The sequence below is a fragment of the Chlorocebus sabaeus genome, chromosome 18, assembly GCF_047675955.1.
Source record: "Chlorocebus sabaeus isolate Y175 chromosome 18, mChlSab1.0.hap1, whole genome shotgun sequence".
In the NCBI taxonomy this organism is placed as follows: domain Eukaryota; kingdom Metazoa; phylum Chordata; class Mammalia; order Primates; family Cercopithecidae; genus Chlorocebus; species Chlorocebus sabaeus.
In genome coordinates, this window is record NC_132921.1 from 61,771,085 (window position 1) to 62,059,442 (window position 288,358).

At 38.0% G+C, this 288,358-nt stretch overlaps 3 protein-coding genes and 1 pseudogene across 5 annotated transcripts in view; 3 read left to right on the plus strand and 1 right to left on the minus strand.

The window, feature by feature from the left end:
- The first annotated feature begins 3,828 nt into the window (after positions 1–3,828).
- LOC119618653 (U6 spliceosomal RNA) lies at positions 3,829–3,928 on the plus strand (annotated as a pseudogene).
- Positions 3,929–12,747: 8,819 nt separating this feature from the next.
- On the plus strand, positions 12,748–167,382 carry ROCK1 (Rho associated coiled-coil containing protein kinase 1). 2 transcript variants are annotated; one of them, XM_007974485.3, is made up of 33 exons: positions 12,748–13,781; positions 51,578–51,659; positions 65,306–65,406; positions 65,949–66,086; positions 69,369–69,544; positions 70,626–70,710; positions 71,938–72,082; positions 72,417–72,555; positions 75,098–75,189; positions 87,439–87,598; positions 93,441–93,501; positions 96,864–96,952; positions 100,732–100,780; positions 108,189–108,324; positions 109,553–109,644; positions 109,744–109,990; positions 123,276–123,382; positions 124,886–125,036; positions 129,136–129,296; positions 131,991–132,175; positions 133,997–134,066; positions 136,804–136,898; positions 146,441–146,606; positions 147,756–147,849; positions 148,098–148,186; positions 149,026–149,214; positions 149,889–150,048; positions 157,122–157,192; positions 157,398–157,486; positions 161,662–161,740; positions 161,863–162,124; positions 163,113–163,320; positions 165,847–167,382. In XM_007974485.3, exons 1-33 carry the CDS (start codon positions 13,689–13,691, stop codon positions 165,848–165,850), a joined length of 4,065 nt encoding a protein of 1,354 aa, XP_007972676.3. In that variant the 5' UTR covers positions 12,748–13,688; the 3' UTR covers positions 165,851–167,382. The 2 variants fall into 2 exon arrangements, with proteins under 2 accessions (XP_007972676.3, XP_007972677.3); XM_007974486.3 differs by having other exon boundaries at positions 12,893–13,781; positions 96,867–96,952.
- A 30,155-nt stretch (positions 167,383–197,537) lies between these two features.
- USP14 (ubiquitin specific peptidase 14) lies at positions 197,538–251,401 on the plus strand. Of its 2 annotated transcripts, XM_007974487.3 has the most exons (16): positions 197,538–197,769; positions 202,345–202,490; positions 205,149–205,181; positions 217,268–217,372; positions 218,559–218,662; positions 231,126–231,184; positions 234,727–234,857; positions 235,703–235,783; positions 236,137–236,222; positions 237,327–237,441; positions 241,362–241,427; positions 241,580–241,672; positions 242,785–242,913; positions 248,468–248,528; positions 249,180–249,287; positions 249,914–251,401. In XM_007974487.3, the coding sequence occupies exons 1-16, from the start codon at positions 197,754–197,756 to the stop codon at positions 250,060–250,062; spliced, it is 1,482 nt and encodes a 493-aa protein (XP_007972678.1). In that variant the 5' UTR covers positions 197,538–197,753; the 3' UTR covers positions 250,063–251,401. The 2 variants fall into 2 exon arrangements, with proteins under 2 accessions (XP_007972678.1, XP_007972679.1); XM_007974488.3 differs by lacking the exon at positions 217,268–217,372 and having other exon boundaries at positions 197,589–197,769.
- A 1,809-nt stretch (positions 251,402–253,210) lies between these two features.
- The window catches only part of THOC1 (THO complex subunit 1), a 51,585-nt gene continuing 16,437 nt past the window's right edge, over positions 253,211–288,358 (minus strand). The window contains exons 10-21 of the mRNA XM_007974489.3: positions 286,958–287,066; positions 285,491–285,622; positions 266,238–266,338; positions 264,769–264,835; positions 264,521–264,571; positions 264,360–264,430; positions 263,610–263,705; positions 262,948–263,013; positions 257,581–257,664; positions 255,171–255,318; positions 254,118–254,193; positions 253,211–253,610 (exon numbers count right to left, since the gene is read on the minus strand). Coding sequence (XP_007972680.1) covers positions 253,315–253,610; positions 254,118–254,193; positions 255,171–255,318; positions 257,581–257,664; positions 262,948–263,013; positions 263,610–263,705; positions 264,360–264,430; positions 264,521–264,571; positions 264,769–264,835; positions 266,238–266,338; positions 285,491–285,622; positions 286,958–287,066 — 1,297 coding nt within the window. The 3' untranslated portion in view covers positions 253,211–253,314. The remainder of the gene's footprint in view (positions 253,611–254,117; positions 254,194–255,170; positions 255,319–257,580; positions 257,665–262,947; positions 263,014–263,609; positions 263,706–264,359; positions 264,431–264,520; positions 264,572–264,768; positions 264,836–266,237; positions 266,339–285,490; positions 285,623–286,957; positions 287,067–288,358) is intronic.

A 288,358-nucleotide genomic window follows, 5' to 3' on the forward strand; every position in this document is an offset into this window, starting at 1 on the left:
TATTTTTATGGTTGATTGTGTACCTATGGGAAGAATAAAAGAAACTGAATAGCCATTTCCTTTTGTGAAAGGAACTAAGTGGCTTATGGAGGCTTTATTTATTTTTATGGTTGCCTTCTATTTATGAAAAATGATGTTTTTTCATCTTCCATCATGGTATAAAGTTTTTAAGTCTAAAAAATTATACAATTAGTGGAGGAAGAATTATAATAATACTTTTCATTGTATACCCTATTGTATCTTTTAAATTTGTGTGATAATATACATATACTAATTGTTTGAATAAGGATAGTATAAAATTTTCAGAATATGGATTGGAACAAGAGACACCCTTGATCTCTGTTAAATTCACTGTATGTGTATGATGTTGAAGTTGTTGTATTTGGTTTACATGTAGAGAAAAGTAGAAAAAGTTGGTTTTAAGGACATGGGGAAAATAATAAAGTAGACGTATTTGAAAAGATGAAAACCATTTAGGCTTGAAAAGACGAAGAACATGCTTGGTTCATTGGAGCTTCGCATGTCCTGGTTTTAGTACCTCATGGTGCCCAGTTGTACTTTCTGCTGTTGCTTAAATTGGCTTAAGTTGGTTTCTGTTTCCTGCAATAACCACATCAAAATACCTAAAACCTTGGTGATACAGTTATAAATAGGAAAATCCTAAATAAACCATTCAAAAGTAGCAGTATATTGGGATGAATGTGTGTGTATTTATCTCTAGAACTACGAGGGTAACATAATATTACCCTTGTAACATAATATTGGAAACTTTCTTTCTTTTTTTCTTTTTTTCCTTTTGAGATGGAGTCTCAGTCTGTCGCCTAGGCCGGAGTGCAGTGGTGCAATCTTGGCTCACTGCAACCTCTGCCTCCCAGGTTCAAACAATTCTCCTACCTCAGCCTCCCAAGTAGCTGGGATTACAGGCACATATCACCACATACCACCACCACAATTTTTGTATTTTTGGTAGAGACAGAGTTTCATCATGTTGGCCAGGCTGGTGTCAAACTCCTGGCCTCAGGTGATTGGCCAGCCTCAGCCCCCCAAAATGCTGGAATTACAGGCGTGAACCACTGTGCCTGGCCTGGAACTTTCTTTATATGATACATATGTCAATCATTAGCTATACAATAATGTCAACATATACCAAAAAAGCAATTGATAAAATATTAAACAAATTCCTAACAAAGCTTTAAAAGCAAATTGGATAGATAATTTTAGATGGGACTCAGCATAGTTTTAACTGTAGTGATAACATTATTCTATGTCAATTATCTTTGTAGTCTAATTACTGCCAGAAGAAAGTTTGAGTTTGGTACACTAGCATATATTTTTAACACTTTCCTAACACTTCCTAATGTCCTTTTCCCCCCCACTGAGCAGTTGGCATTAGGCTCAGTGCCTTTTTTTTTTTTTTTTTTTTTTTTTTTTTTTTTTGAGACAGGGTCTCACTCTGTTGCTCAGGCTCAAGTGCAGTGGTGAGTGGTGCAACCATGGCTCACTGCAGTCTTGACTTCCCAGGCTTAGGTGATCCTCCCACCTCAGCCTCCTAAGTAGCGGGGCTACAGATGCTTGCCACCATGCCTGGCTAATTTTTTATATTTTTTGTAGAGATGGGGTTTTGTCATGTTGCCCAGGCTGGTCTCAAACTCCTGGCCTCAAGTGATCTGCCTGCCGGGGTCTCCCAACGTGCTGGGATTACAGGCATGAGCCACGGCACTCAACCAAGCTCAGAGCCTTAAGCAAGGAACAGTAATAGAATGTTACAACATTGTTTTGTGTTATTTTATTTATTTTTATGGTTGCCTTCCATTTATAGAAAATGATTGTGTTTTTCCATCTTCTATAATGGTGTAAAGCTTCCTTTTTAGTGGAATTTAAATCTAAAAAAATTACACAGTTGAAGAAAAACGTTAAGTAAATAAAATCATATGTTGTAGTAGATATGATGTTAGTATTTAACTGATGTCCATATATCAGTGAATAGACACTGTCTTAACATGATAGCGAGTATTTATTTTAAATCAAAACTTAACATGTGCTTAAATATGAGTTGTTTCTAAGAAAAACTGACAAAAGACAAGGATATCTGTTGTCTATCTCTACTGCTATAGTTAAAGAACTGAGACCTAAAATAGATGTGAGGCATGATTACTGGTAAGAAAGAAACCAAACCAAATGTCTAAACATTATTTAGACACACATGATATTTTGTCAAATTTAAGATTTTCTTTTTCACCTTTTAGACTCTCTGAAATTGAGATACATCTCAAAAATGATAGCTTGTTAGTGTCCTTTCCTTTGGTGGTATGTAAAATAATTATATATCTTATAATTGATATTGTTTTACATTAAAATATGGTAGTTACCAATAAATCTTTAAAAATTTCAAAATGAGAAAATTTTATAGACACAATAAGGTCAATAAAATGGCTGGGTAAGAGATGCTAAATATATCATAATCAATAATCATGAAATAATCAAAACAAAAGTCCTATTCAGAATGACAACAAAATTTTTAGAATATCCAGAAATAATCTCAGCGAAAAATCTGTGTGGCCCAGGTGATAACATCTATAACATTTTGTTAATAAATATTTTTAAACATTTTTGGGCTGGGTGTGGTGGCTCATGCCTGTAATCCTAGCACTTCGGGAAATTGAGGCAGGCAGATCGCTTCAGCCCAGGAATTTGAGACCAGCCTGAGTAATAGACAAAATTCTGTCTCTACAAAAGAATACAAAAATTAGCTGGGCATGGTGGCAGGCACACGTGGTCCTAGCTACTCAGGAGGCTGAAGGAGGAGGATCACTGGAGCCCAGGAGGTCAAAGCCGTGGTGAACAGTGATTGTACCACCGCACTACAGCCTGGGTGACAGAGTGAGACCCTGTCTGAAATAAATATAATTTTTTTGAATAAAAGTTACCAATTATTGATTGGGAAGATGGAATAGCATAAACATTTTTTTTTCAAATTAAATTATAGTTTAAAATATTTTCAGTTAAAATGGCAGTGGAATGGGGGTATAGTGAGGAAGAACTTGAAAAGTTATTCTAAAAATCGTTTGTAAGAATAACAAGTTAAAATAACTTTTTAAAGAAGAAGACTAGATTTTCTGGGCTATCCAAACACACCATGTGACTATAGTTATATTACTACACTAGTAGAATAAATATATTTACAATGAAATAGAAGAGAGCAGGAATATAGTTACACATAATTCATCCTTGTTAATGAAAGTATAATGAATCATTAAGACAAGCTTATTTAATAGATGGTGTTAATAGAATTGTTTAGCAATTTTAAAAAGTACAACAGATTCTCACCCTATTCAATACATCAAAATATATTCACTTATAAAGAAAAACAAAATTTGGAAAACCAAGCCATAGTGGGAGAGTGGGGGGACAAAAGTAAATAGAAATACAAATATATTAAGCATTTGGAAAGTGGAAGGACTTTGGAAAGTGGAAGGATTTTTTTTTTTTCTTTTTCTTTTTTTTGAGACGCAGTCTTGCTCTGTTGCCAGGCCGGAGTGCAGGGGCGGCAATATCGCCTCACTGCAAGCTCCGCCTCCCGGGTTCAAGCGATTCTCCTGCCCCAGCCTCCCGAGTAGCTGGGACTACAGGCATGTGCCACCGCGCCCGGTTAATTTTTTGTATTTTTAGTAGAGACGGGGTTCACCATGTTAGTCAGGCTGGTCTCAAACTCCCGACCTCAGGTGATCCGCCTGCCTCGGACTCCCAAAGTGCTGGGATTACAGGCGTGAGCCTTTGCGCCCGGCCGGAAAGTGGAAGGACTTTCTAAACATAAAAATAGCAAAAGAACTGCTCGCTTGGGCACATATACTATAATTGAACAATACAGAGATTAGCATGGCTGCTGTGCAAGAATGACACAAATTGTTTAAAAAAGTAAACATTTTGGTTGTCAAAAATACACTCAGAATTTAAAAATAAAAACACTGGTTAAAATGTGCAATTAATAAGATAAAGGTTAGTATTTTATTTATATTCATACAAATCAATAAGAAAAATTCTAAGAGTCAATTGATGAATAGGCACAGAATGTAAATTAATGAAAAAAAAAAACAAAACCAAAAACAACTAATTGGCAAACATAGGGAACACATATCCAATTTCATAATAATCAATGATATGCAAATCAATACAACAATGAGCTCAGATGTAAATAGTAACACACCCAGTGCTGAGGAAAAAAATAATAAAAAGATGCACAGGCTGGGCGCAGTGGCTCACACCTGTAATCCCAGCACTTTGGGATGCTGAGGCAGGCGTATCACCTGAGCTAAGGAGTTTGAGGCTAGCCTGGCCAACGTGGTGAAACCCTGTCTCTACTAAAAACACAAAAAATTAGCCGGGCGTGGTGGTGCGCCGGTAGTCCCAGCTACTCGGGAGGCGGAGGCACTAGAATCACTTTGACTCGGGAGGTGGAGGTTGCGGTGAGCAGAGATCGGCCACTGCACTCCAGCCTGGGCAACAGAGTGAGACTCCGTCTCAAAAAAAAAAATTAAAAAAAATAATAATAAAAATAAATAAATAAAAAGGCATGCAACTGTTAATAGTGGGAGTGTAAACTTGTATTACCAAATTAAACAAACAAAAAAACACTCCCTTTCTTTTGGCCGGAACCGCCATTTTCCAGTAATTCGCCAAAATGAGGAACACAAAGCGAAAGAGGAGGAGAACCCAACATATGTTCTCTAGGCCTTTTAGAAAACATGGAGTTGTTCCTTTGGCCATGTATATACGAATCTATAAGAAAGGTGATAGTGTAGACATCAAGGGAATAGGTACTGTCCAAAAACGAATGTCCCACAGGTGTTACCTTGGCAAAACTGAGTCTACAATGTTCCCCAGCATGCTGTTGGCATTGTGTTAACAAACAAGTTAAGGGCAAGATTCTTGCCAAGAGAATTAATGTGCGTAGGGAGCACATTAAGCACTCCAAGAGCCGAGATAGCTTCCTCAAACGCTTGAAGGAAAATGGTCAGATAAAGAAGCCAAAGAGAAAGGTACGCCGGTTCAGCGGAAGTGCGAGCCTCCTCTACCCAGAGAAGCATACTGTGTGAGAACCAAGGGGAAGCAGCCTGAGCTGCTGGAACCTATTCCCTATGAATTCATGGTATAATAGGTGTTCAAAAAAAAAAAAGACCTCTGGACTGTAAAAATGTTTCTCTTCATTGAGTAGAAGTGTGGTGTCCTCTCCCCGAAAGAAATATTTAAAGCAAATTTTAATTGTGCCCTAATTCATTATGTAATGTCTTCACTATTCAAATTTAATGTATTTCTTGCTGAAATATGTGAGGTAGCTTATTGTGCAACAAATTACTCAATTGCTTAGAAAATGACCAGGTATTATGTATGAAATATTTGTACTAGTTTGAAGATAGTCCCTCTAAATCATCAAGGAAGAAATAAAATTATTTACAAAAAAAAAACAAACCCAACTTTACGTACAAAGATGTTTACAGTAGCATTATTTATAGATGAACAGAGTAATGGTTAAGCAGACTATGGTAAATTTCTAGAATGGAGTATTATGCAGGCTTGAAAAGTTACAATTAGAGTATATATAAGACTGTCTGCTGTAAAAAAGTATACAATAATTATCCTATAGCATATAAAATGAACAAACAATTGCAGAGGGAGAAAAAAGATGAAAAGGGAAACTACAAAAACATCAACAGTGATGGTAATTGGGTGGTGGGAATATGGGTGATTTTTGTTCTCTGCTTACTTTTCCATATTTTCCAAAATTTTAAAAATAAGCATGAACTATTTTTACAATGAAAAGAAAAACATGAGTATTGCTTTTAAAGTCCTAGCCTATGCCCTAGGGAATGTATGAAGCAGCAAAGACAAGAACACATAAACAAAAACAAACGTATAAATTCAACTAGCAGAGTATTTACACTGCAAATAAAAAGGGGTAAAGTATATGAGTTATCATGGCTATTAACAAAGAACATAGAGAGTGTAAGGGTAACATTTATATAAATATGGGTGGGCATAAGGAATCAGTGTCTCTCTTCCAGTTAGAGAGATTTTTAGGGAGGAGGTTACATTTCAGGAGGTATTTTAATGACAGAAGGGAGGGGAAAACAGTGAAATGTCAGAAACATTTTTCTGTTTCCAAGTGTTTGGTATGGAAGTCTGAAAGTTGGGACTGAGATGAGTGATAAAAGTTATGACAAATAAAAAAGAGAAGTAGATACTGAGTGACGAGCCCGTCACTGCCAAAAAAAGGCAATTCACCAGTTTAGGAACCTTAAAGAGGAAGATGTAAGAACCTAAAAAGCGACAGGACAGAAAGTAAACTTGGTCTTGGAACTCAGTGGAGTGGTGCTGGGTGGGAGGGGGAAATTTGGATAGGAAGCTGTTACCAAAAAAATGAGAAAGAGTATGTAACCAGCTATGTGTATCTCCTTGATCTGGGCTTCCTTCTCTTATTATGGCCACATACCAACTATCTCAGAAATTCCACAAACATAACAGCCCCCACTCTTAGAATAAATTGTAATATCAGCCATTTGCATGCTCAGGATTGTGAGTGTAACAGTAGGGTTCCAAAATGGCAATGCCATAAAGCAGGGAAGTAATTGTTTTACAAAAATCCATTTTCCTCTATTTCTTCATTCTGTTTCTAGGGTCAGTGCAAGTATTTTTGCAGTTGAATGGAATAGCAGCTTCTAAGAAATAAAAAACAGATGTTAGAGGAAGGCATTCCAGGGTGAGTCAGGAGAAGCCTTAAGGGTACCCTGTGCTCACAGCTTGCCCTACACTTTTCCTTCCTATCTTGATAGATACCTGCATCCCCAACTCTGTGCAGCATCAAGGCCATAGTAGATCTAAAAATGTCAAAATACATTTACTCCCATGCCTGAATGTCCCATGGAAAGAAAAGCTTGACTGATCTCAAAAGGAGTACTCTTAGGTAAAGGAACATACTCTCTTGATTCGCTTTTCAAATCTGGGAAAATATATACAGATAAACTACTTATGGGTAAATATTAATCATATAAAACCAACCTGTTCAAACATAAATTAACTTAATTTTTTTCAATTTCTGTTTACTAAGGTTGTTCAGTATCAAGTGAAGTTACTCCATATGAAAAAAAAAAGGTAGTGCCCTTTGGAAAGTTATATTAAACATAATAAGTATCATACTTTCTTGGAAATGTTAGCTAAAGTTTCTATAGAAACTTAGCCACATCACATTGTTAACACGTGTGTGGTATGCATTTTTGAAATAACATGCAATTTATAGCACTGAATTAAAATTGATGTGTGATTGTACCTGCATTTTTGGTATGTTTTTGAAATAGAATAAACATGATTACCTTCTAAATTGAGGAAATAGAAAAACATAGGTAGAATGTATTTATATAAGAATATGATAATTTTGTAATAACTTAAAACACCTGAAATCATTCTTTAATTTGTTTAAAAAGCTTTTACATTTCTTTTGGACAGAGTTTCCACTGAAGTGAAGATTAACATGAGTTAGTCTGTCATTCGTTTACCAAGGGTCTACTGTGGGCAGCTTCCTTTTATAGTGGGTAATATAAAGAAGTATAAAAGGCATTCCCAACATATATCTCTCTATATATTTACTTATGATTAATTCTTTTCTGAAATTCAACTGTTTTGTCTTGTATTGCTGTAAAACTATGCCAAAACCTAGTGTCTCAAAGTACCAACCATTTTATTATTTGCCCATGATTCTGCAGTATGGGCAGAGGGCTTGGAGGGATCAGCTTGTTTCTTATTCTATGTGCCACCAAAGCTTGGGGGCTGCTGGAATGGGCCATAGTCTGGGGTCTCTGTTCTCAAGGTCTGTAGGATTCCTTGGTTGTCTTCCATGTGATCTGTTTATGCGGTTACTTAGCTTGGGTCTCCTCACGCCATGGTGATCTCAGTTTAGTCTGACTTCTCAGAGCATAAAACTGTTAGCTGCCAGGCACCCTCAGAGCTTAGGCCTCCTGCTGGCACAGTGCTACTTTTGCTGCACTGTATTGGTTAAAGCAGGTCACAAGACCCCAGCCCAGATTCAATGTGGGAAGGAATGCCACAAGGGTGTCAATATTGGAGACGTAGTTCACTGGGGGCCATCTTTGGAGGCTAGCTAACACATCAATGTTTATTAGAGAAATTCACGAACAAGATACCAAGCCTATTTCCTACCAAATGACCAAAAGCAAAGGAATGCTCAGCTTAATTGTCTTTTACTATATAGAAGTCTACACCCAAATCTTTCTGATGTTTCCGTGATCTCTCCCAAATATGCCTCATTCAAATTCTTTCAGCACTGCAGTCTCTTCATTAGGTTCTAGCATGACTCTCATGTACACTAAATGTTTCCAGATGCATGAATTCCAAAATTCAGAAAAATTAAGATATAACTAGTTTAGTCTATATATTTACAGAGAGTTCTCAACTTTGTAAATTTCTTTTTATAATTATTTTTTTCTTTTTTAGAAACAGGGTCTTGCTATGTCACCCAGGCTGGAGTGCAGTGGCGCTTGGTCCTACCTCACTGCAGCCTTGAACTTCTGGGCTGAAGTGATCCTCCTGCCTCAGCCTCCCAAGTAGCTGGGACTATAGACACGTACCGCCATGCCTGGTTAATTTTTAGATTTTTTTTGTAGACACGGGGATTTCGCCATGCTGCCCAGTCTGGTCTGCAACTCCTGAGCTCAAGCGATCCTCCTGCCTTGGCTTCCCAAAGAGCTAGGGTTACAGGTATGAGCCACCATGCTTGGCCAACTTCGTAATTTTTTAATTGCCAATTAAGAACATTAAAAAATGTACCATCTACTATTACTCTTGCTTCTTAAAGGAAAGTATGTTTACTTTTTAAAAAAGTAACAGAATTTCATATTGAAGGACAGCCTTCAGTATGAAACTGGTTACTTTATGAAAACTTACTATATATCTTTATTGTTCTTATTTTGCTGCAAGTCATGAAAATCCCACCAAGGACTGCCACTGGTTCCTGGACCCAGTGTTTGGGAAAACCTAGTCAATTCAGTGTTACTGAACATTTTCAAGGCCTTTAAAAACATTTTTTAAAAAATTTTTTGAGACAGGGTCTGGTTCCATTGCCCAGGCTGAAGTCAGTGACATGATCTCAGCTCACTACAACCTCTGCCTTCCAGGCTCAAGCAATTCTCCCACTTCAGTCCCCTGGGTAGCTGGGACTACAGGTGCCACCATGCCTGGTTAATTTTTGTATTCTTTTGTAGAGGTAGGATTTCATCATGTTGCCCAGGCTGGTCTCCAATTCTTGAGCTCAAGTAATCTGCCTGCCTCGGCCTCCAAAAGTGCTGGTATTAGAGGTGTGAGCCACCGCACCCACCCTTCAAGACCCTTTTCATTCAACCTGCTAAAATCATTTCACATCTTTATCTAGGGACTGTAATCAGACTGATGACATTGCAAATTCTGTAACTCCCTCATTTACATGGAATCATTTAAATCTGTGCCAATGTAAATAATCCAATTGTTAAATACTTGTCACTGTATTAGGACTGGATAGTGTAAACATAGTCAGTAGTTATGAATGGGGGGTTCTGCAGTTAGATTGTCTCTGTTCCAATCAGGGTCTGAGCAAGTATTAACAACATATCTCTCTGCACCTCAGTTTCCCCATCTGTGGCATAGTTTTAAATATATCATGTATAAAGTGTGTGGAGTAGTACCTGGCACATGGTGAGCACTCAATATGTTTGTTATATTATTATTATATTTATACATGGCATCAGTATTTTGCCCTTACATGTAGGATTTTAACATACTTTACTTTTTTTTTTTGAGATGGAGTCTCGCTCTATCGCCCAGGCTGGAGTGCAGTGGTGCCATCTCGGCTCACTGCAAGTTCCGCCTCCTGGGTTCACGCCATTCTCCTGCCTCAGCCTCCCGAGTAGCTGGGACTACAGGGGCCCGCCACCACGCCCAGCTAATTTCTTGTATTTTTAGTAGAGACAGGGTTTCACCATGTTAGACAGATGGTCTCGATCTCCTGACTTTGCGATACGCCCGTCTCAGGCTCCCAAAGTGCTGGGACTACAGGTGTGAGCCACCGTGCCCGGTCCATAATTTATATTTTAAGGGTGATCTCAAATATCCACAATACTTTGGAAGAGATTAGTCACAATTAGACGATAAAATTTTAAGGTTGTAAGGGAACTTTATTTTGTTTTTATTTATTTATTTATTTTGAGACAGAGTCTCGCTCTGTCACCCAGGCTGGAGTGCAATGGCGCCATCTCGGCTCACTGCAACCTCCGCCTCCAGGGTTCAAGCAATTCTCCTGCCTCAGCCTCCAGAGAAGCTGGGATTAACAGGTGCCTGCCACCACACTCGGCTAACGGAAGGGAATTTTTAATATCATATGATTCCACCCTATTATAGCTGAGGATCTCTTTATTTAAAAAAGTTGGCCGGGCGCGGTGGCTCACGCCTGCAGTCCCAGCACTTTGGGAGGTCGAGGAGGGTGGATCACGAGGTCAGGAGTTCGAGACCAGCCTGACCAACATGGTGAAACCCCGTTTCTACTGAAAATACAAAAATAGGCCGGCGCAGTGGCTCATGCCTGTAATCCCAGCACTTCCGGAGGCCAAGGTGGGTGGATCACCTGAGTCGGGAGTTCGAGGCCAGCCTGACCAACACGGAGAAACCCCATCTCTACTAAAAATACAAAATTAGCAGGGGGCGGTGGCGCATGCCTGTAATCCCGGCTATTCGGGAGGCAGGAGAATCACTTGAACCCAGGAGGTGGAGGTTGCGGCGAGCCGAGATCGCGACACTGCACACCAGCCTGAGCAACAAGAGTGAAACTCCATCTCAGTACAAAACAAAACACCAAAAATTAGCTGGGCGTGGTGGCGCGTGCCTGTAATCCCAGCTACTCCCGAGGCTGAGGCGGGAGAATCGCTTGAAACCGAGGCTGAGGCGGGAGAATCGCTTGAAACCGGGAGGCGGAGGTTGCAGTGAGCCCAGACGGCGTCACTGCACTCCCGCCTGGGCGACAAGAGCAAAACTCCGCCTCGGAGGAAAAAAAAAAAAGTTAATTCAGAGTCCATCTATCTTATGGCAGAAGATAACTAGTGATGTGTTACAATCATCAGAAGAGCCTTGTGGGTAAGTAAGCTATATGGACTCCACATATATTTCTAGTAGTTCTGCCAGGTTGGTTATCACTTCCACTTATATTTATCAGTGTCACTCATGTATTGTCTTAACTACCTGTATTTCTTCGTATGTGTCTAAATGGAAAGCAACATAATGTTCACCGTTCTCTGAGAACAAAATTTCTAATACCTAAAAATGGTAATAATAATAATAAAAAAAAAGACAAGCAGGGTTTAGGAAATTTATTTTAGGGCAACTGCTAGATTTATTTTAAGCCCTACGCTTAAAAATAAATCTAATTCACATGACTTAAAATGCTGGAGCCAAGAAAAGTCACTGCAAAGGCATTTAATGAAATACCTGGTTTGTCTAGTTGTCTTTGCTATGATTTTTGTATAAACCAAGAACGTCCTATCTTGATATATACAGTGGATTTTACATCTAAATATTTCTTGTATTTAATAAATTAAAAATAGAAATAGATCTTTTTTTCAAACCACATAAGATTTTCCTAACCTCTGACTCACATCGTAAGGTTGGTGGACTGTTCAGATGCTGTACGATGCTTTTTACCCCGATGCTTTTTGGTGCATCTGTAGCATTTTCCATCATGGGGTAAAAGATCCACATTTTCTATTTCTAGTGATCCTTAATTTGATTTCTGAGCAAAAATAAAGTTTGATTAGAAATACATTAAGGTAGATTTCCTGCTGAAACCAGTGAAGAACATAACTTTATCAGCGGGGTGAGTGACAAATCTTTCACCTTTCCTCACATCACAGTCAGTGAAGCAACGAACTATTAGAAATGCCTATTATTCTCATGTCCTATGTCAGTTCTGATAAAAATCACACTTACGTTTCACTGAATGTTTTGACATTGAAACGACAGCATTACACGTCCAGGAGAGAACTACAGTGGGGGTGTTAATGAAGTAAGAGAACTAATACGAATGACTTAAAAATACTGATTTTTTTCTACGAGATTATTTTCCATTAAAAAAATTAAATTGAGCTTGACTTCTATTGACTGTATCTTCCGGAGTCAATATTTTATGGCTTCCCTGACACACGCCTGGCGTGGGAGGGTTGAGCGCTTCGAAACTTTCCCAGTGAATTGTAAATGGGTTCAAGGCTAGGGCTCCAGAGGGCTATCCACGGAGTACCACCGAAAACCAAACGCCACCGAAAACCAAACGCCACTAAATGCTGGTACCTGCCCACGAAAAGGCTTCCTGCCTAAAGAAGAACGTATCACCCCATCCTAACAGTAACAAGGAGAACAAATCTCCTCGTCAGAAGTCTCTGGACTTGCTACAACCCAGAGGAAACAGAGCTGGGGCATCTGCCGGGACGGCGACCAGAAGCAGCCAGAGCTCCGCCTCTGTCCGGACCTCCAAGGCGGCTCCAGAGCCCTGCAAGGCTCCTCAGAGCCGGCCAAGGCTAGGACCCTACCGGCAGCTGCTTACCCCACGTCTGCTCCTCCCGGCGGTCAGCCTTCTCCGCCCGCCTGCCCCCAAGGCCCCGCCCACCTCACCGCCCCGCCCCGCCCTGCGGAGGCGACAGCGTGCGCGCGCGCGCGCGGGGTCCCGGCTGGTTCCCCTTCCGAGCGTCCGCGCCCCGCATGCGCAGTCTGCGCCGGCGGTCTCCGTTTGTTTGAACAGGAAGGCGGACATATTAGTCCCTCTCGGCCCCCCTCGCCCCACCCCCCAGGCATTCGCCGCCGCGACTCGCCCTTTCCCCAGCTGGGACCGCAGCCCCTCCCAGGAGCTCCCCCATCAGCAGCCGCCGGGACCCAACTATCGTCTTCCTCTTCGCCCGCTCTCCTGCCTTTCCTCTGCTAAGTCTCCATCGGGCATCGACCTCGCCCTGCCCCACCGGACACCGTAGCAGCAGCCCCAGCAGCGACGGGACAAAATGGGAGAGTGAGGCTGTCCCGCGGGGACCAGCTCGTGGCCGAGACTGATCGGTGCGTCGGGCCGGGCCGAGTAGAGCCGGGGACGCGGGGCTAGACCGTCTACAGCGCCTCTGAGCGGACGGGCCCGGCCCGTGGCCCGAGCGGCGGCCGCAGCTGGCACAGCTCCTCACCCGCCCTTCGCTTTCGCCTTTCCTCTTCTCCCTCCCTTGTTGCCCCGAGGGAGTCTCCACCCTGCTTCTCTTTCTCTCCCCGCTCCTGCCCATCTCGGGACGGGGACCCCTCCATGGCGACGGCGGCCGGGGCCCGCTAGGCTGAAGCACCTCGCCGGAGCGACGAGGCTGGTGGCGACGGCGCTGTCGGCTGTCGTGAGGGGCTGCCGGGTGGGATGCGACTTTGGGCGTCCGAGCGGCTGTGGGTCGCTGTTGCACCCGGCCCGGGGTCTGGAGAGCGGAGGTCCCCTCAGTGAGGGGAAGAAGGGGGAACCGGGCGCACCTGGTGACCCTGAGGTTCCGGCTCCTCCGCCCCGCGGCTGCGAACCCACCGCGGAGGAAGTTGGTTGAAATTGCTTTCCGCTGCTGGTGCTGGTACGAGGGCATTGTCACAGCAGCAGCAACATGTCGACTGGGGACAGTTTTGAGACTCGATTTGAAAAAATCGACAACCTGCTGCGGGATCCCAAATCGGAAGTGAATTCGGATTGTTTGCTGGTGAGTAGCGCTGTTCTCTTTTGCTCGTCTGGGGTTTTGCATGTCTTTCCTTCCTCTTGCATTACTCTGGTTCGCTGCAAAAGAAAGTCTCAGGTGTGCATAATCGTCTTGGAAAACGCTAGATTTCTGTTTCCTGAAGAATCTTGGAGTACCATTAACATCTCATGGCGTGGTCCTATTTGCCATTTGACTGGCTCTGTACTAACTACTCTCTGAACTTTTAATTCTGACTCAGTTCATGAGTACCCGAAAGATACTTACAAACTGCTATTGCAGGCATCCTATAAAAAGTTATTACGTCAGAGTTACTGCAACGTATGTAGTTTGTTGAATGGCGATCGTAGTAATATTAATCTTTTTGATCAGTTTGACAGTTAAATTGAAAAGACAACTTTGCTTGTTTTTTTTTGTTTGTTTGTTTGTTTTTTTGCGATTTAGCTCCTAGGCGTTTAGTTTTTAGCCTTGAAAGTGACAACGGATAATTGATATTGAGCAAGTGATTTTTGAGCCAAAATTTCATAGGTGATTTGAGTTTGAAGGAACTTTTGGCTAAACTATTGTAAAAACCCAAGATAATTGGTTTTAGGCCGTTACAATGTTAACTTATTATATTATTGGTTACAAAAGTACTGACCATACAGTTATTGTAACTGTCTTTTTGGTGGTGTGGCACTTAACATTGTCACTTTTAAAACATTCTAAAGAGGGTTTTATGGCATGAAAACCCAAAATCCCATTTTAAAAATAGTTAAGTGGTTGATAACCTACAGTTCTCTGTAAATAATTGGAATTCTTAGGTTTGATGCATTTCCTCTGTAAACGAGTTTCTGAACAACTAAGGGTTATGTAATATTTCTCTTTTAGTCCAAACAAAACCACAAAATCTCTAAAAATAAGGTTTCAGGGAGTATGTATATGGACGGGATTTCACAAAGTCTTCGGTGAAATAATGTTAGAGATGCTCAATTTTGGGAATTAAGATTAAGGAAACAAAATAATACCACTCAAAGAAATAATACAATTCAAAAATCCCATCTTGAATCAAAGGAAAATTAATGTAGATTGTTTAAAATTAACGTGCATATTTTTCCACGTGTATGGACTTTACAAGAAGCTTCCCAAAGCTTTCAGAATTATTCTAAGCATCCCTGACCAGGAAATAAGAGTATTGTGGGTTATTAGAAATGTCTTACCACATTATGGATGCTCTTCATATTGAGAAATATAAAGAAGGTTGATGCACAATGGATTTTAAAACATTTTATTAAACGAGATGAGTGGAAGGAATTAGAATATATCTGTCTAGTAAGGATTTCTATAACTTCTAAGAAGTCTGATTTATCTTTTAATATTTATCCAGTTTTCATGTATTTTTGAGTTTATTTTGCTTTTCGATCTCCTTATTACATGAGATGGTGTTATAGGGAGGGTTTTGTAGCTTTCTTTTTTTATTTTAATCATCTTCTAGCCTCTTGCTATAGCTTCATTTGGTGGGGACCTTTATTTAGATATGGAGGATACAAGGAAATATAAGTCATGGACTCTTTCCCTGAGAGTCCAATCTATTTAATGGAAGACAAAACCTTATCTCACATATATGCACAGAAACAAAGCCAAACACTTCACAGATTGAGAAACGTGATAAATTCCAGATGATTGTTTAGATAATGTATGATCTTGGAAATTGAGAGGAAGAAGTCACTGTGAATTGAGAGAGCCAAAGTATGTTTCATGATGGATGGATAGGATTTAGATAGAGGGTACTCAGGAGGAGTGGAGGATAACGTGAATAGAGGATAGAGACATGACTGGCTATGACAGGTTTGGGGAAACAAGGAAGATAAGGTTGGAAGGAAGGATTAGGGTTAGATTGTGGAGGATTTGATTGGTAGGCTAAGGATTTTGAACTGCCTTTACAATGTTGTGGCTGTTAAATATTTATAAATAAGACCGTGCTAGGATGAATGAAGAAGATGAATCTAGTGTGTGGAAGATGGGTTAGCATGGGAAAAGACTGGAGAGATGGTGAGATTGGATGGTTTTAAAAAATTATTATTGTAATAGTCCAGAAATGATTGAAGCCCAAAATTGGGGCATGAGAATGAGAAAAGAAGAATTAATGGAACTTTATTGGCAGGCTTGGGGAAAAGAAGGGGAACCAAAGAGAGAGGCAGTGTCAGATGACCCTGAAAAAGTTGAGCCTGGATTATAGGGAGAATGGTAAAAATAGCAAAGTCAGGTTTGGAAATTGCTTGGCTTTGAAGGCCTACAGATAAATTCAATTTTAGTTTTGTTGTGTTTGAGGGGATAGTGGAACAATCATGAGGAAATGACCTGTAGACTGTTAGAGATACAGAACTGAGCTCATAATTACAGATAATGATTTGGAAGTCATTTGCACAAAGGTGCAAGTTGATATGATAAAGGGAGAAACAGTAGAGGGAAAACAGGGTGAAAGATGAAGGTTGAACAAGGAGGAAGAGTGGAGGAAGTAAGCAATCAAGGCCTCTAGAGTTAGGACAGCCAGGTATCATGGAGGCCAACACTTCTAAAGCAACATTTTGAAAAAGAATAGTCAACAGACACATTTGGTTGTTTTTTTCCCCTTGAAATCTTATAACCTTGTCCCCTTTTAATGTTTAGTTCCACAGCTGTTTATTGATAGCTGTTACTGAAATTTTATTAGCCTGTCAATCTGAACTTGGTAAAGACTGAATTTTCCTTTTTTTTTTCTGAGATGGAATCTCACTCTGTTGCCCAGGCTGGAGTGCAGTGGTGCGATCTTGGCTCACTGCAACCTCCGCCTCCCAGGTTCAGGTGATTCTCCTGCCTTAGTCCCCGTGAGTAGTTGAGATTACAGGCTAATTTCCATATTTTTAGTAGAGATGGGGTTTCATGTTGGCCAGGCTAGTCTTGTACTCCTGACCCCAGGTAATCCGCCCGCCTCGGCCTCCCAGAGTGCTGGGATTACAGGTGTGAGCCACCGTGCCTGGCCCAAGACTGAATTTCCTTTGGAGACAAAAAGTCCTTTTTTCCGGTTTTGTAGTATGTAGCATGAATTTTCTTTGCATGATGTCTTATGTTTAACATTGAGCATTCATTCATTCATTCATTCTGTCATTCAGAGTGACCTATCAGGTGACTTCAACTTTTTCAGTGAGTTTGTTCTTGTTCTCCCTTATCTGGACTTTGGACTTCTCATATATTATAGGAGCAAAACTCCTTTTACATTGGTTGCCTTTCTCTATTATTTTGACTTTTGCTGATTTGTTTAACTGATACTTATTAGTGTGTATTATGTGCCACAGGCAATTTAGTTCTAGGGTGTTTTTTTGTAATCCCAAAAATAAGGTTTTCAAATTGTTTCTTCTCTACCTCCTTTACTAGATTCATGCTTAGAAATGGAAACTTCCAAATCTTTTGGTTTCAGAAGTTTGCTGATGTATGTCCTTTTAACTACCTTACCCACTAAACAGCTTTTTTGTTGAGACACTAATGATGAATAGTATCTGTAATCTGAAATTTGAAATTCGAAGTGCTCAAAATCTGAAACTTTTTGAGTACTGACATGATGCCGCAAGTGGAAAATTCCACACCTGACCTTGTGCAATGGGTTGCAGTCAAAACTTTGTTTCATGCACAAAATTATTAAAATATTGCATAAAATGACCTTCAGGTTGTTTGTGTAAGGTATGTATGAAACGTAAATGAATTTCTTATTTAGACTTGTCCCCATCCCCATGGTATCTTAGTATATGCAAATATTTTAAAATCTGAAAAAGTATGCAGTCTGAAACACTTCTAGTCCCAAGCATTTTAAACAAGGGATACTCAACCTGCAGTAGTTTAGAATAATGTAGCTGGAAGAACTGTGATAAGTGGGTATCCAACCTTTTCTGGAACACCTGTAATTTTTTTCAAGAACTAAGTAAGTTCAGTCTTCATATTATATATAAATGCTAAAATAGTCTGCAAATATTAAGATATATTATGATAACCATTCACTTGTTTCCTAAAGCATTCAAATTAGTCAACTTTGCTTTTCTGTAAGTCATATTCTTTCCAGTGTCCTAATGGTTGTCTTTCTTACTGTCCATGTTACAGTTTATAAGGATTATCGGGAGCTATCTCCCTTTTTCTGACTTCCTTATCTTCTAATTATTTTGTCTAGGGCCTGTAATAATTTCTCAGTGATTTTGAGTACCCTTGAAAACAGAGTAAGGGATAGAGTTTAGTTAAGTCTGTTTAATCTTTGCAGAGGAAAAGATGCTTATGATTTGTAAATTAAAAAGGAAAAACAAGGCCGGGTACAGTGGCTCATGCCTGTAATCCCAGCACTTCGGGAGGCCAAGGCAGGCGAATAGCTTGAGCCCAGGAGTTCGAGAGCAGCTTGAGCAACATGATGAAACCCCGTTTCTACCAAAAATGCAAAAAATTAGCCAGGCGTAATGGCATGCGCCTCTGGTCCCAGCTTCTGAAAGGCTGAGGCCAGAGAACTGCTTGAGCCCAGGATGGGGAGGTTGCAATGAGCCGAGATTGTGCCACTGCATTCCAGCCTGGGCAACACAGTGAGAACCTGTCTTAAAAAAAAAGGAAAAACAAAAGTGGTTGGGAGGGTTATGGATATATTTGTTTTGAAGTTTGACATACTTTTCATGAAAATACAGCTATCTTCCTTGTAGCATTATTTATTAGCACACTGCTTCACGATGCCAGTTAAGAACATGAACTTTCCACTTTTCTTCTGGCTGGTGGAGGTGTAGCAACAGGTGAGTGGAGGAGATGGAAGGGAACCAATATTAGTCGAACAGTGCATGTTGAGTTCTAACACTGTGCCATTCCTTTTGTACATGTTTGTCACTACTATTTGTCATTAGGGAGTTGTTCAGAATGTGGAAGATAAACGTAAATGAAATTTCTGGTGTTAGTATTTGAGTTTTTCTTCCTTTAAATTATCTTCCTGGGCTCTCTTGACCTAGTGCTTTCCCATCTTTTCATTCTTTTTTTCTTTGCCTCAATCTTTGGCCTATACTACTTACCTTTGTCTTCACTCTCTTGGAGAATTCATCCATTCTTACAGCTTCAATTACTATTATCTCTATGCACATGATACCCAAATCTTTATTTTTAGTCTTTTGTTTCAAACCCTAAATATCTGACTACCTTGTAAGCATCTCTACTTGGATGTCATGTTAGTCTCAAATCCCTCATATTCCAAAATAGGCTTCCTCCCATAAACTTACCTGTTTTGTCATTAAGTCAACTATTGTCCCTGTCACTAAACTGGAATTTTTGTTGTGAACTTTTTTGACAGTGTTAGTCCACACATTGGGTTATTACAGCAGATTTTGGGTAGCATTTTAGAATCTAGATTATTGCTGTCTAATTCCCGGTATGCCTTGCCAGTTGAACTGATCAGTTTTGGGGATATATTACTCTTGGAATGAAAAGACCTGAGGTCATTAAATCTTTGAGCCTCAAAGTTGTATCTCTGCCAGTGTTCCTAATTTGTGTGTTAATAGGTGTTATTAGTATCAATTGCATATCTGGTTAGTTTGGACCAGACTTTTTTAGATGTTAGTATGTTGAAGGAACTTCTTTAAAAAAAAAACAAGTTACTCTCCTAATTCATTTTTATTCATTCAGCAAATCTTTGTATAGGGCCTAAACTTGGATTGAAATCTAGGCTGTGCCATGTATTTGCTGAAATATTTTATGGGGTTATTTTAACCTGCCAATGCTATTTCATCTTCAGAAAAATAAGAGGGGATAAAAGTACTAGATTGTTGTAAGAATTGAATAATACAGTCAAAACAACTATCACAGCATTTGGTATTTAGTAAGCAATTGTAATATGTCATATTTATAGTATTTCTGTTAGATACTAGTCAGTGCGCTCAGTCTAGAAGTTGATATTTATTGTCTTCTCTAAGTGCAGAGTAATTTATCTAGCACCTCAGACTGCTCATAAATTCATAATCTAGCTGTGCATTATTGACGTCTAAGCCAATTGTAACTGAAAATTGAGACATTTATTAATAGATAGATTGAATAAATGGGGAGGATCTTTTACAGACTGTTTATTTGTTTAGTCATGATTTATAACGTGGTATCTACTTTGTGCCAAGGGTTTAGTTGGATATAAAAGGCAATTGGGAACTAATTTATGGAGATTGAGTTGTTATCTTGTTCTCTTTCTGTATGTATCTTTTATACTTTCAGTATGTGTTCTGTAAATAGGCCCTCTTGCACTACAGCCACCCTGTGGGTGTGTAGAGAGGTGGCTCAGAGTAACTGCTGAGATATGAATTGGTTAATTCATTAATCTTTTGAGTCAGAAATGTTTTTAATCCAGAAGAAGGAACTACATGTAAAATTTTATATTGGCCGGGCGCGGTGGCTCAAGCCTGTAATCCCAGCACTTTGGGAGGCCGAGACGGGCGGATCACGAGGTCAGGAGATCGAGACCATCCTGGCTAACACGGTAAAACCCCGTCTCTACTAAAAAATACAAAAAAACTAGCCGGGCGAGATGGCGGGCGCCTGTAGTCCCAGCTACTCGGGAGGCTGAGGCAGGAGAATGGCGTAAACCCGGGAGGCGGAGCTTGCAGTGAGCTGAGATCCGGCCACTGCACTCCAGCCTGGGCGACAGAGCAAGACTCCGTCTCAAAAAAAAAAAAAAAAAAAAAAAAAAAAAATTTATATTGAACAAAGAGTAAATTCTCAGTTTTAGATTAGACTTTGCGTAACTTTACACTAGTTTTACTTCATGATTGTAAGTTTTGGTGTTATGGATATATGGTGAAAACTGCAGATTCTATTATGATAATTGATAGAAAAACCCACTTACCAGGAAATATTACATATAGAGTTCTACTGCTGAAGATAATCCAATAGCTCTACTTCTCCATTCTCATCCCCACTAAAAAGGGGGCATATCCATTTAGTTTAAGTCCACAGTATAGCTGTTGGATGCAACACACATGTGTTCAAGAAGATGAACAGATAGTACTGCAATTCACAATGGAAAGTATTTATTCTTAAAAATATGCCATTAGTGTGGTGTTGTGAAAATAACACTGGACTGAAAATTCAGAGCATAGTCTTGTTTTACTGTTAACTCTCTGTGTGACGAAGTACATAATTTTTCTTATCTAACATTCAGTTTCCCTATTTGTAGAACAAAGTGTTGGACCAGATAATTGCTGATGTTCGTTGTATCTCTGAAAATTCTATGATGGGCCTGGCACAGTGGCTCACGCCTGTAATCCTAGCACTTTTGGAGGCCAAGGTGCAGGTATCCCTTGAGCCCAGGAATTTGAGACCGGCCTGGGCGACATAGAGAGACCTCGGCTCTACAAAAAAAATAAAAATATTACCTAGGTGTTGTGGCTTCCACCTGTAGTCTCAGCTACTTGGGAGATTTAGGTAGCAAGGTTGCTTGAGCCCAGGAGGTTGAGGCTACAATGAGCCATGTTGGTGCCACTGTACTCTAGCCTGGTTGTCAAAGTGAGACTGTCTCAAATAAATAAATAAATAAATAAATAAAATAAAAATTCTATGAGACTTTGTTTATTACACTTCAATTAAAACTTCAAAAAATTGTCATTGATTTATTATTTAAGAAATAAAACTTAAACAGTTAAATGATGTTGGGGTAGAAATGTAAGATTGTCAGCCATCTTTAGTAAGTGCTGTTTTTGGAACTAGTTCCTAAATTAATTTCAATTGTTATATTTGGCATTAGTTTTTGAATTTGTGACTTATGTTCATAACTGTAGAGGTTTGTACTTTTTGAACAGAGGAAGTATAATTTTTCATTTGTTTATCTATTAAGATGTAAAGATACAGTTTTCTTCTCTAGTATACTTGCCCTCTCTGTTTGGGATTATGAAATATAGAGTATATTTTTATTACAGTTCCTAAACAATAGGAAGGTAGATGTTCAAATTAACGTCCAAAGTCTGATATCTCAGGGAGGCGAGAGGTTATCTTATACTTGTGTTATATTTTTAAGGGTAAGCCAACCTGTACCCTCTTAATTGATCCTTACTTCTGATACCAGATTTTTGGCAAGAAATTGAAAATTTTCTCAGATTGTTGTCTTGAACTACTTTTTTTTTTTTTTTTTGAGACAGAGTCTGGCCCTGTCACCCAGGCTAAAGTGCGGTGGCACTATCTCAGCTCACCGCAGCCTCCACCTCCTGAGCTCAAGCCATCCTTCTGCCTCAGCCTCTTGAGTAACTGGGACTACAGGCATGTGTCACCATGCCTGGCTAATTTTTTATTGTTTTTGGTCGAGATGGGGTTTTGCCATGTTGCCCAGGCTGGTCTCAAGCGAGCCATTGGCCTCAGCCGCCCAAAGTGCTAGGATTACAGGCGTGAGCCACAGCACCCATCCCTCAAACTAATTTTGAAACAGTGCACTGCAATTAACTTTCCTTTTTCTCTTTTCTGTTATTCATTCATTCATTCATTTGACAGATGTTTATTTGGTGTATACTGTGTGCTAGGAATTCTGCTATGCAATGGAACACCATGGTGAATAAAAACAAACATGCCCCACTTTCTTGGAATTTATAGTGTCAGGAAAAGGATTAATTAAATGTCTATCACACTAAGATAGGTGTGGGGTAAGGTGAAGGGCAGGTAAGAGATGTGATCATGACTTTCCTTTAAGGTTTGGTTTACTTGTAGTAAAGCCATTAAGTGTATAGTTTTCAGATATGAGGCTGTAGATTGTCTATCAGATTCACTTGAGGCACTTGTTAAAAATGGAACCTGGGATCTTGCCTAGACAAAATCACAATTTTTTGGGATGATTTTTTAGGATTTGCATTTTTTTATAATTTTTTTAGGATTTGCATGAGATGTGAATTCTTAGACACACTCAAGTTTGAAAACTGTAGTTACAGTGGAAAGTGTGAATTTTCATTCTGTTTGGTAATTTTATAATGAAAAATTTCAAACGTACACAGAAGTAGGGAAAATAGGATGGTGAACTCCTGTTACTCAGATTTTGCAGTTTTCAAAATGTCATCACATTTGATTTCATTAATCACCCTTTTTCTTACCAAAATATTTTAAATTCCATATATTGTCATTTCATCCTTACATACTTCAATAAGCATCTTTGAAAAAAAAAAGACATTTTCTTACATAATCATAATGGCCATTATCATGCCTAGCAAAATTAAAAGTGCTTTGGTATCATTAATTCCCAGTTTATATTCAGATTTCTCTGATTGTCTAAAACAGTGTCTATTTTACAGTTGCCTTATTAGAATCGGGATCCAAAGTCCAAATGTTGCTTTTCTTTGGTTAGGTCCTTTAAGAGTCTTTTAAGTCTCTTCTTAATATAGAGAAATCTCATTCCCCCAACTTCTCCAATTCCCCTCCCCCTGCATGTTGAAGGAACTAGGTCAGGGGTACTATACAGGACCTTGTTTTACATTCTGGATTTTTCTTTTTACTTTCCTGATGATATAATTTAACTTCTTCCTGTATTTTCCGTATTTCCTATAGTAGGTAGATCTAAAAGCTTACTTATTTCAGATTTCTAGTCAGCAGTACTTAATAGATTGTATTTTCTTTGCCTCACACGGAGGTGCATAATGTCTGGCTGGCCTGTAGTGATGCTAAGGTTGATCATTCTGTTCAGGTGGCATCAGTCTGTGGTAACTTCCTGTAAGAATCCTTCATTAACCTTTCATCTAATGGTTCCATTCATTCATGATCTTTAGCTGAATCCCTGTTATTTCATTAGGGAATAGCAAAATAATGATTTTCTAATTCTGTTATTCCTTTTACATTTATTAACTGTAATTCTTCTGTTAAAAGTAGAACTTTTACATATTAATATCAACTAGGGCTGTATGTTTACCATGAAATACAATTCATGAAATACAGGATGAATGCTTCAATCTTTTCCTTAATTGGCACTTTTTATAGCAAGGTACTTTGGAGACATATTATGGTAGATATGCCACGAACTGGGTAATTTGAGGGAAGTTTAAGTAAAGGACTGTTTACAAAGGTGTAGATAGTATTTAAGGAAGCCAGTAGGGACAGTGCAGTGCTCTGTGACTGGCCACAGTGAGGAAGGGAGTTGCGATCGCCTCTAGGCCAGCAGGAACAAGGGAAGAGGAGAACTGCTGAGGAGGGCAGCTCTATGGAAGAGGGCTCTCTGACAGGCAGTGTGGTTTCAAGTAAAGAGGAGCTTGTTCATCAGGTATTAAGGGAGGCAGAGGAATATATCCCCTACCCTTATTCTCCTCTCTCCCTACATACAGTCTCCTTCTGAGGTCTCCCATTACCTGAAAAGCTAATATGCATAAGAGCCTGTTGATATGATCCATGTGAGTCACAAACAAGACATAACCAACATTTATTTATTTATTTCTCTCTCTGTCTTTTTTGTTTTGTTTTTTATTTTTGGCATCATTATAAACACATTTAAAAATACTTTTGGTGTGTTTCAGTGAATTTATGTCATCCTCGCTGATACTCAGCTTGTTCTGTCTTTGGCTAATGGGGGCTTCTTCAGGTTGATTCTCGTGTTATTTGTATATGACTCTAATTATCTTTGATAGAGCATCCTTGTTTTTTTTTTGCTGCAATAAGGTACTCAGGCTCATCTTGTACATTTCTTGCCTCAGACTTGGAAATCAGCCATTCCTCCAGGAAACTCTTTCCTTTTGGTGGGGAATGCTACTCTTTACTACTGATTGAAATTGTTTCTTGTCCTTGTTCAGTGAATAGAGCTGTGATGTTTTATTTTTGAAAAGAAGAAAAAATGCTTTATACTGATTATTTCACCAACTTCATATCAGTTAGACTCTTTCATTTTAGGTTTTTCCCCCCTCCATACTTAAAAAGTGCTTTCTTTCCTTTTTGATTTAATTTTTTTGTGTGTGTATGTGAAACATTTACATGCTTTTTGGTTGGTTTGGGTTTTTTTGTTTTTGTTTTTGTTTTGAGACGGTCTTCCTGTGTCGCCCAGGCTGGAGTACGGTGGCACCATCTCGGCTCGCTGCAACCTCCACCCCTGCAGTTTCCAGCAATTCTTCTGACTCAGTCTCCCGAGTAGCTGGGACTACAGGCATGTGCCACCATGCCCGGCTAATTTTTGTACTTTTAGTAGAGGCAGAGTTTTGCCATGTTGGCCAGGCTGGTCTTGAACTCCTGAGCTCACATGATCTGCCTGCCTCAGCCTCCCAAAGTGTTGGGATTACAGGCATGAGCCACCATGAAAACAGGCCTGGCTTGTTTTTTGAGACAGGGTCTTGCTCTGTCGCCCAGGCTGGAGTGCAGTGGCATGATCACGGTTCACTGCAGCCTCTTCCTCCTGGGCTCAAGCGATTCTCTCGCTTCAGTCTCCTGAGCAGCTGGGACTATAGGCACGTGCTACCACGCCTGGCTAATTTTAAAAATGTTTTGTAGAGATGGGATCTTGTGGTGTTGCCTAGGCCAAGATCAAACGCTCAGCCTCCCGAAGTGTTGGGATTAAAGGTGTGAGCTACTGTGCCAGGCCCATTTACGTGGTTTGAAAGTTAAAACTATACAGGATATATTCAGAATATTCTTACTTTGATCCACGTCTCTCTACCCTGTTCTTTTCCCTTTACTCTTTCTTTTGATTTGACATTTCAGTGTTTATTCTTATAAATATAAGCAAATATATATCCATATACAGATATACATAGATATATACATAGATATGTTTATATTCTTTTTTTTAATCACTTTTTTACACAAAAAGTAGCATGCTACATATTGGGGTGTGATTTTCCTCATTCCTTTTTACAGCTACATCCTGTTCCATTTTGTGGGTGTTAGCATTGTTTATTCAGTCTCTCATGGATGGACATCTGAGTTGTTTATGCTATTAGTAACTTTGCTCATAAGTCCTTTTATATTTGTAGCAGTGTGTCTTTGGAGTAGATTCCTGGAAGTGAGATTGCTGGGTCGAAGACATGTGCATATATAATTTTGCTCACTGTTAAAATATTCTCCCTCTCCTAAGAGTTGTGCTATTTTACATTTCCACTAGTAATACATGAGATTGTCTGTTGTTTTCACCAACAATATGTTGTAAGACTTTTGAATTTTTGTCCGTTTAATAGGTGACAAGTGGTATCTCAGTATAATTTTAATTTTATTTTCTATTTTTTCTATTCTGATGTAAATTTTAATTTCTGTTCTTCTCATGAGTAAGGTTGAACATCTTTTCATGTTTTAAGAGCCATTTGAATTCCTTCTGTGATCTGCCCGTCCATATTTTTCGTTCATTTTAAATTTTCTTCTCAGTTTTTAGAAGCTCTTTATATATTAGGGAGCTTAGCCCTTTTTCTGTGGTAAAATGCAGATTTTTTTTTTTTTCAATTTTTCATGTTTTAGACTTTGCTTCTGCATTTTGTTACTTTGCTGCACAATTTTTAAATGTCTCCAAATTATCAATCTTTTTTTGCTTCAAAATTTTGAATCATAGTTAGAAAGGTTTCCCTTATGTCCAGATTATAAAGGAATTCATCCATATTTTCTCTGATACTTATGTTTTTTTCCGTTTTTACTTTGACATTTATTTGGAATTTATCATGTGTGGTAAATTTTGAGATACATCCAATTTTATCTTTATTCAATAAATGGCTATCTGGTTATCTCCACAGCATTTATTTTAAAATGCGTGTGTTTATTGGTCGGCATTGCCACTTTCTTCATATATTAAATTTCCATGTGTACTTGGGATTATTTCTAAACCTTCTGTTCCGTTGGTCTCTGTTGCTTTTTCATGTGCTAGTACCACACTGTGTCAATTATAAAAGCTTTCTAATATCTCTTCAGTTTTTAAAATGTCCAGTAGGGCCATCTCCACCCCTGCCTTCCCATGCACGTATACCGTCATATTGAAGCGCATGGGTGTTTTTTTTTAGGGATAACTAGCTTCCAACCCTGGCTTTGTTGTTTACTAGCCCTTGGTCCTTGGACAGTTTACTAAAGCACAGTGATATCCATTTATCCCATCTCTGAAATGGGATGATGATGCCTACCTTATACTGTTGTAAGGATTACATGACACCAGCAGAACTGCCTTGTCAGGTATCTGTCAACCTTGTAGATAGTTAATATATACACCAATTTCTAAGAATATAGGCCTGGTATATATATCGTTCATTATGTATAGTGAAGGAAAAACTGAACTAGGAATCTAAAGCCCTGAATTCTACTCTTTATTCTGTAAACTGAAAAATTGTGTTGCGTTAGATGGATAATATCCTCTTTCTGAACCTTGGTTTTATTTAAGAGTATAATGCAAAATTCACTCATCAAAACCATCTCCAAGTTAATTTGTCTTTAAATAAGAGTTTATTTAAATTCTCAACCTCTTCAAGAAGTTAGAGATATATGCTTCTATTTGTTCTTCCTTTTATTTTTATTTTTATTTTTATTTTTATTTTTTGAGGCAGAGTCTTGCTCTGTCACCCAGACTGGAGTACAGTGTGGCCTGTTCTCGGCTCACTGCAAACACCGCCTCCCAGGTTCAAGCGATTCTCCTGTCTCAGCATCCCGAGTAGCTGGGATTACAGGTGTGTGCCACCACGCCTGGCTAATTTTTGTATTTTTAGTAGAGACGGGGTTTCACTGTGTTGGCCAGTCTGGTATCGAACTCCTGACCTCAGTGATCTGCTCACCTCAGCCTCCCAAAGTGCTGGGATAACAGGAGTGAACTACCGTACTTGGCCCTTCTATTTGTTCTTTAAATGATTGCTTGAATTTTTTTTTCGTAACAGAAAGAAAAATAAAATGTTTCTCTGATTTTTATCATCTAAAAGTATTTCCTCATCTCATTCTGATTCTATTTCTTCTGATCATTTCTGATAGGCTCTTAGTTAGGGAGGCAGTGTGACATAGTAGTTAAGAGCATGAATTCTGGAGTCATACTGGGATTTTTGACTCCCACCCAGGTTAGCCACTTGTTAGCCCTGTGACTCTGGGTAAAGTTCTTAAGAGGAACTCAAACACATCACCTTCAAATAAGATTAATCATAGACCCTCCTAGAACTCTTAAGAATATTAAACGTGATAATGCATGTAAGTGCTTTGCAGAGTTCCCAACATTTAGTAGATGTTAGCTGTTTTTAATCATCATTGTCATTATATATCCTTATGATTTGTCCTTGGGAAAAACTACTTTTGATCTAAGTGGATTATAATCTACCTCCCAGCTCTGCAAGCCAGGTTTTTATGTAGTTGTGTAATCTTGGACAAGTTACCTAACTTTTTTGAGTCTGAATATGTTTTAATCTGCAAAATGAGAATCATGATAATACATCGTAGGTTTTAATTAGGAGGATTAAATGAAATAATTGATAGGTGGTGCCATAGTTACATACAAGTATTAGTAGTTAATTCTTTTCCTCGGTTTACTTTTATAGTATAGGCTTGATGAAGGTTCCACTATAGGCAAAAGTACTACTTGGGGGTAAAATAGAGTGGGATACTTTATTTGAAATGTTCCCTGAATCTGATCTGATCTTTTTGTTACTGCTGTGAGTAACCCAAATCCAAATTTTCAACCCCACATTCTTGGATTTGTGGGACAGCCTAGCAGCTTCCCAATATAATCTATACTACATCTTTTTCTTAACTTTAGTGCTTTTTGTCATGTGGTCTCAGTGTACCTGTTTACTTAGTCTTTATTCCCAGCATTTCCCAAAATAGACTGTGCTCCGCTGGATTTTCTTGCTTTCTGTAGTGTCTCACCTACTCTTTCCTACTTTTGCTATCATATTTCCGGGACCTACCTTTCCCCCATGTCCTCCTCACACAATTTTCTCATCTTTGTAGTCTGACATAAATCACAGCTGTGTTAAACTGTTTTCTTTTTTGAACTCTTGTAGTCTCATGAAATTTAGAAATTGATCATAGCTGTCTTGTATAGGGCTATTTTGTTTGTTAATCTTACCTAATGAGAATTCCTTGAGGGCTAAGCACAGTAATTCTAGACAGCAGTGTTCAGTAGTACTTGATTGTTGTGAATGATTATCTCCCCTTTCCCCGTTCCCTTGTTTTTTTCCTGTTCTTTCTCTGAATTAGTTGATCATATCTATGTGGTATAGGGCTATCTTGTTTGTTAAACTTACCTAATGAGAATTCCTTGTGGGCTAAGCGCAACAATTCTAGACATCAGTGTTCAATAATGCTCGTTAATTGTTGTGAATGATTATCTCCCCTATTTCCATTCCCTTGTTCTTTCGCTTTCTTTCTCTGAATTATTTAGGACTCTTTCAGTTGTAAGTGATAGAACCCAACATAAATATTTGTAGACAGGCTGTGCATGGTGGCTCACACCTGTAATCCCAGCACTTTGGGAGGCTGAGGCAGGCAGATCACCTGAGGTCAGGAGTTCAAGACCAGCCTGGCCAACATGGTGAAACCTCGTCTCTACTAAAAAAACAAAAGTTAGCTGGGCGTGGTGGCGGGCGCCTGTAGTCCCAGCCACCACTTTGGGAGGCTGAGGCAGGAGAATTGCTTGAACCCCGGGGGCAGAGGTTGCAGTGAGCCAAGATTGTGCCGCTACACTCCAGCCTGTGTGACAGAGTGAGACTGTGTCTCAAAAAAAAGAATATTTGTAGACAAAAAATAATTTTAAAAATGCTTTATTTTACACTTTTATGGGAACATAGTAGATGTATGTATTTATGGGGTACATGTGATGTTTTGATACAGGCATCCAGTGTATAATAGTCACATCAGGGTAAATGGAGCATCCATCACCTACTACACTTGCCATTTCTTTTATTTATTTATTTATTTTTTGAGATGGAGTCTCGCTCTGTCGCCCAGGCCGGAGTGCAGTGGCGCGATCTTGGCTCACTGCAAGCTCCGCCTCCCGAGTTCATGCCATTCTCCTGCCTCAGCCTCCCTAGTAGCTGGGACTACAGGCGCCCGCCACCATGCCTGGCTAATTTTTTTGTATTTTTAGTAAAGATGGGGTTTCACTGTGTTAGCCAGGATGGTCTCTATCTCCTGACCTCATGATCCGCCCACCTCAGCCTCCCAAAGTGCTGGGATTACAGGAGTGAGCCACTGCGCCCAGCCAACACTTACCATTTCTTTGTGTTAAGAATGTTTTGATTATACTCTTAGTTTATTTTTTTAATTTTTAATTTTTGTGGGTACATAGTAGGTGTATATATTTATTGGGTATATGAGATGTTTTGATACAGGCATGCTGTGTGTACTCACATCATGGAAAATGGAATATCCATCCTCTCAAGCATTTATCCTTTGTGTTACAATCCGATTATTCTCCATTAGTTATTTAAAAATATTGACTGTAGTTAGCCTGTTGTGCTATCAAATACTAGATCTTATTCATTTTTTTCTAGCTAGATTTTTTTTTTTGTACCCATTAACTCTCCCCCCGTCCCTTTCTCCCCTACTGCCCTTCCTATCTCTGTCTCCATTAGTTTAGTTGTTTTGAGTTTTAGATCCCACAAATGAATGGGAACATGCGAGATTTATCTTTCTGTGTCTGGATTATTTCACTTAACATAATGACCTTAAGTTCTATCTCTGTTGTGCAAATGATAGGATTTTATTCTTTTTTATGGTCGAATAATATCCCATTGTGTGTATGTACCACGTTTTCTTTGTGCATCTCCTCATGGACACTTAGGTTGCTTCCATATCTTGGGTGTTGTGAATAGTGATGTGATAAACATGGGAGTGCAGATATCTCTTTGCTATACTGATTTCTTTTGAGTATGTACCTAGAAGTGGGATTTCTGGATCCTATGGGTAGTTCGATTAGTTTTTTGAAGAACCGCCATACTGTTCTCCATAGTGGTTGTACTACTTTACATTCCCATTAACATTGTAGGAGAGTTCCCCTTTCTCCACATCCTGGCTTGCATTCATTATTGCCTCTTTTGGATAAAAGCCATTTTAACTGGGGTGAAATTATATCACATTGTAGTTTTGATTTGCATTTCTCTGATGATCAGTGGTGCTGAGTACCTTTTCATGTACTTGTTTGCCATTTGTGTGTCTTTTTTTTTTTTTTTTGAGACAGAGTTTCGCTCTTGTTGACCAGGCTGGAGTGCAATGGGGACAATCTCAACTCACTGCAACCTCCACCTCCCAGGTTCAAGCGATTCTCCTGCTTCAGCTTCCTGAGTAGCTGGGATTACAGCCATGTGCCACCACTCCTGGCTAATTTTTTTTGTATTTTTAGTAGAGATGGGGTTTCTTCATGTTGGTCAGGCTGGTTTTGAACTCCTGAACTCAGGTGATCCGCCCGCCTTGGCCTCCCAAAGTGCTGGGATTACAGGCATGAGCCACCGCGCCCGACCATTTTTTTTTTTTTTTTTTTTTTTTTTTTTTTTTTTTTTTGAGACAGGCTCTTATTTTGTTGCCCAGGCTGGAGTGCAGTGGTGCGGTCATGCTTACTGCAGCCCTGACCTCCTTGGCTTAAATGATTATCTCACCTCAGCCTCTTGAGTAGCTGCGACTACAGGTGCATGCCACCATGCCCGGCTAATGTTTGTATTTTTTTTTTTTTTCTGTAGAGACAGGGTTTTGCCATGTTGCCCAGGCTGGTCTCAGACTCCTAAGCTCAAGTGATCCTCCTCCCAAAGTGCTGGGATTATGGGCATGATGTATGTCTTCTTTGGCAAAGAAATGTCCATTCAGATTCTTTGCCCTTTTAAAAATTGGATTATTAGACTTTTTTCCTCCTGAGTTGTTTGAGCTCCTTATATATTCTGATTATTAATCCCTTGTTTGCACATATTTTCTCCCGTTCTTTGGGTTGCCTCTTCACTTTGTTGATTGTTTAAAAAAGAATTTTGGATTCGGGAAAACTTAGTCTCATTAAAGGTAAAGATTCAGTTGAACTTCAATAAAAACCAGAACTTGGGCTTAAATATAAGCAAGGCTCATTCTCTGTGTTCTCTTATGTTTTTCTTTATGTTGGCATCGTTCTCTCAGATTGTAGACTGGTTTTAGTCACGTGTGGAAAATATGGCTGCCTACAGCACTGGTACTTTATATCTAACAGCTTCAGCTTTGACCATTGACTTCAGATCTTTGGGTCTTGAGTATAATAGAGCTCTGGAGGAAAAGATTCATTTAGTTAACATTTAGGTCAGGTGCCCACTCCTTGACTAGACTAATTTTTTTTTTTTTTTTGGAGATTGAGTCTCGTTCTGTCACCCAGGCTGGAATGCAGTGGCACGATCTCAGCTCACTACAGCCTCCACCTCCCGGGTTCAAGCAATTCTCCTGCCTCAGCCTCCTGAGTAGTGGGGACTACAGGCGCACGCCACCATAGGCTCTTTTTTTTGTATTTTTAGTAGAGATGGGATTTCACCATGTTAGCCAGAATGGTCCCAATCTCCTGACCTCATGATCTGCCCGCCTTGGCCTCCCAAAGTGCTGGGATCACAGGCGTGAGCCACCGCGCCTTGTTCCTTGACTAATTAATTGTGATAAGGCGGGTAGGATCACATGAGAACTGTGAGAATGGGGAGGCAGTTCACAGGAAAATGAGGGCAGTAGGGCAGGGCAGACAGTGTCATAGGTGTACATTATGCTACTCTTTCTTCCCTCTTTGTCCTTTGAGAAGTCATATACACTCTCCTAAAGTGCAGTTTTCTCAATCTGTAAAATGGAATTAACAATAGTTTATTTCATGGGGTACCAATGAGGACTAAATGAGATAATTTAGAAAGCAGCATTTGAAACTTTACAAAAACAATAGAGTAACCTGGTGATAAGTGGCTGTACCTTCATCTCTCACCAATGTGCCCGGTGCTTATTTGGCCTGGCCCCAAAGGTTTTGCAAATGATGTGACTGCAGCTGGTTTTCCAGATCTGCTTCTTTGGTGTTGTCCACCAGAGAACTTGTGGTTACAAGACAAGCGCTAGGAGCGTCCAAGACTATTTGTTCAGGCACAGTGGAAAAGTCTTCTTACCTTCAAATAGAATCCCTAATTGATCTGACCAAATTAGGTATTATGTACCCATATCTGAATCAATCTCAGTCAAAAGAATGGTGTGCTGATGAGCATAGGTCTGCATCATGTGCTCCAGTCTTGGAACTGGGGAAGAGCCAGCTTATACCAAGATACATTACAGTTGCATGAAGGAGGGGTGGAAATTGGAGTTCATTTACCATTATTAAATTATCTGACATTAAAATAAATATTGCCAGCTATTTGCCACACTTCAGCTTAAGACCACCATCTGAGATAACACTTGGTCTTTTAAGAGAAGGATACCTGTGTGCTGCGTTGCCTTGATGCTGTGTCATAGTGAGGATTTCCAGATGCCTGTTTATGGATCCAACCACATTAGAACCAAATGCAGATTCTTGTGATTCATCACTGCTCCACCGTATGAGAATTGAAGGAAAAGTCTTGCCTCCCATTTAATAAATTATTTTCTCTTAAAAAATGTGGTTTAAAAATGCTAGGCTGTATGAAAAGGATGAGCGTTTTCTGACATTTGCTAAATCGAAGCTGTGTTGGTTTTTTTTTTTTTTTTTTAAGGTGAGGTCTCGCTTACCCAGGCTGGAGTGCAGTGGTGCGATCATGGCTCACTGCAGCCTTGACCTCCCAGACTGAAGCAGTCCTCCCACCTCAGCCTCCCGAGTAACTGGGGCTACAGGCCTGTGCCACCACAACTGGCTAACTTTGTTGAATTTTAGTAGAGACAAAGTCTTATGATGTTGCCCAGGCTGGTCTTGAACTCCTGGGCTCAAGCAATCGTCCCACTTTGGCTTTCCAAAGTGCTGGGATTACAAGCAGTGCCTGGCTGGTTTTGTTTTATTTTGTTTGGTTGCTTTGATTTTTTTACTGGGGAAGGGAAAATCCAATTTGATACAGAAGCCAAGTGAAGAGATTCCCTCAATCATCATTGTAACTCCCCAATACCTTGTTCCTTCACCTGTCAAAAAGAATGGATTGGCTGTTTTCTTTAGTAATTTGTGAAGACATTATTTTAATGTGAAGAGGCTATAAAAGAATAGTTTACAATTGGTCCATGAACAGCATGGTGGTTAGAGGTGCTGACTCCCCTAATAATTGAAAATCTGCATATAACTTTTTTGACTCACCCCCAAATTTAACAGTTTTTTATTTAATTAATTTATTTTTTGAGACAGCGTCTCGCTCTGTTGCCCAGGCTGGAGTGCAGTGGCACGATCTCGGCTCACTGCATCCTGTGTCCCCCCGCCCACCCCTGGTTCAAGCGATTCTCGGCCACTACGCCGGGCTAATTTTTGTATTTGTGGTAGAGATGGGGTTTCACTGTGTAGGCCGGGCTGGTCTTGAACTCATGGGCTCAAGTGATCCACCTGCCTCAGCCTTCCAAAGTGCTGGGATTACCGGTGTGAGCCACCGTGCCCAGCCCCAAATTTAACAATTAACAGCCTTACCAATGTAAACATTCAGCTAGCACATATTTTGTGATATATATATGTATTAATTTATTTTTTGAGATGGAATCTCGCTCTGTCACCCAGGCTGGAGTACGGTGGCATGATCTTGGCTCACTGCAACCTCTGCCTCCTGGGTTCAAGTGATTCTCCTGTCTCTGCTTCCCAAGTAGCTGGGACTACAGGTGCATGCCACCACACCTGGCTAATTTTTGTTTTTTTAGTAGAGGCGGGGTTTCACCATATTGGCCAGGCTGGTCTTGAATTTTTTACCTTGTGATCTGCCCACCTCGGCCTCCCAAAGGGCTGGGATTACAGGCATGAGCTACCGCACCTGGCTGTTATATATCTTATATACTGTATTCTTTCAGTAAAGTAAACTAGAGAAAAGAAAATATTAGGAAAATCATAAGGGAGAGAAAAGATATTTACTATTCATTAAGTGGAGGTGGATCTCATAAAGGTCTTCATCCTCATTATCTTCATGTTGAGTAGCTGAGGAGGAGGAGAGAGTGGTCTCTTTGTATCAGGGATGGCAGAGAGGGAAGAGGTAAAAGATGGAAAGGGAGGCAGGAGAGGCATACTTTGTGTGTATTTTATTGAAAAAAATCTGCATATAAGTGGATCTGTGCAGTTCCAAGTCATGTTGTTTAAGGGTCAACTGTTACAGAAAAACAGATATTTTCACAGATTAAAAAGGTTTGGAAATTTACTGTTCCTATGAGATTAATTTTTTTTTTTCCCTAAATGGTAATACATTTTGCTTACTTAGCTTTTGGGCTTCTGATCTATTGTACTTTGAGATACTGATGCTCTTACATGTAAGCTCTGTGAGAACAGGTATCTCATTGTCTTGTTCACTGTTGTATCACTGACTCTTAGAGCCCTGCTTGACATGTTGTAAGTTTTCAATAAACATTTATTTGTTGTTGTTGAATTTCTAGAAAATATCTTTGCTTGTTTGTTACTGTAACAGAAGCCGAAGATGGTTGACATCATGTTAGGAAATAGGATATAATGGATAATTTGTTTAAATGTAAACTATCTATCTGAGGGATAACATTTTAAAACTACAAGAGGTCTATATGAAAATACAGATATTCTGCTCTTCACCCCAGTACCTCTTGAATTTTGAATGAAGGACCAAAAGCCAATAATGTGTTTTTTTGTGTGTGCGTTGTTTGATACAGGTTCTCAAAAATAAAGATAATCACTTTATTTGGCTTCTGTATGCAGTAGTGGGATCATGATTCACTACAGCCTCAACCTCATGGGCTTAAGTGATTCTCCCACTCCAGCCTCCTGAGTAGCTGAGGCTACAGGCATGCTAATTTTACCTGGCTAATTTTTAAATTTTTAATAGAGACAGGGTCCCACTTTGTTGCCCAGGCTGGTCTTAAACTATTAGGTTCAAGAGATCCTCCTGCCTTAGCCTCCCAAAGTGTTGGGGTTACAGATGTGACGAAATGTGTCAACATTTGGCTGCATAATTCAAGGAACTAGTATTTTCTAAGTGACCAATCAATGCATGATGTTATAAAATCATCCATGAATAAAAGATCCATTCAAAGTAGAAGATAGACCAATAAATTTTAATGTGGCAAACTGGTGCAAAAAGTTCTGAAACCATTGATATAATTTCAGATTCCACAATGCCCCTAAACTTTAAGAAATACCAATTGTCAAATTTGATGTAGTAGAAAAGAATTTCCGGTTATCTGAAAAGGCTGTTAACGTACTCTTCCCTTTTCCAACTACTGACAATCTCAGACTTAACAATGGTTCACTTTATGACTTTTCCACTTTATGGTGGTGTGTGTAAAAGCTATATACATTCAGTAGAAACCGTACTTTGAGTACCCATACAACCATTCTGTTTTTCACTTTCAGTACAGTATTCAATAAATTACATAAGATATTTGACACTTTATTATAAAATATAAAGTGTTAGATGATTTTGCACAACTGTAGGCTGATGTAAGTATTCTGAGCATGTTTAAGGTAGGCTTCGCTAAGCTATGATGTTAGCAGATTAGATGTATTAAATGCATTTTCAACCTATGATATTTTCAACTTACAAGTGGTTTATCAGGATATAACCCCCACCCATCATAAATCTGGGAGCATCTGTCCATATCTGTGTGAAGTTAGATTTTCATGCTTCAAACCAAGACGGTCGGTGTATTGCCATAGATTGAATGCAGATGTAGATATGAGTGTCCAATTGTCTTCTATTAAGCTAGATGCTAAAGAGATTTGTAAAAATGTAAGATAATGCCATTCTTCTTCCCAATTAAAAAAAGTTTTAGGCCAGGTGTGGTGGCTCACGCCTGTAATCCCAGCATTTTGGGAGGCCAAGGCGGGTGGATTGCCTGAGGTCAGGAGTTCAAGACCAGTCTGGCCAACATGGTGAAACTCCATCTCTACTAAAAATACAAAAAAATTAGCTGGTTGTGGTGGTGTGCCCCTGTAATCCCAGGTATTTGGAGGCTGAGGCAGGGGAATTTCTTTAACCAGGGGAATATCTTGAACCAGTGGAGGTTGCAGTGAACTGAGATCACGCCACTACACTCCAGCCTGGTCAACAGAGCGAGACTCTGTCTTAAAAAAAAAGTTTTAATAAAATATGTTATTTGTAATAGCATATAACAGGAATATTTTAAAAAATTTCTGTCCTAGTTTATTTCTGCTGCTGTAACAGAACCAAGACTGGGTAATTTATAAAGAACAGAAATTTCTTTTCTCATAGTTCTGGAGTGTGGGAAGACCAAGATCAAGGCACCAGCAGGTTTAGTTCTCTGATGATGGTCTAGTCTCTCATCCCAAGAAGGTGCCTGGAAAGCTGTATCCTCCAGAAGGGAGGGGGACAGTGTGTCCTCACATGGTGGAAGGCAGAAGGCCAAAAAGGGGCCAAACTCTCTAATCAAACGTGTTCATCATGGCATTAATATATTTATGAGGACTCCGCGCTCATGACCTTTACACTCCCCAAAGGCTCCACCTCTCAACACTGTTGCACTAGGGATTAAGTTTCCAATAAATGAATTTTGGGGAACACTTTCAGACCATAGCAAATTCGTTCAGATGATCCCTTTCTAGTTTCTTGAGAAAGGAACTTAGATTATTAATTGAAAATTATTGCTCTTTTTCTTTTCTTAAAAAAATTTAGTTTAAGACAGGGTCTCACTCTGTCACCCAGACTGGAGTGCAGTGACGTGATCATAGCTCACTTCAGCCTTGACCTTTCGGGGCTCAGGCTGTCCTTCCGCCTCAGCCTCTTCTGGGTGACTGGGACCACAGGCATGCGCCTTGATGCCCAGCTAATTTTTAAATTTTTTTGTAGAGACGAGGTCTTTCTATTGTTACCCAAATGGGCCTTGAACTCCTGAGCTCAAGTGATCCTTCCACCTCAGTCTCCCGAAGTGTTAGGATTATTGGCCTGAGCCACTGCGCCTGACCATCATTACTCTTTTCTAATCATTTAATGCTATACATTTTTTCTTTTCGCAGTGATTTAGCTGCATTCCACAAATTCTGGTGTTGTATTTTCATTTTCCTTCAGTTCAATGTGTATTTTTATTTCCTTTGAGGCTTTCCCTTTGACTCAGAAATTATTTAGAAATCTGTTGTTTAGTTTCCAAGTGTTTGGAGATTTCCCTACTGTCTTTTTCTTATTTATTGTAGTTTGTACATTTTGGTCAAAGATCACATTCTGTTATGGTTTTAATTGTTTTTAATTTGCTGAGGTTTGAATTATGGCACACAATATGGTGATCTGTCTTGGCAAGTGTTCCATGAGCACTTGTAAACGATGTGTATTCTGCTGCTTTGGGGTGGAATGTTACATAAATGTCGATTAGATCTTGTTGATTAATTGTGTTAAGTTCTTGATGATTTTCTGCCCAGTTCTATCAACTGTTAAGAGAGAAGTATTCAAGGTGCCAACTAAAATTGTAGATTTGTCCATTTGTCTTTGCATTTCTGTCAGGTTTTGCTTCACTTATTTTGCAGTTCTATTGTTCTGAGCATATATGGTTGAGATTGCTGTGCCTTCCTGGTGGATTGACTCTTTTGTGATCATGTAATTTTCCATTCTGTGCCTGGCCATTTTCTTTCTCTGAAGTCTGCCTTGTCTGACACTAATATAGCCACACCCACTTTCTTTTGATTAATAGTTGCATGGTAAATAATTTCCCATTCATTTTCTTCCAACCTACCTTTGCATTTTAAGTGAATTTCTTGTCTGTGGATAGGTCGTGTTTGTGTATCCAGGTCTGCCAATCTGTTTCTTAATTGGAATTGTTGTCTAGACCATTTATATTTAATATAACTATCGTTATGTTAGGGTTTAATTCTGCTGTTATATTCTTTTTTTTCTGTTTTTACCTGCCTGTTTTTTGTATCCGTGTTCCTTTTTTGCCTTCCTGGGCCACTTGAACATTTATTATAATTCCCTTTTGACTTATCTGAAAGTGTTTTTGTGTGTATATATCTTTGTGTAGCTTTTTAAGTTGGTTACTCTAGGTATTAAGTTAGGCATAGAAAACATCATATTATATTGGTGTTGACATTTTACTAGTTCAATTGAAAGGTAGAAATTTTTCCTCCTTTTTGTCATTTTACCCTTGTTTGTAAATATTCATGTTTAATATCTTCTTACATGCATTGAGAAACAAGCAACATTATAATTTTTGCTTTAACTTTCGAGAGAAGAAAAATGTATTATCTTTTCCCATATTTTTACATTTTGTTCTTCTTTTCTGATATACCAGGTTTATTTCTTTCATCATCTTCTGTTTAGATAATTGCCTTTAACCATTATTTTAGAATGTCTGCTTGAGACAGATCTCTTAGTTTTTCATCATCTGAGAATGTCTTGATTTTTTTTTTCAGTGGATGTAGAATTCTAGTTTGACATTTTAAAAAATTGGCTTAGATTTCTTTGGGTATGTCCTGTTTTTATATTTGGTCAGCTCCTTCAACCTGTAGGTTTATGTCTTTTGCCAAATTTGGGGAATTTTTAGCCATCATTTATTTTAGTCCCTTTTAGCCCCATTCTGTTTTTCTTGTTTGTCTTCTGGGCATACAGTTATACAGATGTTAAATCTTTTGTTATGGTTCCATGGAAAATGAATGATTCTCTTCATTTTTTTCCATGATCAAGATCTAGTTATATGAGAATTTGTATAAGAATTTCAAGAAAATAACAATTAGCTGAGTTTTAAAAAATTATTTTCAGGCTGGGCGTGGTGGCTCATGCCTGTAATCCCAACACTTTGGGAGGCCTAGGCGGGCAGATCAACTTGAGGTCGGGAGTTCGAAACCAGCCTGTCCGACGTGGTGAAACCCTGTCTCTACTAAAAATACAAAAATTAGCCGGGTATGGTGGTGCGTGTTTGTAATCCAGCTACTCAGGAGGCTGAGGCAGGAGAATAGCTTGAACCAGGGAGGTGGAGGTTGCAGTGAGCTGAGATCGCGCCACTGGCCTCCAGCCTGGACAACAGAGTGAGACTCCATCTCAAAAAAAAAAAAATTTCATACTACTGCTAACTAAAGAATGTATGACGTGTATTTATTTTTCCCCAAAATAACAAATTAGATACTTAAAAGAGTCATTTGAGAAATGACAAACTCTCTCTGCCCAGAGTCTGAACCATCTGAACTTCTTCAGTTACTCATGCCAGGAGAAAACTTTGATTGTGTTCACCCATACCTAGAAACCTTTACGGCAGTAGGAGGGAAATCATCCTTGATATTATCTGTGAATATATTTTTGTGACTCGTTCGGATAAATCTTTAAAAAAGAAAAAACAGTCCTGTGTGGTTGTTACTGATACTATCTTGTTTTACAGATGAGAATATTGAGGTGGTGATGGGTTAAATAACTTGCTCAAGATCATATGACTGCTAAATATTCTAGCTTGGAATATGAGACAGAACGCCATTTCTGTAGAAGTATTCTCTCACTTTACAAGGTTAATGTCTTAACTTGGTATCTTAAGCCTGTTCTCCCTTACATCTTTTGGAACCTTGTTAAATCATTTATCTTCTATAAAAACGTCTTTTCTACCTAAAAATGTTTCATCAAGTTTAAGTTTTAAATCATGCACACTTCTAATTTTTCTCATTTAGCCATTTTTCTCCTTTCTTCGTTTTCAATGGACCGTAAGCTGGTATGTGCACCTTCTCCTCTGATGAAGCATTCTACTTAAGATTAATAATGCCCTTAAAAAATTGGCAGTAAAATATACGTTAACATGAAATTTGCCTTTTTTTTTTTTTTTTTTTTTTGAAATGGGGTTGTCCAGGCTGCTCTCAAACTCCGGGGCTCAAGTGATCTTCCCACTTCACTTTCCTGAGTAGCTGGGATTACAGATGCGCGCCACTACATCCGTCTCCATTTTAACTGTTCTTGAGTACAATTTGGTGGTGTTAAAGTACATTCACAATTTTGTGCTTTCACCAGTATCTGTTTGCACTATATCGTCTGTTGCAAACCAAACTCTGTATCCATTAAAAAATAACTCTTTATTCCCTGTCCCTCCAGCCTATGGTAATCTCCATTCTACTTTCAGTTTCTACCAATTTGCCATTTCTAGGTACTGTGTATAAATGGAATTGTACAATATTTTTTCTTTTTTGTCTGGCTTATTTCATTTAGCATAATATTTTCAAATTTCATCTATGTCAGAGTATGTGTCAGCATTTCCTTTTTTAAAGCTGAATAATATTACAGTATATGTACATACTACCTTTCATCCATTCATCTGTTGGTGTACAATTGTGTTGTTTCTACCTTGGCCTCTTTTGAATATACTGCTGTGAACATTGGTGTACAAATATCTGTTCAAATCCCTGCTTTTGGTTCCTTTGGGTGTATACCTAGAAGTGGAATTACTGATCATGTGGTAATTTTATGAGAAACGGATATACTATTTTTCACATCAGCTACCCTGTTTTACGTTCCCGCCAGCATTGCCAAGGGTTCCAGTTTCATTACATCTTCTCCAACACTTGTTCTTTTCTGATTTTTTAAAACAATAACTATCCTAATGAGTGTGAAGTGATGTTTCATTGTGGTTTTGATTTGTATTTCTGTAATGATTTATGATGTTGAGCATCTTTTCATGTGCTTATTGGCCATTTCTGTCTTTGGAGACATTTTTATCCAAGCTTTTGCACATTTTTAAAATGAGTTGTTTTGATTTTTAGGAGTGCCCTACATATTTTGGGTAATAATCTCTTATCAGACATATTACTTGCAAATATTTTCTCCCATTCTGTGGATTGCCATTTCACTCTGTTAATAGTGTTCTTTAGTGCACAAAAGTTTTTAATTTTGATGAGGTTTAGTTTGTTTTTTCTTTTGTTGCCTGTGTTCTTGGTATCATGTACAGGAGATCGTGGTCAAATTCAATATCCTGAAACTTTCCCCTATGTTTTCTTCTAAGCATTTTATAGTTAGCTTCTACATTTTGGTCTTTGATCCCTGTTGAGTTAATTTTGGTATATGGTATATTGTGGGGACTCAAATTTGATTCTCTTGCGTGTTGATATGCAGTTTTTCCAGCACTGTTTACTAAAAAGATTGTCCATTATTGAATGGTTACGTCACACATGTTGAAATTAATTGACCATATGTATGTGTGGGTTTGTGGTCTTTTTTTTTTTTTCCTATTCCATTTGTCTATACAGTTGACCCTTGAATAACATGGGGATTAGGGGCACTGACCACTACCCTCTCCCCATGCATTTGAAATACATGAAATACATACTTTTTTAATTTCCTCAAAACTTAATTACTAATAGCCTACTGTTGACTGAAAGCCTTACTGATAGCATAAAGAGTTGATTAACAACATGTATTTTGTATGTTATATGTAAATATATATACTGTAGTCTTACATAAAGTTACCCAGAGAAAAGAAAATATTACTAAACTCATAGGGAAGAGAAAATATATTTACCGTTCATTAAATGGAAGTGGATCATCATAAAGATCTTCATACTCACCATCTTCACATTGATTAGGCTGAGTAGAGGGAAAAGGAGGAGTTGGTCTTTCTGTTTCATGGGTGGCAGAGGTGGAAGGGAGGTATAAATGGACTCATGCAGTTGAAACTTACGTTGTTTGAGCACCAGCTGTATATACTTGTCCTTATGCCAGCAGTACACCATTTTGGTTACTGGTATTAGTTTTTAGCTCCAGAATTTGTTTCTTAATATAGTTTCTTTGTCTTTGTTGACATTCACATTTTGCTCATATATAATTTTCCTAGTTTCCTTTAGTTCCTTTTCTGTGTTTTCCTTCAGCTCTTTGAACATATTTAAGAGTTTTTAATGTCTTTATTAAGTTCAATGTCTAGGCTTCTTGGGTATGGTTTCTGTTCATTTATTTCATTCCTCCCAGCCGTGTTTTTCTGTTCCTTTGTATATCTTGAGGTTTCTTAATGGAAAATTGGCCATTTAACTGTTATAATGTGGTGATTTTGGAAATCAGATTTTCTCTATTCTCCAGGGTTTGCTAGTGGTATGGCTTTGATGAGTGGAGGATCACTAGGTTCTTTGTCTCAAGTCGAATTAGAAAAAACTACATGGACACACGTGGATCACATACCGAAAGGAAGGAGAACACTTTTATTCTCACTTCTCTTTCTGGATGGGTAACAGATCGTCTTCAACATGCACTCCCCTGGAGTGTATTTTAAAGCACTGGTGGCAGGCAAGCCCACAGGGAGTAGTTCCCCAGAGCTAAAGTGGGCTCCAGAGGAGCAATCTAAGACAGCTACTGAAGTGCCGACCCTTCCCGTTCCCCTCTATTTGTACCATCAGCCCCACCATCTCCAGTATATCCTACTTTCCCCTCTTCATTCTTACCCCTCCAGGAAATGCCTGATGGGAATGGTGCCATAAAGGTTCAAGTTTCCTTCTCATTGCAGGACCTTAAGCAAGTAAAGGGAGACTTAGGTCAATTTTCTGATGACCCTGATAGGCGTGTAGAAATTTTCTGAAATTTAACTCAGGTGTTTTATCTCATGTGGAGGGATGTTGTGATGCTGCTAAGTCAAACCCTCCCTGCAGCTGAAAAGCAGAGAGTTCCGCAAGCAGCAGAAAATTATGGAGATGAACAACATACCTCCTATAGCAGACCAAGTTAAAAAAGAGGAGAAAAGGAAGGTGAGGAAGAGGTAGAAACTTCACTCCCACAAGGAAGGGAAGCAGTTCCGGTTAAATAACCCTAATTGGGATCCCAATAACTCAGCAGATGAATGGAAAAGGAAGCACTTTTTAAGGTGTGTATTAGAAGGCCTATGGAAGACCACAGCTAAACCTCTCAGTTACTCTAAACTGTCCATGATAGACCAAAAACCAGACAAGAATCCCACAGCTTTTATGGAAAGGCTGAGAGGGGCACTAATAAAGCACACCTCTCTATACCCCGATTCAGTTGAGGGACAGCTCATCCTGAAGGACAAGTTTATTACACAGGCAGCTCCCGATATTAAAAGAAAGCTACAGAAGCAAGCAATAGAACCAGATAGCACCCTAGAAAGCCTCCTGAGAATAGCCACTTCAGTCTTTTACAATAGGGATTGGGAGGAAGCCTGAGAAAAGGAGAAGTAGTACAAGAGAAAAACAGAGGCTCTAGTAGCAGCATTACAATCTTGTAAAGTCCAGAATCCCCAAGGTGCATCCTCTAGCTGTTATCAGTGTGGTCAGTCTGGGCATTTTAAGAAGGAATGCCCAGGAAGCAAGACGAAGCCACGTCGACCCTGTCCAGCCTGTGGTGGAGACTACTGGAGACAGACCTGCTTTGGTCTTTTGTTCTGGGTTCAGAACTAGTCTCACAGATGGTCCAGCAGGACTGATGGGTCCTGGAGCTCAAACCCCTGGCTCCAGCGACTCAGACTGCCATTACAGCACAGGTGTCCCGGGCTTTCCTGCTAGACGAGAGCTGCAAAACACCTTCCAAAGGACCCTTTTTGGTGCCATCTCAGCTCACTGCAGCCCCCCGCTCCCAGGTTCAAACGATTCTTGCGCCCTAGCCCCCTGAGTCGTTGGGACCACAGACGCACGCCACCACCCTGCCTAATTTTTGTATTTTTAGTAGAGACGGAGTTTCGCCATATTAGCCAGGCTAGTCTCGAACTCCTAGGCTCAAACGATCCGCCTACCTTGGCCTCCCAAGGTGCTGGGATTAAAGGTGTGAACCACCATGCCTGGCCTGTTTGGTTTTTCTTGCTGATGGCTGTAGTACAAATGGCTGTAGTCCATTTGTTTTGAGACTTTTCCAAATTGTTTTTGCAAAGACTATTCCTTACTGTGGATGATTACTGAAGTCTTGATTCCTTTAGCTTGTATTCAGCTAATGTTTGGGCAGAGATTTCCTTGAATGTCAGATGCTCCAATACATACCAAAAAAGCCGCAGAAAACAAAAAGAGAACCACCTCTCAGTCTTTGCAGATTTGCCCTCTGCTGGGGTACTCCTTTACCACTTAGCTAGGCTTGTTCTGAGTTTCAGGATGAAACTCAGATGAGATGAGAACTTAGGATCTTCTCAGGATTTTTCTTAGCATGCTTCTTTGCCTGGGCTTCACATGGCTTTTTAAATTCCTCTGTATACATGGCTGCTTTTGAATCATCTTATTTCCCAAAGAGTCTCACCCTGCTTCTCCTCTGGGCCTAGATGGTCTATTTGTGTTGTGTCCACTAGTCCTCCCTACTTCCCCATCTTTTACCTCAGGTGTGTCAGTAGGTTTTGTAGTTAGCTTCGTTGTGGCCTTTATGAGCAGCGCATGCTGCTTTTCCTGCCTGTATTCTGAATTATGTGAAACAGAGTTTAGGTTCTTGCCTTAGTCCTTCAGGTATCTCCCATACAAGATAGAATGAACATACACAGTATGGTCTTATTCTACCCCGTTGGGTTCAAGGTTTGGGGGGGTGGTAAGAGGAGGAACCAGTCTACTACCTGCTCAAGACTTAAGATTATCCTTAGCGGATGGGACAAGAGCAAGTAACCTGCCGTAACGCTTTCCTACCATTTGGGATAGCTTTTACTTGATTGGATATTTGCTTGTTTGTTATAAACCTAAATTTTCTAGAACTTCTGCAGACCTGTTTCAGATAGCTTGTTACTTTTGATGTTTCTGTGGGTGAAGGAGAGCTTGGAGCTTCCTAGTCCATCAATTTGCTGATATCTGATAGTGACTTAAAATAAATTATGGCTCTGTGTGTGTGTGTGTGTGTGTGTGTGTGTGTGTATGTATGTACCAAGAGGGGAGGATCTCTTGAGGTTAGATGTTTTAGTCCAGCCTGGCCAACATGGTGAAACCCCATCTCTAATACAAATACAAAAATTTTTATGTGTGTGTATATTTGTACACACACACAAAAACATATCATAAAACTTATCATTTAACTGTTTCTTTTTTGTTTGAGACAGTCTCCCTCCATCACCCGGGCTGGAGTGCAGTGGCACGATCTCGGCTCACTGCAACCTCCACCACCCGGGTTCAGTGATTCTCCTGCTTCAGCCTCCTGAATAGCTGGGATTACAGGTGCCTTCCACCACACCCAGCTAATTCTTGTCGTTTTAGTAGAGACGAGTTTTCACCATATTAGCCAGGCTGGTCTTGAACTCCTGACCTCAAGTGATCCTCCCGCCTTGGCCTCCCAAAGTGCTGGGATTACAGGCGTGAGCCACCTAGCCCATTTAACTGATGCTAAATGTATAATTCTGTGGCATTAAATCTTTCACGTTGTTATGCGACCATCAGTGATATTTAAATGGCAAATGTTTTGGCTTCTTTTGCATTCTCTATTCTGTTTGACTGCCTGAGACGTTTTAAATTCATTCTTAAGGCATTTCTGCTTTTTAAGTTCCTTCTCAGCTTCGTTGGTACTATTCTTTCTGTCTGTCTTCTCTTCTCTGTGTCCTCCTCCACCATTTTTGCTCTGTGTACCTCTTTTGCTTTTCTTCCTTTTCTTTTATTTTTTTGAAACAGAGTCTTTCTCTGTCACCAGGCTGGAGTGCAGTGGCGCAATGTTGGCTCACTGCAACCTCTGCCTCCCAGATTCAAGTGATTCTCCTGCCTCAGCCCCCCGAGTACCTGGGACTACAAGCGGGCATCCCCGTATCCGGCTAATTTTTTGTATTTTAATGGAGAAGTGGTTTCTCCATATTGGTCAGGCTGGTCTCGAACTCCAACCTCTGGTGATCTGCCCGCCTCGGCCTCCCAAAGTATGGGGATTACAGGCGTGAGCCACTGCACCCAGCCTGCTCTGTGTACCTCTTAAATGTTAGTGTTTCCCAGGGTTCTATTCTTGAGTCTTTCTCCACTCTCCCTGTTTATTCTTGTTGGATAATTGCATATGTTCTCACAGATTTAAGTGTGCTCTCATGACTCCCAAATCTATATTATAGTCCCAGTCTCTCTGTTAAACCCAAACTTATATCCAGTTACCATCTAGTTATCCATGAAATGATATCCCAAAGGACCTCAGATTTAGTGTGTCTGAAATATTTGTCTTCTCTCCAAATTATATTATCTGGCTTGTTTAATGAAGTTGCTGTCTTCTTAAATCAACTTGAAGATCATATAATCATTTTCAACCTTTCCTGTTCCTCTTTCAGTTATTCATCAGATTCTTTTGCTTCTAATGCCCCATTCCTGTTTCCCCAGTTTTTCAGTCTTTTATCCTTTTATGCTTGTATTACCACAGTATTCTCCTAGTCGCTTTCATCTCCACCTATCTCTTCTGCTTTTAATTTATCATCTTTATCATTGACAGACTACTAAAATAAAAACCTGTCATGCCACTCTCCTTACCGCAGAAATTCCTATGGTTCCAAATTATCAGAAGATAAATTCTTCTCCTGGTATGTTATACCTTTAACATTCCCTACCTCATCATCACAGCTTTGACTCCTTCTCCTTCGTCTCCTTCTCACCTTTCCCAGTCCAGAACATTCTACTCTCATTCTCTGAATTCTCTTTGCTTTTCACCTCTAGATTGCCTTGCCCCACTTCTGTCTTATTCCTTCATAATTCTGTTCTTCAAGGTTCAGCTCAAATTTCATCTTCTCTGTAAAGCCCCAACAGCCCTTTCTCTATTTATGTAGTACCTACTTACAACACTTGATGTCCTATATTTACTTTTTCTACCTACTAACCTCTGAACTCTCAGACAGGAAGTATTTTCTTTTTCTGCTTTCCTGCAGAAGAGGAGGCATATTTAGAAATAAATAATTACAGTATAACAGCTAAATACATAATTTCTGTAATAGCACAAAGGAGGTCATATAACGTTGCCTCAGGGCACTGGGGAAGGCAGCACAAAGTAAGGGACATTTTGAGGCAGTCTTAATGTGAGAATGTTCACATTCCAACTGGAGAATAGAGCAGGTGCAGAGGTTCCATAGGGTAGAGTGAGCCTGGCTTATTTGGGAAATGGCTGGTAGCACACTGGCATAAGCCCAGCTATGTGCATGTAGAGAAACAGGCTGGACAAAGTTGTGATTGGAAACTGATTGGGAAGAGCCATTGTTTGTTGTACTAGATAATTTGGAACATTATTTACTTATTTATTGACTATAAATGTCCTGGGAAACATTGACCTGGGCATAGTAATGTCACACTAGTTAAACAGATATTGATTGTATTTAATATCAGGTTGTTAAAATTCCCTAAGGAAATTCTGTTTTCATTTTCATAGCTGTGCTTAATTTTGATGAATTATTTCTTTATCAAGTGAAGAAAGATTGATTGGTCGACTGATTGGTTTTTAGAGACAGGGTCCCATTCTGTTACCCGGGCTGCGGTGCAGTGGCGTAATCGTAGATTACTGTAGCCTCAAGCTCCTGGGCTCAAGCGATCTTCCTGCCTCAGCCTCTCAAGTAGCTGGGACTGCAAGCATGTGGCACCACGCCCAGCTATTTTTTTTTTTTTTTTAAACTTTTATTTTTGTAGAGATAGGGTCTTGCTATGCTGTCTAGGCTGGTCTTGAACTCCTGGCTTCAAGTGATCCTCCTGTCTTGATCTCCCAAAGTGCTGGGATTACAGTTGTGAGCCATGACATCTGGCCTAAGGGACTTAGTTAAAACAACATTTTACTACATATACCAAAAGCATTTTCTTTAAATGGTATATCCTCTCTTATCAGAGTTTGTCAGCACTCTTTAGTACCAGTGGGCAGTCCATTTTAGAAGTAGTTTGGTTTTCAGAAGCCCCAGTTTTGCTGCCATAGTTTTCAGTGAATTTTGAGGGTGGGGTAGTGTTTCTCCAAAAATATGTCTATTAGGTTTAGAATAATAACCATTTAGATTTTGAAAATTTACCTAAAAATGAATGTTTCTTATAATAATGTAACTGTCCTTTCCTCGTTAAATTCTCATGCCTTATAATGTGTTATTTTTAATGGATTTAATCCTAAATGATGTTTTACACCTGACTCATTTTTGTTAATTCAGATCTATCCAGAAAACTAAAGTTTGCAGTAGTGTTGAATAATTTTCTTTTGCTTCTGCTTTTGCTTCAACTCTGTTGTGGCATAACACAACAGGCCTCTATCTCCTCTTCCCTGTGCTCCCTCCCACCCCCATATCAGTGCTTCTCAGGAAATGTGAAGTGTTTTTACTTTAAAGATCACTGTAAAATGTTATACTTTTAATTGATTATGCCTGACTTTGTGTGTATATGTGAAAATACTTACGTAACTACCTTCTTTTAACATATAACTGCTACGACTGGTCTACTACCCTTGTTCAACTATTAGTAGCAAAGAATTTAATTACTGTAATTTTTTGACATTGATTGGCCCCTCTGTTATATATTTTCTCCTCCACATTTTTTTTTTTTTTTTTTTTTTTTTTTTGAGACGGAGTCTCGCCCTTTGACCCAGGCTGGAGGCATGATTTTGTCTCACCGCAACCTCCACCTCCCGGGTTCAAGCGATTGTCCTGTCTCAACCTCCCAAGTAGCTGGGATTACAGGTGCCCACCACCACCATGCCCGACTAATTTTTATATTTTTAGTAGAGATGGGATTTCACCATTTTGGCCAGGCTGGTCTCTTAACTCCTGACCTCAAGCAGTATGCCTGCCTCAGCCTCCCAAAGTGCTGAGATTACAGGAATGAACCACCGCTTCTGGCCTCCTCTACATTTTTAAACTGATGATTAAGCTATATGATGGACATGTTGTGAAAGTAGAGGGTAGTTTTGCTCATGCCTAAATCATAAAATTAAGTAAAGGACCAGTGGAAGTATATCCTTTGATTATCATTCCTCGTGAATTGTTCTTGCACTTGGATGAATGTTATGTTAACATTTCGAGTCCTGATACTAGAATTTGGACTTTTAGGAAGTGTGGAAGTGCTATTCTGCATTATTTTATGGAACTTCAGAGTGTTGAATAAAAGATAAGATTCCTGCCTCATTTATAGTGGAAAAGCTGCACAACATTCCTTGCGTTGTGCAGCTTTTCCACTGCATTAAAATGGAAGCCTGCATCCCTCTCTCCCACCCCAGTGTCTTGACTCCCCTTAGAAACCTCAGTTGGTATATGCTTTGGTTAAGGTAGAAGAATACATTCTTGCTAACTTTATTTCCCTAATAAAGGCATACAAGTTTTGCTTATGGGTGATGCTGAAAAGTAATAGACTATCCTGTGGTATTGTAGAATTAAAGTGTATGGTGCCAGGTCCAAACACTTAGTGACCATATGTAATTAGTAGAGGCAGCTCATTTTTCGTTAACAAACACATGATCAAATACTTGGTCACGCAAAACTCAGATGCCCATATGTAACAACAACAACAAAAGTACTTCGGATTACCGCACTGGGAAAGGGTTTAACCTCATGACCTAAGATTTACTTTTAAGGTTTTATGACCACATGACTAAAATGTCTATTTTCTGTGTAGGTCATTCCTGTCAATAGGGAGACTAACATTGAGAACTTTCAAATGTCAGTAACAGAAATAAAAGAGAGAGAAGTGAGACTATTAATGTCCAGACACTTCACATATTAACTCATTTAATTCTTACAAATCTGTTATGTGTTGTAATCATTATCCCTTATTTTACAAAAAAGAAAACTGAGGCTCAGAAAGGTTATGTGACTTGTCCTCCCAACAGTATCATGTTAAATATACTATTTTTTTCTTTAAAATGCTTTTGCCTGGTTCTTTATTTTTTTAATGTTTTGACCCATCTGGAACTGATTACATTATTAAGCATCACGCAAAAACCGTTCTTTCCCTTAGTGCTGTTCAGTTATACAAACAACATTTACCAAAGAGTGAGACTTTGTAATGAAGATTGCTTAGGATTATCTGAATGTTCTTCCAGTTCCTGCCATGCGGCAGGCTATAGTCTGAATAGATGCTTTCCTATTTCAGTACTGCTTAGTATACCTTCACACTGCCATGCACTTGCTTAGATAATACTTAAATATCCTCTTAAAAGCAAAAGCTCAGCCAGGCGTGGTGGCTCACACCTGTAATCCCAGCACTTTGGGACTCTGATGCAGGAGCAATTGCTTAAGGTCTGAAGTTCAAGACCAGCCTGGGCAGTATGGTGAAACCCTGTCTCTACACAAAAAGATAAAATTTAGCCAGGCGTGGTAGTGTGAGCCTGTAGTCCCTGCTACTCTAGAGGCCGAGGCAGGAGGATGGCTTGAGTCCAGGAAGTGGAGGTTGCATTGAGCCAACATTGCACCACTGCACTCCAGCCTGGGCAACAGAGCAAGACCCTATAAAAACAAAAAACAAAAAACAAAAAAAACAGAAAAAATGCAAAAGCTCATGTGTGTCCTTTACTGCTAGGTTTCCCTGGAAAGTGCCTCAAAGAAAGAAAGAAGACCCATGAAAATCCAATACATTTTTATAATTAAAAATGTATATAGCTTGTATTTGTGATTATGGGTATCTATTTTATATTAAACCTCACATTTTATTATTTAGCTGTTACCTTGTAAAATATTTATAGTAACAAATATAGGTTTTTGATGTCTGTGAGATAAAGATAAATGCAGTAGTAAGGAGAAGTAATGCAAAATAAAATTTCATGTCCTTATGAGGGGAAAAGCTCATGGATTGAAATCACTTGCAGCCAATCTGTGGTAATTTTCTTGCCCCTGGGCCCGCCAGACTTAGAAGGTAAAAAGAACTACATATGAAATGAAAACAGCTTTTCTCCCAGTTCTCATCTAATCTTGTAGAGGGTGTTAAATGTACACAAGATGTGTTAGGGGACATTAAATATTAAAGCATATATTTTATTATTTCATAAAAAAGGAAACTGTTCATAATGTGATCCAAAAAACTAACCATTGTTTGTTTGTTTCTTTAGGATGGATTGGATGCTTTGGTATATGATTTGGATTTTCCTGCCTTAAGAAAAAACAAAAATATTGACAACTTTTTAAGCAGATGTAAGTAATTTTTTGTGTAGGTTAATGACAGACTTCATATAACTACATTTTGACTTAGATCATTCAAGCCCTTATTTTTTCTTCTATTTACTTTTTGGTGATTTCATCAGTGATTTCTACATAGAGTTTAGTAGGAAGTGTGTAAGAAGCAGTTTGGATGCCTGTTAGGGGAACCAAAGTACTTTGACGAGAAAGGGATGAAAAATAGCTAAAATAAGTATTCAGAAAACTGTGCATTGAGTTTGAATAACCACACATTGAGTTTCAGTGACTGCTGAGATACGAGAATTTTTCTCCATGAAAGCTGTTTTATATTTAAATTTTACAGATATTCTTTTCTGAAGGCTCCTTTTTAGATTGGATATTATAATTTAAAAATTTGGTTAACTTACAACTTCAAACTTTTAATCTTAAAGAATTAATAAGATTTAGATCATAAAGTCTTCCTTCATTTATTTCTGTTTCTAAACTATAAATATTGATACATGTAAGTTTGATTGGTTTTGGTGTTGTCTTTCAATTTTAGTTACATGTGTTTTGGTATTACAAAGATTTTATTTTTCTAAATAGTCATATCTTTTTGATTTTTAAAATCATTTCTATACTTTGAAATCTTGTATTAGAATTTTTAAATTTTGTTCTTTTCGTTTTTCAATTTTTAAAAATTCATTTAGTTTTATTTGAGTTTTTGAATATGGTTCCATATTCTGAACTGAGAAGTTTTTAAGTATAAAAGTTTTAATTATTTATCATGTCCTATGGACATAGCAGTAACATTTTATTAATGTTTACAGTTGCCTACCTCCCTACCTGACAACATAGTGAAGGAACTAAAACGATGGAGAGGTTTGACTGTTTATCTTAATGGTAACTGGTGTTTACAGAGATGGTGTAGATAAGGTGTAAATACTCCTTAGTACAAAGGCAGAGGGTGGGGCATGTTTTTTTTTAAAGTAATGGCTAGCAAGAATGAAATACGTGCTTCCTTAAACTTAGCTACTTTGTTGCTTTCATAATGTTAAGTGTGCTTGTGTATTATATTTTATAAATAGAGACATTAATGCTTTAGTAGAAATAAGTAAAATAAAAGTATAAATCTAAAGTAAACTGTTTTTTTTTTTTTTTCTTTTTTTGAGACGGAGTCTCGCTCTGTCGCCCAGGCTGGAGTGCAGTGGCGCAATCTCGGCTCACTGCAAGCTCCGCCTCCCGGGTTCACGCCATTCTCCTACCTCAGCCTCCCGAGTAGCTGGGACTACAGGCGCCCGCCACTGCGCCCGGCTAATTTTTTTCTATTTTTTAGTAGAGACGGGGTTTCACCATGGTCTCGATCTCCTGACCTTGTAATCTGCCCGCCTCGGCCTCCCAAAGTGCTGGGATTACAGGCGTGAACTGTTTTAACTGGTAAACCTGTACAATTTATTTTAATTTTTAAATTGGAGAAAAATGCAGAGAATAATATAACAAAATTTTAGGGAAGTCAAATGTAGCAGGTAAAAATCATGACCAAGGATAGTTTATGCCAGCATTACTAAGTTAGTATAAAATTCAAAAATCAATTAGTTTAATTTACCATATTAACGTACTCTAAAAAGGAAATTTAGTAGATACAGAAAAAGCATTTGATAAAATTTAATATCCATTCACAATTTTAAAATATCTGTCTGCAAACTAGGAAGTGAAGGAAGCTTCCTTTCCCCGATAAAGGGAATCTACAATAAACCTACAGTTCGGATTTTATCTACCTTGTTTAAGACAAATGCTTTTCCCCTAAGAGAGGAAAAGGCAAATCTGTCCTCTCTTACCATTTTTAGTTAACATCGTCTTAGAAGTTCTAGACAGTGCCATCAGGTAAAATAAAGAAAAGCCATACAGATTGAGAAGGAAGAAGTAAAACTTTCCCAATTTAGACAGCATGATTTTCCATATTGAAAATCTTCAAGATTCTGCAAAAAAAGCTACATGAACTAGTAAGTTTATTAAGCAAGGTTGAAAGTTAGAAGATTAATATCCAAAAAGCAGTTGCATGTACATTTATTAACGGCAAGCAATTGGAAATTGATTTATTGTAACAAATACAGTGCCATTTACAATAGAAGCAAAAACATGAAAAATTTAGTAGTAAATTTGACAAAATATGTGTAAACCTGTATACTGAAAACTATACAGCATTGTAGACAGAAATTAAAGAAGACCTAACAAGATATTCAGTGTTCATGGATTGGACAATTCAGTATTAAAATGTTAACAGTCCCCAAATTAATTGATCTATAGAGCCCGTATATTCTCAGAACCTTAGCAGACAGTTTTTTGTATAAAGTGACCAGCAATTCTTTAATTCATAGGGAAATGCAAAGGAAAATAGATAAACTGGGCATCATCAAAATTAAAAACTTTTATTTGTGCTTCAAAGATACTATCAAGAGTGAAGGCCAGGCACGGTGGCTTTCGCCTGTAATCCCAGCACTTTGGGAGGCTTAAAAATGCATTTAAGATTCCTGCATGTTGTCCATGTTGTGTGAAGTAGTAACTTGTTCCTTTTTTCCACTAAATTGCAGAGCAAGCTTCTATTGAATGGATGTACCTTGGTTTGTTCATTCCTCTGTTGAAGAATGTATTTGTTATTTCCTGTTTGGGGCAATTATGAATAAAGCTGCAATAAATATTCGAGTACAAGGTTTTGCATGAATTTAGGTTTTTTTGTTTTGTTTTGTTTTGTTTTTTGAGATGGAGTTTCACTGTTGTCACCAGGCTGGAGTGCAATGGCACGATCTCGGCTCACTGCAACCTCCACCTCCCAGGTTCAAGCGGTTCGCCTGCCTCAGCCTCCCGAGAAGCTGGGATTACAGGCAGGCACCACCATGTCTGGCTAATTTTGTATTTTTAGTAGAGACGGGGTTTCTCCATGTTGGTCAGGCTGATCTCAAACTCTCGACCTCAGGTGGTCTGCCTGCCTCGGCCTCCCAAAGTTCTGGGATTACAGGCGTGAGCCGCAGCGCCTGGCCATGAATTTAGTTTTAAATTGACTTGGGCAGATACGTAAATACACAGAAGTAGGATTGCTAGGTTGTTTGCTAAGAATAGGTTTAACTTCTTAAGAAACTGCCAAACTGTCTTCCAAAGTGGCTATACCATTTTATTATACATTCCCACCAACAATGAATGAGAGTTTCTGTTGTTCTGTATCCTTGCTGCATTTGCTAGTGTCAATTTTTGTTTGCATAATGTCTTTCATAGAGCAAAAATTTTAATTTTGATGAAATCTAACTTATAAACTATTTCTGCATTGGTTGTGCTTTTTGTGTCATGTAAAAATCATTGCCAAACTCAAGATTGAATTTTTAAAGCAACTTTATTAAGTTACATTTACATACTATAAAATTCACCCATTTAAAGTGTACAATTCAGTGAGCTTTTTGAGTGTATATATATTTATAGAGTTGTGCAACCATTACCACAGTTACTTTTACAACGTTTTCATCACTTCATAAAGTAACCTCATACCCATTAACAGTCAGTCTCCATTTGTCTCCAGGCTTCCAGCCCTAGGCAACCACTAATCTAATTTCTGTCTGTATAGATTTGCCAACACCCATTAACTTTAAGTCACTCTCCTCTTCTCCCCAGGCTTCTAGCCTTAGGCAACCACTAATCTATTTCTGTCCCTATAGATTTGCCAACTCTACAGAGACATTTCCTATAGATGGAATCATCAATAAAATGGTCTTTTGTGACTGCCTTCTTTGGCTTAGCATGTTTTCATTGTTCATCAGTGTTGTAGCGTGTGTCAGTATTTCATTCTTTTTAATTGCCAGTAGTATTCCATTGTATGGATGTACCACATTTTGTTTATCTGCTCATCAGCTGATGGACATTTGTATTGATTCTATTTTGGCTTTTATGAATAGTGCTGCTATGGACATTTGTGTAGAAGTTTTTGTGTAGACATATGTTTTTATTGTTCTTGTGTAGATACCTAGAAGTGGAATTGGTGGGTCATATGGTAATTCTATGTTTAACATTTTGAGAAACTCAAGATTGATTTTTAAATGTATACTTTTATTACTTTGGAGTAAATATATGTGGCTTTTCTGTTGTTCCTGAATAGATAAATGCAGTATGTGTTTATCTCCATTTGCATATAATGTCAGTAAGTGTTTTTAATATTTCAGTAGCATCAAGTACAAGTATAGTCTGTATCCTTAAGGATTGTGGGGACATACAATATAACAGAAGGAACAGACCTATATAAACAATCCCAGTTCAGATTGTTAGGTGAAATATAGGGAAATAATGTTGTCCCAGAGAAGGGAGTCATACTTTGTGCTCAAGAGGGAATCAGGAATGTCTAAAGAGGAGATAAAAGATTAGATCTTGTTTAATAATAACTTGGTCAGATAAGGTGGTGGGGGAAGTCATTTTAGGTTAGTGATAATATCTGCAAAGGCACAGAGATGAAGCAGTATGGCTTATACAGGTAATTGCAAATAACTAGGCATTGCTAGAGCATAGTTGTGGGGAGTAGCTTATGTAGAAATGTAAGACTGGACAGTCACTAACAAGATCAATTTTTTTTTTTTTTTTTTTTTTTTTTTTTGGGCCATGTTGTTGAGGAGTTTGAATTTAGGAGTCTGGATTTTTAATTTATATTTATTTTTTGTTGGTCTGTTTATCAAACTGGATTACTCTGTGTGTATGTGGGTGGGTGGATGCGTGCATATGTGCCTGTGCAGTCAAAATGTAGCACATCTTCCTAGAGCATGATTTTATTTGAACATTTGGACATTAAGTAATTTTCTTAATTAAAACCGTGCTAGGTGCAGTGGCTCACATCTGTAATGCCAGCACTTTCGGAGGCTGAGGCGGGTAGATCACTTGAGCCCAGGAGTTCGAGATTGGCCTGGGCAACACGGCGAAACCCTGTCTCTACAAAAATACAAAAATCAGTTGTGCATGGTATTGTGTGCCTGTAGTCCCGGCCACTTGCGAGGCTGCAGCGGGAGAATTGCTTGAACTCCGAGGTGGAGGTCGCAGTGAACTGAGATCGCGTGACAGAGACCCTGTCTCAAGCAAAAAGAAAAAAAAGTCAGATTTTTATGGAATTGAATGTAACATTCTTGTTAACTTTTCAAGTAAGTTTAATTTGTGAGCTTTTTAGGGCTGCTTTCACTACTCTAAAAGGGTGCAATGTATACTGGGCTTTTTTAGGCAGAGTAGCAGTATTCTGGTCAAATAGTACATGGTACTTAATGTTTATTACCATATTTTACCTATTCTGACATTTTAAAAAATTTGAACATTTTTGAAATTAGAATGTGTCTTAGAATCTCTAGTGGTACATAAAGTAATGGTACATTTTGTAATCTAGGATCTTAGGCTAGGCAAAAATACATTTTTTTTTTGTTTTTTCATTAGAAAAGCAACAAAGGGTCATTATAAAAAACTTAAAATATATAAAAACGTGGCAGAATACTCTGTAGTCTCACCAAACTCAGAGATGACTGCAATTATTGCTTTGGCATATTTTCTTCTGGCTTTTAAAAAAATTCATATCTGTATATCAGTATATAATTATGTTTTTAGAAAATCAAGTTCATATACTGTATGCAGTTTATTCTATTCTTTGCGCAACATTATATACTGAACATAATTCTATGTAATTAAACATTCTACACAATTTTAAATGTTGCCTAATACTCTATTACATGTATATGAAATTATTTACTCTTTAAAATTGTAAAAACTATTTTATTGTAGAAATCTTTGTCCCACGTTGTATCTCATTTCCTTAGGATAAATTCCTAGAAGTAAAATTCACTGGGTATAAAGTATGATTTTTATTTATTTTCCATTTAATTTAATTTTTTTCTTGATACAGAGTCTCAGTCAGTCACCCAGGGTGGAGTGCAGTGGCCTGATCTCGGCTCACTGCAGCCTCCATCTCTGAGTTCAAGTGATTCTTGTGCCTCAGGTGTCCACCACCATGCCCAGCTAATTTTTGTATTTTTAGTAGAGACGGGGTTTCGCCACATTGGCCAGGCTGATCTTGAACTCCTGACCTCAAGCAATCCGCCTGCCTTGGTCTCCTGAAGTGCTGGGATTACAGGTGTGAATCACAGCGCCCGGCCAATTTTTAAAACAGTGTTAGGAAAAATCATCCATTTGCTTTCTTGAAAATTAGATCCATGAGTTTATATGTGATCGAAATGCTTTTGAATTTTTGGTAACCCAGAAGCTATAAGTTAGCCTTTTTGTACTGGTCCTTTTGCTAACTTGTGATCATTTGGAGAATGGTTAACTCTAAACTACTAGCTCTAACGATTAGCTAGTTAGTGGTTGTCAAGACTGTGGTTCCTATTTATGACTCAATTTGCTCATTTCATTTCTTGCTGAATATGTTGTATAGTAGTATTTCACTTCTCTGAATCTTAGCTTTCTGCCAGCATCACCTGACTCAATATAGTTGACAATCAGAAATCGCTAAAAGGGTCTAGGTGGTCACAACATCCTATTTGGAGGTTTTAGAATGAATGAGAACTTACCAGAGTTATAATTTTGCAAGTATTATTTTGCATAAAACTAATTTTGTGAATAACAAAGAGGTCGAAATCTGCCATAGGAAAAGATAAAACAGTTTAAGAAGGATTGGAAGTTCTGAGAAGTTTGCTGTTTTAGGTGAGGTGCCCAGGGGAGGCCTTGCTAAAAGGTGACATTTGAAAAAAGAGTTGAAGTAGTTGAGGGAGTTAGCCATGTGGATGTCTCAGGGAAGAGAGTGGCATACAGAGGAATAGCTAGTACAAAGGCCTGGAGGGAGGAGAGTGTACCTCACCTGTTTGAGGAACATCAAGGAAGCCAGTGTCGCTGGAGAGGACTAGGCAGGGGAGAGAATTGTAGGATGATATCATAGAGGTAAGGAAATAGGGAGGCTAGGTCATGTAGAGTCTTGTAGGCCATTGTAAAATCTTGGGCTTTTGCTCTGGGTGAGATGGCAAGACATTAGAGACTTTTGAGCAGAGAAGCGACATGATCTGACTTGTGTTTTAAGAACATCACCCTGTGTTGAGAATAGACACAGGGAAATCAGTTGAGAGTCTATTGCAGTAATCCAAGGAAGAGATGATGGTGACTTGGTCTAGCATAGTAGCAATGTAGAGGGTGAGAGTTACCGGATTCCAGATATATTTCAGAGAGAGAGCCAACATATTTTCCTGAGAGATAGGATGTGGAGTGTAAGAAAAAAAGGAGTCAAGAATGGCCCCTCGGTTTTGTCCTGAGCAAAATTGAGACATCAGCCAAAGTGTGAGACACATAGGTTTAAGTTTTGGGTGAGAATATGTCTTCAGTTTTTGACACGTTAAATTTGAGATGTTTTTCAAGAGAGGATATATTTTGAAAGTAATTGAATATGTATGTTTGAAGTTTAAGAGAGACGTCTAGACTAGAGATAAAAATTTGGAAGTTGATATATAGATGGTTTTTAAAGCCAGAGAAGTGAGTGTAGATAGAGAAGAAGTCACCGTCAAGGACTGAGCCTTGGAATGCTCTAGTGTTAAGAAATCTGAGAGAAGGGAAGGAACCAGCCAAGGCAACTGAGACTGCTGAGGTTGAAAAGTAAAATCTTCAGTATTATTGGAAGAATGTTGTGTCCTGAAAGTCTAGTGAAGAGTATGTATCAGGAGAGAGTGATCAAACTGTTAAAGCCACTGATATATCAAGATGAGGGTTGAGAATTGACCATTGGATTTAGCAACATAATGCTCATTTGTGACTTTGACAAGTAGTTTTGAAAGAAAGGTTAAGAGCTAGAGCCGAACTGAAGTGGGTTTTAGAGCAAATAGGAGGAAAGATTTTAGTCACAGAAAGTATAGACAACTTATGAGAAATTTTGCTGCAGTGGGGAGTTGGGTAATGGGACAGTAGCTGCTGAGAGAAATGGGATGAAGAGATTATTTTTGTTTGTTTCCCTAAGATGGGAGAGAAAACAGCATGGTGGGATCCAGTTAGGAAGGGAAAAGCTTAGTAGTAGAGGAGAAAGGGGAGAATTGCTTGAGCAATGTCCTTGAACTACAGTAATAAAAAAGGATGACCTAGTGCATGAATGGAGGGTTTGACTTAAGATAGAAGTAGTCTCCCATAGTAAAAGGTGAAAAGACAAAATATATGCTTGTACATACTGATAGGTAAGTGTACAAGTGGTGGTAAGTCTGTGGTAGTTTTCTTCTGTTTCGTTTGTTTCAGGGTAGTAGCCAAACAGGATCATTAGCTGTGAATGAGGATCAGTGGGAGAGCTGTAGGAGGTGTGTGAAGAAAGAAGAAAACTTGAAGTATGTCTCTAGGAGAGTGGGAGAGTGACTAGAAATTTAGGATTGCCAAGTAGAACTAAGGGCCAAGTTGATGTTTGTGATTATGAATTTTAAAATAGGATCAGTCATTGTGATTTTATGTATTTATCAAGACATATTTAACTGCATGGGTGCTGACATAGAGTAGTTGGAGAGTTGGATTTAACTATAATAGAATTGTTGTTTTGCCAAACTAAGTAAAGTGAGGCAGAAGAGAGCTCATGACATTAAAGGTATATGCAAGGGAGTGATTATAATAATTGACCATGTAATTTAAGCTGGGTAGGTAGGAAAGAGAGGCTATCAGTGCAACGAGGGAAAGTACGAGTGGAGTAGGATCAATGGATTGGAGGTCCTGGTGGGGTTGGGGTTGTTGGAGTTAAGATACTAGAGGAACTAAGCAGGAAAGCTATAAGAGAGTGCTTAGAAAATGTAAGTTTTCTAATTGAAATTGTGGGAAGATTGTAATTACTAGTAATGACAAGGTCTAGTATGTGACCATGGAAATGAGTGACCAAGGTAACATAGAGGACGAGATCATTGAAGGAGAGAAGTATAGGTGTTGAGAGGCCAAGGTACTTTAAGTATTGTCTGTGGGTACATTAAAGTTATTAAGAATTGAAACAGGAAAATATTGGAGAGAAGTTCAGTAAATCGGAAGTAAAACTGTCTAGCAATGAGACGTGGTGACCTCTGAGAGTCAGTGGATTACAGCAACAATGAGAGGTGGGAAGTACAACCTAATGAAAATCAAAGCTAGCAGATTTAGGGGTGGGGATGTGGAGATCTCCCACTTTCAGGGTTGGTAGTCTAAGGCATGTGGATAAGTAAAGGTCCCGACTTGAGAGCTGTGGGGAAGCAGTGCCCTCAGAGGGCCACTGGGTTTTGTTAGAGCAGGAGGTGGTGAACTACAGCCCACAGGCCAAATCTCACCCACCACTATGGCTCATGAACTAAGCATGTTTTTTGTATTTTTCCATGATTTAAAAAAAGTCAAAAGAATAATATATCATGAATGTGACATAATAGGAAATTCAGATTTTAGTGTCCATAAATAAAGTTTTCTTGGGATGTTGCCATACTTTAAAAAATGTATTGTGTGTGGCGGCTTTTGTTCTACAACACCTAAACTGAGTAGCTACAACAGAGACCATATGTAATTCTCTCCTTGCTTCACATTGCTGCTTAGCACAGTAGACATCACAGTGATGCTGTTACAGCTTGAGTTTTGAGTGCTACATGTACCACCATACCACAACATTTTATTTATTTTCTATTACCAGTGCATACGCATTGTGTCAAAGCAAGAAGAAAAGAGTATGCTTGAAATGTTGTCTTTTTTTCCCCTCCCGTAAGAGGCTGTTGCACAGGCAGGAGTGCAGTGGCACGTTCATAGCTCACTGCAACCTCGAACTCCTGGGCTCAAGCAGTCCTTCTGCCTCAGCCTTGCAAGTAGCTGGGACTACAGGTGCATGTCACCATGGACCTGGCTAATTTTTAAATTTTTTGTAAAGACAAGTCTTGCTATGTTGTCCAGGCTGGTCTCGAACTCCTGGCCTTGAGCAGTCCTCTTGCCTTTGTCTCCCAAAGCACTGGGATTACAGGTGTGAGCCATCATGCCCAGCCCGAATGTTGTCCTTTTGAAGCACAATGGAGTATACATTATTTTTATCAAGTTAGGTGGCAAAGCATTTTTTTAAATTATGCAGTGACAGTATAGCTGTACTAAAGGAATACAGTGTACATTGGACATTCCCAGACTAAGCACTCACTATGATCCTCCCGACATAGGACAGCAACAGTAAGAAAAAAGAGAAAATTTAAAACGGAGTATCTCATCCCCATAAAATTTCTTCATAAAGAAAAATGATCATGCAGGCTTAACAAAAATAAAAAAATTAAAAAAAGAGGCTGCAATGTTATGTAAGCGTACGAGTGGTGTATTCACTAGCCGAGCAGAGAAAGCTGCTTACTGATGGTATGTGATTGCAGCAGCCAAACAAATGTGTACAGAGACAAAAACTTGCCTAAGACTGTTAGCCTTTGGGCAAGAATAGCTGCTCAAAGAATTGGGGGCATTGGGAGTGGCATCAATAGTCAATTAAAAAAATAACCAATTTTGAGTTGTTTTCCTTGACTCTTGTTTATTTAAGGAATCAATGCAGAGTTTGAAGTGACTGAAGAATTAGCCTATAGTCTCCCCTTATAGACTTGGGAAAGCTTGGTCTTATTTTCTTTAGAATATGTATCACAGTGTGAAATTAAGTTACATATTTATTCATGTACTTATTATTTCCCTTTAGAGCAGCAGTCCCCAAACTTTTTGGCACCAGGGACCAGTTTTGTGGAAGACAATATTTCTATGGACAGGATGGGGGTTGGGGGGTGGCGGACGAGATGGTTTTCTGAAACTGTTCCTCAGATCATCAGGCATTAAAAAAAGATTCTCATAAGGAATATGCAACCTGGATCCCTCGCGTGTGCAGTTCACAATAGGGTTTGTGCCCCTGTGAGAATCTAGGACCACTGCTGATCTGACAGGAGATGAAGCTCAGATGGCAATGCTTGCTCACCCACTGCTCATCTCCTGCTGTCTGGCCCACTTCCTAATAGACCATGAACCGGTACAGGTCTGCGGCTCAGGGGTTGGGAACCCCGTTCTAGTGCATGCATTGTTTTCTGTCTCAATGGAGCCATAAGCTTACAAAGTTCAGGCTGTATAGTACCCCTAGACCAAGAGTGGGTTTCTTACGTGACTACTTTACAATAAATAGGCTTCTGTTTAAGATCCTGAGATTTGGGTGGGTGTGAATACACAGTCCTGAGTGTTTGGGAAACTAAAGTCTAATGCTTAGAATTTTACCATTAAGTTCTTGATTAGTTCTAGGTTGGACCATTGGTGAGATGAACTGAGAAAACTAGGACCATAGAAACTCTGAGTTTGACTGAAAGCCATCCAACAGAGGCATTTACACTTATTAGCACATAAACCTGTATTAGAACAAGCTAAAATCCAAGGCAGTAGAACATAGAAAGATCTTTTAGATTTCAAATGACTTGTCTGCAGCCTTTGTCAAGACTCTGCAGCCTATTCTAGCTCATATAGCTAGAGCCAAGAATCTTTTCTCAACCTCACAGGCTATTATATTATCCAGGTTCAGAACTTTCTGTCTCATCTGGGATATTACAGTACTCTTAAAATTCTCCCCACCTCCTGTCTTGCCTTTATTGAACTCATTTTCTACATATTCCCTAGAGTAGTTTTCCTGAAATGTAAGTTTGACTATGTTGTTTTGTCCACCGTAATTCCTTTTCATGGCTTCCTGCCCATAGTAGTGGTATTTCTCAGTTCCCAGCAGATTCCAGAGGATTCCTCAGGGGCTGTGTTATGGAAGAGCCTAAAGTAGATGAGGCTCTGTCTCTTGTCTGACACCTTTAACCTCCTTTAGAACAGAGCAGTTTCTTTGATCTATTTTATATAGAGAGCTACTTTAAACTTTAATGTGAAAATGGTTTTTGATACTTAAATAATAGTGTTATTACTATAACTACTGGCTGGCAGGTAAAGTTCAAGCTCTTGAACTTATCTGGGGCTTTCCAGCCTCTTCTGTCAGTCCTTACTACAAACTTGATACTCCAGCAACATAGAACTTAGATACAGTTCCTCTGTGCTTGGTTTACATTGCTTGTCTGCTTATATTTGTTGGTTTTTTCCTTTATTTGAGACAGGGTCTCACTCTGTTGCCCAGACTGGAGTGCACTGGTGTGATCTTGGCTCACTGCAACCTTCACCTCCCAGGCCTAGGTGATCCTCCCACCTCAGCCTCCTGAGTAGCTGGGACTACAGGAAACTGCCACTGCACCCAGCTAAATTTTTAAAAATAGTTTTTGTAGAAACAGGGTTTCATCATGTTTCCCAGGCTGGTCTTGAACTCCTGGACTCATACATTCCGCCTGCCTCAGCTTCCCAAAGTGTTGGGATTACAGGCGTGAGCCACCATGCCCGGCCTGTTCTTTCTTTCATTGTCTATCACCTAGCTAACCACTACTATTCAGTTTAGACTTGTTTCAGGTACCATCATTTACAGAGTCTTCCTACCTATCTCTCACCCCAGCAGGCTTTGGTTAGGTGTCCTCCTTAGTACTCAAAAAACTGTTTATCTTCCTTATTACATTATTTTGAATTCTTTTTTTCATTGTTTCTGTTTCATTTGCTAGTGTTTGAACTCTTAAAGAATAGGAGCTACATTTTAAAGTTACCTTTATTTCCAGTGCTGTACAGCCTGATGTGTGGTAGATACAAATATTTGTGCAGTGAATTAATTGATTATTGTCTATCTTTCTGGTGCATCTTGCAGTGAATATGTAACCTAAAATTAAATGTACTTATAACTTTGTAGAAATTTGCTCTCTGTTGCATGTATTTATTGATCATAAAGTACACAAACACTTAAGTTTAAATTTGCATTTGAAAGGGAAAACAAGAATATTAATACAGCTCTTATTAGGAGCTAGAACTGAAGTTTAATAGCTGCTGTGTATTTTGTACAACTCTGAAATGTGAAGCTTTTCCATGTAATCTCATGCCAGTGTTGACCCATGTGGATTAAAATAGCCCTAATTTAATCTATGACCAAATTAGGAATTAGAATATCTATCCAGTGGGGATTTGTGAATTATTGTAGTTTGTAGTATGACAGGTTTATATAAATAATTGCAGTGATTTTCACTGTGTGTTTCAAGTTAAAAATCTAGGTTCAAATAGAGAAATGTAATCATATAAGTATTAACGATTCCCAGTTGGAAAATTTACTGTGTTTTTTTTTTTTTTTTTTTTTTTTTTTTTAGTGTATTTGCTTTTGATATCTTAAATTACATCTTTTTTTAAAGGGTCACTAAAACTGACCTTATAAAAAGAAAAATTTATTCCAGTATTAATCTAAAATATCTACTCATGTTTCCTAAATTCGGATTTGATGTGTACTTAAAATACTAGGAACTAATTAGCTAATTATTTTCAACTTTTGTTTGTAGTGTAATATTTGTTTTTAAAACATTCTATTAAGTCATATTTTGATTAATAAAAACCTTTAGTAGCTATAATGAAGTTATTCTGGAATTTATTTTTAAAAATATTAGCAAATTGAATATTTATCTGTTTTATAACTTCAAGTTTCACCATATTTTCAAATAATTCTTAATGAAGTTTGTTGTTTTTCATTGTGTTTCTTAAGAACTCTAATGTAAAATAAGTAGTGCTAGTTGTAATACTTTAGTGATTTAAAATAAGCTTTTCTTTTCATACAGATAAAGACACAATAAATAAAATCAGAGATTTACGAATGAAAGCCGAAGATTATGAAGTAGTGAAGGTGATTGGTAGAGGTGCATTTGGAGAAGTTCAATTGGTAGGTTATTTTAATGAGAATAAAAAAGGATTTTATTAAAATAATCCACTTGTGTGTTTAACATATTATTTGGGAAAATACTGTTTTTATAGAATTGTTGCTTGAAGTTCCTTTAGACATTGTTGCCTAAGGGTATGAAAGCCTAGTGTCAAATCCAGCTGTAGTGGGAAGTGTTTTCCCCAAGTACCTATGGCAGAGAAGTCTCAGGCGTCAGAAGATAAATCTTTGCTCGTAATATTAGACTAAAATGCTGTAGAATAGTCAGCTTTATAAATAGGAAGCAGCTTACATAGCAGGATGGAGGGGGGAACGTATCTTATAATATAGGAAATAAAGATTTTTTTAAAACATTACTTCTGATAATTAAAGTCTTGACATTAGCTACTTGGAATAATTTGGCAGAAGAGAAGAAATAAAAATAACGGAAACAGTAAAGTTTAATTATTTAACAAGTATTAAAAACACTTAGTAAATTGTTCTGTGAAACCTTGAGCTTTAAATGTTAACAAAAGGTTCATTATTTTCCCTTTTCAATTTTAAAGGTAAGGCATAAATCCACCAGGAAGGTATATGCTATGAAGCTTCTCAGCAAATTTGAAATGATTAAGAGATCTGATTCTGCTTTTTTCTGGGAAGAAAGGGACATCATGGCTTTTGCTAATAGTCCGTGGGTTGTTCAGGTATGACTTTGCTACTCTTTCATTATTGCTCTATCAGTTTGTAACTAAACATATCTGAGCAGCTTAGTTTGTGTTTTAGAATAGTAATAGAGAATTTACTGACAGTTACAAAATTGTCTAATTACCTTTTAAATCTTAAAATATATTGAATCATTTCTAGAAAGAAAGGCCAGAACAAAATAATTATGCTTCTGTAGAATTTATATATAGGAAATTTAATTTAAATGTAGAATTTGGGCTGGGCATTATGGCTCAGGCCTGTAGTCTCAATACTTTGGGAGGACGAGGCAGGAGGATTGCTTGAGCCCGGGAGTCTGAGACCAGCCTGGGCAACATGGTGACACCTATGTCTACAAAAAATTTAAAAAATTATTGAGGCATGGTGGTACATGCCTGTGGTCCCAGCTACTGAGGAGGCTGAAACAGGAGGATTGCTTGAGTCCAGGAGGTTGAGGCTGCAGTGAGCTGTGTTCACATCACTGCACTTCAGCCTGGGCAACAGAGTGAGACCCTGTATCAAAAATAAAAATAAAAAATAAATATAAAATTTAAACACAGAATTTTAAATTAGATATTTTTAAATACAGAAGATACAGAAAACTTAAATCTACTTAGATTTGAGGGAAGTTGTATATTATTAAAATTTAAATAGATACTTTTATTTAATATTGAATTTTTTTTCCCCAGACGTGAGGCTCTCATTTTGTTTAACTGTCTCCTCATTTATTTGTGTCTTATTTTGTGAAGAGGAAATAATAAGGGAAATGAAGGGAAAGTGAGAGGAAACCAAGTTAAGCTAGGTCACCAAATAATACTTGTCTTTGGGTTTTCAGTAGAAAGAAAAATAAACTAGAAGTTAGTAGTTTTAGGTCCTCGTCTTGATTGCCATAGGCCTTTCTCTGAAGCTGTGGCCATGTTACTTAACATCTCTGGGCCACAGTTTCCTTGTTCGTAAGTGTGAGAGTGTCTTTGATGGGTTATGTTCAGTTGTGGAGGTACCTTAGGCAAAATCATGGGGTCAGGTGGGATTTTGGGTAGACTATAATTCTGAGTTTTCTCTCTGCTTTTATGAGTTCAGCTTCAAGTTTTATCTGTCTTATGTATTGGGGTCCTTAATGCAAAATGTCATACGGGGGAAGTTAAACTGGGCTAGACCATTTCTAATTTTCTAACTTGTATTTGTGACTTATTTATTTATAATATATAATGAAGTCTATCCTTAAAAAGCATAACAGTAATTGGAATTAAAAGGATATGAAAAATGTTGAAGGTTTATGCCGTAGCACTTTTTTTTTTTTTTTTTTTTTTTTTGAGACGGAGTCTTGCTCTGTCGCCCACGCTGGAGTGCAATAGTGCGATCTCGGCTCACTGCAAGCTCTGCCTCCGGGGTTCATGCCATTCTCCTGTCTCAGCCTCCCGAGTAGCTGGGACCACGCCCAGCTAATTTTTTTTGTATTTTTAGTAGAGACGGGCTTCACTGTGTTAGCCATGATGGTCTTGATCCCCTGATCTCGTTATTCGCCCGCCTCAGCCTCCCAAAGTGCTGGGATTACAGGCATGAGCCACCATACCCGGTCACCATAGCACTTTTCAACTTGAAATGTCTATGTTTTTACCAACTGTGTAGATCAGAGTTTCTCAGGCCTAATACTATTGACGTTAGTATAGTATTTGTTCTTTGTTGTTGGGGACTATCCTCTACATTATTCCAATTAGGAGTGTGTTTATTTAGGATGTTTGGCAGCATTGCTGGCCTCTACACAGGAGATGCCAGTAGCAACTCTTCCCACCTCACACACAGTTGTGACAACCAAAAATGTGTTCACCACTGGTTAACAACCACTGATACATGCATGTTCAGTGTCTGTTAGTTAAAAGATATATGACATAATTGTCAATTTCAGGGCTATTTACAATTTAGGTATTCAGAGCTTTTATTTCTCTGGATATATTGTCTATAAATAGGGTAAAACTGTCACCAAATTAACAATATTTCTTTATGGGGCCCACATGACAAATTGTGTACTTTAATCTGGGATAGTCATGAAATGCCACTTTCTTATCCTTCCCTCTTCCCCCAAAATATATTTTTTACATTAAAATAACTGAGTCTCCTCTGGGTGTGGTAGTCCCAAGCCTGTAATCCGAGCACTTTGAGAGGCTGAGGCAGGAAGATCACTTGGGGGCAGGAGTTCAAGACTGGCCCCGCTACCTCTACAAAAAAATAAATAATCAAAACAAAATAACTGAATCTATAAAATTACTAAACACTGTTGAAAAAAATGAAACATTAAGCAGATTTTAAGACAAACATCTGGGTAAATTAGAGATCATCTTCTCTGGGGCTTATTTTTTTTTAGTTTAATTCTGAACTTCTTATATTTACTTAAAATGTTATTTTGTAAATTTAACCTTTTTATTTGATCTCCGGTCACATACTATATTTATGCCTGATATCCTCACTAATTTCACATTAGTGGATTTTACTGTTACTATTTTAGCCCTAGCGGCTGCCTTTCTCCTACTTTTGTGTTGTTACTCCTCCTCCTCCTGACTGTTGTCATTTGTTGAGCATCTGTTGCACTAAGTGCTTTCTGTATTCAGTAATCTTTTTTAACAACCCACAACCCTGAAAGACAGTTAATCTGTTAGGTGCACTGTTACTTTATGGATTAATTTATGATTTGGTTCATTAAGCCTTTATTAAGCAATTGCTAACTGCCAGGCATCTGGATACTTGACTAAGCAGCAGGTATAAAAGTTAAAGTACAGTCCTTACAGTGTTTTAGAAGAGATTATAGTCGCAGAGACTCGGGTAGGTTAAGCAAATTACTAGTCACACAGCTAATAAGAAACAGCTGAAACTAAGCCAAATTTATCAAAGACTTCTTGAGCATTGTGATCTTGATATAAATTTAATAGTAGACCTCACTGATGCACAAATAAGAAGTACAGTATTTCTTTGCCTAGGAGATTTGTATATTTACTGAAAATATTACAGTTTAAAAAAATTCTCAGTAAAGGAAATTCAAATAGTGTAGAAAGTTATGAAGGAAGACTATCTCCGTGTAACTCTTCTGAATAATCAGGTTATAGTCCTTTTGCATATACAGGGGTCTTTGTGGCATTTATGTTTGTCTTTTTTTTTTTAACTAGACTTGCAACTTCTGTAATTTGATTAATTTTACTTAAATCTTTTGTTAGTATTTTTGCCACTTTTTAAGTGAAACAATTTTGTTTAACATTAATGAATATGTTTTGTGTGTTTTTTTGTCTGTGTAGCTTTTTTATGCATTCCAAGATGATCGTTATCTCTACATGGTGATGGAATACATGCCTGGTGGAGATCTTGTAAACTTAATGAGCAACTATGATGTGCCTGAAAAATGGGCACGATTCTATACTGCAGAAGTAGTTCTTGCATTGGATGCAATCCATTCCATGGGTTTTATTCACAGGTAAAGATAAAAGTGCTTTAAATTTTCTCATTTGTTGAAGGAAATAGCTAAAAAATAACTTCAACATTTCTTACTCTCAATTCACCCATTCTTCTGTATGACATGAATGACATTTCAGAACTCAAGACTTTGGCCAGGCGCTGACTCACGCCTGTAATCCCAGCACTTTGGGAGGCTGAGACAGGCAGATCTCTTGAGCTCAGGAGTTTGACACCAGCCTGGGCAACATGGTGAAACCCATCTCAACAACAGGTGGCATGCACCTGTGGTCCCAGCTCCTTGGGTGGCTAAGGTGGGAGGATTGCTTGAGCCTGAGTGCTGAGGTTTCAGTGAGCTGAGATCTAGTCACTGTACTTCAGACTGGGTGACAGAATGAGATTCCGTCTCAGGAAGGGGGAAAAAAAAAGAACTCCAGACTTTGAAGTTTATAAATTTAGCATTTCAGTTTAATGTTGGTATAAATTTATTCTTTAATATCCCTTAATCTGATCATATAGCCTCAAAATGGTATTCTGAAAAGTAAAAATTGTAAACTAGTTTTCTAAGGTATGTGCCAGGAGTTAAACACTTTGATGTTAATTTTTTAAATATGTAATTTAATTTGCTTTTAATTAGTGCATACATCATATTTATTCATAGATGAATAGTTTCATTTGTTGTACAAACACTGCTGGAATCCTGTGTGCAGTTGCTGTGCCTACATGTCAGGGATCAAAAATGAAAGCAACTTAGACCCTGCCCTGGGGTTTTTTATGTACTTATCTATCTCATATGTTTCAATCACCTTTTATGTCTGAGTGTTGTATTTTTGATGGTCAGTCTCTCTTAAACGATTTGATTTTCCCTCTGAAAGACTCAAACTCTCTTTAAAAAGGAATATATATGTTTTCTTCTGAGGCATTAACATATAAAGAAGTTTCCTTGATGAAATTTAATTTATAGATGTGGTTAGAGAACACATGCAGATCCAAGATGGCCTTACCTAGATTGAGGATGCTTGACCTGAAATAACTGCCTCATATAATTTTTACAGTGTCTAATCTGTTTCAGAAAATACTGTACTATTTTTTCCCTCCCGCAGAGATGTGAAGCCTGATAACATGCTGCTGGATAAATCTGGACATTTGAAGTTAGCAGATTTTGGTACTTGTATGAAGATGAATAAGGTTAATTAACTAGATTTTAATTTAGTTTTTGCTAATTCAAGATAGATGCTTCTTTAGAAAATGGTTTAAGAATTTACTAACCATCGCTGGACTTGTCCAGAATTGATATGACCTTATTTGTTGAACTAGATACCATGGTTTCAATGTGGTATTAGTAACTCGTTAGTGATTTATTTTTTCCTCTCTATTTGGGGTAAATGTAGATTGCCAAATTTACTAAATCCTTTATAACAACTCCAATATACACTACTGGTAACTAGGAATGGAATTAGCTTAAACGTCACTAAATACTTATGCCAGTGTTAAAATTAGACTTTCATAAAAATTGGATTTCAGTAATGTGTGTATTTTTTAGTGTTTTACTTCTGTTAACATATAAAAAATTTTACTGCTTATTTTAGGAGTCTTAAAAGATACCTATCCTCACTATATAATAAATAAAACATATACACGGCTCATTCAGCTGTGTATGTTATTCCTTCACTTCATATAAACAGTGAAGGAAACACTGCATGAGAACTTTTGTGTGAGCATTTAGTTATAATTCTGTTTCATTAATACCAGCAAATATAGGTAACAACTAACAAGTCTCTCAGGTTTGGTGGGGGAGGGCAGTTAAAATTCACATCAAATAGATATTCAGTGTGCTTTACACTATTATGCCCTTTTCCCATACATATGCACCCCCATTTTATATTTATACAGTCAACTTTTGTATGTTTCTTTTGTAGTTTCAAACATAGTTAAATAGCTATTTTAGTAAGAAATAAGGAAGTCAGCGTTTATACCAATATGTTGTAAAATGCCCTATTCTATGAACTCCCCAATGTATTTGCACTGGCCTGTGTACTTGTTCTCAGCAATTAAGATGATATCATGATATTGGCACAACTCGGGGAATAATAAATGGTGGCAGTATGTCTTTCTAGTGAGCATTATTACAAAATAATCACTGGTGTGTGTATATATGTGAATACACATATAGTGTGTGTGTATATGCATACACGTGTATATACATTATATGATATATATGTATATGGTGTATATATAGTATGTATATATATGATTAAGCTGTGTTAATTTTTGTCAGGTTTCCATTAAGTTTTAATATATGATATTTTATAGCTCAAAGATTTGGAGTCCCATAGGTTATATTAATAAGAAAGTCATTTTAAACAATTGAGACTTTATATCCTAATTCAAAATTTGACCTGCTGCTCTTTTTAGGAAGGCATGGTACGATGTGATACAGCAGTTGGAACACCTGATTATATTTCCCCTGAAGTATTAAAATCCCAAGGTGGTGATGGTTATTATGGAAGAGAATGTGACTGGTGGTCGGTTGGGGTATTTTTATACGAAATGCTTGTAGGTGAGTAAAGGAAGATTTTATGTCTCTCTATTATAGTTTTTCATCTCAAAACTCGCCACTTGGCTCTTTCTAATATAATATTTATTTTCTTAAGCAATCTTGATTTTGTTTGTGGGTAATAAACATGATCCAAACCCGCTTTGTATGTGTTTTTAAAAGTATTTAGAGGCTTAGAGCAACTTTATGATGTGTTCTTTTTATATATTAGGAGTATGTTTTTAGTTTAATACATACCTAATAATCTTTTTAAATGGGTAACTTTGACTCTTCCTTTGAAACTGACTTTTTTCAAATGTATTTCATTTTGCTTTTGTTTTCTTTATTAATTTTTCAGGTGATACACCTTTTTATGCAGATTCTTTGGTTGGAACTTACAGTAAAATTATGAACCATAAAAATTCACTTACCTTTCCTGATGATAATGACATATCAAAAGAAGCAAAAAACCTTATTTGTGCCTTCCTTACTGACAGGTAAATAATTTTAAAATTGAGCCTGTATTAATTCTGAGGACTTCTCATCTGCTCCGTTTTTAAGGTCCATATCTGAGTTTCTACTTGTAAATTGTTAGAATTTTTATATGCTACCATTCTCAAAACCGTTAATGACAGTGAAACCTGAGATAATTTTATGATAGTCTAGATGTCTTTTGTGGATCTCAGCTCACTTATCATACCTAAGAAATTGTGATGATAATATAGTCTTGGCTGATGGCTAAATTAGATGACTTTTTCTTTTATTGTTCAATTTTTAACTTGGTTAATTATAAAAATTACAGTGTATTTTATTGAATCTAAAAAATTTTTTTAACATAACATCTCTGAAATTAGAGAACATCTCAACAGTCAATGGTGTGAGTTGGGAGCATTCTTTTTCCTAGTGGTATAAAAATGGTGATACACCTTATACTTTAAACCATTTTAGATTTGATGATGTATGGTATATGGTTGTTGAAAGAGTCAATAGTATAAAGCCATTTTTAAAAGTATACTACCTTTTTTCTTCTAGACATAATAGTTGGTGTTCCATCTTGTAGATTCAACAAGCATTTTAATGATATTTGTCTGCGTTTTTGAAAGAAAAATGACATATTATTTATACCTTTGAGGTTTACTTTTGAGATTTGAAAGTGAACCAGATGTATTAGTAAGATTATACTTAATGTTTATGATTGTAAATTGTTAAATATTAGGGAGACCTAGTACTTTTAAATATGTTTCAAGTTGATATTTGCTTTAACTTGCCTCTCTTCATTATGTCCTTTAGAGCTTGAAGTATGGTTTTTCAAATGTTTACTTTTTTTTTTTTTTTTTTAAACAGAGGCAGGGTTTTGCTCGTTGCCCAGGCTGGTTTCAAACTCCTGGGCTCAAGTGATCCTCCCACTTCAGCCTCCCAAAATGCTGGGATTATAGGCGTGAGCCACCCATGCCTGGCTAATTTTTACACTGATATTGATTGATTGATTCATTGAGGCAGAGTCTCGCTCTGTCGCCCAGGCTGGAGTGCAGTGGCGCGATCTTGGCTCACTGCAACCTCCACCTCCCGGGTTCAAGCGGTTCTCCTGCCTCAACCTCCTGAGTAGCTGGGACTACAGGTGCCTGCCACCACGCCTGGCTAATTTTTGTATTTTCAGTAGAGAGGGTTTCACTAAGTTGGCCCGGCTGGTCTGGAACTCCTGACCTCATGATCTACCTGCCTTGGCCTCCCAAAGTGCTGGGATTACAGGTGTGAGCCTCCGTGCCTGGCTAATTTTTACATTTTAATATAAAGAATTGTACTGTGCTGTTTATTAGGTGCTAGGGATATAGTAGTGAGGAAGATACAGAGCCACTTCTCTCAAATATCTCATAGTCCTTTGGGGGAATTAGATGAGCAAATCAGACATTTATAGTACAGACAGCTAATTACCATGTGCCAGAGAACCATGGAGAGGTTTTCTAATCCAGTTTGAGAGTTCGTGAAAGCTTCTTGGAAAAATTGTCACATATCTAAGCCAACTTATCTTTTAGCTTATGCAGACACTTAGAATTTAGAGTTTTTTCTTTATCTATAAGCACTCTACTAGGGAAAAAAAGGTGTGACTTTCTTTTTCCAATTCAGCTAAAATCACATTTTTAAAAACTTTTTGCTCACCAGGAAAGAGGCTGGTATCAGTAACTTGTCCAGTGAAAGCTCTGAATTTTGTGGCAGTATCAAGAATTAGTAGTCATTGACTTTTGAATGGTCAGAAATAATTAATAGATTATAAATTGGAAATTCAAAATTTAAAATGTGTTTCTGGAGGTTTTTGGTAGCATCTGGTATTACTGCCTAAGTAAAGTTTTGGTTGGGGGAAAAAAAGCATAACTTTACCACTGTAAGAAAAAAATAAACATACACGCACAAACAACTGTGAAGAAAATGCATGGTGCTTTATTCATTTTACTAATGAAGTAAGGTGGTGATCAGTCTGGATTTTTGTTGTCAGTAGAAAAGTCATGGGTGTTTTTTGTAGTTATTCTTTAGTTTTCTTTTCTTTTTTTGAGGCGGAGTCTTGCTCTGTCTCACGGAGGCTGTAGTGCAGTGGTGCGATCTCAGCTCACTGTAGCCTCTGCCTCCTGCGTTCAAGCGATTCTCCTGTCTCCGCCTCCCAAGTAGCTGGGACTACAGGCGTGTTCCACCACACCCGACTAGTTTTATATTTTTAGTAGAGATGGGGTTTCACTGTGTTGGCCAGGCTGGTCTCGAACTCCTGACCTCAGGTAATCCACCCCACCTGGGCTTCCCAAAGTGCTGGGATTATAGGTGTGAGCCACCGCGTCTGGCCTTTCTTCAGTTTTCTTTTAAAAAAATTCTTTAATGTTCTCTGTCTTTAACATATTTTCTGTTTGGGCTGAAATTATGCTGATAATATAATTTCACCTTAGAACTGTATTTGTCCTGCACAGATTTAATATTCTGCCCACAAATAAACCTGTACAGGTTATAATAAGATCTCAAATGATTAATTACTTTTCTCCTTCTGTCTTTATTCAGGGAAGTGAGATTAGGACGAAATGGTGTAGAAGAAATCAAACGACATCTCTTCTTCAAAAATGACCAGTGGGCTTGGGAAACACTCCGAGATAGTAAGTTATTTTTTTCTTGCATATTTTAGTGAATATTTGAAAGTAGTTGTGATAATTTGTTGGAACTACATTGCTAAATATTTTTGTGTGTCTAATGAAAATCAGAAGCCACAAATACTATGTGGGAATTGTCCTAACCTATTAATTTGATAATATTGGGAAGATTATATTGTTACTCCTCTTATGTCCCATGCAGGATACCCAGATGAAATATAAATGTGATGGATTTAGACTTACCAGTCATAATTTTATGTTTGATCTTTGTTGAATTGCTCTTTATTTTAGGCATTAGTTATCTTATTATGGAGGTGGTCAGTAAGTAGTAGGTAATGAGATTAAAATATATGTTTTTGTGAGAAGACAAGTTATTCTCTTGTTTTTGTTAAAACCCAAAATGTAAGAAGGTTCTATTATTAATTAATGCCAGAATTCAATTTAATTTTATTTATGAGTTTATAGGCTATTGTGGTATACTTGATTCCCTCAGGCTTTTGCAACTTGCAATTCAGAAACAAAAACGTATTGTATTTCAAGAAGCTAATTTTTAGTCAGTTTAGAACACTTTCTTATTTTTTTAAAAAAAGTTAAAATTATAAGATGATTCACAGAAAACTGTCTGCAACATAGCTGAATCAAAATTATCATGGCATCAAAGGCTCTCATCATCTTTGTGGATTTGGGAGGTAAAGAATTCCATCTTTCCTCTACTGACATCTTAGGATTTTTTTCCCTGTTCCTTTATCAGAGAAAAGATAATGTATCTCAGTCCCTAACTTGCTGCCATAAGAATAGCAGTGAACAGCAACAATGGAAACGAACTCAGCTACCTAGTTTTAGAAAGTTACACATTAGTTGTCTTAAGGACTATCTAGTTGAGACAGTGAAGGATTGTACTTTCCAGAGAGAAGGAAATCTTGTTAATTCTGATGAAATAAATCATGTAGGTTTGCTAATACTAGTGAAGCATTCTAGTTATCAAATATTTTAAAAGAACAGTTGTATTTCCTTCAAGTACTATAACATAGTACTTACATTGTGCTGAGCTATAAAATTGTCTAAGGAGGAGAAAGGGAAAATAAATTCTCTGGAAATTAAGAAATTACACAAAGAATATCATTGAATGACCAGCTGTTTGAGAAGCTGTAAGAGCAACTTGACTTGAGGAGAATTTTATTAACAATTATATACTAGGAAATAAGGAACTACTTCCTCTTCAGAATTAAATGTGACATAATTATTATCTTCATGCTGCAAGTGAAATTGTTACATGACAAAGAGATGATCAGGGCGTGAGAAATGGTTACACTGAAACACTTTTTGTGTTTTTATTCAGGTTTTCTTCTTAGTAAAGTTTAAGAAGGCTGAAGATGTGCAAATATTATTATAAATCTGAATAAAACTTTGAAGGGGACTGAAGAAAATACAAAATAATCTTTTGTATTGCTTTAAATGCTTTTTCAAAGTTAAGCAATGCATAAATAATTATAGAATAACCATACAATAAATCACCCTCAAAAGTAATAAAGATATTTTTCCTTTTGTGTATTGAAAAACTGATCACTTCAAAGAGGAGGTAATTTAGTCAACAATTATTTCTTGAACACCTGTTATATATTGAGCACTGTTCAGTTTCAGGCAGTGGGAAAACAGCAGTGATGAAACCAACAAAAGTTTTCTTTCTCTCTTCTGGAGTTCATAGTCTTATGGAATTAGGGAGTCCAGATCAGTGGCATTTTATTATATTGCTGTACCTCCTTCATAAAACTGCTTAAGATCTGCATTGTCTATGGTTTTATTCTAGTGTAGTTAGATTTGGCATACTTAATAGCATTTTGGTAGTTTTTCCTAATTCTAAGAGGTCCTGTTTTGTGGTTATTGGAAAAAACAAAGAAAAATTGAAGTCTGTAGCACTTATTGTTCTTTGCTTCCCTTCCCGTCTTCCTACCCCTTCTTTACTTCCCACCCCTAAAATACCAAGAATTCTTTTATTCTGAACTGACCTCTTTGACCTGCTAAATTTTTAAAAATTATGTAACAGTTATAATTCCTTTTAATTTTTTGACTTTCCATTTTCTTTGGCAAAATTGCTTTCTAATACAAATAATAGTGTTTGTTTTGGTATTTTTACCACTTTACATGTCTCCACATTGCAATGGCAATTAATCTTCACCTTGTGTTCCTTGGTGGTGTAGGAGCAGGACACAAAATAGCTTGATTTTTGGCAGAATTTCCTTGAGCTTCCTGATCTTGTTCACCCTTAATTCAGAGGCACAAAGTATTAAGATTGTAACACTATTTTTCCACTCATTTGAGATAAAATTGAAGGAGTGACATGAGTAAGATTAAAGATAGGAGAAAGACATAAGAAATGAAAAGACCTAAATTACTTACTACAGGTCATAACTGCAAGCAAACAACAATGTCAAAATTCAGATCTAAGTCTCTTGACTCCAAAGCCTTTGATCTTTGAAATACCATGTATGATTTAAAGATCTTTACCTGTTCAGTATTACATAGATCAAAAATGGAAGGAATCGACGATTGTTGGCAGTTAAATTTTGGGAAAAAGAAAATAACATTTACTACATATTTAGCCTACATTATTAATAATACTGTTAGTATTTAACATGGTATTAATTTCAAATGAAATAATAAATGGCAAAGGATTTTGCAAGTTACCACATATTTAACATGTTGTTAATAATGATTAATAATGAATAGGGCCAGGCGGCTCTATTCTACAGTGGTCTACAGTGTTATACAGTATTATACAGGGGCTCATGCTTGTCATCTCAGCACTTTGGGAGGCCAAAGTGGGAGAACCTCTTGAGGTCAGGAGTTTGAGACAGCCTGGGTAATGTTGCGAGACCCTATATCTACAAAAAAATTTAAAAATTAGCCAGGTGTGATGGCACGCACCTAAGTTTCAACTAGTCGGGAGGCTGAGGTGAGAGAATCACTTGAGCCCAGGAGTTCAAGGCTGCGGTTAGCTTTGATCATGCTACTGCATTCCAGCCTGAATGCAGGCTGGAATTAATTTTTATTAATTTTTTAGAAAAATTAATAATACTACATTAAATATGTGGTAACTTACAACACACTTTGCCATATATTAGTATCTCATTTGAAATAAGATATTGGCGTTACTTAATCCACCTATAGCTTTTGGGCAACACACAAGATGCTAACAGTGGTAATACTTCTGCTGGCTCAAAACTCATTGTATACACACATATATATTATTCTAGGTTCTGTGGGTTAATCAAGACTAGTACCCTCTCTGTTTGAATTTTACATTCTTACAGGAGAGAGATTATCATTGTGGGCTTTGTGAATAAAGAACTTAAGGCCTACCAAGTTTTGGGGCTCTTTTACTTAGGAGTTTAGACTTTCTGAACATTATAATGGATTTTTAAAAAATAAATTATCTCTTTATATTGTGATAAAGTATGCGTAAGATAAAATTCCCCATGTTGGGCGTTTTTAACTATACAAGTCAGTGGCATTAAATACATTCACATTGTCTTAAAACATTACCACTGCTGTGTCCAGAACTTTTTCGTCATCCTATACTAAACTCTTTTAGTTAAACAGTAACTTTCCATTTCCCTCTCCCCTCAACTCTCAGTAATCACTGTTCTATCTCTGAATTAGACTACTCAGGGTGTTTCATTTAAATGGATTACTATAATATTTGTCTTTTTGTGACTGGTTTATTTCACCTAGCACAGTGTCTTCAAGGTTCATTCATGTCATAGCGTGTATCATAATATTTCATTGTGTGGATATACTACATTTTGTTTATCCATTTATCCGTTAATAGACACTTAAGATTGCTCTCTGTTTTAGCTATTGTGAATAACAAACAGTAGAGTACAAATACCTGCTTTCCATATTATATTATTATTATATATTATTCCATATTATATTTTATATTCATATTCATGTTATATATATGGATATTTCTGTAATATCCCTGTTTTCCATTAATTTGGGTATATACCTGTAAGTGGAATGGCTAAGTCATATGATAATTAATTAGTTAGTTTTGTAGAGACAGCCTTGCTGTGTTGACTAGGCTAGTCTCAAACTCCAGGGCTCAAGAGATCCTCCTGCGTCAGCCTCCCAAAGTGCAGGGATTGTAGGCCTGAGCCACCATGCTCAGCCGTATGTTTAATGTTTTGAGGAAATGCCATAAAATTCACAATGTTTGCACCATTTCACATTCCCAGCAACAGTGTACCAAAGTGCTGGGATTGCAGACGTGAGCCACCATGTTCAGCCATATGTTTAATTTTTTTGAGGAGACGCCGTAATAGTAACCCCAACGTTTGCACCATTTCACATTCACAACAGCAGTGCACATGGGTCCAGTTTCTCCACATCTCCAACATTTGTTCTTTTCTGTTTTGTTTTGTTTTGTTTAATAGTAGTCATCCTAATGGATGTGAAGTGGTATCTTATTGTGGTTTTGATTTGCATTTCTCTAATGACCAGGAATGGTAAACATCTTGTCATGTGCTTATTGGCCATTCGTATATCTTCTCTTGAGAGATTTCTGTTCAAGTTCTTTGTCCATTTTAAAATTTGGTGGTTTGTTTTTTTTGTTGTTGTTGAGTTATAGGAGTTCTTTTTAAATTTTGGATATTAATCTCTTATCAGATACATGGTTTGCAGATATTTTCTATTCTCTACACTCTGTTAATAGTGCTTTCAAGCACAAAATTTTAAATTTTGGTGAAATCTGGTTTATTTCTTCTTTTGTTGCTTGTATTTTTGGCTTTGTATTTAAGAAATCATTGCCAAATCCAGTGTGTCATGAAATGTCTTACCTATGCTTTCTGTGAATTTTACAGTTTCAGCCAGTGTGTTTAAGTCTTTGACCCGTTGTGAATTACTTTTTATATAGTGTGTAGTAAGGGTCCAATTTAATATTTTTGTATGTGGGTATCCAGTTTTCCCAACACTGTGTATTGAAAGGACTGTCCTTTCCCTGCATTGAAAGTTGTTGGCCCCTTGTGTCAATCATTAGGCCATATACATGAGGGTTTATTTGTGGGGTTTTTGTTGTATTCCATTGGTCTGTATATGTTTGTCTTTATGTTGGTACCACACTGTATGATTATGGTAGCTTTGTAGTAAGTTTTGAAATCAGGAAATGTGAGTCTTTCAACTTCGTTCATTTTCAAAATTGTTTTGACTATTTGGGATCTCGTGAGATTTCATATGAATTTTAGAATGGGTTTTTATATCTTTGCCAAAAAGGACATTGGGATTTCGATGGAGATTGCATTGAATCTTTAAATTACTTTGGGTAGTATTACCATCTTAACAATAGTAACTTTTCGAGTCCATGAACACAGGATGTCTCCCCTTTTATGTAAGCCTTCTTTAATTTCAGCAATGTTTTTAAGTTTTTGGTGCATAAGCCTTACATCTCCTTGGTTAAATTTTTTCCTAGGTGTTTCTTTTTGATGTTTTTTTTTTTGAGACAAGTCTCACTCTGTCGCCCAGGCTGGAGTACAGTGGCTCAATCTAGGTTCACTGCAAGCTCCGCCTCTGGGGTTCATGCCATTCTCCTGCCTCAGCCTCCCGAGTAGCTGGGACTACAGGCGCCTACCACCAAACTCGGCTAATTTTTTAATATATTTTTTTAGTAGGGATGGGGTTTCACCATGTTAGCCAGAATGGTCTCAATCTCCTGACCTCCTGAACCCCCCGCCTCCGCCTCCCAAAGTGTTGGGATTACAGGCGTGAGCCACCACGCCTGGCCTTTGATGTTATTTTAAATGGAATTGTTCCCTTAATTTTCTTTTCATATTGTTTATTGCTAGCATATAGAAGTAGAACTTTCAGGCTGGGCGCGGTGGCTCAAGCCTGTAATCCCAGCATTTTGGGAGGCCGAGACGGGCGGAACACGAGGTCAGGAGATCGAGACCATCCTGGCTAACACAGTGAAAACCCGTCTCTACTAAAAAATACAAAAAACTAGCCGGGCGAGGTGGCGGGCACCTGTAGTCCCAGCTACACGGGAGGCTGAGGCAGGAGAATGGCGTAAACCCGGGAGGCGGAGCTTGCAGTGAGCTGAGATCCGGCCACTGCACTCCAGCCTGGGCAACAGAGCAAGACTCCGTCTCAAAAAAAAAAAAAAAAGAAATAGAACTTTTATTTCTGATCGTGTAACCTGCAATTTTGTTGAATTTGATTATTACCTCTAATGTATTATTTTGTAGCTTCTTTAGGATTTTCTATGATAGGATCATGTCACCTGCGAAGAGAGAGAGTTTTACTTCTTCCTTTCCAATTTATATGCCTTTTATTTATCATTCTTGCCTAATTACTCAGACTAGAGCTTCCAGTAAAGTGTTGAATAGCAGTGGTAAAAGTGGACACCTTGTCTGTTTCTGGTCATAGGGGAAAGCTTTTAGTCTTTTACCACTGAGTATAATGTTAGCTGTGAGATTTTCATTAATGTCCTTTATCATATTGAGGAAGTTCCTCTCTATTCCTTGTTGGCCAAGTGTTTTCAATCATGAAAGGGTGTTGTGTTTGTCAAATGCTTTTTGTATGACAACTGAAATGATCATATGGGTTTTTTTCCTTCATTTTGTTTTATTTTTTTAATAGAGTCAAGATCTTGCTCTGTTGCCAGGCTGGAATGCGGTGCCATGATCTTAGCTCACTGTATAGTTGAACTCTCAGACTCAAGGGATCCTCCTGCCTCAGCCTCCCGAGTAGCTAGGAACACAGTCATGTGTCACCACACCTGGCTAATTTTCTTTTTATTTTCTGTAGAGATGGTGTCTTGCTATGTTGCCCAGACTGGTTTCAAACTCCTGGTCTCAAGCCACCCTCCCTTGGCCTTCCAAAGTGCTGGGATTAAAGGCATGAGCCACTATGGCCCTATTATGATTCTTTATTTCTTTTAAAATAAATTTTGGCAGTCTGTGTTTTCTAGGAATGTCTCTATTTCATCTAAGTTATCTAATTTGTCACTGTAGGCCGGGTGTAGTGGCTAACCCCTGTAATCCTGACAATTTGGGAGGCCGAGGTAGGTGGATCGCTTGAGGCCAGGAGTTCGAGATCAGCCTGGCCAACATGGCAAAACCTGATCTCTACAAAAAATCCAAAAATAAATAAATAAATAAATAACTAGCCAGGCATGGTGGTGCACTCCTGTAGTCCCAGCTAGAGACTGAGGCAGAGAATCACTTGAACCTGGGAATCACGGGTTACAGTGAGCTGAGGTTGCACCACTACACTCCAGCCTGGGTGACAGAGCAAGACTCTGTCTCCAAAAAGAAAGAAAAAAAAAAGGCACTGTACGATTATGCATTGTATTTTCCTTTTACTTCTATGTGGTTGGTAGTTATGCCCCTACTTTCATTTTTTATTTTAGTTGTTTGTGTCTTCTGGGTTTTTTTTTCCCCTCTTAGTTCAGTAGAAGGATTGTCAATTTTGCTGATCTTTATAAAGAACCTATTTTTAGTTTTGTTAATTTGCATTATTGATTTTCTATTCTCAGTTTTATTTCTATGCACTCCAATCTGTATTCTTTCTTTCCTTTTGCTGGCTCTTGGTTTAATTTGCTTTTCTTTTTATAGTTCCTTGTAGTGTCAAGTTGGGTTATTGGCTTGAGATCATTGGTTTTTAGTATAATAGACATTTATGGGTAAAATTTCCACTGGAGCACTGCTTTCATTGACTCCCATACATTTTGGTATGTTGTTTTCATTTTCATTTGTCTCAAAGTATTTAGTCTTCCCATTTTCATGTGTTTCAAAGTATTTAGTCTTCCTGTGATTATTTCTTTCAGTCACTGGTGATTTAAGAGTGTTTTGTTTAATTTCCATATATTTGTGAAACTTTCAGTTTTCTTCCTGTTATTGACTTCTTGGTTCATTCCCTTGTGGTTAAAGAAGATACTTTGTATGATTTCAGTGTTTTAAAACTTTTTAAGACTTGTTTTTTGGCCCAGCTTATAATCTGTCTTGGAAAGTGTTCCATATACACTTGAGAAAAATGTGTATTCTGCTGTTGTTGAGTGCTCTGTACACGCCTGTTACATCTAGTTGGTTTGTGAAGTTGTTAATATCTTCTATTTTCTTATTGATCTTCTATTTATGTGTTCTATCCATTGTTGAAAGTAGGTTATTGAAGACACCAACTTGTGTTAAGCCATTTTTGCATTGCTATAAAGGAATACCTGAGACTGGTAATTTATAAAGAGAAGAGTTTTAATTGGCTCATGGTTCTGCAGGCTGTACAAGCATGTTGCTGGCATCTGCTCAGCTTCTGGAGAGGCCTCAGGGAGCTTTTACTCATTGCAGAAGTCAAAATGGGAACAGGCCCATCACATGGTAAGAGCCAGGAGCAAGAAAGAGGGTGAGGGGGATGATGACACACGTTTTTAAACAACCAGATCTGGCAATAGCTCATTCACTGTCTTGAGGACAACACCAAGGGGATGGTGCTAAACCATTCTTGAGAAATCCTCTTCTGTGATCCAGTCACATCCTACCAGCCCCCGCCCCCCAACATTGGGGATTACTTTTCAACATGACATTTGTGGGGACAAGCTATAAAACTATGTCAGACTATTATTTTAGAATGGTTTTTTTCTGCATTCATGTCTATTTTTGCTTCTTACATTTTGGGGCTGTGTTAGGTGCATACATTTTTATAGTCATTATATTTTCTTAATGGATTGAGTCTTTTATCAATTAATAGGCAGTGTCCTTTTTTGCCTCTTTTGACAGTTTTTTATTTAAAGTCTGTTTTGTCTCCTGTTAATGTAGCCACTTCAGCTCTCTTTTGCATGGAATATCTTTTTCCCTCCATTACTTTTAACCTGTGGATGCAGGTCAAGTAACCTTTTAACTTATGTCTGTGGATCTTAGGCGAGTCTCTATAGACAGATACAGTTGAATCATTTTTTATTGCATTCTACCCATCTCAGCTTTTTAATTAGTGAGTTTAATCTATTTAAATGTAAAGTGAATACTGATAAGAAAAGACTTCTGTCATCTTCCCGTTTTCTATGTCATATATTTCCTTTTTATTCCTCAGATAATACATTATTGCTTTCTTTTGTGCTTAGTTTTTTACCCTAGTATGCTATTTTGATTCCTTCTTTTCCTTTTGTGTATATTTTTTAGTCATTTTCTTATTAATTAAATGGAGTTACAGTTAACATTCTAAATTGATAACAATCTAGGTTGAATTGATACCACTTTACTTTGAGTAGCTTTCAAAAACCTGCTTCTATTTACATTTATCTAAATAGTTACCTTTACTGATACTCCTTTTTCTTCTTCATGTGGCTTTGAGTTAAGACAGTTTGATTATGGCATGTGATTATGATATATCTTCATGTGGAGTTTTTGGAGTTTTTCATAGTTGGCATTCAGCTTCTTGGATGTGTAGATTTATATATTTTACCAGATTTGGAAAGATTTGGCCATTATTTCTTCAAATAGTCTTTTTGCCCCTTTCTCTCCTTCTGGAATTCCCGTAATCTGTGTGTTGGTCTGATTTGATGCCACAGTTTCCTTAGTCTCTGTTCACTTTTTCATTCTTTTTCTTTCTGTTCCTCACACTTGATCATTTCATTTGTCCTATCTTCAAGTTCACTGATTTTTTTCATCTGCCTATTCAGATCTGCTGTTGAAGCTTTCTAGAGAAATTTTAACTTCAGCTATTGTACTTCTCAGTGCTAGACTTTCTATTTGGTTTTATTTTCGATCTCTTTCATGATATTTTTTCTTTGTTAAGACATCGTCTTCCGGGTACTTTGTCTATAGTGTTCGTTTGCTTTTTGAACACATTTAAGAGAGTTTAAGGTTTTGTTGAGTAAATCTAATGTCTTGGTTTCCTCAGTGGTGGTTTCTATCATTTTCTATATTCCCTGTGAATGGCCTATACTTTCTTGCTTCTTTACATGCTTTGTAATTTTTTGTTGTAAACTGGACATTGTTTTAAAGCAGCTGTATCCTTCTAAGAGGGACATTTTGGATATTACAGTGTTGTAACTCTGAAAATCAGATTCTTCCTCTTTTACCCAGGGCTTGCTGTTGTTGCTTGTTGTGGGCTGTAATAGTGACTTTTCCAAACTATTTTTGCAAAGTCTGTATTCATTGTCATTGTATTCACTGAAATCTCCATTTCATGATCTCAGCCAGTGACAGAGATTTCCTTAAATGCCAAATTTTTGTAGCCTCTTTCTTCATTAAACACTCCCTGCTTGTTACTAGTTTTTTATTAGGTTCCAGAGTTCTCAGAAAGTTGCTCTGGTAGTTTTTGTCAACTCAGCATTTGCTTCAGTGGAGGTATGATTTCTTTGAGTTCCCTACTCTGCCATTTTTGACAACATCTGCTGGATTCTTTTTTATGGAACATGATTTCTAAATTAACAGTTATTTAATGAAGGCAGATTTTTAAACAAATATATACTGATGTTTATTCCGTAATCTTTATTCTTATTAGTTCTGAAGTGATTATATGGCATTATGTAAAGCCTAAGCATCTTAATTTAGAAGCAGAAATAATTACTTTTATAACTCTTCCAATATTTTCTCCACGTGTGTCTCAGAATTTAAACAGGTGAGAATTTGTCATTTTAGAACTACTGTGAAATAATGACATTTATAAAAAGAGTAGGTCCATCAGAAACAGCAAGAGAAAATGCAGCACACTTATTCTGCTTCTCTCTTTCTGATATAATTTTAAAGCAGGTTTTCTGAGCCTTAGCAGTTGACAAATAATTCTTTTTGTGGGGATTATCCTAAAGTTAAGGATGTTTAGTGGCATGCCATGACTGTACTCATTAGGTGCTAGTAACACCTTTTTTCCGTTAATGAGAACCAGAATATGTACCCAGACATTGCTGAATGCTCTCCACCAGGCAAAAGTGTCTCTGATTGAGATCACTCTTTTAACATAAAATTTATGCTAAGACCATACTTAACTTATGTATTTCCCAAGGGCGACAACCATTTGTGTTTTCCCCTCATTTTACAAATATTAGAAAGCTAGCCTTGTCTAATCAGACAGTTCTGTGGCCATTCAGGAAAGTGGAATGGTGGAAAAGCTCTAATCTCACTCTTATGTTACTATTAGTTAGTACTATGGCTTCATTCGGCTAAATGTGTTGTTTTGTTCCCTAAATATTAATTTACTGTGTCTCAGATGGCACAATAAGAGGTATTTCTTGCCTGAAATACCCAGATGACTGAAAAGAAAATTGATTCCTTTTCCCTAAAAGAACATGAGGTTGTTGTACCTAAAATAATTTTTTAGTATTTTGATGATCATAATTCAGGGATGTTTTATTATACTACAGTATCTTTAAGCTAAAAAATAACTTTTCTTAAACTTTTGTTTTCTTAGAATTTATTTTTAGATATACCTCTTCTAACATTCAAGCCCCAGAAGTAGATGTTAGTAGTATTCGTTTTATATGGTATTTTCTCCTATATTATGAATATTTAAACATTGTCACATATGGTTTTATATTATTAAGTATATGTAAGACTTGGTCCATATCAAATTTATAATTCTTGAAGATGTCATGTCTGTTTTTTGTATTACTGCCCTTTTTTTATTAACAATGATATCATAAATACCTCACTGCATTAATCTTAATCACTTGATTCTGGAGGTAGCTAGTCTGAAAATACAATTCCAAATCCGTTGCTCCTGTGGCTTAATCTTATGGAGATACTGGGGTGGGAGGGAGGAGTATTGATCATCTGGATTCTGAGTGAGTAAAAATATTTCAGTACCAAATTATTATGTCCAGGAAGCTAAGAAGTAGTAACCTTAATTTCTAGTTTACTATAAAGCAGATTAACCAAAAAATACTATATTTAAAGATAAACAATTTTTTCGAGTATGGTTTGTTATGCTTTAGTTTTTTCTGTAGTCCTGAATGCTTTTGTGTATTTTATACGTTGGTACATTCTAAAACAAACCTTAATAATGCTTGATTTGTAATAGTCAAGTTAAACCCAAAGTATAGATGATTATAGGTGACTTTGAAGATAATTGTTTCATAGAATTACGTAATGATCAATTATCAGTTGATTTTTAATCCTGGTAAAGCTTAGTATAATAGGATTCAAGCCAGGTAGAATTTGTAGTTTGCAAGCTTTTATAAGAGAGAAACCATCAGTAGTTGGTATGGAATCTGCTTCACTTTACTTGTATTTTAAGTTTGAAATGAGCAACTAATTTTGTTTCTGTTTTTAGCTGTAGCACCAGTTGTACCTGATTTAAGTAGTGACATTGATACTAGTAATTTTGATGACTTGGAAGAAGATAAAGGAGAGGAAGAAACATTCCCTATTCCTAAAGCTTTTGTTGGCAATCAACTACCTTTTGTAGGATTTACATATTATAGCAATCGTAGGTAAGTATGCTAAACAGTGATTGTAGGAGTAAGTGCCGATTTTGTTCTTAGACATGTCTAAAATTCATTTTTAAAGTAGATTTAATGGTATATAAAGATATAGCTTATGCAATTTTTCATTGATGCATGATATCTCCAGTATTTCATATTTAATTTATTTTGGACTCATCCATGTTTAGGACATTGGTTTTCAGAATTTTTTTGCTAAATGATATACTGTATATCCTCAAGTTACAACAATTAATAGGTCAAAGGATGCTATAAATACTGATATTTTGATCTGTAGACTTATGGTTTATAATACATTTGGAAACAACATGTAGACTTTTTTTTTTTTTTTTGGAGATGGAATCTTGCTCTGTTACCCAAGCTGGAGTGCAGTGGCACAGTCTTGGCTCACTGCAGCCTCCACCTCCTGGGTCCAAGCAATTCTCCTGCCTCGGCCTCCCGAGTAGCTGAGATTACAGGTGCTCACTACCACACCCAGCTAATTTTTGTATTTTTAGTAGAGATGGGGTTTCACCATGTTGGCCAGGCTGGTCTTGAACTCCTGACCTCATGATCTGCCCGCGTTGGCCTCCCAAAGTGCTGCGATTACAGGCGTGACCCACCGTGCCTGGCCAGCATGTAGACTTTCCTAGCATTGTCATCACCATATTGATGCCATCAATTTTTAGCTCTTCAAAAATTAAGTAATTCCTCCCCAAACCCATTTAATTTACCATGTGTTATAACATGTAGTATTACCTCCACTGTGACCTTGGACAAATAACTTTGGCCTTTTATGCCTCCATTTCCTCAAAAATAGGGATGATGATAATAACAATAATACTTCTTGCCTACTTACCTCACAGGATTGTTGTGAAGTGCCAAGACCAGCGGTGCTAGAGGAATTAAAGACACACACCCACAAATATAGAGGTGTGAAGTGGGGAATCTGGGGTCTCACAGCCTTCAGAGCTGACAGCCCCGAACAGAGATTTACCCACATATTTATTAACAGCAAACCAGTCATTAGCATTGTTTCTATAGATATTAAATTAACAAAAAGTATCCCTTATGGGAAACAAGGGATGGGCGGAATTAAATGAATAGGTTGGGCTAGTTAACTGCAGCGGGAACACACCCTTAAGACACAGTTCTCTCATGCTAATTGTTTGTGGCTTAAGAATGCCTTTAAGCGGTTTTCCGCCCTGGGCGGGCCAGGTATTCCTTGCCCTCATTCCTGTAAACCCACAACCTTCCAGCTTGGGCGTTAGGGCCATTAAGAACATGTTATAGTGCTGCAGAGATTTTGTTTATGGACAGTTTTTCGGGGGCTTGCTCCCAACGGTAAGGTTTAAGTAAATTAAAACACGGTACAGCACTTAGAAGAGTGCTTTGCATGGTGTAAGCACTCAGTGTAACTATTATTATCATTGGTATGAGTTCATGTTAGCTTTACTCTAATGTACTTGAGATTTAAACATTTAACATTGTTTTAATGTGCTGAGCATTTGTTCATTCCACAGATATCTTTGATAACTTATTATTTGTCAGGTATATACTAAGCACCAAATTGCATGGAGAAGGATGAATAAGATACAGTACCTTCTCTTGAGAGGCTCACATTTGGTGAGAAATGGATAAATTGTACATCGTAGGTCGATAAGAACGACATAGTAGAAATCTCGGTCAGGCACGGTGGCTCACGCCTGTAATCCCAGCAGTTTGGGAGGCCGAGGTGGGCGGGTCACTTGAGGTCAAGAGTTCGTGACCATCCTGGCCAACGTGGTGAAACCCCGTCTCTACTGAAAATACAAAAATTAGCCAGGCGTGGTGGCACATGCCAGTAATCCCAGCTACTTGGGAGACTGAGGCAGGAGAATTGCTTGAACCTGGGGGACAGAGGTTGCAGTGAGCCAAGATCATGCCACTGCACTCCAGCCTGGGCAATGGAGTGAGACTGTCTCAAAAAAAAAAAAAAAAAAAAAAAAGGGAAGGAAGGAAGTGAAGGAAGGAGAAATCTAAACAAAGTGCTATACCAATATAATGCATTGAACTATATGATAACACTTGGTGGGTTAAATCTGCTTTTAATTACCTCAAAAATATGTACTTCTAATCAAATTATACTCCTTTGGAATGGTATCAGATAACGGATTTGCTTGGAGTAAATTATTACATTTGAGGTCTTTATAACTAATCTTATTTTAAAGTGAAGAGTCTTGTCATTTTAGTATTAGAGCCATTCGGGTTAAGCTTAGAAATCAGAAAGACAGGCCGGGCGCGGTGGCTCAAGCCTGTAATCCCAGCACTTTGGGAGGCCGAGACGGGCGGATCACGAGGTCAGGAGATCGAGACCATCCTGGCTAACACGGTGAAACCCCGTCTCCACTAAAAAATACAAAAAACTAGCCGGGCGAGGTGGCGGGCGCCTGTAGTCCCAGCTACTCGGGAGGCTGAGGCAGGAGAATGGCGGGAACCAGGGAGGCGGAGCTTGCAGTGAGCTGAGATCTGGCCACAGCACTCCAGCCTGGGCGACAGAGCGAGACTCCGTCTCAAAAAAAAATAAATAAATAAATAAAGAAATCAGAAAGACAATTTAGTCTGGCTTTTTGAAACCTCTACAGTAATTCACTGTAAGATAGTACTTAATACTTTTTGTTGCATCATCAGTGAGATAGCTGGCACTTACCTTTTTTTCCTCCCTAATACTCCATGAGTATAATATTTTAACTATTTTCAATTAACATACATACACAGAAGAGCTTCAGGGTGATTTTTGCTGAAGCATTCTTTTTTTTTTTTTTTGAGACAGAGTTTTGCTCTTGTTGCCCAGGTTGGAGTGCAATGATGCAATCTTGGTTTACTGCAAGCCATTCTCCTGCCTTGGCCTCCCGAGTAGCTGGGATTACAGGCATGCACCACCACTCCCAGCTAATTTTGCGTTTTTAGTAGAGACAGGGTTTCTCCACGTTGGTCAGGCTGCTCTGGAACTCCTGACCTCAGGTGATCTGCCTGCCTTGGCCTCCCAAAGTGCTGGGATTACAGGCATGACCCACCATGCCCAGCCTGCTGAAGCATTCTTTAACTTTTTGTATTCTTACCAATTATTCTTTTATTTGGTTTCTGAAACACCCAAGTTGTTGATATAAACAACCTCCAATGTTTTTGTATTTTCTGTAGTAGAGTCCAACAGTTAATAACTTTAAGTTTCTCTGTATAATGGTAACCTTGAGTTACATAAACATTTATTCTACTATTTGTCCTACATTATCATGCACTTGATTATGTTCTCTAGTTTTTCTTTGTATTCATGTTTTATGGCCCAAACTAATTTTTAAGTTTCTTAAAAGTAGAAATTATACTGTTTTTTTTTTTTTTTTTTTTTTTTCCTCCAAGACGGAGTCTTGCTATCTTCCAGGCTGGAGTGCAGTGGCGTGATCTCAGCTCACTGCAAGCTCCACCTCCCGGGTTCACGCCATTCTCCTGCCTCAGCCTCCCAAGTGGCTGGGACTACAGGCACCCGCCACCACGCCCAGCTAATTTTTTTTTTTTTTTTTTTTGTAGTTTCAGTAGAGACGGGATTTCACCGTGTTAGCCAGGATGGTCTCGATCTCCTGACCTTGTGATCTGCCCGCCTCGGCCTCCCAAAGTGCTGGGATTACAGGTGTGAGCCACCGCACCCAGCCATATATACTGTGTTCTTAACTGTCATAGCCCATTGACAAATATATGTAGTATTTTTTGAGTAATTACTACATGAATAGGCAAAGGTATGGTTGCTCTTAATAAGAACCAACAAAATATATATATATTTTTGAAACAGAGTCTCGCTCTGTCGCCGAGGCTGGAGTGCGGTGGTGTGATCTTGGCTCACTGCAATCTCCGCCTCCTGGATTCACATGATTCTTGTGCCTCAGCCTCTGAGTAGCTGGGATTTCAGATGCCTACCACCACGCCTGGCTAATCTTTGTATTTTTGTTAGAGGTGGGGTTTCACCATGTTGGCCAGGCTGGTCTCAAACCCCTGGCCTCAAGTGATCCACCCACCTTGGCCTCCCAAAGTAATCCCATCGGATTACATGTGTGAGCCACTGCACCTGGCCCTGGCAAAAATATTGATTAGCCTTATTGTAATATGTAAGCATAATTTAGAATATACAGATATGAAATAGAAAACCTCTGAAATTCTTATCCCTGAAATCCAAATATACTTTTAATACCAAGGGCAGAAATAATTGTTGCTTAATTACAGCTGAATTAAACATGATTTTTAAAATAGCCTTAAGCTATATTCCTAATATAGTAACTCCTATTTCTTAAAAAGTTACCTAAATGACCAGATTCTGTGTAAAAGCATCAATATAATATGCAAACGTACCTTGATAGAAAATGACAGAAGGTGAAAGAATTAATGTATACAAGTGATGTCCTTACATTTCCCTTGCTGCATTCAAGCTTTTATTACTAATTTTGCAAAAGCCTAAAATGTCAGTCTCAGTTACATAGCTTGTTAAGTTTAGAAAATATCTTAGAGACGAAACAGTCTCATCTAATTTAGATTTCACTGGCATTGCTATATGCCTTATTTATATTACATAAGCAGAATCTCACATTGAATTTCTGAGATGCTTAATAGTCAATGGAATTAAATTGCACTACATCCAGAATTTGTCAATTGTTATATGGGACTTTTCCTCTATAAAACTGCTACATAGCCCCTATTATTGTCTTAAAGTTGTCTGAATCTCCATTTGATCTGAATAATTTTTCAAGGAAAACCTAGGAAGTGGCATATTTCTAGCTGTTTCTTTTATAGTGCCATTATACTGTGTATTTTTATTGATACTTAATGGATTGTGTTATTCAATGATTTTAAAAATTAAGTTGTTCTTTTGGAACATTATTAATATCTGGTGTGTTAACAGATGCCTCCAATAGCTATGAAGCATACGATAACTATTTGATCTCCTTTTGCGAGAGCTCTACTGGTTAATTGGGGTGCTGACTGTAGTGGTGGTGATGGTAGAAGTAGTGATTATAGTAGTTGTAGCCATAGGAATTGTAGCATAGCATGGTTGTGGTAGTAGCAACACTAGCGGCACTAGTACCTTACCTTTATATAATATTTGGTAGCTTAGGAAATTGTTTTACATATATGATCTATTTAGATTGATAATCTTGTGAGACATCTAAAAAAGACCTCTAAATTAGTTCACTAATAGCTTTATTTATATACAATTCTAACTGTACACTGAATTTAAAGAACTCTGCAAGCCGGGAGTCCCAAAAGATTAGCAGTATCACCTAAACTTTGGTGCTGTTATTTCACCCACTTAGGCAAAAATTTTTTGGACCTGAAGAGGCAATATTAGGCTTTGCTGAAGGATAGTTGGGTGCAAGAGAGGTGATTGTGCATATGTCTGCAGAAGTCAGCAGTTTCTTACCCCCAATTCTTATATACAAAAAGCTCTGAAAACTGAATGTTTTTGAGTTACTTGTTTGGTAGAAAAAACTGTCATAACCTGCTGTCATGACCAGAAAGTCTCATCTGAACTAACTTGAGACTTTGTTTTTTATTTATCTTGCTTGGTATGAATATTCTTATGTTTTGCTACAAGAATATGAAGTCATATGTTTACAGGCTACTACTATTTTTAGACCTAACTGGGTGTTTTATTTAATATATGTATCATTTCTGGATTATGTTTATAAAAATTATGAACCTATACTTAATTTTTAAAAACAGAGCTACTATAACATTGAACATAAAATAGGCATGTAGTATTTATTATTGGTTGTTACGGGATATTAAAGAGTTTTGTTTTGTTTTCTTTTTAAACTTTTCTTTCCCTCAGATACTTATCTTCAGCAAATCCTAATGATAACAGGACTAGCTCCAATGCAGATAAAAGCTTGGTAGGTATTTTCTTAATATTAAGAAAATTGTTTTTAAAATTGTTTTGTGGGTAATATATTTGTGTGTATGATAGTAAATTTATGTATTGTTTGTGAAGCTGTAGTTAGCTGAACTTAGATTTTTATGGCACTTTTATCTCCCGTCTCCTTTTTGGTCTGATTTTTTGCTCAAACATCAAATGAAATAATATATTTGGAGGCAGTTAGTAAACTAAATTGTTACACAGATTAACAGAGGTCATCTTTTTTAATCTTTGGAATCGGGAACTATGATACATCAATGTGTCATTAAGGGTCTTGACAGGCAAACAGATTACATGTTCAAAAGATTTAAATAGGAGTTTTGTGTGTATGGTAAATATACATAACATGAAATTTACCATTTTGATCATTTTTAAGTGTGCAGTTCAGTGGCATTAAGCACCTTCACATGGTTGTGCAGCCATCACCGCCATCCATCTCAAGAACCTTTTCATCATCCCAAACTAAAAATCTATGCCAGTTAAACAATAACTCCTAATTTCACCCTCCCCCAAGGTCCTGGTAACCACTATTCTACATTCTGTCTCAATGAATTTGCCTATTCTAGGCACCTTATATGAATGGAATCATACAATATTTATCCATATGTGACTGACTTATTTCATGTAGCATACTGTCTTCAAGATTCATCTATATTAATAGTATGTATTCAGATTTCCTTCGTGTTTAAGGTTGAGTAATATTCCATTGCGTACATATATATACATACACACACACACATATATATATACACACGCACACCATATTTTGTGCATTTATTAAGTGAAGAGTTTAATGAAGGGATGATTAACAAGCTGTGAACATCAGTAGAGGGAAACAATAAAGTATATTAAAGCACCCATGTATGAACAAGAGTGGGAAGCCATTGCCCTGTACTAAAGGAGCAAAGAGAGAAAACTTTATTGTAGCTCAGAGAAAGCCTGACATCATAGAAAAGGAAGATAAAACATAGAACATTGCAAGAACCACAGTGAAGCACAAAGGGTGTAGGGAGAATGAATATTTCTTTTTTTTACCTTCAGATTTCTGCTGGTGTCTCCTGTGGGTTGAAACCAACCTTAAAATCATAGGGCTACAGCGTAATACAGGCAATGCACTCTGTAGATTTTAAGGCAAAGAAGAGCAGAGGATGAATTTTCAAGGTTAGAAGGGAATGGGGGAAATGGAGAATAACCAGTATAGTCAGCGTCATCTTAATTTGTCCACTGAGAAGTAAATTACTCTCAAAAATAAATTTTAGTTGAGTTCTTTCTGTTGTTCATATAGCTCATATTCTGAGACAGAAGTAAAACAAAATCTTACTTGCTTACATTTCAGAAGGTCCTTTTGGGTTAACAGGAATTTTCTGAAAAATATCCAGAGTAATTATCTGTCCCTTCCTGGAGCATTCTTTGAACTTTTTGTCTACTATAGCCTACATTTTTTGAGGGGGCACAGAGACGTTGCAAGCCTACATATTTTTAACAGAGGAGAGGAAGAGGTAGCAGCCATTTTTAAAAAGCTGATAATGATTCTTTTCTTTCTCCTTGATATATTGACTTTTAAATATAAGAGAACGTGGTGAAAAGGGAAAATGAGAAAAAGGTGAAGGAACTACATAAGTACCCATTTGCTGTTAAGTTCATCTTTTAAATTTTAATCCCAGTAGAGCTGTTTGGCAAGTTATGTATTGCTAACCAGGGCTCAAAAATCTTTGACCTAGGTAATAATAAGGAGTTGCTGTAAGTCAGCTCTCACTGTATTGCTTGACTGTAGAGTTAGAAGTGCCTTCGGCCTTCAAACATAAGGATTCATGTTTTCTTTGGGCGGATTTTGTTCAGTGGTAATTACCATAAGTTTGTCAGTGGTTGCTACCTTTATCTTTTGCTCTAATAATATCAAGGGGGAAATACTAATTATTTTAACCTAGAACTAAGTACAAAATCAACTAATTTAATTTTCCTTGGAAAGCTTTTAGCAGAGATGCTAATGAACAACTTTGCAATTGCCAAATACAGTGGATGATTTTCAGCCCGTGTCTTATTTTTCTTCTTTGCTGTATTTGACACTGACTACTTCCTTCTTCTTTGGAACTTCAGACTTTTCTAACTCTTTTATGTTCCAATTGTTTCCCTCTTTTTTACCTCCCATATTTTTGAGTTTTATTTATTTTTCAATCCCCTTTTCAGGATCTTCCTTCTCTGCTTACATTCAATTATTAAACATTTCCCAAAGTTCTGATCTTGGCTCTCTGCTCTTTCTCTGTAGGTAATCTCATTCATGTCCAGCTTGCTCGTCTGAGCTCCAGCCCTGAATCTTTCTGTCTCTTCTGTATACTTCTCAGGCATATCAAACTAGGCCAGAGCTAAACTCATTGTTTTCCTGTCCCCATTCCCTCCCTAGCAATGTGTTGACTGTCTTTCATAATGGTATATCTGTTCTAACTTCAATTGGTTTGGTCATATGTTATGCTTTCTAATTGATACCTTTTTCCATTACTTCCTCTTCATTCCTATAGACTCTGCCTTTTATCAGATCCATATTCTCTTGTCTGAACTGTTTTGATAGCTTTTTAACTGGTTGCTCTTCTTAGAACTTCACTGCCCTCTAAGCTGTTCATTCACCTTATTATTGTAGTGATGTTTCTGAGGTGCCAGCATTATGTCATTTCTCATTTAAAATGTTTATGGGTTAAAGTCCCTAACTCCCAATTTGTGCATGCAAGGATCATTACCTTCTTAGACTTAAAGTGAGTTGTTTTTCCTGTTACGTTCTGTGCTCTGCTATAGTACTTGATTTCTTTCCATTTCCCAAATGTATTGTATTTTCTTCTGCCTTTCTACGTTTGGGCTCATTGTTCATTCTAGCTAAAATGCCTTCCTTGTACCACCTTCTTTGCTTTATCAGATTATCAGTTTCTCTTACCTTTTTAGGCCTCAACTTAAGGATTATATATTCTTGGCAGAGTTAGAAGTGACCTTTTCTCTCCTTCAGAACACTCTGTGTTATTGTTTACCAAAGTCCGTTGTAATATTTTGTGTATATTTATTTGAGACATTGTAGGTTCTTTTTTCTCTTCCAATTTAACTTTGCCTCACTATGTAACTATTTGCTTCATGAGAACAGGAACCAAATCTTTTTAATTTTTTTATTTCTAATGGCCTAACATTTAGTAGATGTTAAGAAAATGCTTGTTAAATTGATAATAAAAAAATTGAGATAGAAAAGAGGTAAGATTAAATTATTTTCTAACAAGGTTTAAAATATTAACATAGACTTGATATTTTAAATGTCTAAATATTCTTAGTAGAATGAATTTTTGTTTTTGTTTTAAATTAAAGCAGGAAAGTTTACAGAAAACAATCTATAAGCTGGAAGAACAGCTGCATAATGAAATGCAGTTAAAAGATGAAATGGAGCAGAAGTGCAGGTGAGAATATACTTGAAGTTTTTCATATTAAAAGTTTTACATACCAAATACTTATTTGAAAGCTTATACCCTGCAAACATCTGAAAGTAGATAGAAAATGAGGGTGTAAAGATTACTACTGATAATACATTCATGATGTGTCTCGGCTAGAATTGAGAAGTTGTATTTATGTTGGCTTAGTTATAGATGTATTTTCCTCAGAATATTTAAAGTACATTTGTTCCTGGCAGTCTGTATTCTTTTTTTTTTTTTGAGACAGAGTCTCACTCTGTTGCCCAGGCTGGAGTGCAGTAGCACGATCTCAGCTCACTGCAAGCTCCACCTCCCGGGTTCACACCATTCTCCTGCCTCAGCTTCCCCAGTAGCTGGGACTACAAGCACCTGCCACAATGCCCGGCTAATTTTTTAAATTTTTTTTTAATTTTTAGTAGAGACAGGGTTTCACCATGTTAGCCAGGATGGTCTTGATCTCCTGAGCTTGTGATCCACCTGCCTTGTCTTCCCAAAGTGCTGGGATTACAGGTGTGAGCCACCGCGCCTGGCCAACAGTCTGTATTCTTAAAAAACCATAATACTAATTTGTTTAGTTGCCTGATTTACTGCTTTTTTCTCATTATATAATTAGCTAACTAAAAAGGCAAATTAGGCTGGGCATGGCGGATCACTTGAGGGCATGAGTTCAAGACCAACCAGGCCAGCATGGCGAAACTGCATCTCTACTGAAAATACAGACAATTAGCTGGGCACAGTGGTGTACACCTGTAGTCCCCGCTGCTTGGGAGGCTGAGGCATGAGAATTGCTTGAACCCAGGAGGGAGAGGTTGCAGTGAGCCGAGATCACGCCATTGCACTCCAGCCTGGGCAACAGAGCAAGACTGTCTCAAAAAGAAAAAATAAATAAAGGGGAAATTAGTTTACATTAAATAAGGTGCTTTTTGAAATGTAAAATGTTGAAGATTAAAATATACTAAATTTTTGATGTGGCCATTCTAATTTCCACTGTGGTTCTCAGAGTGTTTTTTTCTGTGGGTCTAATTTCAGCATGTTATTGGCATTAGACCCACAGAAAAAATATCTTTGAGTTATGCTCAAGATTAATTTAAATAACCTATCTTAATACTGAATTACTTATCAATTATAAGCAATACTTTTTTATAATTATTTATGTTTTTAGTGAATAGTATTGAATAAATGAAATGCAAAGGTAACACAAAAAGTATTCAACAAATAAAATTGGGAACACTGGTAATTTTGTGACAGAGCAGGTGGGGGGTTTGGTACGAAGCAGGTAAAATTCTCACTTTTAACCATTCTTTGTTTTTTTTTTTTTTTTTTTTTTTTTTTGAGGCGGAGTCTCGCTCTGTAGCCCAGGCTGAGTGCAGTGGCCGGATCTCGGCTCACTGCAAGCTCCGCCTCCTGGGTTCATGCCTTTCTCCTGCCTCAGCCTCCCGAGTAGCTGGGACTACAGGCGCCCGCCACCTCGCCCGGCTAGTTTTTTGTATTTTTTAGTAGAGACGGGGTTTCACCGTGTTAGCCAGGATGGTCTCGATTTCCTGACCTCGTGATCTGCCCATCTCGGCCTCCCAAAGTGCTGGGATTACAGGCTTGAGCCACCCGCCTCGGCCTAGCAAAGTGTTGGGATTACAGGCATGAGCCACCACTCCCGGCCCCCAAAAAATTTTAAACAAAATTAAAAGACAAATGACAAACTGGTAGTAATGGTGAGTAGGGATCGGTTTGAGGAAGTAATAAGAATGGCTGAAGTGGCTAATAATCATGTGAAAATGTGTCACCTCAAGGAAATAAAATTGAGATGAAACTTTTAAAAAGTATGTATTGAATTGGTAAATAGTTTTTAAAATAAAAACCTAGTGCTAGGGATTATGGAGTGATATTTACTTGCATTTCTTTAAATCAAATTCTCTGCATTCAAATCATTTTAGTTACATTCATTTGTTCAATAAAAATTTCAGTTAAAGTGTCAAGATAATGTGCTTGTCAACAATATAGTACTGAATAAATCAAGACATGGCCCCTCTCCACAAGGAGCTTGTAATTTAGCAAGAAAAATAAGTAATTATCAAGAAGTGTGGTATGTATTAATTGGGGAGAGAATAAAATTATACAGGAATATCAGGGATATATCAGGAGACGCCTGTACTGTTTTGTCAGAGATCAGAGAAAGCTAAAATCAGAAGAATCAATGGAAATTATTAGGAGAAGAATGGAAGGAAGTGTTAGGGTCCAGGAGGTGAGTATCTGTGAAGGCCGTGAGGTAAGAGACCTTGACTGGCCTGTAAGATGCGAGGGAAGGAAAAGCCTGAGATGAGAGTGGGGAGGATTCTTTTTTCCTCTTTTTTTGGGGGCAGGGGGGACTAAGAAATTTGGAATTTATTTTAAGTGTGATGGAAAAACACCAAAAGTCATTAAACTAATAAGTAAAAAATATATATTAAATTTGCTGTTTCAAAAGAAGTTCCTGCTTAATTAGCAGCATTTGGGACTTTATTCAACTAAGTGGGAGTGAAGGAAGATGAGTCAAGGATAATTCCTAGGTGATGTCATTTACTTAGGGACTCTAGAAGAGAAGCAAATTGGTATTGGGGTGGGAGTGTGGAACGGAGGCAGTGAGTTCCATTTTGGAGATGCTGAATGAGGTTTTTGATGAGACATCCATGTGAAAATGTTGCATATATGAGTTTTGAAGCTCAGAATTACGTTTTGAACCAAAGAAAGCAAATTGTAATGAAGATAATACACTGAGTGTTGACAAATGGTGCCTTAATTGATTTGATATGTGCTACCTTTCTCTTCATTTACTTTATCCTGTATTAAAGGATAAATGGCTGATTTTTGAGTATTGGCAAGTATTACATGATGGAGTTTAGGGATCCTTAACCTGAGATCCATAGATCTCCCCCAGAGTCCATGGATGAAATTTGAAGTCTTTAAACTTGGATGAGAAAAGGTGAATGTTTTCTCTCACTTGTAACTTAATTTTAGCACTTGTTTCAATTCTGAGCATAGGTAGCAATTCAGTTATTAGCAGCAGTTGTTAATTTTTATTACCAATAGAAATTATAGATGTTTTCTTATTACAGTTGTTAAAGCTATCTCTAAATATCATTTATGTTCATCAATACTTTGAAATTACTGCCACTAGATCTTGTGATTTAATATATTAATAAAGAAGCATATATACTACTGAATCATACATGTTTTTTAAAAGTTTATTACTATATTTCAATATAATTGGCTCCTTTTTTTTTTTTTTTTTTTTTTTGGAGATGGACTGTCTCTGTCACCCAGGCTGGAGTGCAGTAGCACGATCTTGGCTCACTGCAACCTCCGCCTCCCAGGTTCAAGCAATTCTCCTGCCTTGGCCTCCCAGGTAGCTGGGATTACAGGTGCCCGCCACCATGCCTGGCTAATTTTTTAAAATTTTATTTTTAGTAGAGATGGGGTTTCACCATGTTGGCCAAGCTTGTCTCGAACTCCTGACCTCAGATGATCTACCCACCTCGGCCTCCCAAAGTGCTGGGATTACATACGTGAGCCACTGCACCTGGCCTAATTGTCTTTTAATCATATATCATTTTTGTGTTTCAAAAAATACTTTGAAAAAAGGCCATAGGCTTCACTTGACTGCCAAAGAGATCCATGGCACCAAAAAAGGATACAAAACTCTAGTTAAGTGGAAAAGTAAGGAATGTGAGTGTTTAACGCTGGGCAATAGGAAATAAATATATTTCTAATCTGTATTGCTTTTGTTTTTACAGAACCTCAAACATAAAACTAGACAAGATAATGAAAGAATTGGATGAAGAGGTACTTTCTGTTTTCTAATCAGAAGTTTCCTTTTTGAGATTTTTCCCTGTTTCAAATTGTTTCGTTTCCTGAGAAAATTGTATTTAAACTCTGTAGTTTGAAACACAAAACAGAGCCAGAGAATTGTGATGAGAGCCTTACCTTGGAACTGCAGTTTCAAGTGGTACAGATTAGATTATAGTTTAGTTTCCTTTGTACAATTGTATTCTACAGCCATATTGAAATTTTAGTATGTAAATTTCAGTTCAGTGGTTCTTGATGGTTGAAATGTGAGAAAGGAGCCAGAGAAGCAAACGATCAGAAATTGAATCTCAAACTGTATCAGAAAGAGACAGACAAATAAGGAAAAGAGAGAAACACAGTTTAAAATATTTTTAAAAGATTAACACTGTCATAGTGTCGTGTAATCAAATGGAAAATATATTGATTTTAGAATGTTCATCTTTTCCATGGTTACCTGTCAAAATTTTTTTATTATCAGAGAAACAGTAACAAGCATTCATAATTCAGATGTTTGTTTGCAAGTATGTAATACATTTCCATTCCTCTTAGTCAACTTCTAAGTATATTTCTACTGTGTCTATGAGTCCCATGAAAAGAAATACACTCTCTATAGTCTTCTCCTAATATATTATTTTGTCCTTTTTTAGGTTTAATCTCTGATAGTTTTTATGCTGTGTTAATTTTTTCTTCCCTTATAGAATGATATCTGTCAATGGCTTGCTTTCTTTCGTGGGTGGCTTTGGATATCCATGTAATCATCTATGAAGATTTAGATAGCATTTTACTAACTTGCCTTTGTATTTAGCCTTAGCAGTATATATTTGACTCTGAATATTTAAGGAGTCCTTTTTTACATGTCTTCCACTTACATTTAACTTTTAAAACACAGATAAAATTCAGATGTGCTAGATTTAAGTTATTCATTTTTCCAAATTAGAAGTAGAGAGGGACATTTGAGGTATGAAATTAAAATAGTGTCACTTCTAGAAAGATGGAGTAAAAGTACCTTTCCGTATTCCTCCCAGTAAGTACAGCTAAAAACCCTAAACATTAAATATAAAGCAAACATAAAAAGACTTTGAAAGGTGGAAAGAAGGCAAACCAGCCTGGGTTACTTGTGTCCTGAGAAACAACACATGAGTGAACCTTCAGGGTTTTCTTTTTGCTGCGTGTATCCTAGACAGGGTGCCGGAGAAGCCAGCAACCTCGAAATATCAACAATTGCAGACAAAGCTCCAAAAAAAGCTAATTTCCTTAGCCTAAAGACCAGAAAAGGAGCAGGCTAGCAAGTCAGAAAACTTATACTGTCACTGCTTTTTTCAGCCAAACACCACAGAAAAACGGTAGCCCCATTCTTAACAGCAAAGGCTGAGTGGGAAGTCTGGATTTCCATCTCCACTATGCTGTAGCACACCCCAGCTTCCAATTAGAATAGTGTCAGAGAAGGCCCAGTAAACAAATTTTCATCTCCGGTGGGCAGTAACAAACCTTACTTCTCTCCCCGGACAGCATAGCAGTGACCATGTGGGGAATCTACACTTACACTCTCAGCTGGTAGTAATGGAGTGCCCCTCCCACTGCCTTCTGGGTTGGTTTCAAAAGAGGCATGGTTGGGAGTCAGAACTTTCGACTGAAAATAACAAACTCCCCTCCACAATGCCGTGTTATCTGTGGGGGCCACATGAGGAGCAGCCATGGTGCACTCGATGGAGGCCTGGTAGAGCGCCAGAACTCCTGCTTCCACCCAGCAATGATAAGGATCTGCTCCCCTCCCCACCTGAGGTGTCAGTAGAAGCTGAGTGGAAAACCTGGACTTCTCCAAACTCCACCTGGCAGAAAAGAGGCAGCACCCCCTTAGTTTCACCAGAACAGTGTCAGAGGAAACCTTCTAAAAGAGATTTTAAATAAGATCCAGAATGTTGTAAGATAATGTCCAGGTTTGAATAGAAAACTACTCATCATAATCAGAACTAGGAAAATTTTAACTGGAATGAGAAACAATAATAAACTAATACCAATGCTCAGATGACACAGATGTTAGAAATTATCTGACAAGGATTTAAAGGAATCATCATAAATATGTTTCAGTGAGTAACTATAAACATATAAACAAGCAAAAAAATAGTCTCAGAAAGACATAGACAGTATAAAATAGAGCCAACCAAAAATTGTAATAACTGAAATAAAAGTCTCAATAGATGGTGTCAGCAGCAGAGTGAACAATGCAGAGGAACGAATCAGAGACCTTCAACAAAGAGAAATAGAAATTATGCAGTCTGAACAACAGAGAGAAAATGGTCAGAAAAAAAGTGGCAGAACTTCTGGAACCTGTAGAACTATAACAGTAAATTTCTCACATTCATGTCACTCGAATTACTAAAGGAGTGGAGAAAGGGGGTGGGAAGAAATGATAATGGAAAATTCAACAAATTTGACAAAAGACCTGAACTGACTAACAGAAGACATAAACCACCAAGAAGCTTAACAAACCACAAAAAGTGTAAACCCAAAGATATCCACACCAAGACACAATAGTCAGATTTCTGAAAATTAATGACAAAAAAGAAATCTTAAATACAGGACACACCTTACCTAGAAAGGAAAGAACAGTGTAAGTGACAGCTGATTTCTTACCAGAAACCATGGAGGCCAGGAGGAAGTGGCATGACTTTTTCAGGTGCTAAACAAACAAACAAAAAAAAACCTATCAACTCAGAATTCTGTGTTCAATTAAAATATCCTTTTCAAATGAAAAAGAAAATGACAACATTCTCAGATGAGGAAAAACTAAGATAGTATGTCACCAGCACACCTTCCTTAAAGGAATTGCTAAAAAAAATTTTCTAAACAGAAAGAAAATGATAAAAGAAGGAGTCTTGGCCAGGAGGGGTGGCTCACATCTGTAATCCCAACACTTTGGGAGGCTGAGGCAAGCAGATCACTTGAGACCAGAAGTTCAAGACCAGCCTGGCCAACATGGCGAAACCCCATCTTAAAATACAAAAAAAATTAGCCAAGTGTGGTAGCGCATGCTTGTAATCCTAGCTACTCAGGAGGCTGAGGCTAGAGAATTGCTTGAACCTGGGAGGTGGAGGTTGGAGTGAGCCAAGATCGCACCACTGCACTACAGCCTGGGTGACACAGCAAGACTGTCTCCAAAAGAAAAAGGAGGAATTTTGCATTATCAGGAATAAAGAAAGAGTAAAATATGGGTAAATACATTTTTTTCTCCTCTTGATTTTTTTTATAATAGTCAGTTGAAGCAGAAATTATATTGTCTAATATGATTCTCTGTGTATGAAAAAAAATATTTTAGACATAAACAGAGAATAATGGGTCATAAAGAAAGGTAAAGTTTTTAGATTGAGTGTGGTGACTCATGTCTGTAATCCCGGCGGATTGCTTGAGCCCAGGAGTTCAAGACCAACCTGAGCAACGAGGTGAAACCCTATCTCTACAAAAAATACAAAAATTAGCCAGGTGTGGTAGTGCACGCCTGTAGTCGCAGCTACTAGGGAGGCAGAGGTGGGAGGATCACTTGAGTCCAGGAAGTTGAGGCTGCAGTGAGCCATAAGCATGCCACTGTAGTCCAGCGTGGGTGACAGAGTGAAACCCTTTCTCAAAAATAAATAAGATAAAAATTTAAAAAAGAAAGGGAAGGTTTTTATACTTCACTCTAACTGGTAAGATGCCAATACCAGTAGAGTGTACTATATATTAAGCTATGCATATACATTGTAATATCTATGGCAGCCACTGAAAGGCCTTACAAGGAGATACATTCAAAAACACCGTAGGTAAATCAAAAGGAATGCTAAAATAATGTTCAGGTAACCACAGAAAGACAGGAAAGAAAATGTAGAAATAACAGAGATCAAACAAAAATGGCAGATTTAACCCTAACATACTACCAATAATGACATTAAATGGAAATTAAATGGAATACCAATCAAAAGAGGTGGTAGGCGTAGATTTTTTTAAATCCCCCATTTATGTATCTGTCAGAAACTCTTCAAATATAACACTGTAGGGAAGTTGAATATCAGAAGATGTAAAGAGATAACATACAAATATTAAAAAGAAAGCAGCAATATTGGCAATGTTAATACCTTAACGTAGACTTCAGAGCAAAGAAAATTACCATGAGCATAGAGGAGTATTACATAATGATAAGAGTTAAGCCACCAAAAATAAATAAAAATCCTAACTGTACACTAAACAAAAGAGCTACAAAATATGTGAAGCAAAAGTTAATAAAACTGAAAGGAGAAATAGACCAATCCATAATTATTGTTGGAGACTTCAACACTCCTAAGAATTACCAAACATAGGAGAACTCAACCACACTGTCAGCCATCAGAATTTGTTCAACATTTACAGAACTCTCTGCTTAACGGCAGAATATGCCTTCTTTTCAAGTGCTTAAGGAACACACACCAGGGTAGACTACATGCCAAGCTGTAAAACAAACACATTTGAAAGCACTGAAATCATACAGAGAGTTTCCTGACCAAAATGTACAGATGAGAATAACAGAAAAATCTGCAAACACATGGAAAGCAAACAACAAACTTCTAAATAATCCAGAGGTCAAAGAAGTCGTCTCAGTGAAAAAAATACATTGGAATGTTAATTATATCTCATAAAACTGTTATGGCTCTTCATCTTTAAAAAATGTTTAAACAATGAAGTGAAAGTACATCATCAGAATTTGTGAGATGCTGTTAACATAGTGATGAAGGTTAATTTATAGCACTAAATGCCTACCTTAGGAAAGAGGAGAAGTCTGAAATCAATAAGTTAAACTCCTACTTCTGGAAACGAGAATAAGAAGAGTGAAATAAACCCAAAACAAACAAAAGGAAGGTCAAGTAACAATAAGAGCAGAGAACAATGCAGTTAAAAGCAGGAAAACAATAGAGAAAAACAGTGAAACAAAAAACTGTGTGAAAAGATCAACAAAATTAACAAACCTCTAGCGAGACTGATGAAGGAAAAAGAGAGGACACAAATTACCAGTATGAGGAATGAAATAGGGCTAGGGCATATACTATAGACCATATAGGTATCAAAAGAATCATAAGGAAATACTATGAACAGTTCTAAACACAATTAAGACATTTAGATGAAAGGGACTAGCTTCTCAAAAAACAAACTACCACAACTCATACAGTGTGAAATAGGTAATTTCAGTAGCCCTATATAAGTGTTAAGGAAAGTGAATCCATACTTTTAAAACTTTTTAGATAATATGGATGACAAATAAACATATGAAAAGAGGTTCACGTAATTAGTCATTTGGGAAGTGCAAATTAAAATTACCATAAAATATTACTCCATAACTATGGAAAAACAGTAAGTTTTAAAATTACGTCAATAACGAACTGGCAAGGATATGGACAAACTAGATTTCCAGACATTCTGGAAAACCAATTGGCTGTGTTCCTGAAAAACTAAACATGTACCTACTATGTGACCTAGCAATTGTATTCTTGGGCATTTATTCCAGAAAAATGAAAATTTATATTCTCACCAAAACCTGTACACTAATGTTTGTAATAGCTCTATTTGTAATAGCCAAAAACCGAAAACAATCAAAATGTTCTACAGTAGGTGAATGGTTGAACAAACTTTGGTACATTTGTACCATAGAATACTCAGCCACAAGAAGGAATAAACTATAGATACATACAATACATAGATGGATTTTAAGGACTTTATGTTGAGTTAAAAAAAAAAACAAACAAACCTGTCTTGGCTGGGCACGGTGGCTCGGGCCTGTAATCCTAGCACTTTGGGATGCCGAGGCGGGCAGATCACGAGGTCAGGAAGTTGAGACCATCCTGGCCAACATGGTGAAATCCCATCTCTACTAAAAATACAAAAAAAAAAAAAAAAAAAAAAAACTTTCTCAAAAAGTCATATATTGCATGGTTCCATTTATATAACATTCTCAAAAAGACAAAATTATAGAAATGGAGAACCATTAGTTGCCAGGAGTATGGGTGGTGGGAGAACAGGGATGGATGTAGCTATAACTAGTGACTGGAAAGAGATTGTTCTGATGACCAGTTCTGTATCTTCACTGTGGTGGTGCTTACATGAACCTACATATGTGATAAAATGACAGAACTATACACACCTTATACCAGTGAGAATTTTCTGATTTTGTTATTGTACTATTGTTATATATAACGTAACTACTGGGAGAAGCTGAGTGGAAGGGCACTTGGGATCTCTCTGTACTATCTTTGCAACTTTCTTTGAATGTATAATTATCTAAAAATTAAAGTTAGAATAATGAACTCTTAGAATCAGAAAGACCTTGAATGATTTATGTCCAATTTTTGCTTAAAGATGAGAAAGCCCAGAAACACTATAAAACAGGTTTCCTAATGTGGAGTCTTAAAAAGTGAAGCATCAAAAACAAGATTTACTGGTAGTGGTATCTCAGGTACACTTTTAAGTTGTGAAAATGTGGGTATTTTAGGCTGGGTACGGTGGCTCATGCCTGTAATCCCAGCACTTTGGGAGGCTGAGGCAGGCGGATCACTTGAGGTCAAGAGTTCAAGACCAGTCTGGCCAACATGGCAAAACCTGTCTCTACCAAAAATAGAAAAATTAGCCAGACACAGTGGTGCATCCCTGTAGTCCCAGCTACTTGGGAGACTGAGGCACGATAATCACCTGAACCCTGGAGGCAGAGGTTGCAGTGAGGCAAGATTGTGCTGCTGCACTGCAGCCTGGGCAACAGAGTGAGAATCTCTCAAAAAAATAAAAAAAAATAGACAAAACAAATTGGTATTTTAATCCTCCTCTCTCCGGTAGTTTCTTTTACTAAAATAACAATTTCCTTGATTGCTTTTTAATACACATTGGTGGGTAGATACCTAGAACATCTTAGAAAGATAAGCAAGTTGTTGTTGACAGGGATAGGATTAAGGGAGACATCGAGGAAATGGTGAACTCACTGCACATTCTGTACCATCTGGTAATGTTTGAGCTTTTCATCACTTTATTATCAGATGATCCTTTCATGTTTCATTCCTTAAATTTGGGATTGTTATGCCAAAATATTGGTAACACAATATGATTGTCTTAAACTTAGAGAGTGGCTTTCAGTCTGAAAAGATTCACAGGGTTGTATTTTAAATTTTTGGAGCCAGAAGTCTCTGAAAATTTTACCTGTCAAGTTCAAGTAAGCAGATTCTCACTGTCTTCTTAAAAGGCAAGCTACTTAGAAAGTTGTATTAGGAGATACTATTTGCTTTTGAAGTAGAACATTCATCTTAAGTGTTTGTCTGGTTTTTTTTTCCTTGTTTTTTGTTTTTAAGAACAAAATACTCTCTTGAATGAATGACGAGAGTATTAATCACAATGGTGACTTTTATCATTATAATTTCAGGGAAATCAAAGAAGAAATCTAGAATCTACAGTGTCTCAAATTGAGAAGGAGAAAATGTTGCTACAGCATAGAATTAATGAGTACCAAAGAAAAGCTGAACAGGAAAATGAGAAGAGAAGAAATGTAGAAAATGAAGGTGAATTGTCACTACTTTTGAAAAATGATAAAATTTCTAACATTGTCATGAGGTTGTCTTTAATTTAATGTCCATGATACGTACATAAAGCTACAGTCCTACGACACTTTATAAGCTAAATAACGCAGATCTCAAGTTAAATTTATAACATATTAAAGTAAATAGTAAGTAGTGTTTAACTAGAGTAGTGATTGTCATCATGGTGTGCATACTGGAATCTCCTGGGAAGCTTTAAAGAGTACTGATGCCTAAATCCCAGCGATTCTAATTTAATTGGTCTAGATATGTGGCCTGAGTATCATTATTTTTTACAAGCCCCCTAGGTACTTCTAACAAGCAGCTGCGTCTAAGAACTGGTAAACTAGGATTTCTTGTGTTTTAATGCCTATTACAAGTATATTTAAAATACCTTTCTACACCCATTGATGCAGTGATTTCACTTCCATAAGTTATTTTACATACATACTCATACTGCAAACTGATATATACACAAGGCTATTCATTGTAGCATTGCTTAAAATGACAAAAAAAAAATGCAATCAATGCTTATATGAAACATAATGTAATACATATATGAAACATAAAGGTAATCAATGCTGTAATAAATTTTAGTACATCTATATGGTAGAATACTATGCAGCCTATAAAAAAAAAATCTCCTTAAATACCGGTATAAAACAATCTCTAAGATATATCTTTAAGTGACAAAAACAAAGTACAGATTGCTTGTGTTTAAAACAAGAGTACTTGTCTATATATGCTTAAATTAAATATATTTTAGGGAGGAGAGTCAGTTAAGGGAGACTCACAAGGAGCAAAAATGACTAAATGGAGAAAGGAAGCCTTATACTATCTACCATTTGATACCTGTTAAATTTTGTATTAAGATACTGAATTATCAAGCAATTGATCTATTGAAAAATAGAATTAAAACTAGCTTTATAATTATACTAACAGAGTGATCTTATAAAAGGAATAAAGGAGTTGGAGTTTGAGATTTACAGTAGTGAGAAGAAATCTGTTTTTGCACTCTGTATTATAAAATGATGTTCTATTTTTTAATGAATTTAAAATGCAAGTACTTCCAAATTGGAATTTGGCTTTGGGAGTGGACCTAATGTAGCTGACTGTTACGGCCTAAGACTAAATGTCATTTTTTAAAAAAGGATTTATATGTTTCCACTATGAAAATTTTGTAATTTCTATATATTATTCTTTCATTTTCTAGTTTCTACATTAAAGGATCAGTTGGAAGACTTAAAGAAAGTAAGTCAGAACTCACAACTTGCTAATGAGAAGCTGTCCCAGTTACAAAAGCAGGTAAGTGTTTCAAATGAGGTTCCTTTTTTAAAAAAAAATGTAGATAATTGTATTGTACTTTGGTCAGAAACCTATTTTCTTTCTTTCTTTTTTAAATAGCTAGAAGAAGCGAATGACTTACTTAGGACAGAATCAGACACAGCTGTAAGACTGAGGAAGAGTCACACAGAAATGAGCAAGTCAATTAGTCAGTTAGAGTCCCTGAACAGAGAGTTGCAAGAGAGAAATCGAATTTTAGAGAATTCTAAGTCACAAACAGACAAAGATTATTACCAGCTGCAAGCTATATTGGAAGCTGAACGAAGAGACAGAGGTCATGATTCTGAGATGATCGGAGACCTTCAAGGTAATATTTTTTTTTTATTGTGGTAAAATATACATAACATGAAATTTATTATAACATTTTAACCATTTTTATGTATACAGTTCAGTGGGATTAAATACAGTTCACAGTGTATGCAACTGTCATCATATAAGTGGAATCATACGGTGTTTGTCCTTTTGCATCTGGCTTTTTTACTTAGCACAATGTCTTCAAGGTTAATCCATGTTGTGTGTGTCAGATTTTCCTTCCTTTTTAGGGCTCAGTAATATTCCATGGTATGTGTATACCACATTTTGTTCATCCACTCATCTATCAATGGAAGGAATATTTTGTAATTTTTATTTTTAATTGTCAAAAAATATATAACATAAAATTTACCATCTTGACCATTTTTAAGTCTAAGTTAATATATTTATGATCATGTTACCCTCATAAAGAAAATGACTTTGGTGAAACCAGAAATGGTTGCATTCTTTTTTATTTACATTTTTTTGAGATAAGAACTTGCTCTGTTGCCCAGGCTGGAGTGCAGTGGCATGATCACAGCTCACTGCAGCCTTGAACTCCCGAGGTCAAGCAATTCTCCCACCTCAATTTCCTGAGTAGCTGGGACTACAGGTGCATGCCACCATGCTCAGCTAATTTTTGCATTTTTTGTAGAGACGGAGTTTCACCATTTTGCCCAGGCTGGTCTCAAACTCCTGGACTCAAGCGAAACACGCACCTCGACCTCCCAAAGTGCTAGCATTATGGGTGTGACACATCACACCAGGCCAGCATTCTTTCTCTTTTAGGATAATGCCTACATTTGTATCACGTTGTAATTTCTTCACCCTCACAGGTACTCCTACGGGGTAAGTAATGTGGATATTTTTCAGTTTTACAGGTAAATTAACCAAAAACTTCATTTGAAAACTTGCCTAATTCATAAAGGTTTTACTCAAAGTGAGACTAATCCAGGCAAAGAGGATTATCACTATTAAAACCTAGGAATTCCTCATGCATTGTTGGTAGTAATAGAAATTCAATTGCAGAAATAGAATCCCATTACACATGAAAAGTTATATACTTGGGAACGTTTGAACTGGAGATACTGATAGTCTTCGTGAATCTAAGATGCAAAAAATTGAGTATAACTAACAGTGAATAAATGAACAGTTTTTAAATAGTAATAAAATTCAGTTTGTTTTCAAAAAGATTCCTGGCTTTACGTACTCACATATTTTTCTATTTTCTATTCCTGTTAGCAGCAGCATCCATACTACCTAATCAAAACAAATATGCATGGAAGTTGCCAGATCTCTCAGGAAAAAATTGGAGGGAGGAGTTCATTTTAACCTTAGTTAGAGTTGGGAACATAGTTTCGGGTCCCTTGGGGCTTGATGATTAGCTATAATTCAGTGGAGAGAGGTCAGGGTCAGCTTTTGTGACTAAGGAAACAGAAAATATGATCTCCTGTTGGTTCTTAGCTGAGGAGTGTTGTGCAATCATATTTCTCAGAGACCAGGCTTAAAATAGATCTGAATATAACTAAGAAAGTAACCACTTTATATGTAATAGGAAAGTTACAGACTTCCTTAAATTGTTTTCCTAGGCCTTTTTATACAGCTTATTAGCTGTTTGAAAGTCTCTTCATCTCCCTTCTTTGTCTGTAAACCAAGGAGATAAGAATAGGTTACCTCTAATAAATCTTTCCAATTCTGAAATTCTTGTAAGTTTGTGATCTGTGTTTGACTGAGCTTTGAGCTCCTTGCTTCAGAGGCAGAGATCATCCATGTGCTATCAACAGTGATTTTAAACTGTATCTATTTTTAGATATCAGTTAAAGTTAAGGAAAATTTGTAGCATGATTTATTGTTTGTTTATCCTTTTTCAGTGTTTCCTTTGTTTAGTTTGGAACTTAAATGTGAATAAAAGCTCACATACACTAAAATAATGCACACAACTTATGTGAGTTTCCACATACATATAAAAGGGCATTGTGGTTTTTTAAAAAAAATCACAATGTTTATATTACTCTTTTCTGGTCTTTAAGAACTTACGGGCTTCTCAAGTATAAATTTAGTTTGGGATGATGGGCTTCTGGCAGAGTCTTGATTGTTATTCATTAATGGAGTGTCCTCCATATATGACCTCTGTTGAATAGTCTTTTTTATTTTTTACTTTTTATAACCCTTTAAAGTATAAAAACTATTCTTAGCTTGAGGTCTGTACAGAAACAGCCTGCAGCCCTGACATTTGCCAGTGCCTGGACTAGTGAAACAATAAGGCTGCGATTGATTACAGGGAAAGTTTCCAAAAGTTCAGGCTATAGAGGCTTAATGAAAGTGATCAAAATGTTATGGAGGATTGAAAATTTTAACTGAATTGATAAGCTCTCATATAGTAAGTTTATCTGTGATTCTTCAGATTGAATGGCAAGAAACAATTTTTTTTAATTAACCATTTTTAAAAGTCTTTTTTTTTTGTATTGTTTGTACCAGAAGTGCTTCAGATTTTGGATTTTGGGCGGTTTGTGAGAATATCTGCATTATGAGTATCCCAAATCTGAAATCCTTGAATGTCATGTCAGTGGTCAAAAAGTTTCAGAATTTGGAGCATTTGGGATTTTTGGATTTTCCGATTAAGGATTTCCTAACCTGTCCTGTAGTGACCTCTTGTGTACTCATCATTTAGCTTCAAAAATCTTCATTTGGTAGCCAGTCATATTTCATTTTATACCTCTACCTCCCGTTCCCAATCCTCTGACACTGAATTATTTTGAAGCACATATCAGGCACCATGTTGTCCTTTTGTAAATACATCCTAATTTGTAAATATTTCATTATCTTAGGGACTCTTTTTTAGAAAGACAAACATAACTACAATGTCATTATCAAAGGTAGGAAATAGGTGACAGTTATTTAATATTATAAAATATCTAATTACTGCTTAAATTCCTCTAGTAGTCTCATAATTTGTTGTTGTTATTGCATTTATTTTGCCTGAATTTGGATCCAAAGTTTGGGCATTGCATTTCGTTAATAACGTCCCTTAAGTTTATTTTAATCTGTATTTTCCTCCTCCCTTTTATGTTCTTTGTAATCTCTTTTTGCTATTGTTTTTGGTTAAAGAAACCAGGGTTTTTTTGGTCCTGTGAGTGGCTCCCGTTCAGAATTTTACTGATTTCATCCGCTGGTATCATTTAGCATGTTGCTGTGTCTGCGATAGTATTTTAAACCAGATGTTAGATCTAGAGATGTGATCTACTTCGGGTAGGACTTTGTCAAGAATACTTATAAGTAGTAGTATTTAGGTACCAGGAGATACATAAACATAAAATCTGGGCTGGGCACAGTGGCTCACACCTGTAGAACCAACACTTGTGGGAGATTGAGGTGGGTGGATCTCTTGAGCCCTGGAGTTTGAGACCAACCTGAACAACATGACAAAACCCCATCTCTACAAAAAATACAAAAATTAGCCAGGTATGGTGGCACGCACCTGTAGTCCTAGCTACTTAGGAGGCTCAGGTAGAGGATTGCTTGAGCCCAGGAGACAGAGGTTGCAGTGAGCCGAAATCGTGCCACTGTACTTCAGCCTGGGCAACAGAGAGAGACCCTGTCTCAAAAACAACAACAAACAAACAAATGTAAAAACTTAAAGTCTGGCTGTATCTTTTTGTGGTGTTAGTAGCCGTTGATGATATCATTGCCTAGGACCTTTGTTTCCTTAGGAATTTGCAGTGGTGATCATCTATTTTTATCCTTCTTCATTTGTTAATTGGCATACTACTCTAGAGATAAACATTTCTTCATCAATTATATAGTAGTTACTTTGAGGTACAGCTTATAAAAGAAAGTCAGGTTAAATACTTAATTATTTGTCAGTTTTTGGAACAGTAAGTTATTCCCCAGGTATCCTCTAAAGATGATTAGTGAATTTTAAAAATGTATCTATAAACTCATGAATTTTAATATATTTAATATATATTAGCCCTTTGCATTCTTCTTAATGATGCTCACTTGAAGTTTAGTAGGAATTCTTTAAGTTTAGACACTACCCTAGTAATTTTGGATAGCATCCTTGCTTTTTGATATGCATAGATTTTCCAGGATTATTTTTTGGCCCAGACCTGGAATCACCCATTTGCCTAGGAACTCCAGTTCCTTTTGTAACATATGACATTCAGGGTCTGTAACCTGAATTCTATGGGTACTCACTACTGTTGGGTTGGTCAATATTAGTGGGTCGTTTTAATGGACAGAGGTAGGAAACAATTTTTTTGTAATTAATAATTTCTTATTTATTGTGATCAGGAACTATTAAAATATTTTTGTCTCTTTGTTCTGTCAAATTTTAAAATGTGTTTTAAAAGTTTTCACTATCATTGTGAGTTTTTTTCTTATAGCCTCCTGCGTATTTCTTTTTTCTTTTTTTTTTTTTTCTTTTGAGACGGAGCCTCACTCTGTCGCCCAGGCTAGAGTGCAGTGGCATGATCTCAGCTCATTGCAACCTGCACTTCCCGGGTTCAGGTGATTCTCCTGCCTCAGCCTCCCAAGTAGAAGTATCTGGGACTACAGGCACGCGCCACTATGCCCAGCTAATTTTTGTATTTTTAGTAGAGACAGGGTTTCTGACCTTTTGTGTCAGACTTCTTTCACTTAGCATAATGTTTTACAGGTTCATCCATATTGTAGCATGTGTCAGTAGTTCATTCATTTATGGCTGAGTAATATTCTGTTATATGTATATACCACATTTTGCTTAGCCATTCATCTGTTGATGGGCCTGTGGATTGATTCCACCTTTTGGCTTGTGTGAATAGCACTGCTTCAACATTTGTGTACAAGTATTTGTTGGAGTACCTGTTTTTAATTCTTTAGGGGTGTATATTTAGGAGTGGAATTTCTGAGTCTTCTGGTAATTCTATGTGTAACTTTGGAGGAGTTTTCAAAGTGTTTTCCACAATGGCTGCACCATTTTACATTCCTGTCAACAATGTACAGGATTCCAGTTTCTCCATATCCGTGCCCACACTTGGTATTTTCCTTTTTTCAGTTATAGTTAACTCTAGTGGATATATGGTGGTTGTCCCATTGTTGTTTTGATTTTCATTGTCCCTAATGACTAATGATGTTGAGCATCTGATACCCAGTTGTCCCAGCAACATTTGTTGAACAGACTATATCCTCTGTAAATGGTCTTGGCATCTTTGTTGAAAATCGATTGGCAGCCAGGTGCAGTAGCTCACACCTGTAATCCCAGCACTCTGGGAGGCTGCGTTGGGTGGATTGCTTAAGCTCAGGAATTTGAGTCCAGTCTGGGCAACATGGCAAAACCCTGTCTCTACTAAAAATACAAAAATTAGCCGGTCATGATGGCACACACCTGTAGTCCCAGCTACTCAGGGGACTGAGGCTGGAGGGTCACTTGAGCCTGGGAGGCAGCGGTTGCAGTGAGCCAAGATTGCACCACTGCACTCCAGCATGGGCGAACAGAGTGAGACCCTGTCTCCAAAAAAAAAGAAAATCAATTGAATATAGATATAATGCATCTATGATATTCTGGATTCTCAACCCTATTCCATTGGTCTGTGTGTTTGTCCTTATGCCAGCATGTACCACACTGTTTTGTTTTGTTCACTGTAGCTTTGTAGCAAGTTTTGAAATCAGGAAGTTTGAGCCCTCCAAGTTTGTCATTGTTCTTCAGTATGTTTTACGTATTCGGGGTTCTTTGCAATTCTATATGAATTTGAGGATTGGCTTTTCCATTTCTGCAAAAAAGATCTTTAGAATTTTGATAGCGATTTATTTGAATCTGTAGATTACTTTATGTAGTATTGCCATCTTAACAATATTAAATCTTCCAGCCAGGCGCGGCAACTCACACCTGTAATGTCAGCATTTTGGGAAGCCAAGGTGGGCAGATCAGTTGAGTATAGGAGTTTGAGACCACCCTGAGCAACGTGGCGAAGCCTGTCTCTACAAAAAATTAAAAATTAGCCAAGTGTGGTGGTGCGTGCCTGTCGTCCCAGTGCTCCAGCCTGGCTGACAGAGGTAGACTTTGTCTCAAAAAACCATCAAAACTAATATTGTCTTCCAATCCATGAACGAGGATATATTTTATTTATTTAGATGTTTTAAAATGTGTTTCAGCAGTGTTTTTGTTTGTTTGTTTTTAGTTTTCTATATGCAAAATTCTTCCTGGGTATTTTATTCTTTTGGATGCTCTTGTAAATGGAATTTTCTCAATTTTCTTTTTGGATTGTTCATTGAGTATGACGTTAGCTGTGGGTATTTCATGAATACCTTGCTTTACGTATTTTTAATGTAGTATTTTTTGGTGTGTAAGATTTTGACTCCTGTGTCTTCTGGGTGGATTTAAAATTTGTACTATAAATTATATTAAATGTATCTGACTCTGAGGCTTTTTCTTAATGTGCATTTTCTTCTTATGTCTTGTCCATTAATTTATTTTTAATTTTTGTATATTCTTGGTGGGACTCAATGCCTTTTTGTAGATTATGCCTTTTTGTAAATTTTATATTTTGTTTTGGCATTTTAACATATTTAAATTAGTTTTTTGCTAAAACAGTGATATTTCAGCAAATGATGTTTGCCATGATGAATGAACTTTTTAATGTATTATAGAATTTGGTTTGCTAGCATCTTGAGGATTTTTGCATGTGTGTTCATCGTGAATATTGGCCTATAGCTTTTTTGTTTGTCTTTTAAAGTGTGTCTTCATTTGGTTTTGGTGTCAAGGTAATACTGGGCTTGTAGAATGAGTTTGGAAACATTCTCTCCTACTCTGTTCTTTGGAATAGTTTGAGTAGGATTGTTATTTGTTCATCTTTAAATGTTTGGATGTTGGCCGGGCGCGGTGGCTCAAGCCTGTAATCCCAGCACTTTGGGAGGCTGAGTCGGGCGGATCACGAGGTCAGGAGATCGAGACCATCCTGGCTAACACGGTGAAACCCCGTCTCTACTAAAAAATACAAAAAACTAGCCGGGCGAGGTGGCGGGCGCCTGTAGTCCCAGCTACTCGGGAGGCTGAGGCAGGAGAATGGCGTGAACCCACGGAGGCGGGGCTTGCAGTGAGTTGAGATCCGGCCACTGCACTCCAGCCTGGGTGACAGAGCGAGACTCCGTCTCAAAAAAAAAAAAAAAAAAAAAAAAAAAAAAAAAAAAAAAAATTAAATGTTTGGTAAGGGCCGGATGCAGTGGCTCACGATTGTAATCCCAGCACTTTGAGAGGCCAGGGCGGTTGGATCACTTGAGGTCAGGAGTTCCAGACCAGCCTGGCCTGGCCAACATGGAGAAACCCCATCTGTACTAAAAATACAAAATTAGCCAGGCATGGTGGTGCATACCTGTAATCCCAGCTACTTGGGAGGCTGAGGCAGGAGAATCGCTTGAACTTGGGAAGCGGAGGTGGCAGTGAGCCGAGATTATACCACTGCACTCCAGCTTGGGCGACAGAGCAAAGTTCTGTCTCAAAACAAACAAACAAAACAAACAAACAAAAAATAATGTTTGGTAATATTTAGCAGTGAAGTCATTCAGTCCTGGGCTTTTATTTGCTGGAAGACTTTTTATTACAGCTTAGATCTCGTTACTTGTTATTTGTCTGTTTAGGTTTTGGATTTCTTCATGGTTCAGTCTTGGTAGGTTGCATGTGTTTGATCTTTATTATTTATTTTCTTCTACTAATTTTGGGTTTGATTTGCTCTGGCTTTTCTAGTTCTTTAAGATGTATCATTAAGTTGTTTATTAAAAGTTTTTCTACCTTTTTGATGTAGATGCTCACAGCTATAAGCTTTCCTGTTAGTACTGCTTTCACTGTATCCCATAGGCTTTTATATGTTTTGTTTTCATTATCATTTGTTTCAGGAAGTATTTTAATTTTCTTCCTAATTTCTTCATCAGTCCACTGGTCATTCAGGAGCATGTTCTTTAATTTCCAAGTATCTGTATTGTTTCAAAAATTCCAGTTGTTGGCAGGGCATGGTGGCTCACGCCTGTCATCCCAGCACTTTGGGAGGCTGAGGCAGGTGGATCACTTGAGGTCAGGAGTTCGAGACCAGCCTGGCCAACATGGTGAAACCCTGTCTCTACTAAAAATACAAAAATTAGCCGGAAGTGGTGGCAGGCACCTGTAGTCCCAGATACTTGGGAGGCTGAGGCAGGAGATTCACTTGAACCCGGGAGGCAGAGGTTGCAGTGTGCCGAGATCATGCCATTTGCACTCCAGCCTGGGATACAAGAGCGAGACTTCGTCACACACACACACACACACACACACACACACACACAAATCCAGTTGTTATTGATTTCTAGTTTTGTTTCATTGTGGTCAGAGAAGATAGATACATGATGTAATTTTCCTTTTTTTGAATTTTTCAAGATTTTGCTTTGTGGCGTAACATATGGTCTGTCCTTCAGAATGATCGTCATGCTAAGGAGAGTGTATATTCTGTGGCTGTTGGATGAGATGTTCTGTAAATATTTACGAGGTCCCATTTGGTCTATAGTGCAGATTAAATCTGATGTTTTCTTTGTTGATTTTCTGTCTGGATGATCTGTCCAGTGCTGAAAGTGAGGAGTCGAAGTCTCCAGGATTGGGGTCTCTCCCTGTCTTTAGCTCTAACAATGTCTGCTGTATATATCTGGTTGCTCCAGTGTTGGGTGCATCTGTATTTACAATTGTTATATTCTCTTGCTGAATTGACCCCTTTATCATTACATTATGACCTTTTCTGTGCCTTTTTATAGTTTTTGTCTTGAAATCTGTTTTGTCTGATACAAGTATAACTACTACTGCTCTTTTTTTGTTGTCTTTTTTTTTTAATTGGCATGGAATATCTGTTTTCATCCCCTTGTGTTCTCTATGTGTGTCTATATGTGTTTTCCTTTGTATGTGAAGTGTGTTTCTTGTAGTCAACAGATCATTGGGTTCTGTTTTTTTGTTTGTTTGTTTGTTTTTTGGTCCATTCAGCACTCCATGTCTTTGGATTGGGCAGTTTAGTTCATCTGCATTCAGTGTTATTTTTAATAAGTTTGGACATACTCCTGCCATTTTGTTATTTTATTTTATTTTTGTGATTGTTTTGTGGTCTTCTCTTCCTTCTTTACTTCCTTCCTGCTTCCTTTTAATGAAGATGATTTTCTCTGGTGATAGATTTTAATTTCTTGCTTTTTATTTTTTGGGTATCTGTCTGTTGTATGTCTTTCGATTTGAGGTTACCATGAGGCTTGCAAATAATATCCTCTAACCCATTATTTTAAACTGATGATGACTTAGCAGTGATTGCATTAACAAACTAACAAACAAGCAAATAAAAAACTAATACAAACTCTACACTTTAACTTAGTCCCCTGCATTTTAACTTTTCGTTGCTTCTATTTATAATCTTACTGCGTCTTGGAAAGTATTGTAGTTGTTATTTTTGATCAGTTCTTTTAGTCTGTCTACCCAAGATATGAATAATTTATACACTGCAATTACAATGTTACAATACTGTTTTTCAGTGTACTTATCATTACCCTATGGCCACCACCCCTGAAACTGTGCTGAGTCAGACCTAAGGCTTCAGCCTTAGAACCTTCTTGTGCTTGAATATTGATATCTTTTTCTAGGTTTGGGAAGTTGTGTATTATTACCCTTTGAGTAAACTTTCTACCCCTATCTCTCCTTCTGCCTGCTCTTTAAGGGTAATAACTCTTAGATACTCTCTTTTGAGGCTATTTTCTAGATCTTATATGCATGTTCCATTCTTTTTAATTCTCTTTTGTCTCCTCCAACTGTATTTTCAAATAACCTGTCTTCAAGCTTACTAATACTATCTTTTGCTTGAACATTTCTGCTGGTAAGAGACCCTGATGCATTCTTTAGTATGTCGGCTGCATTTTTCAACTCCAGAATTTCTGCCCAATTCTTTGTCCTTATTTCAGTCTTTTTGTTAAATTTATCTGATGGGATTCTGAATTCCTTCTTTGTTTTATCTTGAATTTCTTTGATTTTCCTCAAAACAGCTATTTTAAATTCTCTGTCTGAAAGGTCTTATATCTTTGTCTCTCCAGGATTGGTCTGTGGGGCATTATTTAGTTTCTTTGGTGAGGTTATGTTTTCCTGAATGGTCGTGATGCTTGTGGATGTTTGTTGGTGTCTGGGCATTGAAGAGTTAGGTATTTATTGCAGTCATTGCATTCTGGGCTTGTTTGTACGTGTCCTTATTGGGAAGACTCCAGGTATTCGAAGGGACTTAGGTGTTGTGATCCAAGTTTTTGGTCACTGTAGCCATATCTGTATTAGGAGTCACCCCAAGCCCAGTAATACTGTGGCTCTTGCAGACTCTTAGAGGTACCATATTGGTGGTCTTGAGTAAGATCTGGAAGGATTATCTGTATTATAATGCAGAGACTCTTGTTCTCTTCCCTTTCTCCCAAACAAATGGAGTCTCTCTGGGCTGAGCTGCCAGGGAGAGGTGGGAGAGGGATTACACAATCACCCTTGTAGCCACCACCCCTGGCACTGTGCTGGGTCAGACCTGAAACCAGCACAGCACTGGGTCTCACCCAAGACCTGTGGTAACTACTGCTTGGCTACTACCTAGGTTCACTCAAGGCCCTAGGGCTCTATAATCAGCAGTTAGTGAAGCCAGCCAGGCTTGTATCCCTCCCTTCAGGGTGGTGAGCTCCCCCTTGTCCCAAGTGGATCCATAGATGCCATCTGGGAGCCAGGGTCTACAGTTGGAAACCTTAGGAATCTACCTGGTGCTCTGTTCTACTGCAGCTTAGTTGGTACCTAAGCCACAAGTCAAAGCCCTTCCCATTCTTCCCTCCTTATTCCACAAGCAGAAGAGTCCCTCCCTGTGGCCACCACTGCTCCAGGCCTGCAGCAGATGCCCCCTGGTGACTGCCGATGTTCATTCAAGGCCTCAGGGCTCTTCAGTCAGCTTGTGGTAAATGCTGCCAGGCTTGGGACTCTCCCTTCAGGGCAGTGGGCTCCCCTCTGACCCAGAGCAGGTCCAGAAATGCTGTCCAAGAACCAGAACCTGGAATTGGGGACCCCAAGAGCCTGCTTGGTGCTGTACCCCACTGTGGCCAAGCTGATACATATCACTAAGCTGATTTTTGGTTCTTATGAAGGTGCTTTTCTGTGCAAATGGTTGTTCAATTTGGTGTTCCTGCAGGGAGGACAATTGGTGGAGGCTTCTATTTGGCCACCTTTCTCTGCCTCCCTGTATTTTATTTTTAATTGACACATAATAATTGTACGTACTTATGGGATGTTCTGGTACGTGTATACAATGTGTACTGATCAAATTAGGATAATTAGTATATCCATCTCCTCAAACATTTGTCATTTCTCTGTGGTGAGAACATTCAAAATCGTTTCTTCTAGCTACTTTGAAATATGCAGTATGTTATTGTTAACTATAGTCAGCCTACTGCATGGTGGGACCATTTTCACTCTTCAGTGCTGCTTTTGGATAAGCAGGAGGTCTTCATTTCTTGTATTTGGTGTACTCCAGTGTATCTAGTTTTTGCTTTATTGTTAGTGCGGTTTTTAGTGTGGCCTATCGAAAAAGTCTTTGACTAGATTATGAAGATATTATCTCCTATTAGCTTTTAGAAATGTTATTGTTTTAATCAACTTAGATTATGATACCTGGTATTTGGGCCCTTATTCCTCTCACTGTGTTTTTATATTTTCTGTATATAAAGATTTTTTGTTTTCATGTTTTGCACAGGTAAGTTCTATTTATTTCTGACATTTCTTTTCAGACAGAGTAAAGGAGGAAAATAAACTATACTTAATTTGTCTCTTTCATGTGGTTGTTAGGAATCTTGTGTGGATTCAACCCATATAGTTTTATTATCTTGTCTCCTTAGTAAACTGCTTCTACCTGAAAAATTCAAAGATTAATTTGAATTACTGTCTTTGTACAAATTTTTAAAAATGATTCTTAGAACAGATTTTCTCCTAGAACTCCTGGGCTCAAGTGATCCTCCCACCTCAGTCTCCCAAGTAACTGGGACTACAGGCTTGTGTCACCACACCCAGCTGATTTTTGTGTTTGAGACAGGGTTTCACCATGTTGCCTAAGCTGATCTCAAACTCCTGAGCTCGGGCAATCTGCCTGCCTCAGCCTCCCAAAGTGCTGGGATTACAGGCATGAACCACTACACCTGGCCCATTTTAAAGATAATTATATCATTTGTTTTTTAAATTATAATTTCTAAACAGCACTTCAACATTTAAACATCTTGGCACATTTGCTTTATTTGTGTCCATACAGACACACACATACTCTGTATTTTTGGTCAATGATTTGAAAGAAAGCAGCAGGTGTTTCTTTCTCCTACATGAACATACTCCAACATGAAAATATCTTGAGTGTGTAAATAAAATTATTTATTTCATTGTTCTCTAGATCTAGAACTAATCTAGCAGATATGCATTATCAGGTGCCAAAGACTTAATATTTATTTGTTTATTAAAGAACTACTTTAGAAACCCTGAAATATGGGAAGTAACTAGAGTACATTTGAGAGTGGGGCAAGTATAGTAAGTCAGACTGTACTTTGAGTAGTACAGAATTTTTACTGGCCCTTCAGGTTCTTCATCTATTTTCCTTGTCAAATCCTAGGCCACTTTGAATCACAAAATATGAAAATACAATTTTTATTTTAAGCTAGACAATATAAGCATATTAAGTTAGATTCCACATGTTTTAAATTTGTGTGTTTATTAAATACTTATGCCTTAAATACCTGTAAGGTTAAAGCATGTTTTAATGAGTAGACAATTACTAAATACATGAGTTACTACCATTGCAAGGCATGAACATCAGGTAAGTTAAAACTAAGCTTTGTTAGAGTACATGAATTCCTTAAAAACTTAGTTTTCTATGAAAATAGAGTTTGGCTCCATTAAGTTTAAAAATAATTTTATTAAACACTGCAGTGTCTGGCACATATGTACCATTTAATACTTGCCTTAATTGACTAAAGGCTCTCACCTTTAATGTCGTTAGAAGGAGCACTCGGTAAGGACTTGGATCTGATTTCTAGCTGAAGCTGAGGCTTCATCTCTGGCTACTTGTAAATAAGGAATGTGTACTAGATTATATCCAATTAGCATTAATATTTTTATTCTGTATCTTGTGTTTATTGTGAAAACACTTAATAAATTTTATTGGATCAGGAAACTTAATACATTTTAAAAAACAACACATTTTTTAAAAACTAAATTGTCACACTGAACAAAAAGACTTCTTTCAGTGACTACAGACTTGAACTTTTTTCTCACTTCATAGCTCGAATTACATCTTTACAAGAGGAGGTGAAGCATCTCAAACATAATCTTGAAAAAGTGGAAGGAGAAAGAAAAGAGGCTCAAGACATGCTTAATCACTCAGAAAAGGTAATTGATTTAACATATACCAATTATTATAAAATAGTAATTACTGATTATCATAGACTGCTAGGTGGTTTTATAAAATAGCATTTATTCTTAATGTTTATATAGTTACATTTCTAAAAGTGTTTATGTTTGGTTGGTATGTGGGGATGTATGTATGTCTTATTTAGGGTTTTGTTGTGTTATTTTTGTTTGTTTTTACCCTAGAGAGCATTAGATGTTTCATGTTAACAGATCATCACAGATTGCTTTGGTTTGGAAATACCTTTTTATGAAGGATGTTTGCCTATTTTCTTTGTACATGAGTAAGATGAATGTGCTGTGAGGGCCTATGAAGAAGGAAAACAACAGATCAGTACATGGTAGATGATGAGTACCTGTTCTGTTTTGTTATGGTTAGCAAAATAGAAAAGAGCATAAAGTGATTGGCCTTTGCATTTAGAATTTTCTTAACAATAAAAATGTCATTGGTTATTCTCTGTTATATACCTTGCTAAGAGTTAGGTAGATGATGTAGAGATACAGCTGTCACTTTTTCAAAGCCTCTCTGTAATGTTGGAGGTTCATTAGAACCTTAGGCAAATTATCAGAAAAGCCACGACTTACTTATCTTGTCCTTTGGACATGTTTTGTCACAATTAGAATAGTTTTTGATGGCCAAGCTGGTGTAAATATGGACTTAGGATAAAAGAAGGAAGAGTAGAAAAGGGTACCCAAACAGAAATGGAATATATTTTGACTCATTTTTCCTTTCTATGTCAGTGACTTGCCACAGGATGCTTTGTGGTTTGGTTTGTTTATTTTGTTTTTGTGAAAGCAAAGTAAATGTGGATATAGATGCAAATGTAGATAAAGATCAGTTAGTATATATTTTTTAAGTGGTACCAGGCCAGGCAAGGTGGCTCATGCCTGTAGACCTGACACTTTGGGAGGCTGACACAGGAGAATTGCTTGAGCCTAGGAGTTTGAGAATAGCCTGGGCAATGGAGCAAGACCCCATCTCTATAAAAAAAAAATGCTTAAAAATTAGCCAGGTGTGGTGGCACATGCCTGTAATACTAGCCACTCTGGAGGCTAAGGCTGGAGGATAGCTTGAGCCCAGGAGTTCAAGGCTGCAGTGAGCTAAGAAGGTGCCACCGCACTCCAGCCTGGGTGACAGAGTGAGACCTCATCTCTTTAAAAAAAAAAAAAAGAAAAGAAAAAAAAAAGATGGTATCAAAAATTTTTAAATAAACTGAAATTTTGACTTATTCATTTCTCATCTTAGCAATGAACTGTCCTGAACATAACCACCAGCACAGCTTTGTTCTGCCCTCCGCCATGGTTAATGATTCAAATGGGAAGGGAGGGGGTAAAGAAAAGGTTATCTTTTGCTTTTAATTATATTTGTTTATTGTGATTTTTAAAATAAGGCATCTTATCTCTTCCAGAATATTAAATGTAAGATTTACTAACATGCATGCCTTCTGCACAGTTTATTGCATGACTCCTACTCCCATTTTACAGGAAAAGAATAATTTAGAGATAGATTTAAACTACAAACTTAAGTCATTACAACAACGGTTAGAACAAGAGGTAAATGAACACAAAGTAACCAAAGCTCGTTTAACTGACAAACATCAATCTATTGAAGAGGCAAAGTCTGTGGCAATGTGTGGTAAGTGTCAGTTTTATTATTTTTACAAAATTGGCTTCAAATAGTGACTACAGAAAATTTGATTTTGATCAAAATTTTATACTGTATAACTTGTAGAAATTATAATATGAATTACAGGCCTGGCACAGTGGTTCACACCTGTAATCCCATCACTTTGGGAGGCTGAAGCCAGTGAATCACTTGAGGCCAGGAGTTTGAGACCAGCCTGGCCATCATGGTGAAACTCCGTCTCTACTAAAAATAAAAAAAATTAGCCAGGTATGGCATCGCACACCTGTAATCCCAGCTACTGGGGAGGCTGAGGTAGGAGAATCGCTTGAACCCAGGAAGCGGAGGTTGCATTGAGCCGAGATGGGGTCACTGTTCTCCAGCCTGGGCAACAGAGTGAGACTATGTCTCAAAGAAAGAAAGAAATTATAAGTTATAATCAAGAAGAGGGTGCCTTCCTTTTGATACTTTCCTTTTTTGTTATTTGTTTTTTTGAGACAAAGTTTTGCTCTTGTCTCCCATGCTGGAGTGCAATGGTACAGTCTTGGCTCAATGCAATCTCCGCCTCCAGGTTCAAGCAATTCTCCTAATTCTCCTGCCTCAGCCTCCTAAGTAGCTAGGATTACAGGCACCAGACACCATGCCTGGCTAATTTTTGTATTTTTAGTAGAGATGAGTTTCACCATGTTGGCTAGGCTGGTCTTGAACTCCTGACCTCAGGTGATCCACATGCTTTGGCCTACCAAAGTGCTGGGATTATAGGCATGAGGCACCATGCCTGGCAATGCTTTCCATTTTTTAAGATCACAATTTCACCTCCTTGTTCCCTCAGTTTACTACTGTTTCCTATAAAAGTTAGTAGAATCTGTCTTTTCTCTGTTTTTTAGTAGCCCTTTCCTTGATTTTCTTTATGATCCATTCTGGACCTCATTGTCTGTTAATTCATATGCTATCTTGCTTTGTACCCTCAATATTCTCATTTCTTTGTACTTCCACTGTGTTATGCCTCCAAACACAATCCTAGTTCAGACCAGCCAGCCACTTTCTTCAAGCAGTTGAGTTGTTAGTCCAATGCATTATCTGCAACCTGAGTTGTCAATTTTTTTTAATTTAAAAAATTATTTATTTTTGGTAGAGAAAGAGTCTCACTATGTTGTCCAGGCTGGTCTTGAGCTCCTGGGCTCAAGGGATCCTTCCGCCTTGGCCTCCCAGTGTGCTGGGATTACAGGCATGAGCCACCATGCCTGGCTGTCAATTTCTTTAAACATATCGCTCATATATTTCTTCTCCCAGACTTTTATTTATCTTCTCAAGTTTCCTGTGCTGTTTCTTTATGACTTCAATTTTAGGTGAACTCTATTCTTATTTCACAAATAATGAAAGCATAGGTGTGAACTCCTCAAAATTTAGTTTTCTTGTCAATCTATCCTACTTCTTTACCTGTCTTCATTATCTTCACTATTATGTTAAAGGAGGGTAATCTCCTCTTATCTTAACTTCTTATCTCTTTTTCTTTTCTATATCCTCGACCTTTTTACCTCCATTATCTTCTTTCTTACTGTAAACATGAACAAGTCTCCCATCTTAAAAACAAATACACAAATCCATGCAGCAATCTGTGATCCTTACTAATTACTACTGTTTCGTTTCAGATAAAATAACAAAATAGTCAAATTCAATGGTGTCAGATTCTTTATAGAAAAAAAAATTTTAATATCCAAACTTCTAACAAGTCTTTCTGCACCTTCTACTTATTCTTAACCTACTACAGTCTGGATGTGTTGGCATCTTAAATTATTTTTCCTCAAAAGAAAGCTCATAATCTTATCCATCAAACCTGCTCTTATTCTTTATTCTCACTAACCTAGTTAATGGCCATAGGGTCTTTATGAGATGAGCCAAGGCTTTGGAATCAGACAGATCAGTGTTGCTCTGTAACTATATTAAGTTAGATGAAAAATGCATGTAAAGTGCCTGTGCATAGAAAGTTTTCAGTAGCTATTATCTTGGTTACTGAACATCACATCCTCATTTTGCCAAGAGTTGTTCTATTCATCAGTCATTCTCACTTAGGTTAGAATAATTTTCTTTTTTGGTCAAATCATATTTTGTTATCCTTAAAATCCTTTAGTGGCTTTTCATTGTTTGCAGGGTACCTTTCAAACTCCTTGGATATACCGAATCTTTAAGTTGACACCTGTCTGTCTTTGCAATCTTCCTGCTCTACACTTTGTTGTGTGTACCCTGTGCTTCAGCCACATTGAGCTACTTTTATTTCTTTCACTTAATTACTGACTGCCTACTACAGACAAGGCATAGCTGGGAATATCGCAGAGACTAAAACTGACAGGAGGCCCGGAGATTACATTCAGATGGTGAAGATAGACCAAAAAAAAAAAAAAAATGCATAAATGAAAATATGTACAGCTTGTAATTATTAATGGGAAGAAAATATACATTAATATCATTGTTTTGACTTGGCACTGCCCTAGATGGGGGTTCTGAGGAAAGGCTCTCTGAGCTCTTAATATTTGAGGTAAGAACTGAAAGTCAAAATGAACCACCTGTTAAAGGAGCTGGAGAAAATACATTCCAGGCAGAAGTGATAGTAAGTTCAGTATTCTTATTCTAAGATTTGTATGAAGGCACTAGCGCATTTTAAGCTTCTGGGATGTGTAATTTATATTTTTAAAAGATCATTTCTGCTGCTTTGTGGGGAATGCTTTCAAGAGTGAGAACAGTGATAAAAAGGGAGATCAGTTAGAAGGCTGAAGGCTGTAAACACTGGTAGTAGTAGAGAGGCAAAGAAGTTGAGGTATAGAGGACAAGAGTTGGTGATGAATTGGATAGAAAGAGGCCAGGTGCGGGGACTCACACCTGTAATCCTAGCACTTTGGGAGGCCGAGGCAGGCAGATCATTTGAGGTCAGGAGTTCGAGACCAGCCTGGGCAACATGGTGAAACCCCGTCCCTACTAAAAAATACAAAAATTAGCTGTGTGTAGTGATGCGCACCTGTAATCTCAGCTACTCAGGAGGCTGAGGCAAGAGAATTGCTAGAACCCAGGTGGCGGAAGTTGCAGTGAGCTGAGATTGCACCAGTGTACTTTGTCCTGGGCGACACAGCGAGACACCGTCGCAAAAAAAAAAAAAAACACAAAAGACTGAGACTAACTGGGGTTGGAGTGGTTTGGGGATAGGCCAGAAGTAAAGGCATCTATTGTGGATATGTTAACTTTAATAAGATTAGTCGATATCTAGGTGGAGATGTTAAATAGTCAATTGGTATCTAAGTCTGGCGCTCAGGAGAGAGATATCAAGAGTCAGAAGAACATAGTGGATGGATTTGTGTTTGATTAAACAGAAGGGTCTTAAGAGGTGACAATTTAGTGGTGCAGCTAAGTTGTAGGTTTGGGGGGAAAGATAAGTAATAGTTTATTTATATTTATTTAATAGTTTATATTTTGTCACCTAGAGGGTGGTCTTCGAGAGTGGGAAAGCAGACTTCAAATAAACTAGAATCCTGATGGGGCAACTTACTAGTTGTATGAACATGGAAAAGTTAACCTCTCAGAAGCTTAGTTATATTTCAAAAAAGGAGCCTCAGTGTAGACTAATATATTCCAGTAATAATTAAAAGAGGTATTATACTGCTGTGGAATCTTATTCATCTGAATTGTATAAATTGGAGTTCCTACCATAGCCTTAAGCCTCCTGAACCTTTTCTGGAACAATGCAGGGTATAAATTAATAACCACAAACTTATTTTTCTGCTTTTACTTGATGTACCTTCATTGTTCTTCTTTGTTGATTCACTTTCTTTCTAGCTATACTCTTCACCTTCTAGTCTGAAAGTGGTACTGATTAATCTCTCATCATTGGGCAAGAGCTGGGTTTAGAAGATTTTATTGCTGTATTATATTTTGTAACTCCTTTTCTTTAGAGATTTCTACTATATAGTTTATATAACATGAGAATTTCTATAATTAATAGCTCTATTCAAGTCCCAGGATAAAAACAATAGAGATGTTTGAAACCAAATTACAGCCCATATAAAGTGAAATGTATTAAAGTACTCTTTCTTTAAATGTTTGTAACTTTTTGCTTTCCCAGAGATGGAAAAAAAGCTGAAAGAAGAAAGAGAAGCTCGAGAGAAGGCTGAAAATCGGGTTGTTCAGATTGAGAAACAGTGTTCCATGCTAGACGTTGATCTAAAGCAATCTCAGCAGAAACTAGAACATTTGACTGGAAATAAAGAAAGGATGGAGGATGAAGTAAGAAAAATAGTACTGACTTTGTTCATCTATTAAAAGAGAAACGATTATTTAAGTTATGACTGAAGAGTTATCTATAATTTAAATACCATGAAGGAGATTTGAATGAAATGATTGACATGGGTCTATGTTCACTGCTATATGGTTACCCCAGCACCTAGAATTTTCCTCTTCAAATAGTTATTGAACATTCACTCTGTGTAATATATGCCATTTTCCACTATGACAGTACAACTGTATTGAAATGTCATAGTTCCTTCCCTGAAAAAACTGACCATCTGCTTTAAAGGAAAAAAAAAGTCTTTATTATAATACATCTTATATCCCCAAAGAAAGCATTGCTCTTAGATTTCAATAAAAGTGTTTAACTGTAGTCTTTCCTGGCTTAGATTGATAGCATGGGGTATACATTTTATAAAGCAGTTAATAAAAAGATAAAATGACAACATGTCCTGGTGGTTACTATATGTACTTTAGAAATTATTTCTAAGACCGAAAGTAGGAAAGCCTTCTCAAGAAGATGTAACATGTTACCTAGATTTTAAAGGTTGAGTAAGACTTCAAAAGGTAATAGTTTTAGAGTCAGAGTTTTATTTGCTAGAGGGAATATTATCAGTAAAGATATGGATAATAAAGTGAGTACCAGGTGGATAAGAAGATGGGTAAGTAAAACATAAAAAGGAACTTGATAGAACTTTTAACTTTTTGAAGAAAAGAAGAAGACATGTTGAGTGGTCATGGGAGAAATTTGGAGGCCAAAGTATCGATACTCTTTAAAACTTGCATGCGTGGCCAGACACATTGGCTTGTACCTGTAGTCCCAGCACTTTGGGAGGCTGAGGTGGGCAGATCGGCAGATTGCTTGAGCCCAGGAGTTTGAAACCAGCCTAGGCAACATGGTGAAACCCCATCTCAAATACCAAAATCAGCTATGTGTGGTGGCGTATGCCGATAGTTCCAGCTACTCAGGAGGCTGAGGTGGGAGGATTGCTTGCACCTCAGGAGATTGAGGCTGCAGTGAGCCGAGAGTGAGACCCTATGTCTAAAAAATAAAACTTGCATGGGAGCTGTCGGTGAAAGCACTTCTAGAAAAATCAATCTGGTAGTGGTATATAGAATGGATTAGAAAGAAGAGAAACTAGAGATACCTATTAAAGTTAGCATGCAGGAGGAATATACAAAATTTGAAAGATAATATTCAGTCATTTAAAAAACATAATTTTTGACTACCTACTATTTGGCTCTGTGCTGGGAGTGAATAAGATACAGGTATGGTCCTGACTTTGTTGGAAGTTACAGCCAGGAGGGAAAAACAGATATTAAAATAGTAACTACTGGCCAGGCGCGGTGGCTCACGCCTGTAATTCCAGCACTTTGGAAGGCCGAGGTGGGTGGATCACGAGGTCAGGAGATCGAGACCATCCTGGATAACATGGTGAAACCCCGTCTCCACTAAAATTACAAAAAATTAGCCGGGCATGGTGGCAGGCACCTGTAGTCCCAGCTACTCGGGCGGCTGAGGAAGGAGAATGGCGTGAACCCGGGAGGCGGAGCTTGCAGTGAGCCAAGATCACACCACTGCACTCCAGCCTGGGCTACATACAGAGTGAGACTCAGTCTCAAAAAAAAAAATAGTAACTACAAGCATTGCAAATAATTAAAAAGAAAGTACCGAATGCTATAGGGGTGTATTACTAATCCCATTTGGGAGTTACAGAAGGCCTTGCTAAGAGTATGACATTTGAGAGCTGAAGAATGAATAAATGAAGGAGGATAAAACAGAAGGAGTAGTGTGTACAAAAACTGTGAGGTGAGGGAGAATTTGTTGCATTTGAGGATCTGAAGAATATGACTGGATTGTAGAGAATGGCCAATGATAGGAATAGAGTTAGAACAGATCATGAAGGCCATTGTAAACCACTGTAGGAATTTTGAATTCATTGGTCCGAACACCTAATAAACACTTCAAAAATATTTGTTGAGTTGAATGAAACATACGTTCAGTTTGTTTTGTTAAGCTTTGAAGGATTGTAGAGTAGAGCACATAAACAGGTAAATTTAAGTATTCCATTCAAATATTCCCCCAGAAATGGCTTTTTTTTTTTTTTTTTTTTTTTTTTTTTTTTTTTTTGAGACGGAGTCTCACTGTCACTCAGGCTGGAGTGCAATGGCATGATCTTGGTTCACTGCAGCCTCTGCCTCCCAGGCTCAGGTGATCCTCTCACGTAGCTGGGACTACAGGAGTGTACCACCATGCCTGGCCAATTTTGTATTTTTTTTGTAGAGCGAGGGTTTTACCATGTTGACCAGGCTGGTCTCAAACTCTGGGTTCAAGCACTCCACCTGCCTCAGCCTCCCAAAGTGCTGGGATGACAGACGTGAACCACTGTGCCTGGCCCAGAAATGAGTTTTATAATCACCTTGTACTCCAACATTTTCATGATGATTGGGTCTGAAAGGAACCAGAATTTTTTTCCCTCCACAACATCTCATGTCTGAAATTTGAGAATTAATTTGACTTAATAGTAAATCTACAATAATAAACACGTGGAACAATGAAGACTCTTTAAAATACTAATATTTTCTACTAGTACCATGAATTATAATGTACTTGATTTGGTTAGTATTCTTTCAAATAATGTCTAATAAATTATTTAAGAGATTTAAGATCCCAATTATTTTTCTCATTCATAGGTTAAGAATCTAACCCTGCAACTGGAGCAGGAATCAAATAAGCGGCTGTTGTTACAAAATGAACTGAAGACTCAAGCATTTGAGGCAGACAATTTAAAAGGTTTAGAAAAGCAGATGAAACAGGAAATAAATACTTTATTGGAAGCAAAGAGATTATTAGAATTTGAGTTAGCTCAGCTTACGAAGTAAGTCTTTAAAATAACATTGTGATTTCTTTCTTTTTTGTGCTCATCATTGACTTGTGTGTTTGATATTTTACGTATGTACAGATTATGTACTTAGAGTTTGTGAAAGACTGCGAAAAAGTATTTAGAAGTAAAAGAATTTACTTGCAAAGGTTTTCAAGGGAGTTCAGGCTTTGGAAAGACCACAGTTTTCTCATCTGATTTTCATGTCCACAAAAGTCATCACATTTCTTCAGGTTAGAATTACAAAAATCACAGTGCCTTGTAGGAGATGTTCAGAGGCTAGAATTAGACATGACACACTGTTTTGTTTTGTTTTGTGTCTTTGGTTCATCTCAAAATGCAAAAATGTCTTTTTTCTTTTTCTTTTACTCTTGGGATGTGATATGCCTGCTTACTTGAAATGGAGAACAAGCAAGATGTCAGGATTGCTTTCACAATTTGCCTAAGAATATGCATCACAAGTTTAATATCAAAAGTGGATATATCTTATGCCAAGTCCTGTGTTTTTATTTCCTCCAAATTTATTTTATTATATCATCACTTGCTAGCTTCATTTACAGAGGTGATTCTTGGATTAAATTTTCAGTTTTCATAAAATTGGATTTATATTGGTGAAATTCTCTTCCTTCTAGGGCCACCATTTTCACAAAAATGTGTTTTATATTTTTTTTTCTCCAAAAATACTCTCTCTCAGCATTCAATGGAGATTGGTGTGGACTTTCTGTCAACCACATGCCTTTTTAGATACTGAGAATACAAAGCTATTACTGTCTAATATGAAAGTCTAGCAGCGGCTGGGCGCGGTGGCTCAAGCCTGTAATCCCAGCACTTTGGGAGGCCGAGACGGGTGGATCACGAGGCCAAGAGATCGAGACCATCCTGGTTAACACGGTGAAACCCCGTCTCTGCTAAAAGATACAAAAAACTAGCCCGGCGAGGTGGCGGGCGCCTGTAGTCCCAGCTACTTGGGAGGCTGAGGCCGGAGAATGGCGTGAACCCGGGAGGCAGAGCTTGCAGTGAGCTGAGATCCGGCCACTGCACTCCAGCCTGGGCGACAGAGCTACACTCCACCTCAAAAAAAAAAAAAAAAAAAGAAAGTCTAGCAGCTAGATTTTCAAGCCTAGCTGCTAGACTTTCGTAGTAGACAGTAAATAATTATTGAAAATCTGTGTCTTCGGGTTATGTTGTGTTTCCATCTTTTGGACCCTGCTCCTTTGTGAGTTGTGTTTATGTATATATTATATACATGCAGTTGTCTGTCTGTGTTCCTCCTTCTTTGTCAGTTTGTTGTTCTTGCTTTCCCTTCTTACCTGATGATGATTCATTTCCACAGCCCCTTTTTTGTGCTTAATTGGCCATAATGTCTAGTATGTAGTACTGAATTATTACTTATTAAATATAGTACTATGATATATAGCACTGAACTATTACTAAATTTTTCATGTCCCCCTTTTTTTTACTTACTGTACAAGACATTTTCTTCCCTATTACTGCTTTTCTCTGTAAAAATTTAGCAAAAATATGGTATCAATTTTATTTTTTCATTTTGGATAGATCCACAATTAATATTCTCCAAAAAGTGATCATCAGTAGAAAAGGGTTCTTACTACTTTTGTATAGCATCATTTTATAAGGAGCAAGATAGAACCAGTGTGGCCTGACCAAGTTAATTAGTAAAATAATAATGAAGTATGTTTTTTAAAAATAAAGATTGTTTTAGTAAACCTTTTTTATATTAGCAACTTTAACAAACTAAGAATAAATAAAGTCTAGTATAAGTAGGAGCGTTTGTTCACTTGTTTTTCTTTTCATCTGAAGACAGTATAGAGGGAATGAAGGACAGATGCGGGAGCTACAAGATCAGCTGGAAGCTGAACAATATTTCTCGGTAAGTGAGAATCATTTTTAACATATGCACTGTTTCAAAACCTGACTTACAACAAGGTATTAGATTCTTTTATGTGAACTTTTTCTTTTTAAAATTATTTTTCAAATGACTCTTCATCTTCTAATAAACATTGTGATTTTCTTCTTTTTGTTTGTCCATTTGTTTCTTGGCATATTAGGCTATCATTGGTATATGTTTTTAAATCATAAAAACTTTTCAGGCCAGGCGCGGTGGCTCACACCTGTCATCCCAGCACTTTGGGAGGCTGAGGCGGGTGGATCACTTGAGATCAGGAGTTCGAGACCAGCCTGGCCAACATGGTGAAACCCTGTCTCTACTAAAAATACAAAAATTAGCTGGTTGTGGTGGCAGGCACCTGTAGTCCCAGCTACTCAGGAGGCTGAGGCAGAAGAATCACTTGAGCCTGGTAGTTGGACATTATAGTGAGCCGAGGTCATCTGTGCTCCAGCCTGGGCGACAGCAAGACTCTGTCTCATAAACAAAATGAAAAACTTTTAAATATTATTGAAAACTCTTGCCCTGGGTATTTGCTAAATGTAATTATTCAAAGTATCTACTGCTAACTTCTGCAAAGTGATCTGTAGCATCCCATACACTTTCTTGCCATATGCTTCCACAGAGCAATCATCCAGTGCCTCCAGATGTTTGGATGGATGTCAAATGACTTGCGGTGGTTCCTGTGGATTCTTCATTTTGCTTCTAGAAAATAGCACAAAACCTGATGCTGTCTCAGTTCTGATTTATTGCATTGCTTGTAGGCGTTGGATTAAACAGCATTCATTCAATAAGCTGTTATGAACCAAATTTTAAGATTTGTTTTTATTCTGGGTTTTCAAATCAGATTATTTTTCTTTTTATCCCTTCATTGATTTACTTACTTGAATTTCAGTATTTGAAGTCAGAGAGATAAGAATCTAAGTCCCAAAGGCCAAATAGATTACTTAATTTTAGAAATTCTAAATACTTAACCTGGAGTAAGCCCTTATTTTTCTTTCATTTGCATTCTCATAGACATTTATGTATTTTTTTGCCTAGAAAAGTGCTGTTTCTTAATGTAATAAGTAAGTGTTAAAGTAGTTCTCCACAGCTGTTTGCTGGCCCTTGCTATTTTTTTCCCTTCTCTTTTTCTTTTAAAATGAAGAGAGTAGTTAAAAAGAAATAGATATCAGAACTGGAAGTTCACTCTGTAACTTCAGCAACTAACACAAAATGAGTCTCGTGTGTTAAATATTTTTCACTGGAGTTGCCAAAAGCTCAGTGAATTTTGTAAGAACCATTGTTCTGAAATAAGCATATATTATAGATATGTTAGCAGAATACTTGATAAATCTTATTTGTGGACATTTCTTTTTTTTTTTTTTTTTTTTTGAGATGGAGTCTTGCCCTCTCACCCAGGCTAGAGTGCAGTGGCGCAATCTCAGCTCACTGCAAGCTCTGCCTCCTGGTTTCACGCCATTCTCCTGCCTCAGCCTCCCGAGTAGCTGGGACTACAGGTGCCCGCCACCACACCTGCTAATTTTTGTAGTTTTAGTAGACACGAGGTTTCACCGTGTTAGCCAGGATGATCTCGATCTCCTGACCCCGTGATCCGCCCACCTCGGCCTCCCAAAGTGCTGGGATTACAGGCGTGAGCCACTGCGCCCAGCCCTTTTGTGGATATCTTTTACCTCTCTCTCAACTGCCCAGTACATCCCACCCACCAAAACAGAAGTGATTTTTTTCTAACATTAGTCAAGAATTGATCTAACATTTAAATTAGTAGTGTGTGTTAAATTTCTTTATAATGTCTTCCCAAATCTATAATACACTTTGTTAAGCTATAGTTTCTTTTTTTTTTTTTTGAGATGGAGTCTCACTCTGTCACCCAGGCTAGAGAGCAGTGGCACAATCTTGGCTCACTGCAACCTCCCGCTCCCGGGTTCAAGTCTCCCGAAGAGCTGTGATTATAGGAGCATGCCACCACGCCCAGCTAATTTTTTGTATTTTTAGTAGAAACGGGGTTTCACTGTGTTAGCCAGGATGGTCTCCATCTCCTGACCTCGTGATCTGCCCGCCTCGGCCTCCCAAAGTGGTGGGATTACAGGCGTGAGCCACCACACTGACCATTAAGCTATAATTTCTATATAATATACCCATTTTAAGTGTACTGGTTAGTAAGTTTTGACAAACATATACAACTGTGTGACCACAACCACAATCAATATATGGAATATTTTTTTCACCGCAAAAAGTTCCCTTGTGGCCCTTCACTCTACATTTTTCCCAACCACCTCTATACACAAGACAATGACTGATTGTTTTCTGTCATTATTGATTATTTTCACCTGTTCTAGAATTTCATATACATGGAGTCACACAGTATATGCTTTTTGATACGTGGTTTCTTTCACTCAGCATATTTTTTAGATTTCTTAGTTTTACATGTATCAGTAGTTAATTCCTTTTTATTGCTAAGTAATATGAATTAACCATTTTTTTTTTTTAACCCACGTATTGATGGATATCTGGTTCATTTCCACTTTGGAGTTATTATAAATAAAACCATAGGGAAAATTCATGTATAAGACTAGGTGTTGATATATATTTGCATTTGTCATGGGTAAATACTTGAGAGGAATTGTTGGATCATATGTTAATTTTTTAAATTTATAAGAAACTGCCAAGTTGTTGTTAACCCAGCATAAACACTTACTTCTTCTTGTCACTTGTTTTGCAGACACTTTATAAAACCCAGGTAAAGGAACTTAAAGAAGAAATTGAAGAAAAAAACAGAGAAAATTTAAAGAAAATACAGGAACTACAAAATGAAAAGTATGTCCATTTTGCTTTAGAACAAGAATTAGTACTGCAACAGGCATTCTTAAGTTTTAAAATAGTGAATAGATGTGCCATTATTCTGGTGGGAACGGTATAGAACACAATTTATTGGGCTAATTCAGAACAAATCAGATTAGGCTAAATTTGCCTTTATGGTGAAAAAACAATGCTATAAATCAACACTGTAGCAATTGCAGAGATTCATTAAACTGACAAAAAGTTGTTTGACAGTTGTTTTCAGGGGTATCTCAATTTTTATTTTTATTTTTTATTTTTATTTTTTTTTTTTTTTGAGACGGAGTCTCGCTCTGTCGCCCAGGCTGGAGTGCAGTGGCCAGATCTCAGCTCACTGCAAGCTCCGCCTCCCGGGTTCTCGCCATTCTCCTGCCTCAGCCTCCCGAGTAGCTGGGACTACAGGCGCCCGCCACCTCGCCCGGCTAGTTTTTTGTATTTTTTTGTAGAGACGGGGTTTCACCGGGTTAGCCAGGATGGTTTCGATCTCCTGACCTCGTGATCCGCCCATCTCGGCCTCCCAAAGTGCTGGGATTACAGGCTTGAGCCACCGCGCCCGGCCCAATTTTTATTTTTTTAATTTATTTTTATTTGAGACGGAGTCTTGCTCTGTCACCCAGGCTGGACTGCAGTGGCGTGATCTCGGCTCACTGCAGCTTCCGCCTCCTGAGTTCAAGCGATTCTCCTGCCTCAGCCTCCTGAGTAGCTGAGATTGCAGGCGTGCACCACCACGCTCGGCTAATTTTTGTATTTTTAGTAGAGACAGGGTTTTACCATGCTGGTCAGGTTGGTCTCAAACTCAAACTCGTGACCTCGTGTTCCGCCCACCTCGGCCTCCCAAAGTGCTGGGATTACAGGCATGAGCCACCACGCCTGGGCTAGTATCTCAATTTTAAAAGATCTATTTATATATATAAATCATGCTGTTTTTGCAAATCATTATTTTAAGTTAGATAAAGGTATTTAAGGTCTTCTTAGGATTACTTTGCAAGTTATGGCTGGGCATGGTGGCTCACGCCTGTAATACTAGCATTTTGGGAGGCTGAGGTGAGAGGATCACTTGAGCCCAGGAGTTGCCCAAGACCAACCTGGGCAACATAATGAGATCCCATCTCTAAAAATAATAATAATAAAGTATTATTATGCAGGTTAATTTTCATTACATGTGTATGTTTAGGGTCTTAAAAGGAGAAAACCTTATAAAGCTATTTCAAGTGTAACAGCTTCATTTTAGAATTCAGCTGACAGGTCCAACGAGATACTAACTCATGCGGAGTATCTCATAGCAGGTAATGTCAGAACATACACTAGAACTAGTTTTCCAACACTGTTATATTCTCTTTACATTTAAAATCACCTTTGAAAGACTGTTTGTTGTTGAAACAAACAATTACAGAAAACAGCAAAACTAATGGTTTTTATGAATTATGACAAATATCGTCATAACATCATCATCCATGAAAGAGAACCTTGCTATCCACTTCAGAAGCCCACTATATCCCACCTCCTAATTATGCCTTCTTTCCTCCCCATCTCAAGAGTAATCACCATCCTGATACGAATTTGTTGAAGAAACTGGAATTTTTTGTCCTGTAGAGGTTCCCTCAGTTGCAATTTTATTGATTCAATTTCTGTAGTTGGTTGAACATTCCCCATTTCCCTTATGTTTCCTGGAAGTCAGTAGTTATGTCTAGAGCTCCTCTGCCCAGTATGGTGGCCAGTAGCCACATATAGTTACTTAAATTTAAATTCAGTTACGTAAAATTAAAACTTAGTTCCTCAGATGTACTAGTCGTATTTCAGGTGCTCAGTAGTCACATGCGGTTAGTGTCTACCATATTATAATAGATAGTACAGATACAGAACATTTCTGACATTCTAGAAAGTTTTATTGGACATTTCTGATTTGGAAGCTTAATCAGATTCAAATCTGATTTTTAGGAGAAAGAAGACTAATTCATATATAACCTTGTACTTTCTGGTTTCCCTGTTTCTGTTGTTAACCACTGTGGTACTCAACGTTAGAGCCTTAATACATTAGGTGTTGCAAACTGGAGATAACTCACTTTTATCATTCTTCATTTTTTTTGTTGTTGGAATACATAACCTTTATTTTTACTAGTTGTATAAATAAACTTAGACTTTTCGTTGTTTAGCTTTGTTGACTTGATTATAAATTAAGTATAATTGCATCTTTTTGCAATTAAGTTGCCTTAATCGAGTTGATTAAGTTGATTAAAATATTTAAGGTCCAGAACTGACAATAGTTTGTTGCCAATCTGTAAATTATCATAAATTTTAGCATCACAGCAGGTATCAACATACTAATTTGGTGGCCAAGTATCATAGTTAGATAACCTAATTAACTGAAAGCTAAGGTAGACACAAAGCTGCATTTCCTGGTTATTCTCTGATACAGTCATACTGTAGAGTCTGGTCTGTTACCTACTCTACCATTTGTATGGTATTCACAGTGCAATATGCAATCCCAGATGTATGCATTCACTGTGAAGGGCATAGTATAGGCAGAAACCAATCTGTGATCTGAGGAACAGAAAGAGAAAGTAATTAAAAGTACCGGATATTCACTCCATACTATATTGTTTCAGAGTTGATATATTTTCCTTTTTTCATCTGTTCATCTATTTAAGACAAATATATGGATCACCACTATTGTGCTATAAGTACTGTGCTTTGTGCAGCTATCCAATTATTAGTAAGTTACGATTCTTCAAGTGCTTCAGAATCGAGTTAGGAGAGAGATAATCAAGGTACAGTGGCTGTGCCAGAGGATATCTCACCTTACCATGTGGGATTCAGAGAACATTTCCCAACAGAGATCACAACTAAGGGAAAGTAGAATTAGCCAGGGAATGGGATATGGGTAACAAGGGACAGTATAGGCAGAAGCCAATCTGTGATTTGAGGAACAGCAAATGGTTAGTTCGTGACAGATAAGGCTGGAGAGATAAAACTGAGTCAGATTACAAAGGACCTTGTGTATCATGCTGAAAAGTTTAAAATATTGAAAAGTGGGGACTTTTGTTTCTTCCATTGTTGTCTATTTATTCCCAGCACTTCAATCAGGGACTTTTAGAGTAAGTATTCAATAAATACTGAATGAATAAATGAAAATTCTAAGCTAGTGACTGACAAGTATTTTAGAAAACTCACTCTAAGGAGTGGAGAATGAATTGAAGTAAGAGAAAGCTGCATAGATACAGGGAGCCCAGTTATATAACCACTGGAAAAACTTAGATGTAAAATTATAGTGGAAGTTGGCAGTAAGAGGCAGGTGCATCAAACGAAGTAGGAAGTGAAAGAAGTAGGATTTGTAGATGTGGAGGCATAGGTGTAAAGGTTAGGAAGATTTCAGGCTGACTCTCAAGTTTCTGACCAGGGCTGTTGAGTTGATGGTAGTGCTGGTCCCTGAGCTAAGGGATGCCAAAATTGCGAGATGAGGGGAGAGAAGATTGTTTCAATTTCAGGCCTGTTGAGTTTGAGGTGCCTATGGGATGTCCAGACAGAAACGGATACCACGGTATTTGGGTTTATTTATTTAGAATGCAGATAAAAGATAAGAACTTGAAGCTGATTTGATAGTCTTTGCATATAGAAACCACTAATACAGAGATCTGTTAAGGTGATTGTGTATCTCAGAGTTTATAAACTCATGAGCCTGTGATGCCATTGGTATAATTAGGCTGTAATTAGTGGGGTCTAAGTGCAGATATATTCATTGCGTAAGTTGTAAGGATTATAACAAACTGAAGATCTCACCTCCTCAGTTCCAGCCATTTGTTACCACATGATAACACTGGCCCAGTGTGTCAAGATCTTCTAGTTTTTCAAGAGAAACCAAGAATCTGAATTTTTATGTAAAAGGTTGACCCAAAACTATTTTAGGTGTGTGTTTGTGTGTGTGTGTCTGGAGGGAAGTGGGGGTCACTGTTGTGGACTCATTTGGTCCTCCCAGGTAGCAAGTTGTAACCCATAGTGTAGGATCAGAAGACATAAGGGCTGAGGAAAGACTACTAGCTCCTAGACTTTTAAGGAATGGGCAGAGGAAGGGAAACTAAGAACCTACCAACAGTATAAGAGAAAATCAGAGCAGGGTGTCACAAAAGCTGGAGTAAGAGAATATTTCAAAAAAGAGAAAGTGATTAAAAGTGCCACATATTGGCTGGGCACAGTGGCTCACATCTGTAATCCCAGCACCTTGGAAGGCCAAGGCAGGCAGATCACGATGTCAGGAGATTGAGACCATCCTGGTTAACATGGTGAAACCCCATCTCTACTAAAAATACAAAAAAATTAGCCGGGCATGGTGGCGGGTGCCTGTAGTCCCAGCTACTCGGGCGGCTGAGGCAGGAGAATGGCGTGAACCTGGGAGGTGGAGTTTGCGGGGAGCCTAGATGGCGCCACTGCACTCCAGCCGGGGCAACAGGGTGAGACTCTGTCTCAAAAATATAAATAAATAAAAATTAAACTTTAAAAAGTGTCACATATCCAGAAAGGTCAAGAAAAACAGTCATAAATTGTCCGTTGTACTTACATTGAAGGTTATTCATTATCTTGGTGAGAACAGCTTCTAAATAGAGATGAGAATAGGTATTAAAGTAGATTGAGACTGAATGGAAAGGGTAGAACAAGAGACAGAGTATACCTAACAGCCTGATTAGCCTTCTTTCTATTCAACACACCAATTAGTCACTCTCCTACCTCCAGGTATGTACATTGCTCTTCTCTCTTCCTGGAACAGTTTCCTCCAAGTATCTACATGGCTTGCTCCTTGGCCCTCTCCAGGTCCACATCATTTGAGAAGGCCTTCCCTGAATATGCTTTTTAAATTGCATACATCCCCACCCCACTACCTTGGTGCCCAGTTCATACATCCTTCCCTATTTTATTTTTCTCTGTAGCACTTATTCCCTCCTAATATATAATTTTCTTACTTGGTGTATTTATTGTTTTTGTTTTTCCACTAGAAACAAAGCACTGTGGCAGAAGGAATTTTCAGATGTTTTGTTCTTAGGTCCAATTCATTGCTGTATGTCTAGCACCTACAACTGTAATGGCATCATTGTGATCCTCAGCAAATATTTGTTAAATTAAAAAATTCAGGAGACTTGGCTGTTATGGCAAGGAGAAGTAGCAGTAGCTAGAGGAGAATGTGAAGGAGAGCGCTTCTAACAGTAGCGTAAACTTGAGCATATTTAAATGGACTATGGGAAGGAAATCAGAGTAGGAGCAGCCCCACATCTCTTCATTCAAATAAAATTTTTGAGCGCACTCTGTGGGCCAGAGAATTTTCTAGGCATTTGAAATACACTTGTGAACAAGAACAAAGCCACTCTTTATAATCTTATAATCCAGAAGAATATGGAATGATTGATGATTGAATTCTTTTAAGAGATAGGAGAATAAGGGTGAGAGATTGACTTTAAATATTAATAAAGACAGTCTTTCATTATGGAGAGTTGTAAAGGAAGTCTGGATGAATATGTAGATGCAGGTAATTTTACGCTGAACCATCTAATTCTTTCTTGCTTTTTCTCTCGCATAGTAGCATAACCAGGGATAGAAATATATTCTGGGTTAAATAGGTTTTCTGGTGTTTTAAAGTATAACCCAGATACTTTTATCTGAACTTAACACAAAGCAGAAACTCCAGATAAGAGCATGTCGTGAACCTGAAGCCCTGTATTTATAATAGCTGGCAGAACCACCCCCAGTATTCTTAGATTTGGCATTGGCAGCATTTCCTTTCTTTTCCTAAAGTACTAACACTACTACTCTCCTAAGAAAAGTATTTCACATCTCGTCTCTACTCAGATCGCTACCTTTTCCTTATTCTTGTACTTAGTTAATGGCCTTGCTTCCTAAAAATCAGAAGAGAACATCTATTCTCTTTCACCACCATAGCTACTAACTTGTCTACATCAGAGTAGAGTATCACAAAAGCTGGGGGAGGAGAGTATTTCAAGAAAGAGAAAGTGATTAGAAGTGCCAAATATTGCTGGACATGGTGGCTCATGCCTGTAATCCCAGCACTTTGGAAGGCTGAAGCGGGCAGATCACAAGGTCAGGAGATTGAGACCATCCTGGCTAACATGGAGAAACCCCGTCTCTACTAAAAATACAAAAAATTACCCGGGCCTGGTGGCGGGCGCCTGTAGTCCCAGCTACTTGGGAGGCTGAGGCAGGAGAATGGCGCGAACCTGGGAGGCGGAGCTTGCAGTGAGCCGAGATCAGGCCACTGCACTTCAGCCTGGGCGACAGAGTGAGACTCCGTCTCAAAAAAAAAAAAAAAAGTGCCAAATATTCAGAAAGGTCACCAAAAAGTCATAAATTGTCCATTGTATTTATTTTGAAGGTTACTCATTATCTTGGTGAGAACAGCTTCTAAGTAGAGAATAGTACCTATAAACCCTGCCTTCCTTCTGATGATGTAAATGGACAAGAGCATTAGTTCTTATCTAATGGCTAATCCCATCTCTTCCTGCCTACTTAAGAGTATGACTTTGGCCGGGTTTGGTGGCTCATGCCCATAATCTCAGCAATTTGGGAGGCCCAGGCGGGCAGATCACTTGAGTTAAGAGTTCGCTACTAGCCTGGCTAACGTGGTGAAACCCCGTCTCTACTAAAAATGCAAAAATTAGCCGGACATGGTGCACATGCCTGTAGTCCCAGCTACTTGGGAGGCTGAGGCAGGAGAATCACTTGAACCTGGGAGGGGAAGGTTGCACTGTGGCGAGATCTCGCCATTGCACTCCAGCCTGGGTGACAGACTGAGTCTCAAAAAAAAAAAAAGAATATTATGACTCCAACAATTCTCTTATCTTTTCTACATCAATTTTTACCTTTCTGTAGTCATTGTCATTGTTATGTAAACATATTTAGATATCTCCTTTAAAAACAGCCCTCTTACACCAGGCATGGTGGCTCACGCCTATAATCCTAGCACTTTGGGAGGCCAAGGTGGGCAGATCCCCTGAGGTCAGGAGTTCAAGACCAGCCTGACCAACATGAAGAAACCCCATATGTACTAAAATTACAAAATTAGCCGGGCATGGTGGCACATGCCTGTAATCCCAGCTACTCGGGAGACTGAGGCAGGGGAATTGCTTGAACCTAGGAGGTGGCGTTTGCAGTGAGCCAAGATCGCACCATTGTACTCCAGCCTGGGCAACAAGAGCAAAACTGCATCTTTTAACTACATTATCTACGTGGCAGCTACCATCCCACTTTTCTTTTTTTTATAGCCAGCTTACTTGAAAAGTAACATACCAGGTACCTTCCCCCATCTTCTTCCATTCTCTCTTGAGCTCACTCCAGTCATACTTTTGCATTCATCATGCTAACAAAACAACTCTTCTCAAGGTCAGTGGCATCTTCCTAATAGTGACTTCTCAGTTCTCACCTTATTTCATAGCAGCATTTGACTTAGTTGATTACTCTCTTGAGAAAATGTCTTCTTTTGACTTCTGTGACACCATACGATGTTTTTTCCTTATTGAACTGGCTACTCTTTCTCAACCTCCTTTGTTCCTTTTTACCTTCTAATTGCTGAGACCCTTAAGAGTTTGGAGTGCTCAAGGGATTACTCCCTGCTTGTTCTCATCCAGCCTTGTGGCTTTAAATGGTGTCAGTCCAAGTACATTCTCCCTTGAATTCCAGACTTATGTATTCAGCTGTCTCATTGACATCTCTGCTTGAGTGTTAAGCACTCCACATTTAAAGTGTCCAGAAAAAATTCCTGATTCCCTCACTGTGCAAACTGCTCCTCCCTATCTTCCTCATTTCAGTCCTGAACAACTCTATTATTCCCAGGTGTTTAAGTGAAAAATTTAGAGTCATCCTAGACTCTTCTTTTTTTCTTGCACTCTAAATGCAATCCACCAATAAATTTTCCCAGTGTTCACTAAAAATTATGTATAGACTCTAATCACTTCTCACTACTTGTTCCATTTACTGACCTGGTCCAAACTGCCATCATCTCCAATCTTGATTATTTCAGTAGCCTGCTAACTGGTATCTCAACTTCTGCCATTGTCCTCCTACTGTCTGATCTTAATACAGCAGCCAGAATGATCTTTCTAAAACATCAGAGTACCAGAATAAAAGTCAAAGTCCTTGTATTGCCTTGGAAAGCCTTACAATATCTGTTGTTCTCTTCTGCCTACTTTTCTTCTAATGTCGTCTTAGCAGAGTGGCCTCCTTGATCACCCTGTAATAAAAGTGATCACATTCATAACTTTCCATATTTTATCTTGTATTATTCTCTGTGACTTACTATAGAGCACTTGTTCATTTTTTAAGTTGCCTGTACGGCCCCACTAATACATGCTCCCTAAGCGCAGGAACTTTGTTACTGCTGTATTTATTTATTTATTTTTGAGACGGAGTCTCACACTGTCACCTAAGCCTCCCAAGTAGCTGGGATTACAGGCACACACCACCACACCAGGCTAATTTTTTTGTATTTTTAGTAGAGATGAGGTTTCACTATGTTGGCCAGACCCTTATGATCCACCCACCTCAGCCTCCCAAAGTGCTAGGATTACAGGTATGAGCCACTGTGCCTGGGCTGCTGTATCTCTTAATTCCTAGAACAACATGATGCATAGTAAACATAGTGTAGTACTTAATAAACCTTCAAATAGTTGTTAAGTGAATGAATGACTTTTCTGTGTGTGTGCGTGTGTGTGTGTGTTTACTGTATGTCTCCCTCTGTCCCTCTTGAGGCTTGAGGCAGAAAGTTTGAATTGTAATACTTAATAGAAAATAGGAGGTGGACGTTACTCATTCAGAACATATTTATTGAGCACCTGCTCTGTTCAGGGACTACAGTAGTGACTAAGAGAGCTTATCCAAGAGAGGCTCTTCTAGAAGAGTAGGCAAACTGGAGTTACCTCATCTTGGTCTGAATGTCAATTCTGAAATGTTTTAGTATCATTTCCAGGGAGTGTTCTCAAATTAGTTTGTAGTGATTTGCAAGTCTCTTAGAAGTTTTCATAATCTCATTGAATTTTGGAGCTGGAAGTGACTAGTTTAACCATCTCATTTTACAGATTTGATGAAACTGAACTACAGGAAGTGTAAGGGATTTGCACTTTGTGCACATTGAGTGTCTCTACTCAATTAGTTAATGACAAAACAGAAATAAAGGTCTGGGTCTAGCCTGCTGATTTACAAGTCAATGACTTTTCCACTATGCCATGCTGCCTTCCATTCCAAACCCACAAGAAATTTCTTTTCAAGAACAGACTATTTGCTGTTGCTTTATTACCTTTTTTAGTTAAGCACAATATCAGATAGAAAACTAAATAGTTCTTTTATAATTTTTCAACATGTGAGAGGTTAAATTCATTACTTTTATAGAAAGTTTGCAGTAAATTTATTTTAAGCAATAAAATAATTCTTTTTATCATTTAAAGTTAATTGTGTTTTTAAGAATATGATTAAGTTGGAAGAATGAACTGAGTTTGTTTACATCAATTTCTCTTAAAAAATTGTTGCAGAGAAACTCTTGCTACTCAGTTGGATCTAGCAGAAACAAAAGCTGAGTCTGAGCAGTTGGCTCGAGGCCTTCTGGAAGAACAGTATTTTGAATTGACTCAAGAAAGCAAGAAAGCTGCTTCAAGAAATAGACAAGAGATTACAGATAAAGATCACACTGTTAGTCGGGTAAGTGTGATAGTCAGGTAAGTCATATAAAATTTATTTAAATCACAGTAGGTCACATCTTAAAGTATTAGGGTAAGTGTGTGTGCAAGTGTATTTACTTCTATGTTATACATAGTGGTCATTCTGTACTCAGGTATAAAATAGTTTGTATAATACCAAACATTTGTTAATTATTGAAATTCTTGTTCAAGATATTGGGCTTTTGTTTGTATAGGTTCAGAACCAATGCAATATTGGGCTGTTTTTCTTTCTGGCTGTAGATCTTATTAGTTATATTTCATATGAAGAAATGGCTTAGCTTAAATTCATTTGTTGTTCTCTTAATACATTGCAACTGATCTTTTATGGGCCAGAATTCTATGAAATATAGAGAAACCATTTGGGAATGAGGAATTCTTGGGATAATATATAAATCCATTATAAAAAAACCAATACTCTAAACAATTACCTATTCCTGAAGTTTATACTATAGTCTGTATAGAATCATGGGACTAAAAAGAGGAGTTAGATTTTTCTTCTAAAGCCACTATCAATCGCTCTGAGTTCCACTTTTGCCTCTAAGAAGTTATATGGTCTTGGCAAAGTTGGCTTTAACTTCTCTAAGCCTCAGATTTCTCATCTGTAAAATAGAAATAGTAATACCTCTTCCACGTGATTGTTACGAGGAATAAATAAGACAGTGGACATAGAATGATTAATATAACATATAACATAGTAATGATTATACATTACTAAAAGTAATCTATAAATAAATGTTTTTATTGTTTGCATCATCAATATTCAGATAAAGATACTGAAGTCCAGAAAAATTATGACTTGCTCAGGGTCACATACTAGGTTAATCACAGAGCTGGAACTAAATACACATTTCTTAGTTTGCAATCTAGTTATCGTGCCATTACATATGCCCCCTTTCATTCATATATATATATCTATATGCATAAACTGAAATAATTTTTGGAAGCTGTTAACTACTTTTAAATATTTTTGATGTAATTATATCTACATATTTTCAGCTGGAAACCAGACATTTGCTGTAGTTGAGCAATGTCTGACTTTTCTTTATCTAGCAGTGTATTTAAAGGTTATTGCCTGAAATATGAGAATAGCAAAGAGGCTGGAGCTTAAACTTTTATGTGCTTTGTTCAGCTTGAAGAAACAAACAGCATGCTAACCAAAGATATGGAAATATTAAGAAGAGAGAACGAAGAGCTAACAGAGAAAATGAAGAAGGCAGAGGAAGGTATGTAGAATTTTTTTAAAATCATCATGTTAAATCAAATTCAGTGATTTACCTTTACCTATGTTGTGTTAGGTTTCTAAGATACCTGTTTTCATATATTAAGTAATTTCTGTAGCCTTAAGATTATCTTAATGAAGTTACTGAAAGTTAATATGTAGTGTATACTCATTTGAATAATTAAGGACATTGTTAGTTTGAGATGCAGAAATTAATACCATACAATAACATTTAATATAATTTGTTGACAGAATATAAATTGGAGAAGGAGGAGGAGATCAGTAATCTTAAGGCTGCCTTTGAAAAGAATATCAACACTGAGCGAACCCTTAAAACACAGGTATACATGCTTTCAATCTTTTCCACATGTTCATTTTTGAGTTAATCGTTGCTCTTTATGCACTTTTTCCTAAAACCAAGGCTTATAAGGTTCAAACTTTTCATCAGAACAAATAACGTAAATTCTCTCCCTGCTAACTATAAAAAACTTACTTGTGAAATAGGATTTCCAGGCCAGGCGCGGTGGCTCATGCCTGTAATCCCAGCACTTTAGGAGGCTGAGGCCAGCAGATCACTTAAGGCCAGGAGTTCGAGAGCAGCCTGGCTGACATGGCGAAACCCCAGTCTCTACTAAAAATATAAAAATTAGCCGGGCATGGTGGTGCGCTCCAGTAATACCAGCTACTCAGGCAGTTGAGGCACGAGAATTGCTTGAACCCGGGAGGCAGAGGTTGCAGTGAGTAAAGATCATGCCACTGCATGCCAGCCTGGGTGACAGAGCAAGACTCAGTCTCAAAAAAAAAAAAAAAGAATAGGATTTCAGTTAAGATAGCTAACTTGCCTTGTAATACTGTATAGTTGTAGAAGATAAGAGTATGTGGCCAAGGCATAGAAGCTTTATTTGCTAGTACCCAACATCAGAGTAGGATTAACATACTCTTGATTCAGTACTGGGTTGTAAAGTTAACCAAGGAAAGGCTCCTGGTTCTTACATTTGAGTAGTGTGATAAATCAGTGTTAGTTACTTGTGCTACCAGTTATCATGTCTCAACCATCATTAAGTTGTCCGAATTTTCACACACACAAAAAGTCCTGCTTCCTTATTTTGAAGAAAAAAATACATTTTAGTATTAAATTGGATGACTACACTCTTTATCTTTATTAATAATATTTTAATAGGCTGTTAACAAGTTGGCAGAAATAATGAATCGAAAAGATTTTAAAATTGATAGAAAGAAAGCTAATACACAAGATTTGAGAAAGAAAGAAAAGGAAAATCGAAAGCTACAACTGGAACTCAACCAAGAAAGAGAGAAATTCAACCAGATGGTAGTGAAACATCAGAAGGAGCTGAATGACATGCAAGCGGTAAGGTTTGTGGGTGTGTATGGACGTGAGTGTGAAGGATTATTTTCTTAAATTATTTCTGTATATACTTGTTATCTATTTATCTTGTTTAGATTGGGAACAATCAAGGGTTCCGCCTGTTTGGTTTCAGACTGTAATTGGGATATGGCTGTTTTAATATTAACTGTAATTGGGGTAGAGGTTTTGAAGTATTGTAGCTTATTTATTTTCTCTAGTCAAGACTCACTTTTTTGAAATCAAAATAACAAGCTTAATTTTTTGATACCTCTTGATTTGTTAATGGAACAAAATTGAGAACCTGGTCTCGGGCACTTAGATCTGAGCTTTTTAGCTCCATCAATTATGGTTTTCTGAAGTTTTCTGTACCTTTAAAGCTACTTCATTTGGAGCCAGAAAAGCATTTTCTATTGTAATTTTTTTTTTTGATGGCTTATGTTTGAAAACAAAAACAAAAACTCTTTTTAAGGCAAGTAGAAAAGGAATTTGTCCGAGCAATGTATTACTGAGAACTTGACATTTCTGTAGTGTATCAAAATCTGTGGTAGCAAACATTCATGAAGTTTACTGTACATTTTTAGTATTAGCAATTTAAATTACTTTATTATATTTCAATTAATAATGTTGGAAATTGTTTTAACTTGATTATATATTATCTTGCTACTTTTCAAAATTAGCAATTGGTAGAAGAATGTGCGCATAGGAATGAGCTTCAGATGCAGTTGGCCAGCAAAGAGAGTGATATTGAGCAATTGCGTGCTAAACTTTTGGACCTCTCGGATTCTACAAGTGTTGCTAGTTTTCCTAGTGCTGATGAAACTGATGGAAACCTCCCAGGTAAGAATAATTCTGTATCATTCAAACATGTATAAATGTCATGGAAATTAGTGTATATTTCTTTCATTTGGGTTTCTACCTCCTTGTCATTCTGTCTATGGATTCCTAAGAAGGAATTCTTATTTCTGATAGCCAAGGCCTGATGATGATTAGACACTTGGTGTATTTTATGGAGTACAGCAGTTGTAAGCAATCTTAGGCTATTTAAATAGACCTAAGAAGCTTTACCTGAATAAAAACCATAAGAGGTTTATGAACCTATTTTGAGCAGCCTAAGTCCACAGTGAGAGTCAAAGCTGCTACTACACATCTCGCTATTTTTTAAAAGTTGTACATTTTTGTCAGTAATAGATCTTTAACATTTTCTGTATTCTTATGCTAAAACTAGGAACTGTACTTTATCATCAGAATCACAGCAGCTATGTATAGAAGCCTATCTAGTGGAGTAGTGATCAACTTCAATCAGATTTTGTTAAGTTTTAAGTTTGGAGAAATAGATAAAAGGGGTTGGGCAGTGCAGTAAGAGGCCAGGGGTGTCAAATAAAGGCAGGAATGAGTGGCTAAGATTTCAGACTTTTTTCTGTGTCTTCTTTTTCCCAGTGGAGAATCAAGTTAAAAATAAACACAGCTTCATTCTTGGCTTAATCATCATGTAAACTACGGTACATTTATGTACTTTACAGAGATGAGAAATACACATACTATAAGTTCAATTTAGAAGTAAAATGAATAGGTTATCATTATGAAAACATGCATTTACATATACACAGAGTCTTAGTTCAGAGTCTTGGAAGTTTTGTATACATGGTCATAAACTTGAAAATAGATTTTAATTAGTGTATTTTCTGAATAATCCATAAATAGGAAGATATTTATGAAGCAGCATGTTTGATATTATAGGGATTCTATTTTAACAGATATTACTTGTTATTGTGACTTTGATATAAGGAACTAGATGAGTCACTCAGAAAACTTTATAGTATCTTTCTTGGTCAAGAAAGTGGGACTCAAAGTGGGAAATGAATTCAGCTCCTCTCTGTATGCCATGTGATCCCTGGCCTCATTCTTGTGTGGCTTTGCTAGGTCAAAATCAGTTATCTGGGAATGGAAAGGCAGTGAAGAAATATTTCTTATTTTAGTGGTCAAGGAACTCCTCTTTTTACCTATTTTTGGCTCTCTGAAACTGCCTACCTCTTGAGAAACTTGCATGTACACATGATTCATTGTTGGAGAATTGCTTTGGATTTAATAAGAACCTCTAGCTTTAGTAGTTGAACATCTTTCTAAAGTTAGACTTAATCATCACTAAGAATACAACTTTTAGAAGTGTTTGGCTACATTCTTTCAATTGTTGAACTGAATTTGTAGGTTAGATTCCCACTTCATTTACCCTGAGATACTTCTGGAGTTATTTAGTATAGGGGTTCTTTATGTATGTATGTATGTATATATGTACGTATGTATGTATGTATGTATGAAACAGTCTCACTCTGTCACCCAGACTAGAGTGCAGTGGTGCGATCTTGATTCACTGTAACCTCTGCCTTCTGGGCTCAAGCGATCCTCCCACCCCAGCCTCCTGAGTAGCTGGGACTACAGGTGTGCATCACCACACCCAGCTCATTTTTTTAACTTTTTGTGGCGGTGGGATTTCACCATATTGCCCAGGCTGGTTTTGAACTCCTGAGCTCAAGCTATCCACCTGCCTTGGCCTTCCAAAGTGCTGAGATTACAAGCATGAGCCACCTGCCTGGCCGACCTTACTCTATTTAATGTCAATTCAAAATTCTGACCAATTTTATTTTTATTCCACCCATTTCTCTTTAACTATTTGTAATGCCTTATATGTACCTTAGTTTTCTTAGTATTGAGTGAAATATGTCAGAAATGGACACATTATTGGTGAATGCTAGTTAAAAGATTTGAGTTGAAAGATGAGCTGGTGGGACTGCTAATGAGGAAAGTGATGAATTTTACCCACCATCGTGGCTGATTCAGAAAGGCTAAGCTCATAGTGCCATCAGCTGGCTTCATTGGCAGACTTAGGCTGGGAATCCATTTAGATTTCAGAATCCTGACCTAATAAATTGACTTATTGAGCAAAGAGATTTTTAAATGTTTCTACTAGCTCTATTTTGAGTATATTTCTTAGAATATTAGTGTACTTTCAGGAATTTTGTTTTTAAGGTTATCAAAGTCCAAACCAAGTGGGGCAGGGAGTATTCGTGGCCATTCTCCCTTGCTAGAAAATGAGGCCAGTTAATATCTCTTTTCCTATTACTGTGTTCTTAACTTTGAGACTTTATAAAATCTCAACAGTGCTGAACCTTGACTTTCATATTGGAAGTAGAAATTAATGGATAATCTTTGTCAATATTATTTACCTCTCTGTGGGTCAGATATTTTGCTAGTAAATTGAAAATCTGTATTAAATCCACCATTTACTAGATGCTCAAAAATGGTCCCTGGCAAATAAAGTTAAGGTTTTGCAGTCATATCTAGGAAGAATTGTTAAAGAATGTTGATGTTCATTCTTAATATTAGATAGTTACATATCATTCTAGTGTCTAAAAAATGTCTTGAAGGTAATGGCTAATGATTAATTTTTACTTCAGTTTACAAAATTAATAAATGAATATACATACTAAAAAGGAGAGAACTTTCAATAGATTAAGTTTACTCCACAGTTAAAATAATGGCTTTTTGAAATATAAGTCATGTTTTTCAATTTTTTTTTTAAGTAGTTGGATGGATGAACTGACACTGCAACTTTTATTCTCTTAGATTTCATCATTCAATATAAAGATTATAATTTAATTATCTTGTACATCTAGAGCACAGCCTCTATGAATCCTCAGTGGCCATTTTGTTATTAACTGGCTTAAATCTTAAATCTCCCCTCTGAAATTCCCAATTCTAAAAACCTTATTAAAAAATGTTACTCCTTCTCTGACTTATAACTCTTTGAAGTTCTTGAAGTCACCTTCATTCTCTTAATTCTTTTATGTCTTTATCCTCTCTTTGGTTCTGTAGCAGGTTATGAACTACCACACAATGTAAACATAAAGATTATCCTTAGGGTTATGGATGCCTGTTGCTTAGATGACAAAAACTTTTATGTGTTTATAAATAAACACATAACTGTTTCTTTTCTTCATTGTTTCTCTTTCTTTCTTTTGGAGCTGTTAACCTAGACATCTGAAGAGAATGTAGAAATAGATGAGGCATTAGGAAAACTTGGTATTGATACTCCAGTAATATTCATGATCTCTTATGGATTATTTGTATCATACCCTTTTCCATCCAGCTTGACCTTAGGTTATGTAACTTAAACCTGAAAATGGTGGATCGCTTGGTGTGTTTCCCAATATTTGAATCTATGAAGGTTTCTGACTTTGCCCAAATCTACAGTGATTTGAAGTTGGTGTATCTGGCTTGTTGAGTGTTGACTTAATTTTCTTTTTTATATCACTTTTGAATTTAATTAAAATATTTTGAAATGGTTCTCTAGCCCTGTTTCTTTTTTTTTTTTTCGTGTTTGTTTATTCATTTATTTGCTTGTTAGTTTATTAGTAATTGACTAAAAGATTACTAAATAATATAGGTACTTTTTTGCAATTTACTATTTTCACTTAAAATACATTTTGGAACTCACTCCAAGGCTGTTCATAGAACTCTTTTTTTTTTTTCTTTTTTTTTTTTTTAGAGTTTTTGGACTGATTTTTATTATAGTCACATTTTTTTTTCTTTTTTTTTTCTTTTTTTATTTATTTTTTATTTTTTATTATTATACTTTAAGTTCTAGGGTACATGTGCATAACATGCAGGTTTGTTACATATGTATACTTGTGCCATGTTGGCGTGCTGCACCCATCAACTCGTCATTACATCAGGTATAACTCCCAATGCAAGCCCTGTTTCTTAAGCAGTATGTTTGTGGTATAGCTAAATAAATTAGGTTGTCTTCAGAGGTTAGTTCTGATGTTTAAATTGGCTGTATTGAGTATTGATGTACATATAGTTAGACCATCTCTTATTTGGGTAAAGAAATCGCTGATATTATAGTAATATACATCTAACTTCTTATAATTTAAAATTGCTCTACAAATATATTGTATAAAATTTGGAGCCAAGTTGTTTTTGTACATATGTAGAATATTATTAATGATAATCCAGACTTAGAGGTTCTCTTGGTGGGAGTTTCATTTAGTTATCTGGAGAAGCTGTTTTCTGTGCTTGTGATATAAAAGATGGAATTTATAGCATTATACCTCCAGGTCACCACTGAAGTCACAGGTAGTCCCGATTTTAGAGGAGGTCTTTATATATCTTAAAAACTGGTAAGTATATTATCTTGCAACTATGGTAGGAGTGAGGAAAGAAAACACAGGAGAAGCTAGTATGTTTTTTTATTTTTATCTGTTATTATTGAGCTTAGTTCAGTTGCTTCTCTGAGGGAATTCACCAGATGGAAAAACTAAAATTTTCTCCCATGACTTTGTTGTAAATTGGCAAAAACCTTCACATATTCTTGACACCTTTATTTTCATTCCAGATTTCTTCATTTAATTTATTTTCTCCCTGGGCCTCTTCATTTAATTTAAATATGAGCAAATGTAGAATTCTGGCTTATTTGACCCATAAAATTCCTTTGGTATATAAAATTTCTAAGGAACACTGAAATGACAGATAAAGCCATACCATATAACAACTTATTGAAGATATATTAAAGAAAACTGGCAGGTTAACCCACATCTAGAGACAGAAGGCATAAGTATTTTTGACATTTATTGTCACAAAGAAATAATGTGAAAGTGTAGAGTATTTTGGCATACAAAATTTTGTGTAAATGTCAAGATTTCAAAGGCTTTTATATCTTTGTTTTTGGTGAAGAATTACTGATACTAAACAACTTTGTATTATCAGATATTAAGACTACTTTTCATTCTCACTAATGTTCATCTTAATGTTTTCCAAACTACACTTTAAAACCAGAGCTGCAATTTCTGCCACACTAATGGGAAAATTTCTAGCAATAACTTTTTTGCTTTTATAAAATAAAACATTGGTGAATGATCAATATGTGAACAGCAGTCTTTTGTTTGTTATTTAGTATAAAACTGCCCATTTGGTTTTTAAACTGTAACCATTAAAGTCACCAAGGATGACTTTAATTGGCTAATTCAGAAGAACGAAGAATGGCAAAATAATCAACAAATGTCTGTCACCTACCTCCTCGGTGTGTCATTTGCCATGGGATATATAAAATCAAGTGTTAAGATATGGTCCTTGCTCTCACAGAACTTACCAAAGAACTACCTAACCAACAAAATAATTACTTCATGAACTAAATCGCAGCAATTAAAGCTAGGTGCTGTGGTACATGCCACTGCTCAGGAAGCTGAGGCTCAGGAGTTCGAGGCCAGCCTGGACAACATAGCAAGACTTCATGTCAAAAAAAAAAAAAAAAAGGAAAAAGAAAAATGTTGGGAGAAGAGAGAGGGATCATTTTGAACTAAAGTTATCTCATCATTTCTTCCATTGTAACAATTTATATGAAGAGGAATAACACAAGCAAAGGAGTGGAGATATTAAGTACCTGGTGGGAGTAGAGGGAAAAAATATTTCCCACAATTCAGTCAACTGCAAAGCTTGTTTGGGAACAGAATAGTGTTGTGCTCTAGAAACATAAGCTCAGAAGTTAGACTGTCAGGATTTGAAACCATAGAGCTTTGATAGATACTGATAGAGTTGCCTTGCCCAAGTCAGTTTACCCTGCTAAGCCTTAGTCTCTTCTTTTGTAAGTGAAAGATGACAGTACAACCTAATTCCAAATTCCTAGGAATATCCTGTATTCATGGACTTATACATAGGTTAAATATGAGATATTATAAAGCATGTGGCAAATAATAAATTTGTAAATAAATCAATAAATCAGTAAATGTTACCTATTGTTAACTGTTGCTGTAAGACTGAGTGTATAGCTTGTAAGTTATATGAAGGGGGACAATATATATTCCCCTTATCATTTGAGTGATAGTATAATCTCATATTTTAGTGTCATACTTTGAAATTGGTTATTTTTCTATTATTTTGTGTTTCAAATATAAGGTAGATACAGAAAATAGTTAAATTGAATGGATTTTCTTATTTCCAACCTAATCTAAAATAACCATTTCTAATGGAGTTGTCTTTATCCTCCAGATATTTCTAGTAAACATTAGTTATATATAAACAATAGTGATAATTATTATAGAATGCCTTGATCAAATAGTCAAGGAATTCCTGGTATGCACGTACTAGCTGAAATAATGACGGTAGACCAAATGGATTCTGTGTTTTTACTGTTTATCAAATTGTGACATCACAAACTTAAGAGGCTTTAAAACTCTTTAGTTTGAGTAGAATTGTAATTGGACTTACCACTAGAGTTAAGTGCTCCCTTCAACCAAATTTGGACGATTTTATTGAAATTGTTACAAATTCAAATTGAAGTTGTTTTACCAAAAAGCTTAATCAGAATATTGTACTGAGAAAACAAACAAAATACTTATCTCTTATTCTTTATATCTAGTTGATTCTGCCTGCATTCCTTATTTATTTATCTTCTATTCTTGTCTTCTGTGAGTAATAGGACACTTCTATACTTTTGCTTGCTCTTGTGTAAATCATGGCTCTGATTTGTTCCACTTGCTGCATATGTTTTTCTTTCTTTTTTTTGCTGATTATTTTTATATGAATGTTAAATGATAAAGTCTTCTACATCATATCCCATTTAAGCTGCAATCCATTCCAGTCTTGCCTGGCTCTTAAGGGTATTGTTACTTCATACTTTTGTAATTGAGTACTAAATGTTAAATTGTATGGGAAAAGTGGCTTGAAATTTTTTTCTGCAATATTTGTATGGCCATTAAAGTTGATTTGTGTGATTGAAGCATGGAAGAGCAAATTATAGCACTTATTCATTTAGTTGTGTTCAGTTGCTTGTTGCTGCATGCTGTCAGACAACTTTTAATTGTTTTTCTTTTGTTACAATTTAAGACTGACTAATATATATATTCTTTTTCTCCTAGAGTCAAGAATTGAAGGTTGGCTTTCAGTACCAAATAGAGGAAATATCAAACGATATGGCTGGAAGAAACAGGTACCTATTTATTTTCTAACTGATATTTTGTTCTATATTTTACTTTGAAGCATAGAACTTATATTAGCTACTTTTTTACTTTTTGTTAGCATTGATTTTACATTAATACAATATAATCTAGATATTAGTGGCAAATATTATGCTTTTCACTTTAAACCAAGTTAATGTTGCTCTTGTAACTCTTCCCCCTTTTTTCTTATTTCAGTATGTTGTGGTAAGCAGCAAAAAAATTTTGTTCTATAATGATGAACAAGATAAGGAGCAATCCAATCCATCTATGGTATTGGACATAGAGTAAGTTGCCTTTGATTGAATTTTAAAGGGATTGAGAGCTAACTTTTGATAATTATTTTTAGACTTAAAATTTATTTTATATTTTGTGTTACTTCAAAACTGTTACCTACTTTTCTGTTTTTCTTAAGCATAAATGTTGACATTATATTAAATCTTTAGCAAAATGTGAGAAGGAAAAGTGTATATACTTATTTCATGTATTTGGAAGACAAATTTTTTATTTCAAGTGTTTAGTAGTTTAAGTTCAGAGAGCATTTCAAAACGTATAGTCAGCTGTGTATCAGTGGGTTCCATATCCACAACTGTGGACAGAAAATATTTGAAAGAGGGCCAGGTGTGGTGGCTCACACCTGTAACCCTGGCACTTTGGGAGGCCAAGGCAGGTGGATCACCTGAGGTCAGGAGTTCAAGACCAGCCTGACCAACATGGTGAAACCCCGTCTCTACTAAAAATACAAAAATTAGCTGGGCGCAGTGGCGGGCACCTGTAGTCCCAGCTACTCTGGAGGCTGAGGCAGGAGAATCACTTGAACCCGGGAGGCAGAGGTTGCAGTGAGCTGAGATTGCGCCACTGCACTCCAGCCTGGGCCACAAGAGCGAAACTCCACCTCAAAAAAAAAAAAAAATTATATATGTATATATATTTGAAAGAAAATTAAAAATAACAATATAATAAAAATATAAATTTCTAAAAAAATACAGTATAACAACTGTTTACATTGCACTTACACTGTATTATGTCTTATGAGTAATCCAGAGATGATTTTAAAGCATACAGGAGGATGTGCCTAGGTTATATGCAAATACTACACCATTTTATATGAGAGCCTTGAGCATACTTGGACTTTTGACATTTTTGGAGTTCCTGGAATCAATTCCCCAGATATCAAAGAACAGCTGTGTAGAATTCTTTGGTCATTATTAAGGGGAAATATAAATATATCTGTTCTTTTGTAGTGATAGGTCAAAGAGGCCTATGATATAGTATTTTTTTCCTTATATTCATTCTAAAATCATTTCTTATTGTTGCTTATATTATCATAGATTATGCAGTATGTATAAAGATGAGTAAATTCCATAATTAAAGGAGCTTACCGACTAGTAGGAGAAAAGACAAAACATGCAACAAAATATAAATTCAAAGTCAAGTGTGGTAACTGGTTTTTAAAAGAAATACATATATAAAATAAAGTATTGCCATCCCTTTGGAATTAAGTATTTGTGGAGCTGGTTATAGTTAGAATGTAAAAAGAATTAAGCAAGTACTAGAGAATACTCATAATTTTCTTTTTTTTTTTTTAAAGCTTTAGTTGTCAAAATTTAAATTATCAGCATAAGTGAAATAATACATAAACACTAATATGAAAGATATTATCTTTCAACTAAGTTAAATACTTTTTAGATTGATGAGAGATTTCTTTCCTTTCTTTATTAAGGTATCATTTCCCACAATAAAGTTCATAGATCTTAAGTGTGCTGTTCAGTAACTTTCTACAGTTGTAAACACTCATGCAATCACCACTCAATACAAGACAAAAAAAAATTGTGTTTCTTTAGAAAACTCACTTGTGGCTGGGCACAGTGGCTTATGCCTCTAACCCCAGCACTTTGGGAGACCAAGGTGGGCGGTTGGCCTGAGTTCAATTCGAGACCAGCCTGGGCGACATAGCGAGACCCTGTCTCTGAAAAAAGAATATATATATACACACACATTTAATTTATAAAGAAAGCTCACTTGGGCCGGGTGCAGTGGCTCATGCCTGTAATCCCAGCACTTTGCAAGCCCGAGGCGGGAGGATCACGAGGTCAGGAGTTCATTCGAGACCAGTCTGGCCAACATGGTGAAACCCTGTCTCTACTAAAAATACAAAAGATTAGCTGGGCGTGGTGGCAGATGCCTGTAATCCCAGCTACTCGGGAGGCTGAGGCAGGAGAATCGCTTGAACCCGGGAGGCAGAGGTTGTGGTGAGCCAAGATTGTGCCACTGCACTCCAGCCCGGGTGACAGAGCGAGACTCCATCTCACCAAAAAAAAAAAAGAAGAAGAAAGCTCACTTGTGCCTCTTCCCATGATCTGATTTCTATTGCCAAGATTAGTTTTGCCTGTTCTAGAACTTCATATAAATGGAATTAAACAGTACACTTTTGTGCCTAGCATCTTTCACTCATCCTGCACCTGTGGTGTTGTATGTATTGATTGTTCTTTGTATTGCTGAATAGTATAACATTGTATGAATTTGTTTATCCATTTTTGTGTTGATTGACATTTGGGTTGCTTCCAATTTGGGGCTATCGTGAATAAGACTTAGGAGCATTCCTTTTTTTAAACTTATGTTTTCATTTCTCATGGGTAAATACCTAGGAGTGGAATCCTGGGTTATAAAATAGATCTGTGTTAGCTTTTCTAGTGGATGTTAAATGCTATCTCATTGTTATTTTAATTTGCATTCTCCTCATAACTAATAATAGCAAGAATCGTTCATGTCATTATTAGCCATTGTGTATCTTTTCTTAAGTTTTTTCAAGTCTTTTGCCCATTTTTAAATTCGGTTGCTTATGTTTTTAACATTGGTTTTTAAGAGTTCTATATGTATTCTGAATAAGAATCCTATGTTAGAAATATGTAATGCAAATATTTCCCAATCTGTTGCTTGCCTGTTGATTTTCTTAATGATGTCTTTTAATGAGGATCAGTGTACCAATTTTTAAAATGTTTTCTGCCTCTTGTGGTCTGTGTTTGGTAAGAGGTAGTTGTTTAGGTCAGGCTGGCTTTTTTCCCCCCACACAGGTATCTGGTTGTTCCAACAGTATTTGTTTTTATATATTAACCTTGAATCATTTAATCTTGCTTTGCACTTAACAGTTTTATAGGGTTGTAGGGTTTTGGGGTCATTTCCACAGGGCTTTTCTACACACAGTCATTCCTCTGTATCTGTGGGTTCTGCATCTGTATATTCATCCAACCATAGATTGAAAATGTAGTTAGGCCTACTATGGTTGTGTCTGTACTTAATATGTACAGATTTGTTTTCTTGTCATTATTCTCTAAACAATATAGTAAAACGATTTCCATAGCATTTACATTGTATTAGGTATTATCTAGAGACAAGTTTAAATATACAGGAGGGTGTACTTAGGTTATATACAAATACTACACCATTTTTTTATCTTTTCTTTTTTTTCCTGTCTCTTCCCTCCCTCCTTCCCTCACTTCCTCTGTCTTTCTCTTTCTCTCTTCAAAATCCCCAGAGGATTTTGGTATCCTCCAGGGTCCTGGGACCAATCTGCCACGGATACCACGAGACAACCGCATACAATCATGTCATCGCCAAATAATGAGTTTCACTTCTTTCTTTCCAATCTGTATGCCTTTCTCACATGTATAGATTCATATGGCCACCACCACACTCAAAATACAGAACTATTCCATCACAAGCATCCCTGTGCTACTCCTTTTGTAGCCAAAAGGCAGCTTCCTTCCTCCGCCTCTCCCTAATCCATAGCAACACTAATCTATTCTCCATCTCCATAATTTTGTCTCTTCAAGGGTGTTATATGAATGGAATCAAATAATGTGTAATCTTTTATGATCAGCTTTTTTCCCATTCAGTATAATTCCTTTAAGATCAATCCACGTATGATTTGTTTTTTTCTTACAGAATAGTATTCCATAGTGTAGATGTATCTCAGTTTGCTTACCCATTTATTTGGGTTGTTCCTAGGTTTTGGTTATTATGAATAAAGCTCCTATGAACATCTATGTGGAGGTTTTTTTAAATAGATATAAAATTTTATATGAATTTTTGTTTCTTGGAATTAAAGGCCTAACAGTGTAATTTGCTGGGTTATATGGTAAGCATATGTTTAGTTTTCTAAGAAATTGCCATATTCTTTTCCAGAGTGGCTCTGTAATTTTACGTTCCATCAGCAGTATATGAGTGATTTACTTTCTCTGCATTCTCACCAGCATTTGGTGTTATTACTATTTTTATTTTTTTTTTAACTCTGATAGATGTGTAGTGACACTCATTGTGGTTTTAGTTTGCATTTCTCTAATAACTGATGATGTTGAATATCTTTTTATGTGCTTATTTACCACCTGTATATCCTCTTTAATGAAATGTCTTTTACAATAAATGAGTTTTTGTAAATGGCCTATATTTATTTTCATTTTAGTAAACTGTTTCACGTTAGACCTGTAACCCAAGGAGATGTGTATAGAGCTGAAACTGAAGAAATTCCTAAAATATTCCAGGTAAAAATCTGAAGTTATAATTTTAAAGAATCTAAGTCCTAAGTGTTTTTGTGAAGTAAATGTAAAATATACCAGTGCTTAAGATTTTTAAAATCTTTTCCTTTCACCATTCCCGAATGTAGATACTATATGCAAATGAAGGTGAATGTAGGAAAGATGTAGAGATGGAACCAGTACAACAAGCTGAAAAAACTAATTTCCAAAATCACAAAGGCCATGAGTTTATTCCTACACTCTACCACTTTCCTGCCAATTGTGATGCCTGTGCCAAACCTCTCTGGCATGTTTTTAAGCCACCCCCTGCCCTAGAGTGTCGAAGATGCCATGTTAAGTGCCACAGAGATCACTTAGATAAGAAAGAGGACTTAATTTGTCCATGTAAAGGTAAGGTATGGTAATTATTGTTACAACTTATAACAAATTTAGTTTTAAGTCTCAATGAAATAACATGTGTATTAATTTCTATACCAAGTTGAAAAGAGATTATAAAATAATATTTTGACACTGGTGGAGCAATGTGCAGCTATTTACAGATTTAGCTTTTAAGAATGTTTTTATTTATTTTTGTTGATTGATTGAGATAGAGTCTCACTCTGTCTCGCCCAGGCTGGAGTGCAATGGTGTGATCTCAGCTCACTGCAGCCTCCACCTCCCAGGTTCAAGGGATTCTCCTATCTCAGCCTCCTGAGTAGCTGGGACTATAGGCATGTGCCACCACACCTAGCTAATTTTGCATTTTTAGTGGCGATGGAGTTTCAGCATTTTGCCCAGGCTGGTCTCGAACTCCTGACCTCAGGTGATCCACCTGCCTTGGCCTCCCCAAAGTGCTGGGATTACAGGTGTGAGCCATTGCACACCCGGCCAACAGTGTTTTTAAAGAGAATCACCCCCTTGTAAACAAACAAAAAAACCAAACATGCCACTAAGAAATTACCCCAAGTTGGAGAGGAGAGCAACAGGTGAGTTCCACTCTATTCCCCTCTTTAGTTTTTCCTCTTCTTTTTGTCTGGCATTCATTGCCTGGATCAGCATGCATGCTGTATCATAGACAGAATATTTTCTAGTTTAGCAGAGGTAGCTTGAGGGAAAGAATACAGACCATAGCTATTTTCAGATAAGAAACTTATGTTCTTTAAATACATTTATTTGTGTAACATTTTTTTTATATTTCTGATTTTACTTTATTAGTTTGACTAATTTATTTTTAAATTTCAGCCTTATTTAACTTAAGGAGAATGAGATATTGTTCATGCTTAATTAAGCATATTAAAACTTTTAAACCTTAAGAACTTGAAAAACTATGCATTTGATAGGTTGGATTTAAAAAAACAATATGACTTTAATTATGCTTTTTTTTCCCTCGTTAACATAGTAAGTTATGACGTAACATCAGCAAGAGATATGCTGCTGTTAGCATGTTCTCAGGATGAACAAAAAAAATGGGTAACTCATCTAGTAAAGAAAATCCCTAAGAATCCACCATCTGGTTTTGTTCGTGCCTCCCCTCGAACACTTTCTACAAGATCCACTGCAAATCAGTCTTTCCGGAAAGTGGTCAAAAATACATCTGGAAAAACTAGGTAAGGATTTGAAATGCTAACCTTTTTAACAATGTGAAAATGATTGGATAACATCTATTAAAATCAGAAATCTAATTGTTCTTTTCACCACAGAGGGCATCATTTTTAGGTCTTTGTATATGACTTGCAGTGACTTTATAAATTAGTTTGACTTATTCTTGTTAGAATTTAAAAATAATAATACATGCAATATTATATTTATTTATTTCTGTGTCTTATTGTCATAAGTTGCTGTACATGGCATAGTTTTAGCCCTTAATGCTTTAACCAACTTGTTAATTTTTTTAATGCAGAAATTCATATAAAACTTCTAATCATCTTTTCTATTTTTTAACTGTGTTGGCATAGTTTTTGTACAAAAACCAAGATTGTTTTTCCCTTTTTTGTTAACTTCCCATACTATCGCAACATACAAAATTATCTGGTATTATCAGTGACTATTTTGTTTAATTATTATACTTTAAGTTCTGGGATATATGTGCAGAACATGCAGGTTTGTTACATAGGTATACATGTGCCATGGTGGTTTGTTGCACCCATCAACCCATCATCTAGATTAGGTATTTCTCCTAATGCTATCCCTCCCCTAGCCCCCCGAACCCCCAACAGGCCCTGGTGTGTGATGTTCCCCTCCCTGTCTCCATGTTTTCTCATTGTTCAACTCCCACTTATGAGTGAGAACCTGTGGTGTTTGGTTTTCTGTTCCTGTGTTTGCTGAGAATGATGGTTTCCAGCTTCATCCATGTCCCTGCAAAGGACATGAACCGATCCCCCCGCTCCCTTTTTTTTTTTTTTTTTTTTTGAGGCAGAGTCTTGCTTTGTTGCCCAGGCTGGTGTGCAGTGGCGTGATCTCAGCTTACCACAACCTCAGCCTCCTGAGTAGCTGGGACTACAGGTGCATGCCACCATAACTGGCTAATTTTTGTATTTTTAGTAGAGATGGGGTTTCACTCTGTTGGCCAGGCTTGTCTCGAACTCCTGATCTCATGATCCACCTGCCTCTGCCTCCCAATGTGCTGGGGTTATAGGTGTGAGCCACCACGCCCAGCCGAACTCATCCTTTTTTATGGCTGCATATCAGTAACTATGTTATTACAGACAAACTTCCCAGTTAAGTCCTACTTCTTTTGTTGTTTAACTGTTTTTTGTTTTTTAAGACAGAGTCTCACTCTGTCACCCAGACTGGAGTGCAGTGGCGGCACTGTCTCAGCTCACTGCAACCTCCACCTCCCAGGTTCAAGCAATTCTCCGGCCTCAGCCTCCCAAGTAGCGGGGATTACAGACAGATGCCACCATGCCTGGCTAATTTTTGTCATTTTAGTAGAGAGAGGGTTTCATCATGTTGGCCAGGCTGGTGTCAAACTCCTGACCTCAAGTGATCTGCCTGCCCCAGCCTTCCAAAGTGCTGGGATTACAGGCATGAGCCACCACGCCTGGCTGTTTAACTATTTTTGATGTACTTTTTTCCAAAAATATCTTTTATGCCATGATAAACAATTATAAGGCATAACCATTCATTCATTCATTCATTCAGAGACAGAGTCTCGCTCTGTCACCCAGGCCAGAGTGCAGTGGCGCAATCTCAGCTCACTGTAACCTCTGCCTCCCGGGTTCAAGCTGTTCTCCCACCTCAGCCTCCTGAGTAGCTGGGATTACAGGTACACACCACCACACCCTGCTAATTTTTGTATTTTTAGTAGAGATGGGGTTTCACCATGTTGCCCAGGCTGGTCTTGAACTCATGACCTCAGGTGATGCACCCTCCTGGGCCTCCCAAAGTGCTGGGATTACAGGCATGAGCCACCACACCCGGCAATTAACTCTTTCTTGGAGAGAAATTATGAAATCTCATCTCATTAAGTTCTCATTTTACTCATTAGTAAATAAGGCTCAGAGAAATTAAGCAGTTTGCTCAATCACAGAGCCAATGGATTGGAAACCATTTCTGTCCAATTCTAAAGCCTATGTTGTCCAATTCCAAAGCCTCTATTCTACCACATACCAGCTTCCCTGGAGTGTACTCCCTAGATTAATAGGGCCACTCGAATCTAGAAGCTGAGACCTAGCACTGATTGGCCTCGCTGCCAGTGTCACCCACATCTTCCAAGCAGGCTTAAAGCCATCTTGAATTCATCTCTTTTGTTCATTCCCTGTTGTCAGTAACCAGGCCTAATTCTTTGAAATGACTTATATCCTTTCCTTTCTCAGCCACCACACTATGCCAGGTATTACTACATCACTGCTAACTTAATTCTGTAGAATGCTATGTCAGCCTTCTCCTGAGCATAGGGTGTAAACTGGATCTAAAGTGATTTGAAATGGGATTATAGCTGAGTAAGAAAATGTGCAGAAACAAAGAGGAGAGAATACTAAGTATATTTTTCCTATTCCTTGTTTCTCAAATTTTATGTAATTGTTAATTGTATGTAAAGATGATGTATATTTACGTTTCCTCCTAATGTTTGTTTCTTGTATTCTTAAACAGAGTGCATTTCTTAAATTAGTTTTTTTCCCCCTCCTCAACAGTTAACCATGTGACCGAGTGCCTTGTGGAATCGTGTGGGATGCTACCTGATAAACCAGGCTTCTTTAACCATGCAGAGCAGACAGGCTGTTTCTTTGACACAAATATCACAGGCTTCAGGGTTAAGATTGCTGTTATTCTGTCCTTGCTTTGGCACAACACACTGAGGGGTTTTTTTTTATTGCGGGTTTGCCTACAGGTAGATTAGATTAATTATTACTATGTAATGCAAGTACAATTGGGGGAAAGCTTAGGTAGATATATTTTTTTTAAAAGGTGCTGCCTTTTTGGATTTATAAGAAAATGCCTGTCAGTCGTGATAGAACAGAGTTTTCCTCATATGAGTAAGAGGAAGGGACTTTCACTTTCATGTGGAACGGCCATCACTATCAAGATCAGCTCATGGAAGGAGTAAAGAAAATATCTCAAAATGAGACAAACTGAAGTGTTTTTTTTGTTTGTTTGTTTTTTTAAATGACTTAAGTTTTTGTGCTCTTGCAAGACTATACAAAACTATTTTAAGAAAGCAGTGATATCACTTGAACTTCAGTGCCCTCACTGTAGAATTTAAAAGCCTTACTGTTGATTGCCCATGGTGGACTTGATGGAGAAATTAAATATCTTTCATTATGCTTTAGAAAATACTGTATGTGTTTCAGCAAGTTTGGGGAATGGGAGAGGACAAAAAAAATTACATTTAATCTATGCATTTTTGCCAAGCCATATTGAGTTATTTTACTACTAGAGACATTAGGAAACTAACTGTACAAAAGAACCAAGTTTAAAAGCATTTTGTGGGGTACATCATTTCTATAATTGTATAATGTATTTCTTTGTGGTTTTAAATGATAAAGACATTAAGTTAACAAACATATAAGAAATGTATGCACTGTTTGAAATGTAAGTTATTCTTAGAACACTTTCAATGGGGGTTGCATTGTCCTTTTAGTGCCTTAATTTGAGATAATTATTTTACTGCCATGAGTAAGTATAGAAATTTCAAAAAATGTATTTTCAAAAAATTATGTGTGTCAGTGAGTTTTTCATTGATAATTGGTTTAATTTAAAATATTTAGAAGTTTGTTGGACTTTCATAAATTGAGTACAATCTTTGCATCAAACTACCTGCTACAGTAATGACTTTATAAAACTCTGCAAAAAATGTAGAAGGTTGCACCAATATAAAAAGGAAATATGGCAATACATCCATGATGTTTTCCAGTTAACATAGGAATTACCAGAAAAATACTGTTAAACTCTTGTCCAGTAACAAGAGTTGATGCATATGGACAGTATGATTTATTGTTTATTTTTTTAACCAAATACCTCCTCAGTAATTTATAATGGCTTTGCAGTAATGTGTATCAGATAAGAAGCACTGGAAAACTGATCGTCTCTAGGATGATATGCATGTTTCAAGTGGTATTGAAAGCCGCACTGATGGATATGTAATAATAAACATATCTGTTATTAATATACTAATGACTCTGTGCTCATTTAATGAGAAATAAAAGTAATTTATGGATGGATATCTTTAATTTTGACTGCAATGTGTTTTCTCATGGCTGAAATGAATGGAAAACATACTTCAAATTAGTCTCTGATTGTATATAAATGTTTGTTAAATTCCACGGCTGGATTAAAGTATATTTTTAAAAGATAAAACGTGGTCTTGGGCTCTAAAACAAGAGTGGGTATAGTTCACATGACAAGCTGGCTAATGTGTGTTGGAAAACAATTCTCCGTGGGTCTCTTGCATTTCTGCACATCAGGGAAGCAGAGGCTCTGACAACCTTTCTTTTGACTATCTTTTCCAAGGATATTTATGTAGTGAACAGCCTTGGAAGATAGAGTGTCTCCCTTGAGAGGATGTCGGGTTCTTTTACTGTCCAGTATAATAAAGATAACGTCTCCCACCTATAAGGCAAACCCACTGTGTGCTCAGCACCCACCTGGGCCCCTATGCATTGCCCACATGAGACTTGGAGGGCAAAGGGAACTAATGGAACATGAAACTCATGCTGCTTTTGCTGTGCTGTGAATGAAGGCATCTGACTCTGACCCAGGGGTCTCATCTCTGTTGTCAGGATCCATGAAACTGTGACCAGCAGCATGCAAACAGGATAAAATCTCAGCACAGTTCCTGACAGTGTCCTTACTACCTTCTCAGACTCATCACCATTACCTAATATATTAGGGTCCATTTGCAGAGAACAGTTAATTCTAATTAGTTTAAGCAAGAGAAGACTTTTTAAATGACATGCTAATCTGAATTTAGAGTTGTTGAGAACTGAGAGAGCTTTGAGGAATCACTCCCAATGTGACACTGCAGAACCGGGTCAACCAGGAGAGCTGCTTCCTCTTCTGAGTTCAGGAAACCACTCACTCCCAAGTATACCAATATTGAGAGGGTCCAGATAGTGCCGTAATCAGGAAGCCACACTACTACTGCTGGTTCTCTGCCACACCTGTCAGGCCTGCTACAATCTACCCCCAGTTAGTTGCTTTGTACCATTCCTCTTGCCACTTAAGAACCTCAGAAAAGGCACTTCCATGACCCTGCTTGCTGGCATTAGCACAGCCTGCATCTCACACCTGCCTTCTCTAGGTGCATCAACTTGGCCAAAACTAAATCACATCCAGACCCCTAGCTGCAAGAAAGTGAGAAATACAGCTTCTAGCTTTCTCTCTAATTTGTTGCAGGAGGACACACTAGGAGTGTGGAATGAAGGTTCAGCGTTGAGTTAGCCCATGCACCCGCACCTGTAAGCTTCTCTGAGACCAGGGACTCCATCCAGCTTTGGGCTACAAAGAAAACATAGCCACTGTCATTATTCACAGGTTCACTCTGATCACCTGTCATTTGGGGTTTCAGCTTAAATTAACCTGTTCACCCTTCATTTAAAGTAAAAAAAAAAAAAAAAAAAAAAAAAGAACTTAAACTCATAGTTACTTGTTTGTAATTCATAGTTACTTTCACAGTTCTACAATCAATCTGGAATTCATTTGTGAGGCACAGATCAAGAAGTATTTTTTGGCTTTCTCCCATATGGATATTCAGTTGGTACTGCAGTATTCATTTAAAAGACTTCTTTCCTGCATTGTAATTCAGGTGAACAATCCATTGGTGTATTTCTCTCTCTTTGCCAATATCACAGTTTTAATTACTGTAGCTTTATAATAAGATTTTATATCTATAGTGGAAGTCCAACTTTATAATCCCTCCAAATTGGCTTGGCTATTCTTGACCCTTTGCATTTCCATATAATTTTTTTTTTTTTTTTTTAAAGACTAAATTTCGCTCTTGTTGCCCAGGCTGGAGTATAGTGGCGCGATCTCGGCTCACTGCAACCTCCGTCTCCCAGGTTCAAGCAATTCTCCTGCCTCAGCCTCCTGAGGAGTTGGGACTACAGGTGCCCATCACCATGCCCGGCTAATTGTTGTATTTTTAGTAGAGACAGGGTTTCACCATGTTGGCCAGCCTGGTCTTGAACTTCTGACATCAGGTGATCCACCCGTCTTGGCCTCCCAAAGCGCTGGGATTACAGGCATGAGCCACTGCGCCTGGCTGCATTCCCATATAAATTTAAAAACAATCTACTGAAAGATGTGTAAGACCTCTACCAAGAAAACTGTAAGACATTTAGAGAAGTTTAAAAAGACCTAAATAAATGGAATTTTTTTTTTAAATAAACAAATGATTTTTAAACTTGATCATTAGGTTGATAAATAGTCATATTCTGACAATCTGATGAGATTATATTGCCCAGGGTGGTCTCTAACTCCTAGCCTCAAGCAGTTTTACTCTCTGATTACAGGTGTAGGCCACCATGCCTGGCCTGACACTTGGAAATCTTAATCACAATTGTTCTTTGCTTTTATAATGTTTACTGTTCAAATCAATTTCTGGTTGGATAGTATGTATATATAAAACCATGCTCAATGCCCTAGATATATTTACTGCCAAATCTTTTATGCTTTTAGTGTTTTTTTCTGGACAAGATCTATGCTTATTGCAATAAATTAAGTGCAAAGAATATTCTAGTAGAAAGTCAGTCTGCACTTCCTAAACCCCACCCCACCCCGCCAATTCCTTCATAATTGTTATTAACAGTTAGCTCTGTTTTCTAATGGATTATCTCCAAAGTATATGTAACTCAGATTTTTGTGAGGTAGGAAAAGAATAACATTAATTCCACTTTACATATTGAAAGTCTAACATACAAAGAGATTAAATGTCTCCTTTTTTTGCCAAATGTTAATGAATTGTCTTATGAGAATTAAGATATGATACTTTCTCCCAAGCTATCCTGTTTCCCATGAAGTATTTGAGATGTTGGAGATTCAAGGGAAAAAATATAAATGCTTAGAAATAAATTGTAGAATTCAAAGATTGTGAATAAAGTGAAACTTACATGTTAATCCTATAAATTGGTTTATTGTACCATGTAGGATGGTTTGGCTATTAAATTTAATTAAGTAGTTCATTTGCCTGGATAACTGAGTGTAGAAGCTAACATTCACTTAGACTAGTTGTTTAAGAAAGTCTACAACCAACCAGGCGCAGTGCCTTACACCTATAATCCCAGCACTTTGGGAGGCCAAGGCGGGCAGATCACGAGGTCAGGAAATCGAGACCACCCTGGCTAATACAGTAAAACCCCGTTTTTACTAAAAATACAAAAACAAAATTAGTCAGGTGTGGTGGTGGGTGCCTGTAGTCACAGCTCCTCAGGAAGCTGAGCGGGGAGAATGGCGTGAACCCAAGAGGCGGAGCTTGCAGTGAGCCGAGATCGCGCCACTGCACTCCAGCCTGGGCAACAGAGCAAGACTCCATCTAAAAATAAATAAATAAAAGTCTACAACCAAATAACGTGGAAGAAATGTAATATGGACCCAGCTGGGTAAAAGGAAATATTTTGGATCTTCCTTCTACTTAGGCTGAATGGATGCTTCTGGTTCGGTTTGGTTTGTTTTGAGATGGAGTCTTGCTCTGTTGCCAGGCTGGAGTGCAGTGGTGCGATCTCAGCTTATTGCAACCTCCACCTCCCGGGTTCAAGCAGTTCTCCTGCCTCAGCCTCCCGAGTAGCTGGGATTACAGGCGCCTGCCACCATGCCCAGCTAATTTTTGTATTTTTAGTAGAAACGAGGTTTCACCATGTTGGCCAGGCTGGTCTTGAACTCCTGACCTCGTCATCTACCCGCCTCGGTCTCCCAAAGTGCTGAGATTACAGGTGTGAGCCACTGTGCCCAGCCTGAATGGATGTTTCTTAGATTTACTCACTTCTGGCCAAGGTGTCATTTGTGGTGGCTGATGTAAGTTCTGTGCTATGTGCAACCCATTTGCTAACTGCTGAGGCCTAATTCTTATTCAAAATATATCAGTTAATCACAAGAGGGGCCATCTAAGAGTAGGCATAAAGGAGGTCAAAACTAGAAAAAAAAAGTTTCTACTATATTATTAACCTCAAGATCTTGAAATTAAGATGTTTCAAGGTTAAAACTTAACTTTCACCTTTACAAAAAGTATCCTATTCTCAACTCTACAAGGTATTACCAACTACAGGTATTAACATCCCTACTTTATGATGAGACAATTTTAAATGTGTAGGCCAGGCACAGTGGCTTACGCCTGTTATCTCAGCACTTTGGGAGGCCAAGGCCAGTGGTCACTTAGGTAGTTCAAGAGCAGCCATGGGCAACATGGCAAAACTCTGTTTCTACCAAAATACAAAAAAGTAGCCAGGCATGGTGGCATGCACCTGTGGTCTCAGCTACTTGGGAGGCTGAGGCGGGAGGATTGCTGGAGCCCAGGAAGTTGAGGCTGCAGTGAGCCATGATTGTGCCACTGTACTGCAGCCTGGGTGACAGAGAGACTGTCTCAATAAATAAAATACATAATATTCTGTTCTAGGGCACACAGCTGTAAACCTCAATTTTCTAGATGGAATGTGAAGGTAAACTAACAGCTGAAATAAAAAACAGTCATGAATTTGCATCATCCTGACTTACTTTACTGGGCATTAGTATATTTCATATATTGTAATCTATTATTTAGGGGGGAAAACTTTGCTTTCACTGTCATGGTAGGGAAAAAATGTCTTGGTTTTTTAAACTTTATAGTATGAACTCATCGTGCATTTATAGTAGGCAGAACTATAGATATAAATGAACATTTTATCAATATAAAATAACATAAATACAATAATAGGTGTCATTTTTTACTGGACTGAAAGCCTCTAGCTGACTACACTTCATAAAGGAAACATTAAATGAATTATGAGCTTTATGAACGCTATTATTTTTCCTTTATGATAATATCATTTAACAGAAACTTTATTCACTAAAATTCATCTGTAGGCGTTGTTCAGTTGGATATATATAATATGTTGTATGTTGTCATTTCATAATATTCAGAAACTAATATTTCCTATTATAGAAATTTTTATTTTTCCTTTTTACACCATATATACATAACATCCTATGTCAACTACAGCTCACTTCTATGGTTCTGACTATTCAACAAGAATTCCTAGGTCCTGTATACCATATTGTTGTTCTAATTATCCATATAATTATACTTCATTAAACACTGCTATTTGTGTATGGGCTCATTTGTTTTACTAAGTTCATTCAATACTGATATTTTTTAATTCTGCAAAAAATATAAAATGCATTTTTATACCTACTACCCAGAATGAGCAAATATTGTCTTTATATTTCCTTTAAATTGCTTTTTTTAAAGAAATAAAAATTACAGATTTAACCAAAGACTTCTGTATACTTCCTTTCCCAGTTCTATTCTCTTTCCTTCCCCCTTAAAAGCTATAAATAACTGCTGTTAATTTGATGTGTATTCTTCTCATTTGTATTCTATCCCTTTGCTAAAACCCTTGTATCTATATAAAGCTGTTTGATATGGTTTCTACATTTATATAAATGGCATTACACTTTTCACATGTAATACTCTGTGACTTGACTTTTTTTGTTTTTGTTTGGTTTGTTTTTGTTTAAGATAAGGTCTTGCTCTGTCGCCCAGGCTGTAGTGCAATGGTGTGATCACAGCTCACTGCAGCCTTGACCTCCTGGTCTCAAGCAATCCTCCCCAAAACCTAAGCCTCCCAAGTAGCTAGGACTACAGGCGTGTACCACCATGCCCGGCTAATTTTCTTATTTTTTGTAGAGATGGGGTTCCACTGTTGTCCAGTGGACAACACTGAACTCCTAGGCTCAGGCCTCCCACCTTGGCCTCCCAAAGTGCTGGGATTACATATGTAAGCCACCAAGCCCTGCCTCTATAACTTGTTATTTCATCAATATTATTTATATCATTTACAATCTGAAGAGTATTTACATTACAGGAAATAGTAGAGCAGAACTGTTGTAACAGTTGTCTCCCACATTTAAACATTTTGTTCATGTAATGCTTATTGTAGAAACACTGTAATTGGTTTTAAATCAGCTTCATTATTTTTGTACTTTCTAAACAATATATTCACATAAAAAAAAACTTTGTCAAACAAACTATAGGTTAAAATATTTTGTATCATAATGTTATATCTATTCCAACCAGGCTTTCAAGAAAGTGCATTTACTGTCATAGAAAAAAGGGAACATCTTCATAATCATGTGCCTGAAATTGTATTTCTCATTAGCTCACTTGTTTAATGAATGAATCTATTACATTAATTCACACTTGCACCACAAATACTCAAAAAGTAGAAACTCTCAACTATTCTCATGTTCATCATATTATTCTTACAAATTATTTATGTGATCAATAGCTCCTTTAACTATAAGAGAGGCAGGCCAACCTAGAACAAACATCGTAATTAAGGAAACTTCAGAGTCAGAAACAACCAGGATTCCTACTATTATTCAACATTTTTCTGAGATAAATGCAGCAAAACACAAATACATATTACACGTATTGGAAAGAAGCCGCAAACCCATCATTACTTGCCAGTCATATGATTGCTTACCAAAAATGTTCCAAACAACTAATTGAAAATGATTAGAACTAGTAAGGGACCTTAGTCATATTTAGCCTTCTTTGTTTTGTTAGGCTCATATCATATTTTTAAAATATTGTTTAGTTGCTAATTTATCTTTTTTGAGATGTGTATTAGTCCATTTTCACCCTGTTGATAAAGACATACTTGAGACTGAGCAGTTTACAAAAGAAAGACATTTAATGGACTTACGGTTCCACATGGCTGGGGAGGCTTCACAATCATGGTGGAGGGTTAAAGGCTTGTCTCACATGGAGGCAGACAAGGTAAGAAAGCTTGTGCAGGAAAGCTTCCACTTACATAATCATCAGATCCCGTGGGAGTCACTTACCTCCACAAGAACAGCACAGGAAAGACATGCCCCCATGATTAAACTACCTCCCACCAGGTCCTCCCACAATGCGGGAATTCAAGATGGGATTTAGGTGGGGACACAGCCAAACTACATCATTCCACCCCTGGCCCCTCCCAAATCTCATGTCTTCATATGTCAAAACCAATCATGCAATCGGGTGCAGTGGCTCATGCCTGTAATCCCAGGGCTTTGGGAGGCTGAGGCAGGCAAATCACCTGAGGTCAGGAGTTCAAGACTAGCCTGACCAACATGGTGAAACTCTGTCTCTACTAAATATATAAAAATTAGCCAGGTGTGGTGATGGGCACCCATAATCCCAGCTACTTGGGAGGCTGAGGCAGGAGAATCCCTTAAACCTGGGAGGCAGAGGTTGTAGTGAGTTGAGATCATACCACTGCACTCCAGCCTGGGACTCAGAGCAAGACTCCATCTCAAAAAAAGAAAAAACAAAAAACAAACAAAAAAATCATGCCTTCCCAACAATCTCCCAAAGTCTTAACTCATTTCAGCATTAACTCAAAAGTCCACAGTCCAAAGTCTCATCCAAGACAAGGCAAGTCCCTTCTGCCTATGAGCCTGTAAAATCAAAAGCAAGTTAGTTACTTCCTAGATACAATGGGGGTACAGGCATTGGATGAATACAGTCATTTCAAATGGGAGACACTGGCCAAAACAAAGGGGCTACAGGACCCATGCAAGTCCAAAACACAGTGGGGCAGTCAAATTTTAAAGTTCCGAAGTAACCTCTTTTGACTCCATGTCTCATATCCAGGTCACGCTGATGGAAGAGGTGGGTTCCCATGGTCTTGGGCAGCTCTGCCCCTGTGACTTTGCAGGGTTCAGCCTCCTTCCTGCTGCTTTCATGGCTAGTGTTGAGTGTCTGTGGCTTTTCCAGGCACACAGTGCAAGCTGTCAGTGGATCCACCATTCTGGGGTCTGGAGGATGGTGGCCCTAGGCGGTACCCCAGTAGGGACTCTGTGTGGAGGCTCCATCCTCACATCCCTTCTGCACTATCCTGGCAAAGGTTCTCCATGAGGGCCCCACCCCTGCAGCAAACTTCTGCCTGGGCATCCGGGCATTTCCATACATCTTCTGAAATCTAGGCCAAGGTTCCCAAACCTCAGTTCTTGACTTCTGTGCACCCACAGGCTCAACACCACATGGAAGCTGCCAAGGCTTGGGTTTTCCACTCTCTGAAGCAACAGCTGAAGCTGTCTCTTGGCCCCATTTAGTCATGGCTGGAGTGGCTGGGATGCAGAACACCAAGTCTTTAGACTGCATACAGCATGGGGACCCTGGACCTGGCCCACAAAACCATTTTATCCTAGGACTCCGGGTCTGTGATGGGAGGGACTGCCGTGAAGGCCTCTGACATGCCCTGGAGACATTTTTCCCATTGTCTTGGGGATTAACATCTTATGCAAATTTCTGCAGCCAGCTTCAATTTCTCTGCAGAAAATGGGTTTTTCTTTTCTATCACATTGTCAGATTGCAAATTTTCTGAACTTTTATGCTCTGCTTCCCTTATAAAACTGAATGCCTTTAACAGCACCCATGTCACCTCTTGAATGCTTTGCCTGCTTAGACATTTCTTCCACCAGATACCCTAAATCATCTCTCTGAAGTTCAAAGTTCAATAAATCTCTAAGGCAGGGGCAAAATGCTGACAGTCTCTTTGCTAAAACATAACAAGAGTCACCTTTGCTTCTGTTCCCAAAAAGTTCCTCATCTCCATCTGAGGCCACCTCAGCCTGGACCTTATTGTCCATATCACTATCAGCATTTTAGACAAAGCCATTCAACAAACCTCTAGGAAGTTCCAAACTTTCCCACATATTCCTATCTTCTTCTGAGCCCTCCAAACTGTTTCAACCTCTGCCCTTACCCGGTTCCAAAGTTGCTTCCACATTTTCTGGTATCTTTTCAGCAACACCCCACTTCTGGTACCAATTTACTGTATTAGTCCATTTTCACACTGCTGATAAAGACATACCTGAGACTAGGCAATTTACAAAAGAAAGACATTTAATGGACTTACAGTTCCACGTGGCTGGGGAGGCTTCCCAATCATGGTGGAGGGTGAAAGGAATGTCTCACATGGTGGCAGACAGGATAAAAGAGCTTGTGCAGGGAAACTCCCCCTTCTATAATCATCAGATCCCGTGAGAGTCATTCACCATCTGGAGAACAACACAGGAAAGACCTGCCCCCATAATTCAACTACCTCCCGCCAGGTCCCTCTCACATGTGTGGGAATTCAAAATGAGATTTGGGTGGGGGCAGAGCCAAATCACATCAGATGGGGTCTCACTCTCTTGCCCAGGCTGAAGTGCAGTGGTGCAATCTCAGTTCATTGCAAGCTCTACCTCCTGGACTCAAGTGATCCTTCCACCTCCGTCTTCCTAGTAGCTGGGACCACAGGCACATGCCACCATGCCCAGCTAATTTTTTATATTTTTGGTAGAGATGGGGTCTTGCCATGTTGCCTAGGCTGGTCTTGAACTCCTGAGTCAAGCAATCTGCCCATCTCGGCCTCCAAAAGTGCTGGGGTTACAAGCAAATAGTTGCTAATTTAAAAAATGGAATACTTCAAATACAAATCTGATTTCCAATAACTGTTTCTCAACAGTAAGTTTGGTAACACAGGGCCAGAGGCCCGCACAGCAGCAATACCCCGTCACTGTTTTCTGAGAGAGGATATGCTTTCTATTTCACCCAGTCCCTACCTGGACCACATATTTGTGTTACCTGTCTCATGTTTTAAGATCACCTGAATTTTCAGTCCTGACAAAAAAGGTAAAAATTGACAGATGATACACACAAATATCAAACTTCTATATGGCAAATAACTCCAGAAACAAACTTAAACTATAAATGTCATTGAGAAAAATACTTGAAACGAGAGAAAAAGGTTAAAATTCTAAAAATCCTGTAAATCAATGGATTTTTTTAAAGTAACCCTATAGAAAAAATGAGGTAAAGTTGATGAACAAGCAATTAATTTTAGAAATACAAATGATTTAGTGCTGCTTGCTTGTTTAGGTAAAAAATAATAATATTTTTAAAAATCCCTACAATGAGTAATGTGCCATTTAAAAGCCCCTTGAATAGTAATCTCTATTTTTATAGGCTTCAGATGTATTAATTATATGTCTAATACATTATTTTAGCGTTTAAAAGGTAAGTACAAGAAGATACATGATTACAAGCAGAATTTTTACAGTTGCTTCAGGTGTCATCCTGCTGCTGCCTATAGAACATTTTTAACCTCTTTTCCAATTTCTGATGGATTTATAGCCACTTTTTAAAAAAGCCTCGGGGTTTTACAGGTTCCACCTAATCATCAGCTTCACTTTGAAAGATCATCATTTCATATTGCAACTACATTTCACACAAAATCTCCACTTCAGGTCTCAAGTAGCTCCCTGTTAAACTGAACTTCTGCAGATGCGACTCCCTCGTGATACTGGCACTATTGCAGGCCATATTTTTCTACTTTTAAGTAATACTGTTGGCATCTAAGCCATTCATTTTAGAAAAATAATCCTTGTATGAATTTTCTGTATTTATTAAGACAGTGCCAGCCTCAACCTTAATAATTATAGTGATTATCTCAACTTTATATATGTAGAACAAATCAAGACTTTATCAATGTGGTTGAGAATTTTTAGGGTCTGCAAAACCACCTTAATACAGTTTTGTTTCAGAACCATTACAGCATGGGTCTGGAAGGCTAGATTAGGCTGTGGTATCAGTCCCTCAAATCTCAGCCGCTTAGAAAAACAAAAGTTTATTTCTCCCTCATACTGTGTGTCCATTATAGGTCAGCTGCAACTTTGATTTGTGTCCTATTCACTCTGGGACGTAGAGTAATGAAGTAGCCTCTCTTTCAAATATTGCCAATCATCATGGCAAAGGATAAAAGGACATGGTGACCCATGAGCTAGTTCTCAACACTTCCGCCCAGATATGGCACCTAGCACTGCCAATTTGCATTTCATGGTCATAGCAAGTCATAATGTGTCCTGAGTTGGTGGATTCTTGGTCTCGCTGACCCAGAATGAAGCCGCAGACCCTTGTGGTGAGCGTTACAATTCTTAAAGATGGTAGTCTGAACTTTGTTCCTTCAGATGTTCAGATGTGTCCACAGTTTCTTCCTTCTGGTGGGTTCGTGGTCTCGTTGACTTCAGGAGTGAAGCTGCAGACCTTCACGGTGTTACAGCTCATAAAGGCAATGTGGACCCAAAGAGTGAGCAGCACCAAGACTTACTGCAAAGAGTGAAAGAATAAAGCTTCCACAGTGTGGAAAAGGACCAAAGCAGGTTGCCACTGCTGGCTCGGGCAGCCTGCTTTTATTCCCTTATCTGACCCCACCCACATCCTTCTGATTGCTCCATTTTACAGAGAGCTGAATAGTCTATTTTACAGAGAGCTGATTGGTCCATTTTACAGAGAGTTGACTGGTCCCTTTACAATCCTTGAGCTAGACACAGAGTGCTAGAGGGAGAAGTTCCCCAAGTCCCCTCTAGGTTAGCTGGATACACAGTACCAACTGGTGTATTTACAAACCTTGAGCTAAAAACAGAGTGCTGATTGGTGCATTTACAATCCTTGAGCTAGACACAAAGTGCTGATTGGTGTATTTACAATCCCTTAGCTAGTCATAAATGTTTTCCAAGTCCCCACTATCAGGAGCCCAGCTGGCGCCACCTAGTGGATCCTGCACTGGGGCTGCCCGCGGAGCTGCCGGCTAGTCCCGAGCTGTGCCGGCACTCCTCTGCCCTTGGGCGATGAATGGGATCTGGCGCCACGGAGCAGGGGGCGGCGCCCGTCGCGGAGGCTCAGGCGGCGTGGGAGCCCACCACGGTGGAGGGGGGACTCGGACATGGCGGGCTGCAGGTCCTGAGCCCTGACCCACGGGGAGGCAGCTGAGGCCCAGCGAGAATTCGAGCGCAGTGCAAGCCGTCTGGCAGTGTTGGGGGACCTGGTGCAACCTCCGCAGCTGCCAGCCTGGGTGCTAAGCCCCTCACTGCACTGGGCCGGCGGCGCCGGCCGGCTGCTCCATGTGCGGGGCCCGCCAAGCCCTCTCCCGCACCCGCCAGAACTCGCGGACTGCGCCGCGAGTGACGCGCGCAGACCGGTTCCCATCCGCGCCTCTCCCTCCACACCTCCCCCCAGGCAGAGGGAGGCGGCTCTGGCCTCGGCCAGCCCAGAGAGGGGCTCCCACAGTGCCATGGCGGGCTGAAGGGCTCCTCAAGCACCGCCGGGTGGACGCCCGAGGCCAAGGAGGCTCCGAGAGCGAGGGCTGCTAGCATGTTGTCACCTCTCAATAAGGCCAAGTCTGCAATCAAGGAGGTGAGAATACATAATCCTACCATATGGAAGTGCAGAAAATACAGGGGAGCAATAATGTATTCTTACAGAATTACTTTCTTTATCTTTGACTAATAAATCAATGTTTTTATACACGGGCACCAAAAATTAATACCTGTGTTTGCTGGGAAAAAAGTGGTTTGATTTTTCTTCTCTATGTCCTCCCATTTAATTTTTTTTCCATTTCACCCTCCAAGCTATATTTCTAAGAGCCACAGAATTAATTTTAATGCTGGTAGTGACCTTAGAGATAGTCCAACTCAAGTTACTTACTCTTCAAGTAAGGATATCAATACTAGAGAGGAAGATGCTCATATTTTAAACTGTGATTAGCTGGGTCTGCTGGCAAACATCTATAGTCGCTACTCAGGAGGCTGAGGCAGGAACGCTGCTTGAACCCAGGAGTTTGAGTGCAGCCCAGGCATCATCTCTAAATAAATAAAGTTGCAACAGAACAAAACAGACTAAAACCCAGGTCTCTCAATTTATAATTGAATGCTTCTGCAACATATAGCTTTGTTTCCAAAACTGAGTTATTAAAATAATGTACCTTTTAATAAATAAGAGTGTATGTTATTATTCAGTACCTAAAACATAATTACAGAAAACATTTAAATATGTATGGAAAATCATAAAAATAGGACTCATGTTAGAAAATCATTTTCACAATATGCACTTTTTTGCATGAGGAATCTTTTGGTTGCAAATGGAAAACCCAACACACACTGGCTAAAGAAGAAACTTATTGACTCATGAAATTTGTTTAATTCAAAGTGCAGGGAAAAAGCTAGCTTTGAGCATGAGTCCAGTAGCTCCAATGAAGCTGCTAGCATCTTTGTACCTCTAGCCCACTTTTCTCCTTTGGGTTGGCCTCCTTCTCACAGTCTCCTCATCCTACTGCAGTGCCAGGCCTACATTCTAGAAGTGTGGCAATCTCAGCACAAAGAGCATCTCTGCTGCCTACTTATTCCAGGGGCCAGGGAAATCCTCCCATTAAAAGAGTCATATGTCTCTGGTTGAACCAATCACTACAGGCAGAGGGAAGCCGTGTTCTGATTGGTCACACCAGACCCACACAAACCGCGTGCACTGAAAGAGGAGGAAAGATTGGTTTGCAAACAGGCTGCTGTTTCCGGGAAAAAAAAGAAGAGGCAAAAGCAACAAACTTTTCTTATAGCTGCTGGTTGCTCTGATTCATTACAGGCAAAACCGAGAAACTATGGCAAATTCTACAGTTAATGAAACTATCTGAATAAAAACAAAAAAGATTTGATAAATAGGTGTTTAGTGGAAAATAAAGTCTAGGAATGGCTAATGTAAGAAATATTAGGCTGGCCGGGCGCCGTGGCTCAAGCCTGTAATCCCAGCACTTTGGGAGGCCGAGGCGGGTGGATCACGAGGTCAGGAGATCGAGACCATCCTGGCTAACATGGTGAAACCCCGTCTCTACTAAAAAATACAAAAAACTAGCCGGGCGAGGTGGCGGGCGCCTGTAGTCCCAGCTACTCGGAGGCTGAGGCCGGAGAATGGCGTAAACCCGGGAGGCGGAGCTTGCAGTGAGCTGAGATCCGGCCACTGCACTCCAGCCTGGGTGACACAGCGAGACTCCGTCTCAAAAAAAAAAAAAAAAAAAAGAAATATTAGGCTAAACATGATGAGCTTTTCTGTGGAATCAAAAAATCTGAATGTGGCCTGGCGATGTGGCTCATGCTTGTAATCCCGGCACTTTGGGAGGCCGAGGCGGGTGGATCATCTGAGCTCTGGCATTCGAGACCAGCCTGGGCAACACGGTGAAACCCGGTCTCTACTAAAAACAAAAGTTAGCCGGGTGTGGTGGTGCGTGCCTGTAATCCCAGCTACTCCGGAGGCTGAGGCAGGAAAATCGCTTGAACCCAAGAGGCGGAGGTTGAATTGAGCCGAGATCACGCCACTGCACTCCAGCCTAGGTGAGACAGTGAGGCTCACAACAGAGAGAGAGAGAGAGAGAGAAGGAGAAAGAGAGAGAGAGAGAGAGAGAGAGAGAGAGATCTGAATGTGAGGATCAAAAGTAAATTGAACTCCTGACTTTAAGTGATCTGCCTGCCTCAGCCTCCCAAAGTGCTGGGATTACAGGCATGAGCCACTGTGCCCGGCCAAATTGGGAATGATAAAATGTATGTGATTGAAAAATAGTCTGTTGTTTGGGGGGTGTCCACGTCTTTTCCCGCTGTTTCCCTCCTACACACCCTGCTCACCACCAATCTTTGTTAAAATGTGTGTAGGTTTCTAGGAGAAGAGCAATTCTCATCTTGTTGCTATGGTTCCCAGGTGAGTTGCTAGTAGGAAAACAAGAACACTGTTATTTTTGACAGAGCATGTTGTGATGCTAAGAAACGACTTGACTGCACAGGAGCAGATTTTAAACCAATATTTCCATTGCTGCTACCTAGTTGTCCACTTTAATTTTCTGCTTCAGTGTTTTAAATCTTGCTCCAAAGCACATGATATACAAATTATTGTTTATCTCATTATTTATTTAAGAAAATAAAATGAAATTATATATATATACGCATATATATATAATTTTTTTTTTTTTGAGATGGAGTCTTGCTCTATTGCCCAGGCTGGAGTGCAGTGGTATGATCTCACTACAACCTCTGCCTCCCAGGTTCAAGAAATTCTCCTGCCTCAGCCTCCTGAGTAGCTGGGATTACAGGCATGTGCCACACTCCCAACTAATTTTGTATTTTTAGTAGAGACGGGGTTTCTCCACATTGGTCAGGCGGGTCTCAAACTCCCAACCTCAGGTGATCCACCAGCCTCGGCCTCCTAAAATGCTGGGATTACAGGCATGAGCCACCATGCTGGCTATTGATAACTCTTTCGACCAACTGGCAATCAGAATTTTAAAATCTACCTATGATCTGGAAGGCTCTCCCCGCCACTCCGAGTTGCCCTGCCCTTCCTCCCTTCCAGATCGAACCAGTGTACATCCTACATATATTAACTGATGTATTATGTCTCCCTAAGATGTATAAAAGCAAGCTGTACCCCGACCACCTTGGGCACATGTCATCAGGACCTCCTGAGGCTGTGTCTGGGGAGTGTCCTTTCCCTTAGCAAAATAAACTTTCTAAATTGATTGGGACCTGTCTCAGATACCTTTGGTTCACAACAGGGAGCCTAACAATGGGGAGATCATCATACAGTCTCACCTGAACTCTGCCCTGCCATTAAGCTTTCCTGATCATTACTAAGTCTGGGACCATCAGATGCTGTGCACCTTCTGATCCAATGAAATGTGAAGCACACAGCATCATTCTTGGAGTATTTCTGTAAAAAAAAGCTTAGCTAGAATGTAATCAAGTTGCTACAGCTAATTTCTCTTACAAGAAATGTAGGGGAAAGCAAGGTAAATGGTGCCACAAAGCAGCAAAGCAACAACTCCAGAATATGGGACATTTCAAATTATGGAATGGCTTACCTGGCTTTTCTAAAAGTCAGTGGCATGAAAATAACATAGTGAGGTGAAAGAAAGGCAGCAGCAGCTGGGTGCGATGGCTCACGCCTGTAATCCCGGCACTTTGGGAGGCCGAGGTGGACCGATCACTTGAGGCCAGGAGTTCGAGACCAGCCTGGCCAACATGGCAAAACCCTATCTCTACTAAAAATAAAAATTTTTAAAAAATTAGCTGGGCGTGGTGGTGTGAGCCTGTAATCCCAGCTACTCCAGAAGCTGAGGCAGGAGAATCACTTGAACCTGGGAGGTGAAGGTTGCAGTGAACCAAGATCACTCCATTGCACTCCAGCTTGGGTAACAGAACACGAGTCTGTCCAAAAAAAAAAGAGAGGCAGCAGCTTTATTTCAAAAGGAACTTAAGAGGCATAACAAATGTAATCTATGGATCTCATTTGGATCCTAACTCTAACAAAAAAACTATAATCAACAAATAAAAACAAACAAGAAAACCAGCAAAAACCCCACCATTTTAAAAACAACGGGGGAAGTTGACTATGGTCTACAAAATAGATAATACCAAGAAAATATTGTTAACTTTGTTAGGTAAGATAATATTATAGCTATCTAAGAAAATAATTCATACAGTTTTAGGGATGGTTAATAGAGGTCCTTAAGCAAAGAAAAAGAGGGAAAGAATAGATGAGACAAATAGGCAAAACTTGAATTTTGTTAAATATGGATACGGGAATACAGGGGTTCATTGTACTATTCATTATGCAACTGGCATAATGATTTTATTCTAGGTGAATTTTCTTTTATGTAAAAGTCTGTAAAAGATGAAAATTAGGCTGGGGAATTATTGTTTAAAATTTACAAAAATTAAAAACCATAACTCTAAATGCAAGGCATGATCTTGGACTGAATCCTGGACTAGAAAAAAAATTGCTATAAAGGACATTTTTGCAAAATGTCCCTTGAGTAAAGTCTATAGATTAGGTAATAGTATTATTGTATTAATGGTGAATATCCTGATTTTGGTAGTTGTCCTATGGTTATACAAGTGAATGTTCTTGATCTTAAGGAATAACAGTGATTTATTTAGAGCTAAATATACATCATATCTGCAACTTAGTCTCAAACAATTAAGAAAAATATCATGAGTGTCTATATACAGATTTATATCTCTATATATCTGTAACTATATATATATCAACTATGGTGAAATGTTAGTGAAGGGTAAGCAAGAGTTCCTTGTATTACTCTTGCAAACTTACTATAATTTTGAAATTACTTCAAATAATAAGTTAAAAAATAGTAATGACAAAAATATTAGTTTGAAGGGATCATAGTCTCTTCAAAACACCAATAAATTCTGAAAAGAAAACAAAAATATTACACATGACAGGACAATTATGAAAAAGAACCAACAAGCAATCTTGGAAGTGTAAAATAATCATTAAAATATAAAACAATAGATGGGAAAACCGGAAAACCGGACAGAGAGAGTATTAATGATTTGGAAGAGAGTACTGAGAATTCAAACATAATTTACCATAGAGATAAAGAGATAAAAGAGTATGAGAGACCAGGTAAGACAAATGAAGGATGTAGAATCTTCAACAGGCCAGGCGAGGTGGCTCATGCCTATAATCCCAGCGCTTTGGGAGGCCAAGGCGGGCAGATTGTTGAGCCCAGGAGTCTGAGACCAGCCTGGGCAACATGGTGAAATCCCGCCTCTATAAAAAATACAAAAAATTAGCCAGGCATGGTGGCGCATATCTATAATCCCAACTACTTGGGAGGCTGAGGTGGGAGGATCACCTGAGTCTGGGAGGTTGAGGCTGCAGTGAGCAGAGAATTGCATCACTGCACTCCAGCCTGGGTGACACAGTGAGACCCTGTCTCAAAAAAAAAACAAAAAACAAAAAAAAAAGAAGAAAGAAAAGAGAAGCTTCGATAAAAGCCCAATTGTAAGATGACAGTAAGAATACAAAATTTTGTTAATTTTTAAAAATACGAATTATAAGAGAAAATTTTGGCGGGGTATGGTGGCTCATGTCTGTAATCCCAGCACTTTGGGAGGCTGAGGCAGGAGGACTGCTTGAGCTCAAGAGTTCCAGACCAGTCTGGACAACATGGTGGAACCCTGTCTCTACTAAATAAATAAATAATTTAAAAAAATTTTATTAAAAAAAAAATGGTAGTTCCAAAACAGAGAATAAGCAACATCCAAAAACCTAAGTCTCAGCTCAAAAGTTTACTCCTAGTCCTGAGATGGATAAATTAAATACACAGCTGAACACACTACATGAAACTGCATAATATTAAGAACAAAGAACAAAGAGAAAATTCTAAGAGTTGTTAGAGAAAGAAGACCTTATCTACAAGGTAACAACAAATTAAACTTAACAAAAAAGTTTCATCAGCAATAGTAAATGACAGAAGACAATGAAGTATCTTCAAAGTGCTCAGGAAAATTACTGCCAATCTGTTAATCTCTACTCAGTAAAACCGATCATCAAGAACAAGATTAAAATATATTTGTAGACATACATAGAATAAGTGAGGCTATCTAGTACTTATGCAAAAGACCGCATCACCTACCTGTCCTGACTGAAAGTACTGTTAATATAGCTAATGTTAATAATGTGAAATAATGTGAACAATGTGAAATAATGTGACATAATGTTAATACTGTGAAAGAATTCATTCCTCTCAGCAGCAACATCTTCAGCAGAACTCATTGCCAGAAACCACTACTGTTTCCCAACCCTCTGGGGCTTCCATCATTTTTGTCCATTTCTTCTTAATTCTTTTGTTTGTTTGTTTGTTTGTTTGTTTTTGAGATGGAGTCTCGCTCTGTCGCCCAGGCTGGAGTGCAGTGGCACGATCTCGGCTCACTGCAAGCTCCACCTCCCGGGTTCACGCCATTTTCCTGCCTCAGCCTCCCGAGTAGCTGGGACTACAGGCGCCCGCCACTGCGCCCGGCTAATTTTTTGTATTTTTTAGTAGAGACGGGGTTTCAATTTCACCACGGTCTCGATCTCCTGACCTCGTGATCCGCCTGCCTTGGCCTCCTAAAGTGCTAGGATTACAGGCGTGAGCCACCGTGCCCGGCCTCTTCTTAATTCTATAATATTCTTAGTTTCTGTTGTTGAAAATATTTCACTATATAAGTAATGGTATAGCTGAAAGACATTGGAAGTGAAGGAGATAAAAAGGGAAGGGAAGGCTAAAAATTCTAATTTTCTTATCTTACCTAATAACAGTCAGGAAACACTCTAAGATCAATGGAACAAGAAATGGATAGTTAAAAAATGTGCAGTGAGGCCGGGCACGGTGGCTCACTCCTGTAATCACAGCATTGTAGGAGGCCGAGGCCCACGGACCACGAGGTCAGGAGATAGACACCATCCTGGCTAACATGGTAAAACCCCTTCTCTACGGAAAAAAAAAAAAATTAGCTGGGTGTGGTGGTGCACTCCTATAGTCCCAGGTTCTCAGGAGGCTGAAGTGAAAGGATCACCCGAGCCCAGAAGCTCAAGGCTGCAGTGAACTGTGATCACACTAGGTGAGAAAATGAGACCCTGTCTCAAAAAAAAAAAAAGATAAAAAGATAAAAAGAAAACAAAAAAGTAAAAGTAACTAATAAAATAACTAAAACCTAATTATTGAAAAGTGGGAGCCAGGCATGGTTGCTCATACCTATAATCCTAGCACTTCGGAAGGTTGAGACAGGCAGATCATTTGGATTAGGAGTTCAAGACCAGCCTGGGCAACATATTGAGACCCCCCCCTCTATAAAAAGTGAAAATTAAAAAATTAGCTGGGCATGATGACACGTGCCTGAGGTCCCAGCTACTTGGGAGGCTGAGGCAGGAGGATCACTTAAGCCCAGGAGTTAAGGCTGTGGTGATCCATGATCCAGCCACTGCACTCCAGCCTAGGTGACAGAGTGAGACCCTGTCTCTAACAAATAAAATAAAATTGAGAAGAGGGAGGAAGAAGGGGAGGCGAAATATAGCTTAACTGACCCACATCCTTATTGTGTACACTGGGGTTCAACAGATATTGCTTACACTTGATAAATTAAATAGAGTTATAAGCATATTACTATTATGATTTTTTTTTTTTTTTGAGATGGAGTCTTGTTCTGTCACCCAGGCTGGACTGCAGTGGCGCCATCTCGGCTCACTGCAAGCTCCCCCGCCCGGATTCACGCCATTCTCCTGCCTCAGTCTCCCGAGTAGCTGGGACTACAGGCGCCCGCCACCATGCCCGGCTAATTTTTTGTATTTTTAGTAGAGATGGGGTTTCTCCGTGTTAACCAGGATGGTCTCGATCTCCTGACCTCATGATCCACCTGTCTTGGCCTCCCAAAGTGCTGGGATTACAGGTGTGAGCCACCGCGCCCGGCCCAAGCATATTATTTAGAATTATAGAGGTGATCATCAGGAGACCTAAAATCAGAAAGAGTTAAAGTCAGTTGGCGGTGAGCAGTGAGATTGTAGGTGGAATGAGACAGGAGAGCTTTGTTTTTCTTTAAATGTTTTCCTGTTACTGTTTGAATTGTAAAATTGTATGGGCATTACTTTACTAATTTTTACAAAGTAGTTAACAGTAAAGGGGCCTTTCTGCCTTAACTCATGGGGAGCCCTAGGTAAGGCTTTTTGACCCAGGTTAGGGCTTTGCTTTGGAATAAGAGATCATCTGCAACAGTCGAGTACACGGACTTTTTTTTTTTTTTTTTTTTTTTGAGAAAGAGTCTTGCTTTGTCACCTAGGCTGGAGTGTAGTAGCAGAGTCTCAGTTCACTGCAACCTCCGCCTCCCGGGTTCAAGCGATTCTCCTGCCTCAGCCTCCCAAGTAGCTGGGACTACAGGCGTGCGCCACGATGCTGGCTAATTTTTGTATTTTTAGTAGAGATGGGGTTTCACCAACTTGGCCAGGCTGGTCTGGAACTCCTGACCTCAAGTGATCCACCTGGTGGATCACTGGGAGATCCACCAGTACTCCCAATGTACTGGGATTGCAGGCGCGAGCCACCTCACCTGGCCTACACAGACATTTCAACATTATTTTTCTTCTTTGTGATGAATAGTAATTTTAAGAAGATAGAAAACCCCACCTAATTGAGACTAGTATTTTAACCCTGGCACTCAGGCTGTCTGTAATCTCGTCCCATATTGCCAGCCACCTTATCTATTGCCACAGCCCCACATAGAGGTCCTCCATTCTGCTCTAGTCTCCCTCCTACCACCACATGCATAGTTGTTATATATTTTAATAATTTTTTTCTACTTTTCTACTTTTTTTCTTTTTTTTTTTTTTTTGAGACAGGGTCTTGCTCTGTCACCCAGTCTAGTAGGCAGTGGCACGATCTTGGCTCACTGCAACCTCTGCCTCCCGGGCTCAGGCAATTCTCCCACTTCAGCCCCCAGCTAGCTGGGACCACAGGCGTGTGCCACCATGCCCAGCTAATTTTTGTATTTTTTGTAGAGACGTGGTTTCACCATGTTGCTCGGGCTGGTTTTGAAGTCCTGGGCTCCAGTGATCCTCCCGCCTCAGCCTCCAAAAGTGGTGGGATTACAGGTGTGAGCCACCGCACTCAGCAATTGTTTTCTACATTTTCTGAGAGACTGTGAACTCCTGGAGTGCAGGGTCCCTAAGTAGACAGTCAATAAATAATTGTTGAATTGATGAATTTGATTGCTTTGAGATTTTGCTTTTTTTCTGAGACAGCGCCTTGCTGTGTCACCCAGGCTGGAGTGCAGTGGTGCAATCACGACCCACTACAGCTTCGACCTCCTGGGCTTCATTAGTCCTCCCACTTCAGCCTCCAGAGTAGCTGCAACTACAGGTGTGCACCATCAAGCACAGCTAATTTTTTATTTTTTGTAAAGACAGGGCTTTGCTATATTGGCCAGGCTTGTATCATGCTTCTGGGCTCAACTGATCCTTCCACTTCGGCCTCTCAAAGTGCTAAGATTACAGGTGTGAGCCATTTTCTCCTCCTCCTCCTTCTTCTTCTTTTATTTTGTTTATTTATTTATTGTTTTGAGAGTCTTGCTCTGTCGCCAGGCTGGAGTGCAGTGGTGCGATCTTGTCTCACTGCAACCTCTGCCTCCTGGGCTCAAGCAATTCTCCCACCACAGCCTCCTGAGTAGCTGGGACTACAGAAACCCGCCACTACACTCAGCTAATTTTTTGTATTTTTGTAGAAACAGAGTTTTGTCATGTTGCCCAGACTGGTCTCCAACTCCTGAGCTCAAGCAATTCACCAGCCTTGGCCTCCCAAAGTGCTGAGATTATAGGCGTGAACCACTGTGCCCGGCCAGGGTTTGCTGTTTCTATATTTCTCTAGAACCGTCCTGCCCCCAACTGCTTCCCACCCCCTTCAATTTCTTTATTCTCTGAATTCCTATTACCAACACCCTCAACCCATTCATTCACCAAATATATAGAATACCTACTTTACGCCGAGTCTGTACCAGGCCTAGGAGACACAAAGATGAACAGCATAGATGCAGGCACTGTCCGGACATGAAGCAGATAATAAGCAGATAGCAATCTAATGATAATTATTAAAGTGCTTCATAGTATGATATGACCTTGTATTCTCTAACTGAAATAATCCTCAATTATTATTGAAGGAGCTGCAAAGAAGTATTTATAGTCTGGATGGAAAGATAATACAACTGCTCACGCCTGTAATCCCAGTGCTTTGGGAGGCTGAGGCGAGCAGATCACTTGAGAACAGGAGTTCGAGAACAGCCTGGCCAACATGGTGAAACCCTGTCTCTACTAAAAATACAAAAAATTAGCCGGATGTGGTGGTGCCGGGTGTGGTGATGGGTACCTGCAATCCCAGCTACTCAGGAGGCTGAGGTGGGAGAATCTCTTGAACATGGGAGGCAGAGGTTTCAGTGAACCGAGATCATGACACTTCACTCCAGTCTGAGTGACAGAGTGAGACCTTGTCTCAAATAAAAACAAAACAAAACAAAAACAAGATAAGAAAGATAACTGCTCTATACACATAAAAGACAGTAAATATTAAATGTTTAATGTCAAATATAGTAAATATTAAATGTTAAAAGATAGTATATATTTAAAGATGGTAATAAAATGTTGAGTGATACAAAAAGCAATTGCTTAAATAAGCAGAGAAAAGTTCACGGTTTGTATCATGGAGGTAAGAAATAAGTAGAGAGGAATTGGGAAGAACATTCCAAGGTAGTAGCATGGGGAAAACAACGGAAGGTAAGAAAGCACAGTATCTTCAAGCATCATTTAATTTTTTTGTTTTGAGACAGGGACTTACTCTGTTGCCCAGGCAGAAATGCAGTGGTACAATCAGAGCTATCTGCAGTCTCAACCTCCTGGCTTAAGTGATCCTCCCACTATAGCCTCCGGAGTAGCTGGGACTACAAGCGTGCATCACCACACTCGGGTTTTTTCTGGTTGTTGTTATTGTTGTCATTTTTATAGTAGAGACAAGGTCTTGCTATGTTGCCCAGGCTGGTCTTGAACCCCTTGCCTCAAGTGATCCTTCCACCTCGGCCTCCCAAAATGCTGGGATTGCAGGCGTGAGCCACTGTGCTTGGCCAGGCATCATTGAATTTGAGGTAATATAGGTAAAGAAATGTTAGGGATAAGGCCAGTTTATTCATGTCCAGTTGTAGAGATTTTTGTTTCTAAAAGAAACGTTTTGAGAGTGAGGATTGCAAATCATCTGTTTCTATTTGGCTTTAATAATGAAAACTTTGGGAATTGAATTTAGCCTAGAACTTAGCCTAATCATATGCAGATACATAAACAGATGAGTGCATCTGCTATTTGTTCTGTTGTGGTTTAGCTCTATCTGATAATTATTCCTGACATATATGCTCTCAACTAGCCATTTATACCTTACAACTCTAGGAGGATCCAGGGACAGATATGATCATTTTCATATTACAGTTGAGAAAACTAAACCACCAGGAGTTTGCTCACTTGTTTTAGGAAAACTTTATAAGCTTGAAGATTATTGACAAAAGAAACCACCATCTGCATGGCAGAGACTGCTGGTTTTCCATCAAAATCCATTCTCTCCTTCTTGCATCATAATAAGATTAGGACGTGTATATCTGTGACAGGTTAGAGACTATATTTCCCAGATTTGCACGCAGCCAGGCATGGTCACATAACTGTTTTCACCAGTGAGATGTGAACGGGAGTGATTTGGGCACATTCCTCCCATTCCTCTTGCTTAAAAGGAAATTGCTGCCTTGTACTCTTTTTGTCTTCTATTTCTTCTTCTTAGGGCCTGAAACTTGGATGTACCTGAAACGCATCTTCAACCAAGTAAAAGATAAGCCCCTTCACAGCTTACTACTCAAAAGGGTAATTTTCAGACTGAGTATTATTGTTTCCTGAGAGCTTGTCAGTATCTTAGACTCTGCTCAAGACCTAGGAAATCAGAATCTGCATTTTAACAAGATCCCAGGTGATACACATTCACATTCACCTTCAAGAAGCACTGCTCTAGCAGCTAGCAGAGGAGCTTTACAGATGGAATGTTGGTCCAGAAACAACCTCATGATGCAAGTACTTGCTCTTCTGTGGCTCCTGCATAACTATCTTCAATAAGCAACAGAATCTGGCTGGGCACGGTGGCTCATGCCTGATCCCGGCATTTTGGGAGGCTGAGGCGGGTGGATCACTTGAGGCGTGGAGTTCGAGACCAGCCTGACCAACATGGAGAAACCCCATCTCTACTGAAAATACAAAATTAGCTGGGAGTGGTGTCACATGCTTGTAATTGCAGCTACTCTAGAGGCTGAGGCAGGAGAATTGCTTGAACCTGGGAGACAGAAGTTGCGGTGAGCCAAGATCACGTCATTGCACTCCAGCCTAGGCAACAAGAGCGAAAACTCTATCTCAAAAATAAATAAACAAATAAATAAATAAGCAACTTAATCTTGTGGCCCCTTTGCCATAGCAGCCTAGCATTCACCCAATATAATTTGCGTCATCTGTTGATCCAAAACTAGGTTATGAATTCATTTAGGAAATACTTTAAAAAAAAAGTATTTTAGGAGACTGGGTCTCAGTCTGTTGCCCAGGCTGGAGAGCAGTGGTGCAATCATGGCTCACTGCAGCCTTGAACTTCTGGGCTCAAGTGATCCTTCTGCGTCAGCCTCCCAAATAGTTAAGACTACAGGCACAAGCCACCCTGCCTAGCTACTGTTTTTAATTTTGTTTCATAGAGACAAAGTCTCTGTTACTTAGACTGGTCTCAAACTCCTGGCTTCAAGCCATTCTCCTGCCTTGGCCTCCCAAAGCACTGGGATTACAGGCACGAGCCGCCATACTTGGCCAGGAAATACTTACTGAAAATCTTTTTAGGCAAACGACCGTTCTAGGTTATAGAATGTGTGTGTGTGTGTGTGTGTGAGAGAGATCCAAAATTATTATTATTATATATATTTTTTGAGACAGAGTCTTGCTCCGTCGCCTAGGCTGGAGTGCAATGGCACTATCTCAGCTCACTGAGATCATCCTCTGCCTCCCAGGTTATCCTCTGCCTCCCAGGTTCAAGTGATTCTCTTGCGTCAGCCTCCCGAGTAGCTGGGACTACAGGCACCTGGCATGAAGCCGAGCTAAGTTTCGTATTTTTAGAGAGGGGATTTCACCACGCTGGCCAAGCTGGTCTTAAACTCCTGACCTCAAGCAATCTGCCAGCCTCGACCTCCCAAAGTGCCAGGATTGCAGGCATGAGCCACCATGCCTGCCAGGATCCCAGATTATTTAAGGCAGGGCTTATAGTTTATTATTATTTTTTTTTTTTGAGAAAGTCTTGCTCTGTCACCCAGGCTGGAGTGCAATGGCACAATCTTGGCTCACTGCAACCTCTGCCTCCTGGGTTCAAGTGATTCTTCTGCCCCTGCCTCCCAAGTAGCTGGGATTACAGGCGCATGCCACCATGCCAGGCTAATTTTTTGTATTTTTAGTAGAGCCAGAATTTCACCATGTTGGCCAGGCTAGTCTTGAACTCCTGAGCTTAGGTGATCTGCCCCCCTGTCGGCCTCCCAAAGAGCTGAGATTATAGGTGTGAGCCACTGCGTCCAGTAGGGCTTATAATTTATAATTTAGTAGAGAGAGAAGAGGGAAACATAGGAATATTAAACTATAGGTGCTCTAAGAAAGTGTAGTGATATTCGTTGTTTTTTGTTTTATTATTTATTGGCAGTCCTTGGTAGACAGAATAATACTTCTACAAATATGTCCATGTGTTAATCTCCTGAACCTATGAATATGTTGGTTGCCTTCCAGAAGGGACTGGATGATGTGATTAAGTATCTTAAAATGAAAATAGTATCTGGAATTATTCAGTTGGGGCTAATGTAATCACAAGGGACCTTCTAAAAGGAAGGCAGAGGTCAGAGTCAGAGCAGGCGCTGTGACGACTCAAGCAGGGGTTGGAGTGATGCTGTGGCTGGAATGGAGCCAGGAGCCAAGGAATGTGGACAGTGTATAGAATCTGGGAAGAGTAAGCAACAGATCTACCCTCAGAGGCTGGGTGCGGTGGCTCAATCCTGTAATCCCAGCACTTTGGGACGCCGAGGCGGGTGGATCACCTGAGGTCAGGAGTTCGAGAGCAGCCTGGCCAACATGGCAAAACCCTGTCTCTACTAAAAATACAAACATTAGCCGGTGTGGTGGTCTGTGCCCGTAATCCCAGCTAGTTGGGAGGCTGAGGCATGAGAATCACTTGAATCCAGGAGGCGGAGACTGCAGTAAGCTGAGATGGTGCCACTGCACTCCAGTCTGGGCGAAAAAGTGAGACTCCGTCTGAAAAAAAAAAAAAAAAAAGAATTCACCCTCAGGGCCTCTAGGAGGAATGCAGTCCTGCCAACACCTTAATGTTAAGACCAGTCTCAGACTTCTGACCACCCAAACTGTAAGATCATAAACTTACAATAAACTTATGTTGTTTTAAGCCACTAGGTTTGTAATAATCAATTACAGCACTCATGGGAAACTAAAACAGCCATAATAACACATAATACTATTTGACACGAAGGGCTGATTGTACAAGAAGGCTTTCAGTTTATGTAAAAAAGCATTAAATGGAAACTTTAAAGTTGGACAGGATTTCCCATGGTCAGATGAGGAGGGAGGGTGCATTCTAAGCAATAAATTGTAGGTAATTCACCAAGTGAAAACATTTCTGATACTTGGTCATTTTTTATAGAACTTACCCATCCATTAAGCACATGGAGGGCAGGGCTTAGCAATATGTGTCACGGCGACGAGGTTGCTGTCATCTACAACTCTCTCTGACGTCTAGGAAGGCCAGCTGTGCAAATTTTTTTTTATGCTTCCTTTCAGTTGCTAGCATGGTTCCATCTCCTCACTCTGCCCCCATCTGTCTTAAGTTTAGGTCTGCAGATTTTCAAAGAGGCTGGAAAAAGCTAATGGTACCAAAGGGACCAAAACTTGGTCTACAAGATTCCCTGGTCATCTACAGAATGAATAAACTTCAGATAGGTAACTTTCACATCCAGTTCTCACAGCATCAAGTAATTCCTGAGTGCCTACCAGATAGCCACAATTCCTGTTTATAGTGTACTTGGGGGGAATACAGACATTAAAAAAATAGAAGTGTGATGAATTACTAAAGAAAAAGCTGGCCGGACATGGTGGCTCATGCCTGTAATCCCAGCAGTTTGGGAGGCCAAGGTGAGCGGATCGCTTGAGGCCAGGAGTTTGAGACCAGCCTGGTCCACATGGCAGAAACCCCATCTCTACAGAAAACACAGAAATTAGTCAGGCATGGTGGTACACGCCTGCTCCTTGGGAGACTGAGGCATGAGGATCACTTGAGCCTGGGAGGTGGAGGTTGCAGTGAGCTATGATTGCTCACTACGCTCCAGCTTGGGCGACACAGCAACACTCTGTCTCAAAAAGAAAAAGGAAAAGAAAAAGAAAAAGAAAAAGAAAAAAAAAGCACAAGTTGCAATGTGAGTGTAGTAGAGAGGATGATGATTTGCCTCTGAATCTTTCAATCTTTAGGCCTCCTTTACTGTCAACTTCAACAAAGGGCAGCACAGATTTTTCCACAGACGATCTATACATTTTTATTTATTTTATTTTTATTTTTATTTTTTTTGAGATAGAGTCTTGCTCTGTCACCCAGGCTGGAGTGTAGTGATGCATCTTGGCTACTGGAACCTCTGCCTCCCAGGTTCAAGCCACCCTCCCATCTCATCACAGCCTTCCAAATAGCTGGGACTACAGGCATGCACCACCATGCCTGGCTAAGTTTTAAATTTTTTGTAGAAATGGGGGTCTCACGTCATTGCCCAGGCTAGTCTGGAACTCCTGAGCTCAAACAATCCACCTGCCTCGGCCTCCCAAAGTGCTGGGATGACAGGCGTAAGCCATGGTGCCTGGCCAATCTATGCAATACATTTTTAAATATATATGTTATAGAAATATATTACTGAACATTAAAAAAATAGAAAATAAAGCTATCCATAGCTTACTATTCTAGCATACCCTGCAAAATCCCTTTGAAGTTTTACTGTGTAATATCAAATAGGTATCATTTATTGCAACCATGTGCAATGCACTGTGCTAAGAATCTTCTATACATAATCTTATTTAGTCCTCGTAACAATTCTGTGATGTAGATATTATACCGTTTTCTCCATTTTACATGCACAACTTGAAGATATTGCTAGTTTAGTTCCAGACCACTGCAATATTGCTAATATTGTAATAAAGTGAGTCACACAAAGTTTTTGGTTTCCCAGTGCATATAAAAGTTATGTTTCTACTATACTGCAGTCTATTTAGTGTCAAGGCTGGGTACAGTTGCTCATGCCTGAAATCCCAGCACTTTGGGAGGCCTAGGTAGGCAGATTGCTTGAGACCAGGAGTTCAACACCAGCCAGGGCAACATGGCGAAATCCCGTCTTTACAAAACATACAAAAAAAATTAGCCATGTGTGGTGGCGCACGCCTGTAGTCCCAGCTACTCAGGAGGTTGAGGTGAGAGGATAGCTTGAGCTGGGAGGTTGAGGCTGCAGTGAGCCGTAACTGCGCCACTGCACTCCAGCCTGGGTGACAGAGTGAGACCCTGTCTCAAAACAAACAAACAAAACTTTACTGCTAAAAAATGCTAAGGATCATCTGAGCTGTCAGTGAATCGTCATCTTTTTGCTGGCAGAGGGTCTTGCCTTAATGTTAATGGTTGCTGACTGATCAGAGTGGTGGATGCTAAAGTTTGGGGTAGCTGTGGCAATTTCTTAAAATAAGACAACAATGAAATCTGCCACATGGATTGACTCTTCCTTTCATGAGCGTTTTCCTTGTGACATGCAGTGCTATTTAGCATTTTACCCACAAAAGAACTTTCAGATTTGAACTTCTTTCAAAATTAGAGTCAATCCTGTCAAACCCTGCTTCTGTTTTATCAACAGTTCCGTAGTTTATGGAATATTCTAAATTCTTTGTTGTCAATCAACAGTGTTCACAGCATCTTCACCAGGAGTAGTTTCCATCTCAAGAAACCACTTTCTTTGCTGATCCATAAGAAGCAACTCCTTGCCCATTAAAGCTTTGTCTTGAGATTGCAGCAATTCAGTCACATCTGCGGGCTCCACTTCTAATTCCAGTTCTCTTGCTATTTCCACCACATCTGCAGTTGTGTCCTCAACTCAAGCCTTGAACCCTTGTGGGAAAAGACTTGTTGCCAGAGCAGTCAGAATACACAAAACATTGGAGTTTGCTGTTTTACATGGGGGTGGTTAGTAGCACCCCAAAACAATCTGATGTTACTATGTAACATCAAAGATCCCTAATCATAGACCACTGGAACAGATATAATAGTATTAAAAAAGTTCAAAATATTGTGAGAATTATCAAAATGTGACACAGAGACACAAAGTGAGTACCTGCTGTTAGAAAAAAAAGAACTGACAGACTTGCTAACCCAGGGTTGCCATGAGCCTTCAATTTATTAAAAATAAAAACAAAAACAAAACCGCAGTAAAATGAGGTGTGGGTGAATAACAAGAAAACTGAGGTTTGCAGACATCATACAGCTAGCTAGTAACAGCTGGGATTCAAAACACCTCTGACTTTACAACCACTAATTTTATTTATTTTATTTTGAGGTAGGGTCTCGCTCTGTCGCCCAGGCTGGAGTGCAGTGGCACGATCACAGCTCACTGCAGCCTCTACCTCCTGGGCTCAAGCGATTCTACCGCCTCAGCCTCAGACAGCAAGTGAGATACCAAGTTCCCACTTCATCTGCCGCAGGGCTGGGCCGCGCCAAGACCACGTGGCCAGTGGGCGCAGGGCGGTGGGCGGCAGTGCGCAGGCGCGCACCTGCTGCTGTGGCTGGGGCCCAGAGCCCGTCCCTCCCTCGCTCCCTCCTTGCTTCCCGCCACCCCTCCACCGCCTTCCCCCTCCTCCCTCCTCTCGCCACCTCCAGGCCCCGCCCCGGCCCTGCCGCCCTATCTCCTCCCTGCAGTCACTCCGGAGCTGCACGGGTGTTCTGCGTGTTGCTGCGTCATCGCCAGTGGCCGGTTTGAATGAGGCTCTCGTCGCACCGAAGCCGCCGCCACCACCGCGCCTCCGCCTCGGCCGCCGCCGCAGCTGCTTCTGGTCTCTGTCTCTTCGCCGCCCTTGTCAGGCCCAGCCCTCCTGCGCCGCCGCCTCCCGCCGCGCCCCGCCATGCCGCTCTACTCCGGTGAGCCCCGTCCTGGCCTCGCGCGCAGCACACCGGGCCGGCGCTAGGCCTCCGCGTAGGCCTGGCCTGTACTGGCGGGCGCCGGGCATGGGCCGGGAGGGGCCGGGGTGAGGTGCGCGGGGCCAGCGGTGCGGAGACAGCCCTGGCACCTACTCCTCTCCCGGCTGGGTTGGAGCCCTGCGTGGCGGGGGAGCGCCGTCCCCAGATGGATGAGGGGAGTGGAGATGGGGAAGCCTCTCAAAGTCGTGACTCTGCAGAATAGTTTCTGACGCTGCCCTGGTGTGCGGTGAAAGTGAGGGTGTGTCCTGAGGCTCTGGGCACCAGGCTGGAGGTGCAGGGCGATTCCTTTGGGCTTCTCACTGGTCGCCGTGGAAGGGAGCGGGGAAGAAGGGGAGGGATGGAGGGACCCGGGATGGAAGGTGAACCTTCATCCTTCTTGGGGTTGCCAAGCGGCGTTCGCCGCCCTTCGCCCTTCTCTTGCCCCTTGCCTTTGTTCGACCGCCCCTTTGGTACCAGTTTTAGTTTTGTCCCGAGGCAGATTGTAAACCTTTTTGCTTCGTTTTCGTTTCATCAGACGTTGCATTGCATTTCTCTATCCGAAACATGGTGTGAGCTTTCAGAAGTAGATGAATACACATATCCCCGGGGTGTCATTTCTTGATTGGCGTTTGACAAGGGCTTGTGTTGTTTGCTTGCTGACAGTCCAAGGTACTGGCCAGGGATCACTTTTACTTAGAGAATGGACCTTGCTGCTCCCTAGCCTTATTCAAAATGGCACCTAAAATATGTGTGGTGTCTCCAGTTGGCTGTAGATGTGTGATTCATTGGCCATCCCTATTTATTCTGTCACAGTTCCTTTATTGAAGATTCAGCATTTACAAAGCATGATACGAATAAGAGTATTGTTTGATCTCAAGGTGGATTCTTGATGGTCTAGAATCTTTAATCGACTTCTTAATGATTGCCCATCCCCTTTCTAAAGCCATAACAACAGTAGAATGACTCTTGAAATATTCTAATACCTAAATACACCAGTAGGTTCACACACATAAAACCCCTATATGTTTCCTCAAAAAATGCCAGCGCTGACCAAAGTTTCTTCTTTAAAATTTGAGCTTTATCTTAAATATTTAATCAGATCTTTTCCTCATCCCTCAAATTAGGGAACTCGAGTAGATTTCTAAGGTCCCTTCCTTTGACCTCTCCATATCGATAATCTGTATTTTGAGGGTCAGCAAAAAGCTGTATATTAAAATGAAGAGAACATTTTAAGTACTATTTCATAAGATTTAGTAGAAAATTAAGTATGTAGGCTTGGCGCAGTGGCTCACGCCTGTAATCCCAGCTCTTTGGGAGGCCCGAGGTGGGCAGATCACTTAAGGTCAGGAGTTCGAGACCAGCCTGGCCAACATGTTGAAACCCCGTCTCTACTAAAAATACAAAAATTAGCCAGGAGTGGTGGCGGGCGCCTGTAATCCCAGCTACTTGGGAGGCTGAGGCAGGAGAATTGCTTGAAACCGTGAGGCGGAGGTTGTAGTGAGCCAAGATCGCACCATTGCACTTCAGTCTGGGTGAAAAAAAGCGAAACTGCATCTCGAGAAAAGAAAAAGATTACATATCTAGATTATTAAATGGTTAAGGATAAGTGCAATTAAAAATTAAAGCCTGGGCCGTCGTGTGTGCCTTTAATCCCAGCTACTCGGGAAGCTGAGTTGGGAGGATCACTTGAGCCAAGGAGTTAGAGGGTGCTGTGGTCTGTGATCACGCCACTGCACTCCAGCCTGGGTGACAGAGCAGGACCCCCGTCTCTAAAAATAAACACACTCCTGTGCCTCTTACAGAGTTAGGGTTTTGTACATATTGCTTTGTTTTAATTTTCAACATAATCCTGTGATACTGGTATAATTCCTCTTGTAAGCATAAGCAAAACGTTTTAAGTAACTTGCTCATGGCAATAGCGCAATAAATTTCAGGTAGTTTCCTCTCCTTTACTTCTAGTACTGTTTTGGTTTAATCCTGTAGCATCTTTAGCTTGTACTATTGTAATATGCTTCTAGTTCATTTCAGTGATTACAGTGTGCCCTCTTCAAGCCCAATTTCTCTGCTTCTGCAAGAAAAAAACCAGACTAAAGTGGCCTTTATGACAGCCTTTCAGGAATTACACATTGCCTACAATATAAAGCCTTTATGTGTTTTATTTTATTTTATTTTTTTATTTTTTGAGACTGAGTTTTGCTCTTGTTGCCCAGTGTGGGGTGCAATGGCGCAGTCTTGGCTCACTGCAGCCTCCACCTCCTTGTTTCAAGCGATTCTCCTGCCTCAGCCTCGCGAGTAGCTGGAATTACAGGTGTCTACCACCTTGCCTAGCTAATTTTTGCATTTTTAGTAGAAACAAGGGTTCACCGTATTGGCCAGGCTGGTCTCGAACCCCTGACCTCAGGTGATCCACTCGCCTCAGCCTCCCAAAGTGCTGGGATTACAGGCATGAGCCACCGTGCCTGGCCTCTTTATATATGTTTTAGGATGACTTATCTTCCATAACTTGATCCTTAGCCAGCTTCCAGTTTCATCTACTGCTGCTTTCCCTTTTCTCTGGTAATTAATTACTTACATCTTAGAACATACCATGCTGCTTTATGCTGTGGAATATTTTCCTTCTTTTCTGGGAATACTTCTGTTCTCTCCTAGTCTCTAACACCTAATCTTTTCTTTGAGATTCAAAATAGATAGTGATAACTCAGAAGTTAATACTTCATCCAGGAAATCTTTCCTCATTTATGAAGCATTCCACTTTGTTGCTGTAGCCTTTATAATACTTATATTGTTAATTACTCCCCCCCCCACCTTTATTAGGCTGTAAGTTTATGGAGAGTCTTCCCAATGTTTTGTACTGGGCTTGTCATTAAATGATTGCTCAACATATTCATTGAACTGATGATAGAATTGGGATTTGGTGTCTGGATGAGGTTTTCAAATTCTGATTTCAGGAGTTAGAAAGCAGTTAACAGTTGTGAGATTCTTATTTTTGAAAAGTTATAAAGTTTTCAGTGGAACCAATGTATATCTTTGGGTTTTAAAAAATATATTTCAAAAATTAGCTATGTTATGAGGCTGATTGAAATTTTTTATTTTAGTAAAATATATGTAATAAAGTTTACCATTTTAATGGTTTTTACGTGTACAGTTCTATAGCATTAAGTATATTCACACTTTTTTACAACTATTACCTTCGTCCACATCCTCTGGCAAATACCATTCTCTTTTTATGTGTATGCATTTGACCACTTTAGCTATCTCATATAACCGGAATCATCCATGTTGTAGCATGTGTAAGAGTTTCTTTCCTTTTTAAGGTTGAATAATATTGCATTGTATGTATATACCACATTTTCTTTGTCCATTAATCTGTTGACGTACACTTGAGTTGCTCCCACTTTTTTGGCTGTTGTGAATAATGCTGCTGTAGACATGGGTGTACAAGTATCTGTTTGAGTCCTTGCTTTCTGATCTTCAGGGTATACCCAGAAATGAAATTGCTGGATCATATGGTAATTCTATGTTTACTTTTATTCCCACCAGAAGTGTACAAGTGTTCCAGTTTCTCCACATCTTTGCTAACACTTGTTACTTTCTGTTAAAATTTGAAAAGAATAGCCATTCTAATGGCTGTGAAGTGGGATTTCTATATATTTTTAAATGCTTTGGATATGTCTCTGGATTTTTTCTTAATCGAGCACCTCTTGTTCAGAAATGACACTTTTCAATTCTCCCACATTTCTTATGACTCAGAATCTGTATTCCTTAAGTTGTTCTAGATGTGCTTTATTCTCCCAGGAATTTTTTTTCTTTCTTAAACTAACCTTTTTCTCTCTCTTCTTTTCCAATGCTGTGTGCTGATATGAATGATTCTTCAATTAAACACATTGTGGGGGCTGCAAAACTTATCGTTTTGGGAGATGTTTCAATATGATCATATTGTTGGAGTAGGATTCAGAAGACTTGGGAGTTTATTAACCAATTTTTTTTGACATTAGCAAATCAGTCTACTTCTCTGAAGTCTCAGTTTCTTTTTTTTTTTTTTTTTAAGACTGGAGTCTTGCTCTGTCGCCCAGGCTGGAGTGCAGTGGCACGATCTTGGCTCACTGCAACGTCCGCCTACTGGGTTCAAGCGATTCTCCTGCCTCAGCCTCCCGAGTAGCTGGGATTACAGGTGCCCACCACCACACCCGGCTAATTTTTGTATTTTTATTAGAGACAGGCTGGTCTCGAACTCCTGACCTTGTGATCTGCCCGCCTCAGCCTCCCAAAGTACTGGGATTACAGGTGTGAGCCACCACTCCCAGCCCGCTGAAGTCTCAGTTTCTTTAACTATGAAATGAGAAGTTAGGTTTGATCCAGTGAAATTTTATTCAGCACCTACTGCATGCATGCTGCTCTTGATTAGGTAGGCATTATGGGCATAGAAAGATGAATGACACTTTGACTCTTGATAACTGCCTAATTGGTGATCTTCTAAGGGTCTGTAATTCTTTTCTTGTTATTTTTTAATTTAAAAAATTGTGATTTTGTTTGCAGTTACTGTAAAATGGGGAAAGGAGAAATTTGAAGGTGTAGAATTGAATACTGATGAACCTCCAATGGTGTTCAAGGCTCAGCTGTTTGCGTTGACTGGAGTCCAGCCTGCCAGACAGAAAGTTATGGTGAAAGGAGGAACTCTAAAGGTAAAATGTAGTCCAAATTTTCATCACATTACTATTATTGTATACTTTTTGAAAAATAACACTGGAAAATTATTTAATTTTAATGTAGCATTTGAAGTACTTTTTTATATGATGAGAATATGTCATCTATGGGGTTTAAACTGTCTTATGCATGTTAGAGTAAGGGAGAAACATTGTAGCTGTTTCACAACACTATACTGTATTATAAAAACATCCTTTTAAAACTCTTTTTACTTTTATTTATTTTTAACTTTTAGGTTCTGAGATACATGTGCAGGTTTGTTATATAGGTAAACCTGTGTTGCAGGGTTTTGATATACAGATTTCATCACCCGGGTACTAAGCATAGTACCTGACAGGTAGTTGTTTTTGTTTTTTTTTTTTTTTAAGGTCCTCTTCCTCCTCCCACTCTCCACCCTCAGATAAGCTCCAGTGTCTATTGTTCCTCTCTGTGTGTCTATGTGTTCTCATTATTTAGCTCCCACTTAAAATTAGAACATGCGGTTTGCTTTTCTGTTCCTGCATTAGTTTACTAAGGAACTAACAGGTAATGATCTGCAGCTCCATCCATGTTGCTGCAAAGGACATGACTTTGTTCTAAAAGCATCATTTACATTTTATTTTAAAATGTATTGTATTACCAGATACCTCTGTGGGTCAGAAGAGTGGAACACTTTACAGTTATCTGTATTGTGTGAATTTTTTTTTCCTATGAGGATGTATTAAAAGTATTAGTTTTATTTTGTTTAGACTAAAATGAAATCAATTAATATTTCCTTAGTAATTTTCTGTGATGAGGTTGGAAAATTTTATCTCAGCTTAAACATATGGAACAATACAGATAGGTCTGAAGGTACAGTATGAACCTTTGACCTTTAGTGAACTTCATAGCCTAATTCGTGCTGAACACTGTACTAGTGGTATGCTGTCAGGAGTTATAGAAGTATGCAAATTAAATGAAACTGTGACTGCTAATAGTTACCATTTTTTGAGTACTTATTCTGTGTCAGGCTTTTATTATATTTTCTTTAATTCTCAACTATATGTTGTCCATATCTTATAAATGAGGAAATTTTATAAATGAGTGTCAAAGAGATTTAAGTAACATAGTAAGGCACCAAGTGAGCTTATGATTTATAAATCAAGCAGATCTATGTTCCATTCCCAGCTTTGTGTGACCTTGGATGAGTGATCTTAGAGGGCATTTATAGTTATCATTCGTTATCTTTAGCAGTCATAGTCCTTAAATTGAGAAGGGCCTGTAGGAAGTTACTGTTCCATTTTAAAGCAGATAGAGGATATAATTAGTGGCACCAATGAAGGGTAGACAAGCATATTGAATACCCAATACCTTCTATAAAAGGGAGTAATATGGAATCGACTTTATCCTATGAGGGGAAAGGCCTAGCTGCAGTAAGTTAAAATATTACTCTGGACTAATCATGCATTTAAAAAAATATATTGCCGGGCGCGGTGGCTCACGCCTGTAATCCCAGCACTTTGGGAGGCCGAGGCGGGCGGATCACAAGGTCAGGAGATCGAGACCACGGTGAAACCCCGTCTCTACTAAAAATACAAAAAATTAGCCGGGCGCGGTGGCGGGCGCCTGTAGTCCCAGCTACTCAGCAGGCTGAGGCAGGAGAATGGCGCGAACCCGGGAGGCGGAGCTTGCAGTGAGCCGAGATCGCGCCACTGCACTCCAGCCTGGGCGACAGAGCGAGACTCTGTCTCAAAAAAAAAAAAATATATATATATATATATAGATCTTTATTTAACATATTGAAGGGAAAGTAATTGCTTTATAGATGTGAAATTTAGCACTTGAGAAACATTTGTGGTTATGCAAGTACTAGTAAGATTTAGTTTGCCTTGGGTAGTCTGGTTTATTCTAGCATTTGTATTCTTCTGAGTCTCCTGGTTTTGATGGTAAATTATAGAGTCACCTTAATTACATTAACTCTTCATTCTTGCCATGTAAGCTAGTTATTTATTAGCTCTGCTGGTTCCAAACACCCAAAAAATAGGATCTATCATCTGTCACTAGTCAAGTGTATTTTAGTACTTGCTAAAAGTATTTTTTTATACTTACGTGTTTTTTAGTATTTGATGCTGTAAAGGTTACTGCCTTTTATATTGTGTTACCTTATGCAGTTGAAGCCAATTATTTGAAACCCTGGCTTTAGGACTGCTTGTGTTTAAAGAAAAAATTTTTTTTTTTTTTTGAGATGGAGCCTTGCTCTGTTGCCCAGGCTGGAGTGCAGTGGTGAGATCTCGGCTCACTGTAAGCTCTGCCTCCTGGGTTCAAGCAGTTATCTTGCCTCAGCCTCCCGAGTAGCTGAAATTACAGGTGCACCACCATGCCCAGCGACTTTTTGTATTTTTAGTAGAGATGGAGTTTCTCTATATTGATCAGGCTGGTTTCGAACTCCTGACCACAGGTGATCCGCCTGCCTTGGCCTCCCAAAGTGCTGGGATTACAGGCGTGAGCCACCGTGCCTGGCCAAAAAAAATTTTTTTTTTATTGCTGTAATTTTAAATAAAATTTGCATACAGGATAAATTTTATTCTGTTTTGAAGTAGATTAAAATAAATTGATTATTAGATTATGTTCTGCTTGTACAGAAGTGGTTAAATGTCTTTTGTTTGTCTTTGAAACAGGATGATGATTGGGGAAACATCAAAATAAAAAATGTAAGTATTATCTTATGAATGTTTATTATAATGCGGTAACCTCATTATGATACCAAAATATATTCCAGATGACTTTTTTTCACATGTATATCCAGTTGTTCCAGCACTATCTGTTGAAAATACTTGCCTTTTCCCATTGACTTGTGTTGGGCTCTTTCTTGAAAACTAGTTACAGGTTTATTTTTGGTTTTTGTTTCATTGATCTAGTAGATTAGAGTTACACTAGTACCAAATGGTTTTGATTACTAAAGCTTTATAATAAAAGTCTTGAAAAAAAATTAGCTGGGTGTGGTGGTGCACACCTGTAATCCTAGCTACTCGGGAGGCTGAGGCAGGAGGCAGGAGAATCGCTTGAACCTGGGAGGCGGAGATTGCAGTGAGCCGAGATCACGCCACTGCACTCCAGCCTGGCAACGGAGCGAGACTGTCTCCAAAAAAAAAGAGTCTTGAAATAAGGTAGTGTACATTCTTATGCTCTGCAGCTTTCTCCTCTTTGAGATTTTGTTTGAGATTACATTGAATCTGTAGCTCAATTTGGGGAGAATAAACATCTTAACAATATTGCGTATTAAAATCCTTGAATATGATGTACTTCCTTATTTGTTTGGGTCTCTGTTTTCTCTTAGCAGTGTTGTAGTTTTTAAATATAGAGATATTGCATGAATTTTTTTTGGGGGGGGGACAGGGCCTCACTGTCATGTATGCTGGAGCACAATGGCATGGTCACGGCTTGCTGCAGCTTCAAACTCCCAGGCTCAAGCAGTCCTTCCATCTTAATTTTCTGAGTAGCTGGGACCACAGGCGTGTGTTACCATGCCCAGTTAATTAATTCATTTTAATTGTTTTTTGTAGAGATGGGGGTGTCACTATGTTTCCCAGGCTGGTCTTAAACTCCAGGGCTCAAGTGATCTTCCTGCCTTGGCCTCCCAGAGTGCTGGGATTAACAGGTGTGAGTCACTGTGCCCAGCCCTTGCATGACTTCTCTTAAATTATTGGAACTTAACATTTGTTCACTGCTTAAAATGATATTAAAAAATTGTTTCCAGCGTTCATAGCTAGAATGTAAAAATACAATTGATTTTTCTTTTTTGTTTTTTTTTGAGACAGAGTCTCACTCTTGTTGCCCAGGCTGGAGTGCAATGGCGCGATCTCGGCTCACTGCAACCTCTGCCTCCTGGGTTAAAGCAATTCTCCTGCCTCAGCTGGGATTACAGGCACCCACCACCATGCCCGGCTAATTTGTGTATTTTTAGTAGAGATGGAGTTTCACCATGTTGGCCAGGCTGGTCTCAAACTCCTGACCTCAGGTGATCCGCCCATCTTAGCCTCCCAAAGTGCTAGGATTACAGGCGTGAGCCACTGCGCCCGGCCAAAATACAATTGATTTTTCTAAGTTTATTTTCATTCTGGGTTCTTGTAAGCAATTCACTTACTAATTCGTTTGTTTTGGGCAGATTCCATTGGGTTTTCTGTGTACATAAACATGTTATGTGCAAATAATGACAGTTTTACTTCTCCCTTTTCAATATTCATGACTTTCAGTTTTCTTAAACTTTATTGACATATAATTGATAAACAGATGACTTCTTTTATTTATTTTTTTTGAGACAAAGTCTTGCTTTGTCGCCCAGGCTGGGGTGCAGTGGTGTGATCTTGGCTCACTGCATTATCTGCCTCCCTCGGTTCATGTGATTCTTCTGCCTCAGCCTCCCGAATTGCTGGGATTACAGACACCTGCCACCACGCCCGGCTAATTTTTGTATTTTGGTTTCGCCATGTTGGCCAGGCTGGTCTCGAACTTCTGACCTCAAGTGATCCGCATGCCTTGATCTCCGTGCCAGGCTTTGTCCTACTTTTTGATAGGATTTCTAATACAGTGTTAATAGAAAGTGAGAAGAGTGGCTGAGTGCGGTGGTTCACGCCTGTAATCCCAGCACTTTGGGAGGCCAAGGCAGGTGGATCACGAGGTCAGGAGATCGAGACCATCCTGGCTAACACGGTGAAAACCTGTCTCTACTAAAAAAAAAACAATTAGCCAGGCGTGGTGGCGGGCACCTGTAGTTCCAGCTACTCAGGAGGCTGAGGCAGGAGAATGGCGTGAACCAGGAGGCGGAGCTTGCAGTGAGCCGAGATCATGCCACTGCACTCCAGCCTGGGCAACAGAGCGAGACTCCATCTCAAAAAAAAAAAAAAAGTTATGAGAGTGGACATCTTGGCTGGGTGTGGTAGCTCAAGCCTGTAATCCCAGCACTTTGGGAGGCCAAGGAGGGTGGATCACTTAAGGTCAGGAGTTCGAGACCATCCTGGCCAACATGGTGAAACCCCGTCTCTACTAAAAATACAAAAATTAGCCGACCGTCAATGGTGCGCGCCTGTAGTCTCAGCTAGTCAGGAGGCTGAAGTAGGAGAATTGCTTGGCCTCAGGAGGTGGAGGTTGCAGTCAGCTGAGATCATACCACTGCACTCCAGCCTGGGCAACAGAGCGAGACTCCACCTCAAAAAAAAAAACAAACAAACAAAAAAAAAAAAACAAAATGAGTGGACATCTTGTCTTATTCTAGTTCACTACAACTTAAAATTATGAAAGACTATTAAATTTTGTTAAGTGCTTTTTCTGTTTGTTAAAATGATTGTGTGATTTTTTTTCTTTTGGTAATGTGGTTATTCTCATTGATTTTTAACTTAAACCTTGCATTTCTGGGATGTGCAGTTCTCAAATTTCTTGGTATTGTTACCCTTTTGCTCTCTTAAATATTATGATTGACCCCAGAGTTTCATAGAAAGGCACACCTTATTCTTTGTGCTTCACAGATAATTGTGATTTTTATAAATTGAAGGTTTGTGGCCACCTTGCATTGAGCAAGTTTGTAGGCATCATTTTTCCAGCAGCCTATGTTCACTTCATGTCTCTTTGTCACATTTTGGTGATTCTTGCAATATTTGAAACATTTTCATTACTCTCACGTCAAGTATGTTGATCTTTGATGTTACTTTTGTAATTGTTTTGGGGTGTCATGAATCACACCTGTAAGACGGCCGACTTAATCGGTAAATGTGTGTTCTGACAGCCTCACTGACCCGCAATTCCCTCTTCCCTCTCCTCAGGCTTCCCTATTCCCTGAGACAAGACAGTATTGAAATTAGGCCAGTTAATAACTCTATAATGGCCTCTAAGTGTTCAAGAGAAAGGAAGAGTTTCATGTTTCTTACTTTCCACAGAAAGCTAGAAATGATTAAGCTTAGAGAGGAAGGACTGTGTAAAGCCAAGATAGGCCAAAAGCTAGGCATTTTGTACCAGTTAACCAAGTTGTGAATACAAAAGTCCAGTTTTCAAAGGAAATTTATAATTTAAAAGATAAAGTTCTTGAAGTGTTACTGCAATGAACACACAAGTGATAAAGCAAAGCAGCCTTATTGCTGATGTGAAGAAAGTTTAAGTGGTGTGGATAGAAGATCAAACTAGCCACATTTCCTTAAGTCAAAGCCTAACCAGAGGAAGACCCTAATTCTCTTTAATTCTGTGAAGGCTGAGAGAGGTGAGGAAGCTACATTATCCTCATCAGACTAACACAGGAACAGAAAACCGAACACTGTATGTTGTCACTTATAAGTGGGAGCTGAACAATGAGAATACATGGACACAGGGAGGAGAACAGCACACACTGGGGCCTGTCAGGCAGTGGGATGTGGGGAGAGCATCAGGATAAATAGCTAATGCATGCTGGGCTTAATACCTAGGTGATGGGTTGATAGACACAGCAAACCGCTATGACACATGTTTTCCTGTGTAACAAACCTGCACATCCTGGACATGTACCCAGAAACTTTAAAAAAACAAAAATATATATATATATATATATGAGAGATATAATTTGAAGCTAGCAGAAATTGGTTCACGAGGTTTAAAGAAAGAAGCAATCTCTGTAACATAAAAATGCAAGGTGAAGCAGTAAGTGCTGATAGAGAAGCTGCAGTAAGTTATCCAGAAGATCTAGCTAAGATTGCTGGTGAAGGTGGCTACCCTATACAACAGATTTTCAATGTGGATGGAACAGCCTGATATTGGAAAAAGATGCTGTCTAAGCCTTTCATAGCTAGACAGGAGAAGTCAGTGCCTGGGTTCAAAGGCCAGCCTGACTGTCTTGTTAGAGTCTCATGCAGCTGGTGACTTCAAGTTGAGGCCAATGCTTATTTACCATTCCACAAACCGTGGATCTCTTAAGAATGATGCTAAATCTACTCTGCTTGTGCTCTGTATATGGAACAACAAAGCCCAGATGCCAGTACATCTGTTTACAGTATGGAGTAGTGAATATTTTAAGGCCACCATTGAGACTTACTGCTCAGAAAGATTCCTTTCAAAATATTACTGCTCATTGACAATGCATCTAGTCACTCAAGAACTTTGAGAGAGATAAACGAGATGAATGTTGTTTTCATGTCTGCTAACACAACAACTATTCTGCAGCCCATGGATCAGGGAGTAATTTCTACTTTCAAATCTTATTATTTAAGAGAGACATTTTGTAAGGCTAAAGTTCCCCTATAAAGTTATTTCTCCATGAATCTGGGCAAAATCAAAAACTTTCTGGAAAGGATTCACCATTCTTGATGCCATTAGGAACATTCATGGAAGGAAGTTAAAATGTCAGTATTACCAGGAGTTTGAAAGAAGCTGATTCTAACCCTTGTGGATGACTTTGAGGAGTTCAAAACTTGAGTTGAGGATATAACTGCCCATGTGGTGGAAATAGGAAGAAAACTAGAATTACAAGTGGCCAGGCACGGTGGCTCACTCCTATAATCCCAGCACTTTGGGAGTCTGGGATAGGAGGAGAGCTTCAGGCTGGGAGTTCAAGACCAGCCTGGGCAACACAGTGAGACCCTATTACAAAAAATAAAATTAGTTGGGCATGATGGTATGTACCTGTAGTCCTAACTACTCTGGAGACTGAGGCAGTAGGATCCCTTAAACTTAGGAGTTTGAGGTTACAGTGATCTATGATTGTGACACTACACTTCAATCTGAGTGACAGAGCGAGACCCTGTGTCTAAAAAACAAAAAAGAATAAAAAAATGGAGCTTGAAATTGTGACTGAATTGCCACAATCTCATGATACAACTTGAACAGTTGAGGAGGTAACTTATGGATGTGCAGAGAAAGTAATTTATTGAGACAGACTCCACTCCTCGTGAAGAAGCTATGAATGTTGTTGAAACGACAACAAAGGATTTAAAATATTATACAGGCTTACTTGATAAAGCAGTGGCAGGAATTGAGAGGATTGACTCCAGTTTTGAAAGAAGTCCTACTGTGGGTAAAATGCTGTTAAACAGCCCCGCAAGCTACAGAGAACTCTTTCATGAAGGAAGTCAGTCAGTGCGGCAGGTTTTATTGTCTCATTTTAGGCAATTACCCAGGATTCAGGAGCCAGTGCTGTCATCAGTCAGTAGCCATCAACTTGGAAACAAGACCCCCCGCCCTGCAAGAAGATGAGTAACTGAAGGCTCAGATGATTGTCCGCTTTTTTTTTTAAAGCAATAAATTATTTTAAAATTAAGATGTGTGCATTCTTTTTTAGACATAATGCTTTTGCATACTTTACAGACTGATATAAACATGACGTTTGTATGCACTGGGGAAAAATTTTTGTGCAACTTGCTTTATTGTGAGATTTGCTTTCTCATGCTCTGGAACCCAAACTGCAATATCTTCAAGGTATCCCTGTGTTTTAATCTATGTAATACTGTTTTGTTGGATAAAAGGTAATTTTATCAAAGTCAGTTTATCACATTTTTTAGTGATTTGAACTATGTTGTAAGAAATCTTTGCCTGTGTCAAGTTTACAAGATTTTTTTTTCCTGTTTTATTTTAAAACTTAATAAGTTTTAGCTGTTACATTTAGATATCTTTTTTTTTTTTTTTGAGATGGAGTCTCGCTCTGTTGCCCAGGCTGGAGTGCAGTGGCACGATCTCGGCTCACTGCAAGCTCCGCCTCCTGGTTCATGCCATTCTCCTGCCTCAGCCTCCCAAGTAGCTGGGACTACAGGCGCCCGCCACCACACCCGGCTAATTTTTTGTAGTTTTAGTAGAGATAGGGTTTCACCATGTTAGCTAGGATGGTGTCGAACTCCTGACCTCGTGATCCACCTGCCTCGGCCTCCCAAAGTGCTGGGATTACAGGAGTGAGCCACCATGCCCAGCTTATATTGTCTGGTTTTTTTTGTTTGTTTGTTTGTTTGTTTTGAGACTTGTTGCCCAGGCTGGAGTGCAATGGCACTATCTCGGCTCACTGCAACCTCTGCCTCCCAGGTTCAAGCAATTTTCCTGCCTCAGCCTCCCGAGTAGCTGGGATTACAGGCGTGCGCCATCACACCCAGCTAATTGTTTGTATTTTTTTTAGTAGAGATGGGGTTGCTCCATGTTGGTCAGGCTGGTCTCGAACTCCCGACCTCAGGTGGTCCGCCTGCCTCAGCCTCCCAAAGTGCTGGGATTAGAAGTGTGAGCCACCGCACCTGGCCTATTGTCTGTTTTGAGTAAATTCTTGTGTTTGCTGTTAAGCAGTGGTTGAAGTTATTTTTTTCACATGAATATTTAGTTTAGTGAGCAACATTTGTTGAAAAGACTATTGTTTTCCATTCTTCCTCAGTGCCTTTGTTGAAAACCAGTTGACCATAAACATACGGGTTTATTTCTGGATTCTGTTTTCTTCCATTGATTTTTATATGTACCTTTACACCAATACCCACTCCCTGCTGTTTTGATTCTTCAGGCCTTGAAATCAGGTTGTCTAAGTTTTCCAGTTGTTTTTCTTTTTTAAAGTTGTGTTGGCTATTCTGGGATCTTTGTATGTCTATTGCATATTTTTAGATTCAGCTTGTCATTTTCTCCATAAGAGCCTGCTGTGATTTTTATTGGAATTGCATTGAATGGGTATGTCAGTCTGGGACATCTCAGTATTGAGTCTTCTAATTCACAAACATGGTAAACCTTTCCTTTATTTAGATCTTAACATTTCTCACAACAATGTTCAATGTTGGGACTTACACATATTTTGTTCCACATATTGTTAAGTATTTCACGTTTTTGTTTGTTTGTTTGTTTGTTTGTTTGTTTGTTTTGAGACAGTCTCGCTCTGATGCCCAGGCTGGAGGGCAGTGGCGTGATCTCAGCTCACTGCAGACTCCGCCTCCTGGGTTCAAGTGATTCTCCTTCCTTAGCTTTCTGAGTAGCTGGGATTACAGGCACCCGCCATCACACCTGACTAATTTTTGTATTTTTAGTAGAGACGGAGTTTCACCATGTTGGCCAGGCTGGTCTCAAACTCCTGATCCGCCCGCCTCAGCCTCCACAAGTGCTGGGATTATAGGCATAAGCCACTGCATCCGGCTTATTTCGTGGTTTTTAATGTTATCATAAGTGGTACTTTTTTTTTTTTTTTTAAGACGAGGTCTTGCTTTGTCGCATGGGCTGGAGTGCAGTGGCTCATAGCTCACTGTGGCCTTGAATTCTTGGGCTCAAGGGGTCCTCCCACCTCACCCTCCTGAGTAGCTGGGACTACAGGCATGCGCCATTGTGCTTGGCTAAGTTTTTGTTTTTGTTTTTAAGACAGAGTCCTACTCTGTTGCCCAGGCTGAAGTGCAGTGACGTGATCATGGCTCACTGTAGCCTCTGCCTCCCAGGTTCAAGCAGTTCTCGTGTCTCAGCCTTCTGAGTAGCTGGGACTACAGGAATGTGCCATTATGCCAGGCTAATTTTTGTGTTTTTAGTAGAGATGGGGTTTTGCCATGTTGACCAGGCTGGTCTTGAACTCCTAGCCTCAAGTAATCCTCCTGCCTTGGCCTCCCAAAGTGCTGGGATTACAAGTATGAGCCACTGCACCCAGCCGTGGTATTTTTGAAATGTCATTTTCCAATTGCTTGCTAGTATATAAAAATAAAGTTAATTTTTATAATTGACTTTGTATGCTCTGACTTTATTTGATGTATTACTTTCTTAGGATATTGTAGGTATACATGTCGTCTTCAAATAAGGACAATTTTATTTCTTCCTTTTTAATCTTTGTGCATTTTGTTTCTCTTTTTTTCTTTATAGCAATGCTTAAGACTTTAAACAGTGCTGAGTAGAAGTGGTTGATAGTGGACATCATTGCCTTTTTCCTGACCTTAGGGGAAAAGCCTCCAGTCGTGGCTGGAGGTAGTTTATAGATGCTCATCATCAGGTTCAGGAACTCTGTTTCTAGTTTGCTGAGAGGTTTTGTCATGAATGGAAGTCGAATTTTGTCATTTTGTTAAATGCCTTTTCTATATCATTTCTTCCTCTCATTTAATCCATTAATGTAAACTACACTGACTTCTGAGTATTAAACAGAACTTATATTCTTGGGATAAACCCCACTTGTGCATTATGTATTGCTAGATTCTATTTGCTTATCTTTTGTTAAGGTTTTTAGTGTCTCTTTTCATAAGAGATAATGGTGTATAGTTTTCTTGTGTTCTTTTTTTATCTGGTTTTGCTATCAATGTAATGTTGGTCTTATACAATGAGTTAGGAAGCGTCCCCTCTTTTCTGAGTTTGTATTTTTTCTTTTTTATTTCTGCTGCCACTCCACTGGGGTATTTTTTCTTTAAATGTTGCCTAAAATTCTCTAGTGAAGCCTAGATTCACTAAAATTCTCTTGTGAAGCCTAGTTCACTAGACTTCGTCTGGGTTTGGAGTTTTCTTTGTAGGAAGACTTTAAGAATTTAGCGTCTTTGATAAATGTAGGACTATTTTTATTATGTTTTCTTTCATATCAGCTTGATAATCAGTATTTTTGAAGGAATTGGTTCATTTAATTTAAGTTGTTGATTGATTGTCGTACTCTAATGTTATTATCCTTTAATTCTAGAATGTGTAGTGCCGTTTTCCTCTCTAGTATGGGCAAATTATGATTTGTCTGTTTCCTTTATCATCAAGCCAGAGTTTTATCACTTTCATTGATGGTTTCCCCACCAAAAAAAAACTTTAGCCTGTTCATTTATTACTTTGTTAATTTTTTCTCTTTGCTATTTTTTTCTCTTTGCTTTCTTTCTACTTTGGTTTTAATTTTTTTTAATTTTTAATTTTTAATTTTAATTTTGAATTTTTATATAATCATATTTTGTTGAATGAAATACTGAAACCCAGGCAAATGGTAGTGACTTTTTTTGTTTGTTTTAGAAATGGGATCTTGCTATGTTGCTTAGGCTGGCCTTGAGCTGCTAAGCAGTCTTCCCATCTTAGCCTTCCGATTACCTTGGACTGCAGGTGTGCACCACCACACATGGCTTGGTTTTAATTTTTACCTTTTCTTTTTTTGAGACAGGGTCTCGCTCTGTCACCTAGGCTGGAGTGCAGTGGCTCAATCTTGGCTCACTACAAGCTCCACCTCCTGGGTTTATGCGATTCTCCTGCCTCAGCCTCCCAAGTAGCTGGGACTACAGGTGACTGCCACCATGCCTGGCTAATTTTTTGTATTTTTAGTAGAGATGGGGTTTCACCATGTTAGCCAGGATGGTCTCGAGCTCCTGACCTCGTGATCCGCCCGTCTCGGCCTCCCAAAGTGCTGGGATTACAGGCGTGAACCACCACGCCCAGCCTATTTTTACTTTTTCTAGCTTAAGGTAGAAGCTTACCTAGTTCTTTAATTTTAAGCCCTTTTTTTTTTTTAAATCTCTTTTGCCCATTTTTGTCGTATGTATTTGCTTTTTCTTATAGATTTGCTTTTTTGAGTGCTTAGTATATATGGTGTAGTTTTTCCCCTAGTTTATTGTTTTCAAATGTTTTATAGACATTTTTAAGATTTGTGTAGCTAGTTACATCAGTCTTTTTAATATTTATGTCAATTTTAGAAAATCTTCCAACAGTGCATGAGTTTTTGGATTCACTTGCATTCTTTTATGAATATTAATTTTTTTACATTTGAATCTTTAATTCATTATGGTTGTGGTATGGTATGAAGTGGAGAGCTGATAGTATGTTTTTTCTAAATTATACAGTTTTTCTCAATGTTTTTCATTATATAATCCTTTTTCCCAATAATTTTTAAGGGCATTGTTTTAGTCTCTATTCTTTTTCAGAAATTTCTTAGCTATTATCATGGGTGTAAATTTGCTGCATGAGTGAATCATTTTGCAAGGTTTTGTAAAGGAATTTCTTTAAGTTTATATAACTGTAATTGCATCTTTGTAGTAATTTTTCAAGTACAGAACTTGTCATGTCTTTCAATTTATTTAGGTGCTTTTTTTCTATCCTTAAGTAAAGCTTTATTCTCTTATTAAAGTATGACATTTTTCTTGTTATGTTTATTCTTAGATATATGTTGGCATTTCTTCTATTGTGTTTTCCAACTGGTTATTGCTAGTATATTCTTTAAATAGTTGGCTCCTGAGACAGTTGTCTTTGGAAAAAGATTCTTGGCCTGGTAGGGTGGCTTATACCTGCAATCCCAGCACTTTGGGAGATGGGGGATCACTTGAGGCCAGAAGTTTGAGGCTACAGTGACCGTAATTGTGCCACTGCACTGCTGCCTGGGTGACAGAGTGAGTCCCTGTCTCTAAAAAAAAAAAAAAAAATTCTGTAGTGATGGCTTAGTACTGCTTTACTGCTTTGCAATGATCTTATGTCTATGTAGAAATAAAAGGTGATAGAATAAAGGTCTTTAGATTTAATTGTAGGTATTCTTAACTGAATTTGTTGTCCTTAATAATTTCCTAATTTTAGTCATCATCTGGATATTTTTAGTTTTCTAGCTATCATTTTTCCCTCCCTGTTTTTTTTTTTTTTTTTTTTTTTAAACCTCCACTTCTGGTCCTACCTTTTTCTTTGTCTCATGTGTTCATGCCTTCCAATTAAGATATTGAGTAAGAGAGTAAGGTGTTGTTCATATTTTAAGATTATGAGCTTTACAATGACAGTGTCTTCCTTGTCCTATTGATTGTATGGAGTGTTTGCATATGTATTCAATAAAAGTATTTACTTAGGTTAATGTGTAGAATTATATAATTGGATATTTTGAACAAATTTACTCTGTATTTGGTTTGACATTTTTCAGTAATGGAGAATTTAATGCTCTAAAAATATTTGTTTTTAAATGTAAACAATCACTACAGTTACACAACAGACACTCACTGAAAGAATTTTATTAGTGTTTGTTTGTTTTGTTTTTTGAGACAGGGTCTCACTCTGTCACCCAGGCTGGAATGCAAGTGGTGAGATCACAGCTCACTGCAGCCTCAACCTCCCAGGCTCCAGTGATCCTCCCACCTTAGCCCCCAAGTAGCTGGGATTACAGGCACGCACCCCTATACCTAGCTAATACTGGTATTTTTTGTAGAGACGGGGTTTCGCCGTGTTGCCCAGGCTAGTCTTGAATGGGACACAAACCATCCACCAGCCTCGGCCTCCCAAAGTGCTAGGATTACAGGCATGAGCCACTATGCCTGGTCTGAATTTTATTAGTTGTTAGTTTGTTATGGAGAGAGGTGATGCCACTAAATGTTAATAATCATTTGAGAAATTCCCTCTGCTACAATATTCTAAACATTATTAGGTGTCTTTATGGCAATATTTGTTTTTTCCTTCAGCTTTATTTAGGTATAATTTATATAGAGTAAAATTCATCTGTGTTTGATGTACACTTTGATGACTTTGGGCAATTCTGTATTGTCGTGTAACCACCACCACAATCACGATTTAGAAGTTTCATCACTAAAAAGTTTCTTTACACCTTTGCCTTGGCCTCAAACAGCCACCCCAGGGCTTTTTTACTTGTTTTAAACAATACAGTGATTTTTTAGTAGTGTATTTACAGAGTTGTGCAGCCTTCACCACAATCTAATTTTAGAACATTTCTATTACCCCAGAAAGAAACTTGTACCAATTTAAAGCCACTCCCTCTTCCCACCTCCAGTCCTAGGCAGCAACTTATCTACTTTCTGTAGATTTACTTTTTTTGGCAAATAGAATTATGTAATATGTGTTCTTTTGTGCCTGGCTTCTTTTGTTTGACATAAACATTACCAACTTTTAAGGATTTTCATGAAATAACTTTTTTTAAAAACAGGGAATGACTCTACTAATGATGGGGTCAGCAGATGCTCTTCCAGAAGAACCCTCAGCCAAAACTGTCTTCGTAGAAGACATGACAGAAGAACAGTTAGCATCTGCTGTAAGACACGCCAGATTTTATATGTTTGATACTACTTTTTGAAGGACCATTATTACAGTGTCTTTCAGAAAGTAGTATCTAAATGTCTTGAAGACTTAATCATTAATACCAAGATAGATGTTTTTATCTGTAAATAAGAGTTTTATTATTTTTAATTAGATTAAGGGAGTCCTTCTGTGGTTAAATAATGCACAGTTAGGGTTTCTTTTGATATTGTACACCTTACTACTGGTTTTCAGACTTCCAAGTGAATTTATTTAGGTTTAACTTATATATATTTAGCTAATATCTGTAATAAATATGTTTCTGGCAGATAGTACTATATAAGTGTTTACTATTGTTTATGAGAAAACAGGGTCAAAGAGTAGTTTAAATGCTGGGATATTTAAATTTTTTAAATCCTTCATGTGGAAAATATATACATTTTATCCTGAATTTAAATGCAAAATCAGTTTAGAAACTGGCCAACACATGTGTCAAATTTTTTTTTAAACACCTTGCATTTATTGAGTGCCATTCATTCATTTTCTTGTTTTTTGTTTTTTGTTTTTCCCTTGAGATGGGGTCTTGCTCTGTCACCCTGGCTGTTGTGCAGTGGTATGATCTTAGCTCACTGTAACCTCAACTTCCTGGGCTTAAGTGATCCTCCCACCTCAGCCTCCTGAGTAGTGAAAATTGTAGGCGTGCACCACCATGCCCAGCAAATTAAAAAATAAATTTTTTTTTTTTTTTGGTAGAGACAGGGTCTTGCTGTGTTGCCTAGGATGACCTTGAACTTCTGACCTCAAGCTATCCTTCCACCTCAGCCTTCCAAAGTGCTAGGATTACAGGCGTGAGCCACTGTACCCAACCTGTTATTTTGCTTTTTGTTTTGAAGTGTTTCTATGCATGTTTTGCCTATTCTCTTCTCCTGATAAACCTGCCAAGAAGGCAAGACTAGTATGATTATTCTCTTATTTTTAAGAAGGAAACTAAAACATAATATGATGGCCAGCATGATCCAAGTAAACATTTTTTGGGGGGAGTGGGAAATAAAACTGTTTCTTTAGATGAAGGCAGAATATAAATTGGTAGAAGCTAGTAAATGGTACTTGATTCAAAATGAGAATTTTAGTGATTTATATATGTCATGTCATTTTGCAAAAATGGTTTAATGATTTAATCCTTTTTTTTTTTTTTAAACTAGATGGAGTTACCATGTGGATTGACAAACCTTGGTAACACTTGTTACATGAATGCCACAGTTCAGTGTATTCGTTCTGTGCCTGAACTCAAAGATGCCCTTAAAAGGTAAGGCTGCAGTCTTTTTTGGGTAAGGGATGTTCACATTTGGGTGAGTAGTATTGTTTTGTTTTGTTTTCTTTAGCATCTTAATGAGATATAATTAATTTATTATATAATTCACCATTTTAAAATGTTTAATGATTTTTACAGTATTCACAAGTTTGTGTAACCATCACCACAATCAATTTTAGGACATTTTCCGCCTCCCCCAAAAGAAATGTCATACTCACTGGTAGTCACTCGTTATACCCTTTCACCCACCTCTAGCCCTAGCCAAACGTTAATCTACTTTCTGTCATAGATTTGCTTATTCTGGGCATTTCATATAAATTGAATCATAGAATATGTGATCTTTTTGTGACTGACTTCTTTCATTTAGCATGTTTCCGTGGTTCATTCATGTTATAGCATATATAATACCTCATTCCTATTTTATGGCTCAATAATACTTCATTTTATGTATATATCACATTTTATTTATCCATTCATTTTGTTGATGGAAATTTGGATTGTTTCTCCTTTTTGGCTGTTATAAGTAATACTGCTGTGAACGTTCATGTTTTTTGTGTAGATGAACGTTTTCATAATAGTAACTACGTTTGACGTTTTGAGGAACTGCCACAATGATTTTCCAAAGCGACAGTACTGTTTTACATTCTCACCAGCTATGTGAGAAGATTGCCAATATTTTCTGTCTTTGATTAAGCCATCTAGCGGTGTGAAGTGTGGTATCTCATTGTGGTTGTCATGCACATTTTGTTTTAGTGACTAATGATGTTGGGCGTCTTTTCATGTGCTTATTGGCCATTTGTATATCTTCTTTGGAGAAATGTCTGTTTAAATCTTTTGCCTGTGTTTTAAGTGGGTTGTCTTTTTAAAAATGGAACTGTGTTTTTACATATATACAAGTCTTTACCCAATGGATAATTTGCAAATCTTTTCTTCTATACTGTAAGCTGTCATTTTACTTTCTTTTTTAAAAATTTTTTTCCTAAGTCTGTTGTATGCAGTGTCCTTTTACTTTTCTTCATGGTACGTTTGTAGTGCAAATGTTTTTTAATTTTGATGTAGTTTAATCTTAATTTTAATTTTTTCTTTTGTCACATATGCTTTTGGTTTCGTATGTAAGAAGCCACTGTCTAATTCTAGGTTACAAAAACTTACTTCTTTGTTGTTTTTCAAGAGTTAATATACTTTTAGCTCTTCTATTGAGGCCTGTGGTTAATTTTTATGTATGGTGGGAGGGAGGGAGGTATTTGCCTATTCTTTTGCATGTGTATATCCAGTTCTTCCAGCATCATTTGTTGAAGGCTGTTGTTTCCCCACTGAATTGTCTTAGCACCTTTTTTGAAAGTCAGTTGATCATAATGTATAGGTTCATTTCTGGATCCTGGATTCTTTTCCATTTATATATATGTCTATCCTTATGTCAGTACTGGTTTCAAAAAAGAAAGAACATTTTGTTTTTATACCATCGTATGAAAGGAAAAGAGTAAAGAATTAATTACAAATGTTTCGAGAACCTGTGAAATAGTCTACAAATAAGGGTCCTTTCTTCCAGTAAGTATAAATGTAACTTAAAAAATATGTAACTTAATTCTGACTAAATTTATACAACTGTCTTGATACATAAATTGTCAGTTCTTTATGATAGAATTCTGAACTACAATTTGGATTCTAGACAGCTTTATGAATATTGATTTTTGTTTTCTCCCTCAGTCTCTTGTGAAATGTTGTGATAGAACTGAGCAGAAGAGAAGGGAGAGAAGGACTGTGCAGAAATCTGAAAGAGTGACTTTAAAGGTTTTCTACATTTCTCTGAAGTGAATAGTTGTCAGGTATTTATGAGAAACTGCATAGATTACAGCTGATGTATTATCAGTGAGCAAGACACAGTATCTGTCTTCAGGGCACCTACAGTCTAATAGAGAAAGACTATCAAGTAAACAGGTACTGTTTCAGAACTGCTTTGATGGGAAATGTAGGCTGCTATGAGAACATCTAAGGAGGCTCATAAGGGGTATCTAAGGATAGTTTGGGAAGACTTCTTAGAGTAACTGGTATTTAAACAGTTAGGTATTATGCCAGCCTGGATGAGAGGTTAGGGAAGTGTAAGAGTGGACTGGAGGAAATAGTATTTAAGCAAGCGTCTGGAGGCAGGAGACTGCAGCATACTCAGTGCAACTGCCTGGAGAAGAATGGATGTAGAAAAGGTGCTAGATGGGAGATTAGCAGGGGCCAGCCAGAAATCTTGAAGTCATTTTTAAGAAGTGTGGACTTTGTGTTGTGGACAAAGAGAAGCCATTGGAAAATTTTAAGCAGAGTACTGACATTCAAATTATCCTCTGAATTCTAGGTAGCTAAGATTATTATTTGGTTCTTTAATACAGTTTTTATTTTAATTTTGCTTTAAAAATTGCCTGGTGAATCTTACTGTGTCCTTTATATATATATCCCAAAATATTGATTTATTTTACCCTTTCCTCTTATCCTTGGATGATAATACTGCTTGGGGCAAGAGTCTAGGTCAAAGCCATTTTTCCTCAGTGACTGGTAGTTATTTCTCCACTATTTTTGTGTGTCCGTGCTTACTGATGAGAGATCTGACATCAGTCTTGATTTTTATTCTTTTCTGTTAGTAGCTTTTAGGGTTTTCTCTTTTTTTTTTTCTTTCCCCCAGTGCTCCAAGAATGTGAGAGTGTGGGTTTTATTTATCTTATTTAGTACTCAGTAAGCACTTTTAGTCTGAGGACTCTTGTCCCAAACTCTAGGACATTTCTTGGTCATTATTTCTTTAGATACTGCTTCTCCTCTACCTGGTTTCTTATACATATTAAAATTTCTAGATCTGTTTTTTAGTCTTCTAACTTGTCTCCATGTTTTAAATTTTTATAATTTTTATGTGATGTGCTCCAGGAAAATGCCTCAGTTCTGTCTTACATTTTACTGATTCATACGTCTGCTTTGTTTCGTTGCTTATTTATCATGACCTTCTGTTCTAACTCCTTATTCTTAATTTTTGGATCTAAATCCTGCTTTTATTTTTCTGAGGCTCTGAAGTATTTTTGTTTAAAGATTTTTTTTTTTTTTTTTTTTTTTCTTGTTTGGCCTTTTAACTCTGTTCTTTTTGGATGTAAGGGTTGTTCTTCCCTCATTTGTTTGAAGGTTGTGTACTCATATCATGCAATCATATTCTCTTCCTTAAGTCTCAGTTGCAAATTATCTGAATAGGTAGTTTGCTGGGGTAGCTTTCTGGCGAGCACCCTTGGGAGTGGCCGGTGGAGATAGCCTTGGCTCACTTCCAAGATTTCCTCTACTATTTTCTTCTTGGATGCCTTTTAGGCTCTTCCTGGGAGAGTGCTCTTTTATGTTTTGGAAAGAGTTCTTTATAAGCAGGGGAGATTTCATCCTGTGTGGTTCTATTTTCCTGAAACCAAAAGAAGCATTTTTTGTTTTTTCTTATTTTAAAAAAAATAAAAAGTGAAAGTTACTGTTTTTGCTTTTTGGTTTTTATTTTTAGTTTTTTTTTTTGTTTTTTTTTTTTTTGGTACAGCAACCTCTGATGCCAAACAAAAGAAGTAGTTTTTGAATTCTAAATTTTCTCAAGAGAGTGCACTTAGTAACCTAATTGATACAAGATGTCATGGATGGTAGTATGTCTTTGGAAAAATGGCACTAATTGATAACAAGAATGAAAGAACAGAAAAACATTCCGTGAAAAGTGTTTTACAGCTGGAGATGAGGAAGATCATCCTCACAAATACTTAGCAGAACTTGTCTTTGGCAGGTTCTATAGAGTGGGAGGTGTGGGTCCCGAGTGCGATGACTCGTGCCTGTAATCCTAGTACTTTGGGAGGCCGAGGCAGGTGTCTCACTTGGGCTTAGGAGTTTGAGACTAGCCTGGGCAACATGGCAAAACCCCATCTCTACAAAACAAACAACCAACCAAAACAAAAATTAGCCAGGCGAGGTGGTGTGTGCCTATAGTCCTAGCTACTCAGAGGCTGAGGTGGGAGATTGCTTGAGCCCGGGAGGTCGAGGCTGCAGTGAGCCATCAGCTTGCCACTGCACTCCAGGCTGGGCAATAGAGTGAGGCCCTGTCTCAAAAAATAAACAAAATAAAATAAAGTAAAATAAAATAATAAATAAGTGGGATGTTTAATGATGGAGAGTAGAAGGAAAGTGTATTCAAGAGAAATAGACTGGATTAGCTTAAGAGGCAGTAAGGACCAAGAACTATAGCCACAGGTAAAAACAAGGTTTGAAATGGCTTGCTTAATGCCGCCCAACAGTGGAATCTCATCATACTTCTGGAGTTAGGTTCTCAATTTAGAACCTAGAGTGAAAACTATATGTTATAAAAAATCATCCCCAAATTCTATAAATTACTCCTCAAAAGACAGTATCACATTGCCGTATCTGTTGTATTGGAGACTAGCAAGCCCCACCTCTCAATATACACAGCGTATCCAGTTTCATCTTTTTTTTTCTCTCTTATTTTTTATTTATTTATTTTTGAGACAGAGTCTCACTCCCTCACCCAGGCTGCGGTGCAGTGGTGTGATCTCAGCTCACTGCAGCCTCCGCCTCCCAGGCTTGAGCAATTCTTCTGTCTCAGCCTCCCAAGTAGCTGGAATTACAGGTGTGTGCCACCATGCCTATTTTTGTATTTTTAGTAGAGATGGGTTTCACTATATTGTCCAGGCTGGTTTCAAACTCCTCACAAGTCATCTGCCTGCCTCAGCCTCCCAAAGTGCTGGGTTTACAGGTGTGAGCCACTCTGCCTGGCTGAAAATATTTATCTTTAAACACTAGAGTCTCATTCAGTTCAGTGAGATGCTCATATGAGAGGCATGCAAGAACTGAGACACTCAGAGGGAACAGAAAAGCCACATATTTCATCTCACAGCTGTCTGGGGGATATGTTCATTGTGTGAAATTGCATGTGGAATTGCTTATACTACTTAAAATTATTTTCTTTTTAGCTTTTTGAGGGCATATCTTCATTTAAAATTTTTAAACATTTTAAATTATTTTTTATTTTTTGAGGCAGGCCCTTGATCTGTTGCCCAGGCTCTGGAGTGGCACGATCACAGATCACTGCAGCCTTGACCTCTTGGGTTCAAGGATCCTCCTGACTTGATTTCCTGAGTAGCTGGGACCTCAGGCGTGCACCACTATGTCCAGCTGATTTTTTTTTTTTTTTTTTTTTTAAAGTAGAGACAAGAGATGGCTATGTTGCTCAGGCTGGTTTCAAGCTCCTGACCTCAATCAGTCCTCCCAGCTCGGTCTGCCAAAATATTGGGATTATACGTGTGAGCCACCACATCTGGCACACAAATCTTCATTCTAAGTAATTGATTTCCACTTGTTCTTGACAAAAAAATTTTAAATAACAGAAAAGTCTACATAGTTGATAACTCACTTTTTCTTAGTCATCTTCTCAGCCGTTATGTCAGGATATGATGAAAATGCATCATACATTTAATTCACACAGATTGAAGATGTGCCCTGGGCTGGATGTGATGGCTCATGCCTGTGATCCCAGTGCTTTGGGAGGCTGAATCTATAGCTTGAGGCCAGAAGTTTAAGACCAGCCTGGGCAACATAGTGAGACCGACATCTCTGCAATAAAAAAGAAATAGCTGAGTGTGGTGGTGTGTACCTGTAGTTCCAGCTACTCATGAGGCTGAGCTGGGAGGAATGCTTGAGCCCAGGAGTTTGCAACTACAGTGAGCTATGATGATGCCACTGCACTCCAGCCTGGGCAATACAATGAGACCCTGTCTCTTAAAAAAATAAAGAGATGGGCCAGGAGCAGTGGCTCATGCTTGTAATCCTAGCACTTTGGGAGGCTGAGGCGGGCAGATCATTGAAGGTCAGGAGTTCAAGACCAGCTTGGCTAACATGGTGAAACCCAATCTCTATTAAAAATACAAAAATTAGCCAGGTTTGGTGGTGGGGGCCTATAATCCCAGCTGCTTGGGAGGGGGAGGCTGAGGCAGGAGAGTTGCTTGAACCCGGGAGGCGGAGGCTGCAGTGAGCCGAGATCACACCACTGCACTCCAGCCTGGGCGACAGAGTGAGACTTCAGTCTCAAAATAAAAGAGAAAGGGATGAAGATTTGTGTTATACTTGGGTTTTTTCTTTAAACATATGTGTAGCAGTGTATGTGTTTTTTATAACCAATTCGAACAGTCTTAAATTTGTGCTCATGTCTTTGTTTTTATGCTTACATATTAACAGTTCTGCAGTACATCTTGATGCATAGGATTCTTTGGATCAATTTCTGGAAATGGAATTGGTGGGTTAATAAATTAGAGTGGATAGTTTGACCTTTTAGATATTGGCAATTGTTATCCCAAAAGGTAGAAAAATATGAATGCTACATTCTGTACATATTCATCAAAGTAAAATATTATAATGATAAATATTTTTTGATTACTGGTAAGATTGAACTACTTTTTACTGGTGAGTTTGTTGGTGACTTAACATTTCTCTTACAAGGTAAAAATCTAGGTTTCTCTTTTTTTCTCCAATTACCATTTATAGTATATTGATGCACATTGATCTTTTATCGTATGTATTATTAAATATTTTTGAGACCTGGTCCTAGATTTCCTAATTGGGTTTATTTATTGAGATCTGATTTTTAATATGTGTTTGTATTATGCCATTTTAACCATCTGGTGTATAGTAATGCATCCTTCTTACTTTCAATGTATTACTGGATAGTTTGATCCATATTTTGTATCTCTTTGAACTTCATGGTCATGTTGTTCAATACACCTTTCTCCCTCTAAATGGATATATAGTGGGAGTGTCAACCTTTGGGATTTTGACCATAATGTTTATCCGAAACCATAAGTTTCAGATAAATTGACATTTTTGCAATATTTAGCCTTCCCATCAGGAATATAGGCTGTCTCCCCATTGTTCCAGATCTTATTTGACTTTCAGTAAGATGGATTTTTTTCACGTGTTTTATTTCCAGCTGTTTTGAATTTTTGTATTTTGTACTGTTAGATGAATTTTCCCTTGATCATTTTGTTATTGTCCCTGCTAGCTGATGGGAAGAAATCAGGCATACTAATTTCAAATATCAGATTTCCATGGTTCCAAGGTGTACTTTCCCCTAATACTGAAATAGTCCTTATATTCTTTGAAAATTTTAATATACTTTTTATTTACCTTGAAAACACATTTATTTACCCTGAAAACACATTTTATTTATGATGATACTTATGATTATGATTTATTTATGATATTTATATTTATGAGGAAATAAGACCTATTTTCTATTAATACTTGGATTTTCTAAATAGGTAATCAAATCCATTACTCAGGTTAGTATTGTCTATTTCAGGCAGTTTACTTCGTGTTTCCTTTTTTTTTTTTTTTTTTTGAGACGGAGTCTTGCTCTGTCGCCCGGGCTGGAGTGCAGTGGCCGGATCTCAGCTCACTGCAAGCTCCGCCTCCCGGGTTTACGCCATTCTCCTGCCTCAGCCTCTGGAGTAGCTGGGACTACAGGCGCCCACCACCTCGCCCGGCTATTTTTTTGTATTTTTTAGTAGAGACGGGGTTTCACCGTGTTAGCCAGGATGGACTCGATCTCCTGACCTCGTGATCTGCCCGTCTCGGCCTCCCAAAGTGCTGGGATTACAGGCTTGAGCCACCGCGCCCGGCCCTACTTCGTGTTTCTTTTGTGTTTCACTGGCTAGAACTTTTAACATAGTGTTAAATAGTAGATGGTTGTGGAATTCTCTTGTTTTTGATTTTAATAAGATTGTTGTGTTTTAGGGTTAAATATTGACCTTGCATGTGGTGGAAATATTCTTTTTTTCTTTTTTTTTTTCCTCTTGTCCTCCCCTCAGGTTTGGTGGAAATATTCTTAAGAATGTTAAGAAAGTATCCCTCCATCATTTGTTTACTGGAGATGCTTTAAAAATAAGAAATATATGTTAAAATTGTCAAATGTTGTTTGTTGACCTAGTTCTAAGATTTTTCTTACTGGATCGATTTGTTTGTGATACATTAGGTTAATAGTTAGCCTAATAGACTATATTCCTGATGCGTTCGTATTCTTTCAATATATAGTGCTGAATTTAATTTGCTGGAACATTTTAAAAGGATGTTTGGGGTCATTTGTTACTAAGACTGATGTATAGCACTCCCACTGGCTGTATTTTTTTTTTTTTTTTTTTTTTGATTTGTGAGGGTTTGGTGTTAAGAGTTATGCTAGTTCTATGTCTGTCTTTTCCTGGAACTTTTGTTTTCTTTCATATTTTTATAGGACTGATCTGCTGCTGAAAGACTTGCCCATGAAATTGGCTGCACTCAGCTTTTTTGGGGTATTTTATTTTATTTTATTTTATTTTGAGACAGAGTCTCGCTCTGTCGCCTAGGCTGGAGTGCAGTGGCGTGATCTCGGCTCACTGCAACCTCCGCCTCCTGGGTTCAAGCGGTTCTCCTGCCTCAGCCTCCCGAGCAGCTAGGATTACAGGCATCCGCCACTACGCCCAGCTAATTTTTTGTATTTTTAGTAGAGATGTGGTTTCACCACATTGGTCAGGATGGTCTCAAACCCCTGACCTCAGGTGATCCCCCGGCCTTGGCCTCCCAAAGGGCTGAGATTACAGGCGCAAGTCACCGTGCTCGGCCTTTGGGGTATTTTAAATGTACTTATTCTCTTCTAAAGTTAGTTTTGGTAATTTATTTTTTCCTACAAAATTGTCCTGTCTTTAAATTATTTCAGCTTAAGAGTTATTCTACCATTGGACCTGTATTTTTTTTTTTGTATTTTTATTTTTTATTTGTTTTATTTGTGTTTTCCTCCCTTTGTTTGTGTTATCTTGCTAGAGATTTGTATTTTAGCTTTCAAAGAATTGGCTATTAGATTTGTTCATTCAATTTTTTGATTTGTCTGATTCATCCTACTTTTTGTATTATCTTTTTCTTATTTCTGTTTACCTTAGGCTTGTTTTATTGTCTATTTTCTAACTTAAAGTTTCATATTTGGATTGTTTACTTAACTTACTCTTGTGTAGTAATGAAAACATTTAGTTCTGAGATTTTGCTTGTTCTCTATTTGTTAGATGAGGCTGTTCAAATGTTAACAAAAACCACTAGAAAGTCTGTTATCTTTTCCTTTTAGCCCAGTTTTTGTTTTTTGGTTTTTGTTTTTTGTTTTTTTGAGACAGTCTAACTCTACCTCCAGGCCAGAGTGCAGTGGCACGATCTCGGCTCACTGCAACCTCCGCCTCCTGGGTTCAGGTGATTCTCCTGCCTCAGCCTCATGAGTAGCTGGGACTACTACAGGCACGTGTCACAACGCCCAGCTAGTTTTTGTATTTTTGTTAGAGACAGTGTGTCATCATGTTGGCCAGGATGGTCTTGATCTCTTGACCTCGTGATCCACCTGCCTCGGCCTCCCAAGTGCTGGGATTACAGGCATGAGCCACCACGCCTGGCCCATTTATTTTTGATTATTGAATTATAACATGCAGAAAGTATACAAATTGTAAGTGTACAGCTCAATGAATTGTCCCAGGGTGAACACATCCATGTACCCAAAATAAAGGCAGAACCCTTCCAGCACTCTAAAAATCCCCTCACAGATCTTAATCACTACCACTGTTTATGTTTTCCAAATTAGAAATACTATCCTGACTTCTGATCTCATAGATCAGTTTACCAGTTTTGAACTCTTTGTGAACAGAAGTGTACAAACTGGGCCCATTTGTCTGGCTGATGACTGGCTAATGGGTCTGGCTCGTGATGTTTAGTTTATCCATGTTCTGTGTATTGGTGGTTCATTTCTATTCATGCTGTATAGTATTCCATTGTGTGCTATACTACCAATTTGACATCCATTCTTCTGTCGATAAATATTTGGTTTATGTTCAGTTTTTGGTGATTATGAAAAAATATGCTCTGAATATTCTAGTACATTTTTGGGCACATGCATTTGTTTCTGTTGGGTGTATATGAGTATGTATGCATATGCACAAAATATATATGAGTGAAACTGCTGGGTCATAAAGGGATGTATATATTCAGTTTTGATAAGTTTTGCCAACCAGTTTCATAAACGGAGGTACCAATTTGTATTTTCATTAGCATTATATGTGCTTTTCATTTGTTCCACATCCACCCCCAAGAGTTTAAGCCAAGTTATTTAGCCAGTAGATTTAGAAACACATATATGAAAGCATATGTTATAAATGTATTTTATTTCACCATGGGTAAGGATTTGGCCTATTTTGGAAATTTGAGTTTGTCTTTTTGATCTGATGTATGATTGAATATTTTATGGGGACTAGAAAAGTCAAAATGTCCTCTCTCTGTAGGTGTCAAAGTATAATAAACATTAGGTTAATTTTATTATGTTCAGATTTTTTATATCAGTACTTTTTATATATCGACTTGACAGAGATAAGGAAAGATTCTCAGTACTTTTGACTGTAAAACCTCTCAGTATTTCTGTCAGTGTCTCTTTTTCTAAATTTTTCTTTATAAACTTCAGTGTTAATGTTATTTGGCTTAATAGATGGTTTTACATTAATTAGGAATTACATTTTATTGCTCTAATATGGGAAGTGTTTTTTGGATATTAAATTACATATGACTTTCCTTTTCTTAGTTACAAAAAAAAGGTTGATAATTCATTAGTTATCTTTGCCATAAATGTAGAAGTAGTTACATATTCATGTTACCCTATAACAAGAAATAAAATTCAGTAACAGCAGCAATTATATAGCTAATTACATTCCCAAGTGATGTTCTGGGATATGTCTGCTATATTAGTACTTCATTTTAATTTCAAAAATGCCTTTCAAGAAGTTGCTAAAATGTCTTAACAGGGAAATTTAATGATTTTCAGGTTTTTAAAAACGAACACACATAATTCAGGCATTATTGTGAATTATTGTGTATTGAAAAATTAAGAAAGTTTGTTTAGTCACAGCAGTTTCCGAAAGATGCAAACAAATGAAAAAGGGAAAAACAAAACCCTTCAGTTGAATACAATTTAACACAATACTTTCTGTGATTTCTTTCATACTACCTAAGCATAGAGGTTTGCTTTTTAAATTGAGATATAATTCCCATCTAGTGAAATGCATATATCTTAAGTGTTTAGTTTGATCAGTTTTGACAAATGCGAATTCTCTGTAATCCATTTGCCTGTCAAAGTATAGAACATTTCTATCATCTCAGAAAAGTCTTGTGTGTGCCTTTTCTCAGTTAATCCTTATCCTCTCCACCCACTTCCAGCAACTACTGATTTCATATTAGTTTGCACATTCTGAAACGTAAAATAAATGGAATCCTACAGGTTGTGCTTTTCTTTTGTTCTGGCTTGTTTCACTCAGGATCTAGCTTGGAGATCCATTCATATTACTATTGACTAGATCAGTAATTCTGATTGCTCCACATTCTTGCCAATATAGGGTGATACTAGTTTTTTTTTAATTTTAATTTTAATCACTCTAGTGGGTGTATAGTGTGTACACATAGTTTAATCATAGTGCGTATGCAGTCTCCCTCCTACTTCAATGTTTGATATTAACTGAATGATAATTTCTGAGCTTTTGTCATAAGACTTTGTGTGAGTAATGACTGCGGTTTGAATATTTCCTTTGCATGGCCAGTTTGTTGTACTGTTGTAAATTAAGTGAGGATCATAAAGCTGAAAGTGAATTTAGAAATCATTTAATAGAAGCTCCTCAGTTTACAGATGAGCAAACTGACCTAAAACCTTAAGTGACCTATTTAACGATACACAGCAAGCTAATGCTGAATGTTTTTGATCTAATGCTTATTTCTTCCAAGTTATTTCAGAGATTGTGTTATTTTATTTTCTTTGTAATTAATGGATAGTTTTGTTTCACAGTACTTTGAGAAAATGGCTTGTTTTAGCCAGGTGCAGTGGCTCATGCCTGTAATCCCAGCACTTTGGGAGGCTGAGGTGGGTGGATCACCTGAGGTCAGGAGTTTGAGACTACCTGGCCAACATGGTGAAACCCTGTCTCTTACTAGAAATAAAAAAATTTGCTGGGCATAGTGGCGTGCGCCTGTAATCCCAGCTATTCGGGAGGCTGAGGCAGGAGAATTGCTTGAACCCAAGAGGTAGAGGTTGCAGTGAGTCGAGATCTTGCCATTGCACTCCAACCTGGGCAACAAGAGCAAAACTCTGTCTCAAAAAATAAAAAATAAAATAAAATGTTTGTTTTATATGCGTTTGACAAAGGAAAAGAGCTTAAAGTAGGCTCCATCTAAATTCCCTTTTCAGCATTCCTTTTTTTCCCCATATAATGCAAGACCAGGAGAGAAGAAAAGGAAAGGTGGGAACAACTCCGCGGGACTTGCAGTTGAGGGTGTCGTAATAACTCCTTTTAACTGGTTGCTTCCCATTTGAGTGTTAGAATGAATTGAATTCTATTATTTAACTCTGCTTGAATGTTCCTAGGTATGCAGGTGCCTTAAGAGCTTCAGGGGAGATGGCTTCAGCGCAGTATATCACTGCAGGTTTGTATTCTAAATATACTACTTTTTAATAGGAGTAAGACATTTTAGTTTTCACTCAAAATCCTTTGCAGTTTCCAGAATGTCTTTTGTAAAACATCACCTCATTAAGCTTGGAGTGTATGTTATACTTAAGTTAAGCAACTTGGTACTTATTTTATCATCCAGATTATAAATCAGTGATGTCTGTCCTTTGTGAAAAATAATCTTTGGATTTTTTTGGTTAAATTATGATTTTGGCTTCAGGTTTGATTTGTGTAATATATCTTTGGGGTTGACTGGGGAGAGCCAGCGACGGGTTTTATCACAATCGATGTATCATTATAAAAGAGGGTCTTAGTGAGTATTGGTGTAAAGAAGTGATGTGTATGAGGAGAAATAGTAATCTTAAAGGATAGAAATAACTGGTTTCTTCATTGCATAAGAGAATATACCCCTCACGTAATTTTGGACATTTTAATACTGTTAAGTCTTTGGGTTAGGTCAATAGGGTTTTACAGCCATGCCTTTTTTTTTTTTTTTTTTAACTCTCTAATGGCTTTATTGATATAGTGTACATATCATAAAATCTGCCCATTTAAAGTGTATAATTCATTGTTTTTTAGTTTATCCACAGAGTTGTGCAAATTTTACTAAAATGTTAACTTTAGAACATTATCATTCCAAAAAGCAACTTCATAACATCTAGCAGTCACCTCCTTTCCCGTTTCTAGCCCTACCCAAACATTTGTCTGTGTGTTCCTTCTCTCTAGATTTGCCTACTCTGGACTTTTGTACTAAATGGAATTAGATAATGTGTAGTCTCTTGTGACTGGTGTCTTTCACTTAGTATAATGTTTTCAGAATTCATCCACATTGTGGCATGTATCAGTACTTCATTCTTTTTTATTGCTAAATAAGAGTGCCTTGTATGGACATGCCACGTATCATTTATCCATTCATCATTGATGGATATTTGGGTTGTTTCTACTTTTCGACTATTACAAATACTCCTGACATTCGTGTACAAGTCTTGGTGTGGACAAATGCTTTCATTTCTCTTTGGTATGTATCTAGGAGTGGAATTAATTGCTGGGTCATATGGTTACTGTATTTAACCTTTTGAGGAACTGCCAGAATTTTCCAAAGGAGCTGCACCGTTTTACATTTCCCCCAGAAGGGTATAAGGGTTCGGATTTCTCCGTGTCCTTACCAGCACTTAGTATTATATGTCTTTTTGATTGTAGCCATCCAAGAAGTATGAAGTGTTATCTCATTGTTGTCAACCATTGATTTTTGATATTATAAACAGGTTTCTTTTGTGTCATTTGCAGTTAGAGAGATTTTACTCTAACCTTTTTTCCTAAAGTAGACTTACTTGTTGAAGTTTTTAGTGAGAAAGTGTGATCGTTTATATCTACTTCATTTGACAGCTTATGTATCTTAGAATAATTCAGAATTTCAGCAGCTTCTCCAGCATCATATATGCAGCTAATAGTATTGGTGTGATGAAAAATACTGTTCTTTACATTTTTGCTTCCTGACTTTTTAACTTCTTGTTTTGAAATACATCTAAATTTACAGAAAAGTTGTAAGAATTCACCAGTTACTAACTTTTAATTGCATTTGGTTTCTCATTTTTCCATTATGCATGTAATTTTTTTCTGAACCATTTTAGAATAAGGTGCCAGACATCAGGTGTTTTATTCCTGAATACTTCAGTATGTATTTCCTAACAATAAGGACATTCATAACCACAAGATAATTCTTAATTTTCAGAATCTGGGCTGGGTGCTGTGGCTCATGCCTGTAATCCCAGCACTTTGGGAGGCTGAGGCGGGCAGATGACTTAAGGCCAGGGATTTGAGACCAGGCTGGCCAACATGGTGAAACCCCGTCTCTACTAAAAATACAAAAATTAGCCGGGTGTGTTGGTACATATCTGTAATCCCAGCTACTCAGGAGGCTGAGGCACAAGAATAACTTGAACCTGGGAGGCGGAGGTTACAGTTAGCTGAGATTGTGCTACTGCACTTCAGCCTGGGCAACAGACTGCGACACTGTCTCAAAAAACAAACTTTTTTTTTAGAATTTGGGAGTTTCACACAGTACTCTAAAATACAGTCTTTATTCAGATTTTGCCAGCTGTCCTAGTATTGTCCATTAAAAATTTTTTTTCCTGCTTCAGGATTCAGTTTAAGATCCCACATTGCATTTAGTTGTTGTGTCTTACTAGTCTTTTTTAATCTACATTTCTTCTTGACCTTTTTCTTTTAAACTAATGAAATACTTTTGAGATGCTCTGTTGATGGTATATACTAGAACTTAAATCGTCTGTTTTTTTTGAGTAGTATATAAAGTATTATTAAAATGTAGGCTTTTATTTAAAAAAATAATTAGCTTAGTAGTGATGCCTAAATTTCAGCCTTCCCTCCAAAAATATTTTTTAAACATTGTGTTCCGTTTTGTTATTCAGTAACATTTTTTTGAGCCCCTGCTTTGTGCTAAGATGCTGTGGTATTTGGTGGATTCAGTCTGTATAATAATGATAGGTGACATTTCACATCTTGGGTATTAATAAAACATACAAGTTGAGGTAAGCTAGAGGAAGAGTTTTGCTGTACATGAAGCAGAGCAAGGTATGATCACTAGGAAGTCAGCAGGGGAGAAATGGTTCGAACTCAAAGAGAACAGACTAGTCCATGACTGTGAGATTCATGATGCTGTGAGGGGTTAAGTGGAAAGAAGGTTTTCTGAAGAAGGTAAATTATTAGTAGTTTTGGTTCTTAGCTGTCCAGTAGAGTCAGCTGTTTAAGGACCCAGATTTAAATCCCCAGGAGTTGAGTAGATGAGAACCAATTATAGATTTAAAGGGAGGTAAGTGGGGAGAGGTGACCTGCTATCCTGATCTTGGCAGAGTAGCAGAATGATTACATTATGTCTGTTTGGTCCCTACACAGAGGTTATGTGTTCTTTGTACTGAATTAAAACACCCTGCTTTGTTTGGGAAGACAAAGGCTGGCAAGAAGAAAGAGAGAGGCAGGGCTCTGAAGTTGTTTACAACTAGTGATTGCTTTGTAAGGTCTTCTGGTGAGTTCTTTAAGATTTAAAAATGATTTCTTTTTTTCTTGTTGAGAGTCCAACAATTGTCAGAGTAGATACACTTAAAAATATTTAAGCGGCTGGGTGTGGTGGCTCACACCTGTAATCCCAGGCTGAAGTAGGGAGATCACAAGGTCAGGAGTTTGAGACCAGCCTGGCCAACATGGTGAAACCCTGTCTCTACTAAAAAAAATGCAAAAATTAGCCAGACATGGTGGCATGCTCCTGTAATCCCAGCCACTTGGGAGGCTGAGGCAGGAGAATTGCTTGAACCCAGAAGGTGGAGGTTGCAGTGAGCCGAGATAGTGCCGCTGCACTCCAGCCTGGGGAATAGAGCTAGACTCCGTCTCAAAAAAAAAAAAAAATTAAGTAGGTTTTTGTTTGGATTAATTAAAATTAATTTACAGTCGCATGTATTAAGTATGTGACTAATTTACTAAGGCAATGTTTGCTTTGTCTTTAAGCCCTTAGAGATTTGTTTGATTCCATGGATAAAACTTCTTCCAGTATTCCACCTATTATTCTACTGCAGTTTTTGCACATGGCTTTCCCACAGTTTGCCGAGAAGGGTGAACAAGGACAGTATCTTCAACAGGTAATAAGGGCAAGGTATTTTTCATTCTGTAAATGTAAAACTTAGGTTTCCTACATTTACCATACTTATTGGAACATAGTTCGAAATATAAACATCAGTCTTCTCTAGTTCATGCCACAGCTGTCTCTTGCCTGGAACCTCAACAGTAGTCTTAACTGATCATTTGGCTTCTGCCTTTGCCCCTTTGCAGTTTCTCTACACAGCCCACAGTGTCCTTTTTAAAATGAAGATAGGATTATGTTGGCCCCTTGTTCAGTACTCCCTAGTGATTTCTACTGCAGTCCTAAATCCTCTAGCCCCTGGCTTTTTCTCTGAGTTCATCACTACCACTCTGCCAGTTGTTTGCCTCTCTCCAGCTGCACAGGCTTCCTTAAACCCTTCAAGTGCCCTCTTCCTGCAGGGCCTTTGCTCTTGTTCCTTTGGCTGTCAGACAAGTGCAAGACCAGCTCCCTCACCTCCTTCAGATCTCATGGCTCCAAGACCAAAGCCTCAGGCTTTCCCTGATGACCTTGTTGAAATAGCACACTTCCCTTCCCCTGGTCACTTACTGTTTCCATCCTGCTTTTTTTTCGCTTCATAACCCTTATCTCTACTTGAATTTTATATTTTCACTGCTATTATGCTGAGTATCTAGTACAGTGTTTAGCACAAATTGGAGCTCAGCAGATGTCTGTTGAATGAATAAGCTATTCTAGAATTATTTTTTGGGAGATCATATCTCTTATTTGGCTTAATATTTTTAAAGAAGGAAACCACTTTCTTGCCTAGGAGACAGCGATTATTTTGGAAGAATTTTGTAGATCATTCACTGCCAGGATTACTTACTGTCTTTTTTTACATTACAGGATGCTAATGAATGTTGGATACAAATGATGCGAGTATTGCAACAGAAATTGGAAGCCATAGAGGATGATTCTGTTAAAGAGGTAATTGAAATATATTTGTGATTATAGACTTTTATTATATCTTGATTCTTTTTTTAATTTTTTTCCCCGCAAAGGCTTAAAATAAGTTCATCTTAATGGGTAGATATGTATTTAAATACTTTAGATGCTCAATCTGTAGTCAGAATTTGGAAGCTTGCATACGACATTTACATTTAATGTATTATTTATTAAACTTAATTCATTGGTGATTTTTTGTAATGTTTTTTGAAGGATTTTACATTAAGGGACTACATTTTAAAAACTTAAATATGTATTACTAAACTGGATTGTATGGAAGAAAATATACATTAATATTTATATAAAGTTGGAATTTTTATTTTAATTTTTTGCAGACAGACTCTTCATCTGCATCGGCAGCGACACCTTCTAAAAAGAAAAGTTTAATCGATCAGTTCTTCGGTGTTGAGTTTGAAACTACGTATCCTTATAAGCCAAGATTTGTATAGACTGTCTACCTTATTAGAATTGACATAAATAGCATCATTGGCTGATTGATTGGTGGTGGGTAGAAGAAAAATTCTTCAGAGGTTTTTTTTTGTTTGTTTGTTTTTGTTTGTTTGTTCGTTTTTGAGACAGAGTTTCACTCTTGTCGCCAGGCTGGAGTGCTATGGTGCGATCTTGGCTCACTGCAACCTCTGCCTCCCGGGTTCAAACAGTTCTGCCTCAGCCTCCCAAGTAGCTGGGATTACAGGCGCATGCCACCATGCCCAGTTAATTTTTTGTATTTTTAGTAGAGAGGGGGTTTCACCCTCTTGGCCAGGCTAGTGTGGAACTCCTGACTTCAGGTGATCTACCGCCTTGGCCTCCCGGTGTGAGCCACTGCACCCAGCCCAGAGGTTTTTATGCCTAAAAAAATACAATAATGGAAATTAGGAATTTGGAAGAGTATACCTATTGGAGTGACCTTGAAGGATAATAGGATTATTCATTATGTTTTGATTAATATAATTATTTTAAATTTATTTCTTGAAGGATATTTATTATTTTTTCCTAAGAACATCTTTAGCAGAGTCTACCTCATTTTTATTCACCTTATAAAGAATTAATTTCTTATATGTCAAGGTGACTGTTAATAATAACTTTTAAAATAAAGAATTTTTTAATTGTATAAAATGGTGTGTATCAACTATATACATGAGATTGAACCAGTTAATAAAACATGAATCAGGAAAGTACTGTTTTCTAGGTCATGGTTAGAAAATCTTAGAAAAAAATTATGTTTATGTACCTTTGGGCTTCTAAGACCATTATAAGACCACACTAAATACCAGTTTATAGTGCAGAGTTTATTGCAGTTTATCTTTTAATACACATTTATTACTCATTGTTGTTTATAGAATTGTTGGTAGCCAAATGAACATTCTTAAGTATGTTGAAATGAATCTTTATTGGGAGACTAAAATGTTTTAAATGCCAATGAATGATACTATTAATTTTAATGGAATTAGGATAATGTATTATATTCAAGAGTATATAACAAATTGAATACCCGTTGGCATATTCCTTATCTTAGTTTACAAAGCATGAAATGTACAGAATCTGAAGAAGAAGAAGTCACCAAAGGAAAGGAAAATCAACTTCAGCTTAGCTGTTTTATCAATCAGGAAGTCAAGTATCTTTTTACAGGACTTAAATTGGTAAGGACAATCACAGTCCATCCTTATTGTTTGTGAATTCCACGTTCGCAAGTAAGCCAAAGTCATTATTCACTGGGCTTTAATGGTCATTTGTAGACATGTGCAGAGCAACATGCATTTTGAGTTGCCCGATACACACAGTCTCATCTGAGGTCAAACAAGTACTTGGCCTTCTTGTTTCAGCTTGGTAAACAAATATCATTTTAGCAGGAATGTTAGCACTGGTTTTTTTTTTTTTTAATTTCTGCTTTTTATTGGTTATTTCACTGTTTAAGATGACCTGCCAAGCATAGGACTGAGTGCTGTCTAGTGTTTCTAAGTGTGGGAAGGCTGTGATGTGCCTTACTGAGAAAATACACATGTTAGAGAAGCTTCAGTTGGGCCTGAGTTGTGCTGTTGGCTCTGAGTTCAGTGTTATTTAATCAACACAGTATGTGAAATAAGGTGTCTTTAAACAGAAACACACATAAAACAAGGTTATGTATTGATTGGTTGATGAAAATCTTGTGATCAAAGGTTGGCGGGAATCTAATCCTGTATTTCCCCTAGGAGCAGTGGTTCAGTATTCACTGATTCAGTGCTTGTGGTGACTCTGTAGAACATAATTACTGTCACTACCAAAATCAACTGTGTAGTCAGAAATCAATCAAACTTCAACTAGCTTTTCATTTCATAGACAAAAGCATTATTGACATGGTTGCATATGCTAACAAATATTGGGACATCTCACTTTTTAATCACTGGATGTTCCTGCTTCACACTGAAGAAGCACCTAGTGCTTTGTGCTGTACCTTGCTTTATTTTAAAGCACTCAAGAAATGTTTGTTGAATAATATACATGTTTGTTAAGATTTAATTTTTCCTTAGAGTTAGTTGTTTTCATGGGCCCTATAACTTAGTTGAACTATTAACTTTTAAGGAAAATTACTTAATCTAAGCTTCTGTTTTCTTACATGAAAATGAGAGTAACTATAGGACTGTTTGTGGGTTTGTGCTCTTAACCATTAAGGATGATCATATAATGTATTGTCTAAACTAGGACACTTTGGTGGAGAGTGAATGAGGGTATGTTAGTAATTATGCAGTGTAAACTGGGATTTTTTTGTGCAAATCAGGGCATGTAGTAGTTCTGCCATTGCACTGTCTTGCAGTTGAGGCCCTGGAATTTAAATAACCTAATTGGCTTTTGGCAGAGCCAGAACTAGAACTCGCTTCTTTCGTTATTCAGTTAGTGCTGCTTTTCCAGTGCCATACTAAAGAATGCAGACTCACATAAAATGTTGGCTTCCACTCTGCTGATAGTTAGTGCTGCTTTTCCAGTGCCATACTAAAGAATGCAGACTCACATAAAATGTTGGCTTCCACTCTGCTGATAAGCCCATGGATAAAACATATGGTTTTGCTTGCTGACTTACTAATTTGGTATGCTTTGGGGATATGTATATCTCTTGAAGGATCTCCCCATTTGAAGTGCTATCTTTTAATAGTTTTCAAATTGCAGTTCATGTGATTCCACTTTCAAAATCTCTGATAATTAGGATTATTTTATTTTATTTTATTTTATTTTTCTTTTTTTTCTTTTTTTTTTTTTGAGACAGAGTCTCTCTCTGTCACCCAGGCTGGAGTACAGTGGCACAATCTCGCTCACTGCAACCTCTGACTCCCAGGTTCAAGCGATTCTCCTGCTTTAGCCTCCCAAGTAGCTGGGACTACAGGTGTGTGCCACCACGCCTGGCTAATTTTTGGTATTTTTAGTAGAGAGAGGGTTTCACCATGTTAGCCTGGATGGTCTCAATCTCTGGACCTCATGATCCACCCGCCTCGGCCTCCCAAAGTGCTGGGATTACAGACATGAGCCACTGCCCAGCCAGGATTGTTTATTTTAATTTAAGTTAGCTTCTTCCTAAACACAGTTGTATGAAAAATAAATCATGAATAAAAGAGCCGTTGCAGCATCTAGATATTTGAAGAAGATCCTGGAGGGCAGAATTTTTAAAAATTTTGGTTGATCCTCTTTTCTGTCTCCTCTAACCAGAAGTCTTGAAGGAAGAAAAGTCAGTGAAAAATGATGAGGCATTGGAATAGGTCTTCTGTGCAGAGGCCTAGTTTGGGCAGAGGGTTTGGGTTGATAAACACTGAAGCGGGACCTGGATTATGTTGATAAACAACAGATTTGTTGTCTGGGGGCTCTCATCTACAGTTTGGGGTAAGTTTGGCAGGGGAAGGGTTGGTAAATGGACATAAGAAGAGAGAGTGAGTCATGTTCTGTCTTATGATACTGAGGGGAGAGTTTTGAGGCAGTGTGGATAAGAACATGGTGACTGTTAAGAGAAATTCATTTAAAAACACAAAAGTACTTAACCCCCAGGAGTCAAACCATGTAAGGCATGGTATGCAAGTTTCAGGATTTACCAGCAAATGAAGTCTCAGTGTTCATCGGAGAGTGTGGAGTGGAGTGCTTTGGGAGGGACTCTCCGGAATGGTATTTTCTTCACAATTTTGTAAAAGTATAGGAAAACCGAATATACCCAGAAGGTCTAGATGATAGTGTATTGGTGATAATATTAAGATTTCACCACATATACTTTCTTGAAAAACATGTATTCCTAAAATGTATTTATTTCCTTTATAACTTTTAAGATGTTTTATCTTTTGTTCTGATAATTCTTGAGTAATTTGGCTTCGTTTCTCTACTGCTTTGCTGCTGAATAAACTTAAAAAGCTACTCCACAGTGATTCCTTTTGTAATATGATTAGTAATTTTAAAAAATCAGATGTTAAAAAATTATTATACAAGTGTAACATGCTTAAACATTACCAGTAGTTTATTTTAATTCTAATTTCTTTTTTCTTTATTTTCTTAAAGCAGAGCACATAAATAGTGCTAATTTTTTTCTATAACATTAGAAATAGTAGTGACTGTTAAATGTAGAGTATATGCCAAATATTTTACCAGGTTTTCTACATGTGCTGACTGTAATTCTAACAATAGCACTATAACATAGATTACCACTACCACCTTTTCCAAATGATGCCCAGAGGGATAAATACCATTTCCATTGTTACACAGGCTGTAAGAAGTGGAAAGGTGATCATGCTGGTTAAGATATGTGCAGTAGCTAAAGGCTTTCCCACATCTGTTAGGTTAACAGAGGGTTTCTGTGTTACGACTTTTTTCAAATTTAACAATAATTGATCGGTGCTTATTGGCTTTTATGCATAAAATGTAAAGAACAAGAGTTTCCTGGGTTCTCTTAATTTTCCTCTAGGGTGAATATTCTGATAATAAAACAGGAATGACAGAGCTTTGTTATATAAAATACAATATAAAATTCTCTAAATCTAAGCATCATTTGGGGCATAACTAAAAAAACATCAAACAGTATTTACACTCGGGAGGAGTCCACAACAGCGTAAATTATTTGATGCCTTATAAGAATTGAACAGTATCTGGAAGTCTTCCCATATTGTCATCATATTGTGTTTCAGTGGTATAAACCCATTGATATACTGTATATTGCCTATTAAGTAGTGCTAGTTTTTAAAAGGCTTAGTGGTGTGATTCTATATTGCAGAAATTTTTTTTTTTTTTTTTTTTTGAGACGGAGTCTCGCTCTGTCGCCCAGGCTGGATGGAGTGCAGTGGCGCAATCTCGGCTCACTGCAAGCTCCGCCTCCCGGGTTCACGCCATTCTCCTGCCTCAGCCTCCCAAGTAGCTGGGACTACAGGCGCCCGCCACTGCGCCCGGCTAATTTTTTTCTATTTTTAGTAGAGACGGGGTTTCACCATGGTCTCAATCTCCTGACCTTGTGATCCGCCCGCCTTGGCCTCCCAAAGTGCTGGGATTACAGGCGTGAGCCACCGCGCCCGGCAGAAATTTTTTAAACTAATGTTTGGTCTTCTGTTATGTTCTTTTTTAGCGACTTCAGGAAGAAATCACCAAACAGTCTCCAACATTGCAAAGAAATGCCTTGTATATCAAATCTGTAAGTTATGCATTCCTTTCGAAGCCAAATTCCACTTCATTGAAATATTTCCAGTTAATTAATTTTATCCAGTCTTAATTTTTACCACTGAAGAATTAAAACTTGTATGGTATTTTGATGTAATGGGATTTCTTTCCATTTTCTCTCCTTAGTCCAAGATCAGCCGGCTACCTGCTTACTTGACCATTCAGATGGTTCGATTTTTTTATAAAGAGAAGGAATCTGTGAATGCCAAAGTTCTTAAGGTTAGTAATGAACTTTACTTTGTATAAGAAATGTAATTCTTTGAAGGTAATTGCTACCTTACAATTGCTTTCATTATTCCTTTAGGAATAGTTAGGCTTTCTTTGAAATATTTAGGGGAGATATTAATATTAGACAGGTGATTCTTAACTATGAACGTATATTAGAATGATCTATTTTTTTTTATTTTTAATTGTACACACGCCTGGCTTCTCCCTCACCCCCAAACATCTGGGTCTTTGGTGGGGCCTAGGATATTATATTTTTCAAAAGATTCACATATAATTCTGATGACTCTCCTGCACTACGCAGAAATAGTACCCTAGACCACATCCTCAGCTTCAGGGATGCTGATTCAGTAGCTTGGAGAAGGGCGTGAGGTAGGGAGTGATAACACTCTGCACTATATTCTAGGTGGTTCCTTTCTTTCAGGTGAAAGGAGAAAGAGTTAAATCATTGGTGCCCAAAGAGTACTTAAATTGTAATCCCTTGATTTAGGATCCAGCCTCAGAATCCAACTGTTTTTGTTGAGTTGTAGTTCTGCTACATCTCCATAGAGTCCCAGGAGGGGCTTATCATTTTAGCCTTTTGAGCTTAAATTCTTAGTATATTTTCCAATATACTTAGCATTGTATGAGAAGAGAAGGTTAAATGTACTTTAAGTATCTAGTGTTGTATACTTTAAATATATACTACTATAAGCTATTGAACTATATCACTATTATTTCTATGTAAAGTTGTATTTCAAACTAAAAAAAAAAAAAAATTAGTTTATTCCAGTTTGGGAGATCCATTATTTTCACAGCAGCTTGTCTAATATTTCTGAGATGTTTCTTCTTTCAGGTAAATTTTGGTACTTCCTCTGTGGTTAGTTTTGTGGGTTAGAGTATTTAATGGAAAAACATGTTCTGAAAATTTCTCACCTTAAAAAAGTTAGAACCAGATCATTCTTGAAAATAGGCATTCTTAAGAGGTTTTCAACTGCAGATTTCCAAGTGATTTTCACAGATTTTTATTTTCAACTGTATTTGAATTATGAAAGCATTACTTCAGATGTGTGATACGTTAAGTATCTTTATAAATGTGTTTACACATGTTTTTTGTTTGTATATAGGATGTTAAATTTCCTCTTATGTTGGATATGTATGAACTGTGTACACCAGAACTTCAGGAGAAAATGATGTCTTTTCGATCCAAATTCAAGGATCTAGAAGATAAAAAAGTGAATCAGCAGCCAAATACAGTAGGTTCTTACTGCTGACTTTCTAATCTTAGTATCTTAATCTCCCATCAGTGCTCAGCAATTACTCTCTTTTTTTTCCTGCTTCATTTTTCCTTCAGAACTATACTTTGTATAGTATTAATAAAAATGGATGAATCTGTATTACAATTAGCAGGTATACACATCCTCCATATATCGGTGCAGGTCTTTAAAGTTTTGCATGTGTTTTATTTTCCTTTTTTTTTTTTTGAGACAGTGTCTCCCTTTGTCACCTAGGTTCACTGCAGTCTCAACCTCCCAGGCTCAAATGATCCTCCCACCTCACCCTCCCAAGTAACTGGGACCAAGGCATGCACCACCAAGCCCAGCTAATTTTTTGTATTTTTGATAGAGACAGGGTTTTGCCATGTTGCTCAGACTGGTTTTGAACTCCTGAGCTCAGGTGATCTGCCTGCCTAGGCCTCCCAGAGTGGCCTTTAGGTGTATTTTAGCATGAGAAACAGGAACTCTACTTAGAGTAAATGAGTCCTTTGTGGTAGAATAAGCTTAATATTTTCTTTCCCCCCATAATCTGTAGCTCATATTCCTTTTATACTTATCTCCTCAAAGTACTTCGCATAAAACCTTACCTAGTGTTGATCTTGATACAATCAAAATACAGTACATTTCCATCACCACAAAGATCTTGCGTAATTGCCACAGGGCCACTTTTCTTCTGCCCTACCCTTAATTCCTGACAACTACCAACCCGTTCATTTCTATAATTTTGTCATTTCAAGAAAGTTGGCCAGGCATGGTGGCTAGCGCTTGTAATCCCAGGACTTTGGGAATCTGAGGCAGGAGGATCACTTTAGGCCAGGAGTTCGAGACTGTCCTGGGCAACATAGTGAAACCCTGTCTCTACAAAATATGAAAATTAAAAAAAATCAGCTGGATGTGGTGGCATACACAGGTAGTCCCAGCTACTTGGGAGGCTGAGATGAGAGGATTGCTCTAGGCCAAGAGTTAAATGCTGTAATGAACCATGATTGTGCCACAGTACTCCAACCTGCATAACAAAGCAAGACCCTGTTTCTAAAAAAAAACACAAACGAAATAAAAACTCTTCCACTCTTTAATATAACCTTTCTCACTCAGCATAATTCTCTGGAGATTCTTCCAGGGTGTTATGCATATTGGTCGCTCCATTTCATTGCTGATCAGTATTCCCTGGTTTGAGTTTACCACAATCGGCTTCACCATTCCCCTGTTGAAGAACACCTGGATTGTTTCTAGTTTTTGTCTGTGATGAATAAACCTGCTATAAACATTTGTGTACAGGTTTTAATGTAAACATAAGTTCCATTTCTCTGGAATGAATGCCTAGGAATGCAGTTGTTAGATTGCGTGGTAGTTGCATGTTTAGTTTTTCAAGAAACTGCCAAATATTTTCTAGAGTGGCTGTACCATTTCACATTTCCACCAGCAAGGTGTGACTGATTCACTTTCTCTGCATTCTCACCAGCATTTGGTGGTGTCACTGTTTTTCATTTCAGCCATTGGATAGGTTTATGGTGATACTGTGTTTTCCTTTGCACTTCCCTAGTGGCTGACGAAGTTGAGCATGTCTTCATGTGTTTATTTGCTATCTGTATATCCTCTTTTGTGAAATGCTTCTTCTTGTCTTTTCCCTATTTTATAATTGGACTGTTTGTTTTTTTACTCTTGAATTTTGAGAGTTCTCCATATTCTAGACCATTGTTGGATATGTGGTTTGTGAATATTTTCTCCTAGCCTGTAGCTTATGTTTTCATCCTCTTAACGTAGGGTCTTTTGCAGAGGAAAGGTTTTTTAAATTTTTATGAAATCCAGTCTGTTCTTTTATTTGGTTGCCTGTGCTATTGGTGTCATATCTAAGCAAGCATTGCCGGGCTCGGCGCGGTGGCTCTCACCTGTAATCCCAGCACTTTGAGAGGCCGAGGCAGGCAGATCACTTGAGGTCAAGGGTTTGAGACCAGCCTTGCAAACATGGTGAAACCCTGTTTCTACTAAAAATACAAAAAATTAGCCGGGTGTGGTGGTGCAGACCTATAATCCCAGCTACTTGGGAGGCTGAGGCAGGAGAATCGCTTGAACCTGGGAGGCAGAGGTTGTGAGCTGAGATCACGCCACTGCACTCCAATCTGGGTGACAAAGTGAGACTCCATCTCAAAACAAAAAAACAAAAAAAAAAACATTACCTAGTTCAAGGCCTCAGAGATTTATATGTGTGTTGTTTTCTCAGAGTTCTGTGGTTTTAGTTCTTCCATTTAGGTCTTTGATCCATTGAGGGTTAACTTTTATATAGTGTGAGGTGTGGGTTCAGATTTATTGTTTCGCATGTGAATATCTGGTTGTCTCAGCACCATTTTTTAAGAAGACTGTTGTTTGCCTATCAGATGGTCTTGAAACCTTTGTAGAGATTCATTTGACCATCTGTATGTATGATTGTATTTCTAGACTATTAATTTTATTCCATTGGTCTATATGTCTGTTCTAATGCTCATACCAGACTGTCTTGATTACTGTAGTTTTCTAATAAGGCTTGAAATTGTGAAGTATCAACCTTCACTTTTGTTCTTCTTTTTGAAAGTTATTTTAGCTATTCTGAGTCCCTTGCATTTCCATGTATATTTTAGGATCAGCTTGTCCATTTCTTAAAAAAAGATTGATGGGGATTACATTGAACCTGTGGATCAATTAAAAAGTATTACCATCTTAATAGTATTAAGATGAATCTCAGCACTTCAGGAGGCCAAGGTGGGCAGATTCCTTGAGCCCAGGAGTTTGAGACCAGCCTGGGCAACATGGCGGAATCCTGTCTCTACAAAAAATACAAAAATTAGCCAGGCTTGGTGGCGTATGCCTGTAGTCCCAGCTGTTCAGAAGGCTAAGGTGGGAGGATCACCTGAGCATGGGAAACGGAGGTCGTAGTGAGCCAAAATGGCGCCAATCCACTCCAGTCTCGGTGACCGAGTAAGACTGTCTCAAAAAATAAAAAGTATTAAGTCTTACAATCCGTAAACTTCATGTGTCTTTCTATTCATTTAGGTCTTTAATTTTTTTTCATAATGTTTTTTAGTTTTCAGTGTACAAGCCTTGGACTTTTTTGGTTAATTTTATTCCTAAATAGTTTATTCTTTTTGATGCTTTTGTAAATGGCATTCCTTTCTTAATTTCATTGTCTAGAGTGGCTAGCAAAGCTAGCGTATAGAAATAAAATGAATTTTTGTATACAGATCTTAAATTCTTGACTTTGCTGAATTTATTAGCTGTTTTTATCCGTTAGTGTTTTGAAGAGGGTATGTAGAATTGGTGTTAATTTTTTTTAAACATTTGATAGAATTGGTGATCATTTCATAGAATTGGTGGAACAATCTATGCTTAGAGATTTTACTTTCAGGAGCTTTTGTTTATTTTATTTTATTTTTATTTATTTTTTTTCTATTGCCTAAACATAGGCAAGCACATTTTCAGGAGTTTTTACATTTCAAATTTAATTTCCTTCATAGATACAGGGCTATTCAAATGATCTTTTTCATATTGTATTTATTTCTGTAATTTGTTTTCCCAGAATTGATCCATTTCATAAGCTTATCAAATTTGTATGTAGAGTTGTTTCTAGTATTTATTTATTACCCTTTTGATGTCTGTAGGATGTTCAGTGAGATCCATCCCATTTCATTGCTGATATTTGTAATTTGTGTTTGTCCCCCTTGCTTGAGGATTATTAATTTTATTGATCTCGTCAAAGAATTGGCTTTGTTTCATGGATTTTTCTCTATTTTCTGTTTTTAATTGTATTGATTTCTGCTCTTATTTCCTTTATTCTGCTTGCCTTGTGATATAAATTTCCCTTTCAGCAGTGGTTTCACTATATCCTATGAATTTTGATATATATTATTTTCATTCTGTTCTTTGTATTTTTAAAAATTTCTCTTGGCTGGGCATGGTGGCTCACGCCTGTAATCCCAGCACTTTGGGAGGCCGAGGCGGGTGGATCACGAGGTCAGGAGATCGAGACCATCCTGGCCAACATAGTGAAACCCCGTCTCTACTAAAAACTACAAAAAAAACTAGCCGGGCGAGGTGGCGGGTGCCTGTAGTCCCAGCTACTCGGGAGGCTGAGGCAGGAGAATGGCGTAAACCCAGGAGGCAGAGCGTGCAGTGAGGTGAGATCCAGCCACTGCACTCCAGCCTGGGCGACAGAGCGAGACTCCGTCTCAAAAAAAAAAAAAATTTCTCTTGAGACTTGCTCTTTGACCATGGATTATTTAGAAGGGCCTAAGTAATTTTCCTGTTATGTTTCTGTTGATTCTAGTTTGATGCCATTGTGGAGAGAGGGCACACTTACTTGATTTAAACTCTATCACATGTATTTATTTATTTGAGACAGTCTTGCTCTGTTGCCCAGGCTGGAGTGCATAGGTGCGATTTCGGCTCACTGCAACCTCTGCCTCCTGGGTTCAAGCAATTCTCGTGCCTCAGCCTTCCGAGTAGCTGAGATTACAGGCGACTGCCACCATGCCTGGCTAATTTTTGTATTTTTATTAGACACAGGGTTTCCTCATGTCGGCCAGGCTGGTCTTGAGCTCCTGACCTCAAGTGATCCGCCCGCCTCGGCGTGAGCCACTGTACCTGGCCTAAATTATATTAAATTTAAATGTGATTTAGGTACAGACTATTTACATTTAATTTGCTTTTTTGATGTTTTGCTTTTTTTTTTATTATCTTCTTGTGGGTTACTTGAACTGTGTTTTAGTATCCTGTACAATGTTTTTAAATGTGCTTCTTTGTATAGTTTTTTCAATGGTTGCTGTAGGTGTTTTCATTCTCTGTATAAAAAAGATGTGATTAACCTAGTTGCCATTTTTCGTTGTGGAATCCTTTGACTTCTTGCCATCACAGCTACCTGTAAGCTACTGGCATTGTCTTCATTACCATTATAGTTTTAAAGAACTTTGTGCTGTATACCTAGATAAATTTTTCTCATGTTCCATGCTAAAATGACTTGAAGCAGTGAGTTCCTACTAAGAGTCCTTGTCTAATTTAAATCATGCCTCTTTAATATAGGTAAGGCTTTGCTGAAAATATTTCAGTTTATTTGTGCTGGCGTGGCGAGTGGGCAGGGCTCGGGTGGTTTAATACAAACTACAGGAATTTAACTTCTCTTGTTACAGAGGTAGTTTTTTCCCCCCACCGCTGTGGTTTGATAGGATTTTGGTAACATTGGGAAATTGGGTTTTCCTTTTCTGCCCTAGAGCACTGTTGAACTGTACTGCTGTATTCACTGGTATGCTCTCACTTTAGTGGTTTAAAATTGGTCATCATGTTCAGGGTGTCTGCTACTGTACTGTAACAAGATTTTATATTGTTAAAGTGTAGGACTGCTGGGTTTACAGTTTTAACTAGTTATATCGTTTTAGTAATTTGAAAGGTAGACTATTTTGTCTCTGTGCTTTGCACTGTAGACAGTAAATATTTATGAAATTGAACACTTACAGAGAACTCAAATTTTATTTCCAAAATCATCATTTAAACATTTTTTTCTCCTCAGAGTGACAAAAAGAGTAGTCCCCAGAAAGAAGTTAAGTATGAACCCTTTTCTTTTGCTGATGGTAAGTAACATTTTAATTTTGAGTTATTGTCTGTGTGTCTTTTTAAGGTAAAATTTATGTCTTACCCCATATTTACTTATTCTGATGTCCTTTTCAAACAAAATATCAGGTTTCTTGAACAATTTACCTTAATATGACATATAGTAAATTTACTCTTGTTGGCATACAGTTCTATGAGTAAGTTACTTCTTAAAATATCAATCATGAAGCCCTAATTATGATTGCACAATAGTATCTTTTTGGGTTTTTTTTTTTTTGAGATGGAGTCTCACTCTGTTGCCCAGGCTGGAGTGCAGTCTAGTGATCTCGGCTAACTGTAAGCTCCGCCTCCCAGGTTCATGCCATTCTCCTGTCTCAGCCTCCCAAGTAGCTGGGACTACAGGTGCCCGCCACCAAGCCCGGCTAATTTTTTGTATTTTTAGTAGAGATGGAGTTTTACCATGTTAGCCAGGATGGTCTCGATCTCCTGACCTTGTGATCTGCCCGCCTTGGCCTCCTAAAGTGCTGGGATTTGGACAGTAGTATCTTATTGGATTCTGATAATATAATACTTTCCTAATGTGAACTTTAGAGTTATTGATTGTTACTTAGCTTGAGGAGGCACATATCTATTCATTGTCTAATATTAATGGATTTACATCTGTTTTTTAGATATTGGCTCCAATAATTGTGGATACTATGACTTACAAGCAGTACTAACACACCAGGGAAGGTCTAGTTCTTCAGGTCATTATGTATCATGGGTGAAAAGGAAACAAGGTAATGAGTATTCTTTTTTTCAACTGTTCAGTATTATTTTAACAGTTCATTTATTTCATAGCAGTGGTTTTCAAACTTTGGGTCTCAGAACCACTTCACATTCTTGAAGCCCCAAAGAGCTTTGGTTTATGAGGTTTGCCTCTTAATATTTACTGTATTAAAAATTAAAAGTGAGAAATTAAAAAAATTAGTTTTAAAAATGATAGTAATAAGCCCATTACGTATTAATGTAAAAACAAAATGAGTAAGAAATGGTACTGATTTACATTTTTATGTCTTTCTGTTGTCTGGCTTAAATAGGAGGCAGCTGGGTTCTCCTGTTAGTGTCTGCATTCAGTCTGTTGCATTATCATGCATTATGTAGCCTCTGGAAAATTCCAGAGCACACTTGAGAGAATGCAGGTGGAAAAGGCAAGCAGTGCTGTAGTGGTGTCATTGAAGTAGTTGTAACCTGGTGGAACCCCTGCAGTGCCCTTAAGCCTGTGTGGTCACTGGGCCGCATTTGGAGGACTGTTGGTGTGGCCAATGGAGCACTGCTGTGCCTCCGATGACTCTATACCTTTTTTGCAGTGGAACTCAGAGAAGAATCCTGCATAACATTAATTCATCTTCTCCCTGTTATTTAGATGAATGGATTAAGTTTGATGATGACAAAGTCAGCATCGTAACACCAGAAGATATCTTACGGCTTTCTGGTGGTGGAGACTGGCATATTGCTTACGTTCTACTCTATGGGCCTCGCAGAGTTGAAATAATGGAAGAGGAAAGTGAATAGTAGTCTTCATTTTAGCTATTTATGCTTAGGTGTGAAAATAAATGTTATTTGTTGATCATTTCTATAATCCAGAGCTTTAGAGGAAGACACATAGGTGGTTTTATCTGTTTCCCCTCGTTTGGAACAAAAGAGGACAGAAGCAGACCACTCTGTGCATCAACCTAAAAAATTACAGAAAAGAGAAAATTATCTTTGGATTGTGCTGCCCTATATAAGGGTAGCAGAAAGACATTTTTTAAAAGCTTATTATTTCTTGCATTATTTTAAAAAATTCTGAGTTGAAATGCCTTTCAACCATTTCTTTCTGTGGTCATTTTTCTTGCTGCCTTTTTCACCCAAGATTCAGCAATCAGATGTTTATTGCACACCTATTACCTATTATTTGTTGTTCTTGCATGGTTCAAACCACCATTCTGTAGCCACCCATCCTTTGCCTTATCTAACAAACATTTTTCTGGGAAGGTGGAAAAGGAAGTTTTGCTCTCATTGTGTAACTCAGTGCTGCTGTCCATCCCATGGAAACATGGGCACAATCAAGTATTTGTCCAGCCTGTTGCAGGCTTTTCATGACTTTAAAATAAATTGTGATCAGTAATAGTACATTTGATTATACATTTATTATTGTGTCTCTCTCTGATGTACTGTGGATTGTACATTTAACTTTGGAATGGCTTTGTAATCTTAAGAAAATGTTGACAAGCTCTGGTTGCTTACTTTTAGAAAATGAGGACATTTAATAATAATAAAAAAAAGGGGGATTAATAGCTTTTGACCTCGTCTTTTGTCTTCTGAGTGTTGGAGCTTGGCTGAAGATTCAGATATGTTTAATGCTGTACAGTTTCTGAAGATGGTTATTAACACTGTGCTGTCAAGCATCCATTTGAAAATATTTGTTATCTTCTTTGCCTGCCTGTATTTTACAAAGAAATAATACAAAGTTGTAAAAGTAATGGATTTCTTTGGATGCCAAATGCAGTGATGTTATCAGTCAGATTTGTTCCTTGGCTCAGTTGGTGTTTGTATTTCCTAATTCCCCAAACTTTGGCTGGGAGTGGTGGCTCACGCCTATAATCCCAGCACTTTGGGAGGCCAAGGCAGGTGGATCACTCGAGGCTGAGATTGAGACCAGCCTGGCCACATGGTGAAACCCTCTCTCTACTAATACTACAAAAATTAGCCGGGCGTGGTGGTGCACACCTGTAATCCCAGCTACTTGGGAGGCTGAGGTCGGAGAATTGCTTGAACCCGGAAGGCAGAAATTGCAGTGAGCTGAGATCACACCACTGCACTGCAGCCTGTGACAGAGAGACTCTCTCAAAAAAAAAAAAAAAAAAGAAAATCCCCAAATCTTAATGTCTATTTCAGAATTTTAGTGATTTTAAGGTGATAGTAGAAAATACCAAGCATATGAAGTATTTCAATATGATAGGCTTCTTACATTTTAATACATTAGTTACTCATCTTTGTTCCAGGACCCTTGACTGATTGCTAGGGAAAGGATAAAGCATAGAATACCAGCCAGTTTGGCTCTAATTTTGAGTTATTTATAATAAAGTTTGGGGATTATCATAACATCTCATATCTTTCTTCGTGTATGTTGTTTGAATGCTCTGCAGAGCACAACACTGATAACTATTAAAAATAGAAAACAGCCATTTTACTTTCAAATCTGATGTTATGTAATCTGTGAACACTAGGGGGATAAAATAAGCATTGCAGGGAAACTTATTTGTAAATAGCTTCCTCACCTAAACTTTGACTTGGCAATCAATACTTTCTACTTCGTGGAGGGGATTAAGAATACAATGGGGAGGAGGAGACCATAAGAATTATAATGATTCATGTATATTTGTATGATGCTTGTAACTTTGCAGTCTTTTTTATTCATTATCTCATTCGGTCAGAACAATTTTATTGAGGACATGAATTTAACAATTAGAATTTAGATTTTCTGACTGTAGCTACTAGATGCTGTAGCTACTAGACCAGGTGAGCTAGGTTTAGAGTAAAGTATATAAGCCTTGTATGGAATATATTAGAATTTTAAAAATTATAATTCCTTATTATAAAAAGTTTGATTTCATTTTATTTGATCTACAAAAGCATTATTCCAAAGAATTTTTTCAAGTAGAAATGGGAGTTATACCAGTGTCGTTTTAAACTAATAAGGCTATTTTAGAATTCAGCCTTGCCTGTAAGGTCTTTGAGAAGAGAGAATAGGCAGCAAAAAAAAAAAAAAAAAAGTCTTGATTCCTGAATGTGCCTTATATGCTGTGCCACTCACACCGAGGCCATCTCAGCATTAGAGCTGTGCTAGTTCACTGCTTGACTAGCTAGAAGTTAGGCCCAAGTAAGCGCATTTACAGAATAATCTGCACTCAGTAGCCCTTCTTCAGGATTAAAAACAATGATGACCTCATCTTAGAGCCCTACAGGGAAAGGGGAACAGGAAAAGGCGGTGGTACTGTCTTCTGCTACTACTGCTTAGTGCTTTGCTGTGTATAGGGTGCTTTCACATACATCTCATTTGAATGTCACAAGAATCCCTGAAGCGATTAAAAGTCTTGAGAGGTCAGGCAATTTTTGTAAGGCTAGAAGGAAAAGTGAGGTTTCAGACTTCATTTCTTTTAAAGTTGGCAAACATTTTCTGTAATGGACAAGATAGATAGTAAATTATTTCAGGCTTTGCAGGCTATGAAGTGTCGCAGCTCCTTACCTTTGCTGTTCTAGTGTAGCTGGAGCCATAGACAGTTACAAGCGAGCACAGCTGGGTGCCAGTACAATTTTAACGATCAAGACTCGTGGCAGGCAGAACAAACCATCATTTGTTGATCCTCTGCTTGAAAGCACGAATAAGAACAGCGCAGTCATACGGTTTCAGAAAGTGTTATTCTGGGATTCCAGGATAGCTAAATTTTGTAACTACTAACAGCACACAGGAAACTAATTTGGTACAGGAAACAACATATCCCTAAATAATGCTTATTTAACTTCATTATAAATACATCTACTTAACAAAAATAGATTTTGTGAGGGTCACTTCGTTTAGGTCATTATCTCAACCCACCCTCCTCCCAACCTCCCCAAACTCTGGTTTGAGCCAATATGTGTTCTATTGTTCTTAGAGCACCAGCCGACTGTACAACAATTGTTATAAAAATGTTTATTGTTTACCAAAACCAGTGGACCTCTTATCAAATGCTGCTTGGTAACAAAATCTATCACAGTTTTAATAAAAAGAAAAAAAAGAAGCTAACTATTTGTCTCATTGTCATTAGTTAGACTTTCTGCAAGGTCACTTAATCCAGACTTATTCAGTGCATTAATCAGATTCTCAGGTGTTGCATGAACTCCCTCTTGATCTTGCCAGGCAACCAGGAGCTGCTTAGCTCTCATCTTCATGTCTTCACTGTCACACTCAATCTGCCTAATTTCTGAGTCTTTCATTTCCAAGTAGGGAGCCAGAATCTTCCATTGTTCACCCAGCTTGTTGGCAAATACCTCTATTTGTTCTCCTGTTACAGGTTTGTCTCGCCGAACATCAGGACCTAGAAAACGAAGAGAATATAAATTATGTGCAATTCTAAGTACACAACAGAAATAGAAAGCTATGGGGCCAATGAGTTTTATTAACCACCTTTAGTAGACTTTATTTTAAAAGCAAACAATTATTTTTTATATTCTCCATAAGCTGAATACCACTCTTAATAAGCATGGTCAATAATCAAAGCTAAAGCTGTTACCTCTGTTAAAATTATGTAGGCTTTCCCTGAAATGAACTGCTCCCCTTCCAATAACCAATAATTAACAAAGGTATGGGTCACCTTCAAATGTATTTTCCTTCCCTTTTAAAGTATCATTACTCCCCAATTTTATTGCATAAAATGTAGTATTTTTAAAGTTATTACTAAGCAATGTTTTTAAATTCCTCACTGTAAGTCAGAAACAGTTGAGATAAAATGGGAGAAGTTGAGAAGTCAATTAAATAATGTACCTATCAACAAAGAACCCCAATCTTCAATTTTGTTAAATAACCAAGAAAATTAAATTCTTACTTTCATTTTCCTTCAGTAAAGCATCATTATCTTCCTCATCTTCATCCTCACCTGTTTTTATTTCTTCAGAAGGAGGCTAAAAATGAGAAAGAAGAATGTTTGAAAGAATGCCAGCCTCTGAAGTAAGGTAACAAGTACTTTGTTTAGATAAGGATGATTGGGAGATTCCAGGTACAGGGTGCCAGAACCTCACCCGAGAGCGTTAGACAGTGTCAGGTGAGGATCCTAAGTGGGACTGTCTTCACATGCAGAAGGAGTGAACTTGGTAAGACCCCAGAGTTGGAAAGACTCCCCACCCCAATCTGGGAAGCAGGAAGGCCATGAAAAGCACAGTTCCAGGATTTGCAAATACCCAGGGTTTAGTAAAGACGGCCTCAAGGAAGCCAGTAGCAACAGTGTCCTTAAAAGTTTCTGATTCTTATCTTTTACCTTTGATAAAAGACAATATACTGCATTGGCAAACAGGAAAAAATTCCTGTCTGTGTGTATAGGTGCGTAACAGTTTACCTAAAGTACCATGAATTTTATATACTTTTTTGAGATGGAGTCTTGCTCTGTCGCCAGGCTGGAGGGCAGTGGCACAATCTTGGCTCACTGCAACCTCTGCCTCCTGGGTTCAAGCAATTCCCTTGCCTCAGCCTCTTCAGCAGCTGGGACTACAGGCACCTGCCACCACGCCTGGCTAATTTTTTATATTTTAGTAGAGACAGGGTTTTACCATGTTGGCCAGGATGGTCTCAATCTCCTGACCTCATGATCTGCCTGCCTAGGCCTCCCAAAGTGCCAGGATTACAGACGTGAGCCACCGCGCCCAGCCTTGTTGAACCTTAGTTAAATTACATGCTATACAGAAAATTATCAGTTACTTCTTTATCAACTCATGTATTTCCTGTAAATGTATATTCCAGTGTGTTTTTCCCTCATTCTAAAACATGGGAGCTTGTGGATCACTGGTTTTTCACATGATTAAGTCAGTTTTTTGCTCACATAGTGATAGCAGTTTTAAAGATGATGTCAACTAAAGGGCATGAAAAGTTGATCTATGGTACTTACCGGTAATTCCTTGGCTAGCTTTATTACCATGTTTTCAAGATATTCTGGTAAACTTTTAAACTGCTGGTTGGTTGGCTGGAAGAAGTGAGGGCTTCTCCGTGCTAGTAGTCTCAGGGCTCTCCAACCATAATTTGAATTGTTCACAGCCCTATAAAAAGAGATGTCAGGCTTGTAATTTATAGTTTTGTATTTCTGTATTCCCTTCTGCTTAGTTCTGCCATGTGCAATTCTATATTTAAGGTAAATAGCTCAAAGTACCATTCTTTTCATTCAAATCTTATTCCTAAAGAACTTCGGGATGTTGTCCACTGATAATAACAAATCAACAGATACACACATAACTAATAACAGGAACCAACAATGTCTGAAGAGGCAGGCTCATATGCAGCAAACACATTTTCAAAGTTCGTACATTTTGTTTAATTTTAACAAGTCAAGTGTGTGCAGTACTGGCTAGATGCAGTATGTATACAACAGGAATCATCCATCTGGCTATTCGGAATCCATGAACTGTTCCCTAATGAAGTATAACAATGATCAAGGTGGTATACAATCAGGTGAGAAACAGAAACTGCAGAGAAATTCTAAAGATAATGCTCCAGAAATACGCAATGCTGCAGAAGAAACCAAACCACCAATTTATTCCATTTAAGAGTTTTGGATTGGAAGTCTCTCCCTCCCCTAAGAATAGCAATTTGGTTTATTTGGTCATCTCTTATAAATGAGCGTGTGTTACCTTTAGGATGTGCAGGTACCCCTGAAGACTTAACAAAAACTACCCCTAGACATTGAGGACTCTTCCAAGTCAACACGTGCTGTGAGGCTTTGCCTGAACAGTTAAGAGCCTTCCCCTCTGACATATCTCTGTTTAAACAATTTGATTATTTTAGGCATGTTCAAAATTCACTGTCAATTATACATATCATTTTTCTTATTCTCCACAAAACCCTCTTTAGAGATAATAATTTGAACTGTCACTTTAGGAATGAGTCCGCCTAGTCTTACGTACCAGTGATAAATATTCTTTCAATTGACAAACACTTGAGCCAGGCACTCAGTAGCTGTGGAAAGTACCTGAGGCACAGTAATGCAGAATGTGTTGGCAGGCATCTCCAGTGATAAACACACAAGGTATAAGATAATTTCATAAGGATGAGGAAAACGAGAAATGAGAAGGTGGTGAGTGCCACCTTCTCATTTGGATAGTGGTAAGTGCCATGAAATAAAAACCACGAGAATGCAGAAGAGGAGACCAGGGAGGGGAAGAGCTTCCAGGGGGACTTAAAGCCATGGGAACCTTGGGGGAAAAGTGGTTCAAGCAAGTGAGACAGTAAAGTGCGAAGGTCCTGACGGGAAAGGGAAAGACGTGTGAAGTGAAGAGCACCAGGCCTGCTGTGGTTAGAGCAGAGGGAAGGCATAGCTACACAGGACAGTATAAGCCAGACCAAGGAGGTTTTTTAGACCCTGGGAAGGACTTTGGAACATGCACTCACTGGAAGATTTTAAGCAGATTAGACTTGGACAGTTATTTTAAAGATCACTGGCTGATACATGGAGCACTGACCACTGCTAGAGAAAACAGTGAAGAGGTCACAGAGGTCACAGTAATTAACAACTCTGGTCACAGGGTCACACTAGTAACGAATACTGGGTGCTAACTACATGCCCTGTATGGTTGAAAGTGAATTGTCTTATTTAATCCTCAGAATAACCCTGTGAAATGGGTACTGTTACTATTTAACAGATGAGGAAAGGGAGGATGGTGGTTCAATTTTTAAATTAGTCTTAGTCGTCTAATAAGTAAGTGGTAGAGGGGATTGGAACCTATGCATTCTGACAAGAGGCCTCTTGCCTTTAAACCACTACTCTTCAATTCCTATTGAAAGCCATGAGATTGTGGTGTCACCCAGAAGGTTCTAGATAAAGAGGCTAAGACTGAGTCCTGATGTTACTCCAACATTTGAGTTAGGCAGAGGATGAGGAGGCTGAAATGGAATGTGAGGTGGAGTGGGCAGCAAGGGCAAAGGGCAAACAGAAGAACCATGGATTTGGATTCTCATGGATGCCAAGAGAAGAAAACATTATCTAAGGGGAACAGGATAGGTTAAGAGCTGCTGTGAGATACTGTGCTTTGAAGGGTAGAGAGAAAAGAACTAATAGTTGGAGAGAAATGGGGGCCCGGGGGAGTTTTTTTTTTTCTTATATTTTGAAACAAGGGTGATTCCAAGTCACGCTTAGTCAACAGGAATACCCCCTGAAATCAGGATGTGTCCTAACAGGAACTCCCCTAAGAGAAAAAGCACTACTCTATCCACTGCCTCTCTTAATAAGTTTTCTAGTATACACACAATTCCTAAGGAAAAAACAAATCGAATAAAATTAAAATGAGCTAATGAGAAACATTACTTACTTATATTCATTTTCAACCATATTTTCAGGGTCTGCCTGTTCAATGGCTTCTTCAAAGAATTCCTCCAAAGTGGGCATGTATTCCCTGAGCAGTATAAAATAACTAGTGAGGATCACATATATTCTTAATAATAAATACTCATAAAGTGGTGGCAAGACAAGATTCTAATGGCCCCATACTTTTAGTTACAGTTTTGATTACTTGGGAACTCAGACTTTTTAAGGAACTAAAATCCTCAAAACTAAATTCAGAAAGGACAATAAAGAGGGGATAGTCTAATACTAAACAATATTATATAGTATTTACTACATATATTGTGTGCTTTAATTACACACCATAATATATGAATATGTTGCTATTCAAAGAGGGCAGCCAGCGGATTTTATAGCATTTGAATTTTACCAGCAAATAAGAAGCTTTTACATAACGTCCCCATCCATGAATTATTTTTTCTTTAAACCAGAATGAGACCAAAGCTAATAATCAGACCATAATACGATTTCAAGGGTTTAACCTTTAGCTCTTATTTAAATTGTTACCATGGTAGCATTGTTGATTTTTAAAATGCATCTTTCTTGAATTTGTTTTTAGAAATAAAATTTTTATACAGGGACAAGCGAAGAAATGAGATCTCAGGATCAGAAGACATCTTCTATAATAAAACTAGGAAAATGGGCTCTCTAAAAAAAACTATCCCAATATCCATTCGTTTCCTAATGCTATAGATACTATATTCCATTTTATGAACATGCCACAAGTTATCCATGTCCTATCCACAGATATTTAAGTTGTCTTCCCACTCTTTGCTCTGACAATGTTAAAGGGACATTCTTGCACCTGTCTCCTTGTAGATGAACAGATTTCTTTAGGCACTGGGCCTTCAAACTTCCACTGCAACCCACAGTAAGAAATTCATTTTACATTGCAACCCAGTACACACATATATGCAAGTATATGTACCATAGATATAAGCTAATGTTTCACAAAAGTACATTTCCTATTTCATTTAAAAAATGCTAGTTTAAATTACTAAACTGACTTTACAAACCACCAGTGATTCTCAAACTTAGTTGTTTTTTTTTTTTTTGTTTTTTTGTTTTTTTGAGATGGAGTCTTGCTCTGTTGCCCAGGCTGGAGTGCAGTGGCCGGATCTCAGCTCACTGCAAGCTCCGCCTCCCAGGTTCACGCCATTCTCCTGCCTCAGCCTCCGAGTAGCTGGGACTACAGGCGCCTGCCACCTCGCCCGGCTAGTTTTTTGTATTTTTTAGTAGAGACGGGGTTTCACTGTGTTAGCCAGGATAGTCTCGATCTCCTGACCTCGTGATCCACCCGTCTCGGCCTCCCAAAGTGCTGGGATTACAGGCTTGAGCCACTGTGCCTGGCCTCAAACTTAGTTTTTAAAAACGCTATTCTGATCAACACACCTACTAGGGGGGCACAGACATCTTTAACATTCAGATAGAGTGGTTGTGCCATCATACTCCCACCAGCAGCACTGGCAAATTATTTTTATCCATAATTCTTATAGAATCTGGGTATTTTAAAATTACTGAATCTCTTAGCTGTGAAACTGCCCGCTGTAGTTTTTAACTGTACTTCCAGTTACTAGTGAAGTTCAGCATCTTCTCAGAGGTTTATTAAGGTTTCTACTTCTGAACCTGGCTCTTCCTTTGTCCGTTTTTCTACTGGATTGATTTACTCTCATAGATTTGGTAGGAATCTAATTTTATTTATCAATTGTGCTAGAATTTTATCTATTTTTCTTGGTCTTAAAAAAAATCTTTTGATTTTGTTGATCTTCTCCATTGTTTGTTGGCTATTTTTACTGATTTCTAATCTTTTACTGTCTACTTCTATACGTTTACTTTTCTTCTGAATGACTCTCAGTGTTAGACTCTTACTTAGCTTGGTTTTTAGATTTCATTCTTTTTGAAAGTGTAAACACTTAAGGCTATACATTTCTCTTCTGTGTTCTACTAAGTTAGATCTCAAAGTCTGAACATGTAGTGTTTTCATTGTCATTTGGCCCTACATTTTCTAATTTCCATTATGATTTATTCTTTGATTCAAGGATTATTAAAAGTGTGTTTAAAGGAGTTTTAAGTATTTTTGCTTTTGTTATTCACATATAATTTACAAAAACTTGTGGCTTCTGTAAGACCAAGCCTGTTAATTATTTTGTTAAATTCTAAATGTATTACACTAAGTTTTTTCCACCAAAATTTATTAAATTCTGAGAAAGGTCTGTCAAAATCCTACTAGATGGTGGGTTTTCTGGGTGGTGGATGGTGAAAACTGACCTGGGTCAACTTCTCATTCTAATTTTGTCAAACTTTTGAGAACACATTCTTAGAAAATAAAGTTTAAAATGTGTGTATTTCTATTTTTTTCCTTTTATCTTTATGCAATGATTGCCTTTATTTTTAATAATGCTTTCTGCTTTTAAGTCTTTTCTGCCTGATCTGAATATAACTATGCCTTTTAAAATTTACATCTTTTAAAAGTTCTTTCAGTTTCAACCCTTCCATATCTTTATTTTTAAGGTATATTTCTTATAAACATATAGATGGATTAGATGGATCTTTTTTTTTTTTTTTTTTTTTTTTGAGACGGAGTCTCATTCTGTTGCCCAGGCTGGAGTGCAGTGGGTGCAATCTCGGCTCACTGCAAGCTCCGCCTTCTGGGTTCACACCATTCTTCTGCCTCAGCCACCCAAGGTGCTGGGACTACAGGTGCACGCCCGGCTAATTTTTTGTATTTTTAGTAGAGACGGGGTTTCACCGTGTTAGCCAGGATGGTCTCGATCTCCTAACTTCGTGATCCGCCTGCCTAGGCCTCTCAAAGTGCTGGGATTACAGGTGTGAGCCACCGCGCCTGGCCGATGGATCTTTAAAATATAACACCAATTTCTGTCTTTGAGCCAGAAAGTCCATTTCCATTTATATTTGAATTTAACCATACTGTTTTGTACTTTGTGTTTTCTGAGCTTTTTTTCTCCTCTCCTACTTTCTATTTACTTGCTTAAATTTTCTGTATTTACCTTTTTTACCCCCCTCAATTTATTTAAAAATTACATATTCCATTTCTTTCACATACTTTACAAGCATGTTTGACTTAACCATAACATTCTTTAATTCTGACCATCCCTTCTTGTCTTACCTGTCACTTTCAGCAAGTTTACCTTTTAAAATAACCCTAAATAATAATTATTACTATTTTATACAATGAATTCTTGATAAGATTTATTCAGATTTCTTCATGTTTACCAAAGTGTCTACACAGTAATCCTTTCTGCAGTTTACTACTTTCTGGGTTCAGTTTCCTTAAGACAGCTTTTTCACTAGGGACTGCTGATAATTTCTCATAGTTTTAGTCAATCACTCAATTAACCACAACTGTTTAACTTGTTACAGAATTTCTGAGTTGAGTGTTGAAAAAGTAATACTTCTAGAAATGAGAAAATATACTCATTGAATTTACAAAATGGGCAGGTTTAATAGCAGACTAGACATAGGAAAAGCAAGAATTAATGGATTAATGATTAAGAAATCACCCAGAAAGCAATACAGAAGGAGCAAGAGTTGGAAACAATGAGTTAATGATAGTTGAGGAGGTCCAGCAAACATCTAATGGCAGAAGAAATAACAGAGAATGCGAAAGACATTTTCAAACACTCATCCCACTGTCTTCTGATTTCTTTGGTTATTCTTGAAGTCAACTATTAGTTTAACTGTGCTCCTCTGTAGGTTGTTTTTTCTCTCTGGTGACTTTATTACCATGTACAGAGGTATGGATTTATTTGGTTTATCCTCCTTAAGTATTATACTTCTTGAACCTATGAATTAATGCCTATTCTTAATAATTAACTCAATTATTACCTCTTTCCCATTCGCTATTATTTCTTTCTGCCATTAGATGTTTGCTGGACCTCCTCAACTATCATTAGGTCTTCGTTTCTAACTCTGCTCCTTCTGTATTGCTTTCTGGGTGATTTCTCAATCATTAATTAACCCATTAATTCTTACTTTACCTATGTCTAGACTGCTATTAAACCTGGCCATTTTGCAAGTTCAGTGACTATATTTTTTCGTTTCTAGAAGTATTACTTGTTTTTCAAGTCTGCCTAGTCCTTTTTGATAGTGTCATATTCCTGTGTTTTCAATTCCTTCTTATTTTGTCTTAATTTTCTGAAATATACTTATTTTACAGCCTTTATCTTATGGGTTTATTATCTAAAGTGGCCAACTTCTGTTGCTTGTTCTGTTTGCCAATCTTGCTCATGGTGGACTATTTCCCTGAAAGTTTTGTAAGTTTGGATGGTGAACTTATCTTTGGGTTTTATTTTTTTTAACAACCTTGTGAATATAATCTTTAGATTTTTATCTGTGGGAATCTTGTTTAGTTTGGGTTGAAGGGGTGACCTTCAGAAAGATTTTTATTGCCAGCATGGGACTTTCTAGTTCACTGTCTTAGCTTGAGGGTTCCTTTACATTGCTGGTAGGAAAAATTTAAACTGTAAGACTGCAAGAGAGCAGACTTATGGGACAGTTTCTCAGGGAATACTTTTTCCTGTAACCTATGTGTTGGTAAAAACCGATAAGCTTGTTTCCTGTGCCAGGGAGCACATCCCTGCCCTGCCCTGCCCTTCTTTTACAGATGTGTAGTGCTTCAACAATTTCAGCTTTGTTCAGGCGAAACTCGCTCACAAATTCATGCAGGCCTAAGGCCTTTCTGTCCTTTTGTGACTATTAAAACCCAAGTTTGGCTGGGTGCGGTGGCTCACGCCTGGAATCCAAGCACTCTGGGAGGCCGAGGCAGGCAGATCACAAGGTCAGGAGGTTGAGACCATCCTGGATAACACGGTGAAACCCCATCTCTACTAAAAATACAAAAAATAAGCCGGGCGTGGTGGCAGGAGCCTGTAGTCCCAGCTACTCGGGAGGCTGAGGCAGGAGAATGGCGTGAACCCAGGAGGCGGAGCTTGAAGTGAGCCAAGATCGCGCCACTGCACTCGAGCCTGGGTGACAGAGTGAGACTCCGTCTCCACAAAAAACAAAACCCAAGTTCCCTGGTTCTCAAAGCTGGGGATCATTAGTACTGCTGCTCTAGAACCATATTCTGTTCATAGGCTTACTCTTCTGTTTGTAGTTTTGATTCCTTTTTTGAATCTTTATTTTTTTGTGATTTCTAAAATTATTTTATCAGCACTTCGAGGAGTTTTATGGTGGGAAGTTATACTCTGCTGTGCCAAGAGTCAACCACAATAAACTTTTAAATTTCGTTTCAGCTCTGATCATAGCTGAGAAAAGGCTCCATTCTACTCAACTTGATAAAAGCAACACTTCATTTGAAAAATGTTCAACTTGCCTTGTCTCTGATTTACAGGCTTCCATATTATCAGGACAAAGATTCCAAAGCCTTGTTAACTCCTCACTACAAAACAGACACAGAAATAAATACGTTTTTTATGGACACCATCCTTATGTGCTTTGAAACTGAATAGAAAAACAATACAATGTACATAGTGGATTTGGGGATGTTGATAGTATGAGTTTTACTTTTCTCAATAATTTTTGGTATTTAAAATACCTAAAATTATTCTCTATATGAACATATAATCATTAATTATAATTATGACTAATGATAACTGAATAATCTTTAGTTTTTTCTAAAAATATTCAAGCACAATCTAAAGCAATGATTAGTTAACTAGAAGGTAAGAGAACTCAAGGATTATGGTACCTTGCAACAACTAGAAGTGAGGTTCATCAATCTAAACAATCCTACTGTCTGAAACGGAAAAAAACGGCACAGCCGAGAGACACAGATTTTGGAAGCTGGAGACAAAATGAAGGTTTTATCTGGTGCATGAACCTACACAATGGGCAGTATAGAGAGTGCGGTTTGCTCTGGCTATCTATGTGTGTACCAAACACAAATTCATATTATATTTTGGATGGAGAGTTCTTATAGTAACATCTTCAAAATATAAAAATAAGAACATTCCACATGAAGACAAGTTCACCTACTTTCCCATCAGAATTTTTTTGCTGGGTCCTTTCCCTAGGAAGTCTTCGGGTGCTGTTCTCTTCCGAATTATTCTTGTAGGTTTGGTATCTGATGTTCTGTGGTGAAAAAAAACATACACTATTTTTTGAATTACAAATGGATAGCAGAAATAGAAGAATGTTTAATGTAAAATAAAATTTAGTTATTGTTTTCCTCTTAAGAAAGATGAAAACTGGCTGGGCATGGTGGTTCATGCCTGTAATCCCAGCACTTTGACGGGCTGAGGTAGGTGGATCACCTGACATCAGAAGTTCGAGACCAGCCTGGCCAACATGGTGAAACCCTGTCTCTACAAAAATACAAAAATTAGCCAGACATGGTGGTAGGTGCCTGTAATCCCAGCAACTTGGGAGGCTGACGCATGAGAATCGCTTGAACCCAAGAGGCGGAGGCTACAGTGAGCTGAGATCGCGCCACTGCATTCCAGTCTGAGTGATAGAGACTCCATCTCAAAAAAAAAAAAAAAGGATGACATGGAGTAGATATACAGTATTCTTCTCAATAATATAGATGTTTGTACCAGGAATTTAATGACAAGAAATTTATGAGGTAAAAAAAATACAGAGGTAAATCAAAGTGGTTGTACTCTTACAGAGTTCAACTTACATTTTTTATATGAAATATATACATGGATCTTTACATGCTACAGTCATATCGCAGCATATTTTCAAAAGCTTTTCTCATCGTTCTTGTGATGAGTATGTATTTACCTTTCTTTCACAAAACTTGGGCAACCTTCATTTTTCCATGAGTTCCAGTTTTCTTCAGTGTTTAATATATGCTGGGAAAAACAGATTACATTTTGGTTAATGGAATCCTCTGAAATTCTGGTTCGTGCTAAGAAGAGGATGTGAACATAAAAAACACATACCTCTACCATCTTTGAAAATCTTTCTCCATCGGGGGGGTTTTCAGATAGTAGCTGTGATTAGAAAGAATATACTAAGCTTTCAACAACTTTCTGCATCATAGGAGTGGTTTGTAGGCAGAGAACCAAGGAGTGTTTGTGGTCTTGTACCTGAGCTTAACTTTATCCTTATTTTCCTATTTGGGGCTGAAACAAAGAAAATCCTAAATTTCCATTTTTTCAATCATGGGTTTGTTGCGTGTTGAACTTACTTGATAAACTGATTTTGTAGTATCTTCAATCCAAAGTGATTGTTCATCAGTTAAAACATAGTTTGAACTAGGGAACAAAGCAATGAAAGCATGCTTGAGTTACAGCAATGCATATCCAATTTTAAGCTTTAAAAAACACAAGGCATGTAACATGTAACTATACTGTTGATAGTGTCAAAAATTACCAAGATAAGAATAGTCAAAAATAAAAGGATTATAAGAGAAAATTCTTGCACTTCTTCCTCAAGAGGGTTGGTACTGAAGACATAAAAACATATGCAGGGAATAAAACATTCAGTTAATCAATCGGATTCACTATGAACAGAGCAATAAATGTTTCCTAAAATAAGCTGAGTGTGAAATGAAAACCTCTGATTTGATATTAAGATATTTGTATACATGATGCACATTCAGTATGGCATGCTACATTCCTTTAAGGTTCATTCAAAACACAACGAATAAAAACACCCAAACCCTAGAAAAGGCAACAGGCAAACCCAAATTGTTAATAGCCGCCACTAACTGAACTCTCACAATGCACTAGGTGATTTAAAGACATCCAATAAATATTGATGGCTAGGATCTGAACACTTTACATACATTATTTACTGAATTCTTGGAACAAGTACATGTACATATTAAACACAGACTACAGTGGCTCAATGATTTGCCCAAGGCCATAAAGCTTTAATTCAAACCTATGTCTCACTCCAAAGTCCCTGATCTTCCTACAATGCTATACCAAACCTCAAAAATAGATAGAAGGATAAGAAATTACATTTTTTTTAGTGTTTACCATGTGCTACTACCTTAAAATGACAAGTCTGAAAGAGTTGCACTGCAGTCAGCAAATGATGAGCCTGGGATTCAAACCCGGCAGGTAGTAAAGTCATTATACAACTAATACTGCATTGCTCAGTGTCCTTAACACAACTACCATTAAGTAGCAGTGGGCTCCACCTTCAGTTATGGACAGGACAGGAGGAAATGGATGGAGGGATTTAGATAGACAGTAGAGAGCCTAATAAGGTTTTGTGAAACCCCAAAGAAATGAACTCCTTTTTGCTTAAATATTTTATTTGCATCTTTTAGCTTGAATGTCCTACACAGCTTCACACCTTGTGAGATATGTATTACTGGCTTAGTCTACAAATCCGCTTTGGAGGAGGTCTGAGGGAGGTGAGAGGGAATGATGAAAGTTTGGAGCAGAGACCTCCACCTGCCAGTAAAGACGACAACTCCTGGTAAGCCCTGGAATTGGGGCAGGAAAAACTCACACTGACAGATATATTTAACATCTTTTCCTTAATCCTAATATCTAAAAGCCTTCAATATATCAGCTGCAATACATGTGTTTTAGGGATACAACCTTAACATGAAATGGACACAATACAAAAGAAAAATCATAAGCAAGTCCTTTTTTTTCTTGGCTACTGTTTACAAATTATTTACTACCCATATTATCTTACCTTTTGAATTTGACCTGCCCCTTGAGATATTGGAATAAAATGAGATACTGCAACAGGATGTGTCGACGAAAGTTACTGTCACTCAGTTGTAAATCCATCAGCTACTCAAGAAACAAGCAAACACATACGAAAACAACACATTAAAATCAAGTTTTGCCTAAAGGTACAAAATGTGCTACTATAGAAATGGAAGATTCCAATTCAATTTAAAAAACCTTTGTTGAGAATTCATTGCATGTGAGGCATTACCGCACAAGCCCAAAGACGGTCCAGTCAAGGTTTCACTTAGACTTCTTGACTGTTTTATGCCATGACAGATTCATGTTGGTGGATAACAATGCTCTATCTGTGGTCCTGACATGAGGATAAAATAAGGCAGAAATATAAAAAAGTAAACTGGGCATGGTGGCACAAGCCTATAGTCTCAGCTACTCAGGAAGCTGAGAAGGAGGATCACTTGAACCCAGGAGTTCGAGATCAGCCTGAGCAACATAGCAAGACTCTAAATTAAAAAAAAAAAAAAAGTAAAAAGTAAAACTGAGGCTACTACTTTCCCACATATGAAGAAATACTGGCTAAAGAAGATATGGATAACAGCACAATATCAACGGGTACCACTCATTTTTGCAGCCCTGTAAGTGCCTGCAACAGAGGTATTAAGAAATTAGAGGTGAAAATCATCTCTGATTAGATGGGCTTTGTTTTTTTTTAGCTTTTAGTGAAAACTGCGTCATACTTGTATTATCACAGAATCTGGATTAGAAAGGACTTGAAGGTGATTTATGAGGAAGTTCTTCTTCAACGACCCTGCCATCCAGCTGTAAGAATAACTTGCGGGTGACGAAGGAAAGTCATTCTGATTATGTGCATGGAGCACTGAAGGAAAGGTGAACCTGTAACCACGAACTCATGCTAGTACTGCTTTCAAAAACTACAGTAACAAAGGAAAGCCATGTTCTCCTAAATGAATCACCAGTAAGGCAGCTGGAAGCGTCAGAAATTGGTTTTGGTTCAATGTCCCAAGTTCTGGTGGCTCTGCTTTACATGGTTTGGTACCATTTACTAAGGCCACCTAACACACACGCCTCCTTATTCACTAGCAACCCCTTCCACACCGCGGCTCCAGGTCTTAAAAAAAAAAAAAAAAAATTAATGATCAGCCTTCCCGTCAGGTTTCCCACACTTTTAAGGACTGAATATATTTGATTGTTATTTATATTAACTCTCCTATCCCAAATTGGAAATGTGAATGGCTGGCCATCAGCCTTCCCTTCCTCCAGCCCCTGGGCAACTTGACTGTCTCCACTCAGGCTGTTAGTTCCTTGCCATCAACTCCATGGACAGGCCCACCTCTGCTCCAGCTACCCACTACTGTGGCCACAGCTAGACCTGGGGTCACTCAGCTTCCCCAGATCTGAAGTCTTTAACTCACAATCCTATCTCACCACCTCTATCCTTGCCAGGTCTCTCACTCAGGTGCTTCCAATATACCTAATATTTGGATCTTACTGAGACTTTAAGGCCCTTTCTATTCTCTACCTGTTAGTCCAATCCTATTTTAGTCTAGATAAGGAGTCAGCAAACCTTTTCCTGAAGTGTGAAATAGTAAATATTTTTATTAATAGGTTATGTGGGCTAAAAGGCATAGTATGGATATTATATAGGTATTTAAACATCTAAAATATAAGAGACAAAAAAAAAAAACCCAAAACCACCAAAAACAACCAACACGGGTGGTGGGCCAGATTTGGCCTGTAGGCTATAATCTGCCAACTCCTTGTCTAGACTTCATGGTTAATCTCTTTGGCCATTTTCTTGCCAACTTCAACACACTTGTCCCATATTTCTTCTGTCACATCTAGTGAGCAAACAGCAACCTTGAATAAACCAACTGTCACCTTCTCTATACCAACTCTCAGGCTTCCAATCTCGGCTGAAAGTGAGGTGCCTGAGTGAATATACCAAATTACACAGCTATGCAGAGGGCACCACTGGTATGTGGTCTCCACCTTAAACATCTGTTTTTAGTCAGCAATCTCTCGCAATCTCTCTTTATTCTTCAAGGTCATTCTCTCTCCTATTCTTCACAGTAATGATTTCAAACCCTTTTCACTTAGCAAAAATACTACTTTACCACTCCTCTTCACTTTCAGTAGATAACTACTTTTGCCTTCAATGAGGAGAAAAATTCATGAAATTGGAAAGCATTTCATTTCTTGGCCCCAAAATGACAAGTCAGCTGCACCCACACCTTTGTTTACCTCATTTCCTTCTGTCACAACTCCTTCATGACTAAAGGTATTCCATCTGGATTACCTTCCATCTGGAATCCTAATATCCCTAATAACTGAGTTCCATCAACTAACTGCCCTGGTTTCTGTATCTACAACCTCTTCTTTCCAAGCTCCTTTCCATAAGCATTACATAACCTCCCTCAAAGATCTCCCACATTCTCACCTCACCCTTTAATAGCAAAGCTTCTTAAAATAACTGACTACAGGCACTGTTGCCAATCAGCCCCTCAACCTGCTATCATCAGACCGCCTCATCCACTAATCCATTGAAAGTGTTTTTGTTGGTTGGGCGTGGGGGCTTATGCCTGTAACCCCAGCACTTTGGGAGGCTGAGGCGGGTGGATCACGAGGTCAGAAGTTCAAGACTAGCCTGGCCAACATGGTGAAACTCGTCTCTTATTTAAAAAAAAAAAAAAAGTTGGGCGTGGTGGTACACACCCTGTAATTCCAGCTGCTCCGGAGGCTGAGGCAGGAGAATAGCTTAAACCTGAGAGGCAGAGGTTGCAGTGAGCTGAGACCATGCCACTGCACTCCAGCCTGGGCAACAGAGCGAAACTTGGTCTCAGGGCAGGAGAAGTGTTTTGTCAAGATCACCAATGACTTATTTGTTGTTAAATCCTGTGAACACTCTTTATTGTCCTCATCCTACTTGATATGCTTGGCTTCCGTGAGTGCCCTGCTTTTCTAGTTTTTCTCTAAACTCACAGGTTACTCTTCAGTCTTCTCCTCTTGTCCCTTCATTCTCCCTTAAACATGGGTTTTCTTCAGGATTTGATTCAATATTTTCTTCTCTTCTTAATCTACACTCTCCCCTCTAGCTCATTTCATATACTCTACAGTTTGAATTACCATTTATAAACTGATAACTCCTACAACTATACTCTCAACCTAGATCTTGTTCCTAATCTCCAGATTTGTATACTCAACAACCTATTACACATCTCTACTTGAATGTTCAACTGACACTTGATTGGATTTCACAAAGTAAAACATCAATTTTCTCCACAAAAGCTGTTCTCCAGTGTTGACTAATTCAATGAGAGGCTCCAACATCCACCCATTTGCCCAAGCAACTCTAGGAAGGCTTCCTGGAGAAAGCAGCATCTAAACTCTCAACAAGGAACAAACCTAAAGATGGAGAGTGGGGGTTGGGGAACGGGGGAGAAAAGGGGGGAGCCAAATAAGAGACTGGTCTATTTGAAGGACCAAAGTACAGAGTTCAATACATCTGGAGTAGAGATGTAAACCCCTGCCTTAAAGAGACGAACCAAAGTGGCTAGGTGATGCTTACTAGCTGTTCATTTTATTTTTTTATGTTGAAAGATTTTTCTTGATAGAAACAATGGATTGAAAATAGGAGTCAACAAACCACTGAATCAGGGGTGGAAAGGTCTAATGAGATTCAAGCTAACTGTTTCACATTATACTTAAGGAAACTAGGTCAAGAAAAGTTAAAACTACCTAGGCAAGATTACACAGCTAGTTAGTGACAGAGCTGACAGTGAAACTAATGCACTCAATTGTACCCTTTCCTTCATAATATATACTATCTAGTTCCATTTTTCTTTGGTTATTTAAAAAATTATACCATTTACACTATGTCATGGGTCAAACATTTCATTATTATTAGTTTTAGAAACAGGGTCTCACTCTGTTTCTCAGGCTGGAGTGCAATGGCACCATCACAGCTCACTGCAGCCTTGAACTCGGGGGCTCAAGCAATTCTCTTGCCTCAGCCTCCTGAGTAGCTAGGACAACAGGCATATGCCACAATGCCCAGCTAATTTTTTTCTTTTAAATTTTTTGTAGAGACAGAGTCATACTTTGTTGCCCAGGCTGTTTTGAACTTCTGGCTTCAAGCAATCCTTCAGCCTCAGCTTTACAAAGTGCTGGGATTATGGGTGTAGGCCATCACTCCTGGCCCAAATGTTTCTTTGTAAATGTCTGTGTATCTTGAGCAAAGGGCTTTTATTATCCTTAGCTGTATGTATGTATGTATATATGTATGTATGTATTTAGTACAGAAGGGTCTTGCTATGTTGCCCAGGCTGAACTTAAACTCCTAGGCCCAAGTGATCCTCCCACCCTGGTCTCCTAAATAGCTGGAACTACAGGCATACATCACTGGACAAGGCTACTGTCCTTAGTTTTTATGGCACATCTTAGCTCAGGCCTCAGTTTTCCTGATATTCTAAACCTAAAAATTAGTTTTTATGGCACATCTTAGCTCAGGCCTCAGTTTTCCCGATATTCTAAACCTAAAAAGTCTCATGCTTTTCATTTTAGTCATCCTTACATGCCTTTCTGTCAACCAATTTTACATATAAATAATATTCCTGGGTAAAATTAAAGTGTATGAAATCTTCCATTTCTATCAATTTAACACAAAATACTTAAAAAATGTGTGTTAGAAAACAAAATATTCAGAACATTCTCATTAAAATCTTACCAATTGTCATAACACATCAGGTGAGATCAAATTATCCAATTTTTAAATTATGAAATATTTTAAATGTTCAAAAAGGTATAGTTAAATAATACAATGTTCATGTACCCACTACCCAGTCACATATAAAATCCTAACATTTTTACTTATTACACATCTGTTAAAGAAACAGAATATCATAGACACTGTTGAAGCTCCCTCTATAATCTCCCTACTCCTATTTCCCTCCCTCCCTCTACTATGGTAACTACCATGTATTTCATGGTTAGGATTTTTATACACATTTTATATTACTACATATGTAAACATCTATAAATAATATATGGATGTACTTTGCATTGTTTCAAACTCTATACAATATGTGCTATTGTGCAATTTGCTATTTTCATACAACACTATGTTTGAAATTTACCCATCTTAATACATGTTGCTCTAGTTCAGGGATTGGCAAATCTTTTAAGGACCAGCCAGAAACTACTTTAGGCTCTATGGACTAGATATATCTGTCACAACTATTTATCTCTGCTGTTACAGAGCAAAAGCAGTCAATCTAAATGAATGAGGGTGGCTGTGTTTCAATAAAAATTATTATTCTTTTTTATTGTTTTCTGAGATAGAGTCTGACTCTGTCACCCAGGTTGGAATGCAGGAGCACGAATATGGCTCACTGCAGCCTTGACCTCCTGGGCTCAAGTGATTCTCCTGCCTCAGCCTCCCCTGTAGCTAGGACTACAGGCATATGCCACCACAGTCAGCTCACTGTAGTATTTTTTTGTAGAGATGGGGGTATCACTTTGTTGCTCAGGCTGGTCTCAAACTCCAGGTTTCAAGCAATTCTCCTGCCTTGGCCTCCCAAAGTGCTAGGATTACAGTCACTGCACCTGGCCCAATAAAAATTATCTACAAAAACAGATGATATGCCAGATTTGCCAACCCCTGCTATAATTAATCCATTTTCAGTGCTTTATAGAACTATCACATAAAATTATCTTATCACCCAGTCTTCTGCTTGTGAACATTGACACTGTTTCTAAACTTTCATTTACAAATACATCATTTACAGACAATGGTACAGTGAATCTTCTTAGAGATTTCCTTGTGTACATGGGTCCTATGTAGGGGGCCATATTTAGGAACAAATTTTAACTTCACTAGTTTTTACAAAAGTATTCTGCAAAGTGGTTGATTCAATTTATATTTCAACAGTGTATAAAAGTTCTCATTTTCCCACATCTCTGCCAATACTATTATTGTTAGGCTTTTCAATTTTGGCCAGGTTGCTAAGTGTGAAATGGTTATCTCATCATTTTATTTGCACTAGAGAGGCTTAGCAACTTTTGCAAGCTCATTCACTGTTCAGTTTTCTACATCTTTAAATGACTTGTTCTTATCATCTTTTCAGTTTTCCATCTGGTTGTCTTTTATCAATGGAATATTCTGAATACTAATCTTTCCTGGTTATATAGGTGGCAAATAATCTTCTCCTAGTCTGTGCCTTGTCTTTTTACTTTGCTTATGGTATCTTTTACTATTCAAGACTTTTACATCTTAATATTAAATGTTAAATATTAAATTGATATTTTCCCCTCACAATTTGTGCTTTTTGTAGCTCAAGAAATCTCTCCCTACTCCAAATTTACATATTTCATATTTTCTTCTAAATGTTTAAAAGTCTTGCCCTTCTCATTCATACTGTCAATTAACCTGGAATTGACTGTACTGAGGTACAGACTGAATTTTAATTTTTCCATATGGATAATTTATTAAGAATAGGCTGGGCCTGGTGGCTCATGCCTGTAACCCCAGCACTTTGGGAGGCTGAGCCGGGCAGATCACCTGAGGTTGGGAGTTTGAGACCAGCCTGGCCAACATGGAGAAACCTCATCTCTACTAAAAATATAAAATTACCCAGGCATGGTGGCACATGCCTGTAATCCCAGTTACTCAGGAGGTTGAGGCAAGAGAATCGCTTAAACCCAGGAGGTGGAGGTTGCAATGAGCTGAGATTGCGCCATTGCACTCACTTGGGCAACAAGAGCGAAACTGTCTCAAAAAAAAAAAAAAAAAATACACAAATAATTCATCCTTTCCTCGCTAGTTTATAATGGAATCTTTTTTGTATATTAACCTTTTCTACAATTCAGACTTTCTATTGTTTTAGTTTTCTTCTTCTGTATACTGGTACTAATAATTACCTGTCCTAACTACTATTGCTGTACAGGTCTTAATATCTGACAGGGTGAGTGTTCCCACTTTCTTCATATTTTTCTTACTCTTGGCTCTCTGCTTTTCCATAGAAACATTAATACTAACTTTTTGAGTTCCCATGAAAAAATCCATTTGGTCTTTATAATAAAACAATTCATATTCCTTTGGGTATAACTTATATTTAAAAATCCATTTGGATACTGATTCAAAACATGCTGAATCAATAAATCTGGGGAGAAGGGGCACTGGGTCTGTATCTATAAATGTAGTAATGCTGCTCCATTTTTGTAATGTTTCTCTATGAAGACTACACCTAGGTATTGGAGAGTTTTCACTGCTATTCTGAATAACATGTAATTGATTACTAGTTTATAAGAACACTATTGATGTTTCTCTTGCAATCTTGCTGAAGTTTCATTAGTTCTAACAGTTTCTTGGTTCTCTTGGATTTTTCTCTGCAGACAATTATATTGTCTTCAAATGGGGATAGTTTACTCTTTTCTTTCCAATACTTATAATTCTTATTCCTTGTTTTTTTCTCTTATTGAAATGGTTAGCTCCTCCAGTACGGTGTTGAACAGAAATATGGTTAGTGTCCATCCATGTCTTCTTTTTGGATTTAATGGGAATACTTTTTAAAGTTTCATAATTGTGTATGATGTTTGCAATAGGGTTTTTAAAATCAGTCCTTTTATCAACTCAAAGAACATTCCTTTCTACTTTTTGTATTGAATATTAGATTTTATTGAATTTTCTTGACTTCTGAGCTGATCATACAGATCTTAAAAATCTTTAATCTTTTTTTTTTTTTTTTCCAGACATGGTCTTGCTGTGTTGCCCAGGCTGGTCTTGAACTCCTGGGCTCAAGCAATCCTCCGGCCTTGGCCTCCCAAAGTGCTGGGATTACAGGCGTAAGCCAATATGCCCAGCCAATCTGTTGTTCATCTGGCATTATATTCCATCTTTCTGATGAACCATACTTACATTCCTAGGATAAACCATATGTCTCTATTTTTTTTAAAAAATAACTACTTCATTTGTGAGTTTATAAAACACTTCTATAAATAGAAAACATTCTATTTATATGTGAGACGAATATATATACACGTTTTTCCTTGTTCTGTCCTTATTGGGATTTTAAGTTATAATCTTATATAATGAACTGGGGGGCTTCTCTTTTTCTAACTTCTGAAAATTTTCATTTATGGTAGAAATTATTTATTCTTTGAAGTGTTGATAAGATGTGCCTGAAAAACCTCTGGGCCTGATATCATTCAAAAAGTGTCATTCTGGCTAGTATTTCTTTAATGGTTGTTCATCTATTTAGCTTTTTTTGTTGTTGTTGTTGTTTTTGAGAGTCTATTTTGGTCATTAAATTTTTCTAAAGAATTCCCATTTTATTAGGCTTCAAAATTTATTTGTAGAAGTTGTTCATAATATCCTCTTAATCTTTCAAATATCTCTAATTATGTCAATTTTTACTGTTAATACTGTTTGCTGGTATCTTTTCATTTTCCTCGCACAGGCTCTGGATTTCTTTTTATAACATTTTCTTTTCAAAGAAACAACTTTCAGTTTTGCTGATATATTTTATAGTTTCTCTTATTTCATTAAGTTGTGCTATTATTATTACTTCCATTTTCTTGAGGTTTACTTTGTACTTTTTCTAACTTCTTGAGTTGAATGCTCAATTTGTCACTCCTTCTTGACATTTTTTCCATTAATGCATATGAAGCTTTAACGGTCCCTTTACATCTCCCTTTATTTGTAACCCACACTTCTGACATATCATTCTTCCTGTAATTACGATTTTGATATACATTTATTACAAATTTGGAATTTCCATTATGATTTCTTCTTTAATTCCTGGGAAATGCATTTTTATGTTTTCATATATTTGCCTCTTTTTAAACTGTCCTTTTTGCAGCTTTAATTTTAGAATTCTAATTTGATGACAGAGAAATGTGGCTAGAGAATGTGTTCTTCATATATAATCTTTGAAATTTGCTGAGAATTTCTTTGTGACCTAGTACATGGTCAAATTTTGTGAATGTTCCACGTATACACAAAAATAAATATATTGCTTCTATTTATTCTGTACTACATCAAGCTTATTACTGTCATTGTTCAAATTTTCCATATACTTAACTAATCTTTAGTCAACCTGATCCATCAGAAGCAGTTAAAAATACATACTGTTATTGTGGGCCAACTTCTCATAACTTTGTAAGTTTTTGCTTAATATATTTTGAGGGTATATTATGAAATACATATAAGTTCATGACACCTTCTTGGTGGTTCATTCCTTTATTATGTAGTGTTCCTTGTCCTATTTATACTTTTCCCCTTAAATTCTATTTTATTTGTTATTTATGTAGCTTTCTTTTTGTTGGTATTAGCCTGGTATGTTTCTTTCCATCCTAATATTTCAATCATGAGTTTTGTTTTAGGTATATATCCCTTGTGGATACAAACTGCTCCATCTTCCATTTATTAAATTTTTCTTGTGTTCTTTTCTTTTCCACCTAAGTTTTAAGCTCTTAGGTCTGCTTTCTTCCTTCTTAGTGAAAATCATGGAATTACGGAACTTGGCTTTGCATAACTAGGAAAGGATAAGATTCTGAGACGCAAACCTCATTAAAAGGAAACTGGTGCCCCCAGAAGACAAATGTACCAATGGCAATTTGGTGCATGGGAAGCTCAGAGCATCTGTGTAAATGTGAATTTATGTTTTGCTCTTGAGCCCCCAGTGAGGAAGAGTACACAAAAGGATCGCTACTACTAACCTTGAGTTAGTTCAGAATGTTTTCACTCCTTAAAAGTGCTTTTGTATGACCTCTACTTGGCCTAATTTAATAATTTTTCCTGTTGACTGTTAGGCTCTTTTTTTTCTTTTACGTGAAAACCCATATGAATTGTGTGTCAGAGAGTGGGTAACAGGGTGGTCTTTCTGTAGCATGACTGCAGGCGTTGCATATTTCTCGAAAAAGTATTGAGTCTATGAAAGGAACACAGCTATACAGTTTCTACAGTATATAACTCTGATCAGATTGTGTGTCTTGAGAGATTTCTGGAAAAGTACTAAATCTCTCATGTACTGGATTTTTTTTTTTTTTTTTTGAGACAGAGTCTTGCTCTGTCACCCAGGCTGGCATGCAGTGGCACAATCGTGGCTCACTACAACCTCTGCCTCCCGGATTCAAGCAATTCTCCTGCCTCAGCCTTCTCAGTAGCTGGGACTATAGGTGCGCACCACCACGCCCAGCTATAAATTTTGTATTTTTAGTAGAGATGGGGTTTCACTATGTCGTCCAGGCTGATCTCAAACTCTTGGCCTCAAGTGATCCACTCACCTCGACCTCTCAAAGCACTGGGATTATAGGCATGAGCCACCACACCCGGCTTCACATACTGGATTTCCTTTTTAAATTGCTGAAAGGCACCACTAAGTGCTTACATAATCCTGGACGAGGTGTTAAAATCTGCCCAATTAAGAAATCAAGCCTAAACTCCACATGTTTTGAATATACCCATTTTCTCCCCAGATAAGGAAAAAAAAATACAGGTTCCACAGTTAGTATGTTTACAAATATTTAACTTTAAACTTTAAATGTAAACTTTTTAAACTTTTAAACAATTTAAACTTTTAATTTTCACAAATGTGTCAGATTAAATTAGGGTCCAGAGGATTAAATTGTAAAATAGTTTTCTACCTGGAATAGTACCTTCCATATAGCTTATTCAATTGAAATAGAAAACATTTGGTTTCTTAGAAAAGAATGTATAAACAATTGTATAAAAACAACTACATTATAAATTTAAATAGCATTCCTTTTTTTTTTTTTTTTTTTTTTTTTTTGAGATGGAGTCTCACTCTGTTGCCCAGGCTGGAGTGCAGTGGTGGGATCTCAGCTTACCACAACCTCCACCTCCCAGGTTCAATGGATTCCCCTGCCTCAGCCTCTAGGGTAGCTGGGATTACAGGCATGCACCACCACATCCGGCTAATTTTTGTATTTTGTGGAGATGGGGTTTCACCATGTTGGCCTGACTGGTCTCGAACTCCTGACCTCAAGTGATTTCCCCGCCTTGGCCTCCCAAAGTGCTGGGATTGCAGGCGTGAGCCACTGCGCCCAGCTCTACTTTGTAATAATTCTTTTCAAAGTGTCTTTCAAAAAAAAGTTCTTAAAAAAATGAAAATCTAATTTTAGTTTAAAGACCTCTCAGTGTCCCTGCTGAGTTATAAGATAAAAGGAGTTGCCCACTGAAGGCAGGACCTATCAAGTCTCAATCCTTTTATTTAGTAAAAAAGTAACCTGAAGACACAGTCTCAAAAAGTTTTAAGCAACTTTCTGTACTAATACAGTAATGTGTCACTTACCTACAGGGATGCAGTCTAAGAAAGGTGTCATTAGGCAATTTCCCCACTGTGTGAACATCATAGACTGTACTTAACAATAGTATTGCCTACTATACACCTAGGTTATATGGTACAGCCTATGGCTCCTAGGCTACGAACCTGTAGAGCATGTTACTGCACTGAATACTGTAGGCAACTGTAACACAATGGTTAAGGATTTGTGTACCTAAACATAGAAAAGGCAAAGTAAAAATACAGTATTATAATCTATAATCTTACAGAACCACTGTTGTACATGGGGTCCACTGTTGACCAATTATGTGGTCATTATGTGGTGCCATTATGGGGTGCATGACTGTACTGTGAGGTAGACTTAGAAGGCTATAGTATTCCTCAATAAAATACCAAAGATTTAAATTTCATTTTCCTTAATACTCATAGTCAATGTAAAACAAACTCTAATGTTTTACATTGGTACTGTTTTGAAAGTTTTCAGTCTAAAAGATGACTTTATGACTTTTCTTTGGTTAAACCACAAGGTAGAAAAAAGATACAAATATAGAATTCTAATAAACATAAGATTTTTCTGCCTTTAAAAGGCTAAAATGAAACTTTCTAATATAGGTTATTTTGTTGTTACCTGTATTATTAATACTTAGGATTATTTACACATAAACATGGGTGAACAACTAAATCAAGCTGTGATTAAACAGCCAGTGTCTATACGTTGGTTTTCATAAATCTCAGACAATACTGAAAATTATATGAATTTACAGAATATTCTTACGCTATCTGGTAAAGTTTTAATACTCTATAGGATTACAGAGTATTGAAAACATTTCTACAAAAAATTAAAATTCAGACACAGAAAATATAAAAAGTCCCTAACATATGATTCTTTTATTTATTTTATTTTATTTTTTTGAGACAGAGTCTCACTCTGTTGCCCAGGCTGGAGTGCAATGGTGTGATCTCAGCTCACTGCAACCTCTGCCTCCTGGGTTTAAGCGATTCTCTTACCTCAGCCTCCCAAGTAGCTGGGATTATAGGCACCTGGATTATTTTTTGTATTTTTAGTAGAGACAGAGTTTCGCTATGTTGGCCAGGCGGGTCTCAAACGCCTGACCTTAAGTGATCTGCCTGCCTTGGACTCCCAAAGTGCTGGGACACAGGCGTGAGCCATTGTGCCTGGCCTGATTCATATATTTTTAAACCTATGTATCTCTGACCATACCTTAACATGTTTGCTCTTCGTAACACTCAGGATGAAATAAATCAGTTAATGTTTACATATTAAACATGCTTGATAGAATTGTTTTAAAAACTAATTTTAAAGTTTTAAATAATACTGTTATTAAACACTGATCTATTACAACATACATATAAAAGTATATTGAAAACTAATAAACACTTGTATATAATTAAGGAGGGAGCCTGATTAACTCACAGAAAAATTTTTTTTTCCTCTGGATATGAAGTCCATTTATAACCAGGTAATAATTTTTTGCCCTCTATAGAGTCTGTCCAGGAGTCCAAAATTATTGTCCGCATCAGAGAACATTTTCTTTTCAAAGGTCTATTAACATTTATAAATATGACTTCGTTATGCTTTTGTGTAATCATGACTATACACTGTTGTAAACATAATAAGAGTTCTCATTTCTAGAGGACCTAAAATTTGTAACGGTCTTTCTGTTATAGTCAGTATTAATTTCTATTACTTTGGCTAATAAGAAGGTTGGGCAGCTTCTTTCTCTCTGCTCTTTATCTTATCAAATAACTAGTCTCCTCTGCTAAGTCTTTCAGCCTTTGCCTCTCTTCAAGATTAGGCTCCAAATTCAGAGCCTACTTTGGCAGTACACCTTCTGCACCCTAACTGCCTTTAGTCTTTCCTAGAAGGCTGCTACTTGGTAGCATCAATCACTTTACTTTCTTATCTTGCTTGTATAACAATGGCTTGACTCACACACAGAGGTTATTCTAAAAATAACAATGGCCGAGTATACTCTATGTTTTCTGATATGCTCAATGATATTTAAAAAGCTGTTCTATTTGTCAGGACCACAGAGTTCAAAAATGTCAGAACAGAGGGTAGTTCATGCCTTCCGCCCTGAGGACCATTACAAGTCAATTTTATTTATATTAAAAAATGTCAATCATATGAAAAGGTTTTATCTATAGTATTTATCTTTACAGGATGAGTGAAAGCATATGTTAAGACTGACACGACTGTCAGCAAAAGACTTCTAAAGCAGTGTTTCCCAACCTTTTTGGCACCAGGGACTGGTTCCATGGAAGACAATTTTTCCACAGACCAGGGGTTATGGGGTAGAGGGAATGGTTTCAGGATGATTCAAGTGCATTACATTTATTGTGCACTTCATTTCTATTATTATTATATTATAATATATAATGAAATACATATACAGCTCACCATAATGTAGAATCAGTGGGAGCCCTGAGCTTGCTTTCCTGCAACTAGAAGGTCCCATCTGGGGGTGATGAGAGACAGTGACAGATCATCGGGCATTAGATTCTCATAAGGAGCACACAACCTAGATCCCTCATGATCAGTTTACAATGGGGTTCATGTTACTATGGGAATCTAATGCTGCTGCTCATCTGATAGGAAGTGGAGCTCAGGTGGTAATATGAGTGACGGAGAGCAGTTGTAAATACAGATGAAGCTTCACTTGCTTGCCCACCACTCACCTCCTGCTGTGCAGCCCTGTTCCAGAGCTATCTAAAAGCCTCCCATACCAAAAACAACTAATGAGATTAAAAAAAAATTGTAGGATAGTGGTTAGCCTGCCCACTTGTTAACAGCAGGGTCTTGCTTCTGCCTTCATTTGCTCCTAGCTAAGCTATAGTATATCTTATAAGAGACCTATCTTAGCCTTTACTACATAAAGATTCAACCTCTCAAATGGACATAAAAACTACAAAACATTTAAGGCAGAATGACTGTATGGAAAATTTCTTACTGCCAGGAACCTTTTTTTAAAAAATGACCAAAAGTCCTAACTAGAGGCCTCTTCACGCGATGCAAAGACCAAGCAAAATTGTGAATTTTCTTTTCTCCATGAAAAAGAATGGCCTAATGACCACACTAGGGTCAACAGTACATGACTGTGGGCAACCTCACCCTGGTAACTGCTAGCCACTTAGTATTCCATCTGATCATTCTGGTCACTGAGTCTCAGATGGAAAGCAAGAAGCGTATTATTCTAAAGGACTGGGTAACCCTAAAGCCTATATCTAGTTAGTGTTGTTATACTCTTTTCTGTGAGAACTTAAAAGATCCAAAAATATATTCCTTTAACCATCATGGTAATACTCATGGTACTTAAACGTTTTGAAATGTTGTTCTGCTTTTACATGCTACATAGTACGGAGGGAGGAATCCCTATAATACCAGTGCCTTTTATTTGGTATAAGTTGAACAATTAGAGGTAAAATCCTCCCTTAAAATTTCTGAGTATGACCTTGAACTAACCTTAAAGAACAGATACTTTTCCACTCCATTAAAAAATAAACAACCCAGGTATCTCAGCACTACATTTAGCAAGTAGTATCCCTGGATTATTTTGCTCTGCTAACAAGGGAACTATACTGTTGGGCATTAGTATTTACAATCACACTCTAGGTAGCACAAAAATGTGGCACTTTGTTTCTAGGGGAAACTTCTGTCTTTAAGAAGGAAGATACGATAATTTACAAAGACACCCATTTTATTTGTAGAACCTCTGCCTACCTGTAGTTGCCACATGACTGGCCTATCTCCAACTATAAAGTTTATATCATCTGGCTGGGCGTAGTGGCTCACGCCTGTAATCCCTGCACTTTCGAAGGCTGAGGCAGGCAGATCACCTGAGGTTGGGAGTTCGAGACCAGCCTGGCCAACATGGCAAAAAAACTTGTCTCTATTAAAAAATACAAAAATTGGCCAGGTGTGGTGTTGGGCGCCTGTAATCCCAGCTACTCAGGAGGCTGAGGCACAATAATCGCTTGAACCCAGGATGTAGAAGTTGCAGTGGGCCAAAAAAAGAAGTGTCTCCAAAAAAAAAAAAACTTTATATCAAACTTGCCAAGTATTATTTCCGGACTATCCCTAAGGAAAAGTCTAACCAGATTCATGTAACAAAACACAATGCTTCTGGATAATAATATTCCCATTGGATAGGGTCACAGGCTCTATTACAGAGATGAAAGATCTAACCTTGTAATGATAAGCACTTTTCTAAACCTGTTCACCAGTGAAACGACAGGCTATAGAATTATGCTCCAAATAATCACAGCTGTAGATTTCATTTTAGCTAGCTCTTACTGGCAAGGAATACAGCACCTGTATCCCTGAAAAATCCAAACCTTTCCCATGACTTATCAAATCTATATCAGAAGATGAAAGTAACATCAGGCCCAAAACTGGCATCTATTTAGGTGTGAAGGCCTTTTTGGGAATCCTAGTATACCACGTAAGGTATAGAGATGCTGGCAGGCTTCTTTCAGTGCAGCAGTAAAGCTTACAAAATGTTGCATATTTTTCATGATATAGGTAATGCATTACAAATATTTTCACTTGTATATTAAGTAGTAAACACTAAAAATACACCAAAAAATAAGAAGAATGTACAAGGAGGACTGTAAATTTAAGATAAAGTTGTTGCTCAAGGGGCAACAAAGGGAAATGAAGATGCAAACATTATATGTCTCACATTCTCTTTGGTACTATTTTGTGCCTTTTTCTTATTTCTATGGTAAGTTTTAAGCTTCTCAAAGCTGCTTTTACCTTCCTCGTGGTATTCATTAATGAAATTTCAGAGCTTAATCCTGAAAGTTGATGTTCTAACTGCTGGTGAAAGCAAGTTTATAAAGATTCATAAAAGGAGAGATACTATTAGAAAACCAAGTGTGATAAAGTGAATGGAGAATGATATAAAAGCATCAATCCCATATTCCAATGTGGAGATTTCTCTAAAAATGTTTAATCCTGCTTTTTTCATTATTAAAATGTCTTTAGAAATGCTATTTGTTCAGGAGGCAGAGGCAGGAGAATCGCTTGAACCCAGGTGGCAGGGGTTGCAGTGAGCCAAGACCGCACCATTGCACTCCAGCCTGGGCGACAGAGTGAAACTCTGTCTCAAAAAAAAAAAAAAAAAATCTATTAAGACATCCAGATTTTTGAAATAGCTGTCATGTCCTGAGAAATGTGGACCTATAAGTCTTAAAAGTATACAAGTCTTACTGGTTGTTTCATTTTGTAACTTTTTTGCCCTGATAATATTAAACTGACACCTCTGCATTCTAAAAAGTAGATAACCTTGGGAAGTTTCTCTGTTAAGCAAGAAGAGCTTTGGGATTTTCCTCTCCTCTTCCACATAAGGTAGAATAAAACCTTTGAATTCTTTAGTCAACCAAAAGGTTTCTATATTTGTTTCATTTAAATTAACAAATATAGCTGGAGTTTTAAAAATCCAATCTGATAATGTCTTATTAGGTAAATTAAATCAGTTTATACTTGTTATTACCGACATATTTCTCCCCTCCTTTCTCTTCCTTTTTCCTTCTCTTTCTGCCATTTGCCGGATTTATAAAGTAGTCTAGGTTCCTCCCTGCTTCCCTTTGATCTCTGCTGTTTGAGAGCAACAAGTTGGTTTTCTTTTGGTGGTTACCCTTTTAATATACATGAAAAGGAATATTCAGTATTCCTTTCCTACGCCTGAAGATTACAAGGACTGCCATAATTTTAAATTACTCACTAAACATCTCTGCTTTCCCCTTCCATATTATTACTGTCATCTAGTTAAGTTCCACGTTAATAAAACTTTTTAATCAAAAAAATTTTAAATCATTCATGACTTTTTTGTGTTTATAGTCAATAGTAAATTTACTGTCATATTTTTTAATTTTTGTGCTCACCGTTGCCTTCTGTATCCCACTCCATTCTTATGGGTTCAATTTCCTTCCTCCTGAAGAACATCTTTGAGTAGTTTTTTCCAAAATGAGGGTCACTGAGTGGTAAGTTATCCTGGTCTTTAAACAAAAATGTCTTTCTTTCATCGACAGTCTTGGGTATATTTAACTTGGTATAAAATTCTAGATTCAAAGCCATTTTTCTTTCAGCACTTTAGTATTTCTCTACCGTCTTCTGGTATTAATGGTTGATATCTGTTAGAAATCTGCTAACAGTCAAACCGCTGTGCCTTCCCAGTATATCTGTCTTTCTTATCCCTTAGTGGTTTTTAGGTTTTCTCTGAATGCCCACAGTTATGGCATGAGGTACTGAAGCGTAGATTTATCTTTCTTTATCCTGCTTGGCAGTTGTGGCATACTTTTAAGCTGAGGATTTGAGATTTCCTTCAATTCTTTGCAATCCAGTTTCTCTACCATTCCCTCCATTTTCTTCTTTGGAAATCCTACTAGACAGACGTTGGAAATTCCCAATCTATTCACCATGGCTTTTAACTGCTCCTTCACTTAAAAAAAAAAAAAAAAAAAACCGTGCTGTTTGCTGGATGAAGTTCTCATCACCTTCTTCAGTTCACTAGTTCTTTGTTCATCTATGTCCAGTGTATAGTTTAATTCTGTGTGCTGAGTTTTGGTTTCAATGATTATATTTTTCATTTCCAAGACTCCTGATTAGTTGTGTTGACTGTCCTACTTCATTTCAGCCTGCTTCTGTTTCATGATTTCTTGTTCTTTTTCAATGGATTAAGTTATCTCATCAATTATCTTTTTGAGTATCCAAAACATAAATGAAGTCTTGGTCAGGCTATATATTTCATCTGGAATAAATATATGTCTATCCCAATAGTTGATTTTGCTGGTGATCCTTCTTAGCAGTATTTATGGATTTTGGAATTTTAATTTATCAGAGTTTTGAACAGGAGCCTTTTCTTTTGGGATGTTTGTTTACTTCCTTTCCCCTCCCTCTCTGTGTACATCCTTCCCTTTCTAGCAGTTTTGCATCTGCTTCTACCAGGGCCCCTGAGTCCAAAAGTCTAGAATAAGTCTTATGATGACTTCTTAGAGCAGCTGCTTCATAAGTATACTTAGCATATCACATATCTGGTCACTGGGCAAGCAGATGGACACAAAGCTGTCTTTGTTATCCCTAGGCTCACAACTTCCTATAAAACCATAGCCCTTGGCAGAAGACTGGCAATATTTTTTCTTAGTTTCTTTCCAAAAGTGGATAAAAGTTCCACCCTAGTCCTTGGTTTCAAGAAGCGAAACTGGCTCTGGCCCCTTGTCCCACATGATGCACATTTAGTCTCTGTTACTTGTAGCCAAATTCCTGGACACCACCACCTGCCTTGGATAGAGAGTCCAGCAGGCCCAGGCTGCAGTTTTGCTCACTACTTGGCATTTCTGGTCCATGAAGATATTTATCTTGTTTGTGGAAGCCCAGCCTTGTCTCTTTTGTTTTCTCGTTTATATTTTACCCGTCATTGCTATGTGTTTGGAGCAAAGGGAGTGAGTCGAAACATAAACTCAATGTGCCATCTTGACTAGAAACTTTACATCATCTTGTAGCATTATATTTGAACAAAATTTACTTTTTAAAATGTATAAATAAGATTAACAAGGAACTTTTAAACCCCTTACTTGTACCTAAATAATAATTATGAAATATTATTTTCATATACAAATTAAATCCTAACTTGACGTTTAAAATATATAGACATGAAAGTAATTAAACTGCATTTATTCCAAAATTAGTCTACAAAACAGACTTAATGTAGAATTACTTTCACCTTTGAAATCAAATTAGTCCTACTTGTGAAAGGAAGAAATGGGACTTTCAAAGTAACATTTATCAGCTTTAACCCAAAGTAAAAATAGGAAACATTTCTATTCAATTTAAGTTAGAAAGGCTGTCAGCTAAACAGAAATAAAACAAGACCATTTCTTATTATGCTTAGTGAGAAAGAAAAACTTATACCTTTTCACTTGTTAAAAATTTTGCAAAATATACATGCTCTCCTCCTGTTTTCAATTCTTCCATCTTTTTTCTTGAGGCCTGAGTATCATCTAATTTATAACTCTTAAAAACAGCTAAAACTTCTTCAGAATACTGCAAAATAAAAATATTAGTTTTATTCGACATTGTTACCCAAATTTGTTTAGTGCTTTTCTGCATCAAAATGTCTAGAATTTACTCTCAATCATGTATGTATATTGTATATTGTAAGGCACACTAACAATAAAAATTATGGGAGTAAAAACTATTGTGGATATTTCACTTATTGTAAAAGTAGGAACAAGTTCCCTACTCCTAAAGAGATGTGATTTCTTGGCCAGTCGCGGTGGCTCATGCTTGTAATCCCAGCACTTTGGGAGGCTGAGGTGGGCGGGTAACTTGAGATCAGGAGTTTGAGACAAGCCTGGCCAACATGGTGAAACCCTGTCTCAACTAAAAATACAAAAATTAGCCGGGCACCTGTAGTCCCAGCTACTCGGGAGACTGAGGCTAAAGGATCCCTTGAACCTGGGAGGCTCCGTCTCCAAAAGAAAAGAAATATGATTTAAGAAGTTTGTGTAAGGGACAAACAGAGAAGGGAACACTTTTAAGAGTGTATAGGAATTTACCAGTGAAATTGTTTAACTACCTGTAGAAACTCTTATGTATTTCTTGTGCTAAAGACTGAGCAAATAAATTCCATCAAATTCTGTTCAGTTAGAAGACAATTTCAGATTATTTCTCACTAACCACTTAATCTGAATTTGGATGGTGCTGCCCCCACAAAAAATTGCATATAAAACAAAAACTATTAAAAATAACATAACACACACCACGCTACTTTGAGAACTACCTACTTATCTTATATTTTGATTACAACAAAAAAGGATAACTGATCTTTAAGTAGCCAAGAAAAATATAAAAAATTCTTCTAAAACAGGATTGGCAAACTTCTTCCATAAAGGACCAGGGAGTAAGTATTTCAGGCTTTGTGGCCTTTATAGTCTCAGTTGCAACTACTCAGCTGTGCCATTATAGTGCAAAAACAGCCACAGGTAAGTGGAGGTCATGGTAGTATTCCAATAAACCTTTGTTTACAAGCAGTAGGTCAGATCTGGCCCAGGGCCATGACTTGAGGACTTCTGTTTCAACAAGACAGCTAAAATAATTTTGTACAAAGATAGAATATATTCTGCAAAATATCATCAATTTATGTTGATAACACTCATTATATTCCAAAAAAGCAAGGCTGTAATGACTTTTAAATATCCGATCTTCACAATAATAGTGGTTTAAATATTAATTTGTAATTTAGCTTGTTATGAAATTGGTATAAAAATGTAAGAGGTAGAATAAAATAGTGAAAAGTATGTTAGACAAGGGTAAGTTTTAGCTCTATCACTGGCTATAAAATACTAGGCTTCTGACAGTCTGTCACTGGCAACTCACCTTGAGAAAAGTTTTCCATGAAATCTTCTCATAGCATTGCACGGGGTTCCTGAAGTAATCCTGAAGTGACCAGAATTTTCGATACAGGTTGTAATCAATTGGAATAGAGCTAATAAAATAAATGTTACATTAAATAAATCATTTAAATTCTTTTACAAATATCTAAATATTCTTAGCTTTGGTCACAAACCATTTTCAGAAGCTAATGAAAGTTACCAGAAAAGTACACATTCACAAATACTTATATAAACTTTTACAAATCATTTTAGGGAACTCACAGACCCCAATAGACTCTCTTTATCTACACTGGTGGAGCCCCTGAATTTTGGTAGGACACATGGTTATTCAGAATTAAAGATTATGTTTCCCAACCAATCTTGCTGGTAGTATGATCATGTGATTAAATTCTGGCCAATCAGTTGGGAGCAGAAGTCATATGTGCAACTTTTGGGCCATATTTTATCACTGGCCTTTTCCTCTTCCTGCTGGCTAGAATGTAGATGTGAGAGTGAGCCACCCTGCACTACAGGAAAAAGGGCAAACACCAAGAGATGATGGAAGAAGAAGGTAGAAGAAACCAGGGTCTAGGCAATCTCACTGAGCAGCGCTCCCTTACCAGCCTTGGACTGCCTGCTTCTAGACTTCGATATGAGGGGGAAAAAATCAACTTTTATGTTGTTTAAACCGATGTTAATCTGAATCTATGTTAAAAGTCACTAACTAATAATATTATATCCTAAGAAGCATTAGTATGAGATAAACATATATGGTACATATCAAGTTAGGATCACAAAAATAAGCCCTTTCTCTAGTGACTTTATTATGGCACTACTAATTCAACTTCTAATCTTGATATGTCACAAATCTACAGTGTCAATACATATTCTTTTAATTTTTTTTTTTTTTTTTAAAGGAGTCTCGCTCTGTTGCCCAGGCTGGAGTAGAGGGCAGTGGTGTGATCTTGGCTCACTGCAAGCTCTGCCTCCCGGGTTCAAGCGATTCTCCTGCCTCAGCCTCCTGAGTAGCTGGGACTACAGGTGCCCACCACCACGCCCAGCTGATTTTTTGTATTTTTAGTAGAGACAGGGTTTCATCGTGTTAGCCAGGATGGTCTCAAGCTCCTGACTTCGTGATCCGCCCACCTCAGCCTCCCAAAGTGCTGGGATTACAAGCATGAGCCACTGCGCGGCCTATTCTTTTAATTTTTAAAACAGCTAATATCTGATAAATGGCTAGTATGTGAGGCACGTGAAAATCAACAGTGAAGAACACTGACAACTTTTAACTAACCAAAATCTAAATCTAATTCTTGCCAAAGCTTTCATCAAGAATTAGTAGTATCTGAAAGAATCTAATGGGCAGGTTTACTTTCACTCTTCCTAAACTTTTCCCTAGTAACAA

Coding starts and splice junctions, on each gene's coding strand:
- ROCK1 (XM_007974485.3), top strand. CDS start 13,689: ATGTCGACTGGGGACAGTTTTGAGACTCGATTTGAAAAAATCGACAAC. Junction 134,067..136,803: donor AAGCTGAACAATATTTCTCG/GTAAGTGAGAAT, acceptor CTTGTTTTGCAG/ACACTTTATAAAACCCAGGT. Junction 157,487..161,661: donor TCTATGGTATTGGACATAGA/GTAAGTTGCCTT, acceptor TTTTCATTTTAG/TAAACTGTTTCACGTTAGAC.
- USP14 (XM_007974487.3), top strand. Junction 231,185..234,726: donor AGCGCAGTATATCACTGCAG/GTTTGTATTCTA, acceptor TTTGTCTTTAAG/CCCTTAGAGATTTGTTTGAT. Junction 249,288..249,913: donor ATGGGTGAAAAGGAAACAAG/GTAATGAGTATT, acceptor CCTGTTATTTAG/ATGAATGGATTAAGTTTGAT.